Source organism: Pinus tabuliformis, chromosome 2_1, assembly GCF_031772625.1.
Source record: "Pinus tabuliformis cultivar Carrire ecotype Pingquan chromosome 2_1, CPIR1, whole genome shotgun sequence".
NCBI classification, from domain to species: Eukaryota; Viridiplantae; Streptophyta; class Pinopsida; order Pinales; family Pinaceae; genus Pinus; species Pinus tabuliformis.
In genome coordinates, this window is record NC_142299.1 from 510,444,320 (window position 1) to 510,732,677 (window position 288,358).

The 288,358-nt window shown below is 35.0% G+C and overlaps 1 protein-coding gene and 1 pseudogene across 1 annotated transcript; both read right to left on the reverse strand.

Annotated features, from left to right (window-relative positions):
• Nucleotides 1–137,170: 137,170 nt before the first annotated feature.
• On the reverse strand, nucleotides 137,171–139,622 carry LOC149201200 (jasmonate-induced oxygenase 1-like). The gene is made up of 3 exons (XM_089399686.1): nucleotides 139,017–139,622; nucleotides 137,769–138,099; nucleotides 137,171–137,673 (listed from the first exon to the last, which is right to left on the reverse strand). The coding sequence occupies exons 1-3, from the start codon at nucleotides 139,484–139,486 to the stop codon at nucleotides 137,425–137,427; spliced, it is 1,050 nt and encodes a 349-aa protein (XP_089255812.1). The 5' UTR covers nucleotides 139,487–139,622; the 3' UTR covers nucleotides 137,171–137,424.
• Nucleotides 139,623–226,170: 86,548 nt separating this feature from the next.
• LOC149201201 (mitogen-activated protein kinase 4b pseudogene) lies at nucleotides 226,171–227,225 on the reverse strand (annotated as a pseudogene).
• Nucleotides 227,226–288,358: the final 61,133 nt, after the last annotated feature.

Sequence of the window (288,358 nt, forward strand, 5' to 3'; positions counted from 1 at the left end):
TTCCCTCCAGGTTGTGACCAATGTCCCTTTCAAACTACATTAAACTTCTTGTAGGGAACAACATTCTCTTTCTCACCTACATCCTGAGGTCCTATTTGTTTCAGTGACCATTTACCCTTAGTCTTTTCTTTCACTTTCTAACCTTGTTGAGATTCTATCTTACGCTTTGAATTCTCATAACAGTGCTTCAAATTTCTAAATACTTCTTCAAGCAACCAAGGCTCGTCATACTTAATCCAATCTTTAAATGTTAATGATAATCCATTGACAAATCTCTGAACTTTGGCCTTCTCATCCTTAAGATATGGTACATACATAAATAACTCAATGAACTTCATCATGTACTCCTCATCTTTCATTGATCCCATCTTCATCTCACAGAAATCCTTATGTTTACTCTTATAGTACTTCTCTTACAAGTACTTCTTCCTGAAATGTGACTTGAATTCATGCTAACTCAAATCCTTTCTCCTGATGTCTCTAACCTGCTTCACATATTCCCACCATATGCACCAATTCCCTTTGAGGCTTAAAATAACTGTTATGGCATTCATGTTCTTCGTGTAATCATGAAACTCAAAAGATTTCTTTATATCAAGCAATCATCCCTCTGCATCTTTCGGTTTCTTCAACTCTCGATCAAATGTAGGTGGCTTGGATTTCTTGAAGTCATCCAAAAAATATCCTCTGTCATTTTTTCTGTAAGGATGATAACAATGATGATCATGGTACCTGTCTGAAGCAGAAATATAATAAATTCCATGTCCACTACCTTTCATATTAAGTGTATCCAAGAACCCTCCATCCCTCACAATATCATCCCTGTCCGACCTATGCCCATCATGAGATATGCTACCATAGGATCCATTAGTCATGTCTTATTTTCCGTGACTAATCCTAAGCAGTACCTATATCTGCAATTACGAAAAAATCTCAAGGATAACTACATTAACCTTTGCTTGTTTCCCCTATGCCCTAATGAGTGTCCCTTTTGACTAAATTATTATGTCATTATCTGCTTTGCAACTTCTTGTTTCTTCCTTCAAACTTGTCAAAGTGTCTAATATGTGAGGGGAATAACCATCTTGTTCATTTGATCTATAAGGAGGGTCTCGTGATCTATAATCCACCATTTTTCTTGTCATATTTGATCCTCTTCTTATTGCAACTATAGCATATCAAATAAACCAAACACAAACATAACCAACATACCTCAGTATAGTTCAGGGCAAGGTATGTCATCTACAAGATCAACCAAATTAGCATGATACATGTATAATCATAATCGTAACAATATATCGACATCATCTCAATCATGATCTAGTTACCATGTATGATGAAAAAACTATAACACTGACTTTATACATGTTAATCATGTCCACTATAATGTATGCATAACAACAAATATACCCTGACATGCACAACAAATGCATATACAACCAACATGCATTTATGAAAAACACATCCCAACAACAACATCATCAACTTCTACATGACAACAAAACTATAATAATGACTACCATCATGCATTCATAACAAGCACATATACAATATTCATGCATGCATGACAAACAAATTCTTCCCATCCAATCCAAGTGTTGAATCATGCTCTTATACCACTCTGAAACAAATTCCTCCCACACTTACCCAATTTCATCGACCCATCGAGGTAAATGTGTGATGAAGAGCTACTATGATATGACTCAACCTCGTAGGTACATTTAAGGAAGTTTAACTGTCCAACCAAAACTTTACTGACCACCCTCATGAACTACAGGGTCCCCATGCACTAACCGACCACTCCAGGTGGCCAACCCCTAAGTTAACATGACTCTTTAATGATCTAGACTCTCATTCACTCACATGAAAATGAAATCCAATGACTGTAACCCTCTAGTCGCTCCCATCAGCATGGTTCTAAGCAATTGTAGACTAAATTACTCAGCTTTGTGCCAGTGACCAGATATCTGAGCCACTTTATCAGGGCTAGGATTCAAACCTCTAACCAGAACTTGCTGAAACTCTCAAAAATGATAAATGACACAAAGAAAACGCCATTAATTCAAAACTTGATTAAGAACTTAGCTTGACCGATCCTAACCATGACATAGATTTTTTCAAACACATCATGAACATGTAATCTATATTTCAAAATTACATATCTGAACATAGGGGTCTCATACTTATCTAAGAATCATCAATAAGGTCTAATTCCCTCTCACAATAGATGCATTATTATTTATTAGGTCATGCATTCATTAACCATTCATTTACTATTGAAAGCATGATGAGAGACATAGATAAAGTATGTCATCAAACCATGCTTATAACCAAAATATAACCTGAATAATAGCAGTGAAAAGAAACCATCAAAGCCACATAATAATAAGTATATTTGCACATAAAATAAAATAAGAAACGAGCTCTTACTAACATATGAAAAAGACAACAAAATCAAGGACTTCCACGTACCACCCGACCATAGATTGGGTTGAACCAAATCTTTCTTTCATCCAATCACCCTCTTTCCATATTCCAAGCATGAATCTGGAACTCACACAAAAGAAACTAGGGCTTCGTCAGGCTTTACCATGTATCTCGCCATTACCGGCCAAGGGATTTTTAGGCCCGAAATCCTCATCTATACAGCTAGGATTAATAGTGTATCCTGCCATTACCAGCCAAGGGATTCCTAGGCCCAAACAAAGAAACATATACTAACAGGATTTACTGCAATCCCATCATTATCATTCAAGGGATCACTAGGCCATAAAAAATCTTGGATGCATCTAGATTTCTTGACCAATACCTTGAGTATTTTTCCCGTCTCCACCCTCAAGTTTTACTGCGTATCCCAACATTATCCGTCAAGGGATTCCTAGGACCTTGGGAATTTTCCTGAGACCACCTCACCCAGTTCCAAAACCATCTACCAATCCAAATCTAAACCAAATGGAAGAACCCCATCACACCATGGTTATCCATAAATGGAAACGAAAGCTTGAAAAAACTATCACACCTCGAAAAACCCATGCCAATGACATCAAAAGAACCAAATACACACATGCATGTACCATGCATGCCAAAACTAACAAGGAAATCATACATGCAACTCGATACCTGCAAGTATTCCAACTATAATCACTTAATCCAACTCTTCCTTACTTGATCTTTGTTTCTCTTTTCTTTCTTATCCTTCCTTTTCCTCCTTTTCTCTAGTGCTAGAGTGCTCCAAGAATCCTCTATGTGTGCAAGAGTATGAGAGAGAGAATAGAGAGAGAGTTCCAAAACTAAACTGTTAAAAGACTAAAATGATAAAAGTTGTGAACTTTTTCTCAAAAGCCTTTTTATTATTGAGGCCTCTATTTTCTTCAATTTTCTCTAATTTCCTTCAATTTCCTCCTCACATAAAACTTGTGACATTTTACCTTCTTTTTCTCCTATTTTCCATTATTTCAAAAATAAAATATTAGTAATTCTTCTTTTCAAATCCTTTTCCATTGTCAGTAGCCATAATAAACCAAATGAACACCCACTAGGATGTCTTTCCAAACATTTAGCTTCAAAAATGTGTCCCATGTCCTTTGTCTTATTTTTCTTTTTTAACATTATTACATGAAATTTTGACCGAGGGTTGTTACAGAAGAGGTCAAAAGGTTCATGGATAGATACAAAATCTTCCAACATGCTAAAGGGAGACAACATACTACAGGGCTATATCAGCCACTGCCCATACCCAAATGACCTTAGGAAGCCATAAGTATGGATTTTACTATGGGTTTGCCTAGACATCAAAGGAAAAATCACTCAGTTTATGTAGTAGTGGATAGGTTTTCTAAAAAGGAACACTTCCTACCCTATTTGAAACCAAATGATGCTTCCCACATTACAAATTTTTTTTTCTAGGAAGTGGTGAGAATACATGGATTTCCTAAGAGTATTGTATCAGACCGAGACGCCAAGTTTGTTGGACATTTCTAAAGAATTTTATGGAAGAAATCAAGGACAAACTTAACCTACAACTCATCATCCCTGAACAGATGAGCAAACCGAAGTCGTTAATAGAAGTATGGGTAATTTACTAAGGTATCTAGTTCATGAGCATAATAAACAATGGGATCAAGTGATCCCGCATCGTTCTGAGGGGTTTTTATAAACTCTAGAATTTGGGGAGAGAAGAGAATCAAAGTGGTGACGTAGATGAGTTTTCTACAACAGCACAAATGATCCATGAATAGGTCATAGCAAAACTATAGGAAATCAATCTTAAATATAAGAAGGGACTTGATCTTAAGTGAATTTTGAAGTTGGGAATCTGGACTTGGAACATTTGAGGAAGGAAAGGCTCCCAAAGCATGAATATAATAAACTGAAGTTAGAAAAAAATTGTCCCTGCAAGGTCTTGAGGAAGTTTTCGGCAAATTCTTATGAGATCAAGCTACCTCCAAGTATAGGAATTTATCCTATATTTAAAGTTGCACACTTGTACCCTGATTTGGAACTTGGAAAAGAGGAACCAAATGAACAAGAGAAGAGTTAACGAGAGACTCAACTACCTACAACCTAGAACCTATAAATGGAAATGATTCTTGACCAAAACCTAATCAAAAGAACCAGCCATAAGAACTACTATGAGTATTTCGTCAAGTGGAAAGGTGTTCGAGTTGAAGAAGTAGCTTGGATGGATGAAGTAGAGATTTGGAAGCATGGCAACATTATTGAAGACCTCATGGAAATAATTGCATGAAACCTTTTGTTCCAATCGAGTTTGATGCAAAAGCATCACTCCACATTTTGTTCCAAAACCAAATTTTGTAAATATCTTACAATGACTTGTGCTTATGTGCCCCTTGAGGGAAAACTATGTCAATTGTGGTTATTATGTTCAGTGATGTACCTTTTTAGCTGGGTCAACTCGTTAGGTTGTTAGCGCACAACTTCTAGAGAAGCCCAGTGGTCACATGGGCACTATTAAACAATGTATTCTCTTTCTTTTTTTGATTTATTCATCTCTATTGTGTGTGTATGTGTGTATATGTATATGTATATGTATGAAAGCCTCATGAATGTGTATATATATATATATATATATATAAGCGCCTGGGGAACATGAATGATGAAAGAAAAAAAAAATAAACTATTTTTTTTTGTGTGTCTTGAATGGTTTGGTCCCTGTTTAGTTTGCGCTCTGAATTGTTAGGTTCAAGCTAATGACTATGTTTATTTCCTTTGAGTTGTAAAGCTTTGTACTAATTATTTTAAAATGGATCGAAAACAATAAAGTCGTATAGTCCCTCACTCGTCGTCGAATAAGGGTAACCTCGCTTGGGAATAACTCTGAGCCATGATAGAGAAGTTGAGTCAAGCCTCTCTTGAAAGAGAGTCTGAGACATTGATCAAGTAGTGAAGAATCTTTACGGAGGATACGAGTCCAAACGACAAGTGATTCTCAGGTTTTCGTCATAAATTGGAAGGTGGGGCGTATAACTCAAGGGTCAGCCCCGTCAGAAATATTTCATGCCATGAAGCTAAGACATAGTCTCGACTGTGATCTCGCACTGTCAGCTCTGCTAGTAGTCAGAAATCGGCGATTCATCGCTGTAAAGGTCCAGCTAATAGGGAAAAGCCTGCGACCCCGACCTCAAGCCATGTCCGACTGCTAGATCTGTGTCGAAACAATGAAGACAGGTGGTGCTCCTATGGTGGATACCAGCGGGGCTCTGACCCACCTACGGTCCCGACCCCCGAATCATCTTGGAAATTGTGCGGGCTATGGAGATTTTGCATGCATCGCTCCTTTGAACGTTTGGTTTTTAATTTTTCAATGAAATAAAAGAGCTTGTTACACGCAGAAACTGTGGAACAAGGACACTCAGGGAAGTCGCAGTTTTATATCTATCGTGGGTTTGAAATAAAAGTAAAAAAAATATTTATTTGGCTAGAAATTGGATGGTTGGATTGGATTTGAGTAAAAAATATTATTTTTATTATTAATTATACTTAGAAAATATTCAGAATTTTTTTTGAACCTTTATTATTTAGGTGGCTCTAATGGTTAAGAGTATGTGTTTTCTGGTAAGAGGTCATATGTTCAAAACTAGAGGGGTAGAGTATGCATGTTTTTGTAGACTTAGCAGTCAAATTGTTCGGCAAAGGTGGGTCCCTTGTCCCACAAACAAGGGAGTCTCATACACCAATTTGGTGTCTGGCATGGCGGTGACCTTAAAATTGGATAATAATAATAATATTTACACTATATTCTTAATAAATTATAATAAGAATTTTCGATTAAGTAATAATTTTGTGTTTTTATGTTGATAATTTTGTGGTTTCATATTGTGATAAATATTTATGTAATATTTTATATATATATACATTTCCAGTAATAAAAATTTGGATAATACTAAAATTCATGTTTGTTTATACAATTTTGAGTCTAATTTAAAATTATATCATTATTTTTAAAAGAAAATTAGTCAAAATGAGAATGGGAATTTATGGAGAAGTTGGAGAAAGAAATTGTTCATCCAACCACTCATCTTCCTCTTTTGACCTATCATCATTTGTAAAGAAAATATAACTAGCATTTGCACCCAAAGTTGCAAAGAAGACGCCGTAAGGCTTAGCGTGTGGAAGAATATCGAAATGTGAATAGGCTTTTGCGGGCTTTTCTGAAAGGAAGGGACGATGATTTTGAGTTTTAATTTGAGGAAGCCATGCAAAAAAACCATTGAAATGGAATGCAAGTAGCCATAAATATGCATCAATATTCAAATGGGAAATTAAGTTAATATGCGAACAACAACTGGGAAGCCATATTGATTTGGAAAGGGCTAGTTAAGAAATCATTAATCAAATGGGAAATTAAATTAATATGAAGATATATTGAAAACATGTATTATATTCGTTAAAATGAATTGACTTTGTCAACAAAAATATGTTAAAACCCATTGACAATGAATTGGTTGTGAGGACATAAACTATCAAAATGGTAGTGATCTTGAAACATCCCTTCTTAAGTTTGAAACATAAAACAGAAATAGTTGTGAAGACACAAACTATGAAAATGGCATTTGATGTTGAAACATCATTTTCTAAGTGTGTAATGGAAAATACAAATAGTGTATTGTAACATCCTTTTTAAAGTTTGAAATGGAAAATACAAAGTGTATTGTAACATCCTTTTTAAAGTTTGAAATGGAAAACACAAATAGTTGTGAGGAAACAAACCATGAAAATGGTATTTGATCTTGAAACATCCTTTTTCAAGTTTGAAATGGAAAATACAAACAGTGAATTGTAAGAAAAGAGGTTCGAAACATTCCTTTTCAAGTCTGAAATGGAAAATACAAATAGTGAATTGTAACAAAAGAGGTTCGAGAAGGAAGACAATAGTCTAAAGAACATTGTGCTTGTCATTCCATATTTGAAGTTGTATGAAAAAATGGTGGAGGTAGTGAAGACCTGAAGAAGCAGTAAAGGACCTGTAAAATGTATATCTAGTTAGAGTTAGCAATATGTAAATCAACTGCGGAAATTTATTAGCAATACTTTGCATGTGAGCTGTGTTAAAATGAATCTGGAATGAATGGAAATGAAGTTACCTTTGCTATGGGGATTTATATACTGTTAGTGGAAGATGCATGGAGGATAATAGCGTAGTGAACACCATTGGAGGTTAACGCGTAGATGGAGATGCAGTTTTTTCGCTTGCCAGGCGACTTGTAGTTGTGCAGGTATGTTATTTCTGAGGCCATGTGGCCTGTTGCAAAAGAAAGAAAAGGCTAGAATGAGATGTACAGACAATATAAAGACATTCAAATGTTTGCTTATTTACTAATATTCATTAAAGTTGGTTGTTGTTAAAAGATATGAAAAGTATGTTATGAAATAGAATGAGGTAAATAAATAGAGGAGACCTTTTGGCGAAGTCAAAGTATGGGTTGGAGCAGATTATCAGGGGCGGCATTGAACGGAGAATTTCTTCGGTGTTTTTTCTGCGAGCAATGTTTTTGTTGTCTTTCATTTTATTGTAACGATCGAAACTGAATGCAGGGTTAATCCGAAGACCTTGTAGAGAAGGCACTCTTGAAATAGTTGTGAATGTGAGACCTTGACGTTCTGTTTTTCCAATGTCAATTGTTGCTTTTGGAAGCGTCATACCTTGAGATTTATGTATGGTTAAAGCCCAAGCCATCTTCAGTGGAATTTTTGTATGACCATTTCTTTTTACTGATGGAATAGGCAAGTGAGTGGGGTTTCTTTCATCCCAAGGAGGCCCAATGTATTTGGGAAAATCTACAACAACAAATGTTGGAATTTGGGGTGGTGCAGTTGAATCTTTGTAAAAGATGGTAACATTTTTTCCGAGGGAACCATTAACAAGGCCGGCTGAAACCCAAAGGTTGGAAGTCAACATAACTTTTTCGCCATTGCATAGTAATAAAATTCGTTCAAGTTGCTCGTCTTCAGAGGAATTATTGGAATATGTGTTGTCATCTTCAGCAATGGACCGTGCAATAGGAGTGTTTAGAGATTTCATCATTTGCTTATTGTCGACCATTGTTTGAGCATTAGTTGGAAATAGATGCATGGAATCATGGAATGAACATATTTCTTCTTCTGATAGAAAGGAATCTGTGTGCGACATGAGTATGTTGTAGTCGGCGATTGTTGGATGTGCATCTCTAATGTTTTGGAGAATGTTCCTAAAAGTAACCTGTGCGATATCGTCGCCTTGTTGACGAAATATTGTGTCTAATGTGATGATTGTGTTGAAGGTGTTCCATAGTGCGCTTCCGTGGCTCGTCCCTGCATACAGAGGTATGTCTTTGACGGGCGGTAGCTGACCGAGATCACCAACCAATATTATGGAACAGCCACCGAAAGGAGTGTTTCTTCGGTGGGGAAATGCCTCGCGAAGACGTTCATCAATATGGCTGAGAAGCTTTGGCCCAATGAAACTCATTTCATCGATTAGTATGTATCTTATATGCCTGAGTTCTTCCTGGAATTTTGCAAGAGCATTACCTTCTAAGGGCATAAGATCCTTTATAGGAAGGTGCAAAGCAGAATGGATTGTCGATGCTTGTATGTTGAAGGCAGCAACCCCTGTAGGGGCGAGGAGCATGATCGGCGAAGGTTCCAGGTTTGCAAGGCGTATGAGCATATCTTTGATGCAATTTATAAGGAGGGATTTTCCCGTACCAGTAGTGCCTTGTATTATCATTCTGAGAGCGGGTAAATAATCCTACCTAGCAAATTGATTAGAAATAATATTTAGAGCTTTTCTTTGCATTGAAGACAATGTAGCAAGGGTCGGCAGGACATGTTGATTTGTTTGAAGAATGCGGTGGATGGAGCGGCTATTCTCAATGAATTGTATCACACTATTTTGTAGATCGAATGGGATAGTGGTATGATTCCAGTTATGGGTGTCATCAAAGCCACGAAGACCAAGCATGTCAAGGTCATTTATGAGAAGCTCATTCATAGGGTATAATTGGGAAAGAAATTCCCATTCATTTATTTCCATGGTGTCTGTTGGACTGGTTTCATGTATAGTTGAGGGATCATTTGTGGCAGATTCAATATCAGATAGTGTGCGGTGTTGATGCCAAGGAGTGTAGAATGGACGAAATGTTTGCCAATTTGCGATGAATTCTGCAGCAGAATTTCCTATATCTTGTACGATATCGCGAAAAGGTTTGTATAGCATAAGCTCAACCCTGCAAAAGTTAGCGTAGCAAAGTTCTGTAGTGGATGGTATGGAGGAGTAATGTGGCATGACTCGAACAACTGCTTCTGTAGGCCTTTTTTTCCATTTGTTTGTTTTGCGACGAGGATCATATGACCAGGATCTTGCCAATTCTATTAGTGATGTGGACTCTAGCGTAGAAGGGCGTTGGATATATGTATCTATGATGTGCGGGGATGCAGTGGAGGTGGTGTTCATTTGTGGAAGGCGCATAAGAATTTTTTGGTTTACATTTAAAGAAATGAATGGCCGACTACATAATGTTAATGGTAATTTTTGCAGCATATGGCAGGTTTCTTGTGCTCCAATGTCACGATCAACAAGGGTTTCTGCAAGAAATTTTCGAAATGCAGATGTTGCTGGGTCAACAATGGGTGAAGCGAGGACAATTCTACGTAGCATGTCGTGGAAACTTTCAGATTTTTTTTCTGCTTTGGATGCATATTTGGCGATATATTTTTGTACAGCATGTATGGACAGTACTGGTTGGCAGTCAACATTTGCACGCCAAATAGATAGGATGGTAGGGTTATGGCTATTGAGTCAATCGTCGTTGCGAGCAGGGGTGTATGTTTTTTGGCCTTTGGAATCAATGAATAAGGCCGAGTTTGGATGCAATTCCCACGGTGCTTTATAACGACATTGGAGTGAGGATCCATTTTTTTTTAGGCACGTGCTTTCTGAGCATTTTGTGTGACGTTCAACACAATTGACGAGTTGTTCATAGTCACTGAAAGGATTGGTTCTGAAGATTTGCGGTGTGGACAACAGACAAGGGTCTTCAGGATTTGTCCAAGGATTTGGCTGGTTTGAAGTCGCAGGAGCACGAGGGTTCCAAGCAGAAATATATTTGTCGAAGAACAGCCTTACAATATCAACTGCTTCTGTGTCTTCCCAGTTGAGGTTTTCCATATCAGGTGCATTTTCTAGCCAAAGGAATCCATGGATGTGCGCAGATCCCCTATGTTGCCATTCATACCTATCAAATATGCGTTTTTGTAAGATAAATTTGCAATAGGTGAGGAATGTTGTTTAGAGTTATTGGAGGAAAAAAAAAAGTGGTAGAATGCGTACCTATACCAGTAATCTTTTGTATTCAAGTGTTTCTCTAAGATAATCTCACGAAATGCTATGAATCTATGGTGCATATAAAGTGATGTTAAATGTGGGTTAGAAATAATGTTATCATTTCTCCACTTTTGTTGTTTTGCAATATCAGAAGGAAGACATCCGGGCATGATTGCATGAAGATCAGGCCATTTTGTATCAGCTGCACTTAATGTGAAGAAGAACGTCGGGCAACCGAGTTGAGATATCATGTCGGTTAGTTCGTTTTTAGCTTTGTGCCAAAATGACCTTGTTCCACACAAAGAGCTACCGAATCGCATGACTTGCTCTGCCAATTGTTCATCTGGAAATTGTTCTAATCGGATGTTCAAATCTTGAAAAGATATTGGAAAGCTATCTGAGATGTTTTTTTTTCACAAAAGACGACGTTGTTGCTTGACTGTGATGCCGCATCATGAGATTATATATGTAATAACGAAAGCGTGGGTGGTTTCCAAATCTGTTGTCGTAGTAACGTATGAGATGAAGTGCATATTCATGTAGTTGCACTGCTTTCATTCTTGGCTGATTTGGCATTGCAGCGCCTGTCGGGAAGAGGGTGGGGAGAGCCATAGAGAGTAGACCTTCTGTGTTGTATTCATTGACTGGCGATAAACCAATTGTCGGCCACTCAATTCTAGTATCAGATTGGTGGTTGTAAGCATGCAAATAATGGCGGATTTCTTGGATTTTTGTATTTGTATTAGGTATGATGGGTACAAACGATGATGTTTGGTCTACGGATGGGTCTGTGAAATCTTCGGTGAGCTCATGGGGTGGCTCAAGTGGAAGGCGGACAGCGGTTTCTGTAGTATTGGAATGGTGAAGGGAGGAGGAGACATCAGTGGGGATCGCTGGTAAGGATGCCAGTGCATTGGTATCAATACGAACATTCTTATAGTATGGGTCATTTGCCAATCTGTATTCTAATGCAGCAAGAACGCAATGTCTACTGACAATGAAATCATAAGTCTTATGGTCATTACTATGACGCGTGACAATTAGGATGTCCAAGTGTTCAACACGACGTGGCAACATGTCTGCGATTTTTGTAATGTCCTGAGGAAAACAAATTGTGTGGCCACTGTATTTATACTGGCCACCGCGTGCATGTGGTACCTGCAGTATAGGGTTAACCCTAGCAATGAGCATTTCTTCTATTTGTGAAAGAGATGTAAGGGCAGCTGGCTGAGGACCAGGGTCCATGTTGTTTGATAATGAGAAGCGATGACCCTTTGTTTCAGAGGTGCATCTGGAGCAACAAAACATGTGGTTTAGGCAAAGGCAAAGTATCTGTATTTAACATTACTGTGTGAGCAACCAACATAAGCTGCAAAGTGCTATGCAAATTAAGAAGCGATTAACCAACATAAGCTGCACAGTGCTATGCAAAATAAGAAGTGATTATTATATCAGAATAGTTGAAAAGCATTAAGGGAGCACACGCTTTCCTAAATAGTTGGTGAGATTTCCCAATTTTTAAAGTGATGCAAGAATTCTGACCAGCAAATGAAGAGCTTCTATCCACTTCTATATATTTTTCTTGGTTGAAAAGTTATGAAATATAGCAGACGCAAAAAAAGACATAGAATGCAAAAAAACAGCAACTACAAATTAGTTAATATCACATTTAGCTTGCAAATGCGTGCTATATAGAAAAAAATGGCCATTGTCAGATAAAGGTAGGGAGAAACAACTGCAAATTCAATAACAGAAAAGGGATTGGACAACATGCAAGATGATCCGAGAACAAGTAGTAAAGAAAAAAATTGCCAACACTTTCTCCAAGGTGCGCAGATATCAAATTCAGTTGTGCCCTGTTCCCATAAAGGCACTGAATAGCTTGCCTCGATCCTACAATTTCTTTTGCCAAATTCTGCCCAAGAAGATTTTGACTCATTAAAGATAAAAGCAAGCCTTGTATCTGAAGAACTCCTAGCAGCTACAAAGACTACTATGAATGCAAGTGAAACTGCATGATCATGACCATTTTTGAATAAACAAGACAGACACGATGGCACCACGTTGCATTAGTTTAACAAAAAGGGATAAAGTTTAAATTATCAAGAAAGCATATATATAACTAAATTATTTCAACTAGGAAATAATTTTGAATCAAATTTATAAGGTTCTGTTCTCTGTTCTCTGTTAGGTGTGGGATGTGCTCATACATATATCTTGAAGAAAAAGTCTTTTATAACATTGGAAAAGACTATACATTGATTTGTCTGTGCAGGGCTTTCCTGAACTCCTTGACTTCTTTGACCATATATAACAGAAAAATGTATCTTTACTCTTCCTCCCTTAATAGAGATCAGCAACCATATTCGTGAAACAACCAAAAACTTACAACTTTTCCATCATACCGAATGACTCCTTCAGTATCTTGCTTATCACTACAACAAACTGAATTTTCATTTTTATCTAGTTCATAACATGCAATAAAAATAAAAGACAAAGCAAAGGCTAAAAGAAAAACTCCATTGTTTCAACTTCATGGACATCAAGAATTTAAGAAAGAAAGATGTTAACAAAGCAATCAATAAGTTTTCACGTGAAGGCAATGTTATAGATACATCTGATGGCATTTGTAACCATTTGTTTTGAAGGTGTATCTTTCCAATTACTTTGGTTTTAGTTTATTATAGTGATGATGTTGTTGGTGGTGTTCTAATGGTTGTTTCTTGAAATTGTTCCTAAACCTGGATCAAGTTCAGGTTCCCCTGCTCCAACTCACGATCTACCTCAAAATCCAAAACCTAAGACAAAGCCCTCTTCAACAAGTAGAAGCTAATATAGGGATGATGGATGGTGTCTACTTTGTAGGCAGGAACGAGCTTCTAGCATGGATCAATTCTGCCCTGCAGCTCAATCTCTCCAAAATAGAAGAGGTAGTCAATAGTCAATACATACCCAATTCATTGTTATTGCCAGTATTTGAATGTTGAGATGTTAAAACATGATAGTAGCAGGATGCCATCATTGAACGATCATTTGTAAGGGATTGTATATGCATCATTTGAGGGCCCAACACATTTTCATGTCTTCATTTCTGAAATGAGGATGATGGTTATGTGTATATATACAGGCTGCATCAGGAGCTGTTCAATGCCAAATGATAGACATGGTTCACCCAGGAGTTGTCTCCATGCACAAGGTTTTAATTAAATAAAACTCAGAATGGCTTAACTAGAAAACAATTTCTAAAGTTCTATATTTATAGATTACATCCCAACCTTTTATAGTGGGACTTGATGTGTAGATGCCCCATTAGGTGTGGGATGTCCTCACATGTATATCTTGAAGAAAAAGTCTTTTATAACATTGGAAAAGATTATACATTGATCTGCCTGTGCAGGGCTTACCTGAACTGCTTGACTTCTTTGACCATATATAACAGAAAAATGTATCTTTACTGTTCCTCCCTTAATAGAGATCAACAACCATATTCGTGAAACTACCAAAAACTTACAGCTTTTCCATCATACCGAATATGAGTCAAGGAAGTTGGAACTTTGATTCTGAAGGATGTTTATAAAAATTGACAAAGTAGAAAAAAGGGATATGTTTTCATGAATACCTATCAAAAATAATGTAGACAAATTCATTTCACTCATCATGCCATTTGAATAAGAGGATGTAAACATAAAAGGCATCATACCCTTCCAACAGCTTCATCGTGACAACAAAGGAGGTCCTTTTTAATACAGGAACCATAATTTGTTTTATGAGCCTTGGTTATATTAGTAATTCCTTTGAATCTTGCAATGAATGGCAGCATTATGCCAAGCCCTTCAAAAGTTTGATCCTAACAACAAATGAGGTCCTGGATTTCAGAGATCTGTGGTTTGTGCTTTTTGAATTTTTGACCGGAGAATCCACAGTAATAGAATTTTTACACCAACGTTTCGAATCCCAAATGGGATCCATCATCAGGGTTGAGAGAAAGATGATAAAAGAAGAGCCAGATGGAAGAAATAAATACTCATGAGGGAATGAATATTAAAGGAACAGCACATGTCGGCCAGAAAGATTTATAATGAAACCTAAATTTAATTTTAATTTTTATAAATTAATATTATTTATTTAATTATCTATAAAACAAAATCTTTAAATAACCTAAAATCTATATTAATATTAATATCTAAAAAACTAATATATATATTAATATTAATATCATAAATCTTTATATAGCCTAAAATCTATATTAATATTAATAACTAAAAAACTAATATATATATTAATATTAATATCATAAATCCTAATATCTATATAACATTAATATTTATATAACCTAAGTCTATATAACTTAATATTTATGAAACTTGATAACTATATAACTTAATATTTATATAACCTAAATTTTTTTTATAACTTAATATAAATAATAGAATTAATATTAATAAAACCTAATATCTATATCAATATCTAAAAAACTAATATATATATAATATTAATATCATAAATCATTATATAACCTAAAATCTATATTAATATTAAAATCTAAAAAATCTAATATATATATTAATATTAATATCATAGATCCTAATATCTATATAACATTAAAAATTTTTATAACCTAATGACTATATAACTTAATATTTATAAAACATGATCACTATATAACTTAATATTTATAAAACCTAAAATCTATATAACTTAATATATATAATAGTATTAATATCAATAAAACCTAATATCTATATCAATATCTAAATAAATTAATATTAATATAACCTAAAAAAAAAAAGAAAAAAATTAGGTTATATTAATATTAATTTATTTAGATATTGACATAGATATTAGGTTTTATTGATATTAATACTATTATATATATTAAGTTATATAGATTTTAAGTTTTATAAATATTAAGTTATATAGTGATCATGTTTTATAAATATTAAGTTATATAGTCATTAGGTTATAAAAAATTTTAATGTTATATAAAATTTTAATGTTATATAGATATTAGGATCTATGATATTAATATTAATATATATATTAGATTTTTTAGATTTTAATATTAATATAGATTTTAGGTTATATAATGATTTATGATATTAATATTATATATATATTAGTTTTTTAGATATTGATATAGATATTAGGTTTTATTAATATTAATTCTATTATTTATATTAAGTTATAAAAAAATTTTAGGTTATATAAATATTAATGTTATATAGATATTAGGATTTATGATATTAATATTAATATATATATTAGTTTTTTAGTTATTAATATTAATATAGATTTTAGGTTATATAAAGATTTATGATATTAATATTAATATATATATTAGTTTTTTTAGATATTAATATTAATATAGATTTTAGGTTATTTAAAGATTTTGTTTTATAGATAATTAAATAAATAATATTAATTTATAAAAATTAAAATTAAATTTAGGTTTCATTATAAATCTTTATGGCCGACCTGTGCTGTTCCTTTAATATTCATTCCCTCATGAGTATTTATTTCTTCCATCTGGCTCTTCTTTTATCATCTTTCTCTCAACCCTGATGATGGATCCCATTTGGGATTCGAAACGTTGGTGTAAAAATTCTATTACTGTGGATTCTCCGGTCAAAAATTCAAAAATGAGGTCCTTCTAAATATTGGTATCATAATTTGTTTTTGTGAACCTTGGTTTTGAGTCTTGCAAAAAAACGGTAGCATTATATTACATCTTTAATAGCATTTAGTATAGGAATGCATAGAGACTGATATGAAATGTGCTTGCAATTTACACAACCAAAAGTTATCATTTGTGCACATTGACATCAATAATGTTATGAATCTCATTCTCTAGTCAACAATTTTAAACCATATGCAGGATGTTTCCATCAGAGATTTGAGCAAAACTTCCAGGGCATATGAGAAATTAACTGTTCAATTTAACATCATTTGTAATGATTAGTTTTTTGATGTCTTGTACATGGGAAACGACCCTTTCTAAACTTGCAAGCAACAAGCAATTCACAAGCAACAATGTCTTCAACCAGCCCATCCTAATCAGAGTGTTGTAGATAGACAGCTATTTCTAGGGAATTAAACTTGTTAAAACAATGAGTTTTTTGTCTCCCAAACATAAGTCCCCAAAACCATTCGGAACAAGCTTGGAGAAACTTAGAAATATTTCCATTGCTTCCTCAACAGAATTTCTCAGTTTAGAGTGGGTTCTCTTGAAGCTCATGGGAGGTATGTAAACTTGTTGCTTATAATATTAAGCAAGTACAGAGTTGCAGCGTAAGTTACCAGAGAACAATAAATAAGTTAAAAGAAATATATCATTTAATATTCAGTGTTAGATTCACTATGACTAGTGGGGGTTATGAGTTTGTGAAGGACCTGGAAATGAATGATTAAGAAGCTTAACATGGCTCTCTGAATTAGTGAATGAATCCTGCTAAGAAAATGACCAACTTGTGAATCGAATTTGGATGAAAGCATTCTAGTAACTACATATCAGAAAGGTTCATGTAACAGGTAAGGAGATTAACCAAACGAATATCCTTTATTGACCGAAATTGTTTACAATACATTCACATAATTAAAATTTGATCAAATTTTGAAATTCACAAAAATTACTTTCCATCTTATTTACATGAAACCATTACAACAGAGGCACTCTGAAAATGCCTCCATTTTTACATAAAGGAATCGGAACCTGATCACTTGAATTTCTCCAATTGAGCCCAGACTCCATGGCGCCAACCTTCTCAGTTTGGGTCATTTTCCTAGCATATCTCTACCATTATATGGAAAATGTTGAAAACCAAACAACCACCAACTCTCATCTTCTATCAAATCCTCGATTTTTATTGTGGATATCTCTGCTTTGACGGACATCTAACAGTGTTGTTTGATTATAAGAATTAAAGCCGAGTACTCTTAATTTCTCTAGCAATTTCGCAGGTTCTTCCCATACATCATCCAAAATTAAGGGAAACCTCTTTGTCTGCATGCTCTGATTCACCCATCCTTTTACACCTCGTGTAAAAGACAGACTGTGAAACAATCTACCTAAGTAATGGACCATCACATTTTGTCTGCTAAAGAGGGCCATGAGAATCAGAGTTTTGCCAGATCAACCCATCCTAACCATACCAGTGCGCCACAACTCTAATGGACCACTAGTCTTGCAAGAGCCTTTGGTTGAATCTACGCAGACAACAATTTTGACATCAGATCCCTCCAAGGAGCGCACAGGGTTGCTATGGACATGGATAGGCCGAAGGAGCTTGCGATTCGTGAGGCAGGTGAGAATAAGAATAACCTAGAGGAATAATTCACGCAACATTTGTGAATGAATTTGGAGTTGAAGAGGCTGGAAATGATGGGTGTGGTATTTTCAAGGAAACTGCTGATCATCTGCTCTATCCAAATCCTGCCTATGCTACATTGCAGGTAAATTTCGATGCAAAAACAGAGCATGACATGATCTAAAAATATAAAATTCTGCAAGACGTGTTTACTAAATTGAAGATAGACTATTTCCAGATGCATGTTATGCAGACTTGTTTTGTATTATACATTAGAAGCACAACAGATCTGATAAAACCTATTCCAGCTAAGAAAAATGTTTGTGATCAAGTTGAAAATTGAAACAGAATAGACCAAATATATGTTTGATGTTTGAGGTGTGACATTCATTTTAGGGAAATGACAATTTGTTGAACGACAGTCATTAATAAAAAATAGCAAGGAAACCAGAGAGGAGTTAAGAATAGGCAGAGGAACGAACCGAAAAATGTGAAAGCCGGCCTGATAAACAACACTGGTAATCTACGCAGACAACAATTTTGACATCAGATCCCTCCAAGGAGCGCACAGGGTTGCTATGGATGGATAGGCCGAAGGAGCTTGCGATTCATGAGGCAGGTGAGAATAAGAAAAAACAAAGCATCAGATTTTCCACATAGCCTTCAAATAGGTACAAAGAGCAGGGAAGAAGGACATGAAGAGTCTCATTGAAGAGTCTCATCGCCAGCAGAAGAGTCTCATTTGCCAGCAGGCAGTCTCTGCAAAGAGTCTCATGGCCAGCAGAAGAGTCTCATCGCCAACATGCCAAAAAAAACCATTTTTTTCTATGAAAAACAGAAAAAACGAACAGCAGAAAACACTCCAATCATCTAACACACAGAATCAATGGCTCAGGATCGCACACGTCATATTTTAGGGATGTCTTTCTCAGAGGGAACGCCTTACGGCGTAATAATTTAAAATAATTTATTTGTCTTCCATCCATCAGCAGATTTTCATAGTGTTGTACAAAATCTTGCATTATGATTATGTGCTAAATTTTGATATTTGGTCGTTTAAGGTCTATTTTTTCTTGCATAAATGGATTGGGAATTTAGATTGTGCAAATTATATGATTTAAAAGTTGTCTGATTCTTATACAATCAATACAATTTTCGGAAAGAATGTGATATTTATCTATTTAAAACAAAATTCTTATACAATCAATACAATTTTGGGAAAAAGTTTGATATTTATCTATTTAAAACACATTTTTGTTGTATAAAAAATCAACCCACTTAAAACTCATTACAATACTTAAATTATGTATACTACACAACTCAAACCTATGAATCTAATAATTCCTTACTTGAAGTATAAAAATAATAGACGAAAATAATATCCCAAATAAAACACATGCTCCACCCATTAAAAATAAATATAAATTATATTTAACAAAAATTAATTAATTACAACCCATATATAATATCCAGTAACCAAAATATATATATATATTATGATTTTTCAATTCATTAATTTTAAGAACATTTTTCTAAATTTTATCCAACTCCACTCCAACGCGTCATATCTACATGGAACAACCATGACTTGAATTCCGCAAATAGTTTCATTTCACACCACATAACTAAACAGAACAGTCATGGTTTCAATTCCACACATAGATTTTAGCATTTATTGTCCCTACTATATCAGACATTTCCATCCCCAAAACTATGATGCTCGTGGACTTCCGTTCCAACACATGTTTGTAGCTATGACATTTGCCATTGCGTGGCACTCGAATTGCCCTTGTGTCCGGGTGTTATTGACATCCTATCTCAGCGAATTAATGAGTTAAACGAAAGCTTATCGGTAGAATCTTGAACCAGAATATTAGAGTTAGTATAGGTGTAAGAGATTGGACAATTAAATTTGGCAAGAAATTAAGAAACTATATCAGGGATTTATGCGGGCGAAATTTACATTTAAATAATTTGTTAATTTCATATTATTACGAGCTTCGAATTATCATGAGTTTAGAATCTTAATAAATTTTTTTTTTTTCAAATTTGATATTACTGAAATTGAAAAAAATTGTTTTTTTTTTTTGAATTTTACCGTCTTATATGTAAAAAATCTTAAGGTTAATTATCGGAAATATATAAAGTTGAGGTGATAATATAATTTAAAAGTAAAAAAAGAAGACATGTGGAGGAACAACGATTTGCACATGGTCGTTTGGCCTGGTGGTTGGGACGGTCAGCTTGTGGCATCTTCACTTGGGTTGGATTCACCTTGCATGATATGCTGTTTTGCACCTGTTTTGCTCCATCGGTTTGCTGTGTTGGTTGCGTGCAACAGATATTGATTTCAATTTTGATGTACAAGTGATGTATATATTATAAATTGATTTCAAGCGAACATCAATAATTATCCTTAAAAAAAAATCAACAAAAATGAATGACAATGTGTCCGAAAATTCTCCATATGATACACTTAAACATCAATAAATTATAAATATTAGACATTCAAATGAAATAGGGCATCTGGTCATTTCCTATCTATTCATGTTAATACCAATAACTTTCTCAATCAATTATTGTAAAAAGACATTATAAATAGAATGACAATGTGTCCGAAAATTCTCGATATGATACACTTAATCATCAATAAATTATAAATGTTAGACTTTCAAATGAAACACGGCATCTGGTCATTTCCTATCTATTCATGTTTATACCAATAACTTTCTCAATCAATTATTGTAAAAAGACATTATAAATAGAACTCATTGAGCGAGATATCTCTCTTGTTAATGCCCTTTAGCTAGTCTTATTTATAATGTCTTTTTACAACAATTGACTGAGAAAACTATTGCTTCTTCTAATTTATTTAGAATTAAATTGTCCTCCAATCATTATTTTCCATAATCTCAATTAATAGATCACTTGTATATACATTTAAATTAGATTATCTTTTTCTTAATTTATATATATATATATATATATATAATTTATTTTTTTCTTAAATCGGTAAATTATTCTTCAATTTATATAAAATAATACATATAATTATAAAATACTTGATATAATAAATGTTAATTATATTTCCGTTTCATTATTTTAAGTTATATTTGTATTTGTATTTCATTCATTTAATTTGATATTAATTAATTTAACATATGAACATAAATAGGTTTAATATCTTTTACATCTTCCATGGTTACTTTCCAGATGATTTGGATGATTTATAGTGTCGAGCATGTTTGGTCACTTATACATTAAATTGTATTTGAGATTTATTTTAAGTTTCAACTGCAAAAAAACTATAACTATACTGACTCAATTTTAATTAAATTTATTTTCATATATATGTAATTTTTTTAAAAATTAAATTAATTTAGTTATATATATTAAACGACCCAAAAATGTTAAAAAGCGTCAATTCATTATGGTAAGGTTTAAAAACATTTAATTTATAATTTCAAGTTACTGAAATGAAAAAAAATTAAAATAAATTTAGTTATAATTTTAAATAATAATAATTATTATTTTATATATATATATATATATTCTAACAAAAATATTTTATATGGAAATATTTTATTATAACCAAATTTAAAGTGGTTTTTTATTAATATATTTTTTAAATATATGTCAATATTAATCGTATTAAATTATTTTATTAATAAACTGCATTAAATATTTTATTATATACAATAATAAAATATTTATTTTTTTTATAATTTTTGTTCTTTATATAAATATATATGAAGTTGATGATGTAAATTAGTAAGCATAGTTATAATTTTTTACTTCTAATTACTTTACTTGAAATTATATTAAGTCACATGGGAAATTAATTAAACATGCATTGCATATTCAATTTTATTTTCTATTATAGTTGATCATGCTTTTCTATTTAGAGAATATTTTATTTTTATTTTAAGAGGGACCCATGTCAACTCTACTTTGAACACAAACACAATTACACATGACATTGATACTAGATTGGAGAATGGGCCTCTTTGCTTAAAGATAATTAGTGTGTTAAAAGGTGTTTTACAATTCAATATGAAAAAGATATTGTAGTGGTTGTAAATGAGTATAAAAAAGATATTATAATATCCATATATAAAACATTAAATAAAAATAATAAAAATAAAGAATCTTAATTACAGGTAAGGCATTCCTTTCGAGATCAACATCTTGTCTTTGATATATTGGCTATGCACCATCCGATCAAATGTTTCCCTCCGTTGATCCCAGCGCGTGACATCCCATCAACTGACCAAACTCCACCCTTTTCTTTATTTATTTGGACACGCTAGGGTTCAAGACTCATATTTTAGATCATTTTTTACCCAATGTATTTCCATCCCATCCCATTTATTTATTTGGACACGGTAGGGTTCAAGACTCTGATTTAGATCAATTTTCACCAGATGTATCTCCATCCTGGATATGATGTTCAATGCCCTGTCCATGGCTGGTGACTGGATTTTCCAGGTAAGAAATATCGTCTAAGACATACTACATGATTGTTGCGGCTTCCATTTGGTCGGGATAGTGCTTCAACTTGTGAGTTAATGGATCTGTTATCTCAGGCTTCCCATCGCAAAACCATTCATAACTTCGCAGAACATGGATGAAATTACTCCAGAGAGCAGAGAAATGATATTGGAATCGAAACACACAATGGAAGCCAGTGCCGCTCCCACTGGAGTGCCATTGACAACGGCCAAACCTTCTTCAGGCTGCAATCCAAAGTGATTTTCCAGACCCACTTTCTTGAGCGCTTCGTCTCCCTGACCCTACAACAGAGTATTCCTCTGAAGCAGCATGACAACCCAGGTAGTGTATTTAGACAAAACATTTTCTGAGCATTTCCCAAGAACTTCGACATTTAAGAAACATATTAGCTCCCTCTGAAGCTCAGATCCCTGGTCCGTTCTCTTGTGAGGACTGGCTCTGAAACTGGTAGTGACCCCATAGGTATCCGTCCCCTTCGTCATGTGGGTGAGAATCCCAACTCTCGTCGACCCTAGATTCGGCGACTCCGGCATGCAATTTCACTTTCACTTGTGATTTTCGAGCAACGACATCAACATCTGATAAATTTGTATTCCAGTTTAAGAAATAAAAAAGATTAGAGTGAATCTTTGTTTGAAGTTGTAACTATGCATTGAAAATCACTATTTGCAAGCCATCAGCGTCAATGAACTTTGCAACTATTTTGTGAATATCCCTTAAAAATTTTAAGCAAATTTTACGTTCCCCTTAAACAAAACCTTCGGTATAACCAGTCGAGACCTGCTAACGTCCATGTTTCATTATCTTTCATACGCGAAGGATTCATTCCATTTTTACAAGAGGAAAATATGTTTAGATTTTTCTTGGAAGTAATAATCTGAGGTCGAAGGTTCGATCTTCGGGGTCTCTTCGTAGATGTCATTTCCTATCGCGAAAATCATGGATCTCTACTGTTAAAGATGTCAGGGAACTTGAACATCCAGGGTTTGACTACGTGCCACCGATTTACAAAGGCCCCTCCGCCAATGATATTTTACATAAGAGGAAAAAAAAATCCCTAGTCCCCTCTCTTTTATTATTACCAGAACCCTGTAAGTCCATTCCTCCTCTTCTGTTCATTTTAAAATTTTAAAACACTTTCAAATTTCAAAACTATTGTTATTGAACTAAATAGAATCCCAAACCTATGCAGTTCATGGGTTACATGTTTTTTAGGAGATAAGTGAATAATAAATTATTTTGATGGTTGAATTATGGTGTAAAGGAAATCCTCTACTGAATTGAGGAAAATTTAATATGTAAGTTAAAGATAACACAAGGAAGAGAAATACGTAGAAACATATGACGATTAAAAAAAAATGGCTTATCCAACTAACATTTACTAGCGAGTCAAGATAGAACTATATGTTATGGATTAAGATATGTACATAATGAAGAAGTTGTTCAGGTTGATGCATATAGGTTTTGAACATAAGGTTTCTAAAGCTGTAGTCCGCCATATGAGTGACAGCATTGGAGTCCAAAGGGTGGCAATAATCGGCAAAAGTTCCTCCATGTCCAAGGATTCCTTTGGAGTATATATATTAAATTTGTCACTAGCTATTTTTTAAATTCATATTTGAAGTTGAGTAAATTTATCCAAAGAGAAGGGTCTTTTATTTACAGGGAGAGGGCTTCGTTGGAAATATATGCACACTGGATTCTCAATGAAGGATTATTAAGAGGTTTGCTACACCGTAATTGTTGTTTTCCAATAAAAATGCCAAACTAATTGGAGGTTTATGTGGAAGCATTTGAGATAAACAATGGATATGAAAAGATGTACATTCTTTCTTCTAAGAAGAACATTAATATGCATGGATTAATGCAGTTGAGACATGTTGTACAATCCTTGGGGACTTAGAAGACAAGTCTCCATCACATTCTTTAAATACATTGTTGAGTTCACAACTTTTGGATGTCTACCATGGATTGAAGATCATTTGTTAGTCAATTACGAGGTTTTTCCTTATCTCATTCTTGAAGCCTTTGAAATGCATGAAAAAGTCCATGTGATAGACTTGAATTTGCGATAGTCTTCGTGATAATATCACTTTCGAAGGACATTTGTTAATAGAATGAAATGAACCAAGCTTGGAAGGTTGAACCCTTAGTCTACTTGTTGTCGGGAGTTCCTTAAAATTCCTTACAACTAATAGATTACCAATTGCTACAAAGCAGGGTTGATATCCTCTTATGCATGACACCATTCTAAAGAAGTGTCTTCCTTTTAGCTCAACATTGGAGGTGGTGGGACATCAGGTACCACTGTCCATTTGCTGAAGAATCTTAGCCTCATGACACCTAGATTTGGGTATACTAGTAACCCTGCTATGAAATTCAAACATAGTCACTTTCCAATTTTAGATGGTCATCGCCTCTGCCAAAGAATTTCACTCTCATGGCAACTGGATCTGGGTATACTTGCAGCCTTTCCACAAAGTCAAACCTAGTCACTTTCCAAATTCTGATGATCACCACCTCTAATTCATACTCTATCTCCCAGGCCCGATGGGTTGCCTCTTTTGAGATTAACAACCATTGGACCTTTGTAGCCTGATGGCAAAGATGTGCTGATGAAATAGGGATGAAGTTGGCTCAATTGATTTCAGAGGTTTCATAGCTGATGAGATGGAGGATATAAATCCCTAGATGTTCCAAGTGAATCTTGGAGAAGTAATTGCAGTCAAGGTCAGCAGAATCGCCAAGGGCACCAAGGTTAAGACTAATATTTTACAAGAAGGAAAGAACTCCAAAAAAATCAAAACATTGCAATTGCAAGAACTCAAGAAAGCATATTTTCATCAAAGACATCTTGTATCATATTGTACTTACAAAAGTTAAGAGAATAGCGAGAAGAGAGAGAGAACCCTATGTCAGGTTAGAGAAGCATGGGGGATACAAGAAATAAATATGACACAATGGGGAAGAGCATATATGGAGTGGTACTAGTAAAAATTCCTCTAGAAGAAACATGTGTTCAGTGCACATTTTCCTCATTTTCTGACATCTCTAAGGTCCATGTGAGATTGTTTGCATGTATTTATTCATTGATGAATTTCCTAGGAAATGTTGTCCTTGACAACTAGAATGGCTACTCTGAATTTCAAATATTGTTGCTCTAGAAAACTAATGTTGTCCGAGAGTTGTTCTAGTTAAATTTCATTCACTTTTAGGCAGTACAAAAGTTATTTGAGAATAAAGGGTAAGTCAAAACATGTTGAGGTTTAATGGGATTTGGTATAGCCATGGAAATTTAATTATTGGTTAATGCTTGACCAAGGGTTCAAACATAAGATAACACTAAAAATTACGTTCTTGCAAGGCATCAAACATGTTATTGGTGCTATTATTTGACTAATTTAGGACAGATAATGGCATACATATTTTCCAACAAGTATGTTAGTCTTGGTATTCAAACCTCTGTGCTTTGAGTTGTTTTTTTTTAACAGAAACTGGGAAATATTATTATAATAAAAAAGTTGTGACTGAAGTCAACAAGGAGAAGTTCAATGATCAATACAATATGTGATTTGGTCGAGGTTAAACAAAATAGTATTCTTCTAACTAGACCAAAAAGTCTCATAATCGGCTTAGGGTGGTGGAGGATGTGGGGGAAGGAATCAAGGGAAGCCTTCTAGAGCCTGTGGGATGTAAAGTTCTATGTTTCATGGATTTAGAGTTATTTGTGAGATATTTCCTTTTGAGACCCTATTTTTTGCTTTTCTTTCATATATTATGGAATTTTGGTCAATCCAAGTCACCCATGTGATAAAACTTAGTTTGAGCTCCTGGCTCCTTTCTAGGATCTACAAATAAAATTGATTAGCAAGCCACATTTTGATTAGTTGATTAATAGATGCAGCATGTAGTATTCTTCTTAGAATAATCTATACAAAGAAATAGAAGAATATAGAAACCAAAAGGTAAAGAACAAAGATATGATTAGTTTATTCTTTCTCTTTGAAATTCAACTAACTTAGGAACGTATCTTGGACTGCTACTTACAGGGACTAAAATATTCATCCACGGAGATTTATTCCATAATTTGTACTGTATATTTTATCACTTCCATTATTTTTTGTCCCTGCTAGCCAAAATTTTGTATCTTTATTTAACCATGTATTCTCCTGAATCTATGCACTCTCATCATAGGGTGTCTTTGCTTAAAATAGCAACAAGAAATTCCAATTTAATTTGTCCTTGAATTAAATTGTAATTATATTCTCATAGCAACTTTTAATAGTTAATTAAGTTAAATTGACTTAATTGACTTACGAAATTCGATTTTGAAGTCTATCTAGATTCATGTAGAGTGATCCCTAAGTTTTAGGGGTGCAGGTTGAGTTCTTTTGAGTTGTAATTAGATAACTCAATCTAACTGAGTTATAGTTAGTTAACCTAGTTCTAACTGTTGGAGGAATTAGTAGATGTTTAGTAGTGGAGTAGTGCACTAGTGCATCACGAGTACCACACCAGTTAATTCAAGATTCATTCATCAATAATTCATGCATGTAAGTTTAGGTGAGGACCTAGTTGATATTAGAGTTTAGGGACAGTGTACTATCAGTTGCATACATATGATGCATGCAATCAGTTGAGGACCTATGTTTGGATTTCACAGTTATGGAGAGTGGATTTCCCAATTAAATATGGGTCAATTCTAGTAGGGATTGCACAAGGAAGTAGGGGATTAGAAAGCAACATAATTGGTTATGTTTTGGCTTGAGTTGGCTTGTGAAGAAAAGCGTTAGATTGTACTTGTGCGAGAATTGTTCGAGTTGAGCAAACATTGTATTTTCCTCTCAGATCCTCTGGTTATTGCAATATAGATAGTCGGGGTTTTAATCAGTTGCTTTCCCCAGAGAAATATTGTGTTATGTGCGATTGATATTATTTCCTTTTTGCTTATTGGTTTCATCGCTCGATTTTAGTTTCTGCTAGAGTAGAGTAGATTCTTGTCTTATGTTTTAGCATATCAAATAAGTTGTTGAATCTACATAGTATCGCAGTTGAATATCGTATAGAAGAGGATATTTCAAGTTTGGTGTGCAGGTGAAATTGAATTTGAAAGTTCATACTCCAAAGTCAGCAATATGTCATTCTATAGCATGAGACTTGAGTATGCCTTAGAGGGTAGCACGAATTACATAGCTTGTAAGGACAGGATGGAGGTCGTGCTAGAAGAAAACAGCCTCAACGAATTCATAGATCATGACATTCCTAAGCCTCTATCATCGAATGCTAAAGATCTGGTTGAATCAAGAAAGTGTGTGGTAAAATTAAGAGGAATTGTCCTGGAAGGAGTTTGAGACCACATTGTCTCGAGTATCGATGGTAAAGATACTCCATACTCAATGTGGAACACATTGAAAAACCTATTTCAAAATAGCACCTACAATACGAATTTAGCACTGAAGGACAAACTCAGAAAGAACAAGATGGAGAAGGGTGACCCAATTCTAAAGTACTTGACCAATTTCACCCATTGTCATGATGATATTGGAAGTGTCAAGATTACTGTTGTGGAAGCGGATATGGTGAGCCCAACTCTTCTAGGATTTCCCTAGAGCCTTCTATCTAAAGTTCCATATGCATCAGATGTTGGAAGTTTAATGTATGCAATGGTCTGCACAAGACTTGATATTGCACATACAATGGGAATTGTAAGAAGGTACATGAAAAATCTAGAAAAAGAGAATTTGATGGAAGTGAAGTGGATTCTCAAGTATTTGAGAGGTACCACAAGTCAAGCATTATGTTTTGGAGGTTCAAGCATTGCTCTACAGGGATATGTTAATGTAGATATGGAAGATGAGATAGATAAGAAGAGGAGAACCACAAGGTATGTGTTTACTGTAGGTCGAACAATTTCTGATTGGGTTACAAAATGGAAAAACATCATTACACTTTCAACAATGGAAGCGGAGTATGTTGTTGCTACAAAGGCTAGTAAAAAAATTATTTGGTTACAAATATTTATGGATGATTTGTGCAAGAATCAGAAGATGAGAAGGTTATATAGTGATAGCCAGAGTTCCATTCATCTTGCAAATAATTCATCCTTTCGTTTTAATACTAAACATATACAACTCAGGTATCATTTCATACGTCAGTTTTGGATGATGGCAGTTGAAGCTGGAAAAGGAACCAGACAAAAAACTTTAGATATAACGACAAAGGTTGTAACTAGTGAGAAATTGAGGTATTTCTCAGTTTGAATTGACCTTCAAGAATGATGACGAAGATGAGAAACATCCAGGTCCAAAGTGGAATCATTGTCGAGAAAGTGAAGTAGTGATGAAGTTTATATAATCAGTCTCCAAGTGGGAAATTGTTGGATGTGGAGCCTAATTATATTCCTGATTCATAGGTCTTATCTCAATCACATTTGAATCCATATCGCTAACGACGGGTGTGGGGGATATCCCCCCCCACCCCACTAGTGTTGCCACGGGTGTCCAGGGGAAACATCTGCATGTTTGGAGCCACCCCTTGGTGGGGGTTCGGGGGAAGCACCCCTCAACCTAATTTCATAGTTAATCTGGGTCATTCATTAGACAGATGATCTGATTGTAGAATTTATGTTTAATTTAAGGTTTTTTCCCTAGAAGGTAATCCCTCGATTTATATGAGGGAATTGTATTGTGAAGGTGTATTATTTTTTTGAGAAAGGAAGAGAGAGGAGGTTGTGTGTGAGAGAAGAGGAAACTACAACAGATCTATTGTAGGTTGTATCTCTTCATTTTTTTGGATAATTTAAAGGAAGGACTAGTTGTGTCTCTATGGACGTAGCCCAAATTGGGTGAACCACGTATATTTGTGTTTCTCTTGATATATGTATTTCTATATTTGTTTTTTCCACAATATTTTGTGTATTTCATTTTTGTATTAATTAATTTCTAACACAATTACGATATTTTTATCACTAAACCAACATGAGAGCAAATGTAATAGCATCCTCCCACACTTATCCAAGTCCACTTGTCCACCGGGGTAAATATATGGCGAAGCGTTACTATGACATGACTCAACCTCCTAGGTACATTTAAGGAAGTGGAATTGTCCAACCTTAACTTTACTGACCACCCTCAGGAACTGCAAGGCCCCCAGGAACTAACCAACCGCTCCACGTACCCAACCCCTGAGTTAACTTGACTCTTTGATGATATGGACTCTGAATCTCTCCCATTACAAGTAAATATAGTGATTGTAAGCTTCTAGTTTCCCCCATGAGACCGCTTCCCAATAAATATGGACTAAATTACTCAGTTTTGTGATAGAGATCCTGAGATCTGAACCAGTTTTTCAAGGCTAGGATCCAGACCTCTTCCCCAAACTTGATCAAACTCTCAGAAATGATAAATGACACATAAAAAAAATAATTAGTTCAAAATTTTATCAAGGAATTAACCTGGCCCATCCTAACCATGACATACATTTCATCAAACACGTCATGACAATGTAATCTACAGACCATAATTACATATCCGAACATAGGGGTCTCATACTTATCTGAGAATCATCAAGAAGGTTTGATTCCCTCTCATAATAGATTCATTATTATATATTATGTCATGCATTCATTAGCCATTCATTTACTAATGAAAACGTGTTGAGAGCCATAGCTAAAGTATGTCATAAAACTATGCTTTTAACTAGCATATAAGCATAATAATAACAATGACAAAAGAACCATGAAAGAGACATAATAACAAGTACATTTAACCATAAAATACAATAGGAAAGGAGCTCTTCTTAAAATATGCAAAATCCAACCAAGTCAAGGATTTTCACATACCACCCGACCATAGATTGGGCTGAACCAAACCTTTCTTTTAGCTAATCACCCTTATGCCATATTCCAAGCATGAATGTGGGACTCACACAATACCAACCAGGGCTTCCTCAGGCTTTATCACACATCCTGTCATTCTTGATCAAGGGATTTCTAGGCCCAAAGCCCTCATCTATATAATTGGCCTTTACTTTGTATCTCACCATTATCCTTCAAGGGATTCCTAGGCCCAAACAAAGAAACATACACTACCAAGCTTTACCACAATCCTGTGATTACCAGTCAAGGGATCACTATGCCCTAAAAAAGCTTGGACGACTCAGTATTTCTTCACCAATACCTTGAGGAATTTTCCCATCTCCTCCCTCATGATTTACCATGTATCTCTCCATTACCAATCAAGGGATCCCTAGTCCCTTGGGAATTTTCTTGAGACTAACTCACCCAATTCCAAAACCACTTGACAATGCAAAGGTAAACCAAATGAAAGAACCCCATCATACCATAGCTATCCAGAAATTGAAAAGCAAGGCTAAAGCCACTATCACACCTGAAAAAGCCCATGCCAGTGATAGCAAGAGAACCAAATACATACATGCATGTACCACACATGCCAAAAATATCAAATAAATCCTACATGCAAGTCAATACATGCAATTAATCCCATTGTAGTCGCTTGATCCAAATATTCCTTTATTGATCTTTGTTTCCCTTTGCTTTATTGTCCTTCGTTTGCCTTCCTTTCTCCAATGCTAGAGTGCTCCAAGAATGCTCCAAGTGTGCAAGAGTATGTGAGAGAGAGAATAGGGAGAGAGCTCCAAAACTGAACTGTCAAAAGGATAAACGGACAAAAGTTGTGAATTGAACCTCAAAATCCTTTTTGTTAATGAGGCCACTATTTTCTTCAATTTTCGCTAATTTCCTCCTCACATAAAACATATGAAATTTCACTTTCCTTTTCTCCTATTTTCCATTATTTCATAAATAAAATATTAGTAATGCCTCTTTTCCTTTTCAAAGCCTTTGTCATTGTCTTTAGCCATAATAAACCAAATGAAGACCCACTAGGATGTCTTTCCCAAAATTCAACTTGGAACACATGTCCCATGACCTTGGTCTTATTTTGCCTTGATTAATTTTATTACAAGAAAATTTTACCCAGGGTTGTTAAAAACCCCTCCCCCTTAAGGGAACATCGTCCTCAGTGTTATATGACTACTACAACCAACAAGATCACTAAAAAGAAAAACATACTGCGCATGGAGCTTTATAACTTAGCTTGATGCAGTATTTACAATGATCAACCTACTAAAAATAAACTAGCACGACAAACGTAACAACATGATACCCATACCTCTCATTGGAGCTTTATAACACAACCCATTGCATTATTTAGAATAATAACAGTACATAAATATCCACATATATGAAAACTCATTTTCCTTCATCAAAAAATAATGAAGGATACATATCCTACATTTGATCAACCATCTCCCATGTAGCTTCATGGGGGAAAAAGTGCTTCCACTACACTTTAAAATGCTTAATTGTTGGATTCCAGAGCATGAGTTGTTTCCACTACAAAATCCACTAATGTTATGGTTGGAATTCTCCTTCTGGCTCCAACTAAAATACAGGCCCATCAATACTATGATCTACATATTTTACATATCTCTTAATAAATGAAACATGGAAAACATCAAGGACATTCATTATTAGAGGTAGTGCAAGTTTGTAAGGCACTTGTCCAATCCTCTCAAGGATCTCGAAAGGCTCCTAATACCGAGCTTCCAACTTCGCACATAACCAATCCTCAAGGAGCTCTTCTTGGGATTGATGTGAAAGTACACATATTCCCCAACTTCAAACTCCTTAAATTTCTTGTGTTGATCTGTATGACTCTTCTTCTTTTCCTGTGTTGCCTTTATATTCTTCTTTATAACGTGCATTTCCTATTCTATCTCTGCCAATATATTTGTTCCTATGAACACCCTATTCACTATATGACTCCAACTGATGGGAGTGTTATAACTCTGTCCATAAAGTGCTTCAAACAGACTCATCTTCAATGACTCTTGATACCCATTGTTGTAAGAAAGATATAGCAATGGAAGATACTCTTCCCACTTTTGTTGTTGATGTGTAACATACATCCTCAACGTGCCCTCCAAAATCCTATTGAACCTCTCTATCTGCAGATGATAGGTTGTACGGAAGGCCAACTCTATACCCAAACCTGCAAATAACTCCTTCCAAAACCTGGAAGTAAAATTAGCATCTCTATCTAACACAATATTCTTCAGAATACCATGCAACCTTACTATCTTCGTGATGTAGAACTGTACTACATCACTAACTAAATAAGTAGACTTCATTGGAATGAAGTGTGCTACAATTGTCAACCTATCAACCACAACCATAATAGAATCATTCTTTCTACATGTCCTCAGTAAACTTTAATGAAATCCATCGAAATGACCTCCCATTTCTGATCAGGAATAGGAAACGTCTTTAGTAGATGACCTAAATCTCTGCACTCTACTTTTACCTGTTGAAAATCGACATATATAATCACAAAATCCACCACTTCCTTCTTCATATTTGGCTAATAGTAGAGCTTCTTCACCACTGTCAATGTCTTTTGATATCCTAGATGACCTAAATATGGATTGACATGAAATTCCCTCAAGATAATCTTCTTAAGCTAACTGTTGTCTGACACATAGATCTTGTCCCTAAATATGATCAAACCATCTATTGTGAGATGATAGTCCACATCATGATCACTTGTACCATGATGTTGTAACCCCTTCCTAAGATCCCTATACTTGTCATCATGCTATCCTTCCTTTAAGATCTAATCCTACAAATCAGTCCCATATGAACTCATAGTTTCTATGTGATTTAATTGTACTCTTATGGTAAGAGAATATGCAACCCTATTCTCTTTACCTTTAATGTAAGAAATCTCTAAGTCAAATTTCATTAATCATGGCTAATTGTATAGCTTCGATGGCATTCTAATTAGTAACCTACCAACGCCATGAATGATTTTACCTCATCCACATTCCTAGGAGCTACCCATTCCATGATAGCTCTTATCTTTTCTAGATCCAATGTTATGCCTTCCTTGGAAACAACATGTCCCTATTAATATAACTCTATCTGAAAGAAACCACATTTACTAAGCTTGGCATACAACTGATACTCTCTTAGCAATCTCAATACTACTGCTAAGTGTTTGACATGCTCTTCCTCATTCTTATAGTACAATATATCATCAATGAATACAATATAATAATTGTCTATATAAGGGCACAACATACTATTCATCAAGCACATGAAATTATATGGAGAATTAGTCAAAGCAAAAGGAACTACAAAAAACTCTCAATTCCCATATATGGTCCTGAAAGAAGTCTTGTATATGTTGCCTCTTCTTTAATGCATACCTGATGATATTTTGATCTCAAATCAATGTTTGAGAAAATTGTTGCTCCCTTCAACTGGTCACACAAGTCATCAATCCTTGGAAATGAATGCTTGTTCTTGTTGGTTATCTTTTTTAGTTGCGTGTAATCAATTCATAATCTAAGAGTATCATCCTTTTCACAAACAACACTAGTGCACCCCACGACGATACACTTGGCCTTATGTATCCCTTGTTGAGCATTTTCTCAACTAAAACTTAAATTACAGTAACTCTAGAGTGCTCATTATGTACGATGCCTTTGACGTTGGTGTTGCCCCTAATACAAGCTCAATATAAAAGTTCACTTCTGTGTGAGGCGAAAACCATGAAATCTCTACTGGGAATACGTCCTGAAACTGTTGTAAGACTGGATACTTCTTCAAGATGTATGCCTCCTCAACATCCTTACCTTTATGACTTGAAATATGCACTCCAAATAAAACACCCACTTTCCAGGGATTGCACTTTGTGTGCATAGTTATAACCATTCTAATTGATTTAGCTTTCTTCTTACCCTGCAAGATTCTTTGTTCTCCATTGTCATCCAAGCACTCAATAGCCTTGTCTTAATAATCAACTTTGGTCCTATGTAGGCATAACCAATCCATACCCAGAATCATACTGTATGATCCCAATAGTATTACATTCAAACTTGCTGACCTAGGCATACCATTAACTCAAAAGGACAAACTCTTACCCAGTGATTCATCTCAAGTTAAATAGGAATGAAAGAAATTACAATTATAATCATCAATATAGATATACAACAGAATAACGCTTAATTTCATTAATAGAAATATATTGAACTATGCTTACAAATAGAATGGAAATAAGACAACTTGGGTGATGGTAGCTTATCACTAAGAAGAGATGTGGCGGCGAAATTCCCCTAAACTATCTTACAATGAGGCTCGAGGGTTTATTTATTATTGAAAAACATGAAAAAGTGTTAAACAGCAAAACCCTAACCCTATGAAATGTAACACCAAGGTTTTGTTGGGCCTATTGGGGTTAGTTGAGAAGCCAACTTCCCGTAGTCATAACTTGGTCATATTATCTATGTTGGCGCGTATGATACCTTGTAGGAAAAGTCAATCTAAGTACTATATGTTTCATTACAGGGCCCTACTTATTGTTATGTGCCTGCAACGGACCTCAAAAAAACATTATTTAGGGGTCAAAACTATTCTGGATGTTTAGGATCCGAAAGACTGCTAAAAATAGTAAATGCCAAAATAAACAAGGAAATTTATGAAACTAACTAGAGGGCTAATGGTCCCCATTGCAGGGAGAGCCTCCATGAGGTGAGGAAATTTCTATTGGACTTGGTGCCTGCTGAACCACTTGCCCTGGTGAAGGAGTTAGGGTAATTTGACAACTCGATATAGTTGTATCCTATGTTGGTGAGTGTTCTCGATCTCTGTATCCATGATCTGATCAGTTGTGGCTTATTCCATGCATTTCAGGTTGAGCTTTGTTGGTATGAGTTATTATACAATATCAGATGTGTCCAACAATGGTGGAAAGTATGGCCAAAGGCTGTCTACATTGAACATTGGGTGTAGACCAAGGAATGCTGGGATGATGAGCTTGAAGGCATTATCACTGAAAACCTTGGTGATGGTGTATGGCCCATATCGGAGCGGGTGAATCTTGCAATGGGGACCAACGAGGTGCTCCTTATGTAAATGTAGCCAAACATTGTCACCCACCTGGAACTTGTGTGGCACTCAATGCTGATCATGGCACTCCTTGTAATTAGCATTAACCATGTCCAATATATCATGGACCTACTAGTGGATGTGTTGAATGTACTCAATGAAGTTGTTAGCCCTTCCAGCTTCGAACTAGATGTGAGCCAAATCTACCTGAGTGGTTGCAAATGGTATTGCAACATCAATCGGACATAATGGCTAAAATCTCAGCCCTACCTGAAAGGAGATGTGGAGAGCTCTGTTTTAGTTGTGTTGGACATAAGGGAGACTTTCATCCCACATCTGTGGATTCTTCGAGTTGTATATGCACAGAATGTGTATGATCATCTTGTTCACAACCTTTATTTGGCCATCAGTTTGGGGATGGAAAGCCATGGACTTAGTAATTTTTGTATCCAAAATCGACTAGAGACTGGACCAAAATGCACTCAGGAATCTACTATCCTGATCTGAGACAATGGACTGTGGGATCCCAAAGTGTACCCACACTCACTCAAAGAAGAGCTTAGTAGTGACCTCTGCTGTGATACCATTCTTGCAGGATGCCATGATGGCCATCTTAGAGAATCTATCGACGACTATGAAAACACAATCATTATCATGCTTATTAGAAGGAAGGCCTAACATGTAATCCATGGGGATAAATTCCCAAGGCAGATTAGGAGTAGGTAAAGGAGTATACAAGCCTTGCTTCTTGATTTTTGGTTTGGCAATGACACAGGCAGTGCAGGATCTACAATACCACCGATGTTTTCTCTACTCTGAGATGTCCACGAACTCGACTGTAGTGCACCTCCCAAATCATCTTGGTACACTCGCTTGAAGGAATAGAGATGTGTACTAGGTCGTATAATAGTGCATTCTGAAGGTGAAAATTTGGATCTTGCTTCCCTTCTAGCACTGTCTGGTATGTGCTGCCAAATTTTGGATCGCTCTTGTAAAGATGTTGCAACCATGAATTCTCATGCCGATAGAAGTCGACCACGATGATCAGCGCCATGACCAGTGGTCGACTGACAAAAACAACGACATTATTGGTGCTTCCATTCTTATACTAATGGAACTTTTTAAGGTAGGTGGACCATTTCTGATGGTGATCGTTTTACAACTTCCCTTATGTCTGTATGAACTATAGAAGTTGGTGGTTTGTGTGGATGATTGTTTCCTTCACCATAATGGAATGCTTCCATTAATGCATGCCTGCACAATGGAATACATTTCTTTTTCGTAAGTGGGATACTTTCAGAGTGTTTCTGAAAGTGTCTCAGTTTGGTAAGCCACTCGATGCCCATGCTATGTAAGAACTGCACCAATAACATAGTCGGAGGCGTCTATCTCAATCTCAAATGGTTGTTGCAGGTTTGGTAATGTGAGCATGGGTGGAGAGCAGAGGTGATGGTTCAACTTGGAAAATGTCTTTTGTTGGGTTTTAGACAAAAAAAACTTTTCTTTCGCTCTGCCCTTAGTGAGTTTACTTAAAGGCCAACTGATATGAGAGAACCCCAATATGAACCTTTGGTATAAATTGGCAAGACACAAAAAGCTATGGAGCTCTATTAGGGTGGAAGGCTGGCCAATCCTGAATGCCTTGTATCTTGGTTGGGTCCACATGTACACCCTGCTCATCAATGATGTACCCCAGATGTTGAACCCAGGTTAGGCCAAAAGTGCATTTCTCCAAGTTTTCACACAGCTTGTGTTGGCGCTATGCTTGAAGGACTTGTTGAATATGGTTGAGGTGATCTTCCCAACTCAGGTTGAAGATCAAGATGTCATCTAAATAAACCACCACAAATGCATTGGTGAAGGGTCTCAAGATGTCGTCCATCAGTCTCACGAAGGTTTCAGGGGCATTCGTTAATCCAAATGGCATGAACAACCATTTGAACAGGCCCTCCTTGGATTTGAAGATAGTCTTCCACACGTCGGAGGGTTCAATAGTAACCTGTTGATAACCTGAATTCAAGTCAATCTTGCTAAACTATTTGGCACCCATGAGCTGGTTCAAAAGGTCATCGATCTATTGGATTGGGTACCTATTCTGGAAAGTGATATTATTTAGCACCTGATAGCCAATGGAGAGTCTCCACATCCCATCCTTCTTCTGTACCAATATAATCAGTCTCTTGCAAGGTAATGAGTTTGGCCTGATGTGCCCTTTCTATAATAGTTCTTAAATTTGCCTCTTGATCTCATCGTTCTCCATAACAGAGTGGCGATAGATTGGTCCATTCACCAGCGACGCGCCTAGGGTCAGATCGATGGATTGACTGACTTGATAGTGTAGAGTTACCCTGTAGGTGAGGATAAAATATCCCTGTACTCCTCCATGACCTTGTCCATATTCTGTTTTTGTGCAGAGGAGCCCTCCCCGGAGATTGTGGCCACAACCTTCTTCTTTCCCTGAGGGCGAAGCATAAGAAGAACAAATTTCCTACTCTGGGAAGTAATCTTATTACATTGTTTTGTAGTGATGAAAGAGATGGTGGTAGGCGGGGCTACCTCCGGTATCCTAAAAAAATTATTGGCCAAATTAATAATCGAAGAGTGAACTGTAGACTCATATACAACATGTCACTTCCACAAGTATGGTTTTCCTAACAATACATCAAAAGCTTAAAGAGGAGAAACATCAAAAAATACCTCATCTGTGAAGGGCTTGATTTTGTAAGGAACATCGTATTATTGGCTAACACGGAGATCCGATCCTCGATGAAGCCACCTAATGATGTACATGTAGGTTTTAACCCCATACAAAAATTACCTACATACGAATTCTAACAACAAAAAATAAACAATGCAAGAGCATAACACATAAAACACATATACACAGATATCTTCCCCTGGATCTCAAAACTGGGACTACTAGATTGATTTTTCATTATGTTCCTTTCAATGTTACTATACATATTTATACATGCCGAAGCATCCAATCCCATGGACCGAAAACCCATCGCATCCAAAACCATGCAGAAAACCATAGGTAGGTCCGCCCAACCTAATATAGGGTCCGAAAAAAAAAAAATCCCTTGGGTGCTGCCCCGAACCCCGTAGAGCAGGGCTACCCATTCCCCTCAAACCCCTTGTCACCCCCCACTGCGCAATCAGCGCAATGAATGGGGGCCTCCATCCCCCTCTAACCACTCAGTTAACTAGGGATGGTAGTCATGGAAAGAATATAACACAACCCAACATTCTCCCACTTATTGCTTTCTTTCCATAGGGGCCATTTATCCAGCCCTACAAGCCCATTGTTTCTCCACACCAAGAGAATTTCTCAGAGCTCACATATTTTGTCAATGCAACTGCAGTATTCTTCAAGGTGTCCACCTTTACCAGCAACATCTTTTTGTCTTCTATCATATCCCTCAGAAAGTGATACTTAACATCAATGTGCTTTGTCTTTGAATGATAAGCAGGGTTCTTTGCCAAGAAAATTTCACTTTTGGATGACACAATATATCCCTATAGCTCCCTGTACTAAACCCATACATGAACACAATCTCTACAACTAGACTGCTTCCTTGCTTGCATGAGTGGCTACCATGTATTCTACCTCTATAGTTGGTAGTGCCACTACAGATTGTTTCTTACTCATCCAACTAACTGCAACTCCAAATAGGTTGAACACATACCCACTTGTAGATATTCTCTGATCCATATCTTTGGCCCAATTTGCATCAACAAAGCCATGAATATCTAACACTCTATCCAATCATGATCTTCCTTGCTAGCACAAACCATAATCACTAGTGCCACATAAATACCTCAAAACCCACTTCACTAATGCCCAGTGCTCCTCCCCTGGTTTTGACATAAAATTGCTCTATACTCCCACTACATGTGAAATGTCTAGTCTAGTACAAAGCATTGCATACATTAGGCTACCGACTACACTTGCATATGGAACACGGAACATGTCCTCTTCCTCTTGTTGTGTCTTGGGACACTATTCGACAGATAACTTTACACCTACAGGAATAGGAACCTTCACTGATTTACTATCCTACATATTAATCCTCTACAGTATTGTCACGCCATACTTTCTCTGGTTTAACCATAGCTTCCTCTTTGCCTGATCTCTTTTAATTTCCAAGCCCAAAATATAGTTTGCAGCACCAAGAGCTTTCATGTCGAATTTGGAGGACAATTGGCTCTTCAAATCCTAGGTAATTTCTTTTTCATTTCCAACCAACAACATATCATCCACATACAAGACTAGATAAATAACGCTTTCACTAATTAATTTAAAATACACACAGTGATCTGCTTTGCTTCTGGTGAGGCCAAGTCCCCGTATAAGTGTATCAAATTCCTGATACCACATCCTTGGTAATTGTTTTAACCCATATAGAGACTTCTTTAGCTTGCATGCCAATTCTTTCTTACCCTTCACCGCAAAACCGTCAGGTTGCTTCATGTAGATATCCTCTTCCAGATCCCCATGAAGAAATGTTGTTTTCACATCCATCTGTTCTACCTCAAAATCAAAAGTAGCAACAATAGATAAAAGTAATCTAATAGAAGCTACCTTGGAAACAAGAGAAAATAAATCACCAAAATCAATTCCTGGCAGTTGGGAATAACCTTTTGCTACCAACCATGCTTTGCATTTCTCCACCTTTCCTTTTGCATTTTTCCTCTTCTTGAACACCCATTTTCTGCCAATGGGTTTCCTTCCAGTTGGTAAATCTACCAGATCCCAAGCCTCATTTTTGTGCAAAGATGCCATTTCATCAACCATGGCCTCTTTCCAAAGTTTTCCATTCTCTAAATCTAGTACTTCTTCAGAGTTCTAAGATCATCATCAATAACAGTAAAGAATAGTTTGAACAGAAAGTAGATGGACTATACCTTTCTGGTTACCTTCTTTCTCGAACTGATATTCTCACACCCAGAGTTTGTGTCTCTTCATCTTTTGGTTCCTCCTCCGTTGTAGAGTTTGATTCTTACTCCTTAAGCTCAAACTCTATCTTCTTAGGTTCCTTTGGTTGGAGTTCATGTATAATAACATCTTTCACCTATCTAAACACCACATCTTAGTTGTACACAACCTTCCTTGTTACTAGGTTCCAAAGCTTATAACCCTTTAAACCATCCTTATACTCAATAAAGATGCACTTTTTAGATTTACTATCCAACTTGGTTCTTTTCTCCCTTGGAACATGTACATATGCATCACATCCAAATACCTTCAAATGTGAAAGAGAGGGTTTCTTACCAGTCCATACCTCTTGTAGAATCTTATCCTCCAACATTGATGAAGGTGATCTATTGACTAGGTAATATGTTGTCTCCATTGTCTCTGCCCAAGATTATTTTCCTAACCTGGCACCACTGAGCATGCTTCTTGCCCTTTCCATCAATGTCTTGTTCATTCTCTCTACAACTCCATTTTTCTTAGGTGTGTATGGAGTAGTCTTCTGTCATGCTATACCACACTTCTTACAAAATTCTTCAAATTCCTTAGTGCTAAACTCTCCACCATTATCTGACCTCAACACCTTTATCTTCTTCTCTATCAAGATTTCCACCAGAGCCTTAAATTCTTTAAACCTGTCAAAGACATTAGATTTATTCTTAAGGAAATATATCCATGTATTTCTTGAGAATTCATCTATAAATGATCATAGTACACAAACTTACCCAATGATTGAACCTTCACAGGTCCAAACACATCATTGTGCACAAGCTCTAATATCTATTTTTCCCTCTTACCAACACAGGGAAACTGACCTGATTCTTCTTCCCATATATACAATTTTCACCGGAATAAAAATCCATAGAGATATTACTCATACTGTTTGGTCAATTTAGAGTTTCCTAAATTGCTATATTAATTGTCAATCCAGGAGTCGTAAACTGTTGAAGTGTGGTGCACCATATGTGCAAGATAACCTATTTCTTACTTTTTTTTGTTTTTTATTTTTTATTTTGTTTTGGGGGTTTTTATCTTCATTTATCTCCTAATGTGAAATGAAAATTCTAAAAGACAAGTATGGATATAAATTTTCGAGGCAATTATGTCCTTTATAAGGATTTCCAAAACTTCAAACTTCAAAGGGTCTTAGAACATACTAATGATGAAATAAATTCTTAAAAGAAAATGAAAACATGCCACTATTCTAATCAAACAAACAGTGAACTATTGATCATGAAACCATTATCCCTGCTACTGTCTAAATACAAAAGAAATGAATTAAGCTACTGTACTCAAAGAAATCCAAAAATTGCAAGTAAAGTAAAGCTAAAATCAAATTACATCAATTCATATTCTGACCCCTCGCCAGTTAGTCTCGCTATGGCTTTTGGAGGTAATCATCAACAACTTGAGCAATCTGATATCTAATTGCAGAAAAGTAAACTTAAAATCAAATCACATCAATTCATATTCTGACCCCTTGCCAGTTAGTCCCGCTATGGCTTTCGGAGGTAATCATCAACAACTTGAGCAATCTGATATCTAATTGCAGAAAAATAAAACTAATATCAAATTACACACTCATACTTCAATCCCTCGCCAGTAGTCTAGCTATGGCTTTCGGAGGTAACTGACAATGATATGAGCAATTTAATATCTAAGCTAACTAATAAAGCCAATGAACAAAACTGAAATAAACAAAACAGAACTGGAATTAAAAGCTAAGAAAAGTAAGTCAGTAGAAAGATTGATTCCATGTCATTAGTCATTGTGAAAATTATATGCAAATGCCCGGGCTGCCTACTGTAATCTGGAACATACACACTAGTCAGTGTTAACAACAATGTATAAAGCATGTAAAACTATGAACAAGAATGAAGCGTTAGTACCATAGTAAATGAAATGTACATAAGTGAATAACTATGGAATATATGTAACGGAGTTAAAGAAACACTACATAAATCTGTACAGAAATAAAAGAACAAAACCTCGGCGTGTGCAGGGGCCCTTTGGACAACCTCGGGAAACAGCTATCAATCAAGAATTATGCTCAGAAACAGAGTCTTCTCATATATTTCAGAACGCAGTCACAACAATGAAACTAGTGTCACGGCACAATGGGCTTTTTAACAGCAAAATTATATTCAAAAGACTAACTACTATGCGTATAGAAACGCATTATTTATAGCAAAATTTTACATAACTGTTTTCCTATAGACTACGCTAACAGAGAACAAGTAAAGGACAATGTCCATGTATCTAGCATCATGGCTGCCGAGATGATGCAATCTATTGAAAACAGCTTGTTGGATTTACATCGTGGGTAGCCTACAAGTGTTAGCATGCCTCCAAAAATCTAGAAACGACCATGAAAATATTTCACGTGCTTGGAAATGAAGTCCTGTTGTTGTAGGACTCTTCTATTTGACCATCGCTTGACCACCATTGACCACAGCCTCCTCTGATGAATCTGACTGAGCCAATAGGACTTGGTCCATGTCCAAGTCATTTCCAACTTTCCCATGTGGCTCGCTTTGCCTGAAGACACCTGCAATGTAGACTTTAACAAAAACAACTACGGAAAGTTGAAGCAATTGCGGAAAGTGACAGGATTCCACAACTCAATGAGAAAAAATCTAGTTCAAACAGCAGACACAAAACATAGTTAAAAACCACTTTAAGTGCTCTTTTATGATTAATATGCAATGATGTTGATAGCTTAGGAGGTCCAGGTGAATGGAAAAAGTCTAGGAAGGTGTATAGGAAAGATGCAAGTTCAGGGCTCAACACATACCTTCTACAATACCTTTACCATGAAGTATTCGAAGGCCCTTCTCTCCAATATGTCCAAGCCTTTCATGCCACAATATGGTCTTCTCTCCAGAGACCACTAGATTTTTTGCTCCACTTTCAGGAACCGCAAAACTATTGCACCCGTCAACAACAATGCTACCTTGCAGCTTCTACATAGTTCCAATCTGAACTCCCCACATCAATACCAGTGCTCCCCAAACCAACTTTCAGGTATCCTTCTCGAACACTGTTTTTACACTTGCATCACCCAGCTTGCTTACATAAATCAGATTTCTGGCCAATGCAGGAATATGCAGAACACCCGGAAGTGTTCTAACCCTTCCACCTTGAAACTTCAACTTTACTTTTCTGCGACCAACGATTCTAGCCTTCCTATCATCACCTAAGAAGACATCACCACCATTGCATTTCTCATACTCACAGAACCACTCTCTATGGGAAGGATGCACCTGAGTCAAACAACCATGCCTCATGATCTACATGTGTACTTGAAGAAGCCAAGTACACATCCCCACTTTCATCTGAGGTGGTTTTCGCCTCTGCAGACAGATCATCATCAGATCCATTTCCTTTGTCAAGAGCTTTAGATTTGCATTCCCTTTGGTAGTGCCCTTCCTTTCCACATTTCTAGAAAATCACCTTTACAGGTGTTCTTAGAGATTTAGATCTCCCTCTAGATTTAGATCTCCCACTCGATGACTTATTTTTGTTTCTGTTCTAGGACCATCCTTATACAAACAAGTCATCACCATTCTAGCTCTCCATACTTTTTCTTCTCATCTCCTCCGTTAGCAAGGATGAGTGATGCCAGCCTAAGCTGTAGATACCCCAATGATGTAGCCTAAGACGCATATATGCACAATATGCAAATACGATTGCATGTCACACTATGTGTGTCCCAGGAATTCCAAAGATTCCATGCTTAGTAAAAACTTCAATTAATCAAGGTTAAGGCTCCTTAATTAAACTCTATGCCGAAATACAACATCTGATGAAAACCCACTTTATCAAAGTCTAAGTCTTTAAGTGGATATATATTGGGTTCTTTCTTAACCCTTATAACTCAACCTTTTGGTTAGTTTTATTACCCGCGCATATCAACCATACCATGCTCTTCAGACTTTGGTTAAAACCTAAACTTAACCCATATAACATTAATTTTGTCTATTTCTATTATAATTCTCGTATAATAGAAATAACTCATAAAACATTTTTAAACCATTACATATCCACCTTTCTTTGAATATTTTCACATATATTGATGCTCTCTTTAGCACGTTTAATCCTTGTTGTCGATCACATTCCCCGATTTGATGGTTATCACGTCAACCGATCATTAACTATCCCGGACGATCTCCACCGTTGATATGCTCCACCCGATCCAATGGGTGTCACATCACTTGATCGCCAACAAGCTTGGTTGATCTTCACCATTGATCAACCCCACTTGATACAATGGTTATCGTGCAATCTCATGCAGAATTAACCATGACCGATATTAGAATGAAGGCACACGTGAAAAGTGGTTTTCTCTTTCCTCCATGTGACACATTTCAGCCACTAAGGCTAATTGCATAGAATTCCAAAATACCATTTACTACCTTTAGGCTACTTGAGAAACTTCTTACCCTTTGCGAGACCACTTCATCCTTTTCTAGCACGTGGGTTTAATATTTTTCGCCCATCTTCTTGACTTATTATGCGAGAATTAATCTTAGCCATCTATCTCCCTTGCTCTCATTCATTGATTTGATTGATCCAATGACTTTGCTTTGCTGCTACATTCTTCTATTTCTTAATGTGTAATAGTTCATATGACTTTCTACCAATGTATTTGCTCCCACCTGATGATCTTCATTGGTTCTAAACTTGATCTCTGCTCATTCCTTTATGCTTCCTTCACCTTTGTTGTAACATTAAAGGCTTCCTCCTATATTTTCTGTGTGTAAAGTTGTAACACTCCTCTCTGCACCTCTTCTATAGTTTTGTACACCTACAACCTATGTTACACAAAATTACACAAGTTCACACACAACTTATAATTCAAATACACATCACACAAACTCAGAATCGAGTTATTTGTATTAATAAACAAACATTTACACATGAATTTCTCCTTCGGCTTGATCTTCTATATCAATGGCCTTTCTTTCCTTCCCATAGGCTTACAGTGAAACCTATCTAATCTCACTCTAACTAACTGAATCTCTACCTCTCTACCTTTTTACTATGCCTTTTAGGCTTACATTTATACAAAAGGTTCTATTTAACCAATTCTCATTCAGATCCTTAATCTACTGAACTAAATCCTGAATATCCTCTAAGTCCACTTTTAACCCCAGTTAATCCCTAAGAATCCTCTCTAGTTCCATGAATCATGACACCACTTTCTAGTCTAAGACATATAATTGATTTCCAACTCTCTTGTCATCACTCATCATCACTCATGTTCTCCTACATTCGAGAGAATTTACAAATATCCTCACAACATCTAATTAATTCCTATTCTAATCACTTGAAACATTAATAATTACATACATAGGAATCCAACTTCCTTGAAAACTCAAGATCCCCTAAGTTAACTAAAATATAATGAAATTGTTGAGTTGTATGCTCCTGCATCAGACTCCCAAGGTTAAAATAATCATGATCTCCTGATCATGTGCTTCTAACCTTTGTCTTTATGGATCCCATACTTTTTCTGTAATTTCTCTTTGGTTGTTGTTGTTGTTTATTGTTGTTCTCCAGGTTTCCATACATTATGTTTCTTTACTTGACTAGCTATGCTTTCACAGTTTGTTGTTGTCTTTCTCTTTCTACTGCTCCTTGGCCTTCTTACTATTGTTTTCTTCTGAGACTCCTACATCATTAAGCTTATTATTCTTTTAATCTCTATGTCCAATTTATCTTTTGACTGATAATTACTTTGCCATTCGTTGTTGTACTCTATCCACTCATCTTCAAACTGTTGTTTACTGTCTTCTCTTTGAAGTTGTTGGATCCTTACTACCACTCTTTCATCCTTACCCTCCTGTTACTTTCCAAACAACTTCTATTCAATATCTGGAAATATACTTTTGAAAAGTAAATTGTCCCCCAATTTCCTCTGTACTTGATTCCTCTCAAATACATCACTATGTTGTTTTTCAATTCCAGCATACTTTCTTTCCTCTTCTTTCACAACCCTCAGTAATTGTCCTTCACTTCCTTGACTTATTCTAACAATCAGTTTAAATTCTTCAAGCATGGTATCTTCATTCTTTTCTTCTTCATTATCAGCATGTCTATCCTGGCAACTTCCATTCTTTTGTAGTTCTAAAACCGACTCTTCAACTTGAAACATGTATGTCTCATGTTCATCAAATCCTGTAATCGTAAAACAATTATCAAAATTAAAAATATAAGGCCTTAGTGCCTCTTCTTCCTTTGGCAACATTTCAGTATGTTGCTATGATTTTTCCTCTTTTATCAGCACATCAATATGCTGATTCTTAAAAGGATTCTCAAGATTGTTAGCAAGTCTCTCTTCCACACCATTTGCTTCAATGATGTCTTTCTGCTCCTATCCACTGTAGTGAACTTCTTCATTTTCATTCAACTCTAATTTTACAACTTGAACACTTACTCTTTCGTTTTATAGCCTTTTCTCCAAAAGACTTAAATCATGCCATAAATTTGCCATCTCACTTGGAATTTATCCCAAAAACTGTATACAATCCTCACTATCTTCCTCTTTGTCACAAATCCAATTTCTTAGTGACACTACTTCTTCATTATCAATCAGAATAAAATTCTAATCCTCCATCTTTGTGATATTTTTAGATGTCTGTCCATCACTCTTCCTTTGGCCATTTAAGAAAATCAATTTCTATTTGTCCTTACCAATAAAAAATTCCTTATCATAAGATATAACTGTCTCATCTCTACTAAAGATATTTCCTTCACTAACCAAGGAATTTATGAACTCCTTCTGCTATAATAACTCAACTTGATCTTCATTTGAATGACAGTCATCATCATTCTTTGCTTGGCAACTTTCAGCTTCACTCAAGATAGTTCCATAGGATGGCTTGTCTTCTGCAATACCTGCATTCACATACAACTTGCCAGTTGACCTCATTGCATTTTTTAACCCTGTACAGAAATTACCTGCATATGAATTCTAAAACACAAAAAATAAACAATGTGAGAGCATAACACATAAAACACATATACACATAGATTTTCCCCTGGATCCCAAAACCAGGACTACGAACTTGATTTTTCATTATGTTCCTTTCAATGTTACAATACATATTTATACATGCCAAAGCATCCAATACTATGGATTGAAAACCATCGCGTCCAAAACCATGGACCGAAAACCATCGCGTCCAAAACCATGTGCGAAAATCATGCACAAAACCATAGGTAGGTCTGACCAACCTAACATAGGGTCCAAAACCAAAATTTATAGAGTGGGATTACATGCATCCCTCAAACCCCCAATTGAACACTCGTTGGTCTAGGTTGTTGCAATCTTCTCACCTGATGTCTTCAAGACCTCTGCATGATCTTGTTCTACCATTCACCTTCACTTTGAATGGACTATTCTCTGTTTCATTTTCATCTACAAATTCTGATACACTTTATCTCTGTGTGCCTACTGTTTGTCAGATTTAAAGTATGTTCTCCTCTTGCTTGCATACATACCTTCAAAACATAGCTCTGTTCTAAATTTTCTCAAAGAATTCTTACATGCAAAATTTCCTTGTTCTGCTCTAATACCAAATGATACCATCCTAAGCTATATATACCCCAATGGTGCAGCCTAAGACGCATATACCCACAATATGCAAATACAATTGCATGTCACACTATGTGTGTCCCAGGAATTCCAAAGATTCCATACTTAGTAAAACCTTCAATTAATCAAGGTTAAGGCTCCTTAATTAAACTCTATGCGGAAATACAACATCTGATGAAAACCCACTTTATCAAAGTCTAAGTCTTTAAGCGGAAATATATTTGGTTCTCTCTTAACCCTTATAACTCAACCTTTCGGTTAATTTTATTACCCGCGCATGTCAACCATACCATGGTCTTCAGACTTTGGTTAAAACCCAAACTTAACCCATAAAACATTAATTCCACCTATTTCTATTATAATTCTCGTATAATAGAAATAACTCATAAAACACACTTAAACCTTTACCTTTCCGGCTTTCTTCGAATCTTTGCACATATATCCATGCTTTATTTAGCAAATTTAATTCCTGTCATCAATCTCATTCCATCTTCTGATGGTTATCGCATCACTTGATCATTAACTATCCTAGACGATCTCCGACCTTGATCTGCTCCGCTCAATCGAATGGCTATCGTGTCACCCGATCGCCAACAAGCTTGGCTGATCTTCACCATTGATCAATCTCGCTTGATCCAAAGGTTATCGCACAATGTTATGCAGAAATAAGCACGACTGATATCAGAATGAAGGCGCACGAGAAAAGTGGTTTTCTCTTTCCTCCGTGTGATACGTGTCAGCCAATAAGGCTAATCGTGTAGAATTTTGAAATACCATTTACTACCTTTAGGCTACATGAGAAACTGCTTACCCTTTGCGAGACCGCTTCATCCTTTTCTAGCACGTGGGTTTAATCTCTGCCATCCATCTTCTTGACTTATTATGTGTGACTTAATCTTAGCCATCTATCTCCCTCACTCTCGTTTTTTGATCTCATTGATCCAACGACTATGCTTCGATGCTACGTTCTTCCCTTTCTTACTATGTAACAACTCATTCAGCTTTCTGGCTGTGTATTTACTCCCACCTGATGATCCTCATTGGTTCTAAAATTGATCTCTGCTCGTGCCTTTATGCTTCCTTCACCTTCACTGTAACATTAAAGGCTTCCTCATGTACTGTCTATGTGTAAATCTGCAACACTTCTCTCTGCACCTCTTCTCTAGTTCTGTATATCTGCAACCTATGTTACACAGAATTACTCAAGTTCACACACAACTTATAATTCAAATACACATTGCACAAAATCATAATCGAGTTATCTATATTAATAAACAAACATTTACACAGGCCTGATCTTCTATATCAATGGCCTTTCTTTCCTACCCGTAGGCTTACAGTCAAAGCTATATAATCTCACTCTAACTAATTGACTCTCTACCTCTTTACCTTTTTACTATGCCTTTTAGGCTTACATTTATACAAAAGGTTCTGTTTATCCAATTCTGGTTCAAATCCTTAATCTACTGAACTAAATTCTGAATATCCTCTAAGTCCACTTTTAACTCCAGTTAATCCCTAAGAATACTCTCTAGTTCCACGAATCATGACACCACTTTCTAGTCTAAGACTTATAATTGATTTCCAACTCTCTCATCATCACTCATGTTCCCCTACATTTGAGAGCATTTACAAATATCCTCACAACATCTAACTAATTCCTATTCTAATCACCTGAAACATTAATAATTACATACATAGGAATCCAACTTCCTTGAAAACACAAGACCCCCTAAGTTAACTAAAATGTAATGAAATTGTTGAGCTGTATCTCCTACACCAATGAGACTATTTCATCAAACTGCAAGGAAGTTTCATTTCTACCTATTGCAATAACCAGACTATCCCATGAATCTAGTAGACAACACAACAAACTGATGCACTTATCTTTATCTAAAATTTTAATATCAACAGATAATAACTGACTTAGCACACTATTAAATGCATTCAGATGCTCTGTCACCAAGTCTCCATCTTTTATCCTTAGGTTATACAACTTTTTCTGTAGGAACAGTTGATTCACTAGAGACTTAGATTAGTACAAAATCCCTTACTTTTCCCACAAAGCCTTAGCTGTAGCTTCCCCTAATACATTCAGTAACACTGGATCTGAGACACACAATCGCATTATGCTCTTTTCCTTCTGATCCAACTTCTTCCATTCTTCATCGAACACTCGCGTTGGTTTAGTACCCAGATCTACCTCAATCCACTAATATTTATCCACCAATAGATTCTCCATCTTGAGTTTCCACAACTCAAAATGTTGACCATTAAATTTCCCAATCGCTATCCTTCCACTACTCGCCATCTTCTTTCACCACCAGAATTGATCCCACAGATCACCCACTGAACAGGGTCTACCATAGGCCCAAGCGAAAGCCAAAATAGCTCTGATACCAAATGTAGTTTTTAACCCCATAGAGAAATTACCTGCATACAAATTCTAACAACAAAAAATAAACAACGCAAGAGCATAACACATAAAACACGTATACATAGAGATTTTCCCTTGGATCCCAAAATCGGGACTACTAGATTTATTTTTCATTATGTTCCCTTCAATGTTACAATACATATTTATACATGTTGAAGCATCCAATACCGTGGACCAAAAAAACATCGCATCCAAAACCATGTGCAAAATCAATGCACAAAACCATAGGTAGGTCTGTCTAACATAATATAGGGTCCAAAAAAAAAATCCCCGGGGCGCTGCACCTGACCCCGTAGAGGGGGGCTACCCTCCCCCCTCAAACCCCCTATGACCCCGTTGTTGTGCAATCGGTGCAACAAAGGGGGGGCTTTTCCACCCCTTGAAATCCCCGTTAACTATGGATGCTAGTTGAGGAAAGAATATAACACAACCCAACAGTATAGGTATAGATGCGTTGTAGTCTTTAAGCCCAGCCAGTTCATGACCTCTACTGAGATGAGGTTATTTTGGTTCCCACTATCGAAAATGAATTGCAGCAAAGAACCCTTCACCCACATCTGTGAGTGGAAGATGCATCCCCCCTCCTTTGGATCTTCAGGCTCAATCTTCTTGATCTTAGTGGTGGTCAGCGTGGCACTGGGCTCTACATGAATGATATGCTTCCCTTTTTCATGCCCCTTATTGGGTTCTAATTCAGAGTAGAAACATGTGTCTGATTCCAAGGCCTTCGACTCAGCCACTAGTGACCGCTTGGCCCAACACTCACTTGTGTTGTGAGTGGAGCTCTTATGGAACTCACACCATTTTCCCGTGTTCTTCTTTATCTTAGAGATGTTGTTCTTTGTGTGTTGCTTCAATGTGATGTCTAGGGTAGGCATGCCTAGGTTTTGTCCTTTGCCCTATGTTTTTGGGGCTCCTTTTCCTTTCTTTGGATTCATAGATCAAAAGTCTCGCTTCTTCTATTTAAACATCTACTCAATCTTGACGGTGTATCAGTACATCATGCCAAGCAAGGAAATGTCCAAGAGCTCTGTCTCGTCTTGGATGTACTTGTGTAGACACTCATGATAGTTGAGTACCAAATGTTGCTCAGTATCCATGGTACCTAGCTTTCTGTGAAGGGTATGGAAATTATTTGTGAACTCCAACACATCTCGGTCCCTTCCTTATTGTAGCGTGGTCCACTTTACGTATATATCTTCATAGCTCCTGACAAGGTAATATTATCTCTTGATGGTGTCTCAAAAATAATCCCAAGTGGGTGCAGCTGAAAACAATGAGGGTCACTCTTGTATTTTTGTTCACATTAGGTTTCCCACCAGTCCTGGATGTGTGGGGTGGCTTTGAGAAGTGAAAAAGTATTCTTTTCCTGATTGGAAAAGTCATGAACTGAAAAATATCCTTCTAATATATTTAACCATTTTTCTACGGCATATGCATCTATCAAGCCCTCAAATATGGTACTATATAAGTTAACTTGTACCTTAAAAGGAGTGGCACCTTGGGAGTGGTTGCTGGATGTAAATGCTTTTACCTGTGGGTAGCCATCAAAAGATCTAAGGAAAGATATCCATCATCACATTCCTATGTCGCTTGATGGCTTCCTCAAGCAACATTTTCAAAGGATATCATGCCCCATCATATTTCTTCTCTTCCTCCATGGGAGGTCGTCAGGTTTGCGAGGCTGATTTTGTAGCAGTTCAACCAAATCGAGCCCTAACTGATTATACCCTGACCTCATTGGGGACATGCATAGAAAAACACAGAAAGAGAAGACTACTCTGATGCCATTGATCTGAACTTAAATAGGAACACAAAAAACTACAAATATAATCATAAATACAAAGATGGAGCAGAAAAACAATTCATTTCATTAATAGACAAATACTGAACAATGCTTACAAGCAAAATGGAAATAAGATAGCTTAGGCAATGGTAACTTATCTCTGAGAAGAGATGTGGTGGATACATGCCTCTGAATTGTGTTACAATGAGGGTCCATGGAATATTTATTATTGAAAAACATGAGAAACCCTTAAACAACCAAAACCCTAACCCCAGCAGATGTAACACCAAGATTTTGTTAGCCCCGTTGCGGTTGGTTTGGTAGCCAACTTCCTAGGGTCATAACTTGGTCATATTATCTCTATTTGGAACATACAATAACTTGTTGGAAATGTCTCTCTATTTACTACATGTTTTGTCATAGGCCCTTACCTATGGCTATGGGTTTGCAGCAAAAATCAAAAAATGTCTTTTAGGGGTCAAAACTGCTCCGAAAGTGCAAGACCCGAAAAACTGCGAAAAAGAGTAAATGATGAAACAAACAAGGAAACATATGAAACTGACTAGAGGGTATAGGTGGAACAGGTGGGTGGCCACCAATATTCACCCGAATTAATGATGAACTCTCGTCTTAGTAATATTAGCCAACTTCACTAGCCAAGACTCTGCATACACTTCTTTTCTTAAACCACACCTATCAATTAGGTCAAGGTTAGCATAACTATAATTAGATTGAGGGTCATTCAAAATAGAAACCACTTGATCACAAAGCCTAATGTCCATCTTGATAATATATGCTTAGTGATCTGCCTTCTTGTTATCCAAAGTTGCATAGATATTAGGAATGGTCTGCCTAATGTCCTCAATTCCCTGTGCTTCCTGTGCATTGTAGATATGATGCCTACCACCTTGATATGATGAGAAATCCTTCTTGAGATGCTCCCTTCCACATATCCAACACTACAACTATCCTTTACCCTCACCTTCATTATGTTTCCCTCCAGGTTGTGACCCATGTCCCTTTCAAACTACATTAAACTTCTTGTAAGGAACAACATTCTCTTTCTCACCTACTTCTTGAGGTCCTATTTGTTTCGGTGGCCATTTACCCTTAGTATTTTCTTTCCCTTTCTAACCTTGTTGAGATTCTATCTTATGCTTCGATTTCTCATAAAAATGCTTCAACTTTCTAATTACTTCTTCAAGCGACTGAGGCTCATCATACTTAATCCAATCTTTAAATGTTAATGTAATCCATGAACAAATCTCTAAACTTTGGCCTTCTCATCCTTAAGATATCGTACATACCTAAATAACTCCATGAACTTAGTCATTTACTCCTCATCTTTCATTGATCCCATCTTCATCTCATAGTAATCCTTATCTTTACTCTTATAGTACTTCTCTTACAAGTACTTCTTCCTGGAATGTCACTTGAATTCATGCTAACTCAAATCCTTTCTCATGATGTATCTAACCTACTTCACATATTCCCACCATGTGTACACATTCCCTTTGAGGCTTCAAATAACTATTATGGCGTTCATGTTCTTCGTGTAATCATGAAACTCAAAAAATTTCTTCATACCAAGCAATCATCCCTCTGCATCTTTCAGTTTCCTCAACTCTCAATCAAATGTAGGTGGCTTGGATTTGTTGAACTCATCCAACAAATATCCTTTGTCATTCTGTTTGCAAGGATGATAGCAATGATGACCATGGTATGTGTCTAAAGCAAAACTATAATAAATTCCATGTCCACTACCTCTCATATCAAGTGTATCCATGAATCCTCCATCCCTAACAGTATCATCCCTATCCGACCTTTGCCCATCATGATATCTGCTACCATAGGATCCATTATTCATGTCCTATTTTCCGTGACTAATCCTAAGCAGTCCCTATCTCTGCAATTATGATAAACTCTCAAGGATAACTACATTAACCTCTACCTGTTTCTCCTATGCCCTAGCGAGTGTCCCTTGTGACTAAATTATTATGTCATTATTTTCTTTGCAACTTCTTATTTCTTCCTTCAAACTTCTCAAAGTGTTTGATATGTGAGGGGGGTACTCATCACCATGTTGCTCATGTAATCTATAAGGAGAGTCTCGTGAACGATAATCCACCATTTTTCTAGCCTTATTTGATCCTATTCTTCTTGCAAGTATAGCATGTCGATAAACCAAACACAAACATAACCAACATACCTCAGTATAGTTCAGGAGACGGTATGTCATCTACAATATCAATGAAATTAGCATGATACATGTATAGTCATAATCATAACAATATATCAACATCAGCTCAATCATGATCTAGTTACCATGCATCATGTCAAAACTGTAACACTGACTTGATACATTTTAATCATGTCCACTATAATGCATGCATAACAACATATATACCTTGACATGCACAACAAATGCATATACAACCGACATGCATTTATGAAAAACACATCCCAAAAATAACATCATCAACTTCTGCATGACAACAAAACTATAAAAATGACTACCATCATGCATTCATAGCAAGCACATATACAATATTCATGCATGCATGACAAACACATTCTTCCCATACAGTCCAAGTGTTGAATCATGCTCTAAAACCACTTTAAAACAACTTCCTCCCACACTTACCCAATTTCATCGGTCCATTGAGGTAAATGTGTGATGAAGAGTCACTATGATATGACTCAACCTCGTAGGTACATTTAAGGAAGTGGAACTATCCAACCAAAACTTTACTAACCATCCTCAAGAACTACAGAGCCCCCATGCACTAACCGACCACTCCAAGTGGCCAACCCCTAAGTTAACTTAACTCTATAATGATATAGACTCTCATTCCTCACATGAAAAGGAAATCCAATGGCTCTAACCCTCTAATCACTCCCATGAGCATGGTTCTCAGAGATTGTAGACTAAATTACTCAACTTTGTGTGAGTGACCCAACATCTGAGCCACTTTATCAGGGATAGGATTCAAACCTCTAAGAATCATCAATAAGGTCTAATTCCCTCTCACAATAGATGCATTATTATTTATTAGGTCATGTATTCGTTAACCATTCATTTACTATTGAAAGCATGATGAGAGACGTAGATAAAATATGTCATCAAACCATAATTATAACCAAAATATAACCTGAATAATAGCAATGATTAAAAAGCATCAAAGCCACATAATAATAACTACATCTACCCATAAAATACAATAGGAAAGGATCTCTTACTAACATATGCCAAAGACAACAAAGTCATGGACTTCCACGTACCACCCAACCATAGATTTGGTTGAACCAAATCTTTCTTTCAACCAATCACCCCCTTGCCATATTCCAAGCATGAATGTGGAACTCACACAAAAACAACTACAACATCGTCATGCTTTACCACGTATCTCGCCATTACCGTCAAGGGATTTTTAGGCCCAAAACCCTCATGTATACAACTAGGCTTAATAGTGTATCCCGCCATTACCAGTCAAGGGATTCCTAGGCCCAAACAAAGAAACATATACTAACATGATTTACTTCAATCTCGTCATTACCGTTCAAGGGATCACTAGGCCCTCAAAAAACTTGGATGCATCTAGATTTCTTCACCAACACCTTGAGTATTTTTCCTGTCTCCACCCTCAGGTTTTACTGCGTATCCCACCATTATCAGTAAAGTGATTCCTAGGCCCTTGGGAATTACCCTAAGACCACCTAATCCAGTTCCAAAACCATCTAGAAATCCAAAGCTAAACCAAATGGAAGAACCCCATCACACCATGGCTCTCCAGAAATGGAAAGGAAAGATTGAAACAAATGCCACACCTAGAAAACCCCATGCCAATGACATCAAGAGAACCAAATACAGGCATGCATGTACCCTGCATGCCAAAACTAATAAGGAAATCATACATGCAACTCGATACCTGAAGGTAATGCCACTATAGTCACTTAATCCAACTCTTCCTTTCTTGATCTTTGTTTCGCTTTTCTTTTTTTTCCTTTGTTTGCCTTCTTTTCTCTAGTGCTAGAGTGCTCCAAGAATTCTCTAAGTGTGCAAGAGTATGAGAGAGAGAATAGGGAGAAAGAGTTCCAAAACTTAACTATCAAAAGGCTAAAATGACAAAAGCTGTGAAATTCTCCTCATAAGCCTTTTTATTAATGAGGCCTCTATTTTCTTCAATTTTCTCTAATTTCCTTCAATTTCCTCCTCACATGCAACTTATGACATTTCACCTTCTTTTTCTCCTATTTTCCATTATTTCAACAATAAAATATAAATAATGCTTCTTTTCAAATCCTTTTCCATTGTCATTAGCCATAATAAACCAAATGAACACCCACTATGATGTCTTTCCCAACATTTAGCTTCGAATATGTGTCCCATGTCCTTGGTCTTTTTCTTCCTTTTTCAAGATTATTACGGGAAATTTTGACCCGGTGTTGTTACAGCAGAGGTCAAAAGGTTCATGGACAGATATAAAATTTTCCAAATTGCTAAAGGGGGACAACATACTACAGGGCTATATCAGCCACTAACCATACCCAACAGACCTTGGGAAGCCATAAAGTATAGATTTTACTATGGGTTTGCCTAGACCTCAAAGGAAAAATGACTCAGTTTATGTAGTAGTGGATAGGTTTTCTAAAAAGGAACACTTCCTACCCTATTCGAAAACAAATGATGCTTCCCACATTACAAATTTGTTTTTCTAGGAAGTGGTGAGACTACATGAATTCCCTAAGAGTATTGTCTCAGACTAAGACACCAAGTTTGTCGGACATTTCTAAAGAACTTTATGGAAGAAATCGGGAACAAACTTAACCTACAAATCAACTTATCATCCCTGAACACATGAGCAGACCGAAGTCGTTAATAGAAGTATGGGTAATTTACTAAGGTATCTAGTTCATGAGAATAATAAAGAATGGGATCAAGTGATCCCACATCAATCTGAGGGGTATTTATAAACTCAGGAATTTGGGGAGAGAAAAGAATCAAAGTGGTGATGTAGATGAGTTTTCTACAACAACACAAATGATCCATGAATAGGTCAAAGTGAAATTATAGGAAATTAATCTTAAATATAAGAAGGGACTTGATCTTAAGTGAATTTTGAAGTTGGGAATCTGGATTTGGAACATTTGAGGAAGGAAAGGCTCCCAAAGCATGAATAAAATAAACTAAAGTTAGAAAAAATTGGTCCCTGCAAGGTCTTGAGGAAGTTCTTGACAAATTCTTATGAGATCAAGTTACCTCAAGGTATAGGAATTTATCATATGTTTAATGTTTACAAACTTGTATCCTTATCTGGAACTTGGAAAAGAGGAACCAAATGAACAAGAGCAGAGTTAATGGGAGACTCAACTACCTACAACTTAGAACCTACAAATGGAAATGATTCTTGACCAAAACCTAATCAAAAGAACCAACCATAAGAACTACTTTGAGTATTTGGTCAAGTGGAAAGGTCTTCCAGTTGAAGAAGTGGTTTGGATGGATGAAGCAGAGATTTGGAAACATGGCAGCATTATTGAAGACCTCATGGAAATAATTCCATGAAACCTTTTGTTCCAAGCGAGTTTGATGCAAAAGCATCACTCCACATTTTGTTACAAAACAAAATTTTGTAAATATCTTACAATGACTTGTGCTTATTTGCCCCTTGAGGAACAACTATGTCAATTGTGGTTATTATGTTTAGTGATGTGTCTTTTTAGCTGAGACAACTGGTTAGGTTGTTAGCACACAACTTCTAGAGAAGCCCAGTTGTCACATGGTCACTATTAGGCAATGTCTTCCCTTTCTTTTTTCGAATTATCCATCTCTACTGTATATGTATATGTATATGTATGAATGCCTCACGAGCCTGTATATATACATATGTGTGGAAAAGTTGACAGATAAGTTTTCTTCCCTGTCACTCTACAAAATCGTACATGAGATTTGCACCTCATACGGCTTCTCGTTCAATTTTTTTTTTTTTTTTTTTTTTTGTGTGTGTGTGTCTGAAGTCCTCGGGAGGGTGAAGGACAGAAGAAAAAAGGAATGAACTATTTTTTTGTGTGTCATGAATGGTTTGGTCCCTGTTTAGTTTACGATCTGAATTGTTAGGTTCAAGGTAGTGACTATGTTTATTTCCTTTGAGTTATAAAGCTCTGTACTAATTAATTTCCAATGGATCAAAAACAATAAAGTCATATGGTCCCTCACTTCTCGTCAAATAAGGGTAACCGCTCTTGAGAATAAGTCTGAGCCATGATAGAGAAGTTGAGTCAAGACTCTCTTAAAAGAGAGTTTGAGACATTGATCAAGCCCTGAGCTTAAGTGGATTGCAGATTCCCAAAATATTCGGGAATAGGGCGGTCAAAAAATTGACCGTGCCCATGTCTATCCGATTCCAGAATAGTCAGAAAATCTGCAATGGACTTAAAAATGCCCTTCATCAAGTAGTGAAGAATCTTTACGGAGGATACGACTCCAAATGACACGTGATTCTCAGGTTTTTGTCATAAATTGGATGGTGGGGCGTATAACTCAATGGTCAGCCCCGTCAGAAATATTTTACACCATGAAGCTACAGCATAGTCTCGATTGTGATCTCACACCGTCAGCTCTGCTAGTAGTCAGAAATCGGGGATTCGTCGCTGTAAAGGTCCAGCTAATAGGGAAAAGCCTGCGACCCCGACCTCAAGTCATGTCCGACTGCTCGATCTGTGTCGAAACAATGAAGACAGGTGGTGCTGCTCTGGTGGATACCAGCAGGGCTCTGACCCACATACGGTACCGACACCCGAATCATCTTGGAAATTGTGCAGGCTATGGAGATTTTGCATGCATCGCTCCTTTGAACGTTTGGTTTTTAATTTTTCAATGAAATAAAAGAGCTTGTTACACGCAGAAACTGTGGAACAAGGACACTCAGTGAAGTCGCAGTTTTATATCTATCGTGGGTGTGAAATAAAAGTAAAAGGAAATATTTATCTGGCTAGAAATTGGATGGTTGGATTTAAGTAAAAAATATTGTTTTTATTATTAATTATATTTCAAAATTATTCAGAATAACATTTGAAATATTTATTATTTAAGTCCGTGTAATGGTTAAAAGCATGTGTTTTTTGGTAAACGGTCATTTGTTCAAAACTAGAGGGTAGAGTATGTATGTCTTTGTAGTGGATCCCTGGTCCCACAAACAAGGAGGTCTCATACACCAATTTGGTGTCTAGCTTGACCGTGACCTTAAAATTGGATAATAATAATAATAATATTTACACTATATTTTTAATAAATTATAATAAGAAATTTTCTATTAAGTCATAATTTTGTGTTTTTATGTTGATAATTTTGTGGTTTTATTTTATGATAAACATTTATTTAAATTTATATATATATATATATATATATATACGTTTCAAGTAATAAAAAATTGGATAACACTAAAATTTATGTTTTTTTATACAATTTTGAGTTCGATTTAAAATTATATCATTATTTGTAAAAGAAAATTAGTCAAAATGAGAATTTGAATTTATGGAGAAGTTGGAGAAAGAAATTGTTCATCCAACCACTCATCTTTTGACATATCATCATTTGTAAAGAAAATATGATAATTTAAAATAATTTATTTGTCTTCCATCCATAGGTAGATTTTCATGGTGTTGTACAAAATCTTGCATTATGATTCTGCACTAGATTTTGATATTTGGTGGTTTTTAAGGTCTATTTTTGCTTGCATAAATGGATTGGGAATTTAGATTTTGTAAATTATATAATTTAAAAGTTGTCTGATTCTTATACAATCAATACAATTTTGGGAGAGAGTTTGATATTTAGCTATTTAAAACACATTTTTGTTGTAGAAAAGACTCAACACACTTAAAACCCATTACGGTATTTGGATTGTGTAGATTCCACAACTCAAACTTATGAATCTAATAATTCCCTACTCAATAAAAATATAAAAATAATAAACATTTAAAAAAACACATTCTCAACCAATCAAAAATAAAAGATATTATATTAATAAAAATTAATTAATTACAACTGATATATAATATCCCGTCACCAAAAATATATATATAGATATAATTTTAAAAATTGTTATTAAAATTAATGAATTGAAAATTCATTATAAAAATTATATATATATATATATATATATAATTATGATTTTTAAATACGGTTTTTAATGTATAATGATTTTTCAATTCATTAATTTCAACAACATTTTTCTAAATTTCATCCCACTCCACTCCAATGCGTCATATCTACATAATGCGTCATATCTACATGGAACAACCATGATTTGAATTGGGCAAATAGTTTTAATGCGATTTATTATATGTAATAAAAAAATTTCTTTTCCACCGCTACCATTTCACACCACATAACTAAACAGAACAGTCATGGTTTCGATTCCACAGGTAGATTTTAGCATTTAATGTCTCTACTATATCAAATATTTCCATCCCCAAAACCATGATGCTCGTGGACTCCCGTTCCAACACATGTTTGTAGTTATGACATTTGCTCTTGCGTGGCACTCCAATTGCCCTTGTGTCCTGGTGTTATTGACATCCAATCTCAGTGAATTAAAGAGTTAAATGACAGCTTCTCGGTGGAATCTTGAACCAGAATATTAGAATTAGTATAGGTGTAAGAGATTGGACAAATAAATTGGGCAAGAAATTGAGAAACTATATCAGGGATTTATGCGGGCGAAATTTACATCTAAATACTTTGTTAATTTCATATTATTACGAGCTTCGAATTATTATGAGTTTAGAATCTTGAATATTTTTTCTTTTTCAAATTTGATATTATTGAAATTGGAAAAAATTGCTCTTTACAATTTTGCCGTCTTATTATCAGAAATATATTAGGTTGAGGTGATAATATAATTTAAAAGTAAAAAAATTTGAGGTGATAATATAATTTAAAAGCAAAAATGTTTTTTTTTTTTTTTGTGGGGGAATTTTACCGTCTTATTTTTAAAAAATCTGAAGGTTAATTATCAGAAATATATAAAGTTGAGGTGATAATATAGTTAAAAGTAAAAATAAATAAATATTTATTAAAAGAAAAAATTAATATATTATATGATTATTTTAAAACAAAAAATTAAAAATAAGTGAAATAATTCAAGAAAATAAATAGATTGTGATTAAAAAAAATTAATATCAATATTAAATTAAAAAATTAAAAGAAATTATGATGATGATGATGATGGTGGTGGTGGTTAACGTCCGCTGAGACCAAATAATGGTCTATCGGACCTAAATAAACAAATTATCTATTTTGATTTAAGATTTTATTCCTATGCTCAAAAAGCTTGGAGAGAAGCCTCCCGAGCTCACTATAATTTTGACATTGTAAAAGGCTAGGAAGGTCAGTATTGTAACAAAGATTGTGAAACTGAGATCTAATGTGGTTATACGCGGGGCACTCTAAGAGGAAGTGGTTTTCATCCTCGATGTTCCTATTCTCACATATATGGCAGATCCTTTCCGTCCATGGCGTTTTAGGAACTGCCCAACAACTTGTTTCACTATGGAGCTCACGAGAATTCGTTCTAATCTTTGCTATATTAATTTTCTTCTTTGAGCTAGTTAAAATAGAGAGATACTTTTGATCTTCTAGGGTGGGGTTGATGACCTTCTTATAATAACTTAATTTTCTTTTAGCCGCTAAGTCTTTCTCACACCACATTTTTTCTTTGAACTTAGAAGTAACAATATCTTTAATGTTATTTATGTTTTGCAATGCATCATTTTCGTTGATCTCCCAATAGTTTAACCAGGCCCTTGTGTCTTTATGCCACCCTCGATTGAGCCTTAGGTGGTTTTGGCTAGAATTTAAAGCTAGCTTAGGAAGTCTATGATCGTCTATGTTACTGATTTTGTGCTTGTACAACAGTAACCTAAGCATAGCTAGGCTCTCAATAGGGGAAAGACCTGCTTCTATAAGGAGAATAGGATAGGGTGTATTACTTTTAATTTTCAGGTTATAAGTTATAAAACGCTTCTGGATTTGCTCAATCTTTCTCCATGATTCTCTAGAGATGCTGCAACCCCAAACCTCACAGCCATATAAGATAACAGGAGTGACTAAAGTTTCAAAGAGGAACTTCTTTTTATCCCACATTACAAGGTTTGCTATTTTACAATTATTTTCAAGACCAAAGTAAGCTTTCCACCCCCCATTAATCCTTTTCTCAATGCTATGGTTCCAGTTGAGCTTGTGATGAATATCAATTCCTAGGTACTTGTAAGAATACACTTCCTCCAAGTTATTATTGTCATACATAAAATTAGCGTAAGTGTCCTTCTTGGATTTGATAATCATAACTTTTGTTTTGTCAGTGTTAACAGTCATACCCATGGTAGAGGAGAAATCCTTAAGAAGCCTGAGTTGCTTATTAAGATCAGATGGGCACCTTGCCAAAAGAACAATATCGTCAGCATAAAGAAGAAGGATGACGACTATCCCAGCTAAGATCGTGCCGTCACATCCTGCTTCCTCTAAATAGCCTTCGAGCTTATCGATGTAAATGCCAAATAGGGTAGGGGAGAGGGGGCAACCTTGTTTAACTCCGATGTTACACTTAATATCTTTCGACCACCCTTCATTGCTCTTTAGCTTGGCAATTACATTCTCGTATAACCTTATAGCGGCAGCTCTCAACTCGAGAGGAACCTTTAGCTCTTCTAATCTATTCCAAAGGTTGTATCTAGGAACCGTATCGAAAGCATTTCTAAAGTCCACAAAGCAACGAAATAAATTGGATTTATCATTACGACATTCCTCCGCAATGATCCTAAGCGTAACAAGGTGGTCTATTGTTGAGTGATGCCTTCTGAAACCTGCTTGGCCTTTAGCCCACTTACCTTCACTTTCAAGCCATATGCTTAACTTCTTTTCCAAAATACTACCATATAACTTGGCTAAGAGAGGGCTGATCATAATTGTTCGATAATTAGAGGGGTTATTTGTATCCCCACTTTTAAAAATAGGGATAATGAGGCTCTCAGTCCAAGGTTTAGGGAACCCTTGCTTGACTGCTTGATTGAAAAGCTTGTGGATGTGGGGGATGAGGACAGGACCTCCAATTTTTAAGATTTCCGCTTGGTAACCTTCAATGTCCTTAGCTTTCCCATTAGCGAGGCGATTAACCCCAAACTTAATGTCTTCTAAAGAGAAAACTTCTTTCGTTGTGAGAAGGGTTTCTAAATTATCCATGACATTTGGAGATTCATAAAGCTTTTTAAGATAGGAATTCCAATCGTGAAGAGCAATTTTATTATTATCCTTAGTCTTCCTAGTTAGAATCTGCCTCCAAAATTTCTTAGGAGCTACCTTAGAGAGGTGTAAGAGATTCTTCTGTCTTTGACGAATGTACTGCCTCATTTTCCTTTTAGTTAGGGTTTTGTATATTTTTATCTTGTCCATTTTAAGAGATTCATCAACAGCTTCCTTAATTGCTCTCCTTGCACTTTTACAATCTTTGTCATACCATGGATTGGTTTTGCTATTTCTTTTATTATTTGAAATTTCAATTGAGAACTTGTTAATAGAATATGAGAGGGTTGTAGTAAAATTATGATAAAGGTATTCTATGTTTTCTTTATAATAAAATATAAAGGGATGTAGAAAAAAATAAATATGATTATTTTTTAAAAATTACAATAAAATGAATGAAGTTTAAAGTATTTTTTAAAAAGAAAAATGAATTTTCCAATGGGATGAATATAGGGAATATCAGATAAAAATAAGAATGAGAATGTAGGTGATTTAGGAGGGAAGAAAATAATACAAAATAAAATTCATATAAAATAGTAAAAAAATGTTGGACTATGAGTTTTTAGGAGTGAGGGAGGGAATAATGAATAAGGGAAAATTTCAAATAGAAATATAATTGAAAAGTTATCATTGAGTTGGAAAGGGAAAATCTTTGTAACTCAATTGATGTCAAATAAAATAATAGAAAAAATATAGATGATAGGTTTTTTAAAATTAAATGAAATATAAATAAAAATGAAGATATAATAATAGGTTAAAAAAAAAAAAAAGAAAAAAAAAGATATAATAATAGGTTTAAAAAAAAAAAAAACACTTTTAAAGGTTAAAAGGAAAAAAAAAAACTTTTAATCATAATAAATAATGGGTTTTTTGACTTTAGAGATATATGGATGGCAGGATTTTATGAATTGATGATAAGTTTTTAAAATAGACAGAAAGTGCCCAACCAACCATCCATCAATGATTCTTTTTATGGTTCCATCTAGTGCCCTTCAGCGCCCATAAAAATGTATTCTCAATTTTTATTTTTATTTTTTTTTATTTAGATTTTTTTATGTTAGTTGGTTTGTTTTTCTTTATTTTTATTTTTTTTTATATTGACAAATAATAAATTTATATATATATTATTTTTATTTGTATTTTGAAAATATAGAATTATATTTACTTAATTTTATTATTATTTTAATTTAATTATTATGATTTTTATTATTTATTTATTTGTTTTTGTCTATTGTGTTTTTATTTCACCATAGTCATTTAATACATTAATATTTTATTTGTGGTTACTTACTGTTTTTTTCTATTTTTTCATTTTTTTGTGGTTACTTAGAATTAGTATAGGTGTAAGAGATTGGACAAATAAATTGGGCAAGAAATTAAGAAACTATATCAGGGATTTATGCGGGCGAAATTTACATCTAAATACTTCGTTAATTTCATATTATTACGAGCTTCGAATTATTATGACTTTAGAATCTTGAATATTTTTTTTTTCAAATTTGATATTATTGAAATTGAAAAAAATTGCTTTTTTCACAATTTTGCCGTCTTATTATCAGAAATATATAATGTTGAGGTGATAATATAATTTAAAAATATAAAAATTTGAGGTGATAATATAATTTAAAAGCAAAAATGTTTTTTTTTTTTTAATTTTACCGTCTTATTTTTAAAAATTCTGACGGTTAATTATCAGAAATATATAAAGTTGAGGTGATAATATAGTTTAAAAGTAAAAATAAATAAATATTTATTAAAAGAAAAAATTAATATATTATACGATTATTTTAAAACAAAAAATTAAAAATAAGTGAAATAATTCAAGAAAATAAATAGAGCATGATTAAAAAATAAATTTAATATTAATATTAAATAAAAAAATTAAAAGAAATTATAATAAAATATAAAGGAAGGTAGAGAAAAATAAATATGATTATTTTTTAAAATTACAATAAAATGAATGAAGTTTAAAATGAATGAAGTTTAAAGCATCTTTTAAAAAGAAAAATGAATTTTCCAATGGGATGAATATAGGGAATATCGGATTAAAATAAGAATGAGAATGTAGGTGATTTAGGAGGGAAGAAAATAATACAAAATAAAATTCATATAAAATAATAAAAAAATGTTGGACTATGAGTTTTTAGGATTGAGGGAGGGAATAATGAATAAGTTAAAATGGCAAATAGAAATATAATTGAAAAGTTATCATTGAGTTGGAAAGGGAAAATCTTTGTAACTCAATCGATGTCAAATAAAATAATAATGATAGGTTTTTTAAAATTAAATGAAATATAAATAAAAATGAAGATATAATAATAGGTTTGAAAAAAAAAAACTTTTAAAGGTTAAAAGGAAAAAAGCCTTTTAAATGAGAAGTGATAGAATCATAATAAATAATGGGTTTTTGGATTTTAGAGATATATGGATGGCAGGATTTTATGAATTGATGATAAGTTTTTAAAATAGACAGAAAGTGCCCAACCAACCAACTATCCATCAATGATTCTTTTTATGGTTCTATCTAACTTGTGCCCTTCAGCTCCAATAAAAATGTATTCTCAATTTTTATTTTTATTTTTATTTAGATTTTTTTACATTAGTTGGTTTGTTTTTCTTTATTTTTATTTATTTTTATATTGACAAATAATAAATTTATATATATTATTTTTATTTGTATTTTGAAAATATAGAATTATATTTACTTAATCTTATTATTATTTTAATTTAATTATTATGCATTTTTATTTTTTATTTATTTATTTGTTTTTGTCTATTGTGTTTTTATTTCACCATAGTCATTTAATACATTAATATTTTATTTGTGGTTACTTACTATTTTTTCTATTTTTAATCAATTAGTTGACACTCATCTTTGCGTATATTATGGTGATTAAAATGTTGGCTAAAAGAAATTGTGTAGAAAGACACTCTATTACTTAGTATGGAGAGGTGTTATAACATTAAACATTTTGACATAGTGAAAATAAAACAAAATTAAATTAAATTAAAAATAATATTTTCATCATAATTTTTTTTATCTTTAATTTTGAATCTTTTCATATTACTTTATAATATAAGAATGACCAATTGAACTACATCTATATTTCTTATCATTATTATAGTTTTACAATACATTTATAATTTTAAAAAATAATATTTATTAATTAAATCTATTTCATATAATATAAATGCGTTTTACCTTCACTTAAACATGGACGTCACAATTACAAATGCTATGAAAACAATTAAGCTAGTTAACTTATTAATAACTAAAATTAGATTGTAGATGCCCAATTATGTCAACAAAGATCGAGATATCACATTTAAAAATATAATTATAATAATAAAATTAAAAGAATTATAATAATAAAATTAAGAGAATGATAATAATTTCTTTTTAACTATAATATAAAGATCAAGTTTTATATTAAAATTTGATGAAGTTTAAGTATTTTATTTTCTTTTATTTTTAAAATTATGGTATAAAGAGATATTTTCTAACTTAGTATGATAGAAATGTTGTAATATAGCATAATTTCATGTAAATATTTTGATTAGGTAAAAACAAAATAAAATTATTAATAATTAATAATTATAATTATCAATCAAATTAAAATAAAATAAAAATAATAATCAATAATTAAATTAGTCTAGATCTATCTTAACTATGTATCTACCAAGATTAAATTTCTTTCCACTTTAAAAGAAGTTGGTAACTCAAGATATTTGATCTATCTAAGCTTGTTAGATTGGGAGTTAAGTTGAATATAATATGATTTTTCAGATTATTATATTTTATAACAATGACAAGTGCAATTATCATTTGTTTTGGTTTGTCAACTTTTGTGTGGCTTCCAAAAATGACTACAAGATTAACCTTTGGCTTGAGAAATGAGTATATAACCAACAAAATCTTGGGCCACACTAGTCCTTAACATGACAGAAATTTTATTCACAAAATTTCAAACTATTGACCTTCATCATTTATTCTACACTAATAAACTACAAATTTCTTCATCATTATTAATACTAAATATATTTGTGAGAAATATATTTCTTTAATTACATTATTTTAAAATAAAATTTACTTGTAAAATAATTTCCACCAAAACCTCTCATCTGATTCATAAATAAATAAAATAATTTCCACTAATTAGCATTCTTACGAAACAAGGAAAATCTTTCATCTGATTAATAAATACATAAATATTTTTAGAATTTATATACCAGGGATTCATGTTACAGAAAAGATGTAACATCGAGTTTATTTTTAATTTTTGTGTCTAATAAACATAAAAATACTTTAAGACTTTCGATTTAAAATATGAATAATTATTAATTTCATTTTTAAAGAAATTTCCATTCTAACTTAGAAATATTCTATTGTTTGGTATACATTTAATACAAATCAACGAAATATATCCCATTGTTTTTGCGGAAATGTGCAGCCTCGCCCTTTCTCTCCGTTTGTTCTGGGTGGAATAATGTGAAATCAAAGGTACAAAGATTTTATTAGGTATATCTGTTATTTTATGTATTAAACTGTGAAAAGATTAAAAATATATGAGTAAATATTTTTCCATTTTTTATATTAAATAATAATGTGTAGTTTGATGTTGTAATTAATATTTATTTAGATTTTATAATAAAGCAATAAAATTTTAAGATTATGGTTAAATTACGTATTAATATGGTGAATGAAAGTTGGATAGTTATAAGATAAAAAGAATGTTTTTATATAGATTTTATTATTATTATTATTATTAAAATAATAAAATAAGTTATAATATTAAAAGTAATTTTTAATATGAGTTTTTATATGATTTTTAGTTTGATTTATAATTATATTATTACTTGTAAATAAAGTATGATTATTTGAAATATATTGGTGTTTAAATTTTTGAGATATTGTGATATTTGTTTTTTGAATTTATAAATGGATTTATTGTCTTAAATTTTTTTTGGAATATTTGAATCATATAGATTACACAATTCAAACTTGTAATTTTAACAAATTTTTATTACATTACCATAAAAGAGCTAAAACTTGAAAGGATTAGACGATTACTATTTTGCTTGAAAAAAAAAAATTCTTAGTCAATTAAAAATAAATTTAAATCATATTTAAAAATTAATTACAATCCACACCAAATTTCACACATAAAAGCATAAAAAAAAACAAATTTCAATAATAAATATTACCAAAATTATAATTCTATAATACTATAAAGATATTAATAATACTAATATTATATTCAAATTCAAGCTTCTGTGATCCATATTTTTATTTGAAAACAATTTAGGAAGAAATAACATTTGTAGATTTAGGCCGAGGCATTTCAAACCAATCAGTGTGGTTCATCGTCATAGTTGTTGCATGTAGCTATGGCAAAGGGAAGTGGGTAGATGAAATTTGGAAAAACAATTATCAAAACTAATGAATTGGGAAAAAATTGTACTTTTTTCTTGGGAAATATTTAGTTTTATATATTAAATTAATATTAATATTTGAAAATAGTTGTGGAAGAAATTACCTTGGTAGATTTAGGCTGATGAGTTTCAAACCAAACAATGTGGTTCATTATCAAGACCAGATGAAAACTCAAAATCTGATTTTTCATCTTGTCCTGATGATGAACCACACTAGTTGGTTTGAAACTCATCAGTGTAAATCTACCAATGTAATTTCTTCCACAATTATTTTCAAGTATTAATAAATTTAATATATAAAACTAAACATTTCCCAAGAAAAAAGGACAATATTTTCCAATTCATGTAATTTCTTCCACAATTATTTTCAAATATTAATAAATTTAATATATAAAACTAAACATTTCCCAAGAAAAAAGGACAATATTTTCCAATTCATTAGTTTTGATACGCGTAGTCTAACGAGGTGGAGGAGTTGCTTGGAAAGTTATAGAAGAAAATCCGGCAAGGTTTTTTGTAAATCCAAGTTACAGTTGTTAAACTTGAAAATTTTAGCTGTCTTAGATGTTTTTGATGGTGCTGAATCTATTTTCACTATCAAAATCACGATTCAAACACTGCCTCTACAAGATTTTTTGAAATTTTTACCAAAATTCCTCCCATCGTTAGAAGAATCCATCTTCCTAACTGTTTTCCCAAATTTCATCGACCCACGTCCCTTTGCCATAACTACACGCAACAACAACAACAACCGTGATTTGAATTCCGCGAATAACTTTAATGCATTCGTTATATGTAACCGAACACCATCGCTTGAATTCCACAAATAGCTTTTTGCATTTATTACATGTATTAATTCCATACCCACAATTCTAACGTGCATTATCACATGCTCTGGCACTCCAATGGCCCTTATGGCTAATTAAAAAGTCAAAAGATGGCACGTCGGTCGAACCTTGAGAGATAATGTAAGGGTTAGAGTCGGTGTAATAGATGGACAATTAAATTTTGCCCAAGAAAAAGTATATTTAAAATATTGTGCTGTTTTAAAATAAACTCTTATTGGTTTAGAATTTTAATAATTTTTATTTTTAAATTTGATATTTATTAAAATTAATATTTTTAAATTTATAATGTGAATTTTTGGAGAATTTTCCTTTCATTATTAGGAATTTATGAAATTGCAGATTTTAGGTCTATGTGGTTTCAGTTATTTGTTGGGAAATGAAGATCTATAGATGGGATTTTTGTTATTTATGTTTGGAAATTAACATTTAGATTTGTAGTTAAGATATAGATGAGTGGTGAAAATTAATTGGATATAGATAAAATCTTTTCTTTGAATGTTTTTTTCCCAATAAACAATATACTATCACAACCGCATTAATAAATGTGGTTGATATATATTATAGTCTTCAAATTAATATATGCTATATTATAAACTTAATATTATAAACCATAATGTGAACCACAATATTATAAGCCCTAATATTAAATATTTATATATTAATTATGTATCAAGAAAATGTTATATTAATAAATATTAATTTTAATTTTAATATATTATTATATATTAATTAATGTTAAACCCAAGGATATCTACAATAAACTTTTGGGCGTAATATTATAAATCCAAGTGAATAATATTAAACCCAAAGGATAATTATTATAGGCCCTTGGGATCTATATTATAAAACCAAGGGATTATTGACATTTTAAACCAAGGGATTAATAAACCCCAGAGCTTAATATTATAAATCTAACAGATTAAAAACCCAAAAGATTATTAATAATATAAACCCAGGGGATTATAAACCTAAGAAATTAAAATTTAATCCTAAGATTGATATCACAGACCCTAAGATTAATATATCAAACCTAATATTAATATAAAAAACTCTAAGATTATAAACTCTATCATTACAAAACTTATGAAAATAAACCCTAATATTAATATTATAAACACAAGCGATTAATAAACCCAAGAGATTATTAATATTATAATTCATTGGATTTATTAATCCAACAGATTAATATTTTAAACTGAAGGGTTTATAGACATAACGAAATAACATTAAACCACAGAACTAATATTACAGACCCAAATGATTATGATATTAAAACTAATATTAAATCATAATTTTGAATGTCGCAGCATGACATTGAATAAATAATAATTTAATGTAACAATGCAACAATGATTGTTAGATTAATCGTCAAATTGAGGCAATGTTTGTTGCAATGCGACATTCGATAGATCTTTTTACCATTTCAATGTCATGATATTAAACGCTAATACAGAAAACCTAACGTTATAAAATCCAATATAACAAGGGATTACTAAATATGAGGGATTAATATTATAAACCCGAGGGATTAATAATAGGATTAATATTTTTTTTTTCCCCTAGGAAAAAATCGTAATTTTATTCATATTGATAAAATTACATTTTGTAGATGCTAGAAGCATATGCATATGGCTGTACCTGTAAAAACAGGCAGCAAAACAGAAATAAAACCGCAAAGGAGCAAAAATTGTTCCTGTAATGACAGGAATACAGCAGAAATAATAGAATATCTACGGACCTATGTTTTCCTTCCTTTTTTCTTCTCTACTTTACGCCAGACTCCAGCATTTGGAGTGGGGACAATTATGGCAAGTTGGTTTTCCTCTGTGTACACCAGTTGTTCCTTATCTGAGTCTGATCCTTCGGAGCTATGTGCTCGTTTGGCCCCGCTTATTTCCAGCTGTAATTCTTGCTGCCGTCCCAAGTTATTTGGTTCCAATTTGGGTCCTTCGGTGTTCTCCTCCTGCATTTTTTCCTGCTTGCTTTGTACGTCCAAGGGATCTGTGTTCAGTGCCTCCTCCTCCAGTGGTTCGGTGTTCTGCCAACCTTTTGGCTTTTTCTGTTGTTTCTTGTTCCCTTTGGGCTCCTTACAAGACAGTGGACATGCATATTGAAGGTGCCCTGTCTGCAGGCAGCCTCGGCATCTGAATGCCGTGTTCTCGTAATCAAGTTGCTGCGTCCACAGTGAATTATTAAAATTCAATGTGACGTGATCTGGGAGTCCTTGACTTAAATCCACCTCTACACATATTCTGGCATATGTGAAAATTCCCCGGTTGGCTCTGTCCTCATCTATTTTAAGGTGTTTCCCTAAGGAATTCCCAATGGCTGTTAATGCTTTTCGATGCCAGAAATGCAGTGGGAGGTTATGTAGCCTCACCCAAACTGGCATCGTCGATACTACCATGGTATTGGCATCAAAGTCTGGGAACCAGGGGGTGATAAAGAGACCAGCATTGCCCCAAAACCAAGGCCCCTGATTAATGGTATTGTCCCGTTCCAGTTCTGTGCTAAATCTGACTATGAAGAATCCTTTAGGGCATAGATATATTTCACATTTGGGTGTCCATGAAGCATATACCCATTGATGCAGTGCATCGGCTTTGGGCCAATAACCGTTGAATCTGCATATAACAACATTTTGAGTTAAATCTGTGTATAGATCTGTTACCTCCGGCAATGATACTGTAATCATAGGTGATTCTGGCCTCTGTTCCACAATGTATGGCCCTGGAAGCTCTGGTGTGGGTGCTGATCTGTGTTGCATTGGTTCCTTTCCTTTGACTGCATCACGGAAAGAGCCTGAATTCTTTGAGCTGGTTCCCTTGCAGCCGCCTCGAAGTCTCAGATTGAGGATGATGGTTGAATCTTTAACAACTCCATAGTGCTGGAGAGTGTGTTGGTCCTGCATGCAGAGTCCTGAGAATAAAAGATTTTGACATGTTACCGGAATTCCCAGTTTGGTCTGGATCTGCTTTTTTAACTCCAGAACATCCATCCCTTCCTTGATTTGTACACAATAGTATCTGCCTTCTACCGATCTGATGAATATTTGTTTCAGATCTGACGGATCAGCCTTAACCAAGCCCCGATTTGCATGTTTGTTCTCCGGATCTGGCGAATCGATGTTGGTTCTAGGGTTTGTATGTCTACCTTCCGCGTATAAGGGCTTTCTTTTTTTCCCCAGATGCATCCATAGTGGCTCCAGATGCAGCCGCAACAATTCTGGTATCAGATCTGAGCCGCCATGCGCAGGAAAGTTCTCAGGCATCAGGACTGTGCCTCCCCTCCTTGTCCCAATCGGTTGTAGAGGTGCCCCCTTCTGTTTGTCTCCTTCACCCGCGGTTACTTCCGGCCAGATCGCTTCCTTCGTGCCCTTATGCTGAGTTAAAGGCTCAAATTCGAGTTGATACTGCGTTTTTTATTGCAGATCTGGGCGGTGGTGGGCTGCTTCGACCGTGCCATGCCCTGTTGTATTAAAAGAAATCGGCGCACTGTGTGAAAACCCCTGGAACAGATGTTGGGAGCTCGTCCGAGATCTGGAGGAGGCTTGATCTGTCACCGAGGGCCGATCAGTTGCAGAGGTAAGCCAGATCCATGACGGTGAAGTCGGATCGATTGTTCTAACACGCAGTTTCGTGCAGGGTTTCCCTGCGTTCGCTGCCCCTTCGATGGAGTTCCTTGTGTCGGCGGCGCTGAGGGTTGCAGGAAACCTAGCCATCCTGTTCTCCCGAGCCGCAGAGCGATTCCCTTATTTCAAGATCCATAGGATTAATATTAAAAACCAAAGGGAATAATATTAAGCCCAAGGGGTTAATATTATAAACTCAATTGAATAATTATAAACCTAAGACTATAATATTATGAACTCAAGGAATTATAAACCTAAGATTATAATATTATGAACTCAAGGAATTATAAACCTAGGGGATTAATATTAAACCTAAGGGATTAATTATAAACCCAAAGGATTAATATTAAAAATTCAAGGGATTTTTAATATTATAAACCCAAGAATTTAATAATAATATAAGATCAATGGATTAATAAACCTAAGTGACGATGGACCATGGTTGGCCATAGTTAACCATGGTTGATTTTCACATTGAGACAATCTTTATCACAATGTTGCATTGGACTATGGTTGGACATGATTAAACCCTAGGATTAAATCCTATGAATAATATTATATCCTAGGAATATGAACCCTTAGATTAATAAACCCAAGGGATTGATATTATAAACCTGGGGGATAATAAACCCCAAGCATTAATTCTGAATCCCCAAGGGATTATAAACTCAAGGGAATAATATTAAACCCAAGGGATTAATATTATAAACCCAAAGTATATAAACCCTAAGGAAAATATTATAAACCCTAAAATAAGCATGGTTTACCATGGTTTATTTTCATATTAAGACAATTTTCATGACAATGTGACATTGGACCATGGTTAACTATTTTTTACCATGATTGATTTTCATATTGAGACAATATTGGTCACAATGTGATGATGTACCATGTTTGATTTTCATATTAAGAAAATCTTTGTCACAATGTGACATTGATTCATGGTTGACCATGAGTATAAATGCAAAGGATTTATATTAAACCCCACGATCAATATTATAAATGCTATGAATAATATTATACCCTAGGAATATGAACCCTTAAATTAATAAACTCAAGGGATTGATGTTATAAACCAAGGGACTAATATTAAAAACCTAATGGATTATAAACCCAATGGAATAATATTAAACATAAGGTTTTAATATTATAAACCCAAGGTATATAAACCCTAAAATAAGCATGGTTGACCATGATTGATGATGGTTGACAAGGGTTGACCATGGTTAATTTTTATATTGTTTCAATATTTTTCATAATGTGACGTTGGACCATAGTTAGCCATGGTTGTGTAGATTTTTACTATAGATTCAACATCTTATGTGATATTCTAAAACATGAGATGATAATCTAGTCTACTCTTCAACGAAAACCAAAATTGATTGATGAAAACAATAAGTAGAAAAGGAACAATATCAATCGCACATAACACAATATTTCTCTGGGGAAAGAAACTACTCAAAAGCTTCACTCTCTATATTGCATTAAGTAGAAGATGTGAGAAGAAAATACAATGCTTGTTTGTCTTGAACAATTCTTGCACTTGTACAATCTATCTATCTACTTTACAAACCAGCTCAAGCCAACACTTAGCAAAATCTGCTGCCTTCCAAGCCCCTACTTCCTTGTGAAATTCCTGAGAGAATTAGCCCATATTTAATTGGCAAATACACTCTCCATAATTGTGCAATCCATCCATAGTCCTTCTACTAATTGCATGCACCATTTGTAAAACTTAGAAAATTATACAACTGATAGTACATTGTCCCTGAACTCTAATCTCAACTAGGTATTCCTATGAACTAACATGTATGAGTTATTTATGAGTGAATCTTTACTTAAATAGTGTGGTACTAAGGATGCAATGGTGCACTTCCCCACAGCTAACACTTCTCTCTAGTGTTGTTGTTCTTGCAACTTCTGAAACTGAAATAATAATAATAATAATAATAATAAATAAAAATAAAAAAATAAATAAAATAATAAATAAATAAACAAAAATAAAATAAAAATAAAAATAAAAATAAAATAAAAAATAAAAAATAAAAAATAAATAAAATAAAAATATAAATAAATAAATAAATAAAAATAAAAAATAAAAAATAAATAAAAATAAAAAATATAAAAAAATATAGAAAAAAAAAAAAAAAAAAAAAAAAAAAAAAACATCCAACCCGAATGAGTATGATGCATCTGTTACCACAGTCTCTCACTACTGATAGCTCGTGCATTATCTACTGAAAACTATGCGCTTTTGTTTCTTTTGCACTGTGCCGTCTTCACTACTATCAACTCTTCTTTGCGCTCCCTAGTATCTGAGTGTTATTAATCTCTTCCTTTGTCACTCTGACATCTGACTGCATCAACCGCCATTGATCTATCCTGCTACTATGTATCATGGACTCTTGTAGCAAGGTAATGATCCATGAGACCAAACATCTCAATGGACCCTAGCCAAATTTCTTCACTCTTGGGACTATAACTTCATATCGCCCCACCTCTCAATTAGAGGTATGGCTGCATGTGCTCCCTCTTCCCACTTGGATCGAAATTTCCCCCTAATGAAGGTCTCTACTTGAGTGTATGCCTCGAATTGGCCTCCTCTCTACTTCTCTAATTATCGCTACTCCACAAATTTCTGAGGCTGCATGTTCAGAGGTAATTCACTCTCCCTCTCAACCACCAAGTCTTTAACCATTTAATTTCTCCTCAAGGATTTTCATGCATCTTGTACCTCAAGTGCATATAGGTTCTTAACTTGCACATCGATTTGTTTCACCTGTCTCGTGGCGATGTGTCTAAAGAAAACCTTTCTTTTACTAAAAATCAGATTATAGCCATGGTCTTCCAATACCATGACGAAAACAAGATTCTTCTTTAGTCCTGGAACATACATCAGAACTGCGATTCTAAGAGGCAAGCCAAACTCACTCTGAAAGGTAACTATACCGATGTTAGTTTCACTATACCTCCCACCATATCCAAACTCTATGTTATGCTTGAGGTCTTTCTCTTCAATGTCACGGAAGAGATCTTTATTCTCGGTCATATGGAACGAGGCACCAGTATCAAGATACCACATTCTTCCCATTATAGTTTTTTCCATTCATGTAATGAGAGTGAAATCAAGTTCGAATTGTGAAGCTAGGTCTTTGCCTATTGCTACAACTACAAGCTCCTTCTTGCTTGTTTTCTTCTGTGGGCAATTCGTGGAAAAGTGCCCATATTCATGATAGTGAAAACACTTTACATTTGGCAACTCCTTCTTCTCATTTCCCTCCTTGCCTTGGGAATTCATTCCCCTGGATTTATTTTCTTTTTTTACTAATGCAAAGTCCTCTTCCACTTCTTCGGAAGAGGTCCCATCTCTAGTGTTCTACTCAATCTCTTCCTGTACCAAATCTTACCACTGTTGCTCCGTATCTAGTAGCTTCTCCCTCCCATTAACAGAGTCATGGTAACTATGCCAGCTCTTGGGAATTCCTAAAGGACCTAGGCTCGCCATATCATCTTTGGTAACAATAATCTTGACGCTTCCAAGCTCATCCTGACAATGGGTGAACTTGGTTAAGTACTTCGGAACTGAATTGCCCCTCTCCATCTTAATCTTTCTAAGTTTTTCCTTCAGTTCCAACTTCCTACTATCACTTAAATTTTGAAACAAGTCTGTCAATTCCTTCCATATTGAGTATGGAGTATCCTTACTATGGAGACTTGAGACAATGTGGTCTCAAGTTCCTTCTAGGATAATTCTTCTCGCTTTTGCCACACACTTTCTACATTCAGCCAGATCTTTAGCATCTAATGCTAGAGGATTAGGAATGTCATGATATATAAATTCCTTAATGCCATTGTCTTCCAACACTACCTCCATCCTGTACTTCAAAGCTATGTAATTCGAGCTACCCTCCAAGGCATACTCAAGTCACAAATTGTAGAATGACATATTGTTGCTCTGAAGTATGAACTTGCAAATTTGATTTCACCTACACAAAAAAATTGAATTTACCTCTTCTATATTGTCTTCATCTATGATATCATGTATATTTTTACTATAGATTCAACAGTTTATGTGATATGCTAAAACAAAAGACAAGAATATACTCTACTCTTTAGCGAAAACCAAAATTGATTGATGAAAACAATAAGCATAAAACAGAGAATATCAATAGGACATAATACAATATTTCTCTGGGGAAAGAAACTACTCAAAACCCAAACTATCTATATTGCATTAACCAAAAGACCTGAGAATAGAATACAATGCTTGTTCATCCTCAATAATTCCTACACTAGTACAATCTATCACTCTACTTCCCAAACCATCTCAGGCCAACACTTAGCCAAATGTGTTGCCTACCAATACCCTACTTCCTTTCACAATTCCTTAGAGAAATATCCCATATTTAATTGGTAAATCCACTCTCCATAATTGCACAAACCATCCATAGGCCTTCTACTGATTGCATGCACCATATGTACAACTCAGAAAATTATACAACTCATAGTACATTGTCCGTGAACTCTAATCTCAACTGGGCCTTCCTCTAAACTCACATGCACGAGTGATTTATGAATGTATCTTCCATTAAATAGTGTGTTACTAATGATAAACTGGTGCACTTCCCCACTACTAGATTCCTACTAGTTTCTCCAACAATTAGAACTAGTTTAACTGACTATAACTTAGGTAGACTGAGTTATCTAATTACAACTCAAAAGAACTCAACTTGCGCCCCTAAAATTTAGGGATAACTCTACATGACTATAGATAGACTTCCAACTTGAATTTCCTAAGCCAACTAAGTCAACGTAACTTAGCTAACTGCTAAAAGATGCTATGAGAATGGAATTACAATTTAATTCCTAATTAAATTCAAGGACCAATTAAATTAGAATTTCTAGATGCTATTTTTAACATTCCTTGTTGCTAGTTTCAATAGGTTGACCATCATTATAAACCCAATGAATTTATATTAAGCACTAGGATTAATATTCTAAACCCTATGAATAATATACCTTAGGAATATGAACTCTTATATTATGAAAATCCAGGTTAATAAACCTAAGTGATTAATACTAAAACTATAAGGGATTATAAACCAAAGGGAATAATATTAAACCCAAGGGATTAATATTATAAACCCAATGTTTATAAACACTAAGATAAATACTATAAACCCTAAAATAAGCATAGATGACCATGGTTGACAATCGTTGACCATAGTTGATTTTCACATTGAGATAATATTTGTCACATTTCGATAGTTGACCATGATTTATTTTCATATCAAGACAATATTTGTCACAATGTGACATTGGACCATGGTTGACCATGGTTGATTTCCATATTGAGACGATATTTTTCACATGCGATGTTGGACCATCATTGACCTTGATTGACTAATGGTCCATCATAACAATTTGACGTTGGACAAATGTTGACCATGACTAACCATGATTGACCATAATTGATAGCGAACAACCATGTTTCACCAATATTGACTACGATTGACCATGCCTAACCATAATTGACCATGGTTGACTATAGTTGACCATGATTGATTTTCATATTGAGAAAATCCTATGATAAACTCTAAGATAAATATTATAAACAGAGCTATATATACCTTATGATAAATATTATAAACTATTAAATAAACATGATTGACCATGGCTAACCATGGTTGATTTTCATATTGTACAATATTTGTCAAAATACAAAGTTGGACCATGGTTGAAAATGATTGATTTCCATATTGAGACAATGTTTGTCACAATGTGATGTTGGACCATGGTTGACCATGTAATATCCCTCCCCTCAATAATAAATAATAAATAATAAAAATAATACATAATACATAATTCAACATAACTTTGGGACGAAGTTCCTTAAAGGGGGAGAGTATGTAATATCCCTCCCCTTAATAATAAATAATAAATAATTAATAATTAATAATAGAAATAATAAATAATAATAAATAAATCACTTAATAATAAATAATAAAAATAATAAATCATAAATGTTAAATAATAAATGATATTAAAAATAAATACAAAGAAAATAAATGAAAATAATAAAAATGAAAATAGTAATAACCATATTAAAACTCTAAATAAGAATAAATAGAAATAAAACAAGAAAACTATCAAAAAGAAGGAAATAAAACAAGAAAAGCTAAAAATCAAAAGAAAAGTAAAGAAATAAAACAAGAAAGCTAAAAATCAAAAGAAAGTTGCATGTAGACACATGGAGTGTGTGCATGTGGTTCCCCTTCCAATGTTGTTCTATTTAATAGATGGCGAGGAAGATGAGAGGCATTCCTGCATTCCATCTTTCCAAGATTCTATCTTTCATTCTCTTAGGAGAATGGTGTTCTAAGACAAAGGAGTCATTGGCAGTAGTACGTTGATTGAGGGCTCGGGGGTGGCCAGTTGTAGCAAATCCTTGCACAATTGAGCCTACGGTTGGGTGGAGAGTCGTCCCCAAAACCTGGTTGTAGTAAGCCTACTTTTACCACAGGTAAGCACAGGTAAGCACAGGTTGTCATCTGGCAGACATTGATCACAGATAATATAGGTATGTACTTATTTGTTGATTCTGATTTTAATTAGGAAATTAATTTTATATTTATTTTGGACTGTTACATATGGTATCAGAGCTTTGGCTCAACCCTTAGGGCCTATAGGCATCTTAGAAAAAAAATTATTTTGTTGGAATTTTTAACTTGACTTGTTTTGAAGTTACATAATGGTTACTTCCAGGAGGCTGCATATTTTTTCTACAAACCCCCGCTATACACGTAAATTTTTATTCAGTGCATACTTACTGCATAGTTATATTTTGATGGTGTTCATTTTTAAAGTCATTCCTATGAGTAATCTCCACAGCTAATCTTATCATGTACATATTTTCATATCCGGGCTCCTTTTTGTTGTCCCCTGCATCTTTACTAGTTGTTTATTCCAATTTTCTTAATCCAGAGACCACCCAATTATTTATAATCAAATTTCTTGGGAATTGTTGGGGATTCTCAAGTAGAGCCCATGGAGGCATGGAAAGCTTTGTAATTGTACACAACATGGGGTTTTAAAAGAGAAATTTTTTATTTTACCTTAATTAAATTAATCCATATTTTTTTTTAATGAAGTGAAATAATTTAATCTAAATAGAAAAAAAAGGAGAATGCGTGCAAGTAGTAGTTGTCCATAACCCCAGATTTTCTCTATTCTTGTAAAGCCCCTCTTTCCTTGATTATTAAAACCCTTGCGTGATAACCAATAAATTATTCCTTTTACCTTAGGGAGTTTCCTCCTAATATATTATGTGAATTTTAATGAAAACGAATTTACAATACTCGATTCTCTTCCGTGAAAGAATGAAATGCAATAAGATTTATTTAATGGTAAGTTTCAGTACTGTCAATAAATTTTTTTGGGTGCCTCCACGCAGAGGGAACGGAGTTATGGATTATTAAATTTTGGGTCCTTCGAAAGATAGTCAAATAATTTAATTTTCAAGTTTCCTATCCTTATGTGATCCACCCCTCAATTGATGCAATTGCGAAGGAAGTTAAATTTCGAGAAAGCTCATGTTGTTTTAAATTGTTACTTCTAATATAGTTTCCTGTGCCCACCATGGCCTAGTTCACTCATGGATAAAATTAATACAATCAGTATACTTAGCAGTTTTGGTTATCAAGCTTTGTCATAAACGACGAAGTCTATTTTTCTTTATTATTTAATAACTCGAGTTGTCGCTGAGTTAACTCGATTTTCCAGTTGTCGTTGAGTCAGATTATTTTGACTTTACCGAACCCAAATACAAGTGAATTTTGACTATTATTTTGCTGAAGCTATTTTGGTATTAAATTTTGGAGTTACTCAACGTTTTCAGTTATTATGCCCCATTTTTTTTAATCTTCAAAGTGGGATTATTAGTTTTTACTAATCACGATGCGGGAATGCGTTATTCCTCTTTTCGTTCCTTGCCAGTAAAATATATGCTGGAAATTCATTTTCTTAAAGTTTATATTAGTCCTTGTATTTTCTCTCATTAATATTTTCCGGAGGGGTATTTAAACGTTCATTTGAAAATTCTCTTTTACTATTTAAGGGATTATTCCTTCGTAATGTCATAATAAAAATACATTTTCTTCAGTGAGTTTCAAATTTATTTCTATTGTATCCCATCTCCTTATTTAAAAGGGAGGATTTCTTGCGGAAGTGACTAACTCTTTAATTTAATTTTCATTTCATTGTATTTATATCTAATTTATTGGATTGCTTCACTTGGTCATTAATAAATCTAGACTTCATTGCTAATTGTTTGATCTCATTGGCTATTTGGTCTAAATTACATTGAGTAATTCGTCTTTATCTCACTTGTGTTTTAGATTGAAGTAGTATATCTTTAATTTCCTAATTAGTAATCTCATCTACGATCATTTACTTGTTCTTTCATTTGCATAATTCTCACTTGCTCCATTTGTCATAACATATTATAAGTGAAGATTTTTAAGAGCACTTTCTATTAAGGCATTTGAGTTATTGTTCTAACATTTTCATCTAATTGTCATTTCCTTTACTTGCTTTATTGGTTAATCCTTACATGCTTCATTGAATAATTGTTGTAAGCTAATAATCTTTTCATAAATCTTGATTACAAGTGAATTGGTATTTCTTTTTTTGAAGCATCTTGTTTTGAGAGATGAGGGTTTGACATTGAGAGAACCTGGTGACAATTGAGAGAGAACTCTGTGTGAGCTAACACAAAGACAGATTATCTTCCACCCCTTTATTGGCAAGGAGGTCTGCTAATCTATTTGCATTCCTTCTGATATGAACGAAAACAATTGCTCGCCCTTCTGCAATGATTGCTGCTAGTTGTTAAACATCGTGGTCCAAGCGCCAACAACTTTCGCATTTGTGAGATGGAGAGCCACCAAGTATGCAGTTGGCTATTTGAGTGGGTGGAGATTATGTGATCGGGCTATGATTATTCCTTGGATGAGGAAATGGTACTATTAAATGGTACTATTGATATTATAGTGTGTGCATATTTCTCGACATTGTTGTCGAAAGGCACAATGGAATTTGTAGGAACACGCATATCCATGGCCACAAGCTTACAATCTTATGTCTTATGCAAGCAATTTATGTCTTATCCGGGCAGTTAATATGGCTAAATGTATTGTAATTTAAGGGATTCGACATGGTGTTGCCTTCGCGGGTGCGCTTGCAGGCAGAGCATATAATTAATAAAATGATTTTATTTTGGTGTTGGGGAGGAATAACCTTCCCAGTCATCCGATCCGGTTCTGGGTCGAGTGACAGTGTCTCTTCTTATTATGGTGTGGAATATTTCTTTGATGGTTTGATTTCTTAAATTTCCTGAGAGTAATTATTTAATAGCCATAAAAATCTCAAGATACATTCAATAAATTTTTTTAACGAATTATTTTGTTAAAAGCAGTCCATTTAGTTCTTCTAACATAAGTTATGATTGCTTAAACAAATACTTAAATATTTCACTCTACATCACAAAATTTAATCTTTTAATCTTGGATACTAATAGTCTACCCATAATTGACGATGTATAATTCTCTAAAAGATTGCACTATTGAAATGGTATACTGGCATGTTTTTTGTAACAAATCTTTACTGCTGGTGTAACTACTCACCACCAGTTCATTTTACAACACAGTTTACATAGCACTTGATGTATTTGGATAATTGAAGTGGAAATTTGTCACCAATTAAAGTGCTCTAAAATAGTGAAATCTGTTCCAATTGACAATGGATAAACTCTGATATCTTATTACCTTTAGATGATCATTGTTCACTAGCATCTGTTCATTATTTCATTGTTCAATCTAATCTAAAAACACAGAGATAACATTCCTTGAATGTTGATCATACTATTCACTAATTATTTGGGTTGGATTGTTGTTCTCATTGTCCTTTAGCAATAGCAGTTGCTTGGCATTTCTCTGGTCTATTATTGCAAGAACACAACTCTCTCAATATGATCTTCTAATAAATTTAATTTTACACTGCCATTGCCATTCAGATTACATGTATCTGCTCATTTACTACTATATTCTCAATGGCAAATCGTACAGACTTGGATTTCAGTTTAGATGTTGAGTATAATGTTACATGAGGTTTCATGATTCAAGTTTAATTACATATAGTGGATAAAGATGTCGAAAGAGAAATGGAAAGGAGAAACTTGCTAATGATAGTTCATGTGATTATGGCCAACTTGGATCGTAGAGAAGAAGTATCACAATAGGGGTAAGAAATCAATAAGAAGAAACAACCGATTTGAGAACATAATGGAAGAGTTGGTATAATCATGACTTGGTACTCTAAAGGTATCACTATAAGGTCTATCTAAGGATGATGCACATAAAGAAGAAAATATTGGCAATCAACTAATGAACTTCAAAAATCAGGGTAATAATGAAGGTTATTTTAAGGAACCTATAAGGTATGATAAATAGAATGATTGGAGAAGATAAGTTGTGTGCATAACAACATCTATAACAATGGGAGAGCCACATTGTAAAATTTTTCATAGGTGACTAACTATATGAATGAATTATGGATAACAAGACGTATGATAAGGAGATTTTATCATGTTGATGTCTTAAAACAGGAAAAGATAAGTGGATTACACTTGGTAGCTATCTTAATGAATTTATTTATCAGGTCTTACCCAAGTTGGAAATAGTAACAACATTTCCAAGGTATATCAGTGCTATAGGAGAGGAGGAAAAACCACAATGATTGGAGGTGAGAAATTCAAGTCAATTTAATAAAATAGAATGAAGTGAAGTAACTTCCATTTTTGAAGCCAATAGACATGGAATAGTAGGAAATCAAGACAGGGAGAAAAAGAAAAATATATCTATGAATATCAGATAGGAGAAAATGAAGGGATGTTCTATCAAGAAGAAATTTCTTTTAAAGGTATTAATGAGTAGAGCTAGAAACATGATTGGTAATGGTCATAATGATGATCTACATATTTTAAAAATGTGAAGGTGTGAAGTTGCATGATTACCAAATGATAATAAACGAGGAAGATATAGGAAGGAATGTTGCTAGAAATTTTAGACGGATACCTTGAGAAGGATTGTGTACATAGTGACAAAAGAAGTGAAAGTCAACTAATAGAGATTGTACTTGACTCATTATTTCATGAGTAGGACTTTCCATAATGTTAAAAGAGGTTGTTTCCACATTTAAGTTTCTCATGGACAATGATGGTAGTAGTGTTTCCAACTGTTTCAAAATCTAAAATCATGATACTATTTAATAAGAAAGAGTCTTTTGCCCAACCTGATGAAACTGAATTTATGATAAAGCAATCAAGTGGTATTGAGATACGAACTTTATGAACTCGACGAGATCAGAAAATATTTCTGTGGATGAAGCGCTGATTGTTAAATAAGTCAACATGGATTAACAAATCCTTGCAAGTAAATTAATCATGATATAAAATTAAATCATGATGAAAAAATGTTTATATGCAATTGCATATAGCGGTATTGGAATCAGTAAGCCAAAGGGTAAATGGATGTAAAATCAAAGGATTTTAATTTTGAGATAGATGATTTAAATAATGATTCTATCACTAGGAAGAATATATGACGAAAGATTAAGACTCAAGATGATGAGGCTCATGTGAAATTTAACGGTGTACTTAGATGATTATACCATTGGTGTAAATAATCAACTACCTAGTAGAAAGAAGTCGAATTGATTATTGAAAAGTAATTGACAAATTGATGAAAACATATTGATGATGTTTCATGCTATCATGGTAGGAAGATAATGATGTACATATGGTTCTGATAGTGATAAGGTATCCATACGATAGTAGCGATATGCAGAGGTATTATGATGTTATGTCAAGATATATTGACATATTCATTTACTAAGTGATGATAGGTATTTAATGTTCAATACTCATGATGGATATGATATGCATAACGTGGCATATGAATTATGATGCTATAATATGAGGATTATTGACATGTGGTTCATTTATGAGAAGTCATGATATGTCTTTAATATAATTATGTTGATGGTATAACTGAAGCATGTGATAGTTCCGTACAAATCTATGACATGCATGAGCATGCAATTCCTTATTATTCATAATGTTGCAATTAACAAAGATGAACATTCTTATGATGACATGCAAGAGTTGGCATGTGGATTATTTCCTATGATACTATGATGGTATGGTTAATGCATTGGATGCATATGATTCACAGTGACTCCACAAATGGGCCGAGAGGGCCAGTTTATTTGATGATCTCATGCGATCCCATACGCACGAGGGAGAATAAGTAACACCATATGGGCTGGGGACAAAACTCAATCAACACTACAGACCATGATTGAATTTCATATCAAGACAATCTATGTCATAATGCGACATTGTACCATGGTTGATTTTCATATTGAGAAAATATTTGTCACAATGTGACATTGGACCATGGTTGACCATGATTGACCATGATTATAAACCCAAGAGATTTAGATTAAACCCAAGGATTAATATTATAAACCCTATGAATAATATTATATCCTAGGAATATGAACCCTTAGATTAATAAACCAAAGGGATTGATATTATAAATCCAAGGGATTAATACTAAAAACCCAAGGGAACAATATTAAACCAAGGGATTAATCTTATAAACCCAAGATATATAAACCCTAATATAACTATTATAAACCCTATGAATAATACTATACCCTAGCAATATGAACCCTTAGACTAATAAATCTAAGGGATTGATATTATAAACCTAAGGGATGAATACTAAAACCCCAAGGGATTGTAAACCGAATGGAATAATATTAAAACCAAGGGATTAATATTATAAACCCAAGGTAAGCCCTAAGATAAATATTATAAAAACTAAAATAAACATGCTCGATCATGGTTTACCATGGCTAATTCTTATTTTGGGACAATCTTTGTCAGAATGCGACATTGGACCATGGTTGATATTAATTAATTTTCATATAGAGACAATCTTTTTCACAATGTGATATTGGACTATGGTTCACCATGGTTGATTTTGATATTGAGACAACATTTCATACGATGCAACGTTGAACTGTGGTTGACCATGAATTACCATGATTGAGCAATGGTCCAATGGCACAATTTGATGTTTTAACATTATTGACCATGGTTGAGTTTCATATTGTACAAGCTTTGTCACAATGTGAAAATGGACCATGGTTGACTGTGTTTAATTTCCATATTGAGAATTAACCAAAGGGAATAAAAAACCTAAGGGATTAATACTAAAACCCCAAGGGATTATAAACCCAAGGGAATAATATTAAAGCCAAGGGATTAATATTATAAACCATAAAATAAACATGGTTGACCATGGTTGATTTTCATATTGAGATAATCATTGTCACAATGTGACATTGGACCATGGTTGACCATGATTAAACCTTATAAATAATATTATACCCTAGAAATGTGAACCCTTAGATTAATAAACACAAGGGATTGATATTATAAACCCAAGGGATTAATACTCAAAATGAAAGGGATTGCAACCCCATGAAATAATATTAAACCCTAGGGATTAATATTATAAACCCATGGTATATAAAACCTAAAATAAATATTATAAACCCTAAAACAAACATGGTTGACAATTTTCTACCATGGTCGATTTTCATATTGAGACAATATTTGTCATAATGCAACGTTGGACAATGGTTGACCATGGTTGATTTTCGAATTGAGACAATATTTATCACAATGTGACATTGGACCATGGTTGACCATGATTGACCACGATTGGTGATGGTAGAAAATGGTTGACCATGGTTTACTATGGTTGACCATGATTATAAACCCAAGGGATTTATATTAAACCCTGGAATTAATATTATAAACTCTATGAACAATATTATACCCTAGCAATATTAATCCTTAGATTAATAAACCTAGGGGTTTGATATTATAAACCTAAGGGATTAATACTAAACCCCCAAGGTATTATAAACTCAAGGTAATAAAATTAAATGCAAGGGATTAATATTATAATCCGAAGGTATATAAAACCTAATATAAATATTATAGACCCTAAAAAGACATGGTTGACCATGGTTGATGGTCATATTGAGACAATATTTGTTACGATGTGATATTGCACCATGGTTCACCATGGTTGAAGATGGTTGACCATGGTTGATTTTCATATTAATACAACCTTTGTCAAAATGTGATGTTGGACCATGGTTGACCATGATTATAAACCCATGGGATTTATATTAAACCAAAGAAATAATATTATAAATGCTATGAATAATAATATATCGTAAGAGTATGAATCCTTAGATTAATAAACCCAAGGGATTTATATTATAAACCTATGTGAATAATAAACCCAAGGGATTTATATATAAACCTAAGTGAATAATAAACCCAAGGGATTAATACTAAAGACCAAAGGAATTATTATTATTATTATTATTATTATTATTATTATCCAATTTGAGGGTCATGGCCAAGCCAGACACCAAATTGGTGTATGAGACCCCCTTTCTTGTGGGACGAGGGATCCACCTCCATGTAATGATTTGACTACTAAGTCTCCAAAGGCATACATACTCTACCTCCCTATGGTTTTGAACCCGTGACCTCTTAGGAGGAAACACGTGCTCTTAACAATTAGGCCCACTCAAGCTGAGGGGATCAACATTATAAACCCAAGGTATATAAACACTAAGATAAATATTTTAAACCCTAAAATAAAAATTGTTGAGCATGACTTACCATGGATGGTTTTCATATTGAGATAAGTTTTGTCACAATGTGGCATTGGAACATGGTTAACTAAAAATTAAATTTACTTTGACTATACATCAAATTTATTTTAATTTGATTTCACTTATAAAATCAAATCAAAATAAATTTTCTATTTCTATTTCTATTTATTTATTTTTATATTACAGTTAATTTTTATTATATTTAACTGTTATATATATATATATATATATATATATATATATATATATATATATATATATATTATAGTTAATTATAATTGTAGTTAATTATGATTAATTATCTTTACATCTATGTTTATGTTTATATAATAATTATAATTAATTATATTTTTATTCATCTGTCAAACGGTTCAAATCTCAAATTTATGGAGGTGTAATTTCTTTTTCAACTTTTACATTCAAGAAAAAGGTTTACATCTCGAAAAAATTGATCCCTCTCCAAACCTAATATATCTAGAGTTAAAATAAATATAAGCTAATTTTTATCGCATTACTAAACTAGTTTATAATCAGGTCATTGTGGGAGATTAGGCTTAACACTTTCTTGGAGAATTCAATCTCGATCATATTTATGGAGTTAGAAATAGGGCTCTAAGGGCTACCACAAAACAAAATTTTTGATCTTGGAGAACCACCATTACAAAGAGACAATAGATTCAATATCAATCTCCTACAAAGAAAAAAATGGTGTGTATTTTTTTAAAATTTGCATAAGTTTTGTTTGCAAAGATAATTTGAAGTGATTTAAAGGGCCTAGTGAAGCATAATACTCATTAATTGATGTCTTGAAGAAATAAAATAGAAACATCTACTAAGAAAACCGAAAGTTCTACTATGACGCATGAAGAAGAAGAATAAATTCAACATGACATATCAAAATTACGAGACCAAGTGCAACAATTTTTGCTCTCACAAAGAGTAACCAAAAATGAAATGGAAGCTAATTAGATGGACAGTTTGAATAATAGCTTAAAATCAAACATGGAAGGATTGAAGAATGGCATGAAAGCTAATATGGATGACATGAAAGCTAATATGGTTGACATGAAAGATAATATGGAAGATTTTAAGAATTGTTTAAAAGAAGACATGGAAGGTTTCAAGGAAGGTTTGAGAAGGTTGCCACAATAAATGATTCCTAATGGCATAAAGATATTAGATGAAACTCATGACGAGAACAAAAGAAATGTTAATAATGATTTCATAGACTCCAACATTGGATCAAATACCCACCATATTCCAAATATCGATATGAGGAAGTTTGATAGCAAGAATCCCATAACATGGATACTATAGATGGAGCAATATATTGATCTTCACAATGTGAAAAACACACAAAAGGTATGAATTGCAACTTTATATTTGGAACCCAATTAGTTTGTATGGTATCGATGGCTTGTCTGTCGTAAAAAAATTGTCAGTTGGTCAATTTCTATGGAGGAAATGATGGAACATTATGGGGATACAAAGAGAAACACCTTCTTTAGTCAATTGATAAATCTCAAACAAAGGGGTTCAATGGTGGAGCACATTAAGGACTTTCAAAAATTGAATATAAGGTTAAATTATATTCCAGAGGAGCATAAGATTAATGTGTTCATAGGGACCTTAAAGGATAACATCAACATGAGGTTCACCTTTGGGAACCTAATTCATTGGAAAGGGCATTCAAGTTGGCAAGAAAAAATGAAAGAAAAATTATGGCAACAAGGCAGTCTGCGAATCACAACTATAAATATGGAAGTATTGTTGCCCTTAGCCTTCCACAACCTACAAGGTTGACAACACAACAATTTGAACAAAAAACAGAAAAAGGTCTTTGTTATAACTGTGATAGAAAATACACTAAAGGTCATAAGTGTGCTGAGAAGAAATTATTTTACATAGATTGTGAAGAGGAGTAAGAAAATGAACAAGAAACATCAAAAGAAGATGATATAGACTAGGAACCAACCATAGAGAAAGAAGAAATGAATCCGACCATATCTTGTAATGCATTCAAAAGAATTACCACTCCTCAAACTCTTAAGATAGAAAGACATGTCAAGAAGAAAAAGGTAATAACGTTGATTGATTCGGGTAGCACCCATAATTTTATTCAATGTAAGATAGCCAAGGAATTGAATTTCTTCCTATATCCAGCACCAAAGTGTTAAGTGATGGTTGCAAATGGAGGAACCATAAATTGCTCTAGAAAGTGCCATAATATCAAGTTATCTATGGGAGAATATGTATTGAATAGTCCAATGATTTCCATTCCAATGGGAGATGATGATGTTGTACTAGGATTCCAATGGCTACAATCTTTGGGTACAATAAATTTTAATTTTCAAGAAATTTTATTGAAATTTTTTTTTGAAGGAAAATAAGTTGAATTAAGGGGTATCGTAGGGAAACCAGGAAATATAATCAGCTCTAACGGCCTGACAAAGCTTCTAAATAAATAAAAACATGGCATAATGACATAATTATGTTCACTAGAGGTTCCCACATTGAAATCATCTATTTCTCCAGATCTCCAAAAAGTCTTGGACAATCATTCCAAGATATTTGAGACTGCCAAAGGTGTCCCACCTATTCGTGATCATGACCATGATATTCATTTGATTCTAGGAAGTACTCCTCAAAACATCAAGCCTTAAAGATATCCATATGCCCAAAAGAGTGAAATTGAACTAGTGGTTACAAAAATGCTAGAGGCTGGTATAATTCAACCTAGTCAAAGTTCTTTCTTTGCTCCAGTAGTATTGGTGCATAAAAAGGATGGATCATGGCATATGTTTCTAGATTATAAGGAGCTAAACAAGCTCACTATTAAAGATAAATTTTCCATTCTAGTCATTGATGAATTATTGGATGAATTACATGGATAAATTTACTTCACCAAACTTGATCTTAGTTCATGATATCATCAAATCAGAATGAAGACTGAAGACATTCCAAAAACAACATTTAGGACTCATGAGTGTCATTACGAATTATTGGTCATTCCTTTTGGCCTTACCAATGCACCTTCTACATTTCAAGGTTTGATGAATTCCATTTTCAAACCCTTCCTTAGAAAAATTGTGTTAGTATTTTTTTATCATATACTAATCTACAACAAGTCTTGGAAGGATTATGTTCAACATCTTGACAGGGTGATCAAAATATTGGAGGAGAAACAATTATATGAAAAAACCTCCAAATGTTTCTTTGGAGTACATGAGGTGGAATATCTGGGTCATATTGTATCTCATGAAGATGTTAAGGTAGACCCTAGAAAAATTAAAGCCATTAAGGAATGGAAAATTCCAACATCCATAAATCATCTATGAGGATTTCTCAGGTTGACAGGGTATTATTGCAAGTATGTTAAGAATTATGGGAGAAGAGTAGAACCTCTAACAAAATTACTCAAGAAAGATGCATTTTCTTGGACTAAAGAAGAAATGATGGCATTTGAACATCTTAAAGAGTAAATGTGCCAAGCACCGATATTAGCTATGCTAGACTTCACAAAAACCTTTATTGTGGAATTTGATGCCTCAGGAAATGGAATTGGTGTTGTTTTAATGCAAGAAGGAAGGCCCATTTCTTTGGAAAGTCATCCAATCAAATGAAAGTATTTACACAAAGCTATTTATGAGAAGGGACTGTTGGCAATACTACATGAACTTAAGAAAATAACAACCGTACGTAATGGGAAGACACGTTAAGGTAAAACATATCGTGATAGTCTTAAATACTTCTTAGAACAAAGATTATCTTCAGAAGACCAACAAAAATGGGTCACAATGATGTTTGGTTATGACTTTGAAATCACCTACAAAAAAGGGAAGAAAAATGTTGTTGTGAATGCACTCTCAATAAAGGATGAGGATGTGGAAGCATTATTTTATGTCATTTCTATTATCCAACCAAATTGGTTAAACGAAGCAAGGGATGAATGGAAGAATGACAAAGAAGTCTGGCCACTCATTCAGAATTTGTGGCAAGATCACAATACATCTAACACATTTAGTTGGAAAAATGATTTGTTATGGTACAAAGATCACTGATACCTCTGTAAGAATTCCCAAACTCAAACAAAATATTCTTCTCGAATTGCACACCTCTCCGTTAGGAGGGCACACAAGCTTTTTAAAAACTTACAACAGGGTTAAGAAGAATCTTTTTTGGGATGGCCCTAAATCTGATATTCAAAAGTTTGTGGTAGAATGTTTTGTTTGCCAACAAAATAATGTTGAAAAAATTAAGACTTGGGTCTGTTACAACCTTTATCCATTCCAAGTCAACATTCGGAGGAGGTTTCAATGGATTTTATCACAGGTCTATCCAAGTCTAAAGGAAAGAGTGTCATCATGGTGGTAGTTGATAGACTTACCAAGTATGCACAGTTTTGTGCATTATCGTATCCATTTAAAGCCAATAAAGATGCTACTGTATTTATGGAAATAATACAAAAGCAACATGGAAACCCAAAGATTATTGTAAGTGACAGAGATTTCATTTTCACTAGAAATTTTCGGACGGAATTATTTTCTTGTTTGGGTACTAAGTTAGCTCATAACTCGTCTTATCATCCTCAATCTTATGGGAAAACTGAGATAGTGAAAAAATGTTTGGAAAGATATCTTCTTTTTTTTCTAACTGATAAACAAACTAAATGGATCAAGTTGTTGCCTTTAATTGAATGGTGGTATAACACTTCCTTCCATATTGCAACAAAAATGACCCCATCTATGGCACTTTATGGATATCATCCATCGTCCATCACATCATATTTAAGAGAAAATTCGAAGCTTCAAACAGTGAAAGATCACATCAAACATCAACAAGAAGTTCTTCAACTTTTAAATGATAACATCACTTTCGCACATAATAGAATAAAACAACATGCAGATCAACATTGCAATGAAAAAAGTTTTGATGTAGGTGACTCGGTATTTCTACGACTACAACCATACAAACAAATGTACCTCAAGTAAGCTAAGAAGGATAATAAATTATCACCAAAGTATTATGGTCTGTACAAGCCGTTGCAAAATATTGGTACTATGGCATACAGATTGGAGCTTCCTGCATCTTCTTGAGTGCACCCAGTTTTCCATGTTTCACGCTTAAACAAGGTTATAGGTGACAAGCTCCCAGTTTGAACAATATTGCTAGAACTTGACGAGGAAGGAAAAATCATATTGGAACCTCAAGCAGTCACATAAACAAGAACTCGACACCTATGAAATTGATCAATTTCATAGTATCTCATCAAGTGGAAGAACTTACCCCTTGAATATTCCACATAGGAGGATGAGAATTTTATACAGAAGCATCTAGAACTACTCAAGCATTGAGGACAACAATTTTTTGAAGGAGAGTGGCATATTAGGTCCCTATAATACTAGTGTGTTCCTCCATTATTATCGTCATTGTATCCCTTATTGTTATTATTGTGTCCATGTTGGCCCCATATTGTTATTATTGTGCCCCATAGAAGCCCACTATTGTTATTGTTGTGCCCTTACATTATTATTGTTATGTCGGCTCTGATTATATTGTGACCCCTTAGAATCATATATCTAGAAATGAAGTTTTGTCATTTGTATTATACAAGAATTTTTCATTTATGTAATGTAAAGGAGGTTGCCCTCTCGAAGAGGCTAATTTTGAAGTCGTTGATCTATCTTTTCTATCTTTTTGTGAGTTGGTTGCATAAAAAGATGAATCAAAATATCTTACAACATATTTCATATTAAATACCATGTATAAAACATATTCATTAATCTTTCATCAAATCAACCCATTAAAGAATTTACCTATGAAGTTGCATCTATTCGAAATGGGATGTAACTTGAGATTTAAATCTAACCTCGTTCCAAGGAATCATCCTTGCGAAATCTAACCTACAAAAGCTAGCCCTAAAAATATGAAATCGAACCCGACAAGAAATGAAATTTAACACAAGTACATCAAGGTTGGAAAAATGAAATTGAAAACATCAAACCTCAAAAATGAAAACTAGCGAAATAGAAATTGAGTGTAATCAACTGGAAATTGAAAAAGACAATGGGATTCAATTTTCTTAACTAGGGATAATGCTTACATTAGAATGTAAGAAGATTATGTTTGTTAGTGGTTAGAGTCCGTTGAGAGATTTTCTCAATAGTATTCTCCTCCCTTAGAAAATGTTGGATCTAATGACCACTATTTATATGGCTTATAATTTGGCTTTGTGGTGTAGAATATGAATTGATTGTGAGTGAATTTGTGCACAATGTTTACTCTTCCATTTTTTTTGTTGGTATCAGAGATTGTATGGGCTTGACTCCCTCCACAGAGGGCCGAGGAAGATGACAGAGATCTTAAAGTTTTATTCTCTGTACATAAATATAACAGGATAGTGTGTAATTGTTTAGATTTCCTCCCTGTGAATTTTGTTTCTCGTGTGTTTGTGCATTTGATCCGACTCCCTTGCAGATAGCCATGAATTAAGAATGCCGAGAGCAGAGCTAGCATGTAATGTAGAAACACATCACTCTTCTCTCGCCACAATAGCGGATTAGTTATTGGCTCGGACTTGCTTGTTCGTTCCTCACCTCACAAGCAAGTGGAAAGGGAATAGGAATTGAATGATAATTAAGATTTCTTCATGGACATTGTTACCTGCGAATTCGAAAAATTCACGAGATTAACCATGGTTTTCCCATTAACCGAAATTCAGCACTCTAAAAAAGTCGCCGAGGGCTACGAGCCGTCATCGGAGGCTGCAGGAATATATGGCAAGGCCAAAGCCGAGGCCATAGAAGATTTGAAAAAGGCATTCAAGAATCAGAATTTCCCCTTGGATCCTTCCATTCTATTCACGATCTCACCCACAGGCTTGGCGATTTCTTTCTCTAAAGACTTTCCGATTCCGAAGAAGGGCATAACAGTGATAAATAACTGAGCGCTTACGCAAGGAGTTTTGTCTTCAATTATTGGGAAAAATGGTGTATCTCCAGCGGCCAAAGCTTCATTAGCAACTCGTCTCTCACAAGTCTGGACAATAATCGATTGAGGGAGTGGAGGAATGAAATTTGGCTAGGATAGAACTTTGTCATGGTGATTTAAGCTGGGTTCAGTTACATGTAGCATCACCGTGGGGACTCAGATGCCTGAATATCTGGCTAGAGGTGTTCCAAATAAATTCGTGTGAAGGAGGGATGATCATCGACAGGGCAGAGGGATTGAAGTTGAGACAGATTCGTTGAGTTTATTATGAGGTTTGCGTTCGAGGTTGAAGTGAAGTTATAGAGTCGATACCTAATGGTATGCCCACCCAAGAGAGTGACAAGATCTGGGTGTTTCCATGCTTAGTGCCTTGGTATTTCATGTTACAATTGCCAATGCGAGAGACTTTTTTTTGGAAACGCTGACATCACAGTGTTTATGGTCCTTCGCCATCGTGTTTGAAGACCGGACTGGATTTTTTACACATTCTTTCGGGCTCCATGGATTCGTTTCTGTACTGGCTCTCATTCAACATATAAAGATTATGCTCAGAGTGCTCGGATATGGGTGGATAAAAAGGTCTTTCATTCTCTTAATGTTGGCGTAATGGCGACGAACTTATTCACCTCAAAATCTAATTATAATTTTTTTGATATATTGTTACCTACATTTTAATTAATTTTATTTCTAAATAATTTTTAAATTGAATAGATGAACTAATTATTGAACAAATAAATATATTTCAAATTAGTGGTTCTCAACGTTTTTAGGTGCCAAAAGAATATATTGTTAATTTGATTGTATGAATCTGTTATATCATGATGGACTTTGTTGTGCTTCGAGCTTCAAGAGCATTAGGTTCTGTTACGAAATCCATGTGTGTAGAAGGGTCAGTTGCATAATTCACTGTTGGATACAGCGCAGTATTGAGATTGTCCTTCAAGAAATCAAGACGCATCAATTATACAATGTTAATGAAAGATGGTTAGAGGTGATTATGTCTTAAATGATTTGAATGGGAAGCTCGAATATTGTGGTGGTGAAAAGACAATTGTCGAGGAGGCTTTAGCGTGGAGATAAGTGTCGAGGAAGACCAATGAAATAGATGTGACATGTGAATTGTAATTTTTCATTTTTGCATTATTCTTTGTAATGATGTAAATGTAAGCATTAAAGGGGGCACTTGGAATAATGCTTACATTAGAATGTAGGCAGATTTTGTTTGTTAATGGTTAGAGTCTATTGATAGAGATTGTCCTTGCGGAGATCAAAAAGCATCAATTATACAATGTTAATCAAAGATGGTTAGAGGCAATTATGCCTTAAACGATTTGAATGGGAAGCTCGAATATTGTGGTGGTGAAAAGACAATTATCTAGGAGGCTTTAGAGTGGGGATGAGTGTCGAGGAAGACCAATAAGACAGATGTGACATGTGAATTGTAATTTGTCATTTTTGTATTAATCTTTGTAATGATGTAAATATAAGCATTAAAGGAGCACTTGGAATAATGCTTACATTAGAATATAGGCAGATTTTGTTAGTTAGTAGTTAGAGTTTGACCATAAATTTTATCAACAATATTTTCTTATCTTAAACATTGTTTGATACCATAACCATCATTTATATAATTTGTAATTTAACTTTATCGTGTAAAATACAAATTGATTGGTGAGTAAATTTATACAAAACGTCTGCTCCTCCATTTTTCATGCTCTTTTGCAAAAGCCTCACCAATTTTTAACACCAATGTAACCTACCCCAATTGAACGCAGATAGAAATGGAATTTTAACATAAAACCAAAGCAGAGAACTATGAAACTAAATAAAATGTTCAAATAGAAATGAAATTTTAGTACGTCAAATGAACCTGTGGTTGAACCTCCTTACGCTGAACCCACGCATCCAACTCGCAGACCTTTCGAACCTTACCACATTTAAAGGAGGAATGGAAGACGTGCTGATCAATTCAAAAATAAAATTAGGCATTGTAACATTCAATCGGCGAGAATCTAAGGAAACGATTTCTTCAACGTGGGCAGAAGAGAATGGATGCAACGGAGTAACACATGGCAAAAGGGAAAAAATATTTAGATTTCATCCTTTTCAAACTTATTATTTTATAACATGTTGTATTTGGGAAATCATAGCCTTCCATTGCCTTTTCAGAGGAAGCATATTCCTTAAAAATCTAATCGCTTTCACTAATATTTAAATAAAAATTAAAAGTCAATGAACCTCCCTACACCCTAGGGTAAGTACAATTATGCTGATTATATATTTAAAGAAAAGTCAAATTAATATAATAATGATAAATTAGTATATTAAATATTTTTTATGGAAAAAACATATAATAATTAAAAATAAGCGAAATAATTCACTCAAAAAGTGAATCACATGAATGGTGATTAACGTATTAAATTCATTAATAATATTAAATTAGAAAGATAAAAAAAACTATAACAAAGGACTGAAGAGAAATAAGAAAAATTAAAAAGGATTTAGATAAAAAATTAATATTAAAGTAAATTAAAAATGATGAGTAAAACAAAGAATATAAATATAGAAGGAATTGAATGAACAATAGGAAAATGTGAAGTAATAACAAAAATGGAGAATTGGGTGTGTATAGTGAAGTAATAACAAAAATGGAGAATTGGGTGTGTATAATGGAAAAAGGAAAAATATTTCAAAGGGAATATAAGTCAAATAAAAGAGTAAAAAGAGTTATGAGAGGTGGGTTTTGCAGGATTAAGGCAAATAAAAATCAAAATGAGAATTTAGCGGTAGGTTAAATGTTAAAAAAAATACCTTAAAAACAGATAAGTTAGATAAAGAGTATAAAATGTTAAGATCATGGATTTCTTTAGGATATATAGATACATCATAAGTTTTTTGAATTGATTAGGGTTGAAAACACATTATTTATATCATTTTTATTATTGAATTGAAGGGTTTGTTATCCATATCAAGTTTATGAGAAGAGTTTTTGGTGAAAATCACATCATAATTCATTTGTCGGCATGTTTCGAACAAACTAGTGTGGTGAGTTGAAGAAACAGATCATAGCTGCATGTTAAATAGAAAGAGCGGGTCCTCAAATAGTGAAATTTGACTTGGAAAAAGCTATATTTGACTGGACAACTAGGTTGGACCAACGACTACTAAGTTTGACTAGGCACCAAGACCAAGAAATAAGGAGAGGAAAGAAATAATTATTTGATTAATTTATCATTTTTATTATTTTATTTAAATTATTGAGAGTGGGTTACTCGGATGTAATATATCTAATTTTGATTTTTTATTTGAGGAGATTAAGGAAGTTTATTGGGGAGGTGCTAGGCATAGCACAATTTTGTAGTTTGGGTTTCAGATATGATTTTGGCTTGAGGAGCTTGAGCAAAAAGGTAAGATTGCAACTTGTGGAAAGTGGGGGCCACCAAGGGAGAGAGGGGCCAAAAATTATAAATAGAAAAAGGATTCTCTCGCTTGGAAAATCCTTTTGTCATTTTACAATCTCAACATTAGATGTCTTTAGCTGCTTAGCCTAGACAACTGTGTTGTTTAGCACAAGGGATTTGTGAGTGGAAATTCCACCTCCACCTTCAGTGAACTTGAGTGTCACCCTAGTGGAGTAAGCAATTTTGGAGGATATTTTTCCAGTAATTAATTGGCCTTCTACAACAAAATTATTTCTACAGGGCATTTTTTCCAGCCAGCTAGAACCATACACATTGCTTGGGGTCATTGCAGCACATTAGATTCAATCCAAACCTTTTATGGTCTTTTGTGGGTTTATTGAGAGGAGTCTCCAGCTAATTTTATAGAAATTTTCAGAAAATATTTGTGCCTGAAATCATCATTTTTATAGCAGGGCGAATTGCTAGTTAGCTGGGGAATCTGCGTCACTTGGTGGGCTCAGTTTTGGCTTGGAGTTGGACTGAACCCTTTTTTTGTATTATGGGGTTTTGGATAAGGGTTTGGGGCTATAATTTCAAGGTGATCCAAGCATTCTTGAGCACATAATATTAGTCCCTTATTATTGTACGAATTGTTGAAGCTTGCTACTGCCTCATCTCTCACATGCCTACACAGCTCTCTCGGGTGATTGTTGTGTGGAGTGTCAGTTGGAGGATTCAGGAGTTGAGTTGTTAGGATTTTATTTGGAGGGATTGCTAGAATTTTGGAGCAACAATTCAACATTTTTGGCTATAGGTGGAGCATTTTGGTATTTGAGGAGGGCCAAGTTATTTGGGGTCGAATTTGGAGGGTCAAAACCAGAGAAAACCTTTTTGGGGTTTTCGAGAAGGATCACACCCTCAAATTTATAAAATTTCTGGGGAGTTTTGAGTGGCCAAATCTAGGTGCCATGTCAGCCAGCAGTGAAAAGAAATTGGGCCAGCATAGATTTCTGGAGGGACAAAGACAAAGTATCAGAGTAGTTGGGCATTGGGAGATTGATCACTTGGGGCTTGTAGCTTGCCTTGAACAAACCTAGTCACACTCCTTCCAATTTGATTGTACTCATAATAAAAATTGGCCATTTTGAGATTTCTAAAGCAATTTTCTGTTCACAAATATTTGCTTAAATTTATTGTGTTGTTATTTTTGTACATGTCTTTGATTATCTCTGTAAAATTTCTATTTAAAATATTACATCGGATTTACAAATAGACCATACTTTTTTATAATTAACTCAATTCTACAAACTTATTATACATTTGTTTCTTTATCCCTTCTTAATAATCACGTGCTCCCCACCTATTTTTCCTTTTTTTAACCCATTGTAATTTTTATTTATTTTTCTTATTTTGATTATGTTAATATTTTTCCTCTTTATTATTATTATATTATTTTAATTCTTTAATTTATCATTTGGAATATTATTTTATATTTTAAATTTCTTAAACACATTATCCTTAACATTTCTAATATTTTATCTAAACTATAGAAAGTGGGTTACTCGGATTTATGGATGGATTATAGGTTTATATAATTGAGTCCATATAAACTTATTATACATTATTTTCTTTATCCCGTTCTTCCTTATAATTATGCACTCCCAACCTATTTTAATTTTTATTTATTTTTCGTATTTCATTATGTTAATTATTTTTCTTTTCCTCTATTATTTACGGTCATTTTTATTTTATTTTAATTCGTTTGTTTATGATTTTAATATTGTTTTATATTTTTTAATTTCTTTGTTGTAATTTATTTTAACCTTAATGAATTAATCGTTTATATTATATTTTATTTTTGCTTCTTAATTTTATTAATATTTTGATTTAAAGTGGGTTACTCGGATTTATGGATGGATTATAGGTTTATATAATTGAGTCCATATAAACTTATTATACATTATTTTCTTTATCCCGTTCTTCCTTATAATTATGCACTCCCAACCTATTTTAATTTTTATTTATTTTTCGTATTTCATTATGTTAATTATTTTTCTTTTCCTCTATTATTTACGGTCATTTTTATTTTATTTTAATTCGTTTGTTTATGATTTTAATATTGTTTTATATTTTTTAATTTCTTTGTTGTAATTTATTTTAACCTTAATGAATTAATCGTTTATATTATATTTTATTTTTGCTTCTTAATTTTATTAATATTTTGATTTAATCACCATGAAATTCTAAATCTGTGCTCATTTCACTTGTTGTTGTTTATTATATTTTCATTTTGTCATAACAATTTATTACCTTAATATTTTTTTAAGAATTATCTATTGATTTTTTTAAAATTAAGTTATTCATATTTATTTTCATTTCTATTAAAGTATTTTTTAAAAATTTAAATATTTTCTTATATATAAAATTGTAGGCGACTATTCTAGTTTGAAGATTCATATATATAGAATATAAGAAAATATTCAACAAAATACATATAATTTACTATTAAAATTGATAAATTTTAGTGAATATCGTCCATTTAATCATATAATAATAATAATAATAAGTCAATTTAAAATTTTTCAATGTTCAAAAATAACCTATTTACAAAATTTCACCTCTAAAATTTTCCCTCATAATTATTATACTAATTAAAATATTAAAATAAAGACCTTTTTAAAAATTTTAATTAAGTAAACAAAATTATCATACTACATATAGAAAAATAATTTCTATTAAAATACTCTTACTAAAACTATAATTTCATAATAAAAAGATATTATTTATAAAAAAAAAATATACTTATCACTTAGCTCTATTTAATTGAGTGTAAATGCATTTACACCCACTCAAACATAGATATCACATTTGGAAATGCCTTGATATCAATCAAACTCACCCATTTATTAATGAGTACATCTATATTGTAGATGCACATTTATACTCAAAGATTTAGATATCACACTTATAAATGTGATGGAAATAATAATTTAAATAATTATAGATTTAGATAGCGTACTTTTAAAAGTAATGTAGGATGAAAATAATAATCTAAATAATTATAGATTGAGATATCATACTCTTAAAGTAAGGAGTGATGAAAATAATAATCTAAATAATTATAAATTTAGATATCATACTTTTAAAAGTAATGAAAATAAGTTAAAGTAATAAAAATATTTTATTTTTTATCATATTATAATTAAGTCTCTGTGCAAAATAAAGTGGACTTTGTGCGGCCATTGAGGATTTAGATAAATAATTTAGTAGAGACACATCCTCTCTTAAGGATTATTATTGGAAAATAGCATTTTATTATTGTTTGGTGATTTTTAATTGATCATTCAATACTTGATGTTTAATTATATTTTTTTTAGGATAATAAGTTGAGAAATGCACTAAAAGGAATTAGAATTATTCTCATATTGATATGTTCATATGTAATAACTGAGTAGAGTAGTTGACCTGTTGACAAATAAATGATGAATTGGTCATCAATTAAAAATTTTATTTCACCCTTCACCTAGATCTTTAGGACTTAAAAGTTTAGAGACTATATCAGGACAAAATTGGCAATGCTATTTATTTTGCATTAGAAACAAAAAAATACATGTCAGCAATGGCTTTCTATAGCCATGCAAAGATGTGGGATAAAAATGGCACAACAAACTCTTTGTTTCATCTCTCTTTCTCTCTCTATGTGTGTGTGTGCGCGCGCGCGCAACATTACAAGGATGTATTTTCAATTGATGGTGGTATGTGGTAGGGTATGGGGCATTAATGGTATGGAACTTTCTGGTTGAAGGTCATCATGATTAAGGGTGGAAAAGTGGAGTATGGGTGTTAGGAAGTTTGAAGGTGGTGCAATGAATTTTTTTTCACCTCATGTAGCCATGTGAGAAGCATCATAGAGTTCCAAGGGATTTAGAAAGTACAATGATTTTGGAGCATTTGAAAGACTATGATTTATACTCCCTAATGATTTTGGGCTCAATTCAACATAGGGAAATCACTAGTTTTTCTTCTAAAAAATCTAGTTGTTGAGACCAATTCCATGGTCAATTTCCATCTTGTCAATATCAATCTAGTTTGTGTTGGCGAGAATGTGCAGGGGTGTGGTATTTTGATCTTGGTTGATGTATTAAGCAATGGCTTGGTAGCTCCAAAAGACTTATTATTGGTGGGTATAGGTTTGGATGTGTATATTATGTTTTGGTTCAACTTGAATCTAATTCTCTACATTATACACATAGTGGTCAACATATAGTTGATGTAAGTGTGGGTGGCTAATGGTTATGTGTGATTGGTTTTCTAATGAAGTGGTTTTGTGACTAGGAGTGGAATTTTGTTTATGGAAATGGGTATAGGGTATCTCCATCAAGTTAGCTTGGCTTTCAATTTTTTTAATATGATTGTAGCTAAGGGATATTGTGGATTTTCTAAACATATAGTATTGGCTCCAATTTCATACACTCAAGCTCCCATTTTCTTCACCTTTTAGGAAGATTGGTTATTAGTCTATGGGGTATTAGCTATTCTTGAGAGAAAAAATGATTTAGGTTTTGAAGTATTGCCAAATTTCTTAGTTATGAAATACCACTTTTAGGTGCAAACTCAAAAAATACAATAAGAAATTATGGTTCTATAATTCAAACATAATCAAATGGTCTTTGGACATAGAGCTATGATTCAAAGATTTGCTGATGAATTTTGCAGTTTGTCATAGAAATTAGAGCATATTCAGGTTGTTCTTTGATTAAAAAAATTATATATTTCCTAAAACAATATTATAGTGACTTCCCCTTTGGTGAATGTGCCCAACTTTAATCTTCTGACAAAGAATGTAGAAAAGGGTGTGGTATCAAGGGTTCTACTTCATCAAGAATAAATTGTATGGTCTTTCGAGTATGTCTAATTTTTAAAAGAGTCCTATAAAGAATATACTTTCTAGTGTTATAGTATAGATAATAGGTTTAATTGTTGTATTAGATCACATGTTTTGGAATTCAACTCTTTTGTATCTATTAGCTACATAGATGAGCATGGCCATACTATTTTGATGTAATTTCTACGTCCCAAGTGCAAATTTTCATTAATGAATATTATCGTTCTAGTTCATACATACATACATACATACATACATACATACATACATACATACATACATACATACATACATACATACATACATACATACATACATACATACATACATATATATATATATATATATATATATATATATATATAAGTTATGATTTATATTAAAATTTAGTGAAGTTTATGTGTTTAAGGTTTTCTTTTTTAATTAGAATCACAAAATATATTTTTATTTCATAGGGATAGAAGGTGATGAAGAATGATAGCTCACCTTGGTGGAAAAATTGAAATAAATTGCTTATTTTGGCATGGAAATTCTTCTAATAATCAAGCCAAATATTACACTGTGTATAAGGGTTGGTTCAAGCCAATTTTTTAAGCCTCAACAAACTAGTTAAAATTGAAGATTCTCAAATTATAGATAGTTATCTTAGGAGGGACTCCTTCCTAGCCAATTTAAACTAAATAAAAACTAATTGTGTCTTGCAAGAACTAATATGATATTTGGCCCAAGTTCATCTATTAACATATAACAAGAATGAGGCTTGCCTCCTAAAGAATTAAGGAGAAAAACTAGAAATTGGTTTTATCTTAGTGAATCAAGATAAAGGTTATATCGTATCCCCTAACAAAGTGTTTCAAGTTTTTAAATTAAATTGGAGAGTGGACAAATACATGTGTGCTTGAAATATAGCTTGTTACAAATTATGGAAAATGTGGCTAGAATAAACATATCAAAGGATATAGTGTAGATAAAGAATACTTTGTTTTGAAGGAGAATATGGTGAATTGAATTAGTTATGATGGCCAAAATTGAAGGAAATGTCCTCGACTTATGGTGGCATGAGGTATACCATCCTCTCGTGTAGAAAGGTAGTGATAAAATGATGCTATTAACTCAATCCCCCAATGGGTGGTGAGGATTTGGATCGCAATTTTTCTCTCTAGTGTTATTGATTAAATCAAACAAAAGGTAGGAGGGAATGCTCGGCAGAATGAAGCCGTTTCAGGAAAGGGAAAGTCTCAGTGAGTGGCCTGGGTCAGGAGGGGATATGATGTATATTTGTTTTCATCCAATAGGAAAAAGTATTTAATGACTTATGGTGATGCATCACTCACCTTAGAATACTCCATCAATTTAGGATAGTACGTTGTTGGAGTTAGAATGCAGACCCTTATAACAGGTCAGTGCCTAATTTAAACATTGTTAAAATTAATAGGTCAACAAGGAAATTCCGTATTGGTGACTATGTTTACATGTTATTTCCATTTAGTTACCACTCAATAAACTTCAATTTCGGTTGAAAGGTAAATGCAATGAAGATAGGGAAATATGATACAAGTCTGGGATTGACATCCTATTTCTTTCTTGATATATGTAACATGGGATTAGGTGTTGGTCTTTTTGTGGTTCTCAAGCCTAGACAAGTCTATCCTTGTGACTCTGAAAATGAGAAGCCCTCAACAAAGCATGTATTATATGGAGAATGAGAAGATTCAAGTAGCGAAAGAGGAAATCCTATAGCTCCAAATGACACATAACCAGCTAGCCGCAAGTTTGACTGCATCCATGGACAAAGACAAAATTGGTAGTAATAATTTAAGGATATTTAGAATAAATGGGCTAAGAGTTAACACTATTCTCTTCTTTTTAGTAATTTTGTTTGTGATGTTAATAACTTAGTCCTAGATTTGAATGGTGTACTTTCACCAAACCCAGAAAAGGAAGTCCATAAAGAGAAACATATTACTCTCCAAATCCACTAGAAAATGTCCATAAAGAGGAATATCTTACTCAACAATGTTAGTTGAATATGGAAGTCCAAATCTATCTGATTTTAGGAGTGTATTAGGGGTTTATATATAATTAGCATATGTAGCATAGTAGTTTTCTTCATAAATATTCCATTATTTTTTAGATTTCAACCTTGATGAGAAAAATAAGTTAGATCAACTAAATTTCAATTTTTTTTGTAATATTGTTATGATATTGAAATATAAATACATATAATCACTATACTACAATATATGTTATATCACTGTTAGAAAATAAAAAATATATATATTATATTTGATTTTGAGACATGTTTTCTGCCACAAATAAATTTTGATGTAATTATTGTCCAAAAGATGTCTCAAAATCTTCAAATAAATCACAGAAACCTAAATTCAATAATTATTATATCATATTATTTGAACTACATATTTTTATTATATTAATAAATTCAAGTCTTTTGAAAAATAAAAATACTCTTCCTACATAAATTTAACAATTGAAATATTCTATTCTAACAAATTTTAGGTCAAAATTATAACTAAGTTTATATACATATTTTTATTATAGGAATAAATTTAAATATTTGAAAAATAGAAATACTCCATCAATATAAATTTAACAATTGAAAATTTTCATCTCAACAAATTTTAGTTGGGATTTAAAACTAAATTTATATAGAGGATAACTTATAAATAGATAAATTGCATTTAAAGAGGAAACTTTCCAAAAAAGCATAATATATATAGTCATTGTCTACCCACTTCACAAATTAGTTGGGATAGTTTTATGTTGGAATGTGGTCAATTTAAAAAAAAAAACAAAAAAAACAGAATGTTTAGAGGGTTTGAATAGTTTTTTGGAAAGTGGAAATGGATTCAGCACCATCAACCACCCATGGAGCACATCAATAACTCTTAGGGCACCCCAATTTAAAAAAAAAAATCAGAATGTTTAGAGGGTATGAATAGTTTTTTGGATAGTGGAAATGGATCCAGCACCATCAACAACCCATGGAGCACATCAACAACTCTTAGGGCACCGAAAATCTTGAAATTTGAAAACTATTACCCAGATCCAAATTTTGTCATAATCTAACCTGAATTCCATTATTTTCCATATAATTTTTGGATTTTTTTTTGTAGACTACCCTAAATATATAGATAAATATATATATATATATAAAAGAAATCGCCCAATGAATGCGGCTTCCGTCTTCTATTATTTCAAATAATTGATTATTAACGTCTTTATTAAGACGTTCAGACCAAAAGCGTTTTAATTAATACCATAAATTAACCAAATCATAAATTGACAAAAGACGTTGTAATCTACACCTCTTAATATCAAAACGTGCAGTTATACAGACCAGACAAAGATGTACGTAGACACGTAGACAGTAAAACGTGCAGTAATGTGGACAGAGATGTATAGAGACACCATGCTTGCGAATGCCGTGACAAGCAACTAAGGCCCCGACTCTTCAATTGCCCTTGGGGCCGTGATGGTATTGATATCGAACATTCAGCCAATTCTACAGTCAAACCAACTGATAGGTTTTCAATAAAATCCTTAAATATCAGAGATTTTCGGTGGCAACAGAATTGGTGTCTGATATTGGTCAGAACCATTTGGCTCTGAAAACTCGGTACGATTTTCGCTGATTTTTTCCTTTCAATGTAAGCGATACCATCAATAACGCCAAGCCGAATACGAAGCATCGATCGAAAAAGACCGATTGGTTCAGAGGGCCCGATCACGTGAAGTTGCTTGTAATAGCCGTTATATGGCCGTAGAATTATGCGCAGAGGTGAGATAGCAATTTTGATATTTAACTTCCAAAGCTTTCACCATCTACAGCGACTCTGGTTCAGTAATTTGGATTGAGATGACCATTTCCACGTTTTGGAGACTGCATATTCCAGATGGAGAAGGAGATAAATCCAAGGAAAATTAATCCAAAGTATCATATAGTATCCAATAAAAGACACAGTCTGCCCATTTGGTCCGAGCTCTCCTTATCTTGGAGAAAGGACAAATGGTTGTTCATGTCTGGTTATAAAAATACAAAGAAGAAAATATTGCACAAAATAATTGCAGAATATCAAAATTTGACTCCAGATATTTCGAATACCTAAAAGCTTAAATAGAGGAAAAGAAAATAGATTACGAAAAGCAATTTAAATGTTATACACGTTAATAAGAACCAAAACTGATTAATTAAACTGTCTAAGGAATGCTCAGTTTATATGTTCTTATGATTGTATTCTTGATTTACTTGTTATGCTAAGTGCACTTGCTGAAGCAAAGACGTGCCTCATGAGTTACTAAACGTGCCTGATGAGTTACTAAATATGCTATGCTTATTAAAAAAAAAAAAAAGGATTGTATGGAAAAAATGATATTGGGTTAAAAATGGAAAAATCTATAAATATGGGAAATAATTAGGAAATCAATCCAAATATATTTATTTAATAAATTATAATAATTTTTAAATTTATTAAATAATGATAGATTTAAAATATATTTATTATATATATATATATATATTCTCATTTGGACCAAAACCAAAACAACAATCACAAAATACTATTACATATTTTTTTTTTCTACATCTTTAAAGATCATGGAATAAAGATGAACTTATATGTGGGGTAGAGTATGTGTGTTTTTCTAGACTATTTTTAGTAAATTAACGTTAAGTAAGTGAAAGGCCGCCAAAGGCTGGTAGAGTATGTATGCTTTGCTAGACTATCCTTGGCTTATTAACGTATGTATGCTTTGCTAGACTACCCTTAGCGAGTATGTATGCTTTGCTAGACTACCCTTGGCTTATTAACGTTCGGTAAGCAAAACGCGAGTAGAATATGTATGCCTTGCTAGACTACCCTTAGCATATTAATGTTTTATAAGCGAATTTGTCTTCAATAGACCTTACTCACTAACATCATTAAACTTAATTCAAAAATGCTATTTTTAAACATTTCTGTCCCACAAACAAAAAAGTCTTATACATCAATTTACTATAAAGTTTCATTGTGACCTTAAAATTAAATATTAATAATAATAAATTCATATAGTCAAATTTAATTTCAATTTTAAAAGACTTATCACACACGACATTTAACTTCCTCATATTTTGTTTTATTAATTAAATTAAATAATAGTGATCATTATTTTTAATATTATCGTTCCATAAGCGAATTTATCTTTAGTGGAATAGTGATCTTTCAACACTATTTTTAATGATTTTAAAACTTAAAGTAAAATTCTTAAAAAAACATAAATAATCCATTAGCCTATTAATGTTTCATCAACGGCCTATTAATGTTTCATCAACGAATTTGTCTTCAGTGGACCTTACTCGCTAACATCATTAAATTTAATTTGAAAATGCTATGTTTGAAATTTTCTCACTGCATTTTTATTATTAGTTTTTTTTTCTCTTTTATTTTTTTAATCCACGTGTTTTTATTAATTCAAAAGGCGATTAATCTATTAGTTTTTATTTCTCTTTTATTTTTTGAATCCAAGCGCTTTTATTAATTCAAAAGGTGATTAATCTAGTATAGTTTTACGTGCCTCACCTTTATCTCATTTATCGGTTAAGAGAAAGCTACCAAAACATAAAACCAAATTTCAATATATCTAGAAACAAAAATATCAATAAGGATAGAAGCCATTTAAAACCAAGAAACCACCAACAAGAATCAAGGATCTAAACACTGAATCAGATCGAGATTCTCTGTCACGAGACTAGGTGAGGGGGACGGATTAAACGAGTAATGAACGTGCATCTCCATGTGAGTTATTGATCCAAAATGGATCCCAAAAACCTCTAAGTCTTCATATACACAACTATCGGAAACACTATCGCACGAGAAAAACATTAAGAAATGGCAGAAAACATAGTAAGCGAAGGTTAAAACAAGATGCATAGGAGCCATCGGATTGGACCGATCAGCAGTCCAGATCTAATCGGAATATCGCAATCGGGAGAGACCAACAGAGTACATCAGAGGCATCCCTATGGAAATCGCAATAGCGATCAGCGTGATTTAACGAGGACCATTGATCAAGCACGCAGTTCAAGAACCCAGATTACATTGCAATATCGCATCACTAAAGCACAATGGAAGACTTACCGGGGGCCTGAAGACCATGCGATATGCGATTGTGATATATCGCATTGCAGCCATACAAAGGAGCGAGGCTGATACAAACATGCGACTTGCAATAACCGGACCCGATAGGTTTTATGGATGCGAATTAATATATTTTGAGTTCTGATAAAAAGGGATTCATCGGGCTTTTCTGTGTATTAGCACATTTTCGAATAAAAACTAAAATACAGAGGAAAATTCCTTGAAGCGATAAAGGCAGACCCAATAGGATTATAGGGCGGATTCAATGATTTTTGAAGTCCGATAGAAAGAGTTTTTGCCAGTTTTTCAGTGTTTTTAGTGTATTTCTCTATGTAAATAGAGAAACATATTCCCGGCGATTTCAACCATGCCAGTGGTCTTTTCCGTTTAAAAAGAGATGGCCACCATACCTGAAGGTGTTTTACAATGATTTTTTAACACTCAGAGGGGATTTGAACTAACAGAGGCCGAGAGCCAGAGAGCTGAAATGGGAGACAGATAGACAAGCACCGATAGGCTTAAAAACCAATCAGTGGCAGAAACAGAGGGATGGCAGTTGTTGAGACAGAGAGAAAACAGAAGACAAAGAGCAAGAGGGAGAGTCTGTGTACTCTTGTAGACTTGAGCATTTCAAGTAAATCTCTGTTGTTTTATCAGTGTTGTGTTGAGACTCGATTTGAGCTCACACTTTTAATAATCTGCTCTTAAAGACATAATAGAGAGGTCGCCACTGAAAGCTAGACCAGGAGACATAGCCAGGAAGTTTGGTGAACTCCTTGATTATTTACTATGTTGATGTGTGTGCCTGTTATGTTTTTCTAACTGCTCATTGTTTATATTATTCGCAATCTTTTCGATCCGTTGCACTAAGTAATATAGGCGTTCCTACACATGAGTCTGTAATACCTTAATATTTTTTTAAAATCTAATTTTCAGATCAAGTGGTATCAAAGATTTAGGTTTTGTTAAGGTTAGACAAGCTGGTGCTGGATTTTGAATGCTAACTAGGTCAAAGCTCAAACTAGGAGAAGGAGAACTTGTTGAGGCTAATCAACAGATTGAAAGAGTCTATTCTCATAGGAGAATGGCAAAAGAAGCTCCATTGGAATCAGAATCTCAGTTCATGGACAATTTTATGGCCATGCGAGCCATGGTGGAGGAGATGTATCAGGAATTTAAGAAGGCTCGAGGTGAAAGCAGTTCAACACCCAAAGCAGACAAAGGAGTAGAGGAACCTTCTCTAGTTGCCCCTCCAGGGAGCAAAGGGAAAGGGGAAATGCCTCCTCCCTCATCTCCTCCACCATCACCTTCATCATCCTCATCTCCTAGCCCTGACAAAAAAAAAAAAAAAAAACTTCTTTGATTAAATTATATGTGAAGTTTGATTTTCCAATTTATGATGGAGAACTAAATGAAGAAAAGCTAGATAACTGGATAAGAGAGATTTATGTACATTGCAGGGTGCAAAAAATTGATTCAGAAATGAGAAAGATTCAGCTAGCTAGCCTTCGACTTGGAGGAACTGCACTAGTGTGGTGGGAAGACAAGACACAAGTTGATCTGCAAAGACATGGTAAAATCCTTTCTACCTAGAACGAATTTGTTTCTGCAATAAAAAAAAATTCTATCCTTTAGCTTATATGAAGAATGCAATGATGAGTTGGCAGTCTCTTCACCAGTTAAAGGGTCAAAGTGTACAAAGTTATACACAGGAATTTAGAAAAATAGCTTTAACTCTAAGCATATCTCTAGACTCACTTGAAACTTTGTTGAAATATATAGGTGGTCTGCATAGCTATTTGAAGCATACCATTCTCATGTTTAATCCCACTAGCTTAGATGATGTATCAGTTCAGGCTACACATCTGGAAGCTAGAGGCAAGAATGTGAACCCAGAGGTTGGGGAATCATCTAAACACTGTAAGCAAGGACAAGGAAAGGAAGAAACTGAAATGAAAGGAGAGGAAAACAAACACCGTACAAAAGGAAAAACCTTCATGCAATAATTACAAGAAGGATGGACACGATGAGGCACACTGCTGGTCTTTGCATCCAGAGCTGAAACCTAAGAAGTTCAGTGGTAAGAGGAAAAAGACGGCTACTACTATTTAGAAAGACTTGGGGTTAGACTCAGGTGATGAAACAACAGTCACAACCACAGGTATAAAAGGTAAAAATTCTGAAGCATTCAGAAGTAATTCTGGACAATCTATTGATAATGAAAATAACGAGAGGAAAAGACATGAGCTTTTTCGTATTATAGTCATTTCCAAGCACCAAAAGATTGATACTTTATTTGATAGTAGATCACAAGTAAACTTGATTTCTGAAATAGTTGTAAAGAAGTTGCGATTACTAACAAAACCTCATGAGAAGCCATATCCATTAGGTTGGGTATGTGATAGAACAAAGCTACAAGTAACAAGACAATGTAAACTTAGATTTGCTATTATATCAACATTTGTAGATGAGGTTGAGTTTGATATAGTTCCATTGGATATATGTGGTATTTTTTTGGGAAGTTCTTACTTGTATGATAGGAAAGCTAATTTCTATAGAGTTGAAAATAAGTATCAACTCACTAAAGATGGAATAGAATATGTTGTAAGAGCTCATAAACTCAAAAATAACTATTCTCTCATAAACTCAGGGCAGATGAAAAGAATTGTGAATTCAAGTAAGCAATTTTTACTAATGGTTGTAAAGGTAAAGAACCTTGATAAAACCAATATATTTGAAGGCTATGATGCTAAACAAAAATTTGATTTAGTTAAAAGTTGTTTCAGAATATGATATCCTATTTCAAGAACCTAAAAGTCTACCACCCAAAAGGGAAATGGTACATGATATTCATTTGTAGCAAGATGCTCCATTACATAACATCAGAATGTATAGGTTATTAGCTTTAGAGAATGAAGAGATAAAGAAGCAGGTACAAGAGTTGCTCAATAAAGGGTTCATAAGACCAGGAACATCACCATGTTGATCTCCAATCGTGATGGTGAGAAAGAAATATGGTTTGTGGAGAATGTGCATTGATTATAGAGCACTGAATAAAATAGCGATCAAGAATCGTTATCCTTTTCCTCATATTGATGATCTATTAGATCAATTGAAAGAAGCAGTTTACTTTTTCCAAGTTAGACTTACGAAGTGGCTATCATCAGGTCAGATTTGCAGAAAAATATGCATGGAAGACTTCTTTCAAGACAAAGCAAGGACTATATGAATGGTTGGTTATGCCTTTTGGCTTAACTAATGCTCCTTCTACGTTTATGAGAGTTATGAATGATGTACTCAGAACTTTTATTGATGATTTTGTAATTGTTTATTTAGATGACATTCTTGTATTTAGTAAGACATGGGAAGACCATGTAAAGCATGTAAAGTAGACTTTAGATGTTTTGAAAAGAGAAAATCTCTATGTAAAACTGTCAAAATGTGAGTTTGGCAAAACATATTTAAATTATTTGGGTCATATTGTAGGTGGTGGTGAATTGAAGATAGATCCCTCTAAGTTTGAAGTCATTGTGAACTGGCCTAAACCCAAATCTTCTATAGTGGTTAGAAGTTTCCTACGGGCAGCATAATACTGGAGAAAGTTTATTGCTAACGTTTCTTTGATTGCAACTCCATTACATGCTTTAATAGGATTGAAACAGGTGTTTAAGTGGGGAGGCAAACAACAGAAAGCCCTCAACACCTTAAAAGAAAAAAATAGTACAACACCAGTACTAGCACTGCTAGATCTTCAACATCCATTTGAGTTTGAAATAGATGCCAGTGACTATGCATTGGGAGCAGTGTTGATGCAACATGGTAAACCGATATGCTATCATTCTGAGACATTTACGACTGCAGTAGTTAATTATCCCACATATGATAAAGAAATGTATGCATTAGTTAAAAGTGTGAAAAAGTGGAAACATTACCTAATGGGTAAGGAAATAATCATACATACAGATCATCAATCACTGCAATATTTGCACTCACAAACTAAATTGCAGCAATCAAGACATTACAGGTGGATGGGTTTTCTACAAAAAATTCATCTTGACATCAGATATAAGAAGGGAATACACAATAAGGTTGTAGATATGTTACCAAGATCAATGATAAATGCATCTACTATACTTAAGCATAACTCACTAATGTACGAAAGTTACATTGAACAATATGATCAAGATGTAGATTTTAAAGATGTATATGCAACTTTAAGTCATGGCAAACAAGTAGAAGAATCGGATTATTATGTAAAGGACCAAATCTTATATCATTTGGGAAAGTTATGCATTCCTCAAACTGAAAGAGTTAATATGATTTGAGAATCACATACTTCTCTAATATCAGGTCATTTTGGTGTAAGTAAAACAGTTGCACAATTGCAAAGGTTTTGTTACTGGCTAAGAATGCATGAGACAATTTCTAGATATATCAAAGGGTGTACTATGTGTGCTACAAGCAAGCCCAGTAATAGAAAATTAGGCTTGTACACTCCACTTCCAATTCCTTCTTGTCCTTGGGAAAGTGTTTCCATCGACTTTGTTGGGGGATTGCCAAAATCCAGAAAAGGTCATGATTATTTTATGTTGTTGTGGATAGGTTCAGTAAAATGTGTATTTTGATACCTTGTAACAAGCAAGTTACAGCTGAACAAAAAACAAAGTTGTTCTTTCAGAATGTATGGGTTCATTTTGGTTTACCTACTTCTATTATATTTGATCGAGATTCACGATTTGTTGGGAATTTTTGGTAAGTTTTATGGGAGTTGATGGACACCAGATTGAAGAAGAGCACAACATTTCATCCACAACTAGATGGTCAGATAGAGGTGGTCAACAAGACAGTGATCCAGTTAGAGTCTATTGCACCAACAATCCAAAGCTTTGGGATGAGCATTTGTGTTATGTACAACATGCTTACAACTATGCCAAGCACTCTTCTACTCAGATATCTCCTTTTGAGACTTGTTTTGTTTTTATAGCAAAGTCTCCCTTGGATTTTATCTTTGGTAAAGACATAGCAGTTGATGGACACAGTGATATTGTTATGCTCTTAACCTGCAAGACGATACCAGAATACCAAATATGCGAAGAAAATATACCCAGAACATAGAACAGTGAGCAATAACAGCAAGTATTTTATTATTTAGAAAGCAATGTTCACTTTCCTCTTCGAGGGGGCAACCTCCAATAGAGCAAAGCTTGATTACAAAATAAGACACGATGCTCCTCGAGGGGAGTCTCTATCCTTTATATAGGATTCATACATGCAATACCATGGGGAAATACCATAGTTCTTATTAATACCATCTATTTAATACCATGGCCCATTTACAACTAACTGTGGTCCCTTCATTAAATGCGGGTTAACCATGTATAATTATTAATATGGGATTTATTGACACTTTACTTAACTATAACTATGACTTGATCCTATTACATAAATAAGGGGGTTAAGGTGTGACCATAACATGCCCTCCCCCATAAGAAGAGCCTTGTCCTCAAGGCTGAAGCTGTGGAAATTGCTGAAGAATAGTGGTTGGTTCCCAGGTTGCATCTTCCGAAGAGGTGTCTTTCCACTTGACGAGGACTTCCTTAATCATGCGGCCATGCAAATGCCTTTCTCGTGTATCAAGAACCTGTTCAGGTTGGAGCCAGATTGACCCTTCTTAATCCAGTTCAGGTAGATTGGTTTGAATTCTACAATTGTTCGCAATCACTTTCTTGAGGCATGAGACATGGAAAACTGGATGGATTTTTGCAGTGGGTGGTAAGGCTAGCTTGTAGGAAACTTCTCCAATGTGCTGAAGTACATGATACGGTCCGTAAAATTTTGGAGATAGTTTCTGAAAACCCTTGTCTTTGAGTGATGTTTGCTTATATGGTTGCAGCCTCAAAAATACCTGATCCCCTTCTTGAAATTCACTTTCTGAGCGATGTTGATCTACCTGTTGCTTCATGCGGTTTTGAGCTTGATGAAGATTCTCTCTAAGGTGAGCCAGCATGGTTGTGCGGTTCTATAGGAGTTGATTGACTGCTTGTACCTTCAAGCATCCCTTGATATAATAAGTAGGGGAAGGAGGTAGTTGACCATAGAGTGTTTCATATGGAGACATTTTTGTGGTGGCATGATAGTTGGTGTTATACCACCATTCAGCTAGAGGTAACCACTGTACCCAGAGATGTTGCTTTTCTGAAGTGAGACACCTAAGGTATGTTTCTAGACATTTATTAACTACTTGAGTTTGACCATCAGTTTGGGGATGATAGGAAGCACTGAGTTGTAGTTGGGTACCTTGTAGCCGGAAGAGTTCCTGCCAAAAGTTACTGGTGGAGACTGGGTCACGATCAGACACAATGGAAGTGGGCATGCCATGCAATTTGAAGATCTGATCCATGAAAGATTGAGCGACCAAAGTCGGTGTAAAAGGGTGGGGTAAGGCACAAAAATGAGCATACTTAGAAACTCTGTCCACAACCACCATGATGACTGACTTATTGCCTAACTTTGGAAGACCCGTAATGAAATCCATAGAAACCTTCGTCCAGAGTGAGGCCGGGATGGGCAATGGCTATAATGTGCCTGAGGATTTGACTGTTTCTCCTTTGTGGCACTGATAGATGTTGCATTTAGCTACAAAAGTAAGAATGTCCTTTTTCATGCCTGTCCAAAAAAAATCTTTGAGTGCAAGCATATGTCTTCTGAAAGCCTAAATGTCCTGGAGTGGGAGATGATTGCAACTCCGCCAAAATGAGGCTTTTGAGGGTGGATGTTGGTGATATTACGACTCTGTCCTTGTAGCAAAGAATCTCATCCTGTCATGAGTAGCCCGCTATGGAATTTGGATCCACCTACAATTAATTAATGAGTTGGGGGAGCCAAGGATGTGAAAACCATTCCTTGCGGGCTTCTTCAATCCATTCTGGAATGGGAAGGAAAATTACAAGCAGGGTACTTTCCTCCTCAAATTGGCGGGGTAACGCATCTACTACAATATTTTCGCACCCTTTCTTGTAAATTATCTCATAATCATATCCCATCATTTTGGCGAGCCATTTATTCTGTTGTGGTGAGGATAAGTTTGCTTCAAAAAATATTTAAGGCTTTGATGGTTGGTGCAGATTTGGAAACTTCACCCCAATAAGTATGGTCTCTAGGTATCTACTACATGTAAGATGGCCATCATCTCCTTCTCACAGGTAGATTGTCCTAGATTCTTCCCACTTAGTTGTTGGTTCATGAAGGCCAAGGGTCGACCTTCCTGCATTAAGACCACCCCAATACCTATAAACAAAGCATCACATTCAATCACAACAGATTTGGTGAATTCGGGTAGTGCTAATACTGGAGTGGAACACATGGCATGTTTGAGAGCTGTAAAGGCCTGTTGTGCTTCATCATTCCAGAGGAATGAATTTTTCTTAAGGAGTTGAGTGAGGGGCCTAGCAATGCAACCATAATTGTCGACAAATTTGCGATAGTAGTCTGTGAGACCCAAAAATCCTCTCAGGCTCTTTGATGTCTTAGGTTGATGCCAATCCTGCATTGCATGGATCCTTTGGGGTCCACCCTGACACCTTCATGCCCCACAATGTGGCCCAAATACTCAACTTCTTCCATGCCAAAAGAACACTTGGACATCTTGACAAATAATTTATGCTTGCAGAGTAGTTGAAAGAGTAGATCTACATGCTGAAGATGTGCAGCCCAAGTGTGACTGTAGATGAGGATGTCATCAAAGAAAACAAGGACAAATTTTTTGAGATATGGTTTGAGCGGGTGGTTCATAAGGCTCTGAAAAGTGGATGGGGCATTACAAAGACTGAATGGCATGACTAGGAACTCATAATGGCCTTCATGAGTTCGGAAAGTACTTTTTGGGATGTCTACTTCTTTCATGCGAATTTGGTGGTAGCCTGAGCAAAGGTCAAGCTTAGTAAAGAATTGAGCCCCATTTAGTTCATCCAACAAATCATCAACAACTGGGATGGGAAATTTATCTTTGACTGTCAACTTATTAAGGGCCCTTAAGTCTAGACACATATGCCATTCCCCATCTTTCTTGAGCACCATGACCACCGGTGATGAATAAGAACTAATTCTGGGACGAATGACGCCTACTTCCAAGAGTTCCTTGATTATTTTTTCTATTTCATTCTTTTGGGCAAACAGATATCTATATGGGCGCACATTTGGTGGTTGGGCCCCTAGGACCAAAGTAATTCTATGATCATGTTCCCCTCTCGAGGGTGGAAGCTCATAAGGCTTGTCAAAGACTGGTAGATGGTTGTTTAAGATCTGTTGCATCTCAGGATGAATATGAACAAGATTGGGTTCACAGGCTTGGATGGCATTAAATTGAGCTATATCTCCATGGTGGCCCTTTTTTAACAATTTTTCCATCCGATGTGAGCTTATGATAGAGGGAGCTCCCACTTGGAGTCCGCGGAGGGTATGTGTGTGGTTGTTCTGCTTAAAGCTCATATATAACTCCTGGAAATCCATTGTGATTGGACCAAGTGTGCGAAGCCATTCAACAATTAGGAAAATGTCGCACCCACCCATGTGTATGGAAAACATGTGGGTCTTTAATTGATAATCCCCCATTTGAAGTTTTACATTTTCATAGTGGGCTACACATTTCATTGTCCCCCCATCAACAATTTGGACCTGGAAGTTAGAAACTACTCAGACAAAACAATGCACTGCTTTCGCTACTCTTTGATGGATAAAATTATGTGTACTTCCACTATCAATCAAGACTACTACTGGTTGATGCTTAATAAAACCTCTGATTTTGAGAGTTTGAGGCGAAGAAATCCCTACCAAAGCATGCAGTGAGATAACTAGTTCTTCAGGTACATTGTCCTGTCGGTTGTCCTCTTCTTCCTCCTCTAGTTGCTAAAGTGGTGGGGCTTCTTTCGATGCACCGTGATCAGTAGAATCAATTTGAAAAAATTTGGGCTCCTTACATTTATGCCCGGGGGAGTATTTCTCATCAAAGTAGTAGCATAATCCTTATTTTCTTCTTTCTGCCATTTCTGCTGGTGACACCTTTTAGACCTTGAGTGTCTGGGTAGTGCTTTGAGCTTGTGGGGGGCGACCCTTGGCGATGAAATTTGGGCGATTGGACTGGGCCGCCAACACACGTTCGACTTCATGAGCTATCCTGTAAGCATGAAGCCATGAGCTAAGGTGGTGCAGTCGGACGTGGGCTTGTATGGCTTCTTTGAGACCACTAACAAAACATTCAGTGTAGAACTCATCTTGTAGACCTCCGACACAGAAAGCTAAGGCTGCAATATATTCATTTACTGTTCTTGTCTGTTGGAGCTTAGTGAGATGACCCAATGAGTCAGATTCCTGATGAAATCGATCTATAAGAGCTTTTTTTAATGTCTCCCACGTCAAGGGCCTCCATAGCAATGTTGATGCCATTGCCATCATTACCATCTTTCATTGTCCAAGTACATGATACCCACACTAAGCTAAGTCGCATTATCCAGGATGTAATTCAGATTGAAATATTGCTCCATTTGTGCTATCCATGCGGACGAGTGAGAGCCATCAAATCTATGCATGTCCAACTTGGGTGGTCGCAGATGGGATTGTTGGTGGTTGCCAAAGAGCTGACGAGACTGGCTAGACTCACCCTCACTGTTTTCATTGCCAATATATGCCTCCTTGCGTGCATCCATCTTGCCCTTAGAGAGTGTTGTAGTTAATTCCTTCAGCTGCGATTGGATGTCTTTCAAGGCTGATTCAAGGTTGTCCATCCTCTCGTTCGCCATAGCTTGAGCTCTATTTTGTACCATGCACCGAGCCGATGTACTTGAAATTTGGGACCGGACGAATTTTTTGGCACTAACAATTGAATGGTACCACCTTGCTCAGCTCGTCATCCTGATTCTTATGGGCTAAGTCACTAATAAGCGCCCTGGTGGGGTCTTAGACTTTTTTTTTTCTAACTCCTAACAGAGTTTTACTCCTTGCTTAGGAATACTGCGGTAGCTGAATCCCAGAAATGTCAATGTTGTCGAAAGTCCTGCGAAAATCATGCCCAGGTATAAGAACCCACACAACTACTCAGATCTGGAAGGTGGATCTAATGGATCTAAGAGATCTAAATGGCTGATCTGATAGATATGAATAGTGGAACTGATTGCTGTTACAGATCTGATGGATCTAATAGATCTCAATGGTTGTTATGATAAATCTAAATGGCGGAACTGATTGCTGTTGCTACTACAAAACCCCACTTGCGAGATCTGATGTGGCAGAGATTATGCGTGATCTAGAGATAGAGAAGGGAATTATGGTCTCCACGAGTGTCAGGTGCTACAGATCACAATATACATAAGGGTCTGATAGTAGTACTCAGCCCAATTTTTCAGAGCACTAACCAAGGAGGATCAACCGTACCCTTAGTCGTACAACCCAACTACCCTATTGTATGGGCGAGTAATCTCTCTAAGTGTTGTTCTCGGTGTACTGTAGTAGCAAGACAACTGACGATTTATCTATGGCGAGGTTTCAAGGGAGCTAGGGGGCTTCCGATATACCCAGAGGGTACTTGGAAGACAGTCTGTGCGTGGTTTTGTCTAATGCGCTACTACTCGAAGGGGTACCCACAGGGGTTACAAGGGAGTCCAACAAGCATGACCACCTCATGTATTTCCTGCATGCATGCCTCCCCAAATCTGCAGTTTTATGTGCTCAACGACAGATCCCATGGTTTAAAGATGCCGGAACATGTCTCTAGCCAAAAAAAAAAAAATGCTAAAAAATGGAGATCCAAATAGCCCTGGAAAGTGTTCTGATACCACTTATTATGCTCTTGACCTACAATACGATACCAGAATACCAAATATGAGAAGAAAATATACCCGGAACATAGAACAGTGAGCAATAACAACAAGTATTTTTATTATTCAGAAATCAATGTTCACTTGCCTCTTCGAGTGGGCAACCTCCAATAGAGCAGAGCTCGATTACAAAATAAGACATGATTCTCCTCGAGGGGAGTCTCTATCCTTTATATAGGATTCATACATGCAATACGATGGGGCAATACTATAGTTCTTATTAATGCCATCTATCTAATACCATGGCCCATTTACAACTAACTATGGTCCCTTCATTAAATGCAGGTTAACCACTTACAATTATTAATATGGGCTTTATTGACTCTTTACTTAACTATAACTATGACTCGATCCTATTACATCAATACAAGGGTTGGTGTGGGACCCTAACAGATGCGAACAAAGCAACCAAGTTCATTGAACAAATCTAAGAAATTCACCAGGCAATGCAGGAACAACTGGAAAGAAGTCAAGCCAAGTACAAGGCAAAACATGACAAGCATCGAGTTGAGCATAGTTTCCAAGTTGGTGATCACGTCTGGCTGTACATCAACAAAGATAGAATGCAAGGTGAAGGTAAGAAGCTAAAACCTATAAGGTATGAGCCTTTCAAGATACTTGATAAAATTGGTGAAAATGCTTTTCGCCTTGATTTACCAGCTTATATGCAGATCTATTCAGTCGTTAATGCAGAAAACTTGAGATTGTATGAACCATCAATGATTGAAGATCCTAAAGAGTGAAGTCAATTGCCTTCGATTGAGGATTTGTTGCTTGAATATCTCAATGAGTTGCAGGAAGGCACAGTTCTGGATAAGAAGGTAAGAACTACACATCAAGGGGATGTTGAGTACCTGACGATAGGAGTCAAGGGTTCAAATCCGAGCAAAGCATGATGGATAGAAGTTAAACAAGTGAGGGAGCTGTATCCTCATTTGATCGATGCCTAAAAGCCAATTTTTGGTGGTCCAAAATCTTTTCAGTGGGAAGGCGTGATCCAAAATGGATCCTAAAAACATCTAAGTTTTCATATACACAACTATCGGAAACACTATCACATGAGAAAAACATTAAGAAATGGCAGAAAACAGAGTAAAGCGAAGGTTCAAATAGGATACACATGAGTTGTCCGATCGGACCGATCAACGGTCCAGATCTAATCAGAATATTGAAATCGGGAGAGACCAACGGAGTACATTGGAGGCATCCCTATGGAAATCGCGATAGCGATCAATGTGATTTAACAAGGACCATTGATCAAGTGCCCAGATTATCGCTAAAACACAAGGGAAGACTTACCGGGGGCCCAAAGACCATGTGATATGCGATTGCGTTATATGACATTGTAATATCGCATCGCAACGATACAAAGGAGCGGGGCCGATACAAATATGCGACTTATGATAACCAGACTCGACGGGATTTATGGATGCGAATTAATATATTTTAAGTTCCGATAAAAAGGATTTGTCGAGATTTTCTATGTATTAGCGCATTTTCGAATAAATATCGAAATACAAAGGAAAATTCCCTGAAACGATAAAGGCAGACCCGATAGGATTATAGGGTGGATTCAATGATTTTTAAAGTCCAATAGAAAGATTTTTCACAGGTTTTTCAGCGTTTTTAGTGTATTTCTCTATGTAAATAGAGAAACATATTCTAGGGGGTTTCAACCACGCCAGTGGTCCTTTCCATTTAAAAACAGGTGGCCACCATACCTGAAGGAATTTTACAATGATTGATTAACGCTCAGAGGGGATTTGAACGAATAGAGGCAGAGAGCTAGAGAGCCAAAAGGGGAGACAAACAAACAAGCACCGATAGGCTTAAAAGCCAGTCAGTGGCAGAAACAGAGGGAGGGCAGTTGCTGAGATAGAGAGAAAGCAGAAGACAAAGAGCAAGAGGGAGGATCTGTGTACTCTTGTAGACTTGAGGAATTCAAGTAAATCCCTATTGTTTTGTCACTATTGTGTTGAGACTTGATTTTAGCTCACACTTGTAATAATTTGCTCTTGAAGACATAATAGAGAGGTCACCACTAAAAGCTGGACTAGGAGACATAGCTAGGAAGTCTGGTGAACTCCTTGATTATTTGTTGTGTTGATGTGTGTGCCTGTTATGTTTTTCTAACTACTCATTGTCTATATTATTCGCAATCTTTTCAATCCATTGCACTAAGTAATATAGGCATTCCTACACATGAGTCTGTAATACCTTAATATTGATTTAAGATCTCATTTTCAGATTAGCTATCCTTCCTTCCAGACATTCCAATATCTCCATCATTCTCATTTGTCCTCTCACTACGGTGGGAAAAATATCATGCAATCTCGAATAATTTCTTTGTACCGCATTCAATAATTCAATAGTTGCATTTCAGTGCTCATGGTGGTCATGACTAAGCTATGCTAGAACAAGGGTAAATTATTTAAGCTAACTATTAGGAGTGTCCATAGGAGGTGGAAGTTATAAAAAAACCAAAGAGAACACAGGGTTAGGATCCATTGCTCCGCCCAAGCCTTGCTCTCCTTTTTCATGAGCATTAAGATGGCCCCTCCATCCCACACCCCTCCTCACATATCTTTATTGGCAATGTAAGGATGGAAGTCCAAAAGCCTTGTGAGGTCGATGAAACCACTCAAGGGACAGTGTCTAACAACCCCTCACAAGTCTACAACAAATATATAATTCGAAGAGTCCCAGAGCCTAATCAACCAGCATTAGCCTCTCCGCACCCCACACTCAAAAATGCTAGAAGGGCTCGTTGACGAGGGCCTGAGAGCGAGTTTGAATATGCATGGAAAAAGTGGTATTGCAATGTTATTCCCGAGCCCCTTGGTCATATAGACCAAAACTAGTGCCCCAAATACTCAAAAATCAAACAACATATACCCTCTATCAAATCCTAGAGTGCATAGCCCATGAGCTTGAAAAATGTTGTTCCAAACGCTAGCTATTAGAACAATAAAGATCATCTAGAGTGGTTATTATAAGTTTAATTTAAAATATGTTATAATTTTAGAAAAATTGTTATAATTATAGATATTTATTTTTGAGATTGAAAATTTATTTAGTACTAGATTTATTTATTTATTTATGTAAAAGTAAAATTTTAATATTGAAAAATCTTATGGAACGTAGAGAAGACAATGAAATCATGTTTTATTAATGAACTTCATAGTGAAAAGGTCACTGGTTCGAAACTCCATGGGTAAAAATCCAACCATGTCAAGGGTCGGTATGACCTAAATTAGGTGGGATCCCCAGGTGATTTTTGACTACTTAGATACCCCTGTTTCGTGGTTACTCAAGCCACAGATTAGGTGTACCAGTCATCACAGGACTCTTGTTACCTAGAAAACAAAAAATAAAAATAAAAATCAATAATGAAAAATTAAAATTTTATAAAAAATTATATAACTAAAAGAATATGATAATAATAAATTAAATTTGTGCATACAAAAATGTTCTATTAAGGAACTACGTGGTGTAAAGGTTACTGGTTCGAAACTCTACGGGAGAAATTACAACCATGCTAAGGGTTGATGTAGAAAACAAAAAATAATAATAATAAAATATTTTTTTCTTGACATGGGGTTAGCGAGAACACAATAAGGAAGGAGTAAATAGTTGTACATCACCAGATGAAATAAATGGAGGAGAAGTGACACACCTCCCCTTAGAGTCTCAAAATGGACACATATTCTCACTTTCATCACAGATTGTAATCAATATATAAGAGGCCAAGGAAAATATTGTTAGCATTGCCTTGATATTGATAACTTGGATTAACCTTCTCCCATTTGCTTATAATAGGCAGTCAGCTCCTCGTGATGATGAACTCTAGTGATCTTCTAATTTTCCCATCTCTCTTCAACATAGAAATCCCCTCCTTCTATTAGTTAGTCAGATTTAAACATATGTTTCCTTCCTCTAATTCAGATTGTCTCCTAGTTTCATACTTCACTTTGGAGGAGAGGCTCGGAAACAATCACATCCTTTACATTCTTGTTTCCCTTTAAGTTTGGGTCTGTGAGATTCTCCTCTGCCATATTTTCTCTTTTAGTCATCCCCAATTTTCCCACTCTCTCCCACGACTAGGAAAAAAACATGCTTTCATAGTGTGAGTGAACGTCAAAGAGGTTTGGGTGGTTCATGAGCTTGTTTTTCAGCGGAGATTATAGCTCATTGTTTATTCAACAAATAACACTATAAATACAACAAGAACTTAGGGAAAATGACAAGGATTAGATATGGGAGAGAAAATGCTTATCAAACTTAAAGATGTATCTAACATTATGCGTATGTCCCTAACAATGACTACGCTTGAGATCAACCAAATCAATACCTCTACACAATATATTTATTACAAAAAGTCATTATTAAGAAAACTCTTACACAAATGTAATGATACAAAAGATGAAATACTCCTTAGGTTACATGAAATGAAATTCAAAATACAAAATATAATACACAGTTTCAATAAAATTGAAATCATAATTGCACTCGGACCAACATCAAACTTAAAAAGAGCATCCCATCGAGCTAAGGACACTATCATACAAGTGAAGCTCAACATATAACAAATTCTACATATTATATATTTCCATGGCTTTGATGTTCTTTTAATTACTATAGGCATCAACGTCTTTACAACACGCCACAACTATAACTTTGTTATATGATATCTTTTTAATGATAATTAGAATATAAAAACAAAAAAAACTATGCAATGCCATTGGTCTAATTCCCTAATAACAAATCAAAAGATAGAATCAAATAAGTGCGAATACAATGTTATGAGAAACTAATAATAATTAACTTAAAAAAATAAACCCCTTGAACGATTGAAAACGCACCGAGGGTAAGATACCTATTTTTCTTTATGCTTTAAAAAGTAACAAAGCGTAAAATTAGAGAGATCTGCTTGCTACCTCGGCTTACAACAAATGATTTAATTAGGAAGCTCTTTGCTGCTCGAAGCCTCAACAAATTCATAATGAGGTGAATCTGAATTATATAATTTATGAAGTTCGGTGTTTTCGTTTTACACGTTTGAATAAAAATGATTATTTAAAAAATTTAATTATATAAAGAATAAGTATGTGCATAATTCAAAGAATAAGTATGTGCATAATTCAAAAATCGTAATTTTTATAATATTAATAAATTAAATTTAAAATATAATAAAAAATGATAGATATCTGTAATATCGCATGGCGTTATATTTTAGGATAAATATTAAGTAAGTCTTTTTTCACTTTTAATGACAAGTAATTTTTTACACTCAGATTAATGTTTTAATAATATTTTTCTATGATAATAAATATTGTTTTATTTTTTTTTTTGGGGGGGAGAAGTAGTGGTTTTTTTTTCTCTATTTGAGCTAAATTAAAATTTTAATAATATTTTGATATAATAATAAATATTGTTATTGTAAATGACAAATTTTTTTAGTAAGTAATTTTTTTTTCCTATTTTTTTTTTATGTAGAGATATATATTTGAACTATTTGAAGCTTCTTTTAGTCAAAGAAAAAGTTTCACTCTGAACAAGACTTCAAAGTCATAGAGACGAATATGATGTATTAGGTTTCAAGGGTCATTCTTTTTTGAAAACAATGAAACATAAAGAAAAAATTTAAAAGAGAGGTTTGAAGTAGTGTCATTTCGAGGATTCATTAGATTTGGATGCCTCGACTAAAATGGGCTTGCAATTATAGCCTAGAGAATGCCAAGGTCTGGAGGGATTCCCAAGTGCGCTTCACTTTTCCCAAGCCTAGCATCCATGGAGCATATGTGTAGTTGCATTACATAAAGCATCAAAATAATATGCTTCTTTACCTTCATTTTTTTCCACTAGCACTCATCCCACAATACCTGCTGATTTCAGGATATGCCAATGGTGTACGTATACTAGTTATAACATCCTATGGTATAACTTGTGTCTAAGACCTAATCATCCACTTTAGTCAAAACCATCAAATAATTAATTCACAACATTCCTTTCCTGCTAAGTAATCTCCTCTTGCACCAGCTATGGTGTTTGTTCTCTATATCAAGCCTCTATGTTTTTTTCTCATTGTTATGCAAAAGATTTTCCTCTTGATGTTGATAATAATAACCTCCACATCAGACCCAAGTGCATTGACAAGGCATGATGTCTGAAACTAGAAGAGTTGTTGCTTGACATAGAAGAGAAAGATGCACAAAGTTGACTAGGACATTATATGGGTGATGAGGGTGCAAGGAATGAGACGGGGGAGTTGAGTAAAGTGGAACGACAAGGAGTGTGATGCACCATGGGAGGAAGGGGGTACAGACCCCCAAGGGAGAACTAAAAAATGAAGCTCATATGATTACAACCAACAAGAAATTGGAAAGGGAGAGGGAAGCTCGACTTCTCTATAAAGACCCAAAAAAAGAAAAGGGGACAACTAGAGAGTCCTCCTTTCCTGTTGTGGGGGTCGAGTGGTGACACTGAGAAAACTAAGAAATACCAAATAGAATGAAAATAACCCAAATTACTTGCACCATAGCTCATTGGGAAGAGAAGATAGAGTCCATGGAGAGCAATAAAATGAGACATGAAATGAAAATTAAGTGTTGGCCTTTTCTACTTGCACTTAGGGTGGTGGCACTATTCATGATGTGAGCCTCTCACCTCCAAAAATGAGAAATGCACATGAAAGGACCTGACTAGGCTGAGACATTAGATGAGTAAGGGAAATTAATCATCACCCATAAGATCTCTATAATCACCCATGTGTGAAATACCTCCACAATGTCAAGAGATTTTTGATCCATTAAACTGTTTGATAGATGCAATGTGCATGATATTTAATCTTGAGGTGCAGGTGTTGCACTACCACATAGCCCTCCCTTCAATGCCTAGTGAGATGACAGCCACATTCCCTTATTGTTCCTTCACAAACACCTCAAAATACATTTTTTAAAAATAAAACTAAAACTTTTAATAATAATTTGATATGATACTAAATTTTTCTATTCCAAATTAAAATCAAAAGCAATAAACTACAAAATGGATTGAAAAGTTCTCATATTAATATATTATATATTAATACAATTTATGTTAATACAGTACATAACTTTGAAATATAAGGAAATAGATGGATTGAAAAGTTCTGATATTAATATACTATATATAATTTATGTTTATACACTCTATAACCTTGAACTCTAAAGAAATAGATAATATTAATAGACTCTTATACACTATAACCTTGAACTCTAAGGAAATAAAGAAATAGATGGATTGAAAAGTTCTAATATTAATATACTAGATATAATTTATGTTTATACACTATATAACCTTGAACCCTAAAGAAATAAATGATATTAATATATTAAATTTGGATTTATACACTATAATTTAGGTTTATACAATATATAACCTTGAACTCTAAGGATGAACTCTAAGGAAATAGAAGAAGCTTAGAGTACAAGATTGATTGGTTTAAGATTTGAAATTTGCCATTTTACCAGAACATATAACCTTGAACTCTAAAGAAAGAGATGATATTAATATACTATATATATAGTGTATAATGTTTAGGTTTATACACTATATAAACTTGAACTCTAAGGATGAACGTGTATAATATTTAGGTTTATACAATATATAACCTTGAACTCTAAGGAAATAGAAGAAGCTTAGAAAGAAATGATATTAATATACTATATATATAGTGTATAATGTTTAGGTTTATACACTATATAAACTTGAACTCTAAAGATGAACGTGTATAATATTTAGGTTTATACCATATATAACCTTGAACTCTAAGGAAATATAAGGAAATAGAAGAAGCTTAGAAAGAAATGATATTAATATACTATATATATAGTGTATAATGTTTAGGTTTATACACTATATAAACTTGAACTCTAAAGATGAACGTGTATAATATTTAGGTTTATACAATATATAACCTTGAACTCTAAGGAAATAGAAGAACCTTAGAGTACAAGATTGATTGGTTTAAGATTGGAAATCTGCCATTTTGCCAGAACATATCTTCAACAACTGCCGTTGATAAACAACCGACCCACCACCCTCAGCAACAGGGCTAGCAAGCACATGCCTTCCGTAGAGAAACAACCAACCCACCACCTTGAGCAAAGGTCTAGCAAGCACATGCTAGCTAGCCTCGGTGATTAGCCATTTGTTTTGACGAAAGCCATACGCTAACAACCCTACAATGAATTTCCAAGTTAGGTAAATTAGTTCACCCGAAAAGGATGCACACTAAGAATGTGGGATGGATGAGCCATTGAGTAAAACTGCTCTCACCTTTACCTCTATTGTGTGCAGCATTTAGGCCAACGAGACCTCTAACATGAGGGTGACCGATTACTTGATGTTATTCCCATTACCCAAATCGAAAAGGATAATATATAATAAACGTCGAATTTTGGTTCTTCTCCTTAGTAGCTTTTTTATGCTATTGCTTTTTCTAATTTATAAGTCTGAGAACCCTAAGAAGAGGCAGCATGATCAAAATTATTTTAAAATATTTATTTTATTTGAGATAATTAAATAAAAGTACAAGTTCTACATGATAATATTTTAAGAGGATATGAGGCAATTGGTAGATATTACTATTCATTTATAAAGCCATAGCTCGAGGTTGGTTATTTCGAAATGATTTGTCTTTCTAACTTATGACTTTTTCAAATTAGAATGTGATTTAATTTCATATTTTTATTTTACTATATTATAGTATTATTTTATACTTTATTAAAAAATAAATTAAATAATAAGAAATATGTATAACTTATCTGTATCATAATAATTTAAAATTTTATAATAGTTATAAAATTTAAAATAAAATAAACTAATAAGAAATATTTTTATTAAAAGTTCTCAAATATTTATTTATAATTATATATATTAATCTTTTAAGTAATTATTTAGATGATGTTATATTTTAATAAAAATACTAAAATTAAACAAACATAGAAGTGAATTTTAAATCATTTTGATGATGGATTTTAGTAAGGGTTCAAAACCGGTAGATTCTAAAATTTGATGTGATTTATTTAGAATAATTTTTCTTTAATAACAAGTCATTGACGTTTCCAAAAACTTGATGTGATTTATTTAGAAGAATTTTTCTTTAATAATGAATCATTGAAGTCTCTATTCTCAAAATGAATGAAATTGGAAAAAAATATTTTAATTTTATTATATGTAGATAGTAATAATAATAAATTATTATTAATAAAATATAAATAGCTTTATAATAAAATAAATAGGGAACATCATTAAAACAAATTTATCTATTTTTTCAATGAAAATCAAAGAAAATAAAAAATCATTGTTTTTACAGCTAACACTAATAAAAAAATGTTTACTTTTCAATATGAGTTTCTTTGGAAATAAGTAATAAAAACACCAATTGCTTAGTTTGTAATAAGAAAATGTGTGAATTAGGTAACAAGGGGTGGGGTTGGGTAGGGGGAAGGTGGTGGCGTTTCGGGGGGGGAAGTGGGGAGGGTAATTCTCTAGGACAATAAAACAATATAATTAATATTTTGGGGCTTTAAACAAACAATTATGTAGAAGAATATACCTTCCTCCACGTTGTAATGGTTGTTCAATAGAGACATATCTCTAGTCTCTCAATTATTAGAGATTCAATTAAGAATTATAGTTTAATTAAAGTTACTATCCAAAAGGATTTGGCCTTAAAGGTAGTCCTCACGAAGATCTAGAGGATCCTAAAATATAATTCTTATGAGTTGCATCATATTTTGAGACAAAATAATAACTTGGGGAATTCCTTTCCTAAGTAGGCATCTCATTATTAGAAGGGATATTAAGATTAATGACACTCAATATTTTAAGCCCTTACCAAAACTTATTATTGAAAATTAAATATTGTTTAGGAGAACCATGTGGACTCAAAAGGAAGGGAGATCATCCAATAGTATTTATGAAACAATGTGGAATAAGGAGAATTGACATGCCCATGTCTTGAGCATCATTACTACACGTGTGCAACATACAAATATTATCATGGTACAGATTCTTCTAAGGTTCAATCAAAGAGTGCGATCCTAACAGATCCCATCAGGCTTAAGATCTCTAGGGAACCTCAATACTTTTGCAATAATGATTTGAATATGAGAATTAATGGTGTTGGGTCCTTCATTTATGGAAGAATTGTTTATTAATTTTGTTGGAAAAAGAGTTCTATAGATAATAAGTGCAAGAAAAAAAAGAAAATGGTAAAATAATTCAGAAAGCAGGACGAAAAAGAAGAAAGTTTCAAGAAGAGAAAGAAAACAGAGACATTGGAACTTGCTAAAAATGTAGAAGAAGGACTTAGAAGCTACATTTGAAGGAATCAAGTGAAAAGAGGACCAAGCAGTTAGATCTTTTCAAGGTGGTTAAGTTGGATCAATCAAGCGAGTGCATACAAGATTAAAGGAGTAAATCTATATATAGCCACGAAGATGAAGCTAGAGAGAGAGAGAGAGAGAGAGAGAGAGAGAGAGAGAGAGAGAGAGAGAGAGACTAACATGTCGTCGAAATAAGGACCAAAGGATTTTGATACATTATGTTGTAATTTTATATTGTTTGAACAGTTTTTGAAGGATCCTCAAAAGATCTTCTGTAATCTCCACAAATCTATATTGTAATGATTTGGCTTGCTAAAATATAATTTAAGAAGGTTGTGGCACGGATCTAAAAATATATGTCTCATAAAGTAATTTGATTGAATTATGCAACCCCTTTTTAATTTTTCCTTACAAGTACCATGTTAATCTATTGCTATGTCTTTGTATGTTTTTAGATTAATGCTTTCTAAATACTTCTAAGTAAATATATGTTTGACCAATAAATTAATGGGTAGAATGAATGTGGTTACCATCTAAGCGCTGACACGTCATTTAGCAGTCTCAACACGCCTAAGGTGAGACCTTTCTCCCTTATGGAGGAATGAAAATGTCAGCGTTGTGCTAGACTACGACAGACACCCTTATTGGCACCCTCTGGTTGAACCTTGGGTCCATACAATAAAACATTCTACAAACAAATGGTTCCATTTTTGGGATGTGAAGATAAATTGGGATTCTAGATAATCGTGACAGGGATTCTCAAAAGTAGCATTCAAGAATGGTGAGAAGAGAAACTTGATTTATTCGTTCTACAACAGGCTTAGTTCAAATATAAGAACCTATATTGGGTCAAGGACGAGATCCTATTCACAAAATATGCATGTGATTAATATGAAACCTTGTGATGTAAATTCATTAACGAGCTATATCATTGGTTGAGCAGATTGCAAATCAAATCTAGAACTTGGAACCTTGGCCAAATATTCAGAACCTAGACCAAAATTGATTTGGATACTTTACATCGGCTAAATATTGAAATAACCAGGGTTGTTGATTTTTGGGTGCAAGCCATATTAGAAGGATATATTATTGAGTTTTTTTGTTGAAAATCATCAGTCATTCTCTAAAGTTTAGGCAGTATTTAAGTACGAGTTTCACGATAGATTGTTTAATGAAATTCCCTTACGGGTTAAGGTCCTTATGGTAGAAGAGAGATTATTTTTTTTCTAGGAAACTAATATGGCAATGTAAAATCCTTGTACTAGGGGTAGGGTTGTGGTAGAGTTGTTGTCTGGTTGCAGAAGATGAGGGGAAGTTGTGATGGATGCAGAAGAGTTGTGAAAGACACGATGTTTTAAGGCACTTAGAAGATTATAGATAGTTATGAGTGATGGGAGAATAAGCTGTGTGAGATTAGGAGAAGATGAAGAGAGTTACAGTAAACAGGTGAAGCGTTGAGCAGTCCAAGGTTGTGGATAAGAGGAATGGGAAACCCAGAGTTGCGAAATATTGAAGTAAGTGAGGGATCAAATTCTAGCGAAATAGGAGGAGTTAGAAGTAATGGGATAAGAGAGGATAATAGAGATAATGGAGCCCATAAGCAATTAGAAGGAATCTAGACAATAGAGATTCTAAGACAGTCTATCACGATGATGGATGAGACTACTATCATGGATGAAGAGATGTGTTTCATCATGAGGAAGTTATTTCTTAAGGATTATTCATTCCTCACAAGTAGTACTCCACAAGGCAGTATTGCAACTAGTTATCTCTTTAACCTTCACTAGGTACTTTATCAAAATCCTATTAGTTTTATATGAAAGTTAGTTACATCACTAAACTTTTAGAAAGTTAATAGAGTATATGCAACTAGTAGTTATGGTAGAATTTTTTAGATGCATTCTACAACTTTCTCACAACCTAGTTCAGAAGGCTTTGTATTAGTTCCACCCGGTCAATCGTTGATAACTGGGAATGTGGAAAAAATCATTTACTTTGTACCTTACATTCTCGAGACAAGGATACAAAGATTCAAAACATCATTGATACCTATGTGGAGCCATCTAGAGGGCCAGAAAGAACCCAGATGCCTCTAATGTTATCAAGTTCCAGAAAACTTTGCGAGATAGAGAACTTCAATGGTTCATCAAGTGGTCTGCACTAAATCAAAATCTGGATCTTCATTTAGTTAAACAAGAATTTATCAAGGAACACAAGCTTCCTCATACAAAGCAGCAAGTTTTATTTAAGTTATGGGATATTAAACAATGAGAGGGAGATTTCTGCATGGGAGTGCATGTAGTAGTTTAAATATGCAATTGGAGCATTCCATGAAGATCAAGGTAATCGCGGGATATCCTTAGGATTATAGGGAAGACACTACTTCCAATGATCCTTCTATTATTGGTTGACAACATCATATTGTTGATTTAACTGAGAGATTGAAGCATATGAACACTGTGAAACCTTCACATATACATATTTGGTGCACTATTTTTTATTTTGAAGGGCATCATGCTACTGAGTGCCTGAGGTCATGGAGTGCACGACCTTATACTAGGCATATGGGATCACTGTTGCCATCACGAGGGCTTACCATAGGAGTTCTATAGGTTTGTACTAGTATCCCATGCGAAGGGAAATCCCAAAACTATGATTTTTGTAACCAACAAGGTATGCTTGCTAATGAATATTTTGAAATATGTCACACTTATGGTCACGTAACTCGACTTTGTCTTATTTTGTATAAGTATTCCAATGATCCAAATAACATGTTGTTTGAGTTTGTGGGTCTCCAACTCACCATATTGACTAGTGCATAGCTTTGGAAGCTTTGACCAATCACCTCGATCGTACTGCATATTGGCTTAATAAAGCTCTCGAGTAATTTAAGGAGGAGGTTCCTTAAGGGGAGCAAGAACTCGAGGAAGAGGTTTGGTTTGGAGTTACAATTGTGATAAAAAAGGCCATTTTGCTTATGATTATCCATTTCCAAGGAGGCCTTGGTGTTCTCATTTTCGAGTAAATACTCATACTACTAAAGATTGTTCAGACCTAATTTCTTAATGGGAAGAGCACAATAGAAAAAAGGGATGCACAATTCAACCACATTCCTTTATGAGACACATATTTGTAAATCCCTGCAACAATCTTTTTATATTATATTTCAGCAAGCCTAATCATTATTATATAGATCTATGAAATTAAAACAAAATTTAGGACCCTTCGAAAACTATTCAAACAAGATAAGGTTACAACATAATGTATCAAAATACTTCATTCCTTATTCCAGTAGCACATTTCTGTTTCTCTCTCTCTCTCTCTCTCTCTCTCTCTCTCTCTTCAACTTCATCTCCACGGCTATATATAGTTTTACTCATTTGATCTTGTCGGCACTCGCATGATTTGGTCCACCCTAACCACCTTGATAAGATCTAATTGTTTGGTCCAGTTTTCGCTTGATTCCTTCAAATGTAGCTTCTTGATCCTTTCTCTGCAGCCTTGGTGAGTTCCAATGTATCTATTTTATTTCTTTGAAATCTAACGATTTTTTAAGGGTTTTTAATAAGAGGTGAAGGATTTTTATTGAGTTTGTTCATGGGCATAGTTGGGCTTCATACGATCCAAGAGGAGTCAGGGAGTATCAAGAACAACCTCACATATAAATCACCTCGTGGATAGCTCAAATTATGGGTGAATTAGTGCTCTATCTTACAAGTGTTGGGTATGTATTTCCTCTCTTCACTCTCTTTATTTTTCCAAGAATATTTGGCACAATTGGGACTCTCATTTTCTCCAGGAGACCCCAATCTTCTTTAGGAAGCATAGGGCTATAGTGTTGGGTGCTTTAACAACTTGGGTAGCAATAGAGAAATTTTGTTTTATGGGGAAAGATACTCATGTTGTGGCAAAGAGTGCTTTGGAGGTCAAGCTTACAAAGGCCCAATTCTCATTCTATGAATTGCTTCAATTAATACCTTCTATTTTGGCTCGAGTTGTGAATATTACATTGTTTCAATCTCAGAAATGTTGGTTTTACCAATACCATGCACAATGCTAGTTGAGTTTTAAATGCTGGGAAGAGTGGGAAGGCATAAGCCTAGATTCATTAACTAGATCTCTTCCAAAAGATTTTATCTTCTTAGATCATTGGAACCATGAAAGCTTCAGGAGAGAAATAAATGTGTCTCCTCATGGTGAGGATTTTAGAGAGTTAATGGAGCAAATTTCCCATGTCCAAGATGAAATTCTTAATTTATAAATATGGGTTAATCAGGTAGTATTCATTGTGACCATAGTTATGGACCCGTTTATTAAACAATGAATGAATATATAGAGAACTGAAGATGAAGTGTAAGTCTTGGTCAACAAGTGAAAGAATTGTAACTTTGAATCAAACAAAATCACCATGGAGCATTCTTCCTTCAACAATTCTAGTGTACAAGAGCTTCTAGATCTAAATGCTCCACCTCCTCATGAGTTTGGGAGTTCAGGATCACATATTGACATTCCCTCTTAGATTAATTAACATGTTTTGGAAATTTCATAAAATTTGAATTTTTCCAGATCTACTCTTATCCGTACAATAGTTTAGTTATATTAGAAATTAGAAAATTTGAGGTAGTAAATACTCAATGGCTAATCATACTTTCCTTACACTTATAACATAATTTTTACAAAATATTATTAAATTTACAAAAATATTTATTTGTCAATAATTCACAATAAGCCCAAAAATATTTTATTCATAATTGCGTGTATTGTCTACTTGATTAAAGCATGATATAAGAGAAATATTGTTATAATTGAGTGTATTGTGTGCTTGATTAAAACCTAATATAAGAGAAATATTGTTATAATTGAGTGTATTGTGTGCTTGAATGAAACCTAATAGAAGAGAAATATTGTTAGAAAAAATTAGTAAGAACTATATATATATAGACATTGAAAAGGTCATCTAATTTTTTTTAAAACAAAAATTTATCAAATATATGATGAAATTTATTAATTAACCATTTTTTAATTTCAAAAAATAACCTACCATATAAAATTAAATAATAAAAAAATTACATGCTGATAAATTTAATATGAATTAATATTTAACCAATTCAATTTTATTAAATTTAATTTGGGTTAATATTCAACTAATTCAATTTCCAAAAATTTAATTTGGGTTAATATTTAACTAATTCAATTTCGAAAAACTTATATCGACTTATTTCATTTTATATTTCTTTTATTAAATAAACATTTTCATTTATTAAATACTTAGTTAAATTAAAGTTACGCTATGTGAAGATCACACACAAACTCAAAATCAATAAAATCCGAATCCAAACTTCAACACCGTATTAACTGAAACCTTTTCTGATTTCCGAAACTTCAGCTAAGATGTCCATGTTAATTTGTGATCTTAAAGCGTCACTATTTCATATCACCAACTCTGGCTGTTGTTGGTGCTCGCTCATTAATATGCCTTACCTGCAAAAGTCACGGTTACTTTGAAATCATCGGACATAAACGTGGTCTGTGCCTCTCGCATTTCAGTCATAGAGCTGCAGATTTTTCGGATACTAATTTTAGTCAAATTTATTGCGTCGGGTATCTTTTCCTCGGGTTCTTGTCATATGGGACGTTTTTCAGCCTAGTGGACAGGACTCAGGAGCAGGTTTGTGGCAGGTCTGTCAACTGTTTGGACAGAAACACCATAAAAATACACTTTCCCTCAGGTCCTTTTTCAACTTTTCTGAGAACAACCATGTTAGAAATAGCTAATTAGCCGGCATGCAGAGCGGTATAGATTTAGAACCTGAGTTGATTTGAGTGAAGGTCTAGATTTAGAACCTGAATTGATTTGAGTGAAGTTTGTTAGTTTCAGTGAGCATCAGTTCAGTGATTATTTAAAAAGCATAAGTACACCACATTGGATTCATTGTAATTAAGTTTATGTATTTAATAGAAGCTTAGCTGCCAATATTGTTTGTGTAAAATTTTGTGTCTTTCTTCTTCTGCTTTTCATAGAGCCAAACACCCAAACATTAGTTATCAGAGAAATATAGATTTACAATCAGACTAAGTCAATATTATTCAATATATATATATTCAAACATTAGGTACAAGAGTACATATACATTCAGATAGAGGAGACTTACATTCAGATATATCTTTAAACAATTATATGTGAAGAACAAATCTCATCACAGCTCCCACCGGTCGATTGCGGAGAAATATGATCAACTAAATAAAGACGAACCAACTAGTACAGAGCCATTGGAAATGCTCCCGTATAAACCCGTACAATAATTAGAATAGTATGGTGTTACTATTTTATCGAAAATGTATGGTGGAATTCACGTACGCCTTTCCTTTAGTTCCAGTAGTTCGAATGAACTTCCTGTATTCATTGAACGTCATCTGTCCGTATCTTGGCGGGCTGGAATCATCGATCAGCTCCTTTATAGGCCCGACTTCCTTTTCTCCATTAGGGTTACAGAAAACTACGATCGACATTCGTTCCTTCTTCTTGTTAACAACGCAACTGTGTTCCACGCTTTTGTAAATTCCGTTTGTCAATATCTGGGGAACAGATAAGAAAGAAACCTGAAACCACTTTTCCCATAACTAGAAAACAATTTTAACACTTGAATAAAATTACTAATTGAAGCACTGACCTCTATTTGATCGCCTAGGTTAATTGTCAAAGCATTAGCAACAGGCCGTACGGGTACCCAATAATCATTTTTTCGAACCTGCAGGCCAACGACATCATTCTGTAGTAGAATGGTTATTCCTCCAGGGTCGGAGTGAGGGGAGAGCCCATAAGTCAATTCCGGCTGTGGGCACACGGGATAATAATTGATTCGAACGCAAATTCCAATGCCCTCCTCATTGCCAAAAGCTTCCTTGAGATAGTCTCGAGGCAGACCCAGATTCTCTGAAAACACAGACAGCAAGGTCTTGCAAAGCTCTAACGTTTCTTCACAGTACACTTTCATTCTAGCCCTGTCATGCAAGCAAATATCACACCAGAGAAAACATTAGGGAACTTTCATGATGGAATATATAAAAAAAACTTTGAAACCAAGCCAGCAGATCTTTATTTATTGTAATTTTAGTTTAACAGGTTGAACAAGGATGTTATTAAACATGTGACTGACTTTGTAAAATCTAAGCTAATGAAAATGGCCAATTCAAATCTACCCGTGCGTATTAACCAAAATACTATCCACAAGAACATTTATATGTTAATTCAACAGTTAGGTATTTGACTCTTTCAGTACCAAACAAATGTCGAATTCAAATCAACCATAACTACTTATAGTGCTCGCGAATATATTAACCAAAGATATTATCGACAAATATAGAAAACATCACTGATAAGATTTCCCCAAAGTTCAGATCTATTATGAATTCAAATGTCCGAAAGTATTTAAAAATATGTTGTAACCTTTTTCCTGTCTCCCATACATCTTACAAAATCCCTTTATAGAGTTAAAAACAAATAATTTATACTATTATATCTTGGCATAGATCTTTGTAAGTCCCGATCCCTCAAACCGCATGCAAAAGAATGTCCCCAAACTGAGAGGCACGGCCTAACATTCAATATCTATATTCAGGGTTAATATGGTACTGGTACTTTTTCTGATATATCTGATCAGATGTGGAAAAACAAATGAAAATCAAACTGGTGTACCGTTTTGATTTATTTTGACAATCCAAGCTATAAATATTATATCCCTTAAGCTCTAATAACTCAAATCAACCAAACAACTGAAGACAATCCTATAAATATAATTCCCCTTCATAAACACTTATAATTGAAATCAAACCAACAAACTAAAAACAATCCAAGAAGTAGTATGAAAAATGCAATATTGAGTCAAAAGGGGCCAACACATAGATGAATCCTTGGTCACCTATATTTCTCTGGTTTAGAAGGCCATCTGTGCTCCTCTCGTATGCAAAGAGGCAAAAAATGATGATAATAGTAATCCCCCCAGTCGAGAGTCGCGCCTTTCTGCACACCAATTCGACTGCCATATCCAACATAAGTCCCAGGATCATTGGCGTGCTTCTGCTTCTCCTCCAATGGCAGACGAAAGAACTCCCTAGATACCTCACTTCCGGCCCGGAGCTGCTCCGGAGAAATGCCATGGTTAATCACTTGGAAGAATCCCCACTCTCTGCATGCATTTGATATTTCTTCCATGGTCTTCCTCCGGCGTTCGTCATAGAGGCCGGAGAGATCTATGATGGGTATTTCCTCTTCCACCACCCGGTGCCCAATGGGCTTCTCATCATCAGGCCTGATGTATCTCGAAGGCAAGCATTGGATTCCGCTCTCTGCAATACACTGAACTCTCTGTATGGGCTCTGGCCAATCCATGGAAAAAAATGCCCAAAAGCTCAATCCACCTTAGATAAGTTATTGAGTATCAAAGCAATGGCGAGGTTGCTTGAATAAGTGGTGAAGCTGAAACCGCACAAATAGCCATCCCATCTCACTTCACTTCTCGTCTCAGATATATATTGTGTGCGGAGTGTTTTCGATAAGCTGTAATTACAATTAGCATAGTATTATCTAAGTTTAAGATCAAACTTAAGCTTACAATAGTATTTTTCATGAAATATGTATTTTATCATTTATGCCCTTAAATATATATCTTCTCATCTTTGTCATTAAGAATATTAAATAACTTCACTTGTCTCCTCCTACTATGAGATATATATATTAAATAACTTTATTGCTTATTGGTAAATTAAATTAAAATATTAAATAAGTTTAATAATTATCTTATTTTTTTGGTTCATATTTATTAACTGTATATCCATTTATTAGGAATTCAAAAATCTAGTAAACAATTATCATCGTTATTTGATTATCTAAATTTCCATGTACCTGCAGAAAGTCTTACCATGTTATACTCACTCACACACTGTCAATCTAAAACCTGGTAAACAATTACCACCTTCAATTAATTATCTAAATTTTTATTATATTTACATGGTCATTTCCTACGTTGTATACACCTATTAACTCCCAATCAAGAACCAATTATCATTATCACTTCACATCTCGTTATCTAAATTTCTGCTGTACCTAGATGGTGGTTTACTGTGTTGTATTTCCATGGACCACGGTTTATATTAGTTTGTCAGTGATATTCCTCCCAGACGCAATTTTCCTTTAAATTATTTGGATGGTATAAAAGTCAACGGCATTACTCTCTGGCCGTAATTCGCCCTTAAATCAGATTTTCACAACGATTATTTGCATGGAATAAAATCATAAGTAACTATTTCCCCTTTTTCAAACGTACTGAATCACCTCATTCTCTAGCTACTAGGAAAATACTTTTTAGGGTTTGAGATTATATAATAGGTTAATATGAATTCAGCATGTTGTTGGAAAAATATCCAATTATTAAAAATAGATTTAATTAACATAATATTATTAATCGTGGAAGACTTTTTATTTCAAACTAAGGTGGATGAGGCTTTGTTGATTTTTTTTTTTGAATTGAGGGTCTAGATTGATTACCAAAGTAATATGTTCAGAATATGCTTAGTATTAATGCTGGTTAACTGTTGTAGTGTATTAAAGAGTTTGTTAGGTTGCATTGACTTTTAATAAATTTAATAAATTAGATTTTGGCATCTTGCTTCAGCCTATCAATTTTGAAGTTATTCCAATTTTAATAAGTTTCTCCATGATAAATTCATTATTTATAAGGTTCATTTATAATTCTTTTTTTTTAAGTTAAAATTGACCAATAACCTTTTTATACATGGTTAATGAAGTAAATGTAAACATTAATAAAGCATTATTCATGTTGCAATAAATTTTTGATTATATTTATAAAAACTACCTTTAATATTAATATTTTTAAAAAATTATACTAATAATATATCAACATTGATTTCAAAATTTATGTTAAATTATTATTTTTATATTAATCTAATCGTTTTTATTTTATAGTTTTTAAGTTTATATTTTTCAGTGGGCTTTCCCCAAATCTTGTTGACATTTCTTGGTATTATAAATTTGAGATAGATTTAATGAAACCTAAATAACTATTGTCACACGTCCTTCCAAATTTCTCCCATGGTAAAAATGTTTATACAATATACATAGTTCTCGGAGGTTGAAAGTCGACAGCCGCATATTTTATTAACCAATAACACCATATCACCGATTTTGAAAACAAAAGCGAAAAAGCATGTGAACATAGATGGTTCCAACGAAGTCTAAAAAGATAAGATATCTGTTCACGATACAACTCCAGCACCTCCACATATGTCACCCTCAGCTGAGCAAGATTAGCGATCCGACACCTTGACATTGCAACCAGCCGTAAGAAGACAAACAGACCCTATATCTCACGTGGGTTTTTTCGCTTGTCAACATGCTCATCACTGAAACACTGCTGTAAGTTAGGTATAGGTTTGCTCCTCAATAACTACGGCCTATTGGTCCACCGCTTTATCAGTAGATAAAATTACAGAGTTGGGTCCATGTGTGGGCAGACAGAGTCGGCAAGTGCTAGCTTAATATTTGATAATGTCGAGCAGGATTGCAAAGTCAAAACAACATGGGAATCTCAGCGAAGCATGGGAATCTCAGCGGATGTTGCTATCCATGGGGCCATTAACAAATTAAATAATTGAATTTGCTGTTAGATCATTGAATCACAAAGTTCTTATTACCCAACTCACGGGCAAGCTCCACATCAGGTACAGGAAAAAGTGAAAAGTGGATCTTATCTGCCCCAAAACAATGTGAGGTAGATTTCAAATTAAATAGGATATTTTTCGTGTAATTCACACATGTATGGCTACGTAGTGAGGTAGATTTCAAGTTAAATAGGATATTTTTCCTGTAATTCACAAATGTATGGCTACGTACAACTTGTTTATATTTCAGAAATGTATGGCTATGCACAACTTGTTTATAATTCCGAAATTGTATGGCTACGCACAACTTGATAAATTATTTCATTATCAAAATTACCTATAATTAAATATAGTATATCGTCAGTTAAAATCTGTAAGTTAAATAATATAATAAGCAAAGCTTGAACATTAGAATAGGTAAAGCTCAATGTGTATGTAATATTCTTTAATATTTCTGGAATATGATGAATATGAATAGAATATATTTTTTTATTTTTAAGCAGGTTTATGATATTTGTTTTTGTTTGTTTGTCAAATTGTTTGTGAGGCTTGATTTGTGGTTTCATGAGTTTTTATCCAAGGGCATTTAATCTAGCAAAGTTACCGAAGAGCATCTGGTGGATCTCACACAGGGGATCACACCCAACGTGGGCCACACCAGCCTGCCACACTAGCTTTAGGCTGACTGGAATTTTTAGCATGTCTCCTCCCCTTAGCATAGTGCACAACCATCACCCCTGTGAGCTATGTCCTAGGCCCATCTTCAACCACTTGTGCTAGTGGGAATTGAAAGCATGTCTATGATAATTCAATATCAATAGTATTTTGAAATTTGTAATCATATTACAATGTAAATCTATATATAGAGATTAAATACTCAATTATAAATGAAGTGTTTTAATTAGAAAAATAATGTGAGATAAATTTCAAATTTGTCTATCATACATAATTGTATTATTGTACAAAAAGAAATAGAAATCATAAATGATATTCTAGATAAGTATTTTTATTATCAAATATATCTGTAGTTAAATTATGGTTAGCTGTATGTTAAATAAAAAAATAAGTAATACAACTTCTAAGTTAAATAATAGAATAAACTAAACTTAAAATAAATTGTAGATTTTCAGATATTTTGGAAATAAGATGAATATGAGTGAAGTCAATTGTTAGAATTCACTCATGTAATTCACATTTCCAAAATATTAAAGAATCTACCATCCACATTAAACTTTGCTTATTTATGACTTCATCATGTTTATCATATTGTAAAAATATTTTAACTTTACTTATGTTTATCATATTTTAAAAATATTTTAGAATTTGTAATAAAATTACATTTGAGTATGTAGATCTATATGTACTAATTAAATGCTCCAAATTCAATTTAAATGTTTCAATCAAAATACAAAATAATGAGGGGCAGATTTTAAATTAAATAAGATATTTTGCTTATTCAAATAAATAACTATTAAAAAATGTGCTTCATAGAAACTTTATTTAGCAAAGTTATACATAATTGAATAATTCTAAATTGTAAACTCAATATATATATATATATATATATATATATATATATATATATATATAAATTAAATAATATAATAAAACAAGTTTATATAATAAAATAAATAAATTAAACAAAAAGAAATAACAATAAAGTTAATTGTTAGACTTATATTATATCTCTCTTTTTTTTTTAAATATTTTAAAATCTGTCTGTATATACCAATTAAGTACTGTAATTATAATTATAATTATAATTGTAATTATATATATATAATTATAATTATTATATATAAAGGAGATTTCAATGAATAATATCATTTTTTTTATAATAGATTGCAATTTAAAAAACAAAAGAACATATAACGAGATCCGAAATAAAATAATCCGAATTTCTGTCGACATAACATAAAAAAAAATATAAAAAAATCGGGAAGTTCTTAAATGACTCTGTGCATATATCTAATCATATCGCACGATATATATCCAACTTATACAAGGAAACATAGTACATTTTGAATATTTTATTCAACCTTCGAAAGTGCGATCGCCATGAGATAAATTAGTGCATAATCACCAAATGCCACTAAGAGGCGTGCGGACTTCACCTTTACAGCGACCAGCGGCTTATTATTAAAAGGGCTTGCAGTCCACTGACGTTGTCTTCTTCATAGTGAAAGAATGGGGACGGTCAGTTTCTAACAAATAAATTGCTGCAAGAACCTTGCTATACGCAATAGACAAAGTCACCGCACCGATGATTATGCAACGAATGTAGTACAGAATATCTATTATCAGTCACTTCGCAACCAGTCATATACACATAAATAATTATAGAGGTGTTCTATTTTAATTAAAATACAATGCCACATGTTATTATTCTGCTTCCAGAAGAAATTGGAGGCATTAAGGGAATGGAAACTCATTTGATCAGGTCACACAGACATCACCACACTTTTATAATTCACTTTTGAATATGCTATAAATATATATCATTAAAGAAATGATGAATTATCTTTAATGGAGGATACAAGTATTTTAATTAAAAATTAAAGCGACAATTTGTCTTTTAAGGTATATGTGAAGCATTATCTTTAATAGAGTATAACAGTATTTTAATTAAAAATTAAACCAACAATTTGTCTTTTAAGGTATATGTCAAATTTTTGGGTTATGAGAAATATAAGATATATATGTTAAAATTTATAAGATATATATGTTAAAATTTATTAATCTCTATGAAATTGTAACATATTTTAATATCAATTTGATATCTATGAAATTGTAACATATTTTAATATCAATTTGATATCTATGAAATTGTAACACACTGTAACACCTTCATATATAAAACAATTGTATATATATAAAAAAATTGATGTGATAGTAAATAAAACTTGGAATTTTTTACCTACTTACCACCATACTTACTATATAACCCAACCTGTTATTCACTTTTCTATTTATGATTTTCCGCAATTATTTAAGGAAGATATGAATTAAAATCTTAGAATCTAATTCATATGGTCTTACATACACAATGGTGACAACTCATACATGCTATGGTAATTAACCTTTAATGCACTCCTTTGCAATTTATTTAGCTCTCAGTACAATTGATTATGCCTTAGAATTCATGTTCTCAAGGCTTGCCTCTGTCTGTGCTTTATTAAAGGCCCCAACTGTCTTGGCCTAGGTGGCGTACTGTTATACACCACGCGGGGTACTTGCAACATTTTTCTTGGGATTGGATTCCCTCATCAACGACCCATGTCACTTGGGATGATCGTTTGGTTTTCGAGGGTTTTGACATTTCCCCTTTTGCGATTTTGGTGATGTTCATTATTGTGCTTCTTTGCGACCCCGATGGGCTTCGGCTCTGCTCTGGATCACTGATTGTGAACCCGTTACGATGGATCTCCTTGCCTGATGTGAGCGCCTGCCTATTCTATGGTTTTGTTGCTCAACTCCTGGTTTGCTTCCGGTTTTGTTGGTTAATTGCCTTCAACGCTCAGGCAAGCTAGAGTTCAACTACGACATCAAGGTTTCTCGGTGGTTATACAATGGTAACTATTTCATTTTCATTATGCTTGTCTTTCTACATTACAGAAGTTTATATATATTTCTAAGATAATGCTAATCTCTGGTTTTTCTTGCTATGACTATGCAAATACCCCTTCAAGGTACCGCAACCCTTAGAGGATAATGAGGCTAGGTGTTAAGCCCCTATACTACTAGTGTAACCCCTTATTGTTATTAGTATAACCCACTTATTATATTGATGTACCCATGTAGTGCCCATATTGTTACTATTGTGCCCCATAGAAGCCCACTATTGTTATTATTGTGCCCTTACATTATTATTGTTATGTCGGCTCTGATTATGTTATGACCCCTTAGACTCCTATATATAGAAAGGAGGTCTTTTCATTTGTATCATCCAAGAATTGTTCATTTATGTAATGTAAAGTGTTATGCTCTTAACCTGCAAAATGATACCCAATACAGAATATGCGAAGAAAAGATACCCAAAACGTAGAATAGCAATGATTTTATTATTCAGAGAGTAATGTTCACTTGCCTCTTCAAGGGGGCAACCTCCAATAGAGCAGAGCTCGATTACAAAATAAGACACGATACTCCTGGCAGGGAGTCTCTATCCTTTATATATGACTCATACATGCAATACCACGGGCCAATACCGTGGGTTTTATTAATACCATCTATCTAATACTACGGCCCATTTGCAACTAACTGTGGTCCTGTCATTAATTGTGGGTTAACCACTTACAAATATTAATATGGGCTTTATTGACTCTTGACTATGACGTGATCCCATGACATAAATAAGGGGGTTAGGGTGGGACCCTAACATGTCGTCCCCCTTAAGACTAGCCTTGTCCTCAAGGCTGAAGCTGCGGAAACTGCTGAAGAATAGTGGCTGGTTCCCAAGTTGCATCTTCCAGAGAGGTGTCTTTCCATTTGACGAGGACTTCCTTAATCATGCGGCCGCGCAGGTGTTTGTCTCTTGTGTCTAGAACCTGTTCGGGTTTAAGCCAGATTGACCCTTCTTCGTCCAATTCAGGTAGACTGGTTTGAACTCGGTAATTGTTCCCGATCACTTTCTTGAGGCACGATACATGGAAAACTGGATGGATTTTTGCAGTAGGTGGCAAAGCCAACTTGTAAGCAACTTCTCCAATGCGCTAAAGTACTTGGTATGGTCCGTATAATTTTGGAGATAGCTTCTGACAACCCTTGTCTTTGAGTGATGTTTTCTTATATGGTTGGAGCCTCAAAAAGACCTGATTCCCTTCTTGAAATTGGCGCTCTAAGCAATGCTGGTCTACCTGTTGCTTCATGCGGTTTTGAGCTTGATGAAGATTCTCTCTAAGATGGGCGCGCATGGTTGCGCGGTGTTGTAGGAGTTGATCCACTGCTTGTACTTTGGAGCTCTCCTTGAGATAAGAGGTAGGGGAAGGTGGAAGTTGACCATATACTGCTTCATAGGGAGTCATTTTGGTGGTGGCATGATAGTTGGTGTTATACCACCATTCAGCCAGAGGTAACCACTGTACCCAAAGGTGTTGCTTTTCTGAAGTGAAACACCTAAGGTAGGTTTCTAGACATTTGTTGACGGCTTCAGTTTGACCATCCATTTGTGAATGATAGGAAGTACTGAGTTTTAGTTGAGTGCCTTGTATCCTGAAGAGTTCCTGCCAAAAATTACTGGTGAAGATCGGGTCGCGATCCGACACAATAGAAGTGGGCATGCCATGCAATTTGAAAATCTGATCCATGAAATATTGAGCAACCAAAGTTGGTGTAAATGGGTGGGGTAGGGCGCAGAAATGAGCATACTTCGATAGTCGGTCCACAACCACCATGATGACTGACTTGTTCCCGGACTTTGGAAGACCTGTAATGAAATCCATAGAAACTTCCGTCCAAATTGATGTCGGAATGGGCAATGGTTGTAATGTGCCTGGTGTGTTGATGATTTCCCCTTTGTGGCGTTGACAGACATCGCATTCTGCTACAAAAGTAAGGATGTCCTTTTTCATGCCTGTCCAAAAAAATTATCTTCTGGTGCAAGCATACGTCTTCTGAAAGCCCGAATGTCGTGCAATGGGTGATGAGAGCAATTCCGCCAAAATGTGACCTTTGAGGGTGGATGTTCGGGATATTACGACTCTGTCCTTATAGTGAAGAATATCATCTTGCCACGAGTAGCCCTTGGTGGGAATTTGGATCTACCTGCAATTGAGAAATGAGTTGGGATAGCCCGGGGTGTGAAAACCATTCCTTGCGAGCCTCTTCAATCCATTCTGGAATGGGGAGGGAAATTGCTAGCAGAGTACTTTCTTCCTCAAATTGGCGAGATAATGCATCTGCTACACTATTGTTTTTCCCTTTCTTGTAAATGATCTCATAATCATATCCCAGCATTTTGGCGAGCCATTTATTTTGTTGTGGGGAGGATAGGCGTTGCTCCAAAAAATATTTAATACTGTGATGATCTGTGCGGATTTGGAAACGTCGCCCCAATAAGTAAGGTCGCCAAGTCTCGACGGCATGTAAGATGGCCATCATTTCTTTTTCGTTGGTAGATTGGCCCAAATTCCTCCCACTTAGTTGTTGGCTTGTGAAGGCCAAAGGTCGCCCTTCCTGCATTAAGACCGCCCCAATACCGGTCCCTGAAGCATCACATTCAATGACAAAGGATTTGGTGAAGTCAGGTAGTGCTAAGACTGGAGTGGAACACATGGCGTTTTTGAGAGCGGTAAATGCCTGTTGTGCTTCCTCATTCCAGAAGAAGGAATTTTTCTTTAGGAGTTGAGTGAGGGGCTTCGCTATGCGGCCATAGTTGTGGAAAAATTTATGATAATAGCCTGTGAGACCCAAAAATCCTCTCAAGCTCTTCAAGGTCTTCAGTTGACGCCATTCTTGCATTGCCTGGATCTTTTTGGGGTCCACCTTGACACCTTCACGCCCCACAATGTGGCCCAAATACTCAACTTCTTCCATGCCAAAGGAACACTTGGACATCTTGACAAATAATTTATGCTTGTGGAGCAGGTGTAAGAGTAGATCTACATGCTGAAGATGTGCAGCCCAAGTGCCACTATAGATGAGGATGTCATCGAAGAAGACAAGGACAAATTTCCTGAGATATGGTTTGAGAATGTGATTCATAAGGCTCTGAAAAGTAGAGGGGGCATTACAAAGACCAAATGGCATGACCAGGAACTCATAATGGCCTTCATGAGTTCGGAAAGCAGTCTGGGAATGTCGACTTCCTTCATGCAAATTTGGTGGTAGCCTGAGCGAAGATCCAGCTTAGTGAAGAATTAAGCCCCATTGAGTTCGTCCAGCAAATCGTCAACCACCAGAATGGGAAATTTATCTTTGACTGTCAACTTATTGAGGGCCCTAAAGTCGGGACACATCCGCCACTCCCCATCTTTCTTGAGCACCATGACCACTGGGGATGAATAAGGACTAATGCTGGGACGAATGAGACCTGCTTCCAAAAGTTCCTTGATGATTTTTTCTATTTCATTCTTTTGGGTGAACGGATATCTGTATGGCCACACATTTGGGGGTTGGGCCCCTGGAACCAAGGTGATGCTATGATCATGTTCCCCTCGCGAGGGTGGAAGCTCATGAGGCTTGTCAAAGACCGGCAGATGGTTATTTAAAATCTGTTGCATCTTAGGATGAATTGGCAGAGACTTGGTTTCAACGACCTGGATGGCATTAAATTGAGATACCACTCCATGATTGCCCTTTTTTAACAACTTTTCCATCTGATGTGAGCTGATGATAGAGGGGGCTCCTTCCTGGAGTCCACGGAGGGTGTGTGTGTAGTTGTTCTGCTTGAAACTCATATATAACTCTTACAAATCCATTGTGATTGACCCAAGAGTGCGGAGCCATTCAGCGTCGAGGACAATGTCGCAACCCCCCATGTGTATGGCAAACATGTGGGTTTTCAACTGATAATCCCCCATTTGAAGTTTGACATTTTCATAGCGGCCTTCACATTTCATTGTGCCCCCATTCGCAATTTGGACTTGGAAGTTAGAAACTTCTCGTACAAAACAATGCACTGCTTCTGCGATTTTTTGATGGATGAAATTATGGGTACTTCCACTATCAATCAAGACTACTACTGGGCGATGTTTAAGAAAACCCCTAATTTTGAGAGTTTGAGGGGAAGAAATCCCTGCCAACGCATGTAGCGAAATAACTGGTTCGTCAGAGACATTCTGCTTTGGGTTGTCTTCTTCTAGCGCCTTATGTTCCTCAAGTGGTGGATCTTCCTCTGTTGAGCTGTAGTCAGTGGCATCTATTTGAAAAAATTGGGCTCCTTGCATTTATGACCTGGGGAGTATTTTTCATCATAGTAGTAACATAGTCCTTGCTTCCTTCTTTCGGCCATTTCCGCAGGTGACACCTTTTGGACCTTAAGTGTTTGAGTCGTGTTGTGAGCCTGTGGGGGACGACCTTTAGCGGGGAAATTTGGGTGACTGTATTGGGATGCTAATGCACGTTCCATGTTACGGGCTACCTTGCAAGCCTCTGTCCAAGTGGGAGGGTGGTGCAGTAAGACTTGAGCTTTGATGGCTTCTTTAAGACCACTGATAAAACATTCTGTGTAGAACACATTTGAGAGACCCCAAGTGCGGAAGGCTAAGGCTCCAAAAGCTATAATATATTCATCCATTGTACCTGTCTATCGGAGCCTAGTAAGACGACCCAAAAAAGAGTCCTCTTGTTCAAAGCGGTCTCGAAGAGCTTTGGTAAATTGGGTCCAAGTCTTAAAAGGTCCACTACAACGTTGATGCCATTCCCACCATTGCCACCATTCAGTGTCCAAGTACATGCTCCCCAACATAAGCTTAGTCGCATCATCTAAGATATGATTCAGTTTGAAATACTGCTCCATTTTTGCTATCCATGCGGATGGGTGAGAACCGTTAAATTTATGCATATCCAGCTTGGGAGGTCGCTGTCTGGGTGGTGGGTGGGTGTGCCAGACGTGAGGAGAGTGGCTAGACTCACCCTCATTGTATTCATTGTCATTATACTCCTCCTCGTGGGCTTGCTCCTTGCCCTTCAGGATTAATTGCTGGACCTGGAGACATAGTCCGGTAAGCTGCTTATTGAGGGATTGGACGGATTCTTCAAGTTTTTCCATTCTTTCATTGGCCATTGCTTGAGCTCTAGTTTCTACCATACACCAACCGGATGAAAAATTAGGACCGCCTATAAATTTTCACTAATAATTGAATGGTACCACCGTGCTCAGCTCGTCGTCCTGATTCTGATGGGCTAGATCACCAATAAGCGCCCTGGAAGATCTCAGAATTTTTTTTTTTTGAAAACTCCTAACGGAGTTTTACTCCTTCCTGATCAATACTGCAGTCACCAAATCCTCAAAATGTCAATGCGGCCAAAAGTCTTGCAAAAATTATACCTCGGTATAGGAACCCTTCACAACAACTTTGATCTGCTGGATCTGAGAGATCTGAATGGCGGATCGGATCGCTCTGGGCAGTGGAACATACTGCTGCTGCGGATCGACTGGCTCTAATAGATTGGAATGACTGATCTGCGAACTCGAGACTGCGGGACTGATGTCGGCTGCTGCTGCACCCCGTTGCACCAGCGGATCTGGAATAGATGATGTACGATCCCCCGATAGAAAAGTGAACTATGGTCTTGAGGAGTGTCAGGTGCTACAGATTGCAATATACATAAGGGTTTGGCAGTAGTACTCGGTCCAATGTTTCAAGGCTCTAACTAAGGAGGATCGACCATACCCTTAGCCGTACAACCCGACTACCCTATCGTACGGGCGAGTAATCTCTCAGAGTGTTGTTCTCGGTGTACTATAGCCACAAGACGGCCGACAGTTTATCTATGGCGAGGTTTCAAGGGAGCCTAGGGGCTTCCGATATACCCAGAGGATACATGGAAGATAGTCCGTGCGCGGTTCTGTCTAATGCGCTACTACTCGAAGGGGTACCCACAGGGGTTACAAGGGAGTCCAACAGACGTGACCACCTCTTGTATTTCCTGCGTGCATTCCTCCCCAAATCCGCAGGTTTATGCGCTCAACGACAGATCCCGTGGTTTAAAGACGCCGGAACACGTCTCTAGCCAAATTTTTTTTTGCTAAGAATTGGAGATCCCACCGGCCCTGGAAAGTGCTCTGATACCACTTGTTATGCTCTTAACCTGCAAAATGATATCCAATACAGAATATGTGAAGAAAAGATACCCAGAATGCAGAATAGCAATGATTTTATTATTCAGAGAGTAATGTTCACTTGCCTCTTCGAGGGGGAAACCTCCAATAGAGTAGAGCTCGATTACAAGATAAGACACGATACTCCTGGCAGGGAGTCTCTATCCTTTATATATGACTCATACATGCAATACCACGGGCCAATACCGTGGGTTTTATTAGTACCATCTATCTAATACTACGACCCATTTGCAACTAACTGTGGTCCTGTCATTAATTGCGGGTTAACCACTTACAAATATTAATATGGGCTTTATTGACTCTTGACTATGACGTGATCCCATGACATAAATAAGGGGGTTAGGGTGGGACCCTAACATAAAGGAGGTTGCCCCCTCGAAGAGGCTGAATTCTAAGGCATTGATCTATCTTTTCTATCTTTTCTTGAGCTGGTTTCATAACACTAGGACTCCATTTTAGGCTTAGTCTTCTTGGAGGAAGAATCTACCAAATACCGGGTATTTCAATTATTAGGTTATCTCATATTCAGAGTTTCTATGGCCAGAAGACCGACTTGCTATGTAGATTTTTTGTTTTGTTGATAGTTCTACGTTTCACTCTCGACTTATGGAAGTCGGAGTTCCACCGTGATAGTCGTTTTGTATTTTAAGATTAAATTGGCCCGGACCATCACTTGTAGTCTTGGTTTTGTCTCTATTACATGTAGTTTTCACATAACTAGAGTTTGTATAATGAATGAATTTGGTTTATACCATTCTCAGTCCTCTGTCGAGACTCTGTGTTATATCTAGTCTGACGATATGGACATTTACAGTGGAAATCATATATATTTTTTATGCGTTATGGAATGATGATAATTTCAAGCATGTTCAGACTTTCTCTTTAAAAGAAGATCTATGTTTTAATCTTGTTATAGTGAAGGATTAAATGGTTTTCCTCAGTTTTTGTCTAGCATTTATATTGTTTATAACGAAACTATATCAAATTCTTGCTATGGCTCGGAATTCCTGGAATATTTGGCATTTTTATTTTCTTCACCTTCAGTTCTTTTAGAATTTATGTACTAAGCCCACTAATTTTTCATGGGGTACCTTGTTCGCATGGAATCCCTCAGGGAGTGTCGAATTGATTCGACATACCTGCTAATTCTTCTGGCTTCAGTTTTGTTGGAGTCAGGGAAAACAGATAGGGTTTGAATTCGAAAATCCTTTTTATTACATGACACTATTCAGAGATTTCCTGATGTTATTCTTGTTATTATTTGTATTTAATTATTGAACCTTGTAGGGTTTCCTTTGTTCTTTAAGGAAAATAATCTTTACTTCCCTATATAATTTTTTGGACTACATTTTAAATTTAAATTTATCTATGGATAAAATCTTGTAATTTCTTTCAACTGAATTTGCCACCCATGGCACGTAAGACAGTATAAATTTATCTGAGCTTGTTACTGAAAATACTTTGTTACTATTTCTTCTATCATAGGGTTTATATGCACTGTCCTTCTAGCTAGTTACTCCATTTTAGATATTTACAACATTCTACATATTTGCTGCAAGTTACATATTTACTGCAATCTACCATTTTATTGTATTCTACATTAGGTAATAAAGGAGTTATTTTCTCTGATACTTATTCATGTATTTTCAATTAAATAGTTTTTCACAGAGTTCATTGCCTCTATTAAAAGACTCTGTACTAATGTAATCTCTAGGATAACCATCAGAAATTAAACTTACTGAATAATACTTATTCGACTTCATAGGTTAAAATTTATTAAACTATGTAAGTTGAAAGCTTTAAACAAAGAGTGTCACTTATCTGATGTTATGACTTATAACTGAATCTTCAACTTATCAGTCTTTAGTTGCTTCAATTTCATCTACACATAGACCTACACTATGTTTACCTCCCTACCATGAGATTTACTATAATGTTAGATCTCCCCCCTCTATCACATCTATTTACCTAGCCTAAAATCAGTATTCATTTTTGAGTCATCTCAGACCCTATTGTTTATTTTCCTGAGTGTGACCCAGAGAGAGCCCTCTCCTGTTCTGGTAGGGCTAGCTACCAGACCGAGCATGGTTTGTGGTTACCTTGAATTTTGCCTTCCTTCAGCCTAAGGCAAATTTAGGTGCTAACAGGACTTGCAATACAATGCGGAGATGTTCCTTATGCTCCTCCATATTCCAAGAGTAGATCAATATGCCATCGATGAATATAAATGCAAACTTATCTAAGAGCTGATGGAAAATGCTATTCATGAGACACATGAAGGTAGCTGGGACGTTAGTTAGCCCAAAGGTAAAACCACAAACTCATAATGACATAACGTGTCCTAAAAGAAATTTTTGCAATATCTTCCTCCTTGATCTTGATCTGATGATACACAAAACAAAGATTGATCTTTGAGAAGACGGTTGCACCCTTCACTTGGTCAAAAATCTCGTCTATACAGGGAAGGGGGTATTTTTTTTTAATGGTCAGCTTGTTTAACTGGCGGAAATCCATGCACATTCGCAGGGTTCCATATTTCTTTTTAACAAATAATACCAGAGCCCCCCAAGGGGACACATCGGTACAGATATAGTTCTTATCGAGAAAATCTTGGAGTTGCATCTATAATTCCGTTAGTTCTGGTATACCCATTCTGTATGGTGGTCAAGAAGCTGAGGCAGCTCCCAGAATTAACTCAATGGTAAAGTCTATGTCTCTTTTTGGGGGTAAACCTGGTATTTCTTTAGGAAATACATCTAGAAAATTTTGTATCACAGGTATGTTCTCAAGGGATACAGATTTATCCTTGGAGTCAGCATACCCCACTTGGATGGCATAGACTTGACAACCTTTTCTTATGCATTTGGCTAATTGGGAGGTTGTTATAGGCCTTAACTGTAGAGGTTTCTGCACACCTTGAATTTCTTGTCTCACCCCTACTTCATCCCGAAAACTAACAGTTTTTGTTTTACAATTTATGAGGGACCAGTGTTTCTCCAACCAATCCATTCCTATGAGAATTTTGTATGACCCTAGGGGTAACACATTCATATCAGCTATAATAGGCTGACTAGCTATTTTTAAAGGACAATTACTTACTTTGGATAAGACTCTTCTTTTTGCTCCTGTGGCTAGCTGTACTAACCATGGAATTTTAAATTTAACAGCTTGTAATTTACATCGTTCCACTATCCTGGGACTAATGTAACTTAAAGTGGCCCCAAGATCTATTAAAATAGAACAAGTTTGGTCAAAAATAGTACCTTCAAACTCAACCATAGTCGGCTGAAATTCTGCCTGGTGATCCTCCAGCGCTACGTTAATTTTTGGAAGGCTTCTAGCCACTTCTCCTACTGTAGATGCCTCTTGAATTTGAGATATCTGGTCTACTCCCTTGTGGTGAGGATAATTTTTGATGTAGCGCGAGCCTCCACACCACTAACATTGCACAGGTGGTTTGTTAATAAATTCAACTTCATTTTTGGTAACATGTTCACTTGTCTTGATCTCACCGGGTACTTTAAATCTTGCTTTATTCATACTTCAGTTAATTTTTCCTTTATATGAGCCTTTGTTGCTAATGCCCTTATTTCCCTTGTGGCTGGGATTAAATTTAATTCCCTTTTTATGAGCCCACTTTTTACTCGAATCACCTTTTTGTTTATTTTGCTGATAGAAGATTCTTGCTTTCTGAAAGACTTCGTCCATAATCTCTAGGTTGTCAAATTCTAGCCTTTCCTTCATGAAAAATGGTAGGCTACTAATAAAACGTTGTACTTTGGCCTTTACTTCGCGAATATAAGCGACATAGTACAATAATGATGTAAATTTTATTATAAATTCATCCATGGTCATTTGGCCCAATCAGAGATCATGGAATTCTTTTTCTTTCTCATTGTAAAACCTTTTGGTTAGATTTTTTTCTTTAAAAACAATTGGAATTTCTCCCATGTTATATTTTTTTTATTGACCCCATGGACGGTTTTTACCTCATCCCACCATAACGTGGCTTTCCCTTGAAGCTAGAAAATGGCTAGACAGCCTTCAGATTGAAATCATACTTGTACAGCTCGAAGTACTTATTCATGTTAAGTAACCATGCTTCTACTGCCTCTTCTTGCTCTCCATCGAAAAGAGGAGGCTTGATTTTTCGAAACTCTCATTGGAGTTCAATTTTCTGCTTTTTCTGAGCCTTATGATCTGACACATTACCTACTTCTTATTCTTGGTTTTCTTCACCTCCTTTTTTCCACGTTTTCTGTTCGAAATTGTTGTTCCTCAGTCATATGGTCGTGCTCTGGGCTGTGGATTAAGGGTCAATGATTTTTCCTATCCGATTGGCTTTTCAGAATCTTTTCTTATTCCTGCATTAATCTCTCGCTCTCTGCCTGTAGTCAGGCCATTTCACCTTTCAATTCTTGTACAGTCGTTTGGATGTCTGTATTGGGATTTTGTGACTCATCCCCCAATTGCACCCAAAACTTAGGGTTTCCTTCCTGAAATGGTGTTGGTCCTGCTCCCATTACGGAGCCATGTAGTGGATTCCCAGTTCGCCTCATACTGAACTTTGTTGCCTCCTATGTGCATATCATCAAAACTATTATTTCTTACCCCAGAGGTCTCAGTTTTGGAAACCTGAGTCTGCTCTGATACCATATGTAACACATCCATATATAAAACAACGTATATATAAAAAAAAATAATGTGATAGTAAATAAAGCTTGGAATTCTTTACCTACTTACCACCATACTTACCATATAACCCAACATGTTATTCACTTTTCTATTTATGATTTTCGGCAATTATTTAAGGAAGACATGAATTAAAATCTTAGAATCTAATTCATATGGTCTTACATACACAATGGTGATAACTCATACATGCGATGGTAATTAACCTTTAATGCACTCGTTTGCAATTTATTTAGCTCTCAATACAATTGATTACGCCTTAGATTTCATGTGCTCAAGGCTCACCATTTGTTTGTGCTTTATTAAAGGCCCTGGCTGTCATGGCTTAAGTGGCACACTGTTATACACCATGTGGGTTACCTGCAACATTTTTCTTGTGATTGGCTTCCGTCACCAATGGCCCTTGTCACTTGGGATGATCGCTTGGTTCTCGAGGGTTTTGACATTTACCCTTTTGCGGTTTTGGTCATGTTCATTATTGTGCTTCTTTGCAACCTTGATGGGCTTCGACATTGCTCTAGACCGCTAATTGGGAACCTGTTACGATGGATCTCCTTGCCTAATGTGAGCGCCTTCCTATTCTGTGGTTCTATTGCTCAACTCCTGGTTTGATTCTAGTTTTGCTGGCCAATTTCCTTCAATGCTCTGGTGAGGTGGAGTTTAGCTACAACATCAATGTTTCTCGGTGGTTATACAATGGTAACTATTTCATTTTCATTATGCATGTCTTTCTGCATTAGAGAAGTTTATATATATTTCTAAGATAATGCTAATCTCTGGTTTTTCTTGCTATGACTACGCAAATACCCCTTCCACGTACTGCAACCCTCAGAGGATAATGAGGCTGAGACTCCATTTTAGGTTTCATCTTCCTAGAGGAAGAATCTGCCAAATACCAGGTATTTCAATTATTAAGTTATCTCGTATTCAGGGTTTCTATACTCAGAATGTCGACTTTCTATGTAGCTTTTCTATTATGTTGATAGTTCTACGTTTCTCTCTCGAATTATGGAAGTCGAAGTTCCACTGTGATACTGGTTTTGTATTTTAAAATTAAAATGGCCCTGGACATTGCTTGTAGTCCTAGTTCTGTCTTTATTAGACGAAATTTTCGCATAACTAGACTTTGTATAATGAATGAATTTGGTTTATACCAAATTCTCAGTCCTGTATCAAGACTCTGTGTTATATCTAGTTTGACGATATGGATATTTACAATGTAAATCATATATATTTTTGATGTGTTGTGGAATGATGATAATGTCAAGCATGTTTGGACTTTCTCTTTAAAAGAAGATCTATGTTTTAATCTCGTTATGGTGAACGATTAAATGGTTTTCCTCAGTTTTGGTCTAGCATTTATATTGTTTATAACGAAGCTATATCAAATTTTGGCTATGGCTTGGAATTCCTGGAATATTTGACATTTTTAATTTCTTTGCCTTCAGTTCTTTTAGAATTTATGTACTAAGCCCACTAATCTTTCGTGGGGTATTCCATCTGCATGGAATTCCTCAAGGAGTGCCGGACTGATTCGACATACCTACTGATTCTTCTAGCTTTAGTTCTATTGGAGTCAGGGAAAACAGCTAGGGTTTGAATTCGAAAATCCTTTTTATTGCATGAAGCTATTCAGAGATTTTCCGATGTTATTCTTGTTATTATTTTTATTTAAGTACTAAACCCTGTAGGGTTTCCTTTGTTCTTTTAGGAAAAGAATCTTTACTTCCCTATGTAATTTGTTCGACTACCTTTTAAATTTAAGATTTCTCTATGGATAAAATCTCGTAATTTCTTCCAACTGAATTTGCTACCCATTGCACGTAAGAAAATATATATTTATCTGAGCTTGTTACTAAAAATACTATGTTACTATCTCATCTATCATAGGGTTTATATGCACTATCCTTCTAGCTAGTTACTGCAATTTAGATATTTACAACACTCTATTACTATCTTGTCTATCATAGGGTTTATATGTACTATCTTTCTAGCTAGTTACTGCAATTTAGATATTTACAACATTCTACATATTTGCTGCAAGTTACATATTTACTGCACCCTACCATTTTATTGTATTCTACATTGGGTAGTAAAGGATTTATTTTAGATATTTACAACATTCTACATATTTGCTGCAAGTTATATATTTTCTGCAATCTACAATTTTATTGTATTCTACATTGGGTAATAAAGGAGTTATTTCTCTGGTACTTATTCATGTATTTTCAATTAAATAGTTTTGCATAGATTTCATTGCCTCTATTAAAAGACTCTGTACTAATGTAATCTCTAGGATAAACATCAGAAATTAAACTTACTTACTGAATAATACTTATTTGACTTCATAGGTTAAAATTTATTAACTATGTAAGTTGAAAGATTTAAACAAAGAGTGTTATTTATATGATGTTGTGACTTAATACCGAATCTTCAACTTATCAGTCTTTAGTTGCTCCTGTTTGGTCGACACATAGACCTGCAATGTAATCTCTACGATAAGCATAAAAAATTAAACTTATTGAATAATACTTATTCGAATTCATAAAAATAGGTTAAAATTTATTAAACTATGTAAGTTGAAAGCTTTAAACAAAGAGTGTCACTTATCTCATTGTTGTTGGGAAAAGTATCCAACTCGGAATGCCCCTATCCCACTCTAAGAGGTGATAGTGCCTTAGCAACAAACAAGGAAAACTATCTGAGTATTCTTCTTTATGAGATGCAAATAGAGAAAGAAGGATGTAACTAACCGGTGTCTTCCGCTAGTTTGTCGATCCAATCACTCTCTCTCTTTTGTTCGCTTCCCGCTGCTTGCTCTTTCACTGGTCCAACTTCACACAGTTCCTGCAAGATCACAAGAGAGGAAAACTACACAAAAGATATAGATTCACATTCATAACTAGTTTAGGATCAGATATAAACTAAATATGCGAATATAACAAAACATCATTGAAATACAAGCATATAGAAAAAACTCAAAATAGCTTTATTGATATGATAACAAGGTTCAAGAGGAGATACAACCAAGTGAGTCCCGATCCAGCATCTACCTCCCAGCAAAAGAATCCCTTCCTCTCCTCCAACAAAGCATAAATCACCCAATGTACTAATCTCAATATCAAACCAACAACAATTCTCTGCAAAGTACAAAATTCCAGCCTCCTCAACCTCTGGGTGAGAGATCCATATATAGATGTGAGCAGAGAGGATGAGTCAGCTCATGTTTTGACTTGTGGCTTCTCTCTGTCAGTTCTTGTTTCCACTTGGAGGTTGGGAACCTCTTACTCATCATTTGGTCGAATTCATTGAGGCAAGTGTCATTGAGGAAGATTCTGGAAGCTTCCAGGGTCTTTCCACCTCGTTGAATGAACTTGCCATTTGTCATTTCCCGCTCAGCGCACCCTGGTAGTGCTTCTACCTATGTTGCAGTGCAACTGGCGAGTGTAACCTCTGCATTTCAACGTAGGTAGCTAGTGGAGCTACTGAATTGATCCTGATTTGACCATTTCTGAGTTGTTTTTTGGTGGAGAACTTCTGGGAGAAGCTGTCTTTGGTTGACCTTGTTCCTTTAGGGGTAGGAACAACTCTTTTAGGGACTTTGGATCCCTTGGATTATGGACATTTCATGCTCAATGCTGTAAGGCACAAAAATGTCTATAACAGTTGCCCCCTAAAGTATCAGGCTATTTATCGGGTGAAATGCTTTATTAGGAGGATCCGAAGTTCTTCTAATGCTGGGAGGAGACCTGTAATAAGATACAATACAATACATTATTTTTCATACTGCTTTCATAATCTAGCTGAGGCGGGCATTCCCATGCTCAGCTTTATAAATTCATTTTTCTGTACATGGAACAGACAATCGTCTGATGGTAGACTGATGATTTTGATGAAATCATCATCCTTTTCGTAGGATGATTATCTGCTGCAATGTTGTACATGTCAATGTCTTTATTTTTTCCTGAATATATATCGCAGCCCGGATGGATGAAACTAGATCCGGGGTCTTCAATCTCGTTCGATCTTCACTCTAAGTACAAGTCGATCCATGTGAGAAATGTTTTGAAGTCGAACATGGAAAGACATCGCTTGATTACCAGTCAATGATGTAAACTGTTAACAAGCGCGAGAGGAATCACCGATAATGATAATGACCCTCAAGTTATTGCAGTACAATTCACGTGGTGTGAATAAAGGACTTGGCGTCGAACACCACGCAAAATCTTTCGGTCGAAGGTCATTGATGTATACCTGTCGCCGGAAGTGAGAAACTTGCCATTGAGGCATGCAAGCTTCAAAGTACTGAAGGGGGTGTTCCTAGATCAACTTCTTGGATAATGAGCTGATGTCGACAAGAAGCGATCTGTCAAAGGAGGGCCTTAATGTATCCCACATCAGTGACACGGAATGGAGCAAATGATTTTGATGGAGGTGAAAACGATCTGATGATATATGATTCAGGGTGGCGGTCATGAAAGGATGAAGGATAATGTATGGTAGTGGATGGGACACGATTGACTTCTCTGGATGACTTCTCTTGAACATATCGGCGACACTTGTGTGATGGATTGGTAGAATTTACCCCAAAGATGGATGGTATGGCGAGACCATGGTGATGTGACCGGTGAATGAAACAACCCAACCCGACTCAGGCACGGAGTGGAAGTGTCATGTTCAAGAGCGACTTGCTACCAATAAAAGTTCTTTGAGTTTCTCCCAATTTTTCCCCAGTCATTTCTGACCAGTACCTCTTTATTTTTGTCAAGCTTGAGGAGGATAACATATGCTTGTTCTATAATTTGCCCTTCGGGCAAACCCATCGCTATGTTTTAACGAGCCTAGCGATAGTGAAACTCGTTCTCGTCTAAAGACAAGTTTGTCGCTATTAATGTTTTTTAACGAGTTTAACGACAAAGATAACTCGGTCCCTTTTCATTATTAGAGAGTCTAAAAAGGTACGTAAAGATAACTCCAAAGTTCCTTTTTCGTCATCTAATCCCTTAAGTCCAAAAAAGTATAAAACAATACAGAAGGGATGGGTTTTCGATAGTTTTAACGAGCCGAACAACACAAGTGCTCGATCTTTTTGTGCAATAATCCCTCAGGTCCAAAAAGATTAAAATCTAGAGGAGGGATAGCATTTCCGGTCGCTTTAACGAGCTGGAAGGCCAAAACTCGGCAATCTTTTCATATTTTACGAGTCAGATGAAAAGAGCTTAAAGAAGACTCGTCTTTTGAGGAACGAGTGATAAAACGGGTAGCAGTTGATTCCAGGTAACAGTTGGAATTTTCCAATCACGGCAGTGTCACAAGGGTAGCTAAGTGAGATCACTCTTCACAGCTGTTCCTAAAAATGGGTAAACAATCAAATGGAGGTGAATGATCGGCCAATGGAAAAGTGGAGGTGACGGTGCAAACATGACCAAGGCTTTAACGGCTGATAATTTACATTCGCAGTGGTTATTTACCGGGTAGTTCATTTTTTAACGAGCTTAAACGCGGATTAAAACACTTGCTCGATCTTATGTTTATTTTTTAACGAGCATGAACTATGTGCTAAAACTGCTCGATTTTATGTTTATTTTTAAACGAGCATGAACTATACGCTAAAACTGCTCGATTCCAGTCATATGATAAGAATTTCTCATTTAAGATGCCATTTTTTATGGAGCTTGCGCCTTACAAAGCTTTGCTCCGGAATCCTTTCTTTGTGCAAGTTCAGAAACGACTAATCCTACGAGTTTAAAGGGTTAGAGGTCCTAAAAATTTAAAAAAATAAATAGCCGCCCCTTGCTTGCACTCCAAAAGGTTTGCATGCCCCTAGGTATAAAGTACGATTTCAAGGTTACCCCTCAATTTGCAGATAAAACATTTGTTCTACTAGGAAAGGCCTACCTCTTTCACGTTACCCAAAGATTGTTTCATCAATGCAGCGAACAAAACACTTCTTCGGCGATGTCTACCGAGATAGACAAAGGTGAGTGACAACGAGCGCAAAACACATAACTTTGACAAAAGAATCTTATTCTAGAACAACCCCTCTTCCATGACGGACGGGGTACGGACTAGTCATATTCTCTCGCGGAAACCTACCCTATACCCAAAGTTTTCCTGCCGAAGCAGACCAGGATGCATGCCCCCTGGGTTCCAGTCATATCCCTCCAAATTACTCATGCTCATCGGGAGGACGGACCGTGGGTTGAGACATTTCTTGCGTGAAGAGACCATTTAGGGATGGTATATGACTATTTGCGATGCGTGATCTGGGAAACGAAAGCTGGTCCACGAGCTTGACCACTCTTCCTTCGTGCGGAAAACACATTACTCTAAAGAGTGAGGAGACGATGGCTCCCATACAATATATATAGTCTCGTCCAAGGAGTAGGTTATAATCCAAGGGTCCTTGAACGACCATCACGTTCATTTGAACGGTCTTCCATTTCAATGTGATAGGCACATTGGGGAGGATCCCTAAAGGTCGACTGGTTCCTTTATCGAAGCCTGTCAGATTTCTCATTTCAGGCAAAAGCGCTGGCAAACCAAGCATTTTCCAAGCAATAGAGGAAATGATACTCACAGATGCCCCCTCATCAATGATGATGCCAGCCATGACCATTCTGTATATTTGAACGATAATTCTGAATGGTATGCTGGCTGGCAAACGGGGTCTGCCTAGTTGGTTCCAGTCGAAGGATACAACCAGGTTGCTTGGTGGTGGGACCGAATAGACGGCTAGATATCGCTCTGATGAAATTCCTTCCTGCGATAAAGGAATGGGTGCATTGCCCCCGTGTTCGTCGAAGTCTGTGTTGATGAAAAGAATCTGGATGGTGTCATCCTTATCCTCTTCAGTGACTGTATCATTCGAAGATAAATCTTCTGAAGGCAAGACCAGGTCAACTGCCACCTCGACCTTTTGACTTTCGTCTGGTATGGATTCAGTCGATTTATCCTCAATGATAGACGCTTCAACTGACCACTTGAGCGGGCCAGTTGGATTCTCAACTAACGAAGGACTTGGCAAGAGTCTTTGAAATCCAGGAGGAAGTCGTAACGGCGAAACCGGACGGTCTTCCAAGAATCTTTTAGCCTCGTCTAAGAAGGGACAAAGGTGGAGGGCATGGTTGCCTTCGCACAGTCTACAGGGAGGTCTAGCCCTCCCTTTCTGTCCTAGAACTTCACTTTCGCTAGTTGACAGTGTACTTTCAACATGGCTATCAGAGGTTGACGACACCGGATTGTGCAAACGGGGAGACCAGTCCCTTAGTATCCGAGGGATGCAGGGACAATCTCTATGAAAGTGGTCTCCCTTGCAGATGACACATGGCGATTTAGGCCTGGTCAGTGCTGTGTGTGGATTTTCATCAGACGACACTTGTTTTCCCTTATTTGCCTTTGGCTCCTTCTTCTTTTTCTCTTTCTTCTTCTTTTCCTTCTTCTCCTTAGGAACTTGGTTTTTAGTTTTACCAGTCCCGTCACGTGAAGAGGAAGGAAGAGAGGAAGAATTATAGGAAGTAGAAGGTTGGTGGGAAATTCTGGACTCGTCTAATTGTTGATTCGACTGTTCAGGAATAGTGGTGTTCTGAACGACATTGGTCGAGAAGAGCCAGACCGGCAGGCCAATTGTCAGTCCTGGAAGTGACAATGTGGCCATATGGGGCGCACCAACATCTCCCCAAGAGGAGAAGGGACTAGGATTTCCACCAAGGGGAATTCCTTGGTTGGTGGGCTCCATTTTTCTCAACCTAAAGATCAACGCAGGAAAAAGGGGTGATTGTTCCGTTTAAAATAAATTTTAACGACGCTTTAGACACAACTTGCTTTTTCAATTTTAAAGAGTCGAGAAAAAGCTAAAGATGACTCTAGTCTCCTTCGATGTTTTAACGAGCCCGAAGTGACAAATGCTCGGATGGACTTTTTCTGTTATAGAGTCTGAAAAAGGCCAAAAGGAACTGCTCTTGAGTTCTAGGTAGAGGGTGCGCCAAACCTTTCGCAAAACCGCAGAATACTTTTTAGGGTACGGGCGGTCAATCTTCCTGAATGCTGTGTTCAGTGCATTGCGATCAGTAGGGCGGTCGACACGGCTTCCTATGGATAAAGGTTATATTCCTATAGGGGTCTCCCAATATATACGCAACGGTACGTGGGAGCACAATCCGTACTGGCACTTATCGTCTCTCAGGAGGAATCACCCAACCATCAGTGAGGTGACCAGTGACCAGGTTTTACGACGCCGGAGCACATCTCTAGCCTAGACCTCTATGTTGTGCGTTATGTTACAAATCGTTGTTAAGTTCATTCAATTTATTTTAGGTTGATCTTTCTTAGAATTTTGCCTTTTTGGATCACCACGAGATGTATGATACAATTCCTAAATGCAGTCTAAAGATGATAAGCAAGCTTTTATATCTTTTCAGCAATGAAAATCCTAGCTACAAGGGGAAAAGAAAGACACCATCTTTTCTCAAAGAGCATAGAGCACACAGTAATGCACTTTTCCCTAAATCAACATACAAACTTTCAAAATGCAAATGCACATATGTGTGTATTTGTTTTCAATTTCTTAATATTGATGCCTAAAAAGAAAGCTGTTGTATAAATTTGAATTCGATTTCAAGTGAAAAACACAAACAAGTTCCTTTTTCGAAATCAAAAAGACGATTACGACACTTTATGATTTACTTGTTTCGACACTTGAAATGCATAAATTCAAACCAAAAGACAAAAGTAAAAGCTAAATCAACTGTGAACAGCAAACAAACTCACTCCTAAGATCAAAACGACACTTACGACAGGTTCAGATCTAAGGGTGACAGTATGACTAGTTTACTTTTGTAATGGGAAACTGTAAATGATGTAACAAATACACAAAGAACAAATACAGTTTCTTTATAAAACCGAGGCGGAATTGAGGCAAAGAAAAGGGGTTTCAGATAGGTACACTGACTAATAACAGGCTGCAAAAAACAGAGATGAAACTGAGCAAAAGGAAGCAGGGAACCATAGCTGCACAAGGCAAAGACTGATCAGCGCACTCCTAACACAGAGGATTTGACATTCAGCGCAGATATCCTTCACGGGACCTGCGTTGAAATGCAGAACCTCTTCACAGAGTCTGGGCTGAAGCAGAAACGAGAGTTGTTTTTGGGTTCTGGGTTACGGTTTGCAGTTTGATATACAATTTTTTGGCCGGATAAAAGCTATCAATTAGGTACAATTAGGAGGATGATTTATAGGAGGACTAAGATCTATCACAAAGGGCTGTTAGAGCACTTGTGGATCAGCTTCTCAGATCATAAACAGGCCCAGTGAGAGGACTAGAGTAGCTGATCTCTACTTTGCATTTGTAAATAGCAAATGCAGTTCGATTCGGCACTCTTGAGTTTATGAAACGAATAGCAATAGAAACACAAATAAACTAACAAGATACTCTCCCCAGTGGAGTCGCCAATTTGTTGTTGGGAAAAGTATCCAACTCGGAATGCCCCTATCCCACTCTAAGAGGTGATAGTGCCTTAGCAACAAACAAGGAAAACTATCTGAGTATTTTTCTTTATGAGATGTAAATAGAGAAAGAAGGATGCAACTAACCGGTGTCTTCCGCTAGTTTGTTGATCCAATCACTCTCTCTCTTTTGTTAGCTTCCCGCTGCCTGCTCTTTCACTGGTCCGGCTTCACACAGTTCCTGCAAGATCACAAGAGAGGAAAACTACACAAAAGATATAGATTCACATTCATAGCTAGTTTAGGATCATATATAAACTAAATATGCGAATATAACAAAACATCATTGAAATACAAGCATATAGAAAAAACTCAAAATAGCTTTATTGATATGATAACAAGGTTCAAGAGGAGATACAACCAAGTGAGTCCTGATCCATCATCTACCTCCCAGCAAAAGAATCCCTTCCTCTCCTCCAACAAAGCATAAATCACCCAATGTACTAATCTCAATCTCAAACCAACAGCAATTCTCTGCAAAGTACAAAATTCCAGCCTCCTCAACCTCTGGGTGAGAGATCCATATATAGATGTGAGCAGAGAGGATGAGTCAGCTCATGTTTTGACTTGTGGCTTCTCTCTGTCAGTTCTTGTTTCCACTTGGAGGTTGGGAACCTCTTACTCATCATTTGGTCGAATTCATTGACGCAAGTGTCATTGAGGAAGATTCTGGAAGCTTCCAGGGTCTTTCCACCTCGTTGAATGAACTTGCCATTTGTCATTTCCCGCTCAGCGCACCCTGGTAGTGTTTCTACCTGCGTTGTAGTGCAACTGGCCAGTGTAACCTCTGCATTTCAACGCAGGCAGCTAGTGGAGCTACTGAATTGATCCTGATTTGACCATTTCTGAGTTGTTTTTTGGTGGAGAACTTCTGGGAGAAGCTGTCTTTGGTTGACCTTGTTCCTTTAGGGGTAGGAACAACTCTTTTAGGGACTTTGGATCCCTTGGATTATGGACATTTCATGCTCAATGCTGTAAGGCACAAAAATGTCTATAACACTCATGTTATGACTTATAACTGAATCTTCAACGTATCAGTCTTTAGTTGCTCCTATTTGGTCGACAAATAGACCTACACTCTGTTTACCTCCCTACCATGAGATTGATTATAACAGTAAATCTGCCCCTGTGCTATCCCTTTTCTAGAGAACTCTTTCTCTTTAAAAGACTAAGAGTGTCTCTAGCTATCAGGGCTTAACTAGACTTAGCTTTCCATGGAATTCTTTCTCATTAAAAGACTAAGAGTGTCTAGAGTTATCTGGTCTTAACCATACTTAGCTAGCACAACTGTCTGACCTCTTAGCACAGTTCTCTTCCTCTTTCTCTTGATCTCAGATCCCCCTCCTCTTGATCATTTTTTTCTTTAAATACTTTCCAAGATTTGGTTTTCTTTTCTTGGAATATGTAACTTCTTCTTTTCACTAATTAATTAAAAAAGCATTCTTTTCACTAATGAATGCAAAATTCCTTCTTATAACTTAATTAAAAAACAATTTATATTTTCAGAAAAATAATAGTTTGTTTAATTGCAGTAAAAACATAATATTTACATTAAGAAAGAATATTACACATACACATTAAGTTTTAATATCAAATTATATTAATTTGATATGATATTCGAATATTTATATAGTATAACTATTTTCGAATATTTATATAGTGTAATTGAACATACAAAATATATAGGTTTTTCTCTTTTTGTTGTAACAATTAGTAGTTTTTAGAGACGTATAAGTTATGTTCATGAATATGGTCCTTATAGATGTGTAAATATTGACCTTTCTTTTGGTACTTAGCACGGCATAATAACGTTCTCTATCACCATTAAGAGTTCCAGTCATCACTTTGAAAGGTATAGGTTATGAAATTCCTTTCAATGATTAGAGGTATATAGGCGTTGCCTTCACCAAATATTATCTTTATAAAAATTTAATAATTTTTTTCTACTTTAATATTATTGACTTGGTTTCTTTATCTTTACATGCTATAGTTTTAAATGAATATATTTTTATTATAAATCCACAGAACTTATTACTATGTAATTGTTAATCTGAACAAATAATTATCTCCATATAAAAATTCATAAAAAAAATTACATGCCATTCATCTTTCGTAATTATACCATTACCATCATTTTATGAAACCTGTGAATTAACGAAAATATTACTATGAAAAAACTGTTTTTCCTTTTACTTAAATATTTGTCATGTATTTACTTTTGAGAAAAGGCTGCAAAGAAATTACTATATTATTAGTTATATTAAAATTATATTTGATGATGATAATGATGATGGTTAAAGTCCGCTGGGACCAAATAATAGTCTATCGGACCTAAAGAAACAAATTATCTATTTTGATTTAAGATTTTATTCCGATGCTCAAAAAGCTTGGAGAGAAGCCTCCCGAGCTCACTATAATTTTGACATTGTAAAAGGCTAGGGAGGTCAGTGTTGTAACAAAGATTGTGAAATTGAGATCTAATGTGGTTATACGCGGGGCACTCTAAGAGGAAGTGGTTTTCATCCTCGATGTTCCTATTCTTACATATATGGCAGATCCTTTCCGTCCATGGCGTTTTAGGAACTGCCCAACGACCTGTTTCACTATGGAGCTCATGAAAATTCGTTCTAATCTTTGCTATATTAATTTTCTTCTTTGATTTACATATGCTTTACATTTATTTATTTTTATTAAAAATGTGTTAATAAACTATATAAAAATATATATTTATTCGGAGAGACAAATTTTCACAAAATTTTGTTATATGTTAATATTCATGAATATTGTTTTTTGGTTAAAAAACAAACAAACATTTGGCATGGATCATTTCTCTTGCATTAATTACTATGCAGAAACCTCTCTGTTCCTGAGAGACGGTGTTTATGTGGCAAAAAAAATGGTTGAAGTCGTCATTAGTTTCTAGGGTGTGGCATTTTTTTTTCCAAGTTTAATTATTTTCATATATATTAAATATTATTAGTATTTTTATTTTAAGGTTTTTTAAAATAATAAAAATATATTTGACAAGTTTAAGAGTATTTTGTCCTTTATGGATGATGGTTTCTTTAAAAATTTAATTATTTTCATATATATTAAATATGATTAGGATTTTTATTTTAAGGTTTTTTAAAATAATAAAAATATAGTTGACAAGTTTAAGAGTATTTGTCTTTTATGCATGATGGTTTCGTTAATGCTTTTTAGAGTAGAAAGGAAATAATGAAACTTATTTTAGTATTGTATAATCATGTCTCCATTACAAGTGCAGTTTAATTTTCTCTATTTCCATTATGAAATTGAATGTGGAAACTTCTTTGATGCCATGAGGTATATTTTTTATATCTTATAACTTGGTAATGTGATAAAGTGATGAACATAAAATAAGCATTTTTGTAATATAACTAAAAATTTATTATAATAATTTTTTTTTAATAATTATTTCAATGGTATATAAAAGACTAGATAAGCAAAAAAATATTAATATTATTATTCAAAATTAAGTATAAAGTTCAGATATTTTTATATTTTAAAAAACATTTATACTTACATTCAAATATAAAAACAAAAGGTATCTAATCTAAATGAAATATTAAATAATATAAATATTAATAGTAATATTATTATTAATAGAAAAATTATTATATTATTATTAATAGAAAAATTATTATATTATTATTCAAAATTAAGTATAAAGTTTAGATATTTCTATATTTTAAAAACATTTATACTTACATTCAAATATAAAAATAAAATGTATCATATCTAAATGAATAATCTAATTTTTAAGATTTAGGATTAGGATTGACATTATTTTCATATGTAAATGAAATGTCTAAAAAATATCTAAAATATTTAAATATAAAAACAAAAAGTATTATATCTAAATGAATAATCTAATTTTTAAACTTTAGGGTTGACATTATTTTCACATGCAAATGAAATGCTTAAAAAACATTTAGAATATTTAAAGATCTTTTATGTTGTAAATTGAATTCTATTATAACAGAAAAATATGGTACATCAAAATATATTAGGAAGTCATAGACTTCATAAAAAAAATTTCATTTCCCTTTTCTCTTATGCATATATATCTATGCTACTAAAGTGTTAGTTACAACTGGAGATAAAGAAAAAATTCATTTCATTGGGCAAACTCTGTCGCAAGTGGCTTCATAGAGCATGTGATTTCCTTTTCCCTATCTAAATGGTTAGACTCATGCAATCAATTCTTCTCAATAGTTGTAGACATAATTAGACCATATACTCAAACATTCTCCTTGGGTATGGGATTCTCCTCAAAAAAAGGATGAGCTGAATCAATAGGGAAATGCCTTTCCTCTTGACAATCTAAAGTTGCTAAAGCTGTCTTCTGCTGCTGAAAGCATTCCTTCTTCTAGCTTTCCATGTTCGATACTGTGGAAGCTGACTTCTAGTCCCTCTGGTGACGGCTAGGTTTTTGGGGCACCAAGGAACTAGACTTCCCTAATGAGGCAGGGCATGCATCCTGGAGATGCCCTAGTTGCTGGCAAACTCCACATCTAAAGGTTACGTTATTGTAGTGAAAAGGTTGCAAATACTCCTTACCACCCCATTTCAAACTGATTTTATCTGCAATTCCCTTGCTTAAGTCTAGTACCACACAAATGCGAACAAAAGAGATGTACTCGTTTTCCAATTTGTCATTCTCAATATTGAAAAAATGACCTATTGTGTTTCCAATAGCTTCCATGAACTCTGGTTGAATCCAATGGAGGGGTAAGTAGGGAAGTCGAACCCACATCAAAATAACTAAGGACATTATGGAAATGGGATTGAAATCTGAGAACCAAAGTTGAATTGAGAGACCTACATGATGCTAGAACCAAGGGCCTTGATCGAAAACAATCTGCTGATCATCAAGGTCCTCGAAAGAAACAAAAAAAAACCTTTGGAATAGAACAATAGGTCCAAGTTTTGGGTCCAGTTATAATGAACCCAAGCCTTGAGGGTAGAAATCAGAGGCCAAAATATGTTAAACCAACAAATGACCACACATCACTGATAGTCCACAATCTTCTGCAAAGTGAAGAGTTCATTCATCTGAAGCAAAGGGGTAACCGCTAAATGCTCCACCACAAAAGCTTGAATTGAAAGAGCCTTGAAGATTTCATATCTGGAATCAGGCTTAAGGGCATCTTTAAAGGACAAGGGTTTGGATTCCAAGGATTATGAGGTTGAAATCCTTTTTTATACAATGCTCTTTAAGATCCTTTAACAAATTTATTTTCTTCCCTTTGAAAAGGAGACACAACATCCCTAGAGGGACTCGAGTCCTGGCATGAATGTTGGATAAAAGGGACGAGACAACATATCTCTACCTAACAATGAAGAAGAGGGTTATTCCAACAATTTTTTTGAAAAAAATTGAAAAATAAATAAGCTCTTAAGACATTGTATCCTGAACAAAGGGAAAAACGCACAGGCCGTGACTAATATTTGGTAGAGGAGTTGTGAAAAACACTTTGTAGGCGAACGTACTCCATCAATGAAAATATTCAATAAAAATTTCATCGAACACTTTATGGGCATACATTCCAACTAATTATTCCACCTTTGTTGTTGTTCACAAACAAAAATTTTAGGTGTGACATCCATCTTTGCAGCATCCATTCTTGCTACGACCATAAATATCTAGAAGAAGCCCCACAACTTCTTCATATCTGTAGCAGGGATTGAAAATTCAGAAGAAGAGAGTAATGGGACTATGACCTCTCTTTTTGGATTCTAATGTAATGCCTAGAAATAGCTTCATCGACATTTGGGTGGGCATGATTTTTAAAAAGATCTTGCACACTCTCTACAAAATCAATTTTTCCCCATCTGGATTGATGAAAGGGTTTAAATCTCTAGTGGCCATGATAACAGAGCTCATAACAAGGTTTCATTTCTCTAGTTTATACATAAGATCACTCCTTAACAGAAATATTTGTATAAAAGTGTTATTTGAATATATATATATACAATTTTTATGAGTGTTGATAAATACTTCTATGCGATCTCACTATAATGAAGCTTGCAATGACCCGAATGATCAACTTACTTCATATTCAAACAATGACAATGCTCCCATAAATAAGGTTGAAAATTATGGGAGAAATCAATATAACCTTTAAACACTTCACTAATTATGGAAATATCATTAATGTAATTCAAGAAGCTTTCAAATCTTATAAGGACGAGGTGTATGCTCATCTTGTTAATAATCCTGACATGATGTTCACCAAGGATCTACTAAATATGCAAATCAAAGAGTGTGACAAGAATGACATAGGCACAATCTTTCCATTAATGTTATTCATGACATGTTATGTTATTTTGAAAATATTTTTATCTTAATTAATCTAATTAAAAAAAGGATGTTTGTAGGTAAAAATATCAAAGCTTCTTAGTCTAAACACTTTCAAGCATACTTCATTTCTTCAAGTAATTCACAATACATGTTTAGAAAAATGTGGTTGAAGTCTACAAAGTTATACCAAATCACTTGACATAGTTATTCACTAGACTATGTGACAAAAGGAAAAGAAAATATATATGGAAGAAGAGGAGGAGAAGAAGAAAGAATTGGTTAATCAAGGTTTACCAAGGTTCACATAGCCATTAGGGAGTAGTTCAATTGATGATAGTTGTGTGTTGTACAATCTACAACAACCCCATTTTATTGAAAATAAAATAGAGAACCTTAAAAAAAAATCCATTTCGTTATATTTCGAATGGTCATTAAAAATAAAACATCTTTATTTTCTTTTGAATCACTATAAAAAAAATCTAAGAAGTATAGGAAAATTCCCAAAAATAAGAAATAAGAAATTTCATCAAAATATAGGCATCTGAATGAATAAATTGTTTTTTTTGCTCGCACATCCTGATCTCTCAAATTCTTGGATGTCCTCAGACCATGCCTTTTAGTGTTTGAATATTTTTTTTAAGTCATATATGGGTTCCACCCCATTTTTAATAAGTTTTACACAACATTTTTCTTGGACCTCATTACATATGAACTACACAGACTGTGCTTTCAATAAATTTTTATTTTATAAGTTTTAATTGATTGCGACTTACTATGGAGTCTGGGATGTTTTATGTACTTTCAATTGTTTCATCCCAAGCTCTTGAACTCCTGCACCATTTGGATTTAATAAAAATAAAAGATCATGATATTGCCATTTTCCTTTATAATTTGATTTCAACGTTTTTCATGCTTTCGTTAATAAAATGTGTTTTACCATTTTATAACTGGATTCAACACATTTTTATAAATATAGATATTTCTTATAGTCTAGACCCTTGATACATTTGGATCTTTGTTATTTATCTAGTTTAATCTCTATTCGATTAGTTATTTCTTTTCAACAATTTTTTGTTTTTGTTTTTTAATAATAAAAGTTAGTTGTCTAGTTGTAAAACATTTTCATAAGGGCACCATATGTTCGAAGGGGATTGATTTAGTAGAAGGGACTTACACCCCTTCCTCAATGGCCCTTACAAGTGGTGGCCTTGAAGGCGGGCCTCCAGCTAGTCCTCCACATAGAAGAGGGAATTCTAGGGAAGGTTCCCCTTAGTCTTACATAAGGGGGTTTATCTATGGACTTTGAGACTACTCGATTTCATCATATTTCGAAAAATAAAATAAAATTAGATTTAAATTTTATTAAATCTGATTTTAATAATTCCATTTAGTACCCGACATTAAGTTAAACGCTAATATTGTAGGATACTCTGAACCTCCACACCCCTTTTCTAAAGTGACAATTAGTTGGTCATTTATTTTTTATTTTATGGTTAATGGTGATTCTACCAAAGCGTTAATGCTTTATGTGCTTAGATGATCTTAGATTTGATTTGATTTGATTTGATTTTATTTTATTTTTATTTTTATTTTTATTCTTTAGATGATTTTAGAGTTTTTTTACTTTTATTTTTATTTTTATTCTTTAGAGATTACATTCAAACCTCCGCAAACTAAAATAATTTTTATTTTTCTAAATTATTTGTGTGCTTTATGCGATTGAATTTTCAAATTTATGAGAGAATTACCAATTAATTGAATGATTTCACCCCATCTTGTTGGTAATTGCATGTATTTTATTTTTAAATTCATTTTTGTTTTCAATTGGTATGTTTTCTCAATTTCATTCTATTATTTATGGAAGAATAATTGGAGAAAATGGAAACACAAGATATTAAACCCATATTAGAGAATATTAATATGAAGATGAAAATGGTAGGGTTTTAACTGCTAGACGAAAAGAATCCCAGTTCTACTTTATTTTTAGACAAATTTTGGAGAAAAAAATGTAGGAACTGTATCCTGGGAAGAGATATATGATTTTTTTGAGAATAATGAATGGATGAATCAAGAATGATTATAGGAACACTCATCCCTAGACTTTCAGAGTTATGAAGATATTAGAGAGATTGAGTTGCATAAAATTGCCATGAGGCCAACAATGTTCCTGTATTATGACATGGTGAGTTGGATTATATCACATACTTATTTTCGAACTTGCTCAATAGTTGAGCATTAAAAAAAAATATTACTTCCTAGAAACCTGAGTTATTATAGTATATTTATAAACTCATTCCTCCCAAAGTTTCCAAAACCACAGATTAACTAATTGGTTTTGAAAATGTACTTCAGAAAAAGAATAGGCATTTTGCTACATATAATAAAAAATGGTTACCTGATGTAGAGGGTTTCAAGATGAAATTAGTTCAACTTTATCTAACAACTCAATTTAAGAACCCTCACATATTTTAAATCAAAATTCTATCAAAAATTTAGGGTGAACAAAGACCCTATGTAATGTTCCTAGAAAACTTTATGATTTTATTAGCATGAGAAAAAATAGTATTGATTAATATGTGGATGTGATCTAAATGGCTGGTCACAAGAATTAGTTAGAAAAATTCCACTAGTTTTGAATAGTTTGCAACTACCTATGGGTACTATCCATATCATTCGTTCTCAATCTCAAATCAGGGAGGAATTCTTCCTTGATTTTTTCATGGATGGTAAAGGGATTGATTATGTAGCATTTGAATAATTAACATAAGTCAGTTAAGTATTCAAGTCTATAAATAATTTTCTAATGCAAGAAACTATGGAAATCAAGTTTGCTTTGACAAAACTATTAGCGTGTTTTTATTCGTTGATATCCATTTGAGATGAATGAGAAGGAGAGGATGATTCCTTTCCATAGTCAATGTTAGAGGTATAATCTCAAAGCACTTACCTATGGAACCGTGAGCACACTTTATATCGTGTCCATTTATCATGTCAATGAAGAGTTCAAAGTATTCACCTTCTCCATCTACCAATAAGCATTCTTTGCTAATAGATTGGGGGAACAAGGAAGATATGTATTCCAATTGTATCACAATGAATTGAATGACCATTATGAGAAGTCATTACCTTGTTAGTATCCTAGGGCTTCATTGTAGGATGAAAGTCATGCCTCTAAGATTCTTCAGGTCTTAGAGAAGAAGGAGAAGATTTCGATAGATTCTTTTAACATGGATGCAAAAAGCGTCATTGGAATTTTTATCACGTGTTGGGGAATCTTTGCAGTGACTTACTAAAGTGGTGGACGGTGAGTTATATTTTTTAATAAAAACTTCAACGGATTTGTTAATGTTACTGGAAATTTTTCCAAATCAGCCCAAAATCACTGCAAACTGGATCAATCAACATCCATGAACACTATGTCATAATCCCCTCACAAAGCCCTAAGCATGAATTCTCAAAAAATTCCTAGTTTTTGGGTTTATCTGCTCAAAAACCATATTTTTAGGGCCAACACACCCTAGCTTGTTGTCCATCAGAATTGGCTGCAAGTTTCATGCTTGAGCATTAGTGTTGAGAAGTGTGGGTTGCTCCTTTTTGCAGCTGTGCTGATTCTAGAAATTCAGGAAAATTTAAAAATATTTTTGAAGCTTCCTCTTCTAGATGCTTCAAATGTGGTTTTAACTATCTACGACATATATAGATCTTGAATTCCTTTATAATCATATTTAGAGACATTATTTCTTATCCCTTTAGATTATCCTTCCTCGTAAGTTGATCTCAAGCCTAGTTTACCCGTAAATCCTAAACTACCATGTTTACTCTATAAATTTACTGCCTCCCGTAGAGTATGGGTTGACTTTTGGAGATTGCTAGTGCCCTCGTGATGTTGCTTTGAGCTTAGAGTATTATCATCCATTTTCATTAGGGTTGACTTTGAATATTTTGTTTGTGACAAGGAAGGACAAGTCAAGAGGGGAAACATACATACAAAGTCAGCTTCTATTTATGGTTGTAACTCTCTCCTTTATTTGTTAATACAAAAAGTATTTTGTTTTCCTATACTTGTGTTTTTCTTACATTCTCATATTTCAATGCCATGTTGACTCATTGAATGAAGATATTGGATTATGCTACGTGGACATTATAGTTTATTTTCTTATTTTAGTCATTGTTGCAGGTTCATTCTATATCATGTGGAGATAGTATTGGAGCTTACAAGCAAAGAAGAGAGAAGGACTTACTACATATTCCAAGGTGGTTTCTTTTCCATATTTCAATTTCTTTAAGGAAAACATTGAGTCTTTGTGTCCTTCGTTGTTCTAGATCAAACCACTAGATCTAGGGAATTCATTTTTGTACGCAATAGTGAAATTTCACATAACAAATTGGTGACCATACCAAGGATTGATATTTCCCCTTAATGGTTTCCTTGAGCTTAGAATATTTTCACCTATCAAAGAAACCTCGATAAACCTATTCAAACAATGATTGACCTTAGGAAATCACTTTTACTTTTTTATATTAGTTGTTTTTTTTGGTTGTATTTTGGTTGAAATAGCGCTATGCATATCCTGATATGAGATAGAGCACCCCAATGGATATTTTTCTTCTCTATACATGTGTTCTAGTGCATTGGTTCTGTTCTACACCTGCATTGATCCTGTAACATGAAAAATCTAGCATTCCTCTACATTTCTCTTTGATCTGCTTTGGTCTAACAAGTTTTCCTTCTGTCTTTGAGTTTATATTGGTCTCTAAAAATAGTTCATTATGCTTGCTTGTGTTTTTATTAGCCTTTGATAATAATTTCTTTAAATTTGTATTTGTTATTATCAATTAGGTCTTTTGCAAACTTTTTGCTTGATCATTGATTGGCTTGAAGAAATTTATATTATAGTTATATCCTATGTGATTTATCTTATCAGTGATCTAGTTACATATTAGTTTTCATTGCATTTGAAGATTAAGAAGACAGAAAACAAAAAAATTATTATTTGGATCAAATAGGGTTTTGAATTTAAATTAGGACAATTGCATTAGAAAAATATACTTAGGAAGCGTTTTTTGATACAATTGGTGTGTTGCATTACTCTTTGTTTCTTCCCTCTAGTAGATATATTTTCATTGAGAAGTAAATATTTCTTATTATCATGCTAGATTGTATTGTAGGGAATTCAGGTGAGCTCGTGGTGAGCCTTGAAAACTGAAACATAATCAAAGGTCAACTCTAAAACTTACTGAATCACCCTAAGGAGAATTTATAACATTAATGCAAACATCTAGAGGTCTAGGCTAGAGACGTGTTTCAACCTCTTTAAATGTAGGATCTGTCATTCTTTGGTTTTGTTACATTATGGAGGTAGTCGGTATTCAATCTATGTAAGTGTATAGGATCATTCTCCACATGCCTTCGGGTATTTTAGATGACGCTCCATGCATGATAAGTATATCGCAATTGTTTCCTATCATATAGGATGCATTAGAAAACCCTACTAAATATTGTGCTTCCCTATAACTTCAGGTATATTTTGGAAGTCCTCTATAGGTTGCTATCCCTCCATAGGTAACTGAGTCAGATGCCTTGCACACTGTGATACACCAAGCACAACATTCATGGATATTTCCTTCACGTACGTAAATCCTTGGTTTACCAAGGTGGTATATTACAGTTCATAATGACTTGGTAAACCCTTTTTCCTAGTTACCACTTTTTAATTTTATTTTTCTTGTTAATTTCTAAAATTTATTAAACCATCGTGGAAGAACAACACCAACAACCCATTCATTTGCGTAGGATCCAAATATTTCCTTGTTTTCCTCCAGAGGTAACTACTGGTCATCAAAAGATAAAAAATATCAAACTATTGAATCCAACTCTTCAAAAGCTACCCCTTATGGACATACATCTGAAATAAACCATCCAGAATCATCGCATCCTGTGATTACTAAACCTGAGATCACTTCACTACTAGCTGGTGAGTCTGACATAATCGAAACTAAAAACCTTGAAACTTTATTACTCGGCGTCATTAAACCTAAGTTTCCTAACCTAGAAACATTACAACCTAAGGTTATACAATCCAAGGAGACTCAAATAACTATGCTTGTTACTTTAGGCTCTTCCTCTTTGCATCCTCTATCTTTGACAAAACCACAATTTTATATCTTGGACATGATGGTGAACAACTTCCACCTTGCCTTTTCAGTATTGAGGAGATTCCTCAAGAAGAGTCTCAACCTTCTTCTCTTTTCCATTTAAGAGGGATTCACCTATATCAAATCCCTCCTCCTCATACTCTAATATAAGCTCATTTGTTTGATACTCCTCTTTTCAACTCACCTTCTTGTTTCCCTTGGTAATCATCTATGGGAAACTTAACCATGACTGAGTTTTCTATAGTTTATTAGCTAACAGCCGCCATCATGAGCGAGACAACCAATGTTGCATCTACTTCCATGTTTGCAATGCCACTAGAAACACATTTGTATGGTGGTTCGTCAGTTCCACCTAGTTACCAATCATTATTTGGTACCTTTTTTGGTGCATCTACCAATTGATGGACTTTTCCCATGCCATCCTCATCTGTAATTCCATCTGGTACTTCTTTGATGAGCATCATGCAATAGTCTCCTCCTACTATATCCAAACCTTTAGGTGAGAAACAATATGGTTCGTATGTTAGTGTATATGGACATCTACAATAACCCACTCCAGCTTACTTCAGGTACCCTCCTACAGGATGATAGCTTCCTCTATGTTCTCCTTATATTTTAGCAACGGGTAGCCTATTTGTAGAATGTTTCAATCTCCTAAAAAAATACCACAAGTTGGTTCTCTATCCTATTTGAGTCCTCCATTTCCAAGAATGAATTCCAATCCTGTGAATCCTATGTTTCCTATATAACCTGGATTGATTATGAATCAATCCCAAACTTCTCAACTTGTTCCAACTACACCCAAGGTTCCTACTTTCCAATCCATATCTAAACCTTCTCAAGCTTTATCTCAAGTAAGTCAACCTATATAGGTTTCACCTCTAACTCAACCTGTCCCACCGGTATCTGGGACCTCCCAAGTCCCATATACCCAACCTCTTTAAGGTACCTTTCAATCTCCACCACTTGGTTAGGATTTTACTCAAATGCAACGGAATCAACCTGTACATGGAATGGCACAGGAAAAAACTAGACAACCTCATGTAGGGATGATGAAAAATATCTCATGGAAACAATACCAAGGTATTCTGCAAATGCCTTACTAAGGTTAATAAATTCAAACAACCATTTCAACCCTTTCCAGGTTATCTTCAAACTGGGAAACATGGTTACGTTTACTAAGGCTACCAAAATCCTCCTTACCCTGTAGTGTAGATATTATTTCTCAAGCTATTCCATCTTACCCAGGATACCCTCCACCAGACTTTAATAGGAAGTTTCCATTTTTAGCAACCCTTGAATATCCAAATTTAACCTACCTTAAAAATTACCCCATTTGTTAATCTTCTTGGTGGCTAGCCATTCCTATAAAATTACCAAGTGATATCCTGAAATTCAATGGAAATCCTGGAGAAGACCTACCCACACATGTTAGGACATATCATTTATGTTGTTCATTGAAATATTTAAATGATGATTCGAATTGTTTATGGATTTTCCAACAAACCCTCACTAGTATGGCAACAAAGTGGTATATCTAATTTCCATGAGATTCGTTTAACAATTTCAGTGCCTTAGAAACCATGTTCTTAACCCATTTTTAGTTGCCTATTCATTACGAAAATATAACTAAATTTTTGACCTCCAAAAAAATTAACTCCACTCACATTTCTGATCATATTCATGAGTGGCAACATCATCTTCGTTTTTTCAAAACCTTCATTCTTGATTATTTATTGGCTAAATGGTTTACTAATTATTTGTTATCATCTATAATTGAAGACATTTCTAAAGGAAGAGTTTTTAATGAAGAGAAAGTCATTTATCATGCCCAATATTTTGATGTTGTTTATGCTCAATCCAACACACTCTACAACAAAATACCCAATGATATGAGACCATAGAATATTGTTCCACCACCTCCCAGTAAAGACTCATATGCTATCGATGGCATGATTAGTTATGCTAGCCAACAATTGTTGAGTAAATTGTTTATTTCATCTCCTGCTATGGTTGCTTAAAACCCATATTCACCTACTCCTATGACTACCTTTGAGATTAATGTTATCTAATCAATGAAAATAAAATATTAATGTGTTAATGTGTCTCATTATATGGAAAAAGCAAAAAAATACTCAAATGAAAAAAGATAAAAAAATAATATAAAAATATCAATTAAATGAGTTCAGTTTCATACTTGTTAATTATAAAAAATAAATGCTAAATTTGTAACAAAGCTAACTCACAATAAATTTTGGTAAAAGCTATAGTGAACCTATTTATTGAGTTTAGAAAATATAAATAATGTTATAAAAAGTAAATACTAAATTTGTAAATAAGTCAATTGATAGTAAATATTGGTAAAAGCCATGGTTAATCACTCACAAAATATAAATAATTTTATGTAAAGTTAAATGAAATGCTAAAACTCTTTAAAAATATATATATAAAAATAGAAGTAGAATTTCTAAACAAATAATTTTCTATATTATATTTTGAATAATATAAAATACGTTATTATAATCATAATTAAAAATTTTATTATAAAAAATATAAAATATATTTTAAAAAATTTCAAAAAATAATTTTAACATTTTGTTATATGTTATTTTCAAATTTCTATTAAAAAAAATTGATTTTATAAACTTGAAAGGGTAGTTTCTTGGGTCGTGGTTTTATATATACGAAAATATGATCATTTTTACTAGTATTTTAATAATAATTAAAAAATATGCTTATTTTTTATTTTTAAATTTGATTAGCAATCTTTAGAATGTTTACAACACATCTCTTAAAGAAATTGGAATTAAAAAACATAAGTCAATAGAGAAATGGGGGGTCGTGGTTTTGTCACTACTTAAAAATTTATGTAAAATATTAATGATACCTTTTAAAGAAAATGAATAAATTAGATAAAAATTATATATTAAATTTTAGAAAAAATATGACATGAAATTGAATTTAAATTGACATGTTTTGTCTTCTTTTACCACCACCTAGTTTTTGATGATTTTGTAATTTTAAGAGTAAACATTCCAACTCCGTTTATTTTTATAAAACTTCTTTGCCACAAAAAGGGAAAAAGTGATACACATTAACATGCTTTTACCCAACAACTACGAAGTAAGAAGAAAGGAAAAATAAAGAACAAGAAAGATAATTCTTTGTAGGAAAAAAAATAACTAGTCTCCTAAAGAAAAATGGAAACCTCATTATCCTTGCTTATTCTGTAATGAGGAACATTTTAGTCAGGACTGTCCACTTCAAGAAAATGTTAATCAATTCCTCATGTCATCATTTTTCACGCCTGTTGTGTTAACAGATCCCTTTCCCAACTAGGAGACTAACATGGTTGCATGGGTTCCAACCTCATCTTGCTTTGTTATCATGCTATCCTCCACCAAAAAAAAAATGAAGTTATGGTTGCCACTTGAAATAAGGACTACGGTAGTCTAAATTCCTTGGCTACTAAGGCTACTAATCAACCTACTAGTTCTACCACATATACTTCGGATCCTTCTCCAAATGTGGTTCCAACCAAATAAGCTATTAAACCTCCCAAGGTCATTATTCATAGATCAACATTCAATCCTCATGCGACAGCTGCTTAGAACTATAACATAGATGATAATCTGGCTCAAGTTCCTTCAACTATGTGAACTCTCGAGGTTTTATAGAATTATCCCACCTAGAAAAGGGCTATACTTGCAACAATTACGGGCATCAATCCTTTGTATTCTAGTCTTGTAGTCTTTAATAACGAGAATCATACACCCAAACTTCCACCACAACTAGCTTTTATGATCCAAGTTGTTGTTAGAAGTAAGACAATCGATTGAATAATTATGGATGAAGATGCTTCAACCTATATCATGTCACTTTCTTGTTGGAAGTCTATTGGTTCTCCTTAACTCAACTAGTCACCTACTACTCTCAAAGATTTTGATGGAAGAGGCTTCAAGCCTTACAAAATTTTGAATTCGTTACAAGTAGAATTAGCTAGTAAAATCATGTCAGTAGAAGTTCAAGTTATAGATAAAAATTACATTATAACCTTTTACTGGGCTTCACATCGATTTATGCCATGGCCGCTATTTTTTCAACCTGTTTTAGGATGATCACTTTCCTTAACTAGGGGGCATCGTGGCTATTGATCAACTTAACTTTTTTTCCAATAATTCTTATTTCTAGAAGAATCCATATTTTGGGTGAATACCCACACTCTTATCAACATGTTGGAGTTGGATTTCTTATGGATTCCACTTTGATGGGTAAATTTTTCCTTTCTCCTCCTGAAAACCCAAATCCGATTGCCTTTATCAATATGATTTTGTCATATATTATTCCATCTGATCCTTGGATAGTACTAGATAATTTTAATGTTGATACATTTACTGACTGCATGTCACTCAATCCTGTTGAACTCAAATATGAAACCATTTTTCCGACATGTTCATCACATTTTTATTTCTCCTCCTCGGTAGATTGGGTCAATCATTCCCGAGATTAGGGTTCATATTCTGATACTTTCTCTAGTATATCCTCTACTGATGAAATCGACATGGAAATCATGATGTCAAATGATGCATCATGGGATGATAATCATCATTGTTCCTCCTTACTTGATACCTCTAAGGATAATCTTCGTGATATTTATTCACCCGATGTCATTGAGAGATCTAGGAATTCCCTACCTATTCATAATGTTGATTATGAGAATTATTTATCGAGTATTGAAGAGACTATTTATCTTGATATTTTTATTAAACCCAAAATTGTTGAAAATTTACAAATCAATACATCTTGTTCTCCCCATGAGGTCAAGATCTATGAAGCCCTTCTCTAGGAATTATGAGATGTTTTCACTTACACATATGAAGAGACGCCAGGTATGAATCCAAATATAGTTGTACATGAATTCATAATGCATCTAGATGCTAAAACAGTTCGACAACTCTTGCATTCGGTCCATCCTAAGAAATATGTTGCTATTAAGGAATAGGTTGAAAAACTTATACATGTTGGTTTCATTTATCGAATTCCTCTTACTGAATGGGTATCGCACACTGTTCTTATAATTAATAAATAAGGCATGATTATTTTTGCGTTGATTACTAAGATATCAACCATGCTTATACTAAGGGAAACTATTCAACCCTATTTATCAATCAAATTGTTGATGATTCTGCTGGAAATGATGTTTTTTAATTTATGGATGGTTTTTCCAGCCACAACCAAATCAACATAATCCCATTGAACCAACATAAAATTCCACTTATTAGTCCATGGGGCACATTTTCCTATTAAAAGCTCCCTTTCAGTTTGGAAAATGTTGGTGCATCTTTCCAGAGGGTTATGAATGTTCCTTCCATGACTTCAAGCACATTCTGCAACCCTTATTGGATGACCTACCTACCCATTCTAAACATCATGAGCATCAATTGATGCATCCCAAGGCCATTTTCTTCCATTGTAGACATTATAATATTAGGCTAAATCTACACAAATGCATGTTTTGTTTTCAATCCAGCTGAATTCTTGGATTTGTTGTGTCAAAGATAGGAACTTGTATTAATGCACTTAAAGTACAAGATGTTGGGTTGTGTTATATTCTTTCCACGACTAGCCCACATAGTTAACCAGGGGTCAGAGGGGGGCCGGAGCCCCCGCTTCGTTGCGTCGATTGCATAGTGGGGGTGTCATAGGGGGTTTGAGGGCTGCAGGTAACCCCACTCTATGGGGTTCGGGGAAGCGCCCCGAAAATTTTTGGTTTTGGAATCTATGTTAGGTTGGGCAGACCCACCTACGGTTTTGTGAATGATTTTAGCACATGTTTTTGGATGCGATGGTTTTCAGTCCATGGTATTGGATGGTTTAGAATGTATAAATATGTATTATAACATTGAAAGGAACATAATGAAAAATCAATCTGGTAGTCCTGGTTTTGGGATCTAGGGGAAAATCTGTGTATATGTGTTTTATGTGTTATGCTCTTGCATTGTCAATTTTCTGTGTTTTAGAATTCGTATGCAAGTAATTTCTATATGGGGTTAAAATCTACATTTGGTATCGGAGTTGTTTTGGCTTCAAGGGGACACCTTTGTTGCTGAGGGGTTTTGCTCAAGCCTGTGGTAGACCCTGTTCAATGGGAGATATTTGAGATTGATTTTGGTGGTGAAAGAAGATGGCGAGCAGTGGAAAGATAGAGATAGAGAAATTTAATGGTCAGAGTTTTGAGTTTTGGAAACACAAGTTGGAGGATCTATTGGTGGATAAATATTAGTGTATCACGGTAGATCTGGGTACTAAACCAACGGGAGTGTCCGATGACGAACGGAAGAATTTGGATAGGAAGGCAAAGAGCACAATACGATTATGTGTCTCATATTCAGTATTGCTGAATGTATCATGGGAAGCTATGGCGAAGGCTTTGTGGGACAAGTTAGGGACTTTGTACCAATCTAAGTCTCTGGTGAATAAATTGTTCCTGCGAAAAAAGTTATATACCCTGAGGATGAAAGATGGAGACTTGGTGACAGAGCATCTAAACGCATTTAATACTGTGGTAAGTCAGTTAGCATCTTTTGATATTAAAATTTCAGACGAAGATAAGTGCATTAGTTTGTTGTGTTCTCTACCAGATTCATGGGATAGTCTAGTTATTGTAATAGGTAGCAATGCAACTGCCTTACAGTTTGATGAAATAGTCTCATCCTTGCTGACGGAGGAGATGAGACGGAAAAATATGGAGAGCCAGAATGGTGATGCCTTATCTGTAAAAGGACGGTCCCAGAACATAAACAAAAATAAGTCATCAAGTGGGAGATCTAAATCTATTGGGAGATCTAAATCTCTAGGAAAACCTATAAAGGTGGTGTGCTGGAAATGCCGAAAGGAAGGGCACTACAAAGCAGAAAGGAAGGGCACTACAAAAGGGGCTGTAAATCTAAAGCTCCTAATAAAGGAAAGGGATCTAATGGTGCTCATTCTGCGGAGGCGAAAACCACCTTAGATGAAGGTGGGGATGTGTACTTGGCTTCTTCAAGTACACATGTAGATCATGAGGCATGGTTGATTGACTTAGGTGCATATTTTCACTTCACTCCTCATAGAGCGTGGTTCTGCGAGTATGAGAAATACGATGGTGGTGATGACTTCTTAGGGGATGACAGGAAGGTTAGAATCGTTGGTTGCAGAAAAGTAAAGTTGAAGTTGCAAGGTGGAGGGGTTAGAACACTTCCGGGTGTTCTGCATATTCCTACATTGGCCATAAATATGTTTTCTTTACGAAAGTTGGATGATGCAGGTGTAAAAATAGTGTTCGAGAATGATACCTGTAAGATGGTTTGGGGAGAACTGGTATTGATGCAGGGAGTTTGGATTGGAACTCTGTACGAGCTACAAGATAGCACGGTTGTTGATGGGTGCAATAGTTTTGTGGTTCCTGAAAGTGGAGCAGAAAATCTAGTGGTCTTTGGAGAGAAGACCATGTTGTGGCATCAAAGGCTTGGACATATTGGAGAGAAGGGCCTTCAAATACTTCATGGTAAAGGTATGGTAGAAGGTATGAGTAATAACTCTCTGGATTTTGATTTCTGTGAAAGCTGTGTATATGGGAAGCAGAATTGGGTGAGTTTCCCCTCTGGTGGTAAGAGGGCGAAACAAATATTAGTGCTTGTGCACAGTGATGTGTTTGGACCTGTGAAGGTTCCATCACTGGGTAAGTCTATGTACTCTATATCATTTATAGATGACTTCTCAAGGAATACATGGATATATTTCCTTAAGAATAAATTTGAAGTCTTTGATAGGTATAAAGGATTTAAGGCTCTGGTGGAAAACTAGAGAAAGAAGAAGATAAAGGTGCTGAGAATAGATAATGGTGGAGAGTGTTACAGTAAGGAATTTGAAGAATTCTGTAAGAAGTTTGGAATAGCACAATAGAAGACTACTCCATATACACCTAAGCAAAATGGAGTTGTAGAATGAATGAACAAGATGTTGATGGAAAGGGCAAGAAGCATGCTTAGTGGTGTCGGGTTAGGATAGGAATTCTGGGTAGAGGCAGTGGAGACAGCATGTTACCTGGTCAATAGATCACTTTCATCAGCGTTGGAGGATAAGACTCCACAAGAGGTATGAACTGGTAAGAAACCCTCTCTTTCACATCTGAGGGTATTTGGATGTGATGCATTTGTACATGTTCCAAAGGACAAATGAACCAAGTTGGATAGTAAATCTAAAAAGTGCATCTTTGTTGGGTATAAGGATGGTTTAAACAGTTATAAGCTTTGGAACCCAGTAATAACGAAGGTTGTGTACAGCCGAGATGTGGTGTTCAGAGAGGTCAAAGATGTTATTAAACATGAAGTCCAACCAAAGGAACCTGAGAAGATAGAGTTTGAGCTAAAGGAGGAAGAATCAGAAGATGAAGAGCCACAAACTCCGGGTGTGAGAAGATTAGTTCCAGAAAGAAGTTAGCGAGAAAGGTATAGTCTGTCTGCTTTCTGTTCAAATTTTGCTTTATCTATTATTGATGATGATCCCAAAACTATGAAGGAAGTAGTAGATTCAGAGGATGGAAAACTCTGGAAAGAGGCCATGGTTGATGAAATGGCATCTTTGCACAAAAATGAGGCTTGGGATCTGGTGGAGTTTTTGGCTAGAAGGAAACCCATTGGTAGCAAATGGGTGTTCAAGAAGAAGACAAATTCAGAAGGAAAGGTGGAGAAATAAAAAGCTCGGTGGGTAGAAAAAGGTTATTCCTAGGTGTTGGGAATTGATTTTGGTGATATTTTTTCTCCTGTTGCCAAGGTAACTTCTATTAGATTACTTTTCTATGTTGCTGCTGCTTTTGATTTTGAGGTAGAACAGATGGATGTGAAGACAACATTTCTTCACAGGGATTTGGAGGAGGAAATCTACATGAAGCAACCTGAAGGCTTTGCGGTGAAGGGTAAGAAAGAACTGGGATGCAAGTTAAATAAGTCTCTGTATGGGTTAAAACAGTCACCAAGGATGTGGTATCAGAAATTTGATACATTTATACAGGGACTTGGCTTCATTAGAAGCAAAGCAGATCACTGTCTGTATTTTAAATTAATTGGTGACTGTGCTATTTATCTGGTCTTGTATGTGGATGATATGTTGCTGGTTGGAAATGATAAAGAAATTATCTAGGATTTGAAGACCCAATTGTCCTCCAAATTCAATATGAAAGATCTTGGTGCTGCAAACTATATTTTGGGCATGGAAATTAAAAGAGATCAAGAAAAGAGGAAGCTCTGGTTAAACCAGAGAAGTATGTCGAGACAACATTGCAAAGATTTAATATGCAAGATAGTAAATCGGTGAAGGTTCCTATTCCTGTAGGTGTAAAGATATCTGTTGAACAGTGTCCTAGGACACAAGAAGAGGAAGAGGACATGTCCCATGTTCCATATGCAAGTGCAGTTGGTAGCCTGATGTATGCAATGGTCTGTAGTAGACCAAACATTGCACATGCAGTGGGAGTATTGAACAGGTTTATGTCAAAACTAGGAAAGGAGCATTGGACAACAGTGAAGCGGGTTTTCAGGTATTTGTGTGGCACTAATGATTATGGTTTGTGCTACCAAGGAAGATTAGGATTGGACAGAGTGTTGGATATTCATGGCTTTGTTGATGCAGACTGGGCTGGAAATCTAGATCAGAGAATATCTAAAAGTGCGTATGTGTTTAACCTATTTGGAGGTGCATTCAGTTGAATGAGTAAGAAACAATCTGTAGTGTCACTATCAACTATAGAGGCAGAATACATGGCAACCACTTATGCAAGCAAGGAAGCAGTTTGGTTGCAGAGATTTTGTTCAAGTATGGGGTTAGTACAGGGAGCTATAAGATAGACTATGACAGCCAAACTAGAATTTTCGTAGCAAAGAACCCTGCATATCATTCAAAGACAAATCACATTGATGTTCAATATCACTTTGTGAGGGATATGATAGAAGACAAAAAGGTGTTGCTGGTAAAGGTGGACACTTTGAAAAATACTGCAGATGCATTGACAAAATCTGTGATCTCTGAGAAGTTCTCTTAGTGTAGAGAAACAATGGGTGTTGCATGGCTGGATAAATGACTAAGCTCTCTTGTGGCCCCCTGTGTAAAGAAAACAACAAGTGGGAGAATGTTGGGTTGTGTTATATTCTTTCCACAACAAGCCCACGTATTTAACTGGTGGGTTAGAGGGGGGGCAGAGCCCCCACTTCGTTGCACCAATTGTGTAGTGGGGGTGTCATAGGGGGTTTGAGGGCTGCAGGTAACCCCACTCTATGGGGTCCGAGGTAGCGCCCTGGAAAATTTTGGTTTTGGAATCTATGTTAGGTTGGGCGGACTCACCTATGGTTTTGTGAATGATTTTCACACATGTTTTTGGACGCGATGGTTTTCGGTCCATGGTATTGGATGCTTCGACATGTATAAATATGTATTATAACATTGAAAGGAACATAATGAAAAATCAAGCTGGTAGTCTTGGTTTTGGGATCCAGGGGAAAATATCTATGTTTATGTGTTTTATGTGTTATGCTCTCGCATTTTCAATTTTATGTGTTTTAGAATTCGTATGCAGGTAATTTTTGTACGAGGTTAAAACCTACACAAGAGATACTTGATCTTCTTGCTCCTTCCTCGCTTATTCAGTTACAATGCCTCCAAGGGAAGGCTAACTTTCTATAGAGATTTTTTCACAATTATGTTGAATTGACCGAAGGATTTACTCAAATGTTGAAGAAAGGGGTTACCTTCCATTGGGATGATACTGCACAAATGACATTTGATGCTTTGAAAGATGTTATGTTTCGAGCATCATTGTCATATCCCCCAAATTATTAACGCGATTATTTCTTGTATCTCACTACTATAGTTACTACCATTGCTATGTTTTTGGTCCAAGAAGATGGCATAGGGGATGGACGTCCCATTTATTATTTGAGTTAGAATTTAAACAACATAGAAATCAAATATATTCACATTGAAAAGTTAGCTTTGGATGTTGTCCAAGCTATCGAAAGGTTTTGCCACTACATTCTACTTCACAAGAGTATGGTTTTTCCTGATTACAACTCAATGACATACATCTTATAAGAAAAATTGTTGGGGGTGAAGTAATACAAATGGATTATTATTCTCTAGGAGTTCAATTTATAATTAATTAAGTCTAAATCAAAGAAATCCTTAGTCTTTATTTAACTTATATGTGTCTTTCCATCTTTTGAAACTGAGTCAACATCTAAAAATTCTATTCTTGATGAGTCATTGCTTCTAATTGATTCATATCATCCTTGGTATAAAGATATTATCATCTATATCTAGACCCATACTTTCTGGCCTAATGCCTCTCGTTATAACAAACAATGTGTTAGATACTCAACTAACAATCACATTATAATTGGTGACACAATTTATCATTGTGGTATTTATACCATATTTATATGGCACCTCACTCATGAGGAGGCTGAGAAAGCTCTAAAGGAATGCCAAACTAGAGCATAAGGTCGACATATTTGGTTATGCCACTGTCCAGAAGATTTTTCGTGGTGGTTACTTTTGGCTTACCATGTTTCGAGATTGCATCCTCGCAGTCCAAAAGTGTCACGCTTTCCAGATCTATGGTTGTAAAACCCATTCACTACCTACTCCTTTACATCCAGTTATTGTCATCAGACCCTTTACAAAATGAGTCATTGACTTTATGACATGTAACCCTCACTCGCTCGGGGTGCATGACTACATCATTATCGTTGTAGATTATTTTACCAAGTGGGTCGAAGTGATGTCTACATATAATAACACCAGCGAAACAACTCCTTTGTTCCTCTTTAATCATGTCATTGCTGGGTTTGGTGTACCACAATCTATTTTTACAGACCATGGGAAACATTTTTGGAATCGCATGATGTCTGAACTTGTTGCCATGTTTGGCCTTCAACATGACAACTCAACTCCTTATTACCCATAGGAAAATGAGAAACTAGAAGCTATTAAATTTTTTTTGAAAATGATGCTACAACACATGATAGGGATTCACAAAATGAATTGACACCTCATCATTTATGCAACATTGTTGGCATATCGAGCCTTTTTCTAGATTGAAATTAGATTCACATATTTTCAATTGGTGGATGGTCTAGAGGAAATTATTCCCATCAAATGCTAGATTCCATCATTGAATTTTGTTGTTGAACTTGTCCTCACAACTTCCTCAGAAGAAGAGTGTCTCTTGCATCTAACATGCTTGGATGAAACCTGACGTGATGTTGCAATAACTAATGAGGCCCACAAGAAATGCATCAAAACACAATAAGACAAGAACGTTAAACCTCTTGCCTTCTTGAAAAGTGACCTAGTCTTACTGTATGATCAGGAAGCTGATAAGTTAGGTGTTGGGAAGCTCGAACCAATGTGGATATGCTTGTTCATAGTGAAGTGTGTTCTTACAAAAGGGGCTTATGATCTCAATTATTTTGATGGAATCCCCTTGGTGCAACCCATAAATGGTTTGTACCTCAAAAAATACTATGCTTAGGTCATGTTTGCATAGTCATTATAGGTGTGTTAGTGTGTTTGCAATGTGTTTTTCATAGAAGTTACCTACCCTCTCTAAGAATCTTGGATTAAATTTGATTTACATATGCTGGCATCCCTTCAACCATATGTTGTTTATGCTAATGGTGCTAGCCATACTACTTGAAACCTTTCTTCCATAGTGTGGCCTATTTATGCTCAGAATGGCAAGTTAGTGATTTTACAAGGGGATTTGTGACAGGTGCCCTACCAATAACATCGTTAAGTAAAGCATAGTGATTGAACTATTACTTGATTCTACTTCAAGTGGAATTCACCATTTCATGGTTAAAATTGAATCACAACTCATAGTACTACATCTGAAAAATGTTTATTCAGTACGAAGTCCAACTATGCTTCTCATGTTTTTGAGGGATCGACTTTTAGAAATAAATTTTTGATTTCATCCAATAACAAGACATTCCTAGAAGTCTAAAAACATTAACTGATGCATTGGCAAATTACGTTTTAGACATATATTTGCATCATATGTAAAAAATTCAATTCACATCATAGATTGAACAAGAAATAGAGTAAACGGGAAACACTGATAGATAATTGTATATATATAAGAGTTTGATTTCACAAAAACTTTTTCTGAGACACATATGCCCACATGGCCTATACTTTCAAAATACATGAGACAAAATATGGCTCTATGCCCTCCTAGTACACTAATCCTAGTGATGATCTTGATAACAAACAACTGCACAAGTAACCTTTCACATTAGTTGACTGATGCACATAGGTACCTCGATAATGTATCGTTGCAAGTGAATCAGAATCTCGTTAATAATAGTCTTTGGTATACTGTGGGTCAGAATTTTTACATGATGCTCAAACTTAGCAAGAGTCTTGACCACATTGAGATCCTACATCTTCTCTTCTTCCCCTGCAGCAATGACAACTCCCACTAGTGCTAGTTGTGGTTTTCCTTGTCACTAAAGATATGAAGATCCTATTAGTCGTACTACTCTTATATATACACGTAAGATTAATATTTAGCCTGTGATACATGAAAAATGTCAATATATTTTGTAAAACCTCAAAAATAAAAAATAAAAATATTCAAAATGACATTTTTTACCTATGTTGCCCCACTGCTCACCTTCAGGTAATATGAGCCCTGTATCTCCTTAAAAGTCAACTCTAGCATATGGATAGTCCTTAATCATAGTGATTTATACCTCCATCCATAAGAAAAAAGTAGGTGTGAAACTCATGGATGATACACCTACATGATGAGACATGGAATCTACCAATTACAATCAACTGTGGAACTCTAGGATCTGGAAGCCCAAGCTCAATAGGATGAGGTCGAAGTAGTGGAATCCTCTTTGGTGTAAATGATATCAGAATGGATCCATATCTAAACTTCTTAAATCGTCCATACTTTTCCCTATTGATTTTCTCCTTTAGATTGGCCAACACTCCCTCACTCTAGTTAAATACAGTGGGTTTTATACATTCTAATGGATACTGCATGTAGGACTTGCTGGCCAAATGAAAAGTAGCATTGTTAGCCAAATGAACAATGATGAAAAGGATTGTCCTAAGAGGCGGTCGAGTCAAATCCTTAATCTCTACTTTCCCATATTTTTTTGGCTGAGAACAGGGTCTACACTGAGCATTTATATAATCCTTGATGGTTTCACCACCTCTTCTCATCCTAAACAATGAGATAGAAGCTCCTGTTTGAGATAAGCCTGTTAGAAAAAAACATCCTCAACCTCTATCTTGAGAGTGTGTGCTCCAATTCTGAACCATTGTCCCTGAATATCCCATGCCCTCACTACATTTTCTTGTAACTCAAGCTCAACTCTCATCCCTAGAAGCCAGAAGAACTTCGGGAGTCCATAATGCCTTAAAGCTTGTATTGTTGTTTGGTCATTGGCCACTTCTAAATCTTAGGAATCATTTCTCTTTATCTCCATATAAAAACGATTTTTTCTCCAGTAGATACTTGCAATGCCATGAGAAATACATTTAGAAAGAATCTCATGCAAACATTTAAGATAAATTCAAGTGAAAATCACAAATTCATATTTGGAACAACACCCTTAAAACTTGAACTTAAGAGGACATAACACACCTCACCTTCCTGGGAGGGTGCACTGAAGCACCCCCCCAGTATTAACTAAGAAATCCCAATGAACTTTTTAGTATTGTTGGGGCGTTGGAGCTAAGACGCAAATTTAAGACCATAGATCACTGAAAACTCCCAAAAAAATGCATGAAACGAGGAAAGGAAACTATAAAAAAAGGAGAAAGGATAGAACCTCTAGGTCGAATTAATGGAACTCAAAATGATCCACCTGTTTGGATGCAATTTCTTCCTAAATATCAAGGGTAAAAAGAAGTCAGAGCTCACTCAAAAGAGGTAAAAATTAAAATGGTAAAAATAACTTTACTCTTTCCCTATTTATGGTCAATTTGATTATTATATTATTTTTACCTAATATTACTATATTACATATATTTTTAATCTTTTGATGATGTTTTCAGTAGGTCTAAAACTATTTGAAGGATATTTTTACAATTTTATAGGTCATTTTTCTAAAATAACATAATTTTATCACTTTTTCTAGCTCTATAAACTCACAAAAAAGGAATCTCCCTGCAGTACTCTTTTATCTCTTTTCAGACTCCCTAAACATGAAAATATTGTTGAGTAATTTTCTTTTTGAACTCATTAAAGTAATGAAAGGTTATCTACTAAGTATAAGTTTAACCATTTTCCATACTAGGATGGACTATTTATGAAAAAGGAATATCTTAGTCGAACATGGATAAGAGGTTCTTTTGAGTATTATTTTCTTCCTTTTCAAACTCAAGAGACAATTTTACAAACAAGAACCTTTGGTGTTTTCCTTTTCGCCTTTTTTTCAAACTCTTTAAGCATGAAAAAGAAGTTGAGCTACACTTTCGTTGGACTCATAAAACCATAAAAAAACATTGGAATCGTAAAAAATGATGGAGCCAAACCACTCATTGTCAAGGTTTTTTAAAGGTATTCAGAGGGATTCATATAAAGGATGAACGTATATATCAAACATATGTTCTCCTCCTCAAAATTGTTAAAAATAAAGAGGCGATGACCAAAAATGGTTGGGGGAATTGGGAAAACATGGTGCTTAACATATTAATGGCAGTGAGTCGCCCTCGAGCATGACAATCTTTCACTTCATCTTCAAGACTATTGGGTTGGGAAATATTCTTGCCTCTTTGGTTCATCACACCATATCAAAAGGCTCCATATTTGGTATTGGTTCAATGTTGCCAACTCCATAACGTGTCACTGATATTTTTAAGAGAATTCCTTCAGTTGATATCTATTACAATACTCTTAAGACTTCATTCATGTTCGCTATTCCTGAGCCAACTTTTCATCAACATCATTTTGTCTCAAATATTTATGCCCATTTCCTGTCATTGATGGTGGATATATGAAGGCCCTCATGCGATGGGTCGCTCCTAATGACATCAGTTCATTATCCACAAATTTGTCTCAAAAACTTCCTTTGGTATCTTGGGGCTTTCATAAATTAATGGAAATTTTCTTCACTCTCAATGATAGGTTCACATCATTCGTGTTCAAACATAAGATTTTGTGTGGTGTTTAGTTTCAATTCATTCACTCACACCACACAGATTGTATTGTAGTACCTTGAGAGCCATTTAGACCATCAGTGGTTTCTCTTGCGTATTTTAATTTCTTACATCATTGGCTGGTAATCAGATGGTGTCTACCATGTTTGACTTCAGCTCATTTATTTTCATAGTTGTACTCTTACTATCAAGTGATTGAGTAAATGAGAGAGAAGATCCCAGGTCTAGTTCCATCCATCTGGGATGTGATTTCATGGTTAATATAAGATTACAAAGTATGATAACTATGATCATTTAGACAATCATCCAAGCATGGGTCCACTCTCTATCATCAATGGAAGGGACTTCTTTGGTCATTTTACATGTAATATTGTCTTATATGTTGAGCATGGGTATGCCTTCCTCAATAATGATATCATGATGATTATATGTATTGTAACAGACGACGATATCCACTGATTTGTTCTTGATCTAGACTTGTCACAACGTAAAGCACTTTAGTCCTCACCCATTTCTTCTGACTTTGTAATTTAGGAGGAAATATAATACAAGTCGTTTTGTCACATCATGCTTCATATCCTACTAGAATATTAACAATGTTGTGATAATGTTAAAGAATTTGATTTTTCCATGATAGGAATAATATAGCCATGGTTTTAATAATGCAAAGCATTTTGCATTTACTACAATAAACGACTAGTATTTTATGACTATAATGCATTTATTTAATGAATGTGAAGTATGGATAAAGAGTTGATCTTTTATAAATGTGTGGATTTGCATAAAGCATTAGAAATTAAGGCTACAAGATTAGTTTCATTTATACTATTAACCTATGTTACTGCTTCACTAATTACAATAATGGTTTTGTATTAGAGAGCTAGAACAAGTAGATTGTTACCCATGGTTTTGTTGAAAATAGCAACAAGAAATGCTAAAAGTAGAAGTGCTAAAAATAGCACTGCTATAAATAGCTTTTTTGGATACATTCCAATTTTAGTTAGTCCCTGAACTAAAATTGAGAATTAAAATTCGAATTTGATCTTAACAGTTGTTTGTAAAATAATTAATTAATTCATCTTGAGTTAATTAGTTGTAGGAAATCAAACATGAAGTCTATGTGAAGACATGCAACCATTTCTCCATTGATTGAGGAAGTTATCCCTTGATTAAGGAGATCAAGATGAGTTGTAATTAGTTAGCTCAGTTATCTGAGTTAAGTCCAGTTAGATTATTTCCAACAATTTGTTGAACTAATTGTGAGTTCAATTAGTTAACGCATGCATGCATGTAACTGTTTCTCTTCAAATAGCTGAATATTCTGTCATAAATAACTCATGCATGTCAATTCAGTCAGAGACCCAGTTGAGATCAGGTGATTGGAAAGTGTACTATTAGTTGCAGGAATATTCCATTGAGGATATCTCTTGCATGCAGAAGGAATTCATTCCTTGGAGATTGTGCAGTTACTTTTGAGTTTGATGAGTGTGTGATGAGGCCAATTCACATAGGTGGCAGCATTGGACCCCAAGAGAAACTGTGCAACGAAATAGGAGGCTTGGAGGGTTGAGGGAAGGAATATGTTGTGTTTGTTCAGTCTGTGAGCTGTATCTTAGGATTGTACTAAGAGCTAGATAGCTTGTGAGCTAAAGCTTTGTGTAATCTAGAAATATTTCCACTTGTACGATATTACAGAGATCGGGGCTTTTAGTTGAGGCTTTCCCCAAAGTATTCTTCTGTGTTCATGTGTGATTGCTTTCTCATTCTCATTTATATGTGTTCTATTTGATCTTTCTCAAAATCAATTAAGCTTCCGCAAGTTTGTTGTAGAAGTAGATCTAGTATTTTTATTTAGTATATTTCATAATGTGTTGATCTACAGTGGGAAATTCTACACGTTTTGTATTAAAAGGGAGAAGTAGATTGTTACCTATGGTTTTTAAATAAGAAGGACATTTGGAAAACAATACCATGGTTGTGGAAATTAGTTAATAATGCATTTGATGGTAAAATATTAGTTACGCATATGACTTTCACTTTTATTTATGCATGTTCAAGAAATCGTTTTTAGGCCAAGAGGTATAATGCATAGAAAATCAATTCTGACAAAAAATTAGGACTGGTAGAGATTGAATATTGGAGATAAGTATATTTTGATCCTCTCACATTATATAAATTTTGATGGAAAAGCCATAACGTTTTGGGTTTTGATAAGTTGATATTTCAAATAATTATGATGTTATATTTTTACTAATGATAGTGGTTGTAGGAAAGAATTGTGACATTGATTCTAAATGGAGTGATAGTTTCTAAAATAATCCCTTTTGCAACAATTGAAGATTGATTTTGATTAATAATATTGCACATGATGAGTTCATTATGTAAAACTATTGTTACATCCAGAGTTAAATATGATCAAACATAGTTTACAATGAGTAACTTATTGCGAAAAATAACCATGCTACGAAGACATTGTGCTTGAGGAACTGTTGGGTAATGTGTTAGGAAACATGATATCATGTTTAATGTAATGGCCTCTAGTTAATTATTCTTGAATTAAATATAGTGTTTCTTTTGTAGAATTTCAATAATGGACAAGGGATGGGCTCCCTCACTACCATTGAGTGAGGGGTGAACTACCTCATGAAACATTTAATAAAATAAATGTTTGTTGGTTTTTCCCTTTAGCGTTTCCAAGGTATTATCAATGTTCATTTATGTGATTTCCTATTTGGTTGTCTTGATGATATTGTTACCTTGCATGACAATGGAAATTAAATCATTCATCATAAGACATCATTAATTAAATGATGTTAATGATGCAAAGATACAATAAACCGCATTGTGGTAACAAATTTCACTAATGATTATTCCTTTATGAAATTTTCTATTTCCTTTCAATGGTTACTTCACTTAATTATCATGATTATATAATTTAATTATTATTTAAGGAGTATGTGACAAGTTGTTCAAGAAAGTTACATGTCAGTAAAACTTGTAAATAATTTGTATCCTACGTATTTTGTATGAGGTATATTGAGGGGTGTGAGAAGTGATACTAAAGGAGAGGTTGCAACATTCGCACCTCTTGGGTTTCATAAGAACAAGGAGTAGATGTATGGTGCTATTGGATGAATTTTAGGTATGATACTAATGAAATTACATTGCAATGTATGTAATAGACTACATTTAATATGAAATGTACAATAGTGTTGATGGCTTTGAGTCCTTGTCTTGATAAAAGATAGTTTGAAAATTCTCTTGTATTTGATTATAATTAAATTATCTACAATTTTGAGCACTAAAACAATAGATAGTTATAGTGTGGATTAAGATTAAATACCATTATTTTATTCATACTCTAATGATAATGTTTAATTATGCATTAAATACATAGAATTGCAATGAGTTGGTTATGGTTTTTGGAAAAGTATTAATGCATACATTCTTTGGTAAAAAATGGGAATAATGTGATAGTGAAAAATGTAAAAAGGTGGGGGTTTTCCTTGATGTTGTTGATAAAGTGCTAGAATGTTACCAAAGACATTGAATCATCCTCTTTAATGTTAATAATAAGAAATAAGCAAAGAGTCAAGTGGTATGTCTTGTTGAATAAGGGAATGCTCAGTATGATTGCAAGGGCTAAAGATTGAATGTATCTTGTTGTGAAATTACTTTGAATGTTGTGGCATTGTGTATTGCACTATTCTCATGTGACTTCATATGGCACGATACCATATGTTTTGTTAAAAATATTAATGGCATAACTTTTGGTAAATGAGATGCGAACAAATTGTATGTGATATGTAAAAAAACTATTATATTTATCCCTAAAGGTATATTTCAATAAGTTGTTGGAAGATGCAACATTCATGATTAATGTTAGAATCATAACTAATTTTATAGTATTTGGCCATACTCATATTATTGGCTCAATGGGGGAAATATGTTAATTGAACTTGAGTATATTTTTGGTTTCTAAATTGTTGTGAGTATTTATTATTCACACTCAATTAATAATTGTAAATTAGTCACCTTCTATGATTAAATCTTTGTATTGGCTTTTATGCATTTTAATATAGGATGCAAGAAACTATGATGGCTATGAAAGTGGATATTTGTTTAACCATGCATAAGAATGACTCAAAGATAAGTTTCTTGAAGAAAACATTTGATAGATGTCATAAATATGATATATGATTAAATCCAAATAAGACTATATTTTTTGTTACTAAAGGTAATCTTCTTGGATTTGTGATATCTAAATCTAGGATCGTTATTGATCCAGATACAGTAAAATCTATCTTAAAATTTATCTTCCACATAACAAAAAGTCAATCCATTATTTTCTATGAAAGATTAATTTTGTTAGAATCTTTATTGTTGGTTGTGAAAAAATTATTTAGCCAATGCAAGATATGAAGAAAAAATATCATAGATTAATATGGGAAATTAAAGATAATGACACTTTCAAAATCGTGAAGGAAGAAATTATTGTTGCACTTACTCTCACCAATCCAACTTTTGAAACAAAGTTTATTTTGTATGCTTTTGCATATGACCTTTCCTATTAATATATCCCAACTTAAAAGAATATAGATGGAATTGAGATACCAATTTCCTTTAGGAATTATGGGTTTCACAAAACAATGTTAGACTATCCTCACATTGATAAACAAACTTATTATGTGTTTAATGTTGTTAAACATTTTCAACCATTCCTTTTAAAATGTCATACAAAAGTGATTATTCTTCATCCTATTGTATGGCATTTTCTTGTATAGAATATCTTGGAGAGAAGAGAGTGAACTGGATGACCATACTCGAGGAATATGACATTGATATTAAACCATCAAACACCACTAGAGGACAAGGCCTTCATAGATTATGAATAGAGTTAAAAGGATTGCAAACTGATTAGGAGGAAGGTGGCATTATGAGTTTGAGGTAAGCCAAGAATAAATTCCATGTATTCCTATACTGACTGATACATGGTATTATGAAATTAGGTACTATATGGTAAATGGAATTGCACCTGATCATTTAGCAGTGAAATGGAAATGAACATTAACATTGAAATGTGATAGATATAATTTAATAAATGCTGTGGATTTTAGTAAAAGGTATGATAATGGTTTACTTAGATGTTTGCAGAAATATGATGCAGAGAATTTTTTGGTTAAGATACATGATAGATCAGAAGAAGGTAATTTTGGTGGAGGGATTACTGCACAAAAAATTCTTTAGGTTGATTACTAGTTTCCAACTTTGGTCAAATGCTCCTATGCATATGTGACGATGTATAAAACATGTTAGAGAAATTTGGGAAGGGAAAAAAGGCCAGCATTACCTCTACAACTTGTTGAAGTAGAAGGCACATTTGAACAATGGGGTCTAGTGTTATTGGTGAGATCAGTATTAAATCATCTCAATTGCACAAATATATTCTCATTGCTATAGATTACTCCACCAGCTGGATTGAGGTAATTCTACTTAAAAGAGACAATGACAATATGGTAATATCTTTTAGTGAAAGAAATATCATAACTAGGTTTGGCATACCTTCATCCTTTATATTTTATGATTTTTCATATTTATAATCCCTTTGAATGATTGAGTTTTCTATGGGAAAAGGTATTCTAATTACTTTTTTTACGAACTGTCACCCTTAGGAAAATAGATTGGTATACTCTACCAATAAAAGTCTAATCCAAATACTTAGGAAAATTCAACAAGACCATTATAGGAATTGGCAGAACTAACTTCCCAATGATTTATGGACTAACAAAGTGACTCCTAAGGATGCATTATGGAACTCCAAAAACTTCACTAAGCATAGAAATAAATCTATCCTTCCCCCAAATATATTTTTACCATCCATGTAGCTAGCTCAAGCTGCTAACAAAAAATCAATCAAAGACACTTATGTAATAATTGTTGGGCCGCCAAAATTAACACTCACTTTCACTCTATTTTTCACCTTTATCCTCATTTTGTCACCTCATTCCATCACATTATCATTACTATAGGAGTTCACATTTACATTTTCCAAAGTTATTAAGTTCATGTATTTAGAGTGAATTTATGATTAAAACATAGAAAAATAGCATCTATTTGCTTATATCTAAAAGTGGCTTGAGTTTGATGACATATGTAGGTCAATTGGAAGCTTCCAAGGCACCCTTATGTGGCCTCCCAAGATCAAATTCGAATTTCAACTCAAAAGGTGGATCATATTCCAAGGAGAAAGATCATGGAGATCTTGATGTGTCATAGCATTTGTATTTAGTATTTAGGGATAAGTTGAGACAAGTATGGATCCAGTACATATTTAAGGGATCTACATTTATTGAGTAGATATCCCTAATTCATGTATAAATAAGAGGATCATCCTTCAAAGAAGAGATCATTTATTAGTCATTCATTAGCATCAGATTTATGATTGTTCATTCAATATGAATAATACGGTTTTCTCCAAAACTGTGAGTTATGAGTGTTGTTTGATTCTTAAGGTGTGATAGATGTTCATGTGTGCTCATTGAGGAACGGAAGGATTCCCATACCAATTTAAGTACACTTTGTTGTAGAGTAATGTTCATAGTTGTGAATATACTAGTTTTAATTATGGATGTTCATATTATTTCTTTGCTGTAAATACTTTGTGCAAAAATTTATTTTATTTTTGTTGTATAATCTCAACTAGGGTTACGTTTTTACAGGAACCTGTCAATTAGGGTTACATTTTCTAAAGAATATCTCTGTATCATCATATTCTTTATTTTAATAAATAAAAATATTAATTAAAAACTAATATTCAACTATATGAAGTATTTTTTGTGTGATATTACTTTATACTCTAAATTTTTTTCATTAGTTAGGATAATACTTTCCTGTTACTTTTTAAAAGAGCTTCATCATTTTCACATAATGTAAAAGACTTAATATCTTCGATGGTGAATAATTAAACTACCAAGTTTAAGTAATTAATTCATCAAAACATTTTCTCACTAAAATAGCTCTCGTGCCACCCCACTTTTTATATACCCAAAATTGCAAAATTAATACAAACATACAAATTCAAAGGATATTAAAATAGTAAAATGTTTGGAAGCATTTCAAAAGAAATGTGGGAGGTATAAGGAAACCCATTGGGGTTATGGATTCTTATTGTTTGTGAGTCAATCCTTATATGATACTAATGTACTTTCATCCAGGGCTATAGAAGCTCGTAGGCATTGAAGCAATGTCAAGTCACAAGAGAGATGAGGAAAACATTGATACTAATTGTTTTGATAGTATTAAGATTTAGGCTTAGTGTCAAAATTTTAGAGTCAATTGAATCGATATATTAAATTAATAAATGCACTCCATAGTTTTGCTCTTTGAAAATATTTGATAGGACATCAATACTTCTTTTGGTTTATTACTTTATTTTATAAATGTCAAGCAGGTTTAGACTAAATATAATTTTATATGAATTTTCTAAATCTTAGATCTATTTGAATTTTAAATATTTGTTTACAAAAATAACTATTTCTCCCATTGTTTCACCATTTTTATGAAGTCTACACCATCCACAATTCTAGTGAAAATAAAATAGTGACCCTTAAATTTTTTTTTCATTTTGTTATATTTTAAATTTTTATTATAAATAAAACATGTTTATTTTAGTTTGAATACTTTTCAAAAAAAATTAAAAAAACATATGAAAATTCCCGAAAATTAAATAATTTCTTCAGAATCCATACATATGGGTTAATAAATGCTTTCCTTTGGTTCCGTGCCCTGCATTCCCAAACTCTTGGATAATTTATTGTTTTTAATTTTTCATCCTTTTTTATTTATTTATTTATCATGTTTAGGGTCTACACCTTTTTGATAGGTTTTATGCCACATTTTTTAAAATCTGTTGACATTGAAACTACATAGATCATAATTTCAAAAAATTGTTATTCTATTCGGTTTTAATTTATATTGATGAGTCTAAGAATTTTTATGTAATTTTAATTGTTTTCATCCCAAACTCGTAGACTCTTGCACCAATCATATTTAATAAAAAAATCATGATTTTGCACATTTTTATTTTATAATTTGATTAATAAAATATGTTTTACCAATTTAGTCATATCACTTTTATAAATATTGATATTGCTTATAGTCTGAATTCGGGATACATTTGAATGTTGGTATTCATCTAGTTCAATTTGTATTCCATTAGTTATTCATTTTCAATAAATTTTTCGTCTTACTTTTTTATAATAAAACCTCAACATCTTGTTGTAAAATATTTTCATAGGAGAATTTATCTACAAACTCTAGACTTCCTCGTTTTCTTTATTTTTTTGAAAATGAATAAACTTAGATTGAAATATTTTTAATTTTATATTAATAAATCAATCTTGTACTCGCCCGTTACTTTAAATGCTAATATTGTAAGATAGCATAGACCTCCACACCCATTCACTCAAGTGATATTTGATCTTATTATTAATAATGATTATACCTAAGTGTTAATGTTTTCCATACATAGAGGATTTTAGAGATTTGTTTTTACATACTCTTTACATATTACATCCAAACCTCAGTGCACGAAAAGGGTTTTTGTCTTTCTAATCTACTCATTGTGATTCCTATGCTGCAGTTTTCAAATTTTAGATAGAATTATTAATTAATTGAATAATTTCACAAGATCTAGTTAGTAATTGTCTGTATTTTGTTTTTCTAATTCTCTTTTGTTTTCCATTTGTATGTTTTTTTAGCTCTGTTATCATCTTTATAGAAGAAGAATGAGAAGAAAAGGGAAAACACAAGTTACTAAACCTAAAACATAGAATATTAAAATGAAGATGAAAATACTATAACTTCAATTGCTAAAGGATAAAAATCCCAATTCTTCTTTCTTTTCAAACACAAAGTTCAAATAAAAGTATGCAGACAATGTATCATGGGAGTAGGTATACAATTTATTTAAGAATAGTGAATGTAAGAATCCCAGGTTTATAGGAATACTCATCCTTAGACTCTCATATTTATGAAGCAATTAAAAAGATTAAACTGCATAAAATCACCACTACGCCAACAATGTTCTTGTATTATGACATGGTGGGTTGGATTATCTCACATCCTCATATTCATACTTTCTCAATATTTGATCATTCAAATAATTTTATTCCTTCTTGGAAACCTGAGGTATTATATCATGTTTAAAAACTTATTCCTTTGAAGTTTTCCTAATCAGGGGTTAATTGGTTTTGAGTGTTAGGAATCAAGAGTTATTGAGATAGGGGGTGTGGGGGTGAGTCAATAATTATATATTTTACTCTTAATTGACAAACCATTTAATTATTTGTAATTTTTACATAACATAAAAGAATTGACATTATATTTGTAGATAGATAATTTAACATGGAAGCCCCATCAGAATAAAACCAGCAAACCTCATGTTGTTATGTTGTAAATCAATAGAAGCAACACTAATTGCCTAAATATTTGTAAGCACCTAATCACACGAGGCCCCAAAACCCTCAAACTTGCAAGCACCAATTTTCTTGAGGAACCAACATCAGATCAATGCAGGAACCTACTTGCTCCGGCCTCTTAAATATAATTTCATATATTTTTAGACTCAAACCTCTAGCAATGTTCTTTGATTCTATTAATGTTCAATGTCACTGCTCTCAACCTCTAATTTTGTAGCAGACATAACTCTCACTAGGTTCATTGTTCTTTTGTAAGCACACTTAGACATGATCTAGAACACTACGCTTCTACAACCCACTCACTACTAGGTCCAGTTTCTCACAAATTATGCTATATCACATAGCGCACTGACTCAAGCTATTTCATACACTCACATTCTTCATTGTTGCCTCTTATTTACATTCAAATTACACACTACTCAAGAACTAGGGCTTCATCCAATTCTTACAACAAACAATATGTACTCTATTTAACTTCTTCTGATCGAGGACGTAATTCAATTAATTCCATATGCAGTCTGTTGTTGTTCTCTTTTGACACTTTGTTCCTTAGCTTCAAAATATCAAGAAACTAATTCAATCTCCACTAATCCCACTTTTTATTTAAAGATTTGTTGTTCTCTATTACAATTGTGCCATCTAACATTCTTAATTATGCACTGCATTCTCTATTGGTAGTTATTTGTCACTTTTCATTGATAATCAGATCCTCCAATCATGTATTCCACTATAGTCAAACTATTGAAACTAATCCTTTTATTTTTTGTAATTGACTTCTATGCCAAATTCCAACTATAAATTCTTTGGAGGCTTCAACACCATCTTCATGTGACGACAACCATGACCATGGTCTTGATGCTTGACATGCTTATTCTCATGTCCAAGTTTGGCCCCATTTGTTGATGCACCTGAGAAAATCACCTGAATGCCCATATTGCTAAACCGACTCTTATTTTGGGCATAATATTTTGAATTTAAAAGAATTTTGAAAAATCTATAAGACATGAAATCACTTACAAACACAACCTATTGACCTAAATCCCAATGTTATGCCACATCAACTACTGACAACACTTCCCACATCATTTTGACGTCATCATGCCACATGGTGACATTTGAATCATGCCACATATCACGTGGGTTTGGCCGAATTGGCCATCATAAAACTCCAAGTATACCTACCATGTGTCACTTGCACAAGGTGCCATGCCAAAACATTAGACTAGTCACCACATCCTATACATTGTACCTATAGCTATGTCATCCTACCATGTCATCATAATATATGAGAGGGGAAGATTGATCATGGGTGGTTTTTCTATTTTTCATTTACAATATTTTTCAAGGTCGAATGATTGAATTACAGTGGAAATTGTAACTCTTCTCATAGGTCCAGATCCAGGATATTTCTTTGAACTCACCCTCAAATGTTCTGAATGACCTGAATATCTGAACTAGTGTGCGACACACCTCCTTTCCTGCATGTTACATGTTTGATCTGGCTACTATCCCGATACACCAGAAAAATTAGTCTCAGGTCAGGCTTCTTTCACTGCATGCCATTGCTTGCCGCTCAAAAGGCCTGGACCTCTAGCCTTTTTTGTTGCATTGATAGCCATAATTTAAATAGAAATATGTCTTCAATCATTAGGATATTTTCTATGTGCCATGTACCATTGGAAAGGTGTCTCAGAGACCTATCCATATTTTTCTTTGATGGGGTACATACTTTGGTCTTTTCTCATAAAATGTTTTACTATGATTTCTTGCCACTCTTTGAATAATTATTCAAGAAAGTAATCAAAATAACTCTAACTCAAGGTTCTTCAATAATTCCCTCAACGCCCAAGAGCCATATTTTTTAAGGATTCATCACTTATCCTACTACTATGATTGTTCTCAACTAAAATGTGCACATACCATTTTCATAATTCCTTTGAGATCAATGGCTAGATAGAAATATTCAATGCCAATTAATGACAACACTTTTTTCAACAATATCCCCCTTTACCATTGATGGAATTTGTGCCAAACATTTCTAAGGCATTGATGGAAACAACATGTAACATGCATCAACACTTCCCCTAACACCAAGCACTCTTCTCTCCCTAGATGAAATACCTTCCATAACTAATCACACATTGCTCCACTTTGAGTTGTTCTTCGTTTTACTGTCCAAAATAACAATGTTTGTACCACTCATGTTCTTCCCATTATTCTCTTCTTATGCAGCTTCTTCTTCTTGGATTAATGGAGGACATCAATGTTTGATTTTTTCTCCCCCTTTGACATCAATGGTAAAAGGTGCACTGATATAGGGAATCTCCCCTTAAGAGAAAGCCTTCTGAAACCAAAACTATTTCCTCTATAATCATTCATACAAATATAAAAGTATCTCATTTCTCCATGCTTCTTTTATGCACTGTTATACTCCTATAGCCTACTCATGAGGTAACTTAAGGAAATGAGTATTTGTGTGTCTGAAAACATGCTAAGTATATAGGTGGAGGGAAAAATCAGTTACAAATTGTGTCTAAGGTAATCAAAAGGTTCCCTAAGAAGTGACATTATGAAAATATTAGTAATCTACTAATTAGTGTCCACATATTCCAATCTAACAATATGGTAAACAACTTGATCTCACAATAAGTGATATTTAATCAAAATGTTTTTATTATTTGTAAACAACTTGATCTCACAATAAATGATATTTAATTGAAATGTTTTTATTATTTGAATGCATAATAAATTTATTAGAGATACTAATGGCACTCATATTTTCACACATCATGCGGATTCGATCATCAAGCTCAACTTTGATATCATTTAGTTTCCGTTTCATCTAAATAATTTGATTATAACAAGTAGTTGTAACTACACAATGGGAAATTCCCTAAAAATAATGTTGCACCATCGGTGCTCTTCCTATCATCAACACTACTAACCCAAACAATATTTATAAATGATGTTAAAGTAAAATCCTTACCTCTTTTACCAAAATCCATAGTCCATTGTACCCTAGAGGTACTTGAATATCATTTTGACTTCACTAACATGGCATGCCTTTAGATTTGCTTGAAATTTGGCAACCATCACAACTACTTGCATTATATTAGTTCTTGAAGTAGCGAAGTAGAGAATAATTCCAATCATGGATCTATATGTTATATGATTGATAGTGGAGGAATAATCCTCTTTGCATAGTTTATAGCAAGTCACCATAGGAATACAAACTAGTTTTCAATCATTGATTCTAAACTTTTTCAAAGTTTCTTTCAGATACTTATTATTGGTGTAGTTATATGTATTCTATTTCGAACATTTAATTATCAATCTGGGGTCGTAATACTTAGAGATGCAAGAACATGAAATGCATGATTAGAGCTTATTCTAGCCTATGCTAACAAGTAACACTAGAAAGAACTAATCACTAAGGATTATCACTTATCACTTGCCACTGGACTATGGGACTCTAATGCTTATTAGGTTTTGAACCACAATATTTTACTAACAATGTTCAAGTGCTTTTATATATGTAGCTTATTAGGTCTTGAGACTTCAATAATTTTAATCCTATAGTGATGAAATCCATTAAACACACCGCAAAAAAAAAAAAAAAGTTGTAGAAAAATAAATGTAGGAAATTGTAAGCAAAAGTGTATGAGGCAAGTAAAGAAATCAAGGCAATAAACTACAAGAAATGCATTAACAAACTATCAAAAAAAAATGCTAAGTAGGCTTAGAGATATATTGCAGGTTCTTATTTTTTGTAGGAAACTTTTACCAAGTAGCTGCAAATCCTCAATCAATTAAAGAATCCTAAACTACAAATTACATATATTTTTAATACTATGTTCTATTAAAGAACCTAATACTCAATTAAGTATAGAAAGCCTAGACTTTGAAATTCTGAATAAATACTGAATTAAGTATGAAAATTTTGGAAATTGAAATTTGAGATATCAAAATGTGTTAAGAAACCAATTTAAATTTGTTTGACTCTTTAAGCCTGACAAAACTCAATTTGAATTTGATCCTAAATATGAAAATAAAGAAATGAATTCTAACACTACATGAAATACAAATCTATTGAAAAATTGAAAAGAACATCAAATAAAATATGAAATCAAATGGAATTCACTTGTTAAACATAAAGAGAAGTAGTAAACACTAAATTTAAAGCATGAAAGTAAATAGATATAAGTTTTATCTAACATAAATTCATTGCAAAATAAAACTAAATTTCTATATGTAAAACTAATCTACAAAACACATGAAACATAGCAACACTTACTCACACTGAGGGCTCCTTCCTAGGAGTTTAGTGCTACTAAGAAAATATTAGATCAAGCTAAGAATATGACCACAATTCAACAACCGTTAATTAATTATTCACTTGAAAAAATTTTGTTACAAATCCGCTCTCTAAATTTCTCCAAAAACTAATCATTGATCTCCTCTATTACAATAATGAACAAACTCCTCTTAAAATAATGAATACCCTTATTCCTATACCCTTTGAGTCTTTATTTATACATAAAATCCATTGAGGAAGGATAAGATTCAATCCCCTAGACTCAGAAAACAAATTTACAAATTTAGAAGAAAATTTCATGATTCTCGTTTTTTTTGCAATTTTATATAAATTGGTGTTAAAGAACTAACCATATCTTCTAAACCATGGTTTAGTTTGGGGTGTTATTTCTATGGATCCTAAATGGTTATATTATAAACAATAACCTCTCTTCTAGTTTCTTGATTCAATTCCATGGCTTTGAAAATTACACCCAAAATGACTGTTTAGATTTTTTACCAATCTGGGTTTTTCAGAAATTTTATACAACGCTGCTTCAAATAACCTGTTGTAAATTTTCGATAGTATTGAATTTTGGAGAAAAAAAAAATTATCCAAGTAAATCACTATATTTTCACAAACCAATTTCTTGGATTCTTGAGATTTGCCACCATCTGGTCGGAAACCGAGGTGGAACATGGTTGTTTCAAAACTGTTAAATATTTTTGGTTGTAACTTAAATCATGTGCTAGGATCCCATGTGTGAGGTGACTAGATTCCAAGGTTTGTATCAGAATATTGGGTCCATGTGGAAGCTAATTTACCATGCTAGAAAAAATAAAAACATATTTATAATTTTGAATCTTTTCCCTCCATAAGTGCAGAACTAAGTACTGAATTGCTTAACTTCTAAATGGTCACTGAGCTTTCCATATTCAAAAATGATTCTTGGCCACATAACCACATTATTAAACCATCATCGATAAAACCATGTTAAAAACACATTTAACTATAAAAAAGATAAGAAATCCATCATAATTAACAAGAAGGTGAAAGAGGTACATTTAGCAGAAGTTGATGGTATAATGTTATGAAAAGTATCTTAAATGCGGGAATATGGCTCATGAATAGAGAATTTATGTACTAAATGACATGACATATTCAGGGCCCAGCATCTCCCCCATGCCTAAGACTTTTCATGCCCTCATGCAAACAAAATATGGACTAGGAAGGAATGATGGATGATATAGTGTGACAATGAAGATAATGGCTAAATAAATATGGACTTGGAAACTAAAATATGCATTAATGGAATTGGAAATGGTTGTTTAAGAAAGGTGAAGAAATAAGAAGTGGTTAATCATCAATATTCCTTAAATTTTAATGACCTAAAGAGCCTTTCAACATGCTTTATCTCAAGTATACATTCAGACTTGATTTGTACTACAGGCTACAATGGAAGTTGTATGAAGTAGAGTATGAGGTAGAGGAAGGATGAAAGTATGGAATGACCAACAAGAGATGGATTTGATGAGTGCCAATCTGATATGCTAAAGGAAAATGAAGAGAATGAAATGACAATGCTGAAGAGATCCCGAAAACCACTCTCCCATGCCTGAGGTTTTGCATGTCCTGATGCAAACAAGGTGAGGTACTTAAGAAGTGAGGAGGGTTGTTGAGATGGCTCTAGCATAAAGGAACATGGAAAACAAAACAATGGAATTAGTGAGATGAATACTAAAAAGAAATAAGTCATCTTAGATTTATTAAAATGATGCAAAGCTAAAATGAAGCATAGAATAAATTTCAAATCACTCATTACATATGATTTCATCAATATTTAACAGTCTTATTCTCAAGGAAGAAGCATTTTAAGGGGCTCACTCTGGTTGTAGAGAAGGAGGATTTTTATGATCACAACAAATGATGAACCAATGAAAAATTAGTTATTAATAACTAAATCCCAAAGTCTTATAGTTATCCAAGTATTATAGATAAGTTGTCCAGTTCAGTTTTATTAATTCTCTCTAATCATAGGTCCCACTTCTAATACAATTAGATCTTAGATATAGTATTAGAAACTAATGATAGAGGACTCAAGGTTACCTTAAAACCATTCTTTAGCAGCAAATTTATGGAGTTCATTTTTACCCTTGACTTCATCCACACATGCTTCTTTTATTGTAACACTATAGAGCAAACATCATACAAGTACACAAAAAGCCTTGGTGGTTGACACTTCTTTAAGGAGAATGGCCCATTACCTATGAGCATGCATAGCCCCGATGGGTTTGCCTTGTGGTATTATAGGTTAGTACCTGCTGCCATCAGGCATCCATAGCTTCGATGGGTTAACCTCTTAAACCTATTTTAGACTAAAGGCTCTAGTCCTGTGTTTCCTACCATTTTAGTTTTAGATAGTGGTCATTTCTTTTGCAATTGGTAGATGGGGGGGTGGGGGAACTTTAGAAAGCCCCTTAAAGACATAGGATGACACCTTTCAGAGTGACTTATATTACCAACATAATGTTTTGTATGCATAAGGTATTTATAGGTAGTCAAAGGACATAGCATTAATGAGTCATTTTTAATGTGAGATGGATGAGGTTGCCAAAGAATAACCAAAAGCCACATAAGGTCTGACTAATAAGAGTTTTCATGTATGCCTTCACCTTTAAAGTAGTGTTCCACTATGAGTAGAGACTTCATCAACTCTCTTTCATGTCTTAATAAAGATGCTCGAAGATCATGCTTTGGTGTTATGGTTATAGTATTCAATTTCATTTTTTTAATTAGTATCATTGTATGGACCTTTTAACTTTGTTTTAATCCCCTTAGTATGATTTGGTAAATATATTTTGACACTAGTACAAAATGGCTAATTAATTACTAAAAAAATGACTAAATTTGCATATAAATGCCCATTTTTTAGTCGATGACCAATAGTGGCTAATTTACAGTATCTTATAACACGACCAACTTTTAGTCGGATTTAAATTAGTCATTAATTGGTTGTCTCAAATTGATCATCTAGTGCTATATTTAGTCATTAATTTGGTCATTAATTTAGTCATTGATTTAGTCATTAGTTGCCACAATTAATAACCAAATACACAACAAAATATTTTACTATATGATCACCTGATAAAACCAATTAATGACCAAAATATTGGTCACGTTATAAGATATTATAAATTGGCTACTAATAGTCATATATAAGCAAATTTTAGTCATCATTTGAAAACAATTAATGACCAAATAAATATGACTAAATTTTAGTCACGTTATAAGATACTGTAATCACTGATTTAGTCATTTATCGTTTTTTTGGTAGTTTCATATTCATTATATAAATCACCGATTTAGTAGTTTATATTCATTTCATTTACTTTCATTAATAATCATTATAAATGATTAATTTAGCTGTATATTAATTTTATTTTTGCTCATCTTTAATCAATATAAAGTACTAATTTAGTAGTTTTAGATTAATTTTGTGTTCATTATTAATCAACATAAATTAATTAGTATGATTTTGCGACTAAATTAAAAAAAAAAAATCATACAATGTGCATGTTCATCTAATATGAAAACACAAAGTTACATGTGTTAATGACAATATTAAACAATATCAAGTACAACTATAAATAATTTCAACCACATAAATTATATTATATGAAATGTCAAATATTACAATATGAATTCCCAATTCAATATTGGTTGGACTACAATTTACACATGAAATATTGTTTCATCACTTCAAAAAATCAGCACTGTGTTTCCAAGGCATTGCAATTGAATTCATAAACGCTAAAGACTTGACCATTAGTTTGGATCTGATGCAGGATATTGGTGTTAAGAGTGTCACTAGACCAATTCTCTTCTCTCTCCTTTTCTACATTCGTCGCTCCAGTGTTGTTTTTCTCCTCTTTCTTTAATTCCTACTTTTAACCATCAATAATGAGTTCCTCTTCTGAAAATGAAAGAAGATACAATTCAAAGTATAAGGTATGAAATGAAATAAAATTAACACTAAAATATAAAATAAAGTAGACTATAAAGGATTTATACAACATATACCTCAACATCAGCAATGTCAATGCCATTTTTTTCGGAAAAGCAAGAAACTCGAACAAGTTTTCTTTAGTTGGGAAATAGTGGCCAGTAGGTGACCAAATGACCTGTATAAACAAAGCAAATAACATGTCACCATAGATAAGAACACCTTAGAAACTTCATATTTAACTTTCAGGAACATCTCAACATGAAAAGGTAACCATTTTCCTAGGTCAATTAGTTCTCCAAGGAATACAATAAAATAACCCCCTCGACAACTTCCTTATTAGAAAATAATAGTAAATTGTTGAGATCCACATATTTATCCTAGAATAATTAATAAAATATCCAAGAAAACCAAATTAAAAAATGTTCTTATGTAACCAAATCCATTAGACAAGCCAACATTGCTAAAATAAGATAGCTACTCACTTGAGTGTGAAGAAGGACCCAAAACTCCAACCAAACAATGGATCCAATCAAGACAGATTCATGTGATACACCTAATACATGTGACATATTAATCAATCATTATGCAGGCTCAATAAGTCAACATAATAAAAATCCAACTCCATTAAATTAAAGTGTCATGCGTCCTCCTTAAAGGTCATTGGCTAGGTAATAGAAGGGTCAAGCCACACCTGAAAGACATAGCTCAATTCACATGAACAACTATCACATGATGGATCCATGTGCCAAGAAATAAAAACAACTCCATAGAATACTATATGCATCCACCACTACGACAATATGTGAACATTTAGACCCATGACATAACAATGGCAGCGCCATAATATCAAAAGGTGAACAACTCATGTGATAAATAGTGTATCCTTCATAACTCGTGGGCTAGGCATGTTTACCCACGACTCCATGAAATAGTGATGTACAACCCCAATGAATATGATATTGTTTCTATGTAAAAACATGTGTCGTGGATAAAGAGTGTGGCCAACCATATGTATGGGAAGCTCAAAACAAGTGTAGGACTATACCATATAATGTGCGAGATATAGTACAAGTTGTAAAGTATGTGCCCACCATGGTATAAAAAGGGACTGCCTTCACCAAAATAATAATATGTTATTTTCACATCTACCAATACAACCCCAATAATGAATCAAGAGAGCAAAGGGGAATGTGTCAAATACTTTCCTCAAATGTGATCGGATCCTTGCCAACATGTGATGACCATAGGAAATATATCAATAAGTTCTAGGGAACCTCAACAAACAAACTGATCAAATATCACCCCACCTAGGTCTCACCAAGTTTCAAGTGATGATTAACAACATAAGAGAAGGGGAACATGTGAAGTGTACCCTCCTAATAAATCAACCAATGATTTATCATCACCACCATAGCTAATCCCCTTTGGAATTAGACCCATCATACACAAGAATAGGCGTAGTACTCTCTAAACATAATAAGCAACATACCAATAACTACATCATGATGCTAAGAATAGTCACATGAAGAACATTTAAGCACTATAATGAAATATTCAATAGCATACTAATCCATCAACTATAGTTATGCCACCCTGAATAGAAAACCAATGGATAAGCCATTACCATTGATCCCAAAGGGCTAAAATAATCTTATCTAGTCCAAAATAATGAAGCAACCTAACGGAATTACCATCTCCAAGTAATCACTTCTCATAAAGTTATCATCCTGCAAATCCTTGTAATGTTTAATAAAAATCACACATACAATCCTCATGGAGTATGAGGGGTAATGATGATAGAAGTGGAAATAATATAGCACATTGATGATTGAGGACTAGAATCTTAGTGCTTATGGTCATGGATTCCACTGTTAATTCCCTAATAGTAATAATTGATAGTAGTTCTCTAGGACATTGTTATAGATATAAAGGACTATATCCATGTCAAAAAAGAAAGCTAGATCTCTAATGTAGTATAGTAATACAATTTAGTTCTCCAACATGATGCACTGATATAAAACATGATGGTAGAGTCAAGGATGTTCTTATATTCCTCAATAGTAGCGTAATGAAGCTCAAAATCAATAGATACTGGAAGCAAGATCTTCAAGATGGTCGGGAAGTTCATTAGGATAAGAATCTAGGTGAAATTTTTAATGCTTTAGATTTAACCTAAGAATTCACTTTATGGCCAAAAATTTCAAGCGTCGTTATTGCAAAATTTCAATTTATTAGATGATAACTTAACATAATACAAAGAGAAATTTTTTAGAAAAAAAAAATGAAAACTAATCCAAATGTCATAAGCCATTTTACCTGCTAGATGGGAAATATCATTATATCCAATATCTCAACAAATAAATGAATGCTTTCCAAATAAGCTAGTTCATTATCAGTGATGTCCACAAACATGGAGAAAAACAGGCCTATGTATTTCCTGTAAATCACCTTGGGCGTTCAAAATTACAATAAAAATGAAATTAAACACAATCGTGTGTGAGTACAATTTATATATAATACACATGAGAGGAAAAAAAGCTAAACCCCGAGAAATCTTTGCAGTCTAGTAATTTTAAACTCTTAGTTCTATACTAAACTCAAATAATAATAGAAATACAAAGTATTAGGAGAGCAAATGGATCACCACATTAGTATGGCATGCTTCCAAACATCTATATCATCTGAATTGAACTTTACAAGGGTTGAAGCATTCAGTTTGATACCCTGCTAGGTTAAGTTTGTAGCGGTTGTGATTGCATATGTAGTTAAGGCTACAAAACCAAAATCACAATGCACTTGTCCATTCTCCCTTCATTGCATGGATTTGTACACTCTACACCCCATGTGGAGGACATGTGTCACATGTACCATTTTTTCATGTGTATCAATTAAAATGGAACAAATTTGGCATCTAACTTTGTTAAAATTGGAAACTAAGGCCAAATCCCACTTTGGACAAGTCCTTTGAGGAAGATAATTATGGCATTGAATTCCTCTTTTCGAGAGGACTAAAATTGACCTATAGAACATAAAATTTGGATAAGGTAAAATATTTATTTATTTAAAAGAAATCCTACAAGTCATGACTTTATTAAAGCAGGAAAATTGAAAATTTTAAATTCAAAATTTCCTCCAAATGTCAAGGTCGGTTTCACCTTCATAAGGACAATTTGTCATATATATAGAGGTGTCCTCCATCTTCATTTACATCCTCAAACATCTAAAATCAAGTCTGAGGCAGTCGCGTTCAGAAGGATGTCAAAGGTGTTTATGTTTTGTGCTTTCTTTCCTATCACAGGCTGAGATACTCATGAGAGATAGTTGTTGGACTGAAGGGATTATTCTTGTCATTGTAGGATAAAATCAACGACCAGAACATGGGGCTGAATTGTATAATGATTTGTGGGCTAGTTTGTGATCATAAGAAAGAATATCTTATATTTTAAGACCACTCTACTGATTTGTTGTCTCAGCAAGGGTCGGAGATACTAGTCCAGAGGACCAAGAGCAACTTATCTTGGATCTAAGTCAGCCCCAAGTCCTAGCAAAAGGAATCTCCTTATGTGCCTAGGTCAGCCGTAGAGGAATGGATGTATGTTGGGTTAATTTAGTGAGAAAACAACATATAATATACGACCCTAACCAAATTAGGAGCAACCTATGTTGACATAGTGTTGGAGTTGCAGCCATTGAGCCCCTTTCTTGTCTAAGGTTGGACTTTCAAATTGGCAAGTTTGTTTCACTTTGTTCTATTGTACACTCCCTCTCTTTGCTGAATAATTGACATTAATAATAAGAAGATTTGATCAAGGGTTTTCCCCATCTTGCAGTTTTTTTCCTTGGTTTGTGCCATAATGTTGTGTTCTCTTGTCTTGGCTTGTCTTCATCATCTATTATGTTCTCTCTTTAGAAATTGTTAATATGATAATTGAATTAATCAATGGGCTAATATGGAACTGTGAAGATTCTATCCTAAGAAAAGAACATGTCCTAAATTTAACATGGTATCAGAGCTAGTGAGGACAAGCCCAAGCAGGAGTCTGAACTTTTTCTTTCAAGCTGCAGATCTAATTCTTGTCTAAGTCATCAGAGGCAATCATCTCACTGAGATATGGTGCATACGAGTTCCTGGAGTTATTCTGTCTAGATCGAGATCTCGTGGTACCAAATTTCTGTGAAGATACTATGAGTCATCTTATTATTTGGTGTTTGGAGTAATTCTATGACAATTTTTTCCCATTCTGAAGTGATCTGTGACAAACTGAGGCCACTATGATTATACAACAAAGGGTTTTACATATTCACAGACCTTCTGTGCTAAGGTAAACATTTCGTGGAAATCCAATAACGAATATACTTCTTGTGGTGTTTCTATATATGATCCAAATATTCTAAAGGAAGCGAGATTTGATGGTCAGGTTCCATGGGCTCTGATGGCCAATCGAGTAACCACTAGGAAAAATTAGGGTTTTGAGGAGGAAGTGACAAAAATATGTTTTCTAAGAGGATTTTCCAAAATATTTTTATATTGGATGGGCTCTTATTTGTCACATGTGTTTCGCTTCTAGGGGTTTCGCTAAATTTTTACAGTGATAGTGATGCAACCCTCAGTATGTGACTCCTACTGACGATATCTGTTGAGTAATTTTTTTTTTATTTATTTTTATTTTTATGGCGGTTATAACTTTTCACATGCATATTTATGTCTCTTTGCAATTCAGATCTCCGACCCACTAAGTATCAGATATGCAGTCTCGAGCTTCATAAGAAAGGTCAAAGTGCCGGGAATTTGTGTTTTACAAAACCATTTGGCCTCTATACACCAAACGATATGGAGTATTTCTAGTATGAAGTGATCTTTTTTTCTATGTTTATTCATTTGGTTGGTGGCCTATATTCATGAACAAGTGAAGTTCTTTTTTGAGAATCTCGATTAAAGAAATCTTGAGTTGTAGAAGGACCTCCTACATGCACCAAAGCAAAAAGAATAAAAATACATGGTTTTGTAATGAAGTCATAGAGATCAAATTACTTGGTCATGCATTGATCAAGGGAAAATTTTCTTGGTCCACTAATCCACTGATTGAGCCATGGTCGAAGCATGAATGATGTTGATGGGAATATTCTTGTGATCAGTTTTTTCATATTTACATTGAGTCCTGAGACATATTGAAGATTTGTAGAAAGCTAGGATCCCTGTGACAGCGAGCTTGGATTCCCTGGCATATCAAACACAATAACAACCTTGCATAGATCATTAAACTTACTCTCTACGGTCTAATCTGAAAATTGAAAATACGAAATCCAACAGAGACAACACTAGATCTTTAATTGACATAAAGATATGTCTCAGAGAATGGATGCAGAACTCTAGCAACAGAAATTCTTGAGCTGATATCAAAACAAATTTGTAAGGGAGCTCTACTTCAATGATCAAATTCTGAAAGATCATATGGTTTAGCAAAAGAAATAATGCTACATCTTTTTTACAACTATGTTGAAGAAACACTCCATCAGTTTTTTATTATTAGCACTTGAGCATTAGAGAAGAAATTGTTAAGGATTCATAAAATTCATACATATATGTCCTCATCCCTCCTCAAGGATGATAGTCTTATATATTTTTAAGAATAATGTCCATTATGATTGTAATTTGAACATAGAACCAAAGGACATAAAGTAGAACATTGGCACTCCACAAACTTGAGGCACAAAAGCTATTTATGATGGAATCTTGTAGTAGTCTTGAGAAATCTCCTGAAGGCAGCTATAGTGACAGGGGCAGATTGAATACAAAATCCAATTCATTAGACAACAACAATAGCATAGAGAAGCCTTGGTCTTTTCACCAGTGTGGTTATAACATTGTGAATTTAGTGTTGTTAAAGCAAGTTGATTAGTCTAGCAGTAAAGGCTTGCAAACTTTATATAACAACACCTTATGACAACACATTGATCTTCTTCACAGTATCTTAGTTTTGCGCTACTCCATCCTAGTAGCATAATTGATGTTGTTGATCTTGAAAATATGTTTTATGCTTGATTCATAGAAAAGTTATTATTTAGTGGAGATTATATAAATTGACAATTATGAGAGATAGAGATGTATAAGAATGATCATTGGAATATATCTTGAGCAGTGATGATTCACTGACAAAAGTTCATATGCAGAATATGGAGGATTGTGCTACTTAACAGTGACCAAAATTATGATATTTGAATCATTAGTAAGGTCTCATCACTTTGTCCTTCAGTCTCAGGAAACAACTCAAATAAACAAAATAAAGAGAGGGATTATTGCATCTGTACATACTATCGGGACAAATGATGATGATATATATGTTTCTTTCCATTGACATAATCAACCCAATATCATATGAGCCATCTTATGGATATTTCCTATCTTATAGCAGCTATGGGCATCAAGAAATGAAAGCATCTCGAAGCATCTGATTCAAGAATCAATCTACCTTATGTTGAAAAGTTTCAATTATGTAACTCTCAAGTAAGAATGGTATTCCTGAAAGTATATAGACCTACAACTATCAAGGATAGAACCCTGTAAATATTTTTAGCGATATGACACTGCCCCTTCTATGACATGTCAGAAAATGCAACTCAGCATCATTTTTGTTCCCTTTTCAGTTCAACATCATGTATGATATCATTAAAAGTCCAATAGTCATGATGATATGTTGATGACAGTATTACAGTCTTGTTCACAATCAAAGTTGTGAACAAGACAAATGTTTTAAAAAGATCATCTATTATCTAGGGCACCTCTCACTTGAAGCTTTCAAACTTAAAGAAGAAGAAGTGGATGGAAATTTGAAAACTCCTGATCTTCATGACAATGGCCACTTAGCATATAATAAACAAAAAACTAAATCCGGGTATAATGTTACTATTAATTTCTATCAAGTCACAATAAGAAGGAAATCTGGACACTTTAAGCCTAGACAAATAGATATTGAATTGATATCCCCAACATTTCCATGGTATTTCTGAATTTTTCATGCATTTTGAAGATTTCATGGACCTTTGAAACTCAACTGGAAACTCAACTCTGAAGATATTTTGACACCTTTTAATGAACACTTGGTAATTTACCATGTGCACTCTAACAACAACAACACCAATAAGTAATAACTTGATAAAGAGTAGTGGTTGGGTTCACACCTTTCAAGCCAATACTTCAGCAAAAGAAGATGTGGTGGGCTTAATTTCACAACTTCTAGAGGAAAAATTGCACTAGATGATTCAGATAGTTCACACGTTAATCCAAGAGATGGGAAAAGGCAAAATACTATGCAACGTGCCTTAATTCTATTTCATTCAACTGAATGTACAGGGTCCAACTAACCTCCAACTTGAGAAAAGATTCATAAATCCTGCCATAGGTCACAACTTGAGTAGAAGTGCTTCGGAATTTTGTTGTGGCTGGTGCTATGTCTAATGACCAGGGTGGTGTTAGTATGTAGGGATGGGTTTTCAGCCTTAGGATATTGGGCATTTCCAGAAGTCACAACCACCTGGCTTCTAGAATCTCCAACAAACCCATCCTAAGGTTGTGTGTTGTCACAGCTTTGGTATGAACCTCATTTGCATGGTAGTCATTAACTGAATTAAGGGATCACACTAAGGTATCTACTATGCTAAAGATAATATTATTCCTAATTTTAGTGCCTAATCCAAATCTAGAACAACAATTGACTAAAGCTTAGAAAAAGAACACAACTAACTCTGGAATAGAACACTAAAATAGACACTATGCTAAGGATAACACTGCTCCTAAGGTTAGTGTATATAGTCCTATGATTGATCACACTCCATAAGACTGTTGCACCTCTCTTGATCCTTGACCAGAGCTGTGTTGTCACTACAAATACCTCTGCCACACATAGGAGCTATGGCAGTTGGATCTGATGTAGGTTGTTATATCTGTTGAAGGTGAAAAGATCCATGGAAACAAGTTACAAAAGTAACCCTTACTTTTTGCAAGACAATTTCTCTCCTCCAAGCCAAGTTTCTCCCTCATCTATGTATGCAATACATTATATTTACCCTATATGGATTTCTCATTAATGTCCTGTTTGTTTTGGACATTCATTAAATGAAACACTTAGGTTTAACTAATAAAATAGATTTCATGACCAACTTGTCCTAGAAAATACAATACCATGCACTGGACGGACAAGGTAGAAATGGAACCCAACCATTTTAAATAGTTTTATGGCCTAAAGGGGAAGTTCTTTGTCATTTTTCAACAGTGTCCTAGTCGAAGCCTCCTCAGGGCACAAACAATAGCCAACATCATAGCTAATTTCATAAACAACTAAGATGTCCATAGGCATATTATGATAATCCATGAAAGGACCATCTTTGATTTGGAATTTGTTAAAAATCTCTTCTAACAAACACAAACTCACCACATTTCTATGGCAGATCTAATATCATAATGCTATTTACATAAGAAGATGAGAATACACACAGTTCTTACATGGCTTTGTACAATTTTCTATTTTTTTGGGACATCATAACATGACTCTGAGGTGATGAAAGGTCCAGGACATCATCCAAATGACCTTCAAAAGAACAAACTATTTTTTCTGAAAGCAAGAATACACTTTCTAGCAGCAAAGCACAATCCATTATTGATCTCTTTCTACCAGAGGTGGCCTTTCCTCTTTTCATTTTATTTACAAGGTTTTCAATATTCAAGGAAACCAATTCTTGTGAATAATTGATTTTAAAATAGGGCATTGGAGGCACTATCATCTGGTTTAATGGCAGATGCAACAAATTTGCGGTCTGAGTCTATCACCTTCTAGTGTCCACACATAAATAACATAGTCCTAACCAAATCTAGTAACGTAATTTCCATCCAAATTGAACTTCATTGTCCAAATAGAGCCATGACGAGCTTGGATTTCTTGATGCATGTAAAGTAATGTTAATTCCTTGCAAGACTTGCCATATTGATGCACTTTCATCTGTTGTGGAATATACAAGAGAATATTCTGACTATCATCTGTAGCAAAACTATATCTCCTTCCCCCCTTTTTGAAAGAAGTTCCCCTCTCATCACTGCTCTTCTTATATTCGGTCCCCCAAATTGTGTGGAAAATAACCTTGATATTTTTTAACCAACCCACTTTCTTTTTGGACTTGAAACTAAGCCTTCTATTTGAGTCAGAATCCTCTTTCGCCTCTGCTCGTTCCACACTTTCCCATAGCATGATTTCTTGGACAATAGGAGAATTCCCAACAACTCTCTCAAACTCTTCCATGGTTAGCTTCTTGCAATTTTCTATGTCTCTGAGAGCTGGTTTCACATGCCATCTTCGCCTACCTCATTCACCATAAACTTATTTCCATTATCTAGATTCTTTATGTTGCAAAAATACCCTCCGTTGTTATCCGTGTGAGAGACAATGGCAATGCCATCTCTCCTAGTTTGTTTTGCTTCTCTACTATGCTAAATTTCTAAATACCCAAGACTAACATCACTAGACCTAAAGAACCTGTACAAAGTCTGAATTTCTCTTGTCATTTCTATCAATTATTCTTCCAAGGCTACTAACCTGATCCCCACCAAAAGACAAATGATTGTATCTTCTCCTTTCGGTGTTTGTTATTTCCTGATTGGTATTGATGTATATCATTCTTATTTTTTTGTAATATATGTGTCTGTGCACACAGCCTGTTTGGGGTCACACATTCACAACATTCTCGTTTCAACAACCCATAACCAATTCCAAGTTTAATGCAACTTAGGTTAAAGAAAAAGACTTGGCATTCTTTCAATTAATATTAAATGAATCTAGACAACAAAAGTTATTATTTACTTGCCAGTTCTTTTAGCATGCTTTCCTTTGTTTTAATACCTTGGCGGGTCAACTATCTTTATGTACTCCCCATCACAAGTCTGTTGATGTCTGAAAGTTAATACAAGCACATAACTTTTACCATTTTCATCAAGACAACATATTAAGAGGAGGCATCATAGATAGTCTATTATCATATAAATAAGGGTACTACCTCAAAATAAAATAATCATTTGTCTTACCACTGCCAATGGCAACTAACATCAACACAAAGTTCATTATGAGCATCCCTTCTCATACATTCTGAAGTTGAAGGTCATCGATTCATTACCCTCTTTATTAGGTCTCCGCAAATTTGACACTGCAATTCATAACACATCCAATTTCTCAAATGTGAGAAGTAAAACACATTTACACTCTTAGTTGTCCATGCTACATTTTCTAGATATAATTCACAAAGTTGTGGAACTCTTCTAGCATTAAAAAGAAACAAAGACTAAAAGTTCTGAATCATAATGCAACAAATGGTTGCCAAAAATATCAAATAAAATCATAGGACAAAAAAACCACTTATTTCCAAGTAAAACCATTGATTAAAGAAAAAGGAAGAGTTAAAAAAATGGTTGTTAAATTCCAATTAGCCTAATTCATATCACAACTTCAGTTATCTTGGATCTATCTATATTATATGTACTCTACTATGTTCTAAGTAATCTGTAATCTCCACTCATGAAGATTTCACATGTGTACTCATCTTAGGTTGTTCCAATGAATACGCATTGTATAGACAAGACAGAGAGTGACTGCACACCCTCAAATGCTCTCTAATCCCTTGTTGAAAACTCAAGATTCTCACTTGAAGCATCCTTTCAATGTTTCAATAACCAGCACCAACATTGAAATATTAGATTGGTGAACAAATATAGGATCTACACTACATTTTATCAACACAGTCCATACTATTAAAAGTAGACAATTTGTACAAAGTAAATAACTTTCAGAAAATATTATTTCATTTTACAAGCACCTCCAGTGGCATTCTAATAGCACAAATTCATTATTTATGTGTTTTTCCATGATTTCCCTACTTTTATAAATATTTTCATCAGAGTTGGCATGTTGAGATCCTGGTTTTTTTGTAACACTATCAATCATGACATCAACATTTTCATACTTTCTCAGTTTCATGAACTTCGTTGACATAAACCACGAAGGACCCTAAATTTCCTTTCCTTCCCATTGGTGGGCTCTAGTATTGCAGTAATAATGTTGCAACTCCTGGGACTCCCTTCTTTACTTTTATCAACCCCGTAGTTCGTAACAAACTTGGAAGCGACTGTGCTATATGCCCAAGTACTAGCTCTTGCCGCAGCTGTCACTTGGTCAGCTGGCACAAGTCTGCTAGGGGCTTAAGCCAACTTTTATGAGCTCTTAGAAGAAGCTTTTTAACTGATGGATGAACGCTAACTCAAAGGAAGCTAATCTACTTGCGGAAAGAACTGAAAGCCAAAATGTAACGCAAACCCTAGCAAACCCTAATTCTACCAGCTAGTCATACTGATGCGAAGGAGAGAATGCAAACTACTGGAAGAGATGCCATTACTTCTATGAAGGTAAAATACATGTGTCTAGACTACCTCTATTTGAAGAAAACATCTTTTTGTATTTTTGATTAAGTCGTCAGTTTCATCATGCATATGCTTTCACTGTTCTTTGACTGTGCAGGGGTGGATCAAGGAGGAGAAATGCTTGGAAGAGGCTGGGAAGGTTCAGAGAGGGTCTAAGGAGTCCCTAACACCCTTTCAGAGAGTTTCACGAAGTCTGGCTATCAAGAAACCTCATTTGTGAGCTTCTACAGGAAGTCTGCAGGGGTTCTACAGGATGTTCAGGAATTTCTACAAGATGTTCAGAAATTTCTACAGGATGTTTAAGAAATTGGATTTTGGAGGATGGGGGAGTGAGGGAAGATGCATGAATGGATATGGAGGTAGGATAGGGGTTTGATGTGGCCCAGGGACTGGTGGATGGAGTGGTTAGAAGGTGTAGGTGGCTAAATTGGCTCAAAGAAGGCTGAAACAGTGATTGCACAAAAAGGTAGGGTTACGTGGGCAAGAGGACAGATGTGAGACGAGGAACCTAGCTAGGAGATGGAACAGTTGGCTCTGATGAAGCTTAAGCGGATGAGAGAGTGGTAGAGATGCCCTGCACAATGTACATCTAACTGAATCAACAACGTCTTACAAATAATCAAAGTCCTAGCTAATCTAATATAACTGTCAATAAAAAGAATGAACAACAGCTTTATTTGGAAAGAAAACCATGTATATCAATCATGCAAAGAAACATTTCAGAGATCTGAACCCATAACTAGCTTCTGCAAATGAAAACAATACACTAAGGATTGCATGGTCAAGCAAACTAGTGTTTTTGTTGGGGCAGCACTGTTTCTTCAGTTCCAACCCCTGATCCAATAAGGATGAGGCGAAACAGAGAGTGTTGTTGACCCTTTTGGAGCTTCTTCCTGTTATTATCCTACCAATCCATTTTAAACATCTGAAGCAATTCTATTCATAAACAGTGACCTATTTAACCAACACAACTAAATCTGCCCAACAGAAATACGTTTCAAATGCATAAAAGGAGAACAACGATGCATAAAGGAAAGGTAATAGTACAAAAAGGAAGGCCTAGGCTCTCAGGTTGGGCCCAACCCTGAGAGCTATGGCTCCTATAGAAAACTCAGAGTTGATATAAAATCGGACTGCTTCTCATTATCAAAAAATAGTCATAAGTCAAGAGTTATGCCCAAAATGGCTACAAGAGAACAAAGTAGAGCTAACAACACTGTAGTGCAAAATATGCAATGGTTTCCCAAAATTCCCTCACAAAGGCTGAGGCCTTAACATTTATACACCACGAGGGCCCTAGCTGGCCTCCTAAATCTATGGGACTTGGCTACCCAAACTGTGAGTAGACAGCTCCTTCCAAAATCTGCTTGGCTGCCTTCTAGATCTGGTTTTGGTGGTCTTTGGAGCTCGGAGTTGCGGGTGAAGATCCCGAGGAAGGCTATTTAATGCCATAGACAACCCCCCACGAATCCTCACCCCAAGCTTGGCTGTCTTCTAGCCCATGATTGCTCGATTTTTCTCCAACATGTGTCAAAAAACCTAAAATGAGCACGTGTTAGCCACCTAGGAAGAGTGACTACCCTTATTCGTACAAATGACATAAAGATACTGAAAAATAATGCATAAGCTATGAAAAATGATGGATTGAACAAGGATAATTAGGCCAAATGAGCCCAACAAGTTACCAAATTTGGGGCTCATCACCCATTACACTAGTACTAAAACTGTTCTAAACAATGAAAACCATTAAAAATGTGTTGGCATATATCTCATAAACAATCTTCTTTGTTCATTTCCACCAATTAACTGAGAATTCTACACCATAAATTAGACATTGGTTAAGAAATTAATTACCGGACATCAAGACCAAGGTATACAATGCAATAAAGAAGAGCACAATAAAGTTACCTCTAACTCCTGTGATCAACTCCCAAATCAAATATTATCAAAATCTTTAGCCATACAACCAACTCCCATATTCCAAATTTCTAGTTATGGATATAACTCCCAGATTATATAATTTTTCAAGAGTGTTGTGTACAAAATACGAAGCAATGTTATTAGTACCAAAGATGGCACCATTTCCAGGTAATCTATCACACTTGGAAATCCAAATGTATGTAATCATGTTTGCAAGACAAAACTTACATATTCCTTTGGCGTTTACTTTAGATTATTAAGTTTCCCAATTACATTTTAATTTCCAATGATAATAAAGTAGAGGCCAATAGTTGGCTCAAGTTAGGAATACACAATTTCCACAATCGATCTGTAAGCATATCCATCAATTCCTTTTCTTTTACTAGACCTTCAAAGAATAAAATCAAACCTGACTCTAATAAAACAAGTTTTCACACCTACACAATGCTTTGCAAACCTTCAGAAGGAAATAACAAACCAAGAGAAGGATTTCCTTGCAGAAACATAATAACATAACCAATAAAGAGGGATTGCAAGATAAATATCAAGTCTGTCTGCTCCATTTATTGTAACATGCTTGGGTTGAAGTTAAGAGATTCCATCCACATGAGCTCGTTCATATGTTCCTCTGTGAACGAGGGCTACTCAAATCAAAGTTGAAAGGACTGGGGTAGTTGGTTTCATCATTGATGTCTGCACTCTTGGCAAGTAAGGGTGACTCAAGGCCTCTTGAACTAAGGCAGCACAATAATAACATATAACATGATTCAGTTGAAGATTAGATAAGAAAAACTAAAATCATATTGCACTTCTTTAGTATAGAACTTCCCTTCTTCAAGGCAAAAAACTGATGCTATCACAACACATATGAAAACAATAATAACTAGCCAATTATAAGAGAAACAAGTAAAATACATGTAATGTGTTTGCTTGGACCAAATACAAGCATTTTTCCAATTAAATCTACAGCTGCTAGAGCCATGTTAGGGAATTTCTGAGAAAAAGGTAACTTAGGAAACTGTGGAAGTTGCTTGGTGTATCTTCTAGCATTATCACTTAGTAAAAAACCAAGATCAGAGTAATTTGGTGAACTAATTAACTGTTAAGAAACCAAACGTAGAAGAAATCATCATCTGATGATTTAAGACAGATAAAGCAACCCATTTCAATTTGTATCTCAATTGTTATCATTGACATCAAATCATTTATGTTTTAGGCATAGAATTGCCCATCTTCGTCAAAAAAATAAATAATGAATAAGCATTTACCTCAGTGATGAGTCTTAATTGTTGAACATAATTGTTACCAGGAAACAAGGGCACCTACTTTAGTATCTCCACAAAAATGCAGCCCACTGACCAGATATCAATGACTGTTGTATACCCGGGACATTTCAATAGTGTTTCTAGTGCACGATACCAGCGAGTAACAACATACTCTATCATAAAGTCTATTTCTGAAGTAGTTGTGCAATCCCAAAATTACATATTTCTCGGTCACAGTTTGCATTTAGAAGAAAATTAATGGGCTTTAAATCTCTATGCAAAATATTTGCTTAGTGTATGTACTTCAGCCCTCTTAATAGTTGATATAGGAAAAACTGCAAAAGGACATCCATGTCAAGATGCATAACCATGGTTATTATTGAAAAATAATGTAATTGACAAGTTGTAATGGATATTTCCCTAACTTCTTATTAGATAATGTTCCTACCAACACCCCATGGCTAATAGTGAAGACCCTTATCCACTTCAATATGAAGCAACTGCAAACATATTATACTTATCCAGAGTAGCCAAATATTGAAATAATAATAAAGAAAATCTCATGCTCAAAGCAAGGATATCTCCATAAGAGAAAGTGGACAGCTGACAAATGATAAGCTAAAATGTAAGCATTGGTACACTGAATTTCTTTGGTGGAAATATGAGTTACTCTGCCAGCTAAAAATTCATTCAGCAACATCTGAGGACACCACAAACAAGATGGATTCATAATTATGGCATATAACTCAGGTTACTATCTTTATCTTTAGTAAATCCACACTATGATACACTTACAAATAATACAAGTAACACACTAACCTTCTAACAAAAGTGCCAAACCAAAAATGGAGTGTACCAGCTTGAATGTTTAGCGGAAATAATTTAGTGCAATTTTCATTTTCTCAATTGTGGGTGGTACAGGTTCCCTGTGAATTTAGCAAGCTAGATCCCTAAGTATACAACTTCCAATTGATAATTGGACAACAAACTTTCCAAATAACTAGATTATTGTCTTAATCACTGAAGAAAATGAAAAAAAACAGAATTTCAGTGGGCAAATAGCAACACAGAAGATCACCTTCTACAAACATTAGCTCTAAAAGTCATAAAAAATAACAACAAATTTATCATAATGCCAAAGTTGAAGAGAACCTCTAAATATTATTTATTATTTTTGGAATTAACTATGTAGAGGAAGCTAATAATGCATGAAACATATCGCTTGAATATTAGTCATGAATTAATCATGTTGACTCGTTCTTAGGGGAGATGGGTCACGCATCAATACCTTACTCTACATAATTAACCCCAATAAAGATATTCATATATTGGATAGCACAAGTTCCCCACACAATGAAGATATAGTTGTAACAATATCAAAATCATGACACAAAACCAAACAAGATTAAGAGTTTAATTCATTTAACCTTGCAATTGTTGAAGTTCTAACAATATCAAAATCATGATGCAAAAGCAAACAAGATTAAAAGTTTAATTCATTTAACCTTGCAATCATTGGGATCTCTTTACATCAATAATGTGAACAATTTTTTATTGAAAACCTAGAAATGTGTTTCATAAATACCAGGAAATGCTGAACTGGAATTCCTTTGTGCTGTGATCTACAATAGATTTGGCTCGAGCTCCAAGAAAGCCCAACATTGGCTTGAACTGGAACTGGACTTTGGACCTATGTTGCAAAAGATTCCAAAATAGGGATTAAATGGAATAGGTGTCCACAATGGATTCAGGGAATAGTATATATATATATATATATATATATATATATATATATATATATATATATATATATATATATATATATAGATATAAACCAATTAAGTCAATTGTTAAATGGAACCAAAAGATAAACACAATGAGAAACTCGAACAACAATTAGCATGCTTGTGCTAAATGTTGATAACAATTCTAATCAATAGCCAACACCAGTTACATTCATTATTCATCCTATCAGTTTAATTATTTTCAGTTCCATGCTATTATTTTTAAGCCAAAGCAGTATTCTAGTAGGGATAAACTTGATGTATTTGTTCTCTTTCCTTGAGGTCCTACTTTTAGAATCTTATTGAGTTTGTCATATTAGCAAAAAAAAATATCAAAGGACAATATTCTCCTACTGTTATGCTAATTCTAGGCTCATTACCTCTTACTTCCAGCTTCCAGAAAACTTTAATCACTAGAGGTGTCATAAGAAAGTCTTTAATACTATACAATTCATGCAAATTGGAATTTAGAAACATAATCAACGAACCACAAGAATTGTATTGCCCAATTTTTCTTGGCCTTGGAGCTAAGAAAACTTATGCTTAACACCTTCAGGACTTCCTTCTTTTAATTGTTTCCCATTTTTACTTTTGGGCCTTTTAGCATTCGATTTTATATCTTTTGAAACACGTTATGTTATCTTTCATTCAATGTTAGAGAAGAACACATCCTACACCTAAGGAACCCATCCATGGGATTTCCATGTTGCAAGGTACTTGACAAAGAATTGGGGACACTCCCTTTTCATTATGGACATCCCCCCAAGGTGTCCCTTTCCAGAAACAACGATGTGCAAGGGGCAACTGGGCATCCTTGAACCTGGTGGCCCCAACAAGTGCCAAAATAAGTTGTTTTGGTGTCTACTCAACCAAGAGTGATCCCTTATGAGGTCATCTTGTAAAATGATGAATACAATAGTGAAATAACAAAAAACTTGAGATCGACAATAGAAAAATGTTATTTGACATGTTTCTGGAGGCAAGAAGACATGTATAATTGGGCTGCTAACCACACAAACCAATGAGCAAGCAATCCATACTAATTATTTGTTCTTTAGATCATGCATATCATGTTGAAACCATTCTCAATATTTTGAGAGGTTCAAAGGTCTCCAGTGAAGATTTAATGTGGACAAAAAGTTTGGACTAAATAATATTTATGTATTTTTCAAATTTGAATTATGTACCCACTCACTCACTTTAAGTAGCTAAATTATCATTTTAGTTTTTTTTATTATTAATATATTATATATAGAATTTGAATGGTCTGTATGTGGATCGTGTTATTAAAATATCATTTTGGTTTTTTATTTTCTATATATTTTATATAAAATATGAATGGCGTGTATCCGTGTCATGTTTATTTTGACTCATTGCTTAATTTTTGAAGCAATTTTGAATATCTTGATTTTTTAAAATTTCATTATTTTCCCCATGGAAGGTGAGCATTAGTTTCAAGTTAGGTGCATAATGAGTGGTAAAGTGCAAAACAATCAAATTATAGTTGCCTCCTCCACCTAGTAGACATGCATATAAGCAACATGCATCATTTGCAAGCAATGTACTGGCAATTATAGAGGTTCATGAGTTAGGTTGGTTTTGTATGGCGATGGGGCTCCACTCTAAAGGGAATCATTGCACTCAAAGGAGATTTGACATACAATAGTTGTGGAGGAAATAGGGAATGTGATTTTGGAACTTGGTTTGAAAGAATGTTGGATGATGGGAACATGGACCATTCCCAAGAATCATATCACTCAGCATATCCACATCCCTTGGATTTTATGGATTGGTCTACATTAGTACTATAAATCAATTTCCCTTGGACAAATTCTTTTTAAATGTAATTGCAAGTTCCAAGTTTTGGATGTTAAATGGACTAGAGGTTATGAGTCTCGCTATTCCCCTCTGGTCAATAATGGATCATTCTCTCTATTATCGAAGCTTCACAACAGTGATCAAAAGCTTTGAATTTTCCCCAAGAATTCCTTTGGTGGTTTCCTTCCAGTTTTGACACTATTTGATGGAAAGTTTTTCTAGGTTCTCTTCCTAATTTTGACTTTGATCTACTTTGTATTCTCCTATCGATCCTATGGATGTGGTTTCATTTGAATCCCTACTCTCTCAATTCCTTCATATTTTATTTATCTTCACTCTCTAGTTATCTTATCCTCAATCAAAAGATGGTTTTGGTTTTGGCCCTGTGGTGGGTAGTCTTTGGGTCTGGGCTACTAGGTCCTTCTCTCTTTGCTGGTTGAATACCATCCCTCGAGTAAGAGGCTCTCATAGTAGAAGAGGTTGTCAAAATAGTAATGACCCATCAATCGCCTGGGCACAAACAATAATGGAGCACTTGACATAAGTCTATTGCAATAATACCCCACCAACAATCCAAAGGAAAACTGATAATGCTGAGAGGGAAGCCAGAGTTGAACATAGATTTATTGCCACTAAAAGGGTCCTAGAGAAAATTGGAAATTGGATTCTAGACAAAAGAATCACAATATCGAGGCACACCAGAAACATGCAAAAGTTGGATATTTACTAACAACTCAAAATCATAATGGGCAATGTGTTGGTGGAGCAACCAAAGGAGCAATGAGAGATTCTACTATGCCTAGATGAGGCTTGAAAACAAATTGAAAATTTGGATATCAAGATGAAAACAATGGCAAGAAGTCTTGGTAATTTGGAATTCACAGAATTAGAGGAGGATATAGGCCCACCTGTTATAATCCAAGTGGAATTCCCCTCTTGAGAGTTTATCTTTATGACAACAATGTTAAAAATATTAGCAAGAAAAGGGTTCCTTCATTTGTTCCTTAATCATAGGAGCCAGAAAAATTTCCTTCTTGTGCATGAATCGAGTTCCTAAAAATTAGGAGATTCCCTATAAATTAGGATGAGTTCCTATAACTTAGGAATCAATCCCTAAAAATTAAGACGAGTTAAGTGGAAATAAACTGATGTGTTGAAACTGAAGGTCAATTTTTTTATTTTATAGTGTGATTTAATTGAGGAAAAACGTAAGTGATTGAGTTTTAGGTGGTTGGCTTGAAATAGGATGAGCTGAATGAGTAATTAACCCATGCTAACTCAATCAATCACAAAAGCATTCCTTAATTATAAAACTCACTAATTTTAACCATTCAAATTTCCATTAAAAGAAGGAACAAAGGCACAAGTTTAATCATTGATTTGGCGAGCATGAGTTGGTGAGACCGAGCAATAGGAAGCACAAGCTTGTGTGTGGAGCTTGTGAGAGGAAGAGTGTGCAAGAGAAGCTTCTACACAGGTTGGTAGAGGGCAACAAAGATCAACAATCTTGCAAGGGTTTTGAGCTTAGATCAAGCATGAAAGACAAGTGTATTTCATATTGAAACAATTGTATTTTGTAAGAGATCAGTTGCTCATTTTTTGCTATCAATAAAATTCTCATCAAGTAGAGGGTTTATCCCCACTGGGTTCCCTAGTAAAAAAAATGTCTTGAATTGTGTGACTATGTTTTATTTTTGTCCCTAATTCCACTGCAAATTGAGTAGGTAAATTTTGTGTTTGTAAGAAAAAAGGTGTTTTTTAGATTGTTCTTATCAGTAGATTAGAATTTCATGGAAATTTGACATGGTACCAGAGCTCTTGGAACAAATTTGTGATCATCACAAGTGCATTAGACAAGGAAAAGGAGGTTTGTGGTAGCCGAGTCCCTTAGGTGTTTGTCTGAAGTGAAAGGAGGTCGAGATAGTGTTTCTTCTAGTGTTTCAGGGTAGAAGATATTGGGAAGGTGGTGGTTGCGTGACAATGTTGAAGTCTGAAAGGTTTTCTATGTAGGATTAGTGGGCATAATGTCTTCAGAATAGGCCATAATAACTTTGTCTCTTGGAGATAGACCGACCTCTCATACAAAGATTTGGGAGGGTTGTAAGGCCTCAAAAGAAGTTTCTATAGGGGCCAAGTAGAACCCAGGCACAACTCAAGTGGAAAGGGTGCTAGAAGAAGGCTCAGTGCCTGTGTTCAAGGCAATAGAAGGCTGAGAGGAGTGTTGTAGCAGCTACTATAGTAGCCCTAACCAAGGCCAAAGGTTGCTGACACTTGTATAAGAAAAGATCCATAAGAATTGAGAAATAAGTTGATCCTTCAGGTATGATATTCCTCCTTTCAAGTATCGTGTTGATGCTAGGTTGGTAGAGGTCATGTTTGGATGGAAGTGGGCAACTCTTGTAGAGGTTTCTTTTTTTTCAACAAAGATGTTGTACATGTTTTTTTCTTTTCAATAAAGCTTGTGTACAGGTTGGAACTTTGTTAAAGGGTTGACAAAAGAAGCCCTAAGTTCAATCCTTGTGAAGGACTATAAGACTCATAGGAGAGACAAAATTATTTGAGCCTTAAGTAAAACTTCTTGTGAAAGACTACAAGACTACTACTGGCACATTTTTTAGAGAGCTCTTAGGGGAAGCGGTATGGCTTACCAAGGGTTGAGAGAAGATCACTATCTAGAGGGAGAATTGAACTTCATTGCTTGGAAAGGGAGGATCATGATGGTTTTGGAAGATAACAGGGTGGGAGAGTAGATCAAGAAGGTCATAGCACCACCTCAAGAGCCCTAGCAATTGGCCTAGCTTAATAAGAATGATATCAAGGAAAAGAGGATCATTCTAGACGGGGTCAAAGATCAAATAGGGCCTCATATCAATGAGAAGAAGACATCATATGAGATGTACAATACAATCCTAAAGCTGTATCAAGATACCAGTGATACCAGGAATCTTTCTCTTAAGGAGAAGTTGAGGAGTATCTAGATGAGCAATGATGAGCCCATCATCCCATATTTGTCAAGGTTCACTCAGGTATGAAATGAGCTAGGTGGGGTGGGAGAGGTTTTATTTGAGCATGATCTTATGAGTTTTACCTTACTCAGACTTCAAAAGTCGTCAAAAGGGTTCCAGGATGTTGGTACTGGGAGAGAGAACTTCCCAAAGTGGGAAAGGTTTTGGATTGACTGCATACAGGAGGAGATCTAAAGTGGTTCGTAGAAGGGAGATCAGTTATGACAAGGGATGAGGAGAACTATGCCCTTGCAGGAAAGGGTAGCAAGGCTAAGGGAAAGAAGGGTCAAGGAGAGGCTAGGTCCAATGAGAAGGGAAAGAAGAAGGCTCTAAGTAAGATCAAGTGCTTCCATTGCCATGAGTTTGGACATTATGCTTCTAAGTGTCCTAGTAAGAAGAAGAGGGCCAAGAAGGATCATGTTGTTATATCAGAGGAGGTAGAGACTTTTCTACATAGTTCGGGAAGGATTTATCATTGATGGTTTTCATGGAAAGCTCAACAGATAGAATTATGAGGAAGGAGCTTCCTTCCACATGATTAGGAATAGGAAGAGTTTCAGTTAGCTGAAGGAGAAGGAAATATAGGTTCAAATTGATCTAAGAGATGATGGTCAATATGCATCTAGAGGAGTTGGTACTGTCAGCTTTTAGAGGAAGCCAAGTAATTCCCTTCACCTCAAAGATGTTCTTTATGTTCCAGGATTGAGGCAGAATTTTGTTTCAGTAGTTACCCTTGAGGACAAGAAATATGATGTTATCTTCAGTAGAGGTAAGACGTAGCTCCAACACTTAAATTTTGGATGTAAGAAGCAAATAAGTTTGAGGGTGAAGAATCTCTACAAGAAGGTAGAGATAGGTGCATCCCTGAGTAGCAAGGCAAGTAGTGGATAGAGTAGAGAAGTGATGGTTGAGCGAGAGTAGGATGGAGCTCTCATGATGGAGCCTCGGCTAGTGTCTCAGTTTTAGTCTAAGCTAGTTGGAAGTTGGGTTGACTAGAAAGATGATGATGATTAGGACCGTAGCCTAGGGTGAGTAGAGGCAGTCACTCAGTTAGATACTTCCAGTATTTAGAGAGTTCGAGGTAGGTGGGTAGAGGATTTGGTTACGGGAGATCAGAATACAGTTGAGCCTTCCATAATGAAGAAGCAGTCGCATGGATATACTGGATACATGGACCTTATAACTAAAGTGGTGGACCCACAAAACATGGTGGGAAATAACATGTCTTCAAAGCAGGTTCCGCAGAAGAAAGCAAGAAATTCTTCTAGTTAAGAGGGAGCAACTACAGTAGCAGAGAACTTGGTAGAGTTGAAGACAGATCTAGGTGGATGAGGTTCTTCCAAGAAAAACTTCCTCGCTAAGAGGGAGTGTTGAAAATATTAACGAGAAAAGGGTTCCTTGATTTGTGCCATAATCATAGGATCCAGAACAACTTCCTTCTTGTGAGTGACTGAATTTCCTAAAAAATAGGATATTCCCTATAAATTAGTACGAGTTCCTTTAATTTAGGAATTAGTCCCTAAAAATTAGGATGAGTTAGGTGGCAAGTAACTGGTGTGTTGAAATTGATGGTCGATTTCTTGATTTTCTAGTGTGAGTTAATTGAGGAAAAACAAAAGTGATTGAGTTTCAAGTGGTTGACTTAAAATAGGATGACTTGCATGAAAGTTAACTCATGCTAACTCAATCAATCAAAAAAGCATCCCTTAATTAGAAAACTCACTAATTTTAATCATTCAAATTTGCTTTAAAAGAAGGAACAAAGGCAAAAGTTTAATAATTATTTTGGTGAGCATGAGTTGGTGAGACTAAGCTATAGGAAGCACATGTTTGTGCGTGGAGGTTGTGAGAGGAAGAGTGTGCAAAAGAAGCTTGTGAACAAGATAGTTCATGGCAACAGAGATTAGCAGTATTGCTAGGGTTTCAATCTTAGATCAAGCAGGAAAGACAAGTGCATCTTTCAAATTGAAACAAGTGTATTTTGTAAGAGATCAATTGCTCAGTTTTTTCTATTAATAAAATTCTCATCAAGTAGAGGGTTTTTTCTAGTTCGGTTCCCTAGTTAAAAAATAGAAATGTGTGACTATGTTTTATTTATGTTCCTGATTCCACTACAAAATGAGTAGAGAAATTTTGTGTTTGTAAGAAAAGAAAGTGTTTTTCAGATTTTTCTTATTAGCAGATCATAATTTTGTGGAAATTCTACACGCAGCTTACAACACACTTGTTTATGTTATTTTAATGACAAATAATGATAGAATAGGGTATCAAGCCTACAAAATAGTCTATAATAGTTTTAGTAGGTACAATGTAATGGCCTTTTTCTATCAGTTTCAGGCCTTTTATTTGGACAATAAAATTAATGTTATGTCTTTGGTTTGGTTTCCCTTGTGATAGGAAAGTAAGCATAGAAATATTGTTTGATGTTACTCATTTTGATATGATCTAATACAAAATTTCTACCTATCGTACACAAATTATTCAAAAATAAAAATAAAAATAAATCATTTTTTTAGATGATTTTAGTTTGAGAGGAACTTTTAATTGTCCTCAAAACTCATTCTCCCATCCCCGTCTCACAAAATTTTGCAACATAGCTATCTTTATTTCCTTCACAAGTCTCATGGTGATACTTCAACACTTCCAGCATCCACTCATTAGCCATTTATGCTCAGTAGTGAACATTTTTTTCCAAGTTACAAAATTTGGGAAAAGTGTACTCTCCCTCATTTTGAGGATGGTTAAACCCTAGAATATTTAGGGTATACGGTCATTTAACAACAAATTCAAATTTGTTACAACAATATACTTAATATAAGATCAATATATCACTTATGGGAGTTGAACCTGGGTGAGGAGGATAACAATCATTCCTCCTCACAACCGAGATAAACACAATTAACCACAACCAGTAGTGAATATATGTCAGATTAAATTAGATTTCCTTTGTAATAGGTGGTATTTTACATTCATTCTTGAATCCCTTTAACATTGTCCTTCTTTTCTCCTATAGAATAATATTTAGTACAACTTCTATTCCATTCAATCATTTCACAATTACTCGATTTCTCTTTGCATAACTATTCTTAAAATTTTAAGTTGTTCTCTTTAATAGGAAACCGATGAGTCCTCTTGCATTCTAGAGAATTTTCCCATTGACTTATCAGGGTTTTTGCAATTCTATATAACTTGAAACATTTAGAAGTTAAAGTTCTACTCAATGTTTCATAGATCTGATTTTAAAATAAATCTGTAATTCTAATTGCCATAAAAAACCTAGACCCTACAGACCAATTCATTTTATTCAATTGTCGAAGGTTCATATCTCAAGGATGAAGGGTTTCTTGCAAATAATCCAAGCGCTAAAAATAAGTCAGGCTCTTCTATTTGCAAAACTCTATTTCACTCTCGGGATAAATATTCCCTTCTAAAGTATATAATTTAGGTAACAAAGTTCCCATGATCCTTAAATACTCACTTGGTATACACATTTTACAGACTATGTACCAGAGAAAAGTTATAGTAATCAAGAAGTCACTAATTGTTGTTTCCTTTAGCAATTTTACAAATTTGATCACAATTTATGTTCATCGATTCATGAAATTTCTTTTAATTGTCATTTTCCATAAAGAAAATTTAGAGCACATATTGATTGTCTGGTGCATCAAAATTTCAATGAGGATTGATGATGGTGAAAATTTTTATTAGAAAAACCTGTGTGCAGGGAAAAAAATGGTAAGTTGGTAGGGTAATTCTTACAAAGTCATGCGCTTGGAACCCCAATCGACTGTGCATGCCCCTAAAGAGTTTCCAAAGTATCATTCATTGAAATGATGGAAGAGAGCGCAAATGTCTAGGTTGGGATCCAGAAGATCTTCCTCCTTCACTTCTCCCACCTATCTCCATCTCCAGTCTTCATGTTCCTCTTTTTCAAATTTCTTCAATAATTTCAGGCAATGTGTTTTGTACTGAGTCTTATTTTCCATCGTTGTTCTTCATTTTGCGCGATCTAATTTTAGATATTATTTTCCATCGTTGTTCCTCAATTGGTGCGATCTAATTTTAGATATTGATCCTCATTTGGCGCAATCTAATTTTATATATTGATGCATCTCCTAGCACCGAGTGGTATTCAGTGGTGCATATATCATAATCCTAGGTCAGAGTAGAAAATATACAATAATGCAAAATAAGAAGAGGGTTTGTGATGGAAACTAGGAAGAGGGTTTCTTTAATCTTTGGATGCAAAAAAATAGTAGTAAGAGCAGAAAATATACAATAATGAAAAATAGAAAGAAGGTCTGTGATGAAAAAATGGGAAGATTATTTTTTTAATTTTTGGGATCAAGAAAATGTGAGTAATGCAATGTTATAGAATATATATTTTAAATAGAATTTATTTTTTGGAAAATTGATTTAAAGATAAATGTCAATAAGATTGATATGTATATTTTTTATATATTTAAATAATGAGATAGTAATATAAGTGATTTTATAGAGCATTAGATTTTGATGTGGGATACATAAAAAAATAAAAAATTATTAAACAAGTATTTTAATAAAAAGAACAATATATTAATATGGGAAAGTTCAACTAGCTGTACCAATTTTGTTGGGGCATTTGGCTAGATATGTGCTAGGAAGTGCTCAGTTCAAATTGCACTATGTCAATGTACTATTTTATGTCAATGAGTTTACTAGGGATGTCATCCATGAATGTGGGGAATCATCCTTCAGGTTTCCTACCTAGTTTTTCCTTGAAAAAAGAAAAAAGAAAAGGACATGTCTTTAGTCCTCATAATAAACCAAGATCTTAGCATGTGAGGATCTCCAAATAAGCAATAATATCTACCACAAATCTCATAGTAGGTCAAACAAGATACAATAAAATTTCATTCAAATTCAAGGATCTTATTCAATAGATTTCATATACATTGGTCATAAGTTATTGATGATCAATATCCATTCTCAATTTGCAACAACAAACCCTAGATTACACAAAATGAAAGTGAATGTTGTGAGATCTCGCCCATGACAATTCACGGTATGTTTTCATCACATTGAACTCCAGGGAACTAAGTTTGTGGCAAAAGAAAATGATTACTATAAATGCCAAGCAAGACAGACCCTTGAGAAAATTAAATTCCATAATAATCTTGATAGTGATAGAGGGTTTCAGATAAGGGTTGTTTGGATTCCCTGAATCCACCAACAAAGAGATTTGACAAAGGGTTGATTGGATTCCCCTTAAGTTAAGAACCATGAGAAGTTTTGAAGAAAACTTAATACCTTTTAAAAGTTGCACAAAGGAAACTTAGTAGTGGTACTAAGTGAACATTCCTTGATCGAAGTTGATACCATCTCCTCGTTACTGCCACTTTGTACGACAAAGAAGAAGTGTGAAATAGATGTGCAACCCACTAAAGACGTTTGAAAGGTTGTTTAAATATATATAAGTGTTTAGGTCATGTTACAAAACTAGGTTTCTACCCACTCCCATTTTGGATAATTTTCCAGCCTTTAAATTTAATTCCCTCTCAATGCGAGAAAAGGATATGACTCTGAAGATTCTAATCAGCTCCATAACTCTAATCATCCATTAATACAATAGATAAGTGTTGAATGAAATATACCATTTGATCCAATATATAATAGCCTTTGAATCCCCTATCACTTGTAAGTTTAGATTGTTGAGGTGACAATCAAAATGACTAACATAAACGTTTGATTTGTATTATTGTAGTACTTGTTAGGTAGTAGTATTTTTGTTCCTAGAATAAATTAGTCATTCACGTCAGTCATTTTTAGTTGTATTATTTATTATCTAGTCATATATTTTAAACAGAGACTAAATTAGTCGTTTATGTTAGTCACTTCTAGTTGGGTCACTTAAGATTGCTCATTTTTGGTAGTATATCACTTGGAAAAGCTGCGGTGACTAGCGTTTTTAGTCACGTAGTCACTAATTTCCCCATTTTTTACTAGTGTGAGCAATTGTTTTGTATTGATAATAAAAAATATATATGAATAAGAAATATGTAACTCTAAAACATAAAAGATATATCAACCATGAATAGTTTGGAATCATCATGTGATTCAACTTCTATGCAAAAGATTGTTTATTCAATCATCTTTGTGAAATAATGGTCTTAATGATAAATCATGAATGCATAATTTTTAACAACTTAAGGAAAAAATAAAGATAACATCAAATACTCCCCTAAGTGTTCCATTCCATTTATGAAGATGTCTTTTCTAATTTTGAAAGTATTCTTCCAATATTTAAGCATCCCCAATGAACAATATCATTGAATCCTACCTTTTCTTGCAAAATAACAAATTGGTACCTGTTATAGACATTTTTGGGCCCTACAACCCCAAGCATGAAATGTCCATAAACAAAGGGCTCCTAAGTCCCTAAAAGTTTTGTTCTAACCCCTAAAGAAACAAGGTCAACAGATTACAGCTTCTCCCAGAAGTTCTCCATGAGAAACTGCTCAGAATTGGTCAAAACAGGATCATTGCAGTTGCTCCACTGGCTAAGTGCATTGCATCTCACCCAAATACACTGTTAGGGTGCGTTGCATTTCAAAATTCCCTTCTACGGGGTGCGATGTGTGAGAAATTACAAATGGCAGTGTCATTTCGCGAGGTGGAGAGGCAATGGAAGCTTCCAGAATCTTCTCCTGTGACACTTGCCTCACTGAATTCGACCAAGGATGAGTAAGAGGCCATCAGTCTCCAAGTGGAAGCAACAACTATCAGAGAGAAGACACTAATCAAATCACAAGCTGACTCATCACCCTTACAGATATCTATATATGGATCCCTCATCCCAGAGATCCAGAGGCTGGAATTTTGCATATTGTAAGGAATTGTTGTTGGTTTCTCGAGACAAACATCAGATTGTTGGGTGATCTAAGCTTTGTTTGAGGTGAAGAGGGGCTTCTTTGCTGGGAGGTTGATGCTGGGTCAGAAAAACTGGTTGTAACTCCTCTTGGCTCTTTTCTTGTTTATCAATAAAAGCTATTTGAGTTTTCCTCCATGCTTTTGTGTCATTGATGCTTGTTACATTTATATGGTCAATTTACATCTGATCCTAGATTGTTTATGGTTATAGATCCATGTATTTATATAGTGCTATGCTTTTGTGATCCTACAGGTACTTTGTGAAGCTGGGTGTGCAAGGGAGTAGGTAGCTGAGGACTATCAAAGAAGAGAGGGATCAAATTAGGAGATTAGTGCAATACAGAGGTTGGTCTTTCTGTTCCTCTTTATCTATAATTCATAAAGGAAAAACGAAAGTAGCTTTTCTCTGTTTGTTTCTAAGGCAGCTGTCACACCTTAGTGGGATAAAGCAATTCTATATAGACACTTTTCCCTGTAACAAAATGGCGACTTCGCTGGGGATCTAATTAGTTTGTTTGTTTATCATTCTTTGTTGTTTGTTTCATAAACTTACAAGTAGCATTCGAACTGTGTTTGCCATAACAAATGAAAAGTAGATAACTGCTACTTCAATCCGTCTACTGGATCTGTTTATGATTTAAACAACTGATTCACAAACTATCTGATTGCCCTTGTGATAGCTCTTAGATCCTCCTTAGATCTACCCCTGATTGTTGCATTACTGATTGCTTTTTGCTCGACCAAAACCCAAGAACTGAACTGCAAACTGTGACCCGGAACCCGAACATAGTCTCGTTTTTGGCCCAGCGCAGGTACTGTTCAGAGATCCTGAATTTCAGTGCACTTCCCGAGTGGACAACCTGCGCTGCATTTCAGATTCTCTGTGTTACAGGTGCACTGATCAGACTAGCTCTATGCAGTTGTGGCTTCTGTGGTTCATTCTTTCCAGTTCTATTCCTGAATTTTGCTGCATGTGATCAGTATGTGTCTGTTTGAAACCCCTTTTCCTTATTGTTATTTCACCTCCTTTGTACAAAAGAACTGTAGATGTTTTTGTGTGTTTGTTGAGTCATTTACAATTCTCCTTTGCAAAAGTAGCGTAATCGTACTGTCGTCCTTTGATTTGAAACTGTCGCAAGTGTCAATTTCAATCGTAGGAAAGAGTTTGATTGTTGTTGATGGTCGATTATCCTGTTACTATTGCTTTTGGTCTGAATTTGTAATTTTCTAGTGTCGAGAACAAGTATTCAGTTCAAAATCGTAAAGTGTTGTGATCATCTCCATTTTTTGATTTCGAAAAGAAACTTGTTGATATTTGTCGCTTGAAAAGAAATTCAGATTTGTACCTCAACTTTCCTTTTAGCATTCATACACTAAGAAAGTCGAAAACAAATAATGCATGTGCATTTGCATATAGACAATCTGTTTGGCTTGATTTAGGAAAGTGCATTTAGAGTGTGCTTTTTGCTCTTTGTGAAAAGATTCTGTCTTTCTTTTCCCTAGTAGCTAGGATTTTCATTGCATAAAAGAGATAAAAAGTTTGTTTATCATCTTAGATTGCATTTTAGGAATCACATCTACATCTCGTGGTGAACCCGAAAGGAAAACTTCATAAACAAGATCAACATAAAATAAATTCAATGAATCTAACAATGCTATGGAACTTAACGCATAATATTTAGAAGTCTAGGCTAGAGACGTATTCCAGCGTCGTAAAGCCTGGTAACTGTTGCTCCCACTGATGGTTGGGTGATTCCTCCACTTTGAGACGATAAGTGCTAGTATGGACTTGTGCTCCCACGTACCGTCGAGTATATTTTGGGAGACCCAATAGGCTTAATCCTTTATCCATAGGAAGCCGTGTCTGCCGCCCTATCGATTGCAATGCACTGAACACAGCATTCAGGAAGATTGACTGCCGTACCGTAAAAAGTATTCTGCAGTTTTGCGATTGGTTTGGTAATCCCTCTACCTAGATTTCCAGAGCAGTCCTTTTCGTTCCTTTTCAGACTCCTTAACGGAAAAGGTCCATCTGAGCACTTGTTACTTCAGGCTCATTAAAAATCGAAGGAGACTAGAGTCATCTTTTGTTTTTTCTCAACTCTTTAAAATTGAAAAAACAAGTTGTGTCAAAGCGTCTAAAATTTATTTTAAACGGAATATTCATTACCCTTTCCTACGTTGATCTTGGATTGAGAAAATGGAATCCACCAACCAAGGAATTCCCCTTGGAGGAAATCCTAGTCCCTTCTCCTCTTGGGGAGATGTTGGTGCACCCCATATGGCCACATTGTCGCTTCAAGGACTGACAATTGGTTTGCCTGTATGGCTCTTCTCGACCTCTGTCGTTCAGAACACCACTATTCCTGAACAATCAAATCAGCAACTAGACGAGTCCAGAGTTACCCACCAACCTTCTACATCCTCTAATTCTTCCTTTCCTCCTTCTTCTTCACTTGATGGGGCTAGTAAAGCCAAAAGTCAAGTACCTAAGGAGAAGAAGGAAAAGAAGAAGAAAGAGAAGAAGAAGAAGGAGCCAAAAGTGAATGGGGGCAAACGAGTGTCATCTAGCGAAAATCCACACACTGCACCGACCAGGCCTAAATCGCCATGTGTCATTTGCAAAGGAGACCACTATCACAGAGATTGTCCTTGCATCCCTCGGATCTTAAGGGACTGGTCTCCTCGTTTGCACAACCCGGTGTCGTCAACCTCTGATGATCATGTTGAAAACACACTGTCAACTAGTGAAAGTGAAGCCCCAAGACAAAAAGGAAAATATAGATTTCCTTGTAAACTGTGCAAAGGCGATCATTCTGTCTGCCATTTTCCCTTCTTAGACGAAGCTAAAAGAGTTTTGGACGATCGTCCGGTTTCACTGTTATGACTTCCTCCTGGATATAAAAACTCTTGCCGAGTCCGTCACTAGTTGAAAATCCGGCTAACCCACTCAGGTGGTCAGCCGAAGCATCTATCATTGAAAATAAACCATCTGAACCCATACTAGATGAAAGTCAAAAGGTCGAGGTGGCAGTTGACCCGGTCTTGCCTTCAGAGGTTCCATCTTCAGATGATACAGTCACGGAAGAGAACAAGGATGACACCATCCAAATTCTTTTCATAAGCACAGACTCCAACGAACATGGGGGAAATTTACTCGTTCCTTTACTACAGGAAGGAAGTTCGTCAAAGTCATACCCGACCGTCTATTTGGTCCCACCTCCAAGCAACCTAGTTGTCTCCTTCGACTGGAATCAACTAGGAAGACCCTGTTTACCAGCTAGTATACCATTCTGAATCATTGTTAAAATATATAGAATGGTTATGGTTGGTACCATGGTAGATGAGGGGGCTTCTGTGAGTATCCTTTCCTCAACTGCTTGGAAAGCGCTTGGTTCACCATCGCTTTTGCCTGAGATGAGAAATCTAACATGTTTTGATAAAGGAACTAGTCGACCGTTAGGGATCCTTCCCAATGTGCCCATAACATTGAGAGGGAAAACCGTTCACATGAACGTGATGGTAGTTTAAGGACCCCTGGATTACAATCTACTCCTTGGACGAGACTATATTTATTGCATGGGAGCAATTGTCTCCTCACTCTTTAGAGTAATGTGTTTTCTGCACGAAGGAAGAGTGGTCAAGCTCGTAGACCAGCTTTCATTTCCCGGATCATACAGAGCAAATAGTCATATACCATCCCTAAATGGTCTTTTCACGCAAGAAATGTCTCAATCTCCAGTCCGTCTACTCGATGAGCACGAGTGATTCAGGGGGACATGACTGAATCCCAGGGGGCATGCACCTTGGTCTGCTTCGGCAGGAGAACTTTGGGTATAGGGTAGGTTTCCACGAGAAAATATGACTAGTCTGTACTCCCGTCCGTGATTGGAAGAGGGGGTTATTCTAGAACAAGATTCTCTTGTCAAAGTTATGTGAGCGGACTAACTTCCTCCACTCACCTTTGGCTATTTCGATAGACAGCATCGAAGAAGTGTTTTGTTTGCACTGTGAATAGAACAATCTTTGGGTAACCTGTAAGAGGTAGGCCTCTCTCGATAAAACAAATGTTTTAACAGACTAAAGAAGGGGTAACCTTGAAACTCTGTTTTATACCTGGGGGCATGCAAATCTTTTGGAGTGCAAGCAAAGAGCGATCATTTATCTGTTTTTTGGATTGGTCATTTCCTAACTTACATAAAGAAAGGATGTGGTGAAAAACTCTAAAAATTGCCATTTTTATGAGACATTATTATCACTCGACTGGATTAATCGAGCAGTTTTAGCACATAGTTCAAGCTCGTTAAAAAATAAACATAAGCCATGAGCAAATGTTTCCCCCCGCGTTTAAGCTCATTAAAAAATGAACTATTCCCCGATAAATAACCATTGTGAATGTAGTACTTCAACCATTAAAGCCTTGGTCGTGTTTGCACCGTCACCTCCACTTTTTCATTGGCCGATCATTCACCTCCATTTGATTGTTTACCCATTTTGAGGAACAGCTGCGAAGAGTGATTTCACTAGCCATCCTTGTGACACTGCCGTGATTGGGAAATTCCAAACCTTACCTGGAATTAGCTGCTACCCATTTTATCACTCGTTCCTCAAAATACGAGTCTCCTTTAAGCTCTTTTCAACTGACTCGTAAAATATGAAAAGATTTCCAAGCCATTGGCCTCTCCAACTCGTTAAAGGGACAGGAAGTGCTATCCCTCCTCTAGATTTTAATCTTTTTGGACCTGAGGTATTATTACACAAAAAGATCGAGCGCTTGTTTTGTTCGGCTCATTAAAAGTATCGAAAATTCATCCCTTCTGTATTGTTTTATACTTTTTCGGACTTAAGGGATTAGATGACGAAAAAGGAATTTTGGAGTTACCTTTACGTTCCTTTTCAGACTCTCTAAAATTGAAAAGGACCAAGTTATCTTTGTCGTTAAACTCGTTAAAAGTATAATAGCGACAAACTTGTCTATAGACGAGAATGAGTTTCACTATCACTAGGCTCGTTAAAACATAGCGATGGGTTTGCCCGAAGGGAAAATTATAGAACAAGCATATGTTATCCTCCTCAAGCTTGACAAAAATAAAGAGGTACTGGTCAACAATGACTGGGGAAAATTGGGAATAAAACATGAAGAAACTTTGTTGGTAGCAAGTCGCTCTTGAACATGACACTTCCACTCCGTGTCCGAGTCAGGTTGGGTTGTTTCATTCACTGGTCACATCACCATGGTCACGCCATACCATCCACATTTGTGGTTATTGCTACCAATCCATCACATCAGTGTCTCTGATATGTTCAAGAGAAGTCATTTAGAGAATTCACCTGTGTCTCATCCACTACCATACATTATACTCCATTCTTTCATGACCACCTCCCTGAACCTTATATCACTAGATCGTTTTCACCTCCATTAAAATCATTTGCTCTGTTCCATGTCGTTGATGTGGGATTCATTAAGGCCCTCCTGTGACGGATCACTTCTTGTCGACATCAGCTCATTATCCAAGAAGTTGATCTAGGAACATCCCATTCAGTATTTTGAAGCTTGCATACCTCAATGGCAAGTTTCCCACTTCCGGCGACAGGTTTACATCAATGGCCTTTGACCGAAAGATTTTGCATGGTGTTCGACGCCAAGTCCTTTATTCACACAACGTGAATTGTACTGCAGTACCTTGAGGGTCATTATCATTATCGCTGATTCCTCTCGCGCTTGTTAACAGTTTACATCATTGACTAGTAATCAAGTGATGTCTTTCCATGTTCGACTTCAGAACATTTCTCACATGGATTGACTTGTACTTTGAGTGAAGATCGGATGAGATTGAAGGCCCTGGATCTAGTTTCATCCATCCAGGCTGCGATATATATTCAGGGAAATAAAGACATTAAATGTACATCATTGCTGCACAGATAATCATCCACTCAAAAGGATGATGGCTCTATCAAAATCATCAATCTACACTCAGACGATTGTCTGTCCTATGTACATGAAAATGAATTTATAAAGCTGAGCATGGGAATACCCGCCTCAGCTAGATCATGAAAATATTATGAAGATAATGTATTGTATTGTATCTTATTACAGGTCTCCTCTCAGCATTGAAATAACTTCGGATCCTCATAATAAAGCATTTCACCCGACATCAAAAGATTAACAGCCTCATGCTTTAGGGGGAAAGTGTTATAGACATTTTTGGGCCCTAAAACCCCAAGCATGAAATGTCCATAAACCAAGGGCTCCTAAGTCCCTAAAAGTGTTGTTCTAACCCCTAAGGGAACAAGGTCAACAGATTATAGCTTCTCCCAGAAGTTCTCCATGAGAAACTGCTCAGAATTGGTCAAAACAGGATCATTGCAGCTGCTCCACTGGCTAAGTGCATTGCATCTCACCCAAACACACTGTGAGGGTGTGTTTCATTTCAAAAGTCCCTTCTGTGGGGTGCGATGGGCAAGAAATGACAAATGGCAGTGTCATTCTGCGAGGTGGAGAGGCAATGGAAGCTTCCAGAATCTTCTCCTGTGACACTTGCCTCACTGAATTCGACCAAGGATGAGTAAGAGGCCATCAGTCTCCAAGTGGAAGCAACAACTATCAGAGAGAAGACACTAATAAAATCATAAGCTGACTCATCCCCCTTACAGATATCTATATATGGATCCCTCATCCCAGAGATCCAGAGGCTGGAATTTTGCATATTGTAAGGAATTGTTGTTGGTTTCTCGAGACAAACATCAGATTGTTGGGTGATCTAAGCTTTGTTTGAGGTGAAGAGGGGCTTCATTGCTAGGAGGTTAATGTTGGGTCAGAATAACTGGTTGTAACTCCTCTTGGCTCTTTTCTTGTTTATCAATAAAAACTATTTGAGTTTTCCTCCATGCTTTTGTGTCATTGATGCTTGTTACATTTATATGGTCAATTTACATCTGATCCTAGATTGTTTATGATTATAGACCCATGTCTTTGTATAGTGCTATGCTTCTGTGATCTTACAGGTACTTTGTGAAGCTGGGCGTGCAAGGAAGCAGGTAGCTGAGGACTATCAAAGAAGAGAGGGATCAAATCAGGAGATTAGCGCAAGACAGAGGTTGATCTTTTTGTTCCTCTTTATCTATAATTCATAAAGGAAAAACGAAAGTAGCTTTTCTCTATTTGTTTCTAAGGCAGTTGTCACACCTTAGTGGGATATAACAGTTCTATATAGACACTTTTCCCTGTAACAGTACCAAAATTCTAGGTACCCATTAGCTGAAACAAGGTGCCAGACAATTGGTATGCAATAGCAAACAATGTTGTAATCAGGGAAAATTTTAAGGATGGAAAATTATCTTAAGTGTAAAAACATTGGCGAATCTCACTAGTCCCTAAGATACAAACTATAAAATGTTTATTAACATATTTGTAAAATTACTAAAATTTATAATGATTTTATATACACTCTCTACATAATGTTGGTGATTTTTAAGGTAAAATAATTTTATATTGTAAACTTCGGGTGAATCATTTTTATAAAAAATGGGAATATGAGAATCTTTTTTTTGGAGAAATCATGGAAAATCAGCCCACTTGCGAATATTAGCCCCTAAAATTTTCCATGGTTGTAATGCAACCATTTCCAACTTCACATAAAATTCCAAACATAATGGTCATAACTTACTTTGTTAAAAAGAAAAAATATAAGCAAATCTAACTATCAGAAAGAAAAAATAAGTGGGAAAACAAAGTAATAATTGAACCATGTTGTTGTTGGAAATAAGATTGAATGGAAATCTTCATTAAAACACTATGCAACTAAAAGAGACCTCAACAAAATTATGCAATAGAAACATAGATCTCCCACTTTCAACTAGTTGTCTTTAATTGTTAACATTCCCACTTATACAAAACAAATGAGAAAAATGTTGCACTATATTTTATAACTAAACTAACTATTATATGCAACACTTATTTATTTATTTTTTACTATCCTACTCTACTTGAAAAAAATAAATTCCTCTCCTCAAGTATAGGAGTATTTCCAATGTAACCATGTGTGCAATAGGTGTAAAAATGCACTCATACTCAAGTTCATAGTATAATCCTCAATGCATACCTGAGTATGAAGTACTAGCAATTTTAATGATGATGTTAAGAAGTAAGGAAGAATGAAGAAGTGATATGGCCTTATAGTTTATTGAAACCAATTTACAATAAAATAAAAATTCTCATGGTTTACCTCTTTATATGGCTCATTTATCATATCCTCCTTTATCATTCCATGTAGATTTTCTAGCATTACGTGATTATCCTCTTGTGTTCTTAGAGGATCCATGGATAGCCATGTCAAAAACTTTTCAATCTCAAGTTCCAATGGTTTCTCCCCATTGGATGTGGTCCATGATTCTTTAGTTTATTCAATAATATTGCAAGGGTGAAGATCTTCCTATGGATGTGGTTCATGGATATGTTGTTGTTCTATCACTTCTGGAGAGGCATATAAGTTCTTGACTATTGTCAAGATTTGTTCTTTTTGAGAACAAAATATCCCAACTACTACTAGGATTTGAGAGAGTTCTCCCAAAATATTGATCATCCTTGAGTACTTATTTTTCAGCTTCTAATCCATGTCTTGCACATGGATTAGTGTATGGAGTTCTTTAAAGTACCAAAAATCTTAAAAATCTTAAAGAATTGAAAAGGAAACACACATAAAACAAATGCAAGAAAACCAATCGTGTACTGGAAGCACCACCATGCTACTAAGACCCTGCTTTCACCAAGTTATCTATTCACAAAAGTTAGGCTTCTCTTTTTCCCATGAATCAATCTAAAGGAAAACACACTTGCAAAGAAAAATAAAGAAAAATGAGGCTTTAGATCCTACCTTTAATTATATGCATATGAAAAAGAAACTAGAAAATCACTTAGAGACAACTAGACATTGGAGCAACCCCACCATACTGGATGCGTGGCTCTTTTCTCACATCTTACCATACACTCTCTTCCCTCTACTTTCCCTACAACTAAGATCACACAGAAAAATTGTGAAAGAAAGAATGCTCTAATCCCTTTAGCACCTCCTTGGAATTGATGCCAAAAATATTGGTGGAATTACATGTATTCTAATTCCAACATTTAATTATCAATTCAGGGTCGTAAGACTTAGAGATGCAAGCACAATAAATGAAGGGATGGAGCCTATTCTAGCCTATGCTCACAACTAACACTAGAAGGAACTAATCACTAAGGATTATCACTTGTCATTGGACTATGGGACTCTAGTGCTTATCACGTTTTGAACTATAATATTTTATTAACAATGTTCATGTGTTTTTATATATGTAGCTTATTAGGTCTTGAGACTTCAGTAGTTTTAATCCTATAGGGATGAAACCCATTAAAAACACTGCAAAAAAGATGAAATTACAAAAAAGTAAATGTCGGCAGTTGTAATAAAAAGTGTATGAGGCAAGCAAAGAAAGAAAGGACATAAACTACAAGAAATGTGTTAACAAAATATCAAAAAAATAAATGTTAATCAGGCTAAGAGATATATTGAAAGTTATTATTTGTGGTAGGATTCTTTTACCAAGTAGGTGCAAAGCTTCAATCAATTAAAGAATCCTAAACTGCAAATTACATATAATTTTAATACTCTATTCCAGTACGGAACCTAGTACTAAATCAAGTACAGAATGATTGGAATTTGAAATTGTGAATAAATATTGAATTAAGTATGAAAATTATGTAAATTTAAATTTGAGATATTAAAACATGTTAAGAAACCAATTTAAATTTGTTTGACTCTTTAAGCCTGAGAAAAATCAATTTGAATTTTATCCTAATCCATTCTACTTAACAGATATGAAAATAAACCAATGAATCTAATACTATATAGGAAATAAAAATCCAATGAAAAATTGAACAGAACATCAAATAAAATATGCAATAAAATGGAATTCACTTCTTAAACCTGAAGAGAAGTGCCAAACACTAAATTAAAAGTATGAAAGTAAATAGATCTAAGCTTTATCTAACATAAATTCACTGCCAAATACAACTGAATTGGTAGATGTAAAACTAATCTATAAAACACATGAAACATAGCAACACTTACCCAAACTAAGGGGCCCTCCCCAGGAGGTTAGTACTACTAGGAAAATCTCAGATCAAACTAATCATATGTACCACAATTCAACAACCATCAATTATTTATTCACTTCAAAAATCTTTGTTATAAATCAGCTCTCTAAATCTCTCTAAAAACTAATCATTGATCTCCTTGTAGGTTTAACCCCATACAAAAATTACCTGCTTACGAATTCTAAAACACATAAAATAAACAATGCGAGAGAATAACACATAAAACACATATACGCAAAGATTTTCCCCTGGATCCCAAAATTGGGACTACCAGCTTGATTTTTCATTATATTCCTTTCAATGTTACAATAAATATATATACATGTTGAAGCATCCAATACCATGGACTGAAAAGCCAACGCACCCAAAACCATGTGCTAAAACCATGCACAAAACCATAGGTAGGATTGTCCCACCTAATATAGGGTCCCAAAAGAAATTTCCTGGGACCCTGCCTTGGGCCCCATAGAGGGGGGCTACCCGTCCCCCTCAAACCCCCTGGACAAGGGGGGTTGTTTCCCCTCCTATTACCCCCTTGCTACACAATTGGCGCAACGAAGGGGGCCTCTTCCCCCCCTCTAACCCCCCGGTTAACTAGGTCGGCTAGTCATGGAAAGAATATAACACAACCCAACACTCCTCTATTACAATAATGAACAATATCCTCTTACAGTAATGAAAAACCTTATTCCTCTTCTCTTTGAGGATTTATTTATAGATAACATCCATTGAGGAAGGATAAGATCCAATGCCCTAAACTCATAAAATGAATTTACAATTTTAGAGGAAAATATCATAATTCTGGTTTCTTTTGCAATTTTATACAAATTGGTCTTAAAGAACTAACCATATCCTATTGACAATGATGTATTTTATAGAGAGGTTTTTAGGGAGCCTAACTAGTTATATTATCAGTAATAACCTCTCTTTTACTTTCCTTATTCCATTCCATGGCCTCGCAAATCACGCCCAAAAATGATTGTTCAGATTTTTTGCCAATATGGGTTTTGCAGAAATTTTATACAAAATGGCTTCGAAGAACTTGCTGTAACCTTGCAATCATATTGTATTTTGGGAGAATCAAATCACTATATTTTTCACAAAACCATTTCTTGGATTCTTGATATTCTCCACCATCGGCGCAAAACTTGAGGTTTAACATGGGAGTTTCAAAATTGTTACCTATTTTTGGTTGTACCTTAAATCATGTGCTAGGATCCCATGTGTGAGGTGAGTATATTCCATGGCTTGTACCAACATATTAGAACAAGAAAATAAAAACATATTTTATAATTTTGAATTTTTTCCCTCCATAAGTGCAAAACTAAGTACCGAGTTGTTGATCTGCCAAATTGTGACTGAGCTTTCCATATTCGAACATTATTTTTGGCCACATAACCACATTATTAAACCTTCATTGATAAAGCCTTGTTAAAAACACATTTAACTATAAAGAAGATAAGAAATACATCATAATTAGCCACAAGGTGAAAGAGGTACATTTAGTAGAAATTGATGGTATAATGCTATGAAAAATATCTTAAATGTGGGATTATGGCACATGAATACAGGCCTTATATAATGAATGACATCACATATTCAGGGTCCAACACTTATATTTAGCGATAAAAATATATTTTGTTTTTTAAGTAACTTGTAGGCAGAGAAAGAATGATATATCTCTTGGCATGGACATCTATTAGAAGAAATTTCAACCTAGAAGTGGCCTCCTAACAAGGAATAATAAAATAATAGTTAAAATAATAAAATAAGAGTTATAAATTTTGGAGTGAAAAGAAAAAAATTACATTTTTTAATTGTATTTTTGGCTTATCTCCTAATAAGTATACTCAAATTTCATGTGTAGACATTTATTCGATGTAGAATTAAATTCTACATCCAATGAGTACCCATTATGTGTAATTATGAGAAGACCCACATTAATAAAAAGTGAAGATACATTAAAAAATCACTTAGAGCACACTTTTCTAATGTATCTTCAATTTTTACCAATATGGCTATTCTTCAAAGTATACATAATGGGTACTCGTTGGATGTGGGATTTAATTATGCATCCAATAATTGCCAGCGGTTGAAATCTAAGTAAACCTATTAGGTGATAAGCCAAAAAATACAATTAAAAATGTAGCTTCATTCTCTTCCCTCAAAAATATTTACATGTACCTCTTTTTAAATTTAAAGGATTTTTATTGATTGCCATGGAAATTACATGAAAATTTCATGTAACTCTTAGGATGAAATTTTCTCTAATGTCAAACTACTTTTGCATTTCTTCAACAAATTGATTCCCCATTTTCTATAAATCCCATTCTCCTTCCTTCTAATTTCACAATCCTTTGATAAAAACTAACATTATAGCCATTATCACACATTTGGTTAACACTTTGAAGATTTTGTTTAAGGTTGTCCACATATAGGACATTTTGAGCCTTAGTTTGCTCATCCAAGCTAAATGTTCCTTTCCATTTTATTTCAACTAGACGATGTTCCAAAATTTGATACTTCCTTTTCCATTTTCTTTCAGAATTTGGAACTTACTTCTATCTCCAGTCACATGCTTGGAACATCTACTTTCCATATACCACTTTTCCTTCTAATGATGAGCATATAGGATAACACTACATTCTTTAGTATCCTCCACATTTTTTTTTTCCATATCTTGACAAAGTGTTGAGAGGCTAATTTTTCATACTTATATTATCTAGTATGATTAAACAATTTACTCCAACACTCATTAGCTTTGTGCCCATAGTTCTGGAAGACATAACACTCAATCTCATTCATAAGAGGAGAGACTGAGTTTCTTTCTGTAGCAGGATATTTTTTAGATCTACAATTCTCATCTCTTTTAACTTCATTGATTTTACAATCAACAACTTTATGACCAAAGTTATGACAATTATAGAAGTTACCATAAAATAACTTTGGGTACATTAAATAATGCATATGTTGAGTTGGAGTAGATATATGAAAATTTTATTATCTAGATTCTTGATGAATAGATCTCTGCTAAGGTACAATTGTGACTTTGAATGGGTTGACACCATTTTTATTTTCCTTTGAATTTTTCAGCATTTCATCCTTACCAACTCTTCCTTTAAGTTCTTTAGCATAGCTCTAATTCTCTTTCTTTCCTTGGGACCTATTGCTTGATTGTGCTTTGAGGTTTGTTAAGGCTCTTCATATCCTAGACCATATTTACTTGTTGACGATACTTTAGAGCTAAGAATAGCATCCAATGCTTCTAAAATTATATTGAATCTAAGATTTAGATCTATATTGGCCTTATTTTTCACCAAATAGTTTCTCAGTGATACAACTTCTACCTCTAACCCTTGATAGTTCATTTGAATCCAATTTTTCCCTTGATTCATAAGAAGCTCATCTTTTCTCCTAGCTTCTTCAAGATAAGATTTCAGAGATATGATATCTCCATCATATTCATCCAAGCTTGTTTTCCCTCTCTCTTTGATAGTTCTAACTTTACAACCTTATTTTCATCTTCTAGTTTATCATGACTCCCTTTTTTTCTTTTAGTTGTTGCACTACGACACCATTGAGTTTAACAAAATATTCCAATTTTAATTTTTAAAGGTTAAAATATTAATTATTATTTCTATACATACCTTCCTCCACTCTTACAAGTTGTTATATCAATATTTTTTTATCCTTTCTAGTTTTCTATAGATCCTCTAGTGCACTAACTAGTTTAGCTTCAAGGTAGACCACTCTAGAATTTGATTTTTCCTCAAACTTTTATTCATATTCAAATTCCATAATCTTTCATTCCTCATGTTCTTCAAATGATTTTTAACTGTTGGCCTCAGATGACACATTGTCTTCCTTAGATAGAAGATCTTATTTCTCTCAATCTTATTCTTTTGATATTTCTGAGTTATGTCTCTATTCTTTTGTTCTTTCTTTTTCCCCTCATTCTCACCTTTAGTATATGGGAATTTTGAAGTAAAATTTCCTACTCTTCTACAAGAAAAATACTTAACGGTTAGCTTACTCTTATACTTGTGTAAGCTTATCTTAAGTTTCCTTACAAATTGGGTCATCCCATGATCTGAGTCGCTGCTAGAAAAATCTCGATGTCCCCTCATTTCCTTATGCATATTTGAGACTTTGAATGTTTCTTATTTTGGTTATTAACTATTTGCAATTCTCAACTCATAGGTAGTGAGAGTTCCATGGAGATGCTCAAATTTCAATTTCAAGTATGACATCTCCTCTATGGCTAATATCTAAGAATTAAATATCATTGTGAATGATATTAATACTTTCAATACAATTACTTCTTATTTGATATTTTCATTTAGACCTCTAACCATATTTGAAACTTCATCTACTATAAGAAACTACTTTATAATTATTTTATGACCATTAATCCCCAAAATTTCAAATCTCATTATGTAAGTTAGGAGCTTTTCTTTCTTTACCTATTCATATCCTTCATAGCAGCTTCTAACCTTATCCTAGGCTTGTTTTGTTAATTTGTAGTACATCGGCCTTCATAGCTAAATTTTTTTAAGACCAACTACAATTATATTCTAAGCCTTCACATTATTGTTATAGGCTTTCGTTTCATCAAGATCTATTGGTGGAGTCACTGGAATTGTGTATCTAGATTCTATAGAGGTGAATACATCCACACTAAGAGTCATGATGTAGGATTCCATTGTAACTCTCTAGAACACATAATTGAATCCATAAAATATGGGTACTCTACTTGAATAAATATCCTAATTTTCCATGATTTCATGTGGATCTACGTTGCAGTGGTTAAATTTTTCCTGAAGTAGCCCGCCAGAGTACCAATTGTTGGGAATCAAGAATTACTATGGGGCATGAATCATTAATTATAAATTTGACTCTTAATTCACTAACAATTTAACCATTTTCAATTTATACACAACATAAAATAATTGACATCATAGTTGTACATAGAGATTTTAATGTGGAAATCATTCAAGGAGAAAAACCACAAAGGCTTGATTTATTATGATGTAAATCAAAAGAATTGATTGTGATTACATCAATATTTTGTGAGAATCCACTCACAAGAGTCACAAACCCCCTCAGATATACAATAAAAGACTCACTCGAAGCACTAACCTCAGATCTCTATAGGCACCTACTTGTTTCAACCATTTCATATATCTTTCACACATTTTTAGACTCATACCTATGGAAATATTCTTTAATTCTATTAATTTCCATACCATTGATCTCATATAAATACATGTGGTTCTACAACACACAAAAGCCTCACCATGATTTGATGGAATTGTTTGGCTTGGAAGATGGAATTAGTGTCTTTTTATTAATGGAAACACAATGCATTGGTGTGTTGCCATTGATGTCAATATGAGTGCACCCTAGTGCATGTATGAGATGAACATTTCAAGGGAAGTGTTGGTATGGTGATGGGGCATTGATGACGTGTGTTTCACGTTTAGTTGGTGTTGGATAATTTGCTAGAGCATTGAAGGGGAACTATGTATTTTAATGGATTTCTTCCTCCATATATTAGCTCAGGTTCTCCTGGGAATGGCACAATAGGATATCCCTTAGAAATAAATTTCCAACAATATAAGGTAGTCTGAAAAAATCCAAAAGGAAAAGGAGTTATGGCTAGTCAAAGTTCATAGGAAAAATGTTAACAACTGTTAGTTCTAGCTGGTGAAGGTCTGTTGGCTTGGGGGGAGTTTTTCATCGCCCTTCGTTGTATGGTAAGGGGTGATACTAGTAAGGTTCTTGAACATTTAGTAGCGAATGATGTTAGTGATGACACATAATGGGGGTTGATCAAGCAACAAGTTCCCCCTTACCCACATCGAATGACATGAAGGGGCCCAAGGTGCATCAAAGTTTAACCAAAAGGGGAGGTCCCACACCTGGATTCATTCCCAAACCATCTATCCTTTATCAATGAATTTGCTGCAATGTGATACCAACCCTCCTAATTTTGAAAACATTTTGGACGAGGCTTGCAAAACTATAAGTGGTTTTGTATTGGACGAACATGGTCAAATGACACAAGATATAAATGGAAAGACAAGTGGTCCAAGTGTGGAGGCCCCACAAGGGGACACATAACCTTCGCATTTATTTCACAGGATTTTTAGAGGGGATCATCATTGAATCCCTTTAGTTATAGGACCAGTGAGGTGAAACTTTCCCCATATACTACAACAAAATATTTACATCTTGACCTTTTTAATCCCTCATGTTTTCCATTGATGTGCATTTCATTAAATTCCTAGGGAGATGACAATATGTTGGAAGCTTCTAACTTTAGATTTCATGTCCAGGGGAAAAAATTAGCAAATGAATTCGATGAAAAACCAAGGCTCGATAATCCTTTTCCTCCATTTTAATGACATGATTCGTGGCATGATAAGAATGGTAGGCCTAAATTACATGGAGTATAGGTGGAGCCATGGCGGCCCAATGTTGTAAGTGGACCAAAGGAATAGGATGACATCAACAACATATATGTAGCCTAAAATACCTGAGACACATGGAACTCCATGATCATGACACATGGCATGCATATGTGGCACCTTTACCTGGCTAAGTGGGTTGAAAATGGGTAACACATAGACCACTCAGATAAGGACACATGGTAGTTGCAACACAAGTGGCACATAGGTGGTAAGTAGGTGGCGTAAATTTGATAGGAATTTTGTATGGATGACATCACCCTAGAGGTCTATGCCCCCAATAATTTTTTATGGAGAACAATAGGAAATGAATCGGGTAACAAGATTGGGACATAAAGTTATCCATTATTTAAAGGTTCCATCAAGTTTTGGAAAAATAATGCTTATGGGTTTTTATGGGAATTCTTTAGTGTTAAGAGCGAAGGGAATCCAGGCTAAGTGTAAGGCATTTCTTGCTAGTTGGGACCTAAAGTAGTAGACCCTATAACAAGTTTGAAACATGTAAGTATCTCGACCTATGAATCACCAAGTTAAGCTCCTTCTAACTAGTTCCTTCGGCCTCTACATAATATGGATAGTGTTCAAGCCTTCAGGCTACTTGAAAATAGAATTGTTGGAGTTTAAAAGGGCTTAACATTGTGGCCTTATTTCAAAGGGTGCAGGAGCTTAAGGGGGACATGAATCAGTTGACAACTACTTTGGCACTATGTGCTATATTTCATGGAGTCTTTAATAGATGGACCTCAGTATAGATGAAGTCAAGCAACACGAATTTTCAGAAGCATATTTGGTAGTTATGCCAAATTTGGTAAACCATTAAATTTGGAGTTGCAACTAAAGTCACTGCTAAAACCTATAATGTGCCAAAATGATTAAAATAAGAAAACTAACTCAGATATTGACTCCAACAATGCATAAAGGACACCAAACCAAATTTCACTCATTAAATGTAGTAGGTAATAGTTAATGTAGTTAGTGGAGTCATTTCTTTAGTGATGGGCCTCCTCATCTAGATTGTATGAATGTGTTAATGGAGCTCCTCCTTGAGCATGTAGGATGGAATGGGATTCAATTTTCAGCATGAAAAACCATACCAAAACCCATCATTTGATTGATTAGCTGCAATGATTGATAAATATGATAAGTTAGAGAAATAACAATGCATTCCTATGGACAGTGAATGTACAACTACATAGGTCTCTTAAGAAAAGTGAGAGATAGTAAAGTTATATGCTTGAGTAGAAATTATATTCTAAACAAAGTGCATCATGTTGAAAGGACCACGAAATTTTTGTTGGATTTAGACATGAGTTCTTGAATGAATCCCTTAGTTACAAAGGAACACAAAAGGAATGTAGAGTGAGACATTGGTGGGAATAGGAATATTATTGAGTGTTGAGTAAAGGTAGAAAAGTTTGAGGAGAGCTTTGTGTGAAAACATGTTGTAGAGAAAGGAAGGAAGAGCTTGAGGAGTATGAGGGCCAAGAGAAGAGAGCCTATTGAAGTGTTGAAGGTCTAGAGATGATGATTACGCAAAGAGTATTAGGTTTGAGAGCTAATTATTATGTTTTTTCTATGAGGAGAATAAATTCGAAGGCAAAGAAGTATTGGGTTGAGTAAAATATTGTGTTGTTGAGGAGAAAAGTGGGGCAAGAGTTTGCTAACATATATAGTTGAAAACTGATAGAGTGAGATCCAAAGGAGAGAGTAGTGTGTTCCTTGTGGACTATAGGTTAATGTGATCATAACATGAAGTTCGTGCCTCCCTCTAAGTGGATGTTTGAAGGATAACTTAGGGTTTTGTGGCTCCTATAAGTGGTTGTTTTCATAAATCCGTGATGTTGGTTCTTTTGGTAAGTTGATTAGGTGTCTACAAAAGAGGGAGTTGGTGCTTCCTACTAGTGGGTGCTAGAAAACAATATAAGTGAGTTGGTGCTTCCTGTGAGTGGGTTCTCACAAAAATAAATGATGTAATCTTAATAGTGTTGGAAATAATACTGAGAGGGGGGGGGGTGAATCAGTATTATCACATTAATAAAACCTTTTCATTTCCATAATCAGATTCATATATGCTACTTCCACAACTTCTTATGATTAAGTTAATTGATCTTCAATGAGTGCATTAGAACATTATCAACCATATTATCAGATAACAGATGCCGTAATAGAGAATAGATCATCACACATAAGGCACACACATGAACACCATGATATAAGGTGGAAACCCAATGTGGGAGAAAAACCACCTGCTGCAAGTCATCTCAATCTTCTTCTTAATAAGAAAATACTTTTACAATATTTGTACTGGTGCAGTCTTATACCAGTACGGGAGCTACAACCCCCTTTGCTCTTGTACTAGCCGATCCATTTACTAGTACGTAGGCTGCTACCTGCTACAATGCTCCAAAGATCTCCCTTAGCTTTTGTACTAGCTTAGATACTAGTACATAGGCGCTGGCCTACAATCTTCTCTCCTCCAGGTACCACGTTTCATCAATTTTCAGACTGGATACACTGAAGCACAACACATAATCTGAAAGGCCACTTTTCATCCAATTTTCATAATGGACCCAACAACAACATTGAAGCTCATAATCAAACAACCTTCCGAATCACCCAATCACCAGATCCATACATATACAATGATATTATGAGAGTTATCAACCAAATCTAGTACATAAAGATAAGTCATTAATCATGCTATTATCTGAACTCAATACCAGTAACCAAACATCAGTTATGCACCCAAAACCCTGCAGAATAGTCAAAGGTAGTTAAAACAAATTTTAAGCAGGGATCGCAACTTCACTAGTATAGATCTGCGGATATCTGTACTACCTCCGCACCTGCGCCTTCTGTGGCACCGCGACCACCACACCTGCGCCTTCTGTGGCGCCTCCGCACTGCGCCTTCTGTGGCGCCTCCGCACTGCGCCTTCTGTGGCACCTCTGCACTACGCCTTCTGTGGCGCCTCCGCACTGCGCCTTCTGTGGCGCCTCCACACTGCGCCTTCTATGGCGCCTCCGCACTGCGCCTTCTGTGGCGCCTCTACACTGCGCCTTCTATGGCGTCTCCGCACTGTTTCTTCTATGGCGCCTCCACACTGCGCCTTCTGTGGCGCCTCTGTGGCGTCTCCGCACTGTGCCTTCTGTGGCGCCTCCGCACTACGCCTTCTGTGGCACCTCCGCACTGCGCCTTCTGTGGCGCCTCTGTGCGTCTCCGCACTGCGCCTTCTATGGCGCCTCCGCACTGCGCTTTCTGTGGCGTCTCCGCACTGCACCTTCTGTGGCACCTCTGTGGCGTCTCCACACTACGCCTTCTGTGGCGCCTCCGCACTGCGCCTTCTGTGGCGCCTCCGCACTTCCGCAGTTGCAGCGCTCGAGAGATCACCCTTCACAGATTCGCTTTCAACTTCCCTTTCATAGATCAAACTTTTAAAACAATAACCCAATATTTTAGATCTTAAGATATTCGATTTTCAAGAATGAATTAGCCAAGTGATCTCCTTTGCTTTATATAGGCTTATGACTTTCATAATACCACGGGCCAAAACCATAGGATCAAAAAACTGTTGGACTAATACCATGAACCAACCATGAAAGTACGTGAGATCAACACTTTTGACGAAGTACCATGGTCCAAAACCATAGGTTCAAATACCAAGGACCAACTACCATGGACTAAAGGTAAGTTCTCCAACATATACGCGCTTTTCCTCATAGGTTCAAGTACCAAGGACTAACTACCATGGACCAAAGGTAAGTTCTCCAACATATACGCGCTTTTTCTCATAGGTTCAAATACCAAGGACTAACTACCATGGACCAAAGGTAAGTTATCCAACATGAAAGTGCGTGAACTTTTTCTCTACATGAAATAAACTTTTCTCTACATGAAATAAACTTTTCTCTGCATAAAAGTGCGTGAACTTTTCTCTACATGAAATAAACTTTTCTCTGCATATAAGTGCATGAACTTTTCTCTACATAGAATAAGCTTTTCTCTGCATATAAGTGCGTGAACTTTTCTGCACTATAATTTATCATCTGAGATGAGTGGGTTGCCATCAAGTACAACATATGTATCATAATGCCAACAATCTCCCCCTTTGGACTTGATGGCAACAACAACCAATCACTCTCCCCCTTTGACATCAAGGGCAAAGGGTTATGCTCCCCCTAAGAACATGCTCCCCCTGACTATAAACCAGATCTGCAAAGAAGAACCATAATCCATGACCATGAAAGAGATAGATTGCAGCAATAATCAGACCAGCATCCAAGATCTCCTTCTGTACGTCCTCCATAATGCCAACAATGCATTATAAGCTCCCCCTGAGTACCTGTTGAAATCTCTGAATGAGCTCCCCCTTTGTATATGTCATGGTGCACCAATCTGATCATGCTCTTTCTGAGTACAAGTTGAAATGTCTGCTCTGCTATATAGTGTTGTTCATGCTCAGGCTCCCCGTGACTGTAAGCAAGGTCTGCAAAAGGATGTTCTACATCAGAAATGACCTTCCTAAAAGATTCAATACATACATCCATCACCCAACCAAGTGGGGATATATCAGAAAAATGAAAACCAAATACATTACATCTTCATCCCAGGCATAGTGGGGAAACCAACATAGGTCGTTACATGACCTGAAGAGATGACACTATTACATCATGAGTCTTGATATGACATCACCTAAATAAGATGAACATCAGCAACAACACTTTATGATCTGCTTCATAGTATCCGTCAACAGCAACTAGACCAGCAACTTGTATTAGTGCATGAATCATCAAGGTATGTCCGCATCAACAGAATTTCACATTCTATGTGAGAAACATCATAGCCATCCAGATCTACATGAATCAAGTATCATCAATTGGGAATATCTGCATTAATCAACATATGTATGAAACAATCCTATCATCATATAGATAAGAGCTCATTATCATCATGTCTCCAATAATGCAACTTTGAATAATCATCCCTGTATCCAGCCAACAATCCTCATCCATTTGTGCCAAGAATGAAAGGAATCATAACTGTAATATATGATCTTTATGCATATGACGACAGCAGCATATGAGTGACTCAACATCAAGAAGATGTGAATTCAAGCTAAGTGCTTCCCATGCAAGCATCATTAGAGAATCAACCATAAATCTGATCCAAGAACCATGTGAACAACTCATAACCATAGAAAGATGAATCATTTATCCATTTAAGTATCATCACCAAGGACTATTAACCATAATGCCAATAATGCATTAAGTCCATATGCTCCCTCTAAACCTGTGCCATCTGTATGATCATGAATATCAATAAGAAGTATCAAGACATCATCAATATCAAGTTAGAACCAAAACACTTCTAACCATCATATCCACACATCATTATTATTAACTAGAGCAAAACTGATCCTTCTCTTGAATCTGTCCCTACTGCCTTTCTTCAAACAATCATATACACGACTGTGCAGTAACTAACTCGCGTATATATGCAACTTTCCTTTATGGAGTTTGCATATGAGATTCAGGACACTGAAGTTTTGTACTTTCAGCTCCCTCTGATTCTGGTATGTCTGTATGTTGTGCAGTGCCGCCTTTTTCTGACTGTACTTCCTTTTTCCTCCATATCTTCAAACGTGATGATGACATTTTCTCCTTTTGATATGGTGCCCACACTTTGTTCCTGCATTCCTTAGCTATATGTCCAAGCTTGTTACACGCATAACATCTTACATGTTTCATATTCCTCCTGTAACAATCAACAGCTTTGTGACCAAACATATTGCAAGCAAAGCAATATCCATAAAATTACCTTGAATGTGATGATCTTTCTGCATAATGGTCTTGAACCCTTCTTCTTCTACATCTAGCTGCAACATGTCCAAGATTATGACATACATTACATTCAACATTATTCATAGGAGGAGTAGAGGATTTTCTTTGAGGAATCTCTTTTCTTGGTTAATGATGAGATTGATCTTTCATTTCTTCGTTGATCACTTTAGATTTCTCTTTAGAGTTCCTTGCCTCACCTTGTGAACTAGATTCACCTTCAACAGATTCATGGAAACCAAGACCAGTCTTTATAGCAGGAGACCTTTGACTACTAAGAATATCATCCAAGACCTTAGAACTATCTTGAAATCGTAAAAGGTTATCCTTTTCTTCTAGTTTACCTTTCAAGATATTTACCTCAACCTGAAGTTGTTCTTCCTTTTCAAGAGATTGCTTTTTCAAATCTTCTTCAGCTTTCCTTCCTTCTTCCATTTGTTCCCTTAGTTTGAGAATCTCCTTTTCTTGTTCTTCATTCATATCCTGCTGCATTTGACGAACTCGGAAGGCACATTCTAGTTGAGATTTTAAGCTGGTGACTTCGTTTTCTTGTTTTGCAATAGCTTGGAGTAGATCTGTATTCTGCTTCTTTGATTCTTCAAGATCTCCTTTTAGTGAGAGGATTGTAGCTTCAAGATTTTCATAGTAGCTGGATCTATCTTTGAGTTTCTTGATGGTTGTGCTTCTTTCGTTGACTTCTTTTCTTAATGATGTCACTTCATGCTGCAATTTTTGACATTGGCCTTCCTTGTCCTTGAGTAGCTTTCTTACTTGTTTCCTTCTTCTAATTGGGCCTTTAGTTTGGTAGCTTCTTCTTTGAAATCACATTCCCTTTTGTTCAATAGATCTTGTTGATCTCTAATTTTGTCTGTCAGCCTTTTAAATTCTGCCTCTATTTGATATCTTTCTTGTTCACCCATAAGAGCAAATTCAGTAGTTTCACTATCACTATCATCTCTTCCAAAAGGAAAGATAGCTGGAACATCAGAGGATAATATATTCATGCTTGATAATGATTCTGAATCTGAAGAGCTTCTTATACCTAATCCCCAATCGATTCTCCCACTGTCATAGTTCTTCTGAGATGACTTCTTTTTCTTAGGTGCTTTCTTCTTAAGCTTCTTTCCCATTGTTCCACGGATCTCCTTCAAGCGATCAAGCTTCTATCAAAGGACCTGCTCTGATACCAATTGTTGGAAATAATACTGAGAGGGGGGGTGAATGAGTATTATCACATTAATAAAACCTTTTCATTTCCATAATCAGATTCATATATGCTACTTCCACAACTTCTTATGATTAAGTTAATTGATCTTCAATGAGTGCATTAGAACATTATCAACCATATTATCAGATAACAGATTCCGTAATAGAGAATAGATCATCACACATAAGGCACACACATGAACACCATGATATAAGGTGGAAACCCAATGCAGGAGAAAAACCACCTGCTGTAAGTCATCTCAATCTTCTTCTTAATAAGAAAATCCTTTTACAATATTTGTACTGGTGCAGTCTTATACCAGTATGGGAGCTACAACCCCCTTTGCTCTTGTACTAGCCGATCCATTTACTAGTACGCAGGCTGCTACCTGCTACAATGCTCCAAAGATCTCCCTTAGCTTTTGTACTAGCTTAGATACTAGTACATAGGCGTTGGCCTACAATCTTCTCTCCTCCAGGTACCACGTTTCATCAATTTTCAGACTGGATACACTGAAGCACAACACATAATTTGAAAGGCCACTTTTCATCCAATTTTCATACTGGACGCAACAACAACATTGAAGCTCATAATCAAACAACCTTCTGAATCACCCAATCACCAGATCCATACATATATAATGATATTATGAGATTTATCAACCAGATCTAGTACATAAAGATAAGTCATTAATCATGCTATTATCTAAACTCAATACCAGTAACCAAACATCAGTTATGCACCCAAAACCCTGCAGAATAGTCAAAGGCAGTTAAAACATATTTTAAGCAGGGATCGCAACTTCACTGGTATAGATCTGCGGATATCTGTACTACCTCCGCACCTGTGCCTGCTGTGGCGCCGCGACCACCGCACCTGCGCCTTCTGTGGCGCCTCCGCACTGCGCCTTCTGTGGTGCCTCCGCACTGCGCCTTCTGTGGCGCCTCTGCACTACGCCTTCTGTGGCGCCTCCGCACTGCGCCTTCTGTGGCGCCTCTGTGGCATCTCCGCACTGCACCTTCTGTGGTGCCTCCGCACTGCGCCTTCTGTGGCGCCTCTGCACTGCGCCTTCTGTGGCATCTCCGCACTGCGCCTTCTGTGGCGCCTCCGTACTGCACCTTCTGTGGCGTCTCCGCACTGCGCCTTCCGTGGCGCCTCCACACTACGCCTTCTGTGGCACCTCCACACTGCGCCTTCTGTGGTGCCTCTGTGGCATCTCCGTACTGCGCCTTTTGTGGCGCCTCCGCACTGCGCTTTCTGTGGCGCCTCTGTGGCGTCTCCGCACTGCGCCTTCTGTGGCGCCTCTGTGGCGTCTCCACACTGCGCCTTCTGTGGCGCCTTCGCACTGCGCCTTCTGTGGCACCTCCGCACTTCCGCAGCTGCAACGCTCGAGAGATCACCCTTCACAGATTCGCTTTCAACTTCCCTTTCATAGATCAAACTTTTAAAACAATAACCCAATATTTCAGATCTTAAGATATTCGATTTTCAAGAATGAATTAGCCAAGTGATCTCCTTTGCTTTATATAGGCTTAGGCCTTTCATAATACCACGGGCCAAAACCATAGGATCAAAAAACTGTTGGACTAATACCATGAACCAACCATGAAAGTACGTGAGATCAACACTTTTGACGAAGTACCATGGTCCAAAACCATAGGTTCAAATACCAAGGACTAACTACCATGGACTAAAGGTAAGTTCTCCAACATATACGCGCTTTTCCTCATAGGTTCAAATACCAAGGACTAACTACCATGGACCAAAGGTAAGTTCTCCAACATATACGCGCTTTTCCTCATAGGTTCAAATACCAAGGACTAACTACCATGGACCAAAGGTAAGTTCTCCAACATGAAAGTGCGTGAACTTTTTCTCTACATGAAATAAACTTTTCTCTACATGAAATAAACTTTTCTCTGGATAAAAGTGCGTGAACTTTTCTCTACATGAAATAAACTTTTCTCTGCATATAAGTGCGTGAACTTTTCTCTACATAGAATAAGCTTTTCTCTGCATATAAGTGCGTGAACTTTTCTGCACTATAATTTATCATCTGAGATGAGTGGGTTGCCATCAAGTACAACATATGTATCATAATGCCAACAAATAGTGGCTTAAATCTACATCATAATAAACAAATATTGGTGGTTTCTACTTTGTGGTTTTCCACATTAAATCTTTGTGTTCATATGTGTATGATGCTCATGGTATTTCTATCTATGTTCTTGTGTTGACTTATTTTTCTATCTACATAATAGTATGGTGGTTTCTCACATGAATTATTTCCATGTAAAAGAGAAATATAAATCGGCATTAAAAGTAAAATTAGGCTTAATACTGATTCACCCCTGTTAAACATATTTTAACACTCCTGTAGATCATATGCTCTTATTTAGCCTAGTTGGCTCCCTTCACCTTAAATACCTCACTTTAATTCAAAAATTTGTTTTTCAAAATCCATATCTGATTGTTCCCACTCTAAAAGAACATACATATGTGGTTTCTAAAAACAATATCCATGTACACCTTTTTTAATCTTGAAAAAATAATTAAAATTCTATTTTTCTAGCAGGCTTTATGTGCTTTAACGAAATTGCACCTATACAAGCCCATGGTCTAATTGAATTAACTGGTTTGAGGTGGTATAAATACACCCCCTAGATAAGCCTAATTGATTCATAAGGAGATATATCATCATTATGCCAAAATTTTCCTAGATTAGGTTTGTGTTTTCTCGTGCCTCTTGCACTCCCAGACTTTAGGAAACCATTATTTCCTTGGAAAGATTCTCAACATCCCTAGGTAGCATCTTATTTCATATATTAGAGAGGAATTATTCAATTTCTCATACTAGATGGATATGAACAAAAGTTTCATCAGTACCTTTGTCTTGGATCAGGTTGTAGCTTCTTTCTACTTGTTGCTTTCATTTAATAAAGAGATTGATGTCATGTTTCCAAATCACATTGTTGTTTTATGAATGCTAATTTATGATGCTTATGATGATTTTTCATATGTATATGATTATAATTTGAATTCATTGATCTTATTCTATCTTTGTGACTAACTTGTAGGTCTACACATCTTAGAGGAATTAGAGGGTTTGGACCCTACAATATTTACTTCAAGCGTAGGATCTCTGAGTATGTTTCTAATCCTTATCTTTGTGAATTTAACTTCTTGGCATGATTATATGAGTTCTCTTTATTGTCATTTCATTATTCTCTATTATGGCTCTCAACCCTAGCCCTAGGGAACTTTTCACTTCAACAACCCCCTCCCTGTAGGTTTTAACCCTGTACAAAAATTACCTGCATATGAATTCTAAAAATAGAAAATAAATAATGACAAGAGCATAAAACATAAAAAAGATATACATAGATATTTTCCCCTAGATCCCAAAACTGGGACTACCAGAATGATTTTTCATTATATTCCTTTCAATATTACAATACATATATATACATGCCAAAGCATCCATGAACCCTAATCAATTAACCCTGTATTATAACATAATCATAGGTCACTTAACCAGATCTACAAAATACCATGGACAAAAAACCATCATGCCGAAAACCATGTGCAAAATCCATGCACAAAACCATAGGTACGTCTGCCCACCTAATATAGGGTCCAAAAAACATTCCCAAGGTCTTGCCCTAGACCCCGTGTATGGGGGCTATTGCCCCCCTGCATATGCCCCTTGTGAGCCCCGGTAGTGCCCGACCCAACAAACATGGATAGTGTTCACCCCCACTATAACCCTCCCCCGCTCTGCTCGTGGGGTAGTTGTGGAAAGAATGTAACACAACCCAACATTCTCCCATTTTTTGTTTTCTTTCCACAGGGGGCCACAGGAGATCTTAGTCATTGATCCAGCGCTACAATGCCCATTAACAATGTAAACTTTGAAACGGGAACTATAAACTCAAAACAGGAACTCTGGCCAAAAAACCCCAAAAAAACATCAAAAACAGTGCTAAAAACAAAAAGTGTGTGTACTGGAACGATGTTTTTATTTTTTAGGTGTTAATTTTGAACATGTTTTAAAAATGGCAGTGACTATGAAATTTACTATGAAATTTTTGTGCAAAATATAGCTTCAAAATGAAAGTGATGATATTGGAACAATGATTTTTGTTTTTTAGGGTCAATTTTCAAATTTCTTTAAAAATGCTAATAAAACCAAATTTTTATGTGTCAAACAAAGTTGTTTATGAGGAAAAGAACACATTAATGTTTCTAGTAGAATATCATTTTTCTTTCCTAAGTATAAATTTAACATGTTTTCAACCATAACATGCTAGATACAAAAGAAATTGAAATTTTTTCAACTATAAAATTAAAAAACCATGACGTTATGAACAAATTACATCACTAAATGAATTCAAAAGTCATTATTTGTATATTGATAAAACATACATTATATCTCTAATTTAATATTGCTTTGTAGATATCTCAAACAATAAAATTTATCATAATTAAGACATATAATCCAACAACATAAAAATGCCTCATAACTTCTCATTTAATTCCATATGGAAAAAATTAATTTTATTTGAAGATACGATGCATACATCAGTTATATAAACTGTTTTAAAAAATTATTCAAAATTACTCATATTTTCTTGCACACCATCAGAATTCACATCTTCAGATGAGTGACTGGATGCTGATGAAGATGTTCCATATTCTTCTCTTTCATCAACGAGTGCCCCATCTGAGTCCACATGCATGCCAAACATTTCAGGTTTCAAAATTCTTCTAGATCTATGACTGGTTTCAGCAGACTCCCATGTCAACACTGTTCCTTCTGGTAACAACCTTTTTAGAATCTCTATCATCTTGAAGCGAAGAGTTCCTCTCTTTGTTAAATTGAAGTCATAAACAAGTATGTCAACATCCTCCAATTTTAATATGTCTATGCGGCGATGATGTATATTTGTACCCTTTCCTTTTCCTTTTCTGCCATTTTTTTTGTCAACTACCATCTCTGGCTTATACACACCATTGAATGGATGTGTATTTGTGGCATACCAATGTACTTCAACACTTGTAACATCCTCATTTTCTATAAAGACCTTTATAACTTTAGCAACCCAAAATGGATAGCCATTGGGATCTCCATCTACTAGCACTGCAATCATGCAAGCCTCCTTAATATCTTGTATTGAACCCCTATAAAGGTCTTCCATGGCTTCACGTTGTGCAAGAGATCTTTTGGAACCAATATACATCTCTCTTTCCACTGCCTGTGAAGAATTAATAATACCTTAAGATTGTTGTTGTTCAACAATGTTTACTTCCTCATGTTCATTCGACACATTTTGTGACCAAATAAATGGATTTTTTAAAGGTATATCTTCATTTGTTGTTGTTGAAATGATATCATTTTGATTATTGAAAAATGACTCCCACCAAACTGAATCAGCAATGTCAAAGTTCTCATATGTATATCTAATACATTTTTTTATTTCTTCTAGGCAATCAGAATAATTTATACTCTATTCTATCTGCGTGCATTCTGAATTTCACCAACTGATTGTAATAACAATATTTTTGATGCAAATACTGGATGATCTGGAATGAACTTTAAAAATTTCAAACCTGATGACGGTGCCCATTCTATAGTAGTTAAATACTTCTTGCCCCATATTAGTGTTTTCCCATCAATTTTTTTGATGCGAAATTGATGTTGGAAGCTAATGTCATTAAGTTGTTCAATGCATTTCCACTCACCATATGATCCTAGAATAAGCCTTCCCAAGTCAATAGTTTCTTCCAACACATCAAAAGTAGGCTCTGGCATGTATGATTTCTTAAGACATTCAATTAGTGATGGTGAGCTCCCAACTTCCTTCCTCCTCAATGTGACTGAAAAAAGACTGAACATCTGATCAATATGGTCATGAGTGTGCCCAACAAGAAGGAAACCAACCTTTAGCTTTTGAAAAATTCTCAATTCAAGAAGCATGTTTAGATATCCAAAAACAACCTGATTTTTGTTTTCACGGCAAGTGTTGTTCAATTGTAGATACAACACTTCAGGAAGATTACTAGACCAATGAGAAATCACATCATGAATTATGGTTATGGTTAGATTTGCATCATTATGAATATTTGGAGCTGTGAAGTACACTCTTGGCAACATTTTCCCATTGAAAACCATACAACCAACCAAGTGAAACTGAATAAAATTTTCCTCCTGTAAATTTTTGGGCGTGTGAACAAAATGTGGTAAAAGTGTTTTCTTTTGATCCATACCATCAATTATCAAACCCAAATATTTATTCGGATTATCATAACACTTCTTTTGATGCTTGTACAACTTCTTCCTTTTGTTTGTTTGTTGTTCATGATGCTCCTAAAGTTCTTTGACAATTAAATCTACACAACATAAAATAAATTCATTAAGAAATATGTTTTCATAGTTGATGACTATAAAATTTTAAAAGTTAAAGTTATGAACGTGTACCTCTTTCTGAGCCTTCACATTTGTCCCTTTTTGATTTAAGAGAAGCACATGTACTGCAAATCCCCATCCTTGTCTTCTTAGGAATACGAACATTTTTGAATTCTTTCTTCCATACCTTCACAAAATATTGATATGTAATAAGCTGGCCATGTCCCTCAGCGCCTTCTGCATATTCTTTGTATAAGTTGTAGATTTCTCGTCTTGAAAAATTATCTGGAATATGTATTGTCTCTCTATTTGGCATACACTCTCCATGCTTTGAAAAGAAATCTTTCATCCATGACATTGCAGTATTTGATAATGGCCCAAACTCTCTTTTATGACGTACTTCTAAATAAAATGTGGGATCCTTTTCCAAATTTTCTTGAATTTTTGAGAGACGAAAATTCCCAATCGAATGAAACATTTTGAAAGCTTTTCTACACATAAATAAATTCCAAATGTGATAATCATAACCTGAAAATGTAGATTGCATGCACCCAACTAAATATTAATTTTGCATGCTTTTATTCATTGACAAATATCTCTTCCCGCTTTCTAATGCAAATGTGAAATCCATATGTTTCAAGCAATTTTTTTGGCAACATTCACTTGAAATGAGAGTGCTGATAGAACTTCTTCTCGTCAGATATTCTGCTTTACCCCTTGTATAACTAGAACAACTTGCATTGATATGAAAAGGTCTGCTCCTACTCCTCGATAAGATATTTCTTGGCAACATCTCCATCATTGGATCATCATTTGTATAAGGATTTTCATCATCATTAAGAGGAATTTTATCCACACTATGATCAGCTCTGCTTTTCAAATATTGACTTGGAGGATATTCTTCATCTTCCCCTTCTTTAGTGCTATTGTCATAGTCCTGAGGATTCAGATTGAATGGAAAATTTGACTCGATGTTTAATGGATATTCTTCCTCATGTGCATTGTCAGTGCTACTCTCATATTCCATAGAAATAGGACTATGTCGAAAACGTGACTGTTTACTTATTGAAGATGCTATATCCTATGTTTTGTCACTGCTACCTTTATACTCATTAGAATTAGGACTAAGTGCATCATCCTGTCCTTCATCACTGCTGCTCTCATAGTCCTTAGAATTAAGACTAATAGGACACTATGACAGTCCATTCTTTTGACATTCATCATCATGCTTTTAATAACTATTGCTCTTATAGTCCTTAGAATTAGGACTAAGTGGACACCGTAACACTCTAATCTTTTGAAATTCATCACCCCGCTCTTCATCACTGCTGCTCTCATAGTCCTTAGAATTAGGACTAAGTGGACACCGTGACACTCCATAATTTTGAAATTCATCATCATGCTCTTCATCACTGCTGCTCTCATAGTCCTTAGAATTAGGACTAAGTGGACACCATGAAACTCCATTATTTTGAAATTTGTTATCACACTCTTCATCTCTGCTGCTCTCTAGTCCTCAGAATTAGGACTAAGTGGACACCGTGACACTCCATTCTTTTGAAATTCGCCATCATGCTCTTCAAAACTACTGCTCTCATAGTCCTTAGAATTAGGACTAAGTGGACACCGTGACACTCCATTCTTTTTAACTTCACCATCATGCTCTTCAAAACTGCTACTGTCATAGTCCTCAGAATTAGGACTAAGTGGACATCGTGACACTCCATTCTTTTGAACTTCACCATGATTCTCTTCATCACCACTACTTTCATAGTCCTTAGAATTAGGACTAAGAGGAATCTGTGACTCTTTAATTATTTGAAATTCTCCATCCCCTCTTTCATTAGTGCTGCTCTCATAGTCTTTAGAATCAAGACTAAGTGGAAGAATTGACTTTCTATTCATAGTGGAAGAATTCCCGCTATATCCATCAATATGAATAGAGTTGTTACGCGATGAAGATGTTGATGGTGTATAAATCGAAACTGCACTATCAAAACAATCCATCCCTTTCAAATAGAAAATGTTGAATGATACAAATGGAGTCTCCTAAGGATATTATATAACTTAAAGAATAAAATTTTCCCCCTCCAAAAATTTTCGCGAAAATATTTCCCTCCTAAAAGTTTGTTAGATTTCTTTATCTTCATTATTTTATTCTACAATTTATTGAAAAATGTAAGCTAATTTTTTTTATGAAATAAATCACTAAAATTAAAATTGTAAACTACAACTTCTACATTAATTATTCTAATACTTAAAGTATATAATGTTTACTAAACAATTGAATTTTTTTTATTTCATTTTTATTTTTATAATATATTCTAAAACAAATTATCCCACATCAACCCATTGTAAAACAATTATCCAATATTCACTTTATAATATTTTAAAACAAATTATCCCACATTCAACCCATTGTAAAACAATTCTACAATATTCACTTTATAATTTTTTAAAACAAATTATCCCATATTAACCGTACGGTAAAACATCTCCGTAATTTCACTTATATATTAAAATTTCATTATCACTATTTCTCACATCACATCCAGGCATTCTGAAAATCGTTGAAAGACTAGTGAATTTTTGGAGCAGCTACATCGCTATCAACAACATATTCAATGAAGAATTCTCACAATTGAAAGGTAAGTTAAATTTTTTTCCTTGAAAATTTTCATATTAAATTAGTTTAATGAAAAATATTTTTTTTAATTAATAATTTTTCTTAGCCAAAATAACAATTACATCTGTCGTGAGCATGGTGGGCCCGATCAAACTCAATCGCTCAATACCCGTGGCTGGGCAGCCGTGGTGTCGCGGGGTGGGCATGGAGGTCAGGCGAGCAGGCGGGGTGTGATGGCGTGGCGGGGCAGTAGGGGGTGTGGGGATGGCCCAGTGGCTCGCCCACCTATCGTGGGGTTGGGTGATTCTCAGAATTGCCCAATCCCCATGGTGGGCGGGTGAGCTGCCATGGTGGGTGCCATAGCCCGACTCACCCCCTACCTCCAAATCCCCTCCCAACACCCTCACTCCATTCACCCACACGCCACGCCATTGCCCCCTTAACCCCCTCAACGACACCCTCATCCCTTACCACCAACCCCCAAGACCCCTCACCCGCACGCCCTCCACCTCTCCCCCCTCCCATGCTTCTTTCGTCACTACCCCCTTCACCTTCCCTAACCCCCCCAACCTCCCACACCCATCCGTCCCTCATCGCCCTCTCTCACCTCCCCCACCCCACTAGGAACCCTCGCTCCTCCCGTGCCCATATTTCCCTCACCCCCCTCTCTTACCTCCCTCTAATCCCCCGCGCCGCCCCCACCCTTCGGGGGCGCCCTCCACCTCCTTCACCCACCCCCTGAGTGCGTGCCCTCCCTCCTCCACCCACCGACGCCCCTCGCCGAGCGCCCACCCAACTCGCCCCCTTGGGCACCCCACACCAATCCCCAGCCCACGCCTTCCCTCCCTACCTCCCACGCTCGGCCAACCCCCCCTCCCTGACCGCGCCACCCTCCCCCCCTTCCCCACGCCCCTGGCGCCCTCCCCACTCGCCCCCGAGATGCCCTACCCCAACCCTTGGCCCACGCCTTCCCTCCCTACCTCCCCCACCCGGCCCGCGCCCTTCCAGCTCCCTCCTCCCCCAAATCCCCCCAGGCACCCATCCCCACCCATCGGCACCCCCTCCCTGCTGGGCACCCCACCCCACCCACCGGCCTGTGCCCTCCCCCCTCCCCCCTCCCTCCTCTCCCTCCCCACCCTCCTCCTCTCCTTCCCGTAGCCTGTCGCTGCCCGGCAGGCGACAGGCCGATTCCCGGTATTGCCTTGCCGCCTATCGAGAACGGCGCCACCCCGGCGGCCCATGCCCTAGCCCGAAATCACCCTGCCACCTTCCAGGTGGGGGTGTGGGCCGCTGGGGTGGCGCAGCTGAGGCAGGCGGGCCGCGCCACCTCGGTGGCCCGTGCCCCCGCCCAGCAGGCGGCAAGGCGATTTCAGGAATCACCCTACCGCCTGCTGGGCAGGGGCGCGGGTCGCTGGTCAGGCGCCGGCTGGGGGCAGGCCGCGGGAGGGAGAAAAGGAGGGCTAGGAGCAGGGCAGCGGAGGGCGGGGGAGGGCGCGGGCTGGGGGAGGGAGGGAGGGAAAGCGCCTGTGGGGCTCCCGGGTGGGGGGAGGGGAAGGGGCCAGTCGCTGGGAGTTGGAGCGGGGCGCAGTTGGCCGGGGCTGTCATGCGGAAAGAGTCAATTTTGTGGACAAAACCGACCTCCCTAGAAGCTAAGGCTTTCTAGTGACAAACAAGACAAGTAAACACTACCTTTCTCTAAATATGCATTTAGAATACAAGTAATCAGGTGTTTATAACATACCTTTAGTCCAACGCTTTGTAGTAGTCCAGCCTCGCCGATCTGGATGAGCTCCTCCTTCTCTTCGAAACCTCCATTCACTAACAAGCCAAAAGATTACATAGCACCTGAATAACTTATAAAATAACACATATTCATCATACAGACCAAGGAGTATATGAAACAAATCATGTATAACAACTTGTTGAGAAAAATGAGCTTAATTGTATTAAGTGGAAACAAAAGAAACCATTACAACCTGAGCCTTGGTGTTGTGCAGGTCCCTCCCAGGGTCTAGCAAGAGTTTTCCTTTACTTTGATCAGCTCACCCACTTCCAAATGAAGCTAAGAAAGGATGGGAATCTCTCCTCTCAAGCTCCATAAGGGAGTCCTAATTTCAGCAGCATCTACCCTTAGGAATCTTCAGCTTTCAACCTCTCCTCCCTCTGGCCCAATGCCTGTATTTATAGTGCTTTGGAGGAAGTTACTCAGGACCACCATGAATGGGATAAGCCCCTCTTTCAATGGGATAGCTCCGCTCTTCATGGGATAAGTTCCTCTTACATAGGGATGCATGAACCATCTGGAGGCGCTCAATCCACGTCAAACCATCTTCTAGAATGCTCTAGAAATGACCACAAGTAACTTTTTTGAAGTGAAACTTGCGCCTTTTGACCTTTACAGGAGTACGCACCCAGCCCTTTACATACAGAGCGTACAAGTACACAGGTTTTATGAACTGGAGGTGCGTACACGCAGGTAAGGCTAACAGAAACTGCGTAACCAGAGTTAATTGACTTTTAAAGGACTTTCTCTCTTTCTTGGGGTTTGACATGAGGAGCAGAGGTATGAGACTTGCCAAGGAGGATAGTATGACAGTTGATAGAGCCATACTAACTGTAGATAGTCATGGTGACAAATTTTAGTGTAACAGGGGCGGGGGGTGGGCACCCGGGGGATGGGGGTGGCGGTGGGTGGGGTGGGTGCCCGAGCCGGGGGAGGGTGCGGGCTGGGGGTTGGGGTGGGGCGCTGGGGGTTTGGGCGGGGAGTGGGCGCTCAGGCGGGGGGGTGTCGGTGGGTGAGGTAGGCTGGGTGAGGGGAGGTCGTGGGCCGAGGGCTAGGGTGGGGCGCTAGGGGTTGGGGCAGGGGGCGGGTGCCCAGCGGGGGGGGTGCCAGTGGGTGGGGTAGGCCTTGGGGGGAGGTGGGAGGGCGCGGGCTAGGGGTTGGGGTGAGGCACCCGGGGGGGCGAGGGGTTGGGTGGGGTAGGGCGCCGGTGGGTGGGTGGGTGCGTGGGGTGGAGTGCCCAAGGGGGGTGTTGGGGTGGAGTGCCCGGGGGGGACGGTGGCGGCTGCGGGTGCCTGGGGGGTGGTTGCGGGGCAGTCCTAGGTGCCCAGGGGGGTTGCGGGGCGGGTGCCTAGGTGGGGGCACTAGTGGATTTGGTTGGGGGGGGGGTGGTGTGTGGGTGCCCAAGGGGGCGAATGGGGTAGGGTGCCGGTGGGTGCGGTAGGGTGTTATCGGGAAATCTAGTGTCTATGCAGAGCTGCTAGTCCCACTAAGGCTGGTAGCTACCTTAGAAACAAACAAACTAAAACCACTTTCATTTTCCTTTATGAGAGATAGATAAGAGGGGAAAGAAGGAGACCAACCTTTGTCTTGCGCTTGGTTCCTTGCTTGATTCCTCTCCTTTCTGATAGATCTTTGGCACTTGCTTCCTCATTTACCCAGATTCAAAGAGTACCTGTAGAACCAAAGTAGCATAACACTATCCAAGAACATAGATCTACTATCATAAACAATATAGGGCCAGATATATATTGACCACACAAATGCATATATCATCAATCATACAAGAATGTGGAGGAAAACTCGAATAACTTTATTAATAATCAAGAATAGCAAAGAGGATTACAACCAATTGTTCTGAACCAGCGTCATCCTCTCCGCAAGAAAGCCCTTCTTCACCTCATGAAAAGCTTAGATCACCCAACACTGTGATGTTACACCAAGAAACCAATAGCACTTCCTTACAAGATACAAAATTCTAGCCTCTAACCTCTAGATCTCTGGGATGAGAGATCTATATATAGATATTTGCAGAGGTGTGAATCAGCTCTGGGTTTTTGATTAGTGTCTTCTCTCTGATAGTTCTTGATTCCACTTGGAGATCTCATTGATCTCTTACTCATCCTTGGGCGATTCCGAGAGGCAAGTGTCACAGGAGAAGTTTCTGGAAGATTCCATGATCATCCACCTCGCAAACTATCTCTGCCACTTGTCTATTCTCGTCCATCGCACCCCATAGAAGGGATTTTCAGTATGCATCGCACCTCCTGTGTGTATTAGGTGGGATGCATCACACTTTGACCATGGAGCAGGTGAGATGGTCCAGTTTTGACCAGTTCTGAGTAGTTTTTCATGGAGAACTTCTGAGAGATGATGTAATCAGCTGACCTTGTCTTTTTAGGGGATGGAAGAACACTTTTAGGGACTTAGGAGCCCTTGGTTTATGGACATGTTTTATTTGGGTTGCATTGCCCAAAAATGTCTATAACATGGGGCGCCATTGCATATTTTTTTTGTACTTATTAAAAAAATCACACATTTCATATAATATATACATAGTTAATTTTGGAATGTTTTATTCGTGATTTCATTTTTTTACACTAGAATGTTAATCCATACCATTTTAGAATGTGAGGGGCAGTGTTAGGCCCCTATACTACTAGTGTAACCCCTTATTGTTATTAGTATAACCCACTTATTATATTGATGTACCCATGTAGTGCCCATATTGTTACTATTATACCACATAGAAGCCCACCATTGTTAATGTTGTGCCCTACAATATTATTGTTATGTAGGCTTTGATTGTATTGGGACCACTTAGACTCCTATATATAGAAAGGAGGTATTTTCATTTGTATCATCCAAGAATTGTTCATTTATGTAATGTAAAGGAGGTTGCCCCCTCGAAGAGGCTGAATTCTAAGGCGTTGATCTTTCTTTTCTATCTTTTCTTGAGCTGGTTTCATAACATTTGGTATCAGAGCTTTGGATTCTAGGGTTTCGCTGCTCCAAACAGGGCATCGTGGCATTTTCGCTATAACTTTTTTTCTGTGACGTTTCAGAAGTCGAAAAAAAAACCCATTTGAGAATAATTGGCGCTAAACCTTGGGTCCGAATTTCGGATTGTTTCGCGCAATATTTGCGGAGATATTATCTGCGGAAGTTGGTCTTTTTGCAGACTCCTGAATTACACTCAAAACAGGTGACCTGGGGAAAATCGTCATAACTTTCTTTCTAAGCATCGGATTGAAATTTCGTAAGAAGGTACAGAAAGAGGACAGACTGTAGTTTCTATCTATATATTTTTCAGAGTCAAAGGTTTAAATAGTGACACGTGGCACTTCATACAAGTTTGCTCTACTGAACTAGTCTATAATCAGGTCACTGCGGGAGATTGTGCATAACTTTTTCTTGGAGAATCCAATTTGGATCAGACTTGTGGAATTGGAAAGAGGACACAGAGGGCTACTACAGGTCATAAGTGTAGAAATTAAAGATCTGAAATTACAGAGTTACAGTTGTTTCAAGGTAGAGCTCCTAAAATCAAGAAAAAGCAAGATGAGGAAGTTTGATGGCAAGGATCCGGTAAATTGGATACTTCAGATGGAGCAATATTTTGATATACATGGTGTAAAACTGTTACAAAAGGTATGTATTGCATCTTCATACTTAGAACCAGATCAATTTTTATGGTACAAAGGGCTTTGTTCTCGTAAAAAACTTGTTACTTGGTCAATTTTCACGGAGGAAATGATAGCACATTATGAGGATATAAAGAGCAACACCTTCTTTAGAGAAACACCACAACAATTGGAAAGAATAAAAGGGCTTTGTGACATAATGGAAAGCAAAATTATGGAAACCAGGAAGCATACCCCTCACAACTATAAAGATGGAAGTGTTGTTCCTCCCAGCCTTCCACAACCTACAAGGGTTACACCACAACAATTGGAAGAAAAAAGAGAAAAAGGACTTTGTTACAATTGTGATAGCAAATGCACTAAAGGTCATAGGTGTGCTGAGAAGAAATTATTTTACATAGAATATGAAGAGGAGGAAGAAAAGGATCAAGAAACATCAAAAGAAGAGGAGATACGTCAGGACACCACCCCAGAGAAAGAAGAAATGAATCAGACCATATCTTGTAAAGCATTGGCAAGAATTACCACTCCTCAAACTCTCAAGATAGAAGGACATATCAAGAAGAAAAAGGTGCAAGAAGTGAAATATCACATCGAGAAAGAAGAAATGAATCCAACCATATCTTGTAATTCAATGGATGAAATTACCACTCCTCAAACTATCAAGATAGAAGGACACATCAAGAAGAAAAATGTTCAAGAAGTGAAAGATCACATCGAGCATCAAGAAATGAATCCGACCATATCTTGTAAAGGACTGGAAGAAATTACCACTCCTCAAAATATAGAAGGACATATCAAGAAGAAAAAGGTTCAAGTAGAGAAAGATCATATCGAGCATCAACAACAAGTTCTCCAACTTTTAAAGGATAACGCCACTTCGGTGCAAAATCAAATGAAACAACAGGTAGATCAACATCGTAGTAAAAAATGTTTTGATGTGAGTGATTGGGTATTTTTACTGCTACATCTCAAGCAAGCTATTTATGAGAAGGAAATGTTGGCAATACTACATGCACTTAAAAAATGGCGACCTTACGGAATGGGAAGACGCTTCAAGGATGAGGATGTGGAAGCATTGTTTTGTGCTATTTATATTATCCAACCAAATTGGATAAACGAAGCAACGGATGAATGGAAGAAGAACGAAGAAGTATGGCCACTTATTCAAAAGTTGCAAAAGATCCCAATTCAAGCAATATTGCCAGAAATTGAAGAGGAAGGAAAAATCATATTGGAACCTGGAGCAATCCCAGAAACAAGAACCCGACAACTACGAAATCGATCAATTTCAGAGTATCTCATCAAGTGGAAGAACTTACCCACTGAATATTCCACAGGGGAGGACAAGAATTTTATATAGAAGCATCAAGAACTACTCAAGCGTTGAGGACAACGCTTTTTGAAGGAGAGGGGCATGTTAGGCCCCTATACTACTAGTGTAACCCCTTATTGTTATTAGTATAACCCACTTATTATATTGATGTACCCATGTAGTGCCCATATTGTTACTATTATACCACATAGAAGCCCACCATTGTTAATGTTGTGCCCTACAATATTATTGTTATGTAGGCTTTGATTGTATTGGGACCACTTAGACTCCTATATATAGAAAGGAGGTATTTTCATTTGTATCATCCAAGAATTGTTCATTTATGTAATGTAAAGGAGGTTGCCCCCTCGAAGAGGCTGAATTCTAAGGCGTTGATCTTTCTTTTCTATCTTTTCTTGAGCTGGTTTCATAACAGGCAGTGGGTGAGGGAGGCGGTGTGGGCGGGTGGAAGGGTGGTCGCGGGGCAGGTGGGTGAGGGGGGCAGTGTTGGCGGGGCGATTCTGATCATACAAATAAAAAATTTATGATATATTTTCATTGTTAATTTAAATTAATATCTTTTTATTATTTACTGATTTATGTGTTTCTATTTTTCAGGAAAATGGCATTAAAGAAAATTTCAGTGAATCTTTTTGGACCAAAGACTCTTAAAGGTGCATCTTCAAGAAACATTGGTGAACGAACTCCACCTAAGCTCATGACTACAAATCTTTCAAGTGCCTCAAGTAATAAGAAGATGATTTTAGACTGGAAGAATTCAAAAGAGGTGAAATTTCCATCAAGAATCTGGTATGTGAGAGAAAAAGAAAGCACAAATGTGAATATATATCTATATATTGATATATCGAATGATAATGGAATTTTTGAGGTGATGGGAAGAGTCATAGATATGTGTTCACTATTGGACACTAAATTTGTTTACATACTTACAAAAGCTCCCAAGTCACATGAAAGGATTAAATACCGACTATCATATTCATTGTATGATACAAGAGAGGTATCTACAAAGTTGTGTAAACAAATCGTAAATGAGATGACACAAAACATCGTAAGTATTGTTATTTATATTTGTATTTTGCGTTCTTCAAAGTGTCTCGCTATATTTTTTAACTTTGTTTTTTATTGACATATGATATTTTGTTTGGTAGAATTTTGTTGAAAGTTGTTCAATTAGGTTGGGAGGCATTCATTTCATAGAGCATGATATCATGAAAATTGTCAACATTTTTTACTCAGTGTCAAAAGAAGATATGGAAAACAAGCAAAATGTAGTAATTGATGATGCCACAAAACTACATCCAAAGAATCAGAAAAAAAAGGCCTCTGGTGGATAAATCTAGTAAGGGTAAACAAGTTACTTTTGAGGATGATGAAGCTGAAATTGACAGTGAAACATATGTTGCCATTACTAATGATGACATTGAAATTGAGAAGAGCCATAAAAGACCAAAAGTAATAATGCCTAAGAATAAATCTATTGGGAATGTTATGACCAAGAAAAGTGAAGTTGAAGATTTTGTACCAGTCATTACCAACAGTCAAGAACCTAGTGAAACTTCAAAAGAAAGCAGAGAAATCATTACACCAGGAGCTGATTTAGACGATGGCATTATCAAAACAAAACAAAATGCCATTCGAGAGAATTTGACAAAGAGAAACTTAATTTATGGTGGTCGTACATTTCAGCTTAATGTCAGGCAAACCTATAAAGGAAGTGAAGGACAATGTCAATATCAAGTTAGAAAGCCACATCATCTGCATGTTCACAACTTGAAGGCATTGATGAGGTACAATCCATATGCTCATGTGGTTAGTGATGTGCTTCTTGTTGATCGACTTCAAGTTCCCAACAAAGAAGCATTTGATATGTCAAAATGTTTTGAATACAATTATTATGTGTTTGGGGGGAACCATTCTGTAGAAGCTCAAAGACAATTGATGGAGGAATATCCTAATAACCCACGTTTTGAAACAATGAAATGTATCATTTATGCTGGTTTAAATGAAACAGAAGCAAAGTTAGTGGCATGGAATCATAATTCAGATAATGAATATAGGATGTCTATGACTTTAAGCCAAAGGGTTAGATTTATTCATATTGAATGTCAAGAAAAATGTGGTGGGGATAGGATAAATGTTACTGCAGATTTCCGAAAGGAATGTTGTATGGAAATAGGCTATCAAATTGAAGAGAAAACCAATTCAAAAGGTGGAAAATGCAACAAAAATAGTGATTTATTTAGAGGTTTTGATAACATTTTCCAATTGGCATTTATAACTGGAGATGTTTGGAAGTTGATTGATGAGATTTTTAGCATGTTGGAAGACATTGGCATTAAAAACCAGAGGGTCAAAAAGTCTAAGCCATTGATATGTAGCAACAATAAATCAGCTCTTGAACTGAAGCAACTTCCAGATGATATGAATATCACACCTTGGAGAGCGATGCAAGGATTGAAAGATGAAAAAATTGTCAAAACAATATTATCTCGTGTGAGGTCAGAGGAATTATCATTGGAGGAAATGTCTAAAAAATTTCAAAAGTAAGTTTGCTGAATTATTTTTATTTATTTCTAGATTATAGTTATCTTTTAAATAAAACATGTTGTTCTTGGTAGTATTTGTTATACATATCATTATATTAACATTTTCTTACTTTATCTATGCAGTCACAGAGTTTACATGAAAATTCAAGAACAAACGGTTAGATTGTTGAATGAAGATAGTTGGGATGATGTTGTACGCAACTATTCGGATTCAATTTCTACATCAACATTAAAAGCTTTTTATCTTGCATTTAAAAAGGTATCTTGATTTATACATTCAGTTTTATTCATTTGTGTACTATTTTTAATTTAAAACTTACACATATATTTTTTTATTTGATAAAAGACGAGGAAGGAAGATAATGGAGCACCAGACAGTTTCAAGACTTTTATTGAAAAAATAAAGATCAAAAGACTGAGGAAGCAACGTATTAAGAATGTTGAACTTGATCCAACTCTTAATCATTTCATTTGGAATGGGCTAGACACTATTCAATATCAAGTAATACAAGACGATTGTGAAGACATTGCTAAACTCATACCAGAAAGGGACTATTCCCTAGTTATTGCAGATATTCCCCATGGTTTCAATATTCCAAACATTTACTATGATAGTGACCCTTATACTTATCAAGCTTTTAATAAAGTGGTTGCAGGATTTGTAGAAGTGACGTCATCACCATTATGGAGATTTGTGACATTTCATTCAGACACACAATTGGCAATGATATTGTTAAGCTTAAAGGGGGAAACAAATTCAAGGATGCAGCTTACATGGTAAGACGTTTAAAATGTATATTTGGTTAATGTTGAAAAATTCATTTATGTACAAGTTAATTGAACTTTTACTATTTCATGTTACAAGCAAAAGTCAAATCTTCTTAACAATGAAGATCAACAATTTATAAATGAGTGTGAGTTCATTCATATTGATAGTTGGGCAAAAGATGATAGCCATATGTATATGATTTTTAATTGGGTGGACGGAAAGAGTCATAGCCAAATACTGACTTATGATGCTGTTGTGAGAAAACTAACATATGAAGACAAAGAAACAAAAGGAGAGATAGTTAACATTTATCAAAAACCACAATTATTGATTAACTATCTTATAGACATATGTTCAAATGAAGGAGATTCGGTTCTGGATTTATTTTCTGGCTTAGGTAAGTTTTTTTATATGGGATTGAATTTCAATATGTTCTTCTTTTAATTAATATGTCATTTTACTAATTTACTTCATTATTTCTTTTGTGCTTGATAATTAGGTACAACACTAGCATGCTGCCTTCAAAAAGGAAGAAATTACATTGCAATTGAGAAAGATCCATTAAAGTGCAATTTCATTCAGCAAATAATTAATGCTCTTCAATTTCTTCCAGATGCAATGCAAGAAATTGGGTTGAAGAAAGGAGACTTTAGTGAATCACGTGTGGCAAAAAAGGCAAAGGAACCCCAACCATCATTACATGGAATGTTTGGAAAGACATACATAGGGAGATTCACAGACATCAAAGATCCATTAGAAGAGGAAAATGAGGAAAAGGAAGCAGAAAATATTATGGAAGAAGGCAATGATGAAACTCTAGAGGACAAAGAGTTTGGATTATGTGACATTGTTGATTAAAATTAAGTTATGCTTGGAAATCAAGCTTTGCAATGTTTTGATTTTGACATTTTATGAGAAGAATAATCAATCAATTAAGATTTTTATGCGTTCAATATTTGTAATATGTGATTTTCGCATTGATTTTTAAGTTAATTATTATTTTTTGAAAAAAAAGTGATTATTATTATTTTTTTGAGATGAAATTCATAAAAAAAAACTATTATTTAACCATTTTTAGTTAAAATTTTCGTATAAAAATTATGATTTTGACATGTCAATTCTAGCAAAAAAGTATCAAAACGTGTATTTTTTTTGTTATATTTATGTTAAAAATGGTTATTTTTATGTCCATTGTTAAAAAATATTGTTTTTTAGAAACAATTATTTCATGTGGATTGAAAAATTAATTAAGGATGTGTAAATATGAAGATTATCTAAAATTAAAAATATCGACTTTCTAATTTAAAAATGCAAAACAATTAAAACCTCACTACAAAAAAAATTAAAATTAAAATAAAAAATAAGAAAATATGAAGAAAATTGCCACTTCAAAAACTATCAAATTTAGAAAATAATTATTTACATTTCATACACTAGAAAATTTAAAGTCAAAAAATAGGTCTTTTAAAAAAAGAGTGTGATGCAGAATACTCACTTTTTAAAATCAGCATGAAAATCACTACCATTCTAAAACAAAATGTACATAAAAAAAATTAAAGTGCCAAAAACTATGCTCTAAAAAAAACATGTGTGTTCTACATCACCCCTTTTCAAAATCAAGTCACTTTTTTACTATCTCTACAAAACGAGTAACAGTATCAGTTCCCGTTTCAAAGTTTACATTGTTCATTATTTCTTCACACCAAGGGAACTTCTTAGTGATCACAAAATTTGTCAATGCATCTGCAGTATTCTTAAAAATTTCCACCTTTACTAACAATCTTTTTATCCTCAACCGTATCCCTCACAAAGTGATACTAAACATCAATATGCTTTGTATTTGAATGATAAGCAAGGTTATTTTCCTAGAAAATTGCACTTTTTTTGTCACAGATTATCCTTATAGCTCATTGTACTAACCCCATACTTGAACATAATCTCTAAAACCAAACTGCTTCCTTTCTTGCATGAGTGGCTGCCATGTATTCTACCTATGTAGTTGAAACTACCATTACAGACTGTCTCTTACTCATCCAACTGATTGCACCTCCAAATAGGTTAAAAACATACCCACTTGTAGATATTATTTGATCCAGATCTCCAACCGAGTCTACATCAACAAAGCCATGGATGTCAAAAAATATGTCTAATCCTGGTCTTCCTTGGTAGCACAAGCCATAATCACTAGTGAAATGCAAATGCTTGAAAACCCGCTTAATTGTTGTCTAATGCTCCTTCCCTAGTTTTGACATAAACCTTCTCAATATTCCCATTGCACATGCAATGTCTGGTCTAGTACATACCATTTCATACATCAAGCTACAGATTTCACTTGCATATGGAACACGAGACATGTCCTCTTCCTCATCTTGTGTCTTTGGACACTATTCAGCAGATAAATTTACACCTACATGAATAGGAACTTTCATCAGTTTACTATCATCCATATTAAACCTCTGCAGTATTGTCTCGATATACTTCCTCTAGTTTAACCAGAGCTTCCTCTTTTCCTAATCTTGTTTAATTTCCATGCCCAAAATATAGTTTGCAACACCAAGATCTTTCACATCGAATTTCGAGGATAATTGGGTCTTCAAATCCTGGATAATTTCTTTGTCATTTCCAAAAAGAAACATATCATCCACATAGAAGACCAGATAAATAACATGGCCACCAATGTTTTTAAAATACACACAGTGATATGCTTTTCTTCAGGTGAAGGCAAGTCCCCGTATAAATGTATTAGATTTTTGATACCACATCCTTGGTGATTGTTTTAACCAATACAAAGACTTTTTTAATGTGCATACTAGTCCTTTCTTACCCTTCACTGCAAAGACTTCAGGTTGCTTCATGTAGATCTCTTCTTCTAGATCTACGTGAACAAATGTCGTCTTCACATCCTTCTATTCTACCTCAAAATCAAAAGCAACAACAACAGATAAAAGTAATCTAATAGAAGCCACCTTGGCAACAGGAGAAAATATATCACCAAAATCATTTTCCGACACCTAGGAATAACATTTTTCTACGAATTGAGCTTTGTATTTCTCCACCTTTCCTTATGCATTCATCTTCTTCTTAAACACCCATTTTCTTCCAATGGGTTTCCTTCCAGATGGCAACTCCACCAGATCCCAAGCATCATTTTGTGCAAAGATGTCATTTCATCAACCATGGCCTCTTTCCAAAGTTTGTCATCCTTAGAATCTATTGCTTCTGTCACAGTTTTTGGATGATCATCATTAATAGATAAAGAAAAATTTGAACAGAAAGCAGATGGACTATACCTTTTTGGCTTCCTTCTTTCTCAAACTCATCTTCTCACAACTGGAGTTTGTGGCTCTTCATCTTCTAATTCCTCTTTTCTTGTAGAGTCTGATTCTTCCTCCTTTAGCTCAAACTCTATCTTCTGAGGTTCCTTTGGTAGGACTTCATGTTTAATAACATATTTAACCTCTCCAAACACCACATCTCGGTTGTACACAGCCTTCCTTGTTTCTGGCTTCCAAAGATTATAAGCTTTTAAACCATCCTTATACCTAATAAAGATGCACTTTTCAAATTTACTATCCAACTTTGTTTTTTTCTCCTTTGAAACATGTACATATGCATTGCATCCAAATACCCTCATATGTGAAAGAGCATGTTTCTTACCATTCCATACCTCTTGTGGATTCTTATCCTCCAACTGTTAGGAACGAACTCACAATAATTATGTCCAAAAATTTCTAGTGAAAATGGGATCCCTTTCGCTTACAATAATTTTTGGGTTTCCATGTAGCTTTTGAATTGTTTCCATAAATTCAGTAGAAACTGTACTGGCTTTAAATGGATGTGATAATGCACAAAAGTGTGCATACTTGTTAAGTATTTCAACTACCACCATGATGACACTCTTTCCTTCGAACTTGGGTAAACCTGTGATAAAATCCATTGAAACCTCTTCCCAATATTCACTTGGAATGTATAAAGGTTGTAATAGACCTGGGGTCTTAATTGTTTCAACTTTATTTTGTTGGCAAACCAAGCATTCTGCAACAAAATTTTGAATATTTGATTTAAGACCATCTCAAAAAAATTACTTAACCCTGTGGTAAGTTTTTAAAAATCCTGAGTGCCCTCTGAAGGGAGAAGTGTGCAATTCCATAAGAATATTTTGTTTGAGTTGGGAACTCTGACATAGGTACAAGTGATCTTTGTACCATAACGAATAATTTTTCTAGCTAAATGTATCAGATCTATTGGGATCTTGTTGTAACTTTTGAATGAGTGCCCACACTTCTTTGTCATTATTCCATTCCTCCCTTGCTTCATTTATCCAATCTGGTTGGATAATAGAAATGGCACACAAAAATGCTTCCACATCTTCATCCTTTCTTGAGAGTGCATCTTCCACAACATTTTGTTTCCCTTTTTTGTAGATGATTTCAAAGTCATAATCCAACATCTTTATGACCCATTTTTTTTTCCTTAAGATGAGAATCCTTGTTCTAAAAAGTATTGAAGACTATCATGATCCATTTTTACCTTGAAGTGTCTTCCCATTAGGTAGGGTTGCCATTTCTTAAGTGTGCGTAGTGTTGCCAAAATTTCCTTCTCATAATATCTTTGTGTAAATACTTTCCATTGATTTGACAACTTTCAAAAGAAATGGGCCTTTCATCTTGCATTAAAACAACACCAATTCCATTTCTTGAAGCATCATATTCCACAATAAAGGTTTTTGTGAAGTCTGGCGTAGCTAAGACTGATGCTTGGTACATTACGTCTTTAAGATGTTTGAAGGCCTTTGCTGCTTCTGGAGTCCATGAAAATGCATCATTCTTCAATAATGTTGTTAGAGGTGCTGCTATTCTCCCATAATTCTTAACAAAGTTGTGATAACACCCTATCAACCCGAGAAATCATTGTAGATGCTTTATGGATGTGGGGATCTTAATGGATTTAATTTTGATAGGGTCTACCTTAACACCTTCATGAGATAAAATATGACCCAGATAAAAAAGAAGGGAGAAAATCATTGGGGGCATCTTGAATTGGAGTGTTTTCTTGGAGAGTTCTTTTAAGGACTTGGTTTTCAGGTTCAAAGTGTTGGAAAATGTAACTAGGTTCAATCTTCATAAGGTCTTATGTAATCACGATTTTATGTATTTGATGTAAAGAGTAAAAGAAAATTTATTATTATTATTTTTATAGCATGGGTTTCATTCTCTA

Coding starts and splice junctions, on each gene's coding strand:
- LOC149201200 (XM_089399686.1), bottom strand. CDS start 139,486: ATGGATTGGCCAGAGCCCATACAGAGAGTTCAGTGTATTGCAGAGAGC. Junction 138,100..139,016: donor TCTAAACCAGAGAAATATAG/GTGACCAAGGAT, acceptor CTTGCATGACAG/GGCTAGAATGAAAGTGTACT. Junction 137,674..137,768: donor ACCTAGGCGATCAAATAGAG/GTCAGTGCTTCA, acceptor TCTGTTCCCCAG/ATATTGACAAACGGAATTTA.